Raw genomic sequence first — 288,358 nt, forward strand, 5'->3', positions numbered from 1 at the left:
TTTCTTTAAAGCTATTTCTGGAACATTCACAAAGTCACAGGGTCTCAAAATCAATGTTTATTTTAACACATAAAATGTGACATCTAGCACCAATGCTGGTAAATACCAGAATTTCATCTGGTCACCACTCTGGAACCAGTGTAATGTAAGTCCTTGACTTTCAGTCCATGTGTGCTGAAGATTATCATAACACGAAATAGAAATGACACAGCATAAAAATAATTTGATAGATATGTATACAACTACATTTTTTTGTAGTTACGCAATAATCTTTTACTGTTTCATGTAAACAAGTTAACTTAATACCAGTGTTCTTAAACCAGATTTTCCTGGAAGACAATCACAAAGAAAAATGCATGAGCTATACCAGTGAATAACCCTGGAACTGGGCTTTCCATTCTCACTCCATTCCCAAATGAAAAATTTTGTAAAGGTACCTTTTGTTTCCCTAATCTCTTATTTTTTCTTCTTTGTAACTAATTATAATATTGTTCACTATTTAGAGTACTTACATATTTATTTGAAAAGAATAAAACTTTGGTAAATGTAAGTATACAAGACAATAGTTTTGTTTTTTTAAGTAAAAGGACAATTAAGCATTAAAGATACCATATGAAGCAAAAGACAAAACTATTGCCTAATTATGTAAAAGTGAAATATTTAAAATTTACTTATTCCCAAGGCAAACTAATGTTTACTGGTTTGAATTTAGAAAATTATTCGATAGTGATATACTTCTAAAAATTGCATCAGTTTACCTCTAGTTTCCTGAAAATGTGTCAAATCAACCATGTTGCTTCACTATTTACTTTTGGCAGATTTTAGCCTAATCCTAATACCAGTTTTTATTTGAGTAACTGATCTCAATATTTCTTTTAAGCAGAACTTAATGCTGAGGCTAAGTAAACCTAAGATGGATTTCAGGCCCACTGAAAGGCAGGCAGTCATTTTTCATATTGCAGGCAGACCATGGTGGTTGTCATCCATATATCAGACCTCTAAGGACATGCTGGAAAAATCTGTAAACACAATCTTCCCATGCTGTATTCACATGCTTCATTCACATCTTTAGCTTACCCAGGTTGTTAGAGGTTTGGGTAAGATGACAAAGTTTCATGACGGCAATTTCTATAAGAAAAAAAAAAAGTTCACCAACTATTTATGGAGTACTTAATACTAAGCAATATGCCCAGCAGTGGCTAAATGAAAGTCAAATGAATAACCAAGTATAATGTTTAGAAAGTTTTAAGCTGACACATGTTAAAGCTGCAAGCAACTAAGGAAAAAAAAAAGATATACTGGACATTATCAAAATTCAAAACCTTTTTGCTATAAAAGACATAATATCAAAACAAGAAAGACAACCTGCAGAATAGGAGAGAGTATTTTGCAAATTGAACATCTGATGTTCAGTATCCAAATTGTTCTCTTAGACTTAATGAAAAGACAAATAACTCAATTTGAAAATGGGTCAATGATATCTTGTCAAGTGAGACAAGATATTCAACATCTTTAATCTTTAGTTATTAGGGAAATGAAAATAAAAAACATAAGATCTGCCAGAGGCAGTGGCGCATGCCTGTAATCCCAGCAGCTCAGGAGACAGATAGGAGAACTGCAAGTTCAAAGCCAGCCTCAGCAACAGCGAGGTGGTAAGCAACTCAATGAGACCCTGTCTCTAAATAAAATGCAAAATAGGGTTGTGGATGTGGCTCAGTGACTGAGTGCCCCTGAGTTCAATCCCAAGCACACCCCCCCCCACAAACAAACAAACACAAGATCCTATTTCACACCTCCTAAGATGGCTGTAGTTAAAACGATGGACAATGGCTTAGGAATACAGTTTGTCAATTCCTTAAAAAGTTAAACACAGAGTTCCCATATAACCAAGCAATACCACTCCAGGCATATACCTAAGAGATCTGAAAAGATGCTCACACAAAAAAAACTTCTACATAAATGTTCACAGCAACACCACTCATTACAGCTAAAGACTGAAAAAGTAAAATGCCACCAAATGATGAATGGATGGACAAGATGTACACATTCATACAAATAAATATTTTTTAGACATAAGAGTAAAAGCATGCCACAATATGGATAAACCTTGAAAACACTGTCTGTGTTGAGTAAAAAAGCTAGACGTAAGAGACCATGTAATGTGAATAATTCATGACATGAGCACAATAGGCAGATAAATAGAAATAGAGGTTAGTGACTGCCAGGGGCTAGAGACTGGGGAGAAATGAGTGACTGCTAATGGTATGGAGTTTCTTTTGAGAAAGATGAAAACTTTGTTCTGTGAATATATTTATACTGAATTGTATACTTCAAAAAGGTGAATTTCATGGTATGGGAATTATTATCAATTAAAAAAAATGAAGCAAGGCGTCGTGGCACACTCCTATAATCCAAGCAGCTTAGGAGGCTGGGGCAACAGAAGGATTGTGAGTTCAATGCCAGCCTCAGCAACAGCGAGGTGCTAAGCAATTCAGTGAGACCCTGTTTCTACATAAAATACAAAATAGGGCTGGGGATGTGGCTCAGTGGTTGAGTGCCCGAGTTCAATCCCTGGTACCGAAAAAAAAAAAAATATATATATATATATATATATATATATATATATATATATATATATATATATATATATATATATTTAGGAACCCAAAATCTTTATGCCTCAAAAATTTCTACTTGTAAAACTGTATAATGCTTTAGCTAAAACTGAATCCCTTAGCTGGCTGTGATGATGCACGCCTGTAATTCCAGTGACTTGGAAGGCTGAGGCAGGAGGATCACAAGTTTGCAGTCAGCCTGAGCAACTTGATGAGACCATGTCTCAAAAAAAAAAAAAAAAAAAAGACTAGTAGCTCAGCAACATCTGTCTGGGTTCAATCCCCAGTACCAAAATCAAAAACTGGATACTTTAAGGCATAAAACATTTTAAAATTTTTGTCACATTTATAAAAGGTGCTGGAGTTACAAAATAGATGAGATACAGTTGTACAAGTTAAAAACTGTAGGTGTCACAGATGCAACTTGCATAAAATGTGATTGTTATATCATGTAAAGGAAGCACCAAACAAGGGGAACAAAAATGAATTCTAGGGCTGGGGTTGCGGGTCAGGGGTAGAGTGCTCGCCTTGGATGTGCAAGGCCCTGGGTTCGATCCTCAGCACCACATAAAAATAAATAAATAAAATAAAGGTATTATGTACAACTAAAAAAAATGAATTCTATTTAATTAGGTGCATTTTTCTTTATAAACAGATCTGTCTATTTTTTTTTAAAGAGAGAGTGAGAGAGAGAGAGAATTTTTAAATATTTATTTTTTAGTTCTTGGCGGACACAATATCTTTGTTTGTATGTGGTGCTGAGGATCGAACCCGGGCTGTACATATGCCAGGCAAGCGCGTTACCGCTTGAGCCACATCCTCAGCCCCAGATCTGATTACATTTTACTTTGTTAAAAATAATTTGAATGACTGAAGAAAGTTCACAAAAGTATGAACTGGCATTTTAAAATCTGAGTTAAGAGAAACTACAATATAAAGAGTTAAGTCACCTGTCTGGGTTAATGCCCAATGCTATAGTCTGAATTAGTGTTTCCAAAGGGCCCATATATTAAAGGAGGAAGTGAAATCTTTCGAGATGAAACCTTATGGGGGAGGTCTTCTGGTCATCGGGGATGTGTTTTCCATAGGACTCTGCCCTTTCCTCTTTCTTTCCTTTTCCTTCCCAGCTATGAGGTGATTGGGCTTTCTCTGTCATGACATACTGCCTTGTCATAAGGCAATGGAGCAAAAGGATTACAGACTAGAAATGTGAGCCAAAATAAACTTTTCCTCTTTTTAAGTTGTTACCTCAGGCATTGTTACATTAACTGCTGCTTACTAACACATCCCATTACAAAGGTATATTTAAAAAAAGCCTGCTGGGCTGGAGGTTTAGTTGAGTGGTAGAGTGCTTCCTTCCACATGCAAGACCCTGACTTCAATCCCCAGCACAGCATGAAAGAAAACAAAAAGCCTGCCTTACTTAGAACAAGAACCAAAGGCAAGACAGATAAGTGATCTTAATCCTGAGTCAATGCCTGAGTCCATTGAAGAGTCATAGCTGTTTTACCACATCAAAATCAAGGCCTTGACCACACACAAGCCCAGAAACAGTGACCAGATGATGAAATATCCTCAGAAGATGAAGAACTGGAAATGTACTTACTTATTTTTTCTTTCTGATGTATATAATATGAATATCTTCACTTCGATACTCTTCATCATGTTTTTCCAAGGGAATTTTTTCAAAATCAAAGTCTAGCTGAAGCAGCTATAAATTTAACAGATATACTTTAAACTCAATAATATGAACAGACCTGTGATAAAGAAGGTACAATGGTGGCTATCTTTGTAGGAATACTGATTAGGAAGGGGCACTGTGGAAACCTTCTGAGGTCTTAGAAATGTATATTTTTATGCTGGGTAGTAATTATGTGGCTGAGTGCTTGATATATATGCATTTAACTGTTTTACCTCAATAAAAATTATTTTAACTGTATAAAAAATTAATTAAGAGTCCCAAAATCTCAGTAACATTCTTCATATTCAGGAAAAACATGAAGGCTGGGGCTGTAGCTCAGTGGCAGAACACTTGCCTAGCATGAGTGAGGAACTGGGTTCAATCCTTAGCACTGATAAAAAAAAAATAAATAAAAATACATCTACATCTATTACTACAAAAAATAAATTTAAAAAAATTTATCATATATTATCTGAGGCAGTCATATTCTTGTTTTCTCATTAACCAAAGCAGTCCATCAGCAGACAAAAGTTGCAGAGCTATACAGATGTACAAAAAGATTTACTTGTAATGGGATGAATTTTTGCCCATAAAAAGGGCCTGGGTCACCACTGGGGGAAAAAGATTAAAAGATACGTAAGATGTTATGTATTGGGTGTAGTGGGGCATGCCTGTAATCCCAGCGGCTCAGGAGACCAAGACAGGAGGATCTCAAGTTCAAAACCAGCCTCAGCAATGGCGACAGGTTAAGCAGCTCATTGAGACCCTATCTCTAAATAAAATACATAACAGGACTGGGGATGTGGCTCAGTGGTTGAGTGCCCCTGAGTTCAATCCCCTTTACCAAAAATAGCTATGTACTACATTTGCAACTTCCTGTGAATATTTCTGACTATTAATTAAGTCCCTAAAAACAGGTATGTAGGTCAGAGGTTTCATAAAAATGTAGAGAAAAACAGAGAAGTACAAATTTATCACCTCCTCATTTCTATCATGAATTCTCTATTTTAAAATATTTATTTTTAAGTTTTAGGTGCACACAATGTCTTTATTTTACATTTATATGGTGCTGAGGATTGAACTCAGTGCCTCATGCATGCTAGGCGAGCACTCTACCACTGAGCCACAACCCCAGCCCCTCTATCATGAATTCTCTAAAAGCACTATATGTATCACTGATATGTTCCCCACAGCCAACAATTAAGAAATATTAAGAACTTTCTCAGAAAAGACAGTGTCACCATTATTATTTTACACGGTTCTGTAGATACAATATCAACTAATTAGATAAAAAATAAAGGATGAGAATAGAAAATGGGGATGGGCTTTGTGGAATAGTGGATTTTAAAGAGTCCCCTACTGGCTGGGTTCATACAAACAGATTGTCCAAATCTCCAAAATTGCCATAAAATACTAATTAGTCATATATAGCCTCCCTGAAGGGTACTCACTACAAAGATAGATCTTATAGTCCTTACCTCAACATATTTTTTCTCAATTTCTGGATTTTTCCCCATTGTACGTTGTTCATAGCAACATATGATACAAGTTTTAGATCCACTGAGATCTTTCAGTGTTTTCAGCAATGGTTCCAAAGACTATAAAAGAAAAACGTATTTCATGACTTCAAAAATTTTCTATTAAGAGAAGGTTAGGGGAGTAAAAGGATTAATTCCCCTATTATTAATTTTTGAATCAATACAACAAAGTACATGTAGTTAACATTTTCTAATAATGATTGGTAAACTCATTAATTATTATTATAAATTAATAATTAATTATTGGCCTGGGTGGTGGCTCAGTGGTAGAGCACTTGCTTAGCATGAATGAGGCACTGGGTTCAATTCTCAGCACCGCATCAAAATAAATGAATAAAATAAAGTCCATCGACATGTAAAAAATTTTTTAAAAATTAATTATTATACTACAGTTTTCAGAAAAAGAATTCAAGTGACTGTGTTTTGAAGTTCCCATGGAAATAAACGAATAGTGTTGATTTCACTCTTAAAAGTAATTTCACTTACTCTAATTTAATGTAGGATTTAAAAAATCAACAATTTTTCCTACAAAAGTAAATCTGAACTTAACTTGAACATGGATTGGCTCAATGCTCATTATTTTAAATATAAATGATACCCACAATGCTATCATAAACCAATATTTAAAGAAAAATATTGCAGTGGCACATGCCTGTAATCCCAGCAGTTTGGGAGATTGAGACAAAAGGATCCTAGGTTCAAAGCCAGGCTCAACAATAGCAAGGCGCTAAGCAACTCAATGAGACCCTGTCTCTAAATAAAATACAAAATAGGGCTGGGAATATGGCTTAGTCGGTCATGTGCCCCTGAGTTCAATCCCTAGTTCCAAAAAAAGAAAAGAAAAAAGAAAAATATTTGATCTAGTAAATCTTGCCACAAAACCATGAATTTTTTAAAAAATGCAACTTAATTCTCCTGGTGAAACATTTCATTGGGAACAACTAAGGGCAGAGGTGGGAGGCTAAGGGGTGATTTTAGGGCTGGAGATGTAGCTCAGTAGTAGAGCACTCACATGTGTAAGGCCCTGGATTTGATCTACAGCCCCCCTAATGTCTGCCATCCCCAAAAAAGTTTTTTTTTTAAAAAGGTTATCATAGTTTTTCATAACAGATCCAAGTGGTAAAATCCTTTAAAACTTTTGAAGAAGCCTCTAATAAAATGCATATAACACTCTTCTAAACATGATTTGCAGGTATATATGAATGTATATACATAGTCTCTTGTGACTTTTGTTTTATTTTTGCTACAACCATCTATCATCCATAGACAAATATCCTGAATTCAGAGATGTTAAAATGTGAAGAAATGTAGTTTCAGAATACAAAAAACAGTTAATCGATTAGAGAGATTTCACTCACTGAACATTTACCTCCTCGTAGCATATGCAGTCAGCCATCAGTATGTAGTCTGGTGGAGAAGGAAAGTCTTCTATTTCTTCCCCCCTTCAAAATGGCAAACAAGTATTTTAAACTGTTAATAATTTAAAATACTCTTGCTTTATAAGCAAGAGCCAATAAGCTCATTTCGTATTATCATGGCTTTAACGAGATACAATTTAAAACAAACTATGAATTGGTATTTTAAAACAAGCTGAAAGACCATACAAACCATTTCAGTACCTTGGCTTTAACAGAACCAGTGACAAGATGTTTGTTCATATTAATATTCATCTTCAGCAAGTCTTGTAATTCCTCAAGATCGGTGACCACAACATCTGCCCTATAAAATAACGTTGATTGAGGGGTAAGCACAGGGTGGGTAACTGGCAATATGAGTTTCAAAGCAAAGCGATGTCCCCTCCCTTCAATTCTTACCTGAGGGTAGCAGCCATGAGTCCCACCGCCCAGGTGCCTGAGCCCAACTCCAGCACCGACCGCCGGCTCAACACTTGGGCCCCGTCTCCAGAAAACCCCAGCGTTTCCAAGTATTTAGAGAGCACAATGGCAGCGTCCCAAACAACTGCAACCCACACCACCGGAGTCATACCGCTGCAGTCGTAGTCCCATCCCGCTTCTCCAGAACTCTCACAAAGCTCCGCAGGGGATCCTCCACCACCGACTCCACAGCAGCCGCCATCTCTGCCGGCTAAAGGGTGCCGCTCGCTTAGTGACAACTCATCTGTGCGCCGCTCACAGGCCAAGCCTTGAGAGGGGCCCGCGCCTCCTAGTGGCGGACTTGGCACCTCGCGTGTGCGCAAGTCAACAAAGCCCAGAAGGCTGCAGCACCTTGGGTGTAACCCAGCACTAACCGCCCTCTTCCATTCCTTCTCCTGTAAAATGCGCCTGGTTTGAGGAACAGCTAGTTTAAGTCACTTTCCCAGATAAAACTAATATAATCCGCTCTGTGAAAAAACAAAGCAAACACTGGAGCATTTTTACGTGGTTAGAGGTTGACTCATACTGTAGTTACCTTAAATCCAGGCAGCTTACCAAAGGTGTCTATTATCTTTCTCAGGAAGTTTCCAAGTGTGCTCCTACTTTTTCCGTATGAATGCATAAAAAGGATTGCTGGAAACTTGGAGCTTGCATTTACCAGTTAAAATTTTTTTTTAATCCCTCTAAAATTTACATCATATAAATTATTTGGGATTATGTAGTTTTAAGTTGCATGAAATAACTCAATGTGTGTATACATATATCTACAGTACTCTAATATCCCCTTGTTCTTTACAATGAAAACACATTTTTTAAAAAGTCTTTTAAAAATTAAGACTGAGGTGATTTAATTAATCTTGTTAAGAACTCTGATACAAAGCACAGTAAAAGGCCACAGACCAGTAAATAAAGAACGTGGCTTTTGGCTACTTTACAACCACTGCTACAGCCTGTCACATAACATACTTTTCATCACTTTGAGTGAAGGTATCCAAATGGCAAATAAAAGTTTTACTCGCTTCTGATTAAAAAGTTTAATAAAGCATTAAGTATTTGCTGGTTTAAATATTACCAATCTAAAAAAATATTTTTAAAAAATTTCAGTTAACACAAGATTTATAGAGAAAGTCACTAGGTTTTGAAGGCAAGGCAGTTGGTTCCTATGCCATAAGAACTTTTCCTCTGAACATATGAATTAGTAAAGTAGCAGATTGTATTATAGACCTCAAGTCACTTAAATTTATATAGGTTATTAACATTATCTTTAAATATACAATATAAACAAAACCGTACATACATGGCATATTAACTTTGTGTTCCAAAGCAATAGGCAACTTTTTGCAAAAACAAAAGGCACATCTGAATGAGATACATGCCCTTTGTTTCCTCTATAATTGGGTTATGTATTCTTTGTTTACATTTTGACAAAATAATATACACAGTGCATTCTATTATTTTCATTACACATTTCATTTTTGTCTTCAGCAGCAAATACTGGCATTTAAGACATGGAATTAAAGAATTTAAGAACAGTGGGTGTTATTCACAATTCTCCTAGATGTAAAAACTACAAGTAAAAACCTTCCAGAAGATGGTCAAAGAGATTTAAAAATCAGTAACACCATACACCTCTATATTTGTGTAAATTCATTACCTTAAAAAAAGGCCTCTATTACTCAAATTTGAAAAATTCCACAAAAACACTATCCCCTTTCAGTGCAAACAAAGTCACTTTAAACCATATTTTAGCAGAGTCTACAGTGCAAATATAAATTCATTATACTGGCCTTTTCGCAGCACTGAGGATCCAAGACAAGGCAATGCAACTGATCACCTGAGGATATTGGTAAAGGACTTTTGTATTTTATCTTTCCAATTCTTAAAAGCTTATTTGATCAGTAGCATTTCTGAAGAGCATTATTTGTAAAAACAAAAAACAAAAACCAAAAAAACTAAAATACTATGCCTTTTTGAGTAAATTAAAAAAAAAGCTTTACAAATACTATTCCAGTGTCAATGACTACATATGGCTAAGGTTATTGAGGAGTTTCTGCATTTTCTACCATAGACAGTCTGTACAATGGGGGATGTGAAAACTCTCACTTGTAAGTCTTTGGTGGAAGTTTTGGTAGGTGAGGGCTTGAATTCTGCCTTGGTGGAACAGGGGGAGCTTGAGAATGAGCAAGACTGTTGTGATAGCATCGACATGGTACCCTTGGAGAGGGTGTGCTAGGAGGAGTGCTTGGTGAATTTGGACATGTTCTAATGTCTCTGAGCCAGTCTGGATCTCTGTGAAGATGTCCCAGTGGAGGTGGCTGAAGATTAAACAGACAGTTTATAAAGTGTTCTGGAAGTCGAAGGCGAACTGGTGGAGGGGTATCAGGAAGAGGATCTGTTGGCGGAGGTGGAGGTGGACTATGCAGAAGTCCATTAAATGCACTGGTAGGAACAGGAACTCTGGGTTTTATCTTTGGGGGAGGAGGCTGTCTTGGTGGAATAGCAGGAGGGTCGTCATCAGATTTCACAGTTCCCTTTAAAACAAAAAGTTATATAACTATACTTCTTTTCTCCTGAAAAACTTACAAGGCAATTTTAAAAGTCTGAAAAATTCTTCACACAGAAGAATTTTTTAACTCAACACACGAATTAAATCCAGAAGCTCAAAGTAAATTAATCTGGTTTAATTATCAGATTTTTAAGTACATCACTTCTAGTTTAATCAAGGGCTCTGTTTAATACTTCTACATATGAGATGTTTTAATTGAAGTCTTAGAACATAAAGCTTCAATTCATCTTACTTTGTGTTACTATTTCATAAATTTAAGAAATTCATGAATTTTAATTATAAAAATAGGTAAGCAAAAATAATATAGAGTTTTGTAGATGTGAAAGGACATGATGTTAAGGAGACTTAATGTCCAGCTTCTCCTGATTAAGCATTTACTTCTACTTTTCCCAGTGACACTCAGAACAGTGGATTTAAAAGGGTCATCCAAGGACCAGCAACATCAGTACCAGTAGGGAACTTGTTAGAAAAGCAAATTATTTTAAAAATTATTTGTTCTTTTTAGTTATGTATGAAAGGAGATTATATTTTGAGATATCATACATACATGGAGTATAACTTCCGATTCTTCTGGTTGTACATGATGTGGAGTCATGTATTCATTTATGAGCATAGGAAAGTTATGTCTGATTCATTCTACTGTTTTTCCTATTCCCATTCCTCGTCCCTTCCCTTCATTCCCCTTTGTCTGAGCCAGTGAATTTCTATTCTCCCCTCCCCACTGCTTATTGTGAGTTAGCAACTGCACATTGGAGAGAACACTGGGCCTTTGGTTAGAAAAGCAAATTTTTGAGCCCTCACTCCAGATCTACTGAATCAAAAACTCCAGGAGTAAGGGTTAACATATCAGGTTTTAACAAGCTTTCCAAAAATTAAATTTGAAAAGCTGATGGAAAGCTGGAAGAATCCTTCACATACTAGTACCAGAAAAAAAGTGTATTTCTGAGTCTGTGAATCAGCACCACCCCCCCCCCCGCTTTTTTAAAGGAAAGTTTTTTTTATAAGAATTAAACAACTACTAAAAGCATTTTTCAAATACAACAATATAAATGTGGAAAATGATAAAGAAAAGCCAAAATACAACAAATTCGTAAAAATAAAGTCCTATCTTGAAAATCCATAAATTTTTAAATAAATTAAGGCAAATCCAGGTCCTGTTGACTACCTTTGAATTTGAAGCATCTTGGTCAAACTTTCTTCGAGGAGGAAGTGGAGGAGGAATCAGTAGCTCTTCACTTGGTTTATTTAAACTACCACACGAACTGAAGACAGACTCTAGGGAGGCAAAGATTAGTTTAACCACAATTTACAGTGCAATTAATCCAACAAAACTTCATTGCAACTGTGATCACTTCTGCCATGGCATTTATCAGACTGTAATGCCTGTTATATATTATCTATCTTCTCTTCTAAAATGTAAGCTCTCTTAGGACAGCTCATTTATTTTGTATCCCTAGTACCTAACACAGTTCCTGGTACACAGTATATATGATAGCTAAGTGAAGGCACATTATTTAGTTATGATTAATAATGAGACTCCTCCTCCAAAAGTCTTTTTAAAATCTAAAACAAAACCAAACAAAAACATGAATGTATATATGTAGTTACTTTTAGAGAAAAATTATCCTAAGCAGAAAACATTTACTCTGAAGCAGCTACAATCAGGTTCATGACTACACAGGTAATAAAATCTCCATATAGGAGACCATAAATTAGGGTTATATATCATATAACTCTCTTTGCAAATCTCTTAATAATAAGGTATATGTTATAGAGTCACACTGAAGAAAATTTACAAAATAATAAAGTATTAGAGGAAAATTACTCCTGAACAGGTCAACTAGGTACAGAATAAGAACTATTTTCATTTTGATCAATTTCTTTTGTCTTATTTATATGGTTTTAAAGAACTCTAAAATTATGGTCCAACTCCCCATTTAATTTTTCTCCACATTCACAGTTATTATAGAGACATTCATCATGTCTTATTTGTCATTATACTTAGATTGAGTTTGCAGGAATAAGTTGGGAAAGAAGTTGATGAATTTAGTTTTAAACATGCTAAGTGACTGCTTATGGGACATCAAAGTATAGTTTTTGTTTCCTGCTACCACAAAATAATTTTACTTTTGTCATTGACAATATGCATGACACTGTAATTGTATCATTTTTGGTTTATTAAATATTAAGCACACATTAAAAATGTTTTAAGAAATGTGATACATTAAAGAAGTCAAACATATTCCTTCTCAATATATTTTTCTGTTTTGTTTCATATCCAAATAACAATCTACAAAGTCATAAATAAAACTATCAAGTCTTACAATCTAGAAGTATACATAGATTTTGTAGTTTGACAAAAGTTTTCTTTTAGATTTTATAAAACAAACTTGAAATATTCACAGTGTTCATTATCAAATGACTTTATCACATGGTCTTATTGTTTCCCAACCCTTCTGCAGTAACAGACCTTCCAGTGCACTTTGTAAAGATACTAAGTTTAAGAGTCAGATGGGTGCTGGGCCCAGTGGCGCATTCCTGTAATTCAAATAACTCAGGAGGCTGAGGTGGGAGGAATGCAAATTCAAGACAACCTCAGCAACTTAGCAAGACTCTAAGGACTTTGTGAGACCCTGTCTCAAAATAAAAAAATACTAAAAAGACTGGGGATGTGGCTCAGTGGTTAACTTACCCTGGGTTCAATCCCTGGTACCACCCTCCTCAAAAAGCCAAAAGGGTGAAAAGCCTAGATTTTTAATAAAATAGCAAAGAAGGTTGCTATTTTAAAAATGCTACTACAGTGTAAATGCTTATATTATCATTTAAATGATATATAACAAAATTCAAAATTTAAGAAATAAAATCAAATTCATAGTAGTCTTTGTAAAAAAAATTCCCAAGACTGTTAGAATAACAGAACAAATAATAGCCTAAATTTCCTAAAATTTACTTTTGGATCATTGCTTTGATGAGTTAAAACTGTAAGGATAAAAACAATGGCACACAAATAATTTTAGAAAGATATAACTCATAATTCCTACTTCTTCAGAAAATATTAAATACCTACTGAAAGACACTACCTACCTAGTAATTTGTTAAATAACCACTCAAGATTTACTAGGTATGCATTGCAATTTTATGTAATAAAAAGGAAATTTTATGTATTGTTTGTTTAATTTTATACATTTTTGCAGACCTTCACTGATAGCGCATAAAATTTAGAAAAAATATTCCAACTAGTATTAGATTTAAATGATTCAAATTGCAAATAATACTAAGTACTGCCATTATTTTAATAAATATAAGTTTATAGAAGTTTTACTAATCAATCAATACAAAAATGATCTGGTTCATACAATTCACTGCCTGCATAATGTTTAAAAATTAAATATTCTTTGCAAAAGAGCAGATTACAAGAAATATTTTCCATTCTTATATTTTAAAAGACAAGAGTTGCTGGACATGGTAGTGGCACACCTGAAATCCCACAGCCTCTTGAGACACTGAAGCTGGGGGATCATGAGTCCAGTCAGCCTGGGCAACTTAGCAAGACCCTGTCTCAAAATAAAATAAAATAAGGCTAGGGATGTAGTTCAGTGGTTAAAGCACCCCTGGGCTAAATCCCTAGTACCAGTAAAAAAATAAAAGACAAGAGTTTGCTACATACACAATGAATCTAAATAAAAATTAAAAAGTGGTGGCTGAAAGCCTGTTAACTTTCAGCCCAATACAACACAAATCCACATTTGTAATGTATGTATAAACAATTTAATGGAAATGTCAACAAGTCATAGCTACTACTCATCACTACTCACAGATTCTACTACATTTCAACCAGGTACAATAGATGTATGCAGCGAATGACTGTTTAGAAAATTAAAGCTATCAGAGCTATAAATAAGGAATAAATAGAGAATAGCAATGCCAAAGCATTAGGGGCATTAAAAATAGTGTATAAGATGTGATATAAACACATCTGATAATTTTAAGTCACTTTCCACTGACTTATAGAGCTATGTTTTTAAAAAAAATTATTTTTTCTTTTTAGTTATACATGACAGAATGTATTTTGACAAATTATACATAATGGAGTATAACTTCTAATTCTTGTGGTTGTATACAATGTGGAGTTACACTGGTCATGTATTCCTATATGAACAAAGGAAAGTTATGTCTAATTCTACTGTCTTTCCTATAAAGCAATGGATTTGTGTTTCTTTTAAAAAGGAAAACTTTTCTATACTGATGTATATAGTAATTTTACTGTACATTTTTTACTTCCAATCCTCTTGCAGAACTTGACATATCTCACTAGTATTTCTCAAGAATGTTACATTTTTAGCAGCCATTCATGGTCTTGGTCACTGCATTTAGATTCCCTCCTACCCCTCCACAACTGCTACATTTTTCATGATGAAGAACAAGGAGCCAGGAAAAGGGATTGACTCAGAATTGGAACTTTTTCCTCAAATACAGATATTAAATTTATTATTCCATGTCAAAAGTTGCTGCCCTGATTATGTGGACTCTGCAGTTACTTTCAGGGGTTCTGCTGGTTCAGGGACCCAACAGTTGATACGAAAAGTATACTTTTGGGAGTATTGATAAGAAGTGGGCACGGGATTCACTTTCTCATTTTCTTACCCCAATCAGATTTTTATCCACCTTCTCATACATGTAGCCATGTGTGCTTCAGGGAAAGCTGACCTTACCCCTTAGCAACAGGAATAAGGCCTGATTAGTTCAAGTCTGAAAATTCCCGCTAAAGAAATGGAATTACTCTATTAAACTCATCACGTAGAACTCAACTGGTCACTGAAATACCAAAGGAGATTTTTCTGGAGGCTATTAAAAAGGATATCCCTTGGACTGGGGTTGTGGCTCAGTGGTAAAGTGCTTGACTAGCATGCGTGAGGCACTGGGTTTGATCCCTGGCACCATATAAAAATAAAACAAAATAAAGGTATTGTGCCCACTTAACAACTTAAAAACTTGTGCCCAGTTACAACTTGTTATTTTGGAAAAGTACTTTGCCATTTTGTTTCTCAACCTTTCTCTATCTGCTGAATAAAGAAACATATAACTTTTATCATTCCTGCCAGCATTTTTTATGACCTTATGGAAAAACAGCTGTAGATAAAGATGTTAATCTGGACAAAACAATGAGAGTCAAAAGGAACTTCAGTCTTTAATAACATCATTGAGCCACTGAATCAACTAGTCCTAAAGCAGCTTTCCTATACAGTTCCAATTATGTGTTTCAGAATGGATTCTTACTGTTTAAGGTAGTCTGACATGAGTCTTTTCTTCTTTATAAACACATAGACTCATGGAAACAGAAGATATCTAAATGATGGTGGGACATATTTGATAGTTTCTGAATTTGAGTCTGACTCTATAGCCACCACATAACCACTATGTTTATACAAAGTAGACACTCAATAACCCTTGTTGTGTGAACACAATTTTATTTTCAATAAAGTGCATTTTGTTACCAGATTGTTTTCATTAACATTGGGCTATTTACTATACTGCCAAATACTGTTCTACTTGATAGCAATATAATAGTGACTTGCTTATGGAGTTTATATTCTGGTTGGAGAGAAATAATAAATATGTAAAAGTAGCATAGCTATACACCATAAGAAGAAATAATTTGTAGGAAAGGGGTTCAGGAATAGGTGGATGGGAAGCAATTTTAAACAGGTGATTGGGGAAGAACTCACTAAGGAAACACTAAGCAAAAACTTGAAGGAGTCAAGGGAGCAGGCCATGATGCCAAGTGGTCAAAGAGCATTAGAAACAGAAGGAATAGCAAAAGCAGAAGTCCTAATGTAGTAATGTGCCTTTGTGTTCTAGAGGCAGAATACCTAAAGCAGTGAAGAGTAAGGGAAGAAAACAGCAGATTATTAGATCTCACAGATCAAAGGAAGCTAAGCCCTGTAAGGCCTTGTGGGCCCTATGAAGGAACTTTAACTTTTAATATGAGTGAGATGGAAAGTTTTATATACAGGAGAGTTAAGGTCTTATTTATTTCCTAAAAGAATCAGTCTGGCTGTTGTATTAAAAACATACTGGAGGGGCTGGGGTTGTGGCTCAGTGGTAGACCGCTCATCTAGCACGTGTGAGGCCCTGGGTTCGATCCTCAGCACCACATAAAAATAAAGAAAATAAAGGCATTGTGTCCAACTGCAACTAAAAAAAATATTTTTAAAAAATATATGTATACTGGAGCAGGTATAACCCTAACATCCAAACCAGATACCAAATGGCAATTATCAATTATCTAGGAAAGAAAACTACAGCCCAATTTCCTGATAAATATAGATGCAAAAATCCTTAATGAAATATTAGCAAATCACATTAAAACACATATAACGAAGAAAATACACCATGACCACAAGTAGGTTTCATCCTAGGGATGCAAGGTTGGTTCATCATACACAATTCAATAAATGTAATTCACCACTTAAATAGAATAAAGAACAAAAACCATATATATGATCATCTCAATAGATACTGAAAAGGCCTTTGATAAAATACAGCAACCATTCATGTTAAAATGCTGTAGAAACTAGGGATAGAAGGAACTTATCTAGCATTATAGAGGCTGTATACAACAAACCCAAAGCAAACATCATACTGAATGAAAAATAAATGAAAGCTTTTCCTCTAAAATCAGAAACAAGACTAGGATGTCCACCCTCACCACTTCTATTCAATATAGTTCTCGAAACTCTAGCCAGAGCAATCAGGCAAGAGAAGGAAATTAAGGAATACAAACAGGAAAATAAGAAGTCAAACTTATCACTGTCTGTTGATGACATGATCTTATATTTAGAAGACCAAAAAAATTCTTCCATAAAATTCCTAGAGCTAATGAATGAATTTAGCAAAGTAGCAGGATTCACTCATATATCAATAGCTTTTCTGTATTCCAAAAGCAATTCAGCTGAGAAAGAAATCAGGAAAATCATCCCTTTCACAATATCCTCAAAATTAAACAAACAAACAAACAACTGGAAATTAATCTAAACAAGGTGAAAGATTTCTACATTGAAAAATGAAGAAAGAAATTGAAGATAATCTCAGAACATAAAAATACCTCCCATGTTCTTGGATAGGAAGAATTAATATTGTCGAAATGGCTATATTACCAAAAGCAATATACAGATTAAAAAACTCAATTCCCATCAAAATAACAATGACATTCTTCACAGAACTAGAAAAAACAGTCCTTAAATTTATTTGAAAGATTAAGATATCCAGAAGAGCCAAAGCAATTCTGAATAAGAAAAGTGATACAGGAGGATCTCAAATTATATTACAGAGCTACAGCAGCAAAAATAGCCTGAAGATCAGTGGAATAGACAGAAACAAACTCACATTTCTACAGCCATCCAATACTTGAAAAATATGCCAAAAATACATGTTAGAGAAAAGACAGTCTTTTAACAAATAGCTGGGAAAACTGGATATCTCTATGTAGAAGAATGAAAGTAGATCCCCATCTTTCATTCTGCACAAAAGTCAAATCAAAATGGATCAAAGAGTTAGAAATTATACCAGAAATCTTAAAATTGCTCAAAGAGAATAGGGTCAACACCCCATCTATAGGTGGAGGCATCAATTCCTCAGCAAGACCCCTAAAGCTCAAGAAATAAAACCAAGAATCAATAACTGGGATGTCATCAAATTAAAAGTTTCTTTCTACACAGCAAAGGAAATGATTAAGCATGTGAAGAAAGAGTCTACAAAATGGGAAAAAATCTTTGTCAGCTGCTCCACTGACAGGGGATTAATTAATATTAATAATATATAAAGATCTCAAAAAACTCAATGCCAAAATAACCTCACAGTTATAAGGCAAAAAACAGACATACCTCAAAAGAAGAAACACAAATGGCCAACAAATATATGAAAAATGTTCAAAATCTCTAGCAATCAGGGAAATGCAAATCAAAACTACACTAAGCTTTCATCTCACTTAATCAGAATGGCAATTATCAAGAATATAGATAATATATGCTGATGAGGATATGGAGAAAAAGGTACACTCATACATTGTTAGTGGGACTGCAAATTAGTATAACCACTTTGGAAAAACCATATGACCCAGCTATATCCCACTCCTCAGTGTTTGTTCAAAATAACTAAAATCAGCATACTATAGTGATACAGCCACCACAATGTTTACAGCAGCACAATTCACAATAGCCAAATTATGAAGCCAAATTATACCAGAATGCCTGTCAACAGATAAGTGGATCAAAAAAAATGTGGCAAATATATATACACAATGGAGTTTTACTCAGCCATAAAGAAGAGTGAAATAATGGCTTTTGCAGGTAAACAGATGAAGATGGAGAAAAGTATGCTAAGTGAAATAAGCCTGACTCAGAAAATCAAGGATCAAATATTTTCTATTATATGTGGAAGCTAGAACAAAATAAGGGAAAGAAGGCTTTGGGGGAGGAAAGTAGATATCATAAAGATACAGGGAATATCACATTGGAGTAGAAGTATGAAAACGAGAAGAAAAAAGGAAAGGAAAGTTAAAGAAACATGAAATGAATTTAACAAAATCATTTTATATACATATGTAAATGTGCCAAAGGGAATTTCTCCTTAATGTATATGTAGAAAATACCAGTTAAATATAGATAAATAAAGGAGTGAAAGGAAGATCAGTAAGGGTCAGAGAAAATTCGGAGGAGAGGAAATCAAATTCCTTGTATGTATGATCTTGTCAAAATGAACCCAAATACTATGTAGAATTATAATGCTTTAATTTTTAAAAAAGGAAAAAAATATACTAAAGCAAGAAAAATGGAAAATTAGGATGCTATCATATTGAAAAAGGTTAAGAGATTGTAGTGGCTATCAGCGTAGTAGCAGTAGAAATGGTAAGAGATAGTTAGATTCTTGATATATATTGAGGGTAATCAAGATTTGTTGATTGGGTCACATTTGAGGTATGAAGAAAGAGAGAAAAGCTACTTCTCATATTTTTGGCCTAAGTAACTGAATTGAGATGAGAAGGCGGTAGGAAAAACAGCTTTGGAGGCTCAGTTTTGGAAAGGTTAAGTTTAGATTCCTATCAGATATCCAAATGAAAATGTGGAACAGGTCATTGAATATATGAGTCTAAATCTAGTTGGAGATATGAACCTGGAAATTATCCCATAAATGATATGTTAATGAATGAGGTAAGTGAGAAACAAAGAAACAAAGAGGTTTCAAGATCAAGTCTTTCCAATGTTAACAGTTTGGAAAGCTGAAGAGGAACTAACATAGAGACCAAGGAGCTATAAATGAAGTAAAAAATCAAGAGAGGAAGATGAGCAATATAATCTGCATGCACATGATTTTTTTCCAAAAAATTTGGAGGTATTTTGTATAAACAGGCAGAAAGTCTTTCTTGTTTGCCACCAAATCCCTTGTGCTTAGCTGAGAAGCTGTACAAACTAAGTGTAGGTTGAATACTGCTTATCCAAAATGGTTGGGACAGGAAGTAATAAGGATTTTAGACTTGGAATATTTACATATATAATAAGATATTTGGGGGTTGAGGCCCAAGTTTAAATAAAAAAATTCATTTATGTTTCACATACACTTTATACACATAGCCTGAAGGTAAACACAAAATTCATTTATTTTATTTTCCTTTTCTTTGTCGTTACTAAAGATTGAACCCAAGGGTGCTTAACCACTGAGCCACATCCTCAGCCCTTTTAATTTTTTTAATTTTGAAACAGCTTCTTACTAAGTTGCTGAGGCTGGCCTTGAATTTGCAATCTCCTGCCTTAGCCTCCCAAGCTACTGAGATTACAGGCATGCACCACCATGCCTGGCTTCATTTATGTTTCATCTTTGAGAACCTGAAGGCAAATAATTTTGTGCATGAAACAAAAATCTGTGTACAATGAAATATCAGAAAGAAAAGGTATACAAGAATTGCCAGCTAATACCAGAGGCTAAGAAAGGCTGTGTGGTTACAAACAGCATTTCTTAACCTACCTTGCAGCTAGGTAAGCCCATGTGACTAAGTTTTGGAATGAGAGCAGAAGTGATGTATGCATGCTTTCATAACAAATGTTCTTGCTCTCCACCTTTCTGCTAGCTGAAAAATGGTAACTATTGGAGCAGTTGTTCAAGATAGAGATTGAAGCCACATCTTGAGAATTCTGAATCACCCTGCTAGCCTGAAAATCCTGTGGAGCAGAAATGTCTACTTGTTCTGGCTTTTTTGAGAAATAAACTTTTACTTCATTTAAATCCTTTTACAACTGTAGTTATACCTTGGCTATTTAAAAAAAAAGGAAACAGAAACTGTGGTCACTGAAAGAATAATTTTTGTCTATTTTGTTCACTGCCATATCTCTTGTACATATCAAGCATTCAGAAATATGTACTGAACTGGGCACAGTGGCACATGCCTATAATCCAAGATACTACAGAGTCTGAGGCAGGAGAATCACAATTTTGAGGTTAGTCAAGGCAGCTATCTTAAAATTTAAAAAACCCTATCTTAAAATAAAAAATAAAAAGGTTGTGTATGTAGTTCAGTGGCAGAGTATCCCTGAGTTCAACCTTCAGTACTACCAAAAAAAGGAAAAAATTACATTCAATATGTGAATGAATTAATATGGTATTAGCAATTATAAAAGCTAGAAGACAGTAAAGATAATTTAAATTCTATACTCAGGCACACTATTAACAATTAAATGTATAATACACTTCCAGAAACTTAAAAACTTAAACATTTATATACTATAGTATACTTTAACAGGTTACTATGCAAGTATGTGCCCCTACCAAAATGAGGGAACACATAAAGAAAGGAATCTAAGAAACAAAAATTCAATACAGGAGGAAGGTGAAGGGAATTTCTGGATGATAAAGAAACTTCTAAGATGATGGTTGGGTCAGAGGCTAAGACAGCAACCAGTTCAAATTGGAAAATGTCAGGAAGGAGGTTTCCAAGTGGAAGAGGAGAAGGGGTGGAAAGGGGAAGATAAATGAAAACTCTGATAGGTTTTCTAATAGGCTTGATCTTATGAAAATGTGCTATAAAAGGGCATGGGAAGACCAAGCAATGTCTTAAACAAATCCATGCTTTAATGAGTAAATTCTTAACTCCAGGAAATAAAAGTGTATTAAAAAGGAAATACAATAAATACCATTTGATCTAATAGTGAATAATATCACATTGCCCTCAATGTGATAAGTATAGGTAAGGCAGAACATGAAATCCTCATCAGTAAATAGTATGTAAAATTAATGATTCAAAAGAGGAAGCAATATAAAAAATCATTTTAGAAATGAAGTTTCAATGAGGAACAAGAAAAGGGGTGAAGAGACATGGGGTAGGGAGCTTCTGTTAATTTCATTTTAAGTGTTTAACCAGTTTGCATTGGTTGCTGTCTCAGCCTCTGACTCAGAGCCATTGAAAAGACTGGAATTCCTGCTACTGTCTATAACATATACATTTTACTATGTTAGACGGGAGGTTCTCCAGATTGAGAGAATTATTCCCAAAGCTGCTGTGTTCCTTTTTGGGTTATTTTTGTCTTAAACAAATTGCCACAGAAAGTTAATAACATTTTGATAATAAATGATGAAATAATTTAGAATGATAAAATACTGCTTTTCTTAAAATACTACTTTAACTAAATAAGATATCAAGAAATAAATTATCAAACGCTATCCTGGGAACTTTAAATAAACATTTAATATAGTCATCCCTTGGTATCTGGGACTGATTATAGCATATTTCACAGATACAAACTCCACAGATGTTTAAGTCTCTTACAATGCATAATAATGTTATATAATGCAATTTACTATGATATATTTGCTTTTAACCTACATATATTCTGCAAATTTAAATCCTCTCTACATTATTAGTATTGTTTTGAGGTGGGGTACTAGGGATTGAACCCAGGGTGTCACATATGCTAGGCCAGTGCTTTAGCAGTGCAGGGTTTTTGTTTTTTTTTTAAATACAAACCCTGGAGGTATTTCTAATTGTCCAGGGTGACACTGAATTTGCAATCCTCCTGCCTCAGCCTCCTGGGTAGCTGGGATTACAGGTGTGTGCCTCCATGCCCAGTTCTAGATTATTTATAATACCTGCTATAGTAGAAATACTATATAAATAGTTACACTGTATTGTTTAGGAAACAATGACAATATAAAAAAGTCTATATGTGTTCAGTACAGATGCAAGCACTGTAGGTATAACTACATTTTCAATATGTGGCTGACTGAATCCATGGGTATGGAAACCACATATATAAAGTGCTGACTGTGTATTATTCCTACAGGAAAATGAATTGGAAGGGGTGGGGAAGAAGATAGGTAACTGATATGAAATAATTGTTCATTCTGTGCTAAGAAACAAATTAGGTATTCTAAATAGTTATTTCATTTGGTCCTTAATAAGTTTGGAGATAAAAAATAATTTGTTCAAGGTCACACAGTCCCTTGAACACAGGTCATAAAATAATTTTAAAAAACTATAGGAAAATTTAAATATTACATAACAATAAGCAAATAATTCAATTTATTTATAAAAATTTCTTTCAAGCTGGGAATATAGCTCATCAGTAGAGGGTTTGTCTAGAATGTATAGGGCCTGGGGCTCAATCTCCAGCACAACAGAAATAAAGAAGAAAAGAGGGATAGGGTGAAGGGGAGAGGGGAAGGAGGGAGGGAAAAAATTTTTCTTATTCTTTCCATGTTGCTAAGCCCCAAAATGTTCAAATACAAATTTGGTAAACCAAATTATTATTATTATAGTAATTTCATTAGAATCATACTTACTTGAATGTGGCAAGAGCACTGTAGCAAAGATGCTATTGCTACCTATTGGAAAGAGAAAAATTAATTTGAAAAGATAGGTAACATGTATGGTTTTATTTTTACATGTCAGCATAAAGTAACATGTAATATACATAGCACAAAATTTTATCACCATCTTTTAATGTGTCAGTTTTTTTTAGAAAGATGAAACTAAGTATTCCTTGTACCTAGAATGTTTTTCTCTTTCTTAGTGTAAATGGTTCCCCTTCTATCACAGTCCCTTTCAATTTTCCTCACTGAACTTATGTACTTATTTTTTTATTCACTGCCTGTTGCTCCCTTTCAAGTGGTGGTGAGGTCCCAAAAGTACTAAATAAATCTTTTTGAATGAATAAATCAGAAAACAACATGCATTAACAAATGCATAAGTGTGATAATCACCATTTTCACATTTAGATGCTACTTTTCATACTGATTTGATTACAAAGGATTCTGTAGTTTGTTAATTAAAATGATGAGAATTATCCGAAACAAAAATTCCTTTTTTACCAAATGGTTTTTATCAAATACTTACCACAGGAACTATTGAGATCCATATCTGAAAACACACTATGTTCTGAAGAAGCAGACACTGGTGGAGTAGATGGTGTATTTGGAGAGGTTGGTGCTGACACTGTTGATTCGAGCTCAGTTTCAGCAACCCGACTAAAGCTTATCTTATAAGGTTCTCTTTCTAATTGTGTTGGATAACCTCATAAAGTGCCTGAGGTAGAGCCATGCCGTCCTGAATTAGGCCCTATTCCAGGAGATTTTAAGGAGTAGGTTGATTTCCTAGCCTAGGAAAAGTAAACATAATTAGTATCATTTATTTTCATGAGTTACATTATTAGTTAATTAGTTCTCAAGGAACCAGTTAATTAATTCTCAAGGAATAAATTAAAAGAGTGCAACAAAATACCAATCTGCAGCGGCAGTTTGTGGTATTCTAGTAATAACTTCTGGATTTAACTGGATTAATTTAAAAATGAACTTGAATATAAGTAAATCTCTTTCAATAACTGTAGAAATAAAATGCCTAAAAAATTGTGTCAAAACAACCTTTAGCTCCTAAAACACTTATATCTAAACTTTTTTTCAAATAACTTATATCAATTTAATAAATATTTACTGGTAACATAATTTATGTTTATATTATGTTATGTGCTTCACTTTTTAAAAAGTCCCCTTTTCCCCTTTTCTTATACTAAATGTTCAATCTCTATAACAGTGCTTTCAAAACCCTTTGGTGAAGAGGGCTATCATTGTTCCCTATCCTAAACTCCATCCCAATTTTAAAACTCTGGCAGTGGTAACTTGATGAAAAAACAAAAATCTCAGATTCATAAATTTGAGTTGGAGGCAAATGCTGTGGTAAATGCCTATAATCCCAGCTACTCAGGAGGATGAGGTAGGAGGATTGTCAAGTTTGAGGCCAGCTTGGATGTTGTGGTTTGGATATGTGGTATCCCCCAAAAGTTGATGTGTGAGACAATGAGGGAATGTTGAGGGGTGAAATGATAAGATTATGAGACCTATAACATAATCAGTGGATTAATTCACTTCAATGAATTAACTGAGTCGTAACTATGGGCAGGTAGGGTATAGCTGAAGAAGTATATCACTGGGAGTTATACCGTTGGGTTTATATTTTGACCCTGGTGAGAAAGAGTGCTTCTGCTGCCTGGTTTCCACATCTTGAGCTGCTTTACCTCTTTCACGCTTTTCTGCTTCTGCCTGATGTTCTATCTCACCTCAGGCCCAAAATTAGGGGTCCACTGACCATGGACTGAACCTCTGAAACCATGAGCCAAAATAAACTTTTTCCTCTTGATGTTGTTCTTTTTGGTCATAGTGATGAAAAAGTGACTAAAACACTGGGCAATGTAAGAGACATCCTGTCTCTAAAATTAAAAAAAAATTAAAAAGACTGGGGATATAGCTTAGTGGTAGAGCCCTTGCCTTCCATGCATGAGGCCCTGGGATAGATCCCTAGCACCCACTCAAAAAAGTTTGAGTTAAAATCTCAACTGTGCCTAAAACTAGCTGTTCAGTCTTGAAAAAGTTATTTAATCTCTTTGAGCCTCAATTTTTTTACTTATAAAGTTAGGATAATCTCTATCATATACTGATGTGAGAATGAGATACCATGCAACTACCTAGTTTACTGCTTTGCCAAAGGGAGTCTGTTTATAAATGATTTTTACTTTTTTCCAAATCTTGCTTCACTTTCAGTGACTTAGAATTAGTCTTCCATTATTTCTGTTGCCACTGCAAACCTGTGGAATAACTAGAAAGTGTAGAAGCAATTCCTAGTGTGAGAGATGGATTTCACTGGCAACCACAGACCATGGAGCCCTAATGGCAAGAGCCAATGGTCAAGCAAAAAAAAAAAAAACCTATATACTACTGCTTACTCTTTTCCCAGTTCTTTTCACTTCCTTTGTTCCATTCAGCTACTGCTAGGCTCTCATATTCTCACACCTGTTTCTCTTATACTAGAAGGGATCAAAAATTGACAGATAAATGGTAGTAGGACAAAGGATACATCAGATTTTATCAAAAAAGCTGATATCTTCCTTTACAGTATACATAATTTTAGAAATAGTACTATAAAATATCTAAAAATAGCTATTTGATTACAATTTTAAGGAAATAGGTTGAATAATATTAAAAATAATATTTTCCAACATTGTCATGGACTTACAAATCGAGGAGGCTGTTTGTAGTTTCGGGGTTCGATTTCTAGTGACTTGTTGAACAAATAATCTGTAAACTCTTTTTCAGATGAGCTTCCCATGGGGTTAAGGTTTTCAAAGAACCTCTGGAATTAAAGAAATACTCCTAAGTATATACTTACTCAAATTTTTAGTGAAAATTATTTATTTTATCATTTTTAAAACTAAAAAATTAAGGGATCACAATGTCTGGAAAGGTTACAAAGATTGTTTATTCCAGTCGCTCTACTTTTCAATAAGATTACATAATTTCTCTGGAAGTCATATTCTAGTCAAACATTATGATTATAAGATGAACAGGTTTTAATGGCTCAGTAGTTAACACTTATCCTTTAGTAGTCCTACTAATTATAACATAATGATCATGAGTAAGCTAACAAAAGTGTTTAGAACCAAAATTATAGTTTAAAAAACCACCATAGAACTTTGATAATTGGAAAGACATATTCAAAAGTAATCAAGAGAAATTATAATAAACTTTATAACTTACCTGTGTCAAATTCTAGTACAAAAGTATTTTTATCAAAAATATTTTATCTTTATCAAAAAATATTCACCAAATATTTTGCAAGTAAAAATTTAAGCTCTGAAGTAGGAAATTTAATACTTTAGCAAAGTGCTCCCCTCAAAAAAAAAAGGAATCTCACTAATTAGAAACCACCCTGTTTATATTTTACTATATTTTCTGGTGTTTTATTATGTGTGATTATATATACATAAATAAATAAATAGAAACTTTTTCTTTTTTGCAAAATTGGGGTAACACCATATTTATTTTTAATCTTTTTAAAAGTTTATAGTCAAGTTGTTCCCATGTGGTTTACTTATCTTATAAAGTACAAATTTTAAGTCTATGGAATTTTATCAGACATGTTCCAGAATTCATTTCACTAATCCTTATATAGGCAGTTATCCAGATAAAAGCCTTTTAATTCTTTGCTATAATAATAATTATTAACTCCTGGTGCAAATATTTTTCTACATAATTCTTATGGTTATCTTTGAAAATTCCTTAGACGCAAATTTCTGGATTTAGCTTTATTTCATTTTTGAGTGTTTACAAGCAAGTAAAAGATATTTATTGGGTTTGGCTTTTGTAAGAGGCAAAATGAACTTGAAAAGTATATCACTCCTCTAACACAAACAATTATTTTTTATACTCAAGTTAGCTAACTTATATTACACTAGCCAATGGTAATTTAAAAACTTTTAGAAAGCTTTATTTTTAATTTTCTCATCATTTGTTCTAACTTAAAAATATGATTTTGTTTGATTAATGTTGGTTTTGTAAAATGAATAGCTTAGTTTGTATATATTTTAAATGTACTTTGATTCAATCATAAAGAGGCATTCCCCTTCTCCAAAATGCTTTAAATGATGGTAAGAAACCTAGATCAGAACAAAAAAACCTATTGGCATATATGCTACTGAGATACAAATGCTTAAAGTATTATTTCAAGTATACCCAATAACAATGTAAAATTATTTCTGTGGAAAAAATATATTGTGAACTCTAATCTGACTTTAAGAACACATTTTCTTATTAGCCTTCTGAAGATCCACATAGAGAGGGTGGGCTCAATGAAATAGGCAACAAAAATTACTATTTACTTTAAAACAGTTATATGTCTGCATTTTAATTAATGGTATGCTTTAGGTCATTCTTTCTAAGGACTGTAGAGTATTTGAACTGGGAACAAAGAATAGTAACTATCTCATAATTCAGGAAGGTAGAAATGATAGTGGCTATTTTCATTCAATATGCCCAATTTGTAGATTCTTTTAAGAATGTAGCATAATTTTTAACATGAAAAGTTAAATTACAATATGTTCTCAATTTCAAATACATATGATATATTAAGTTCATTTAATATAAACGTGGTATCATAATGCACTTTAATTTAGATGGCATCCCACATTTTTTCCCCTGTTAGGAAAAAAGTACAATCCTAACTTTCTTAGGACAAAAATTTCAATAAAGACAGAAATAGCAACAGGTCACTAGATAGATATATTGGCAGAGTTAAAACTAAAATAATGCATTCCTATAATGCTCAACTTAAAATGAGACAAAGCCATAGAATACACTAAGCATAATGTTTCTAAGAGGGTTCATCATGTGATTTCCACTACCAAAATATTAGCAAGAATGTATGTTCCCAGTGAATTAAAGTATACCTGTAGGAAAGCCAGAAAATGCACACTTATGATATCACAGTATCAGTATTATACACCATTGTTCAAAATAGAACATCAGTTGATAGAATATTAAAGCCCTTTTGTGCTATGCATATATACCACTCTTCCAAACTCTTCTCCTACTTAAGCATAGTCATCTTCTGAGAAGATAAGTTGTTTAATGTTATACTGGCTCACATAAAATATTTAAAATGGTTATCCATCAATGATGAAATTAGTAGTGGATTTTTACTGCATGGACATCAGAAAAACTTCTTTTGTTCAACTTTGCCATTCGCTTTTTTGGAAGTGTTGCTTGAACCAACTCAACAAAGAAGTGATATTTTCAAGAGAAAGCACTTCGTATAAATAACTGCAGATAGTGTAGGTATAATATTTAACATTGTTAACTACCAATTATTAACTCATTTTATTTACAAAGCAAAATAAACAGCATGATATGTGATTATGGTATTTTGTAGAGATCATCGAGTACTTAACACATTCCCTTTTAAAGACAAGGAAAAAAAATATTTACCCTCATTTCTGGTTCTATTTGTAAACGATAAGGCTGATTCTGATATTGCTGAATTTCTCCAGTAATTTCTGCCACTTTTCTCCTCTTACTGAAATTGTTCAAATCTTTCCCTTTCTTTTTTAAAAAATCATTATTCCCTTCTTCAGTCTTCAGAATATTTGTTAAATATATTCCTAGTGAAAAAAATATTTAAAGAAAATTTATTTTAAAATTGGTCATTTAATCAATCATTTGGGAAAACAATCTTGTAAAACTAAAAGACTTACTAGCAATTCCACTCCATAATGTTGATAAGGCAAGGCTCTGATAGACTTTATGGTTATGATTAATTCTCCATTAATTTTTTTAACATAGAAAAAATTTAAAATAAAAAGAAAATAAAGGCTACTAGTCTAAGAAATAGCAAATTGAGCTTTCCTAAACCGTGTTTATAAAGTCTAAATTATAAGTTTTAAATCGAACCAAAATTTTTAATGCTTGATTTTATTTTATTTTATTTATTTATTTTCACATTACAACACTTTCAAATTTTTATTGAGTATGGTCTTATTACCTCTGTAATAATGCTTGATTTTAAATATTTATTTTCAATAATCTTTAAGTGATCATCAATATCATAAGCACTGCTGATTAATAAGAGTTCAGACTTAAATTGTTTTCTCAGAGCCCATGATTTAGATTTAAAAACCAATTATATTTTAATCTTTCACAATAGAAACTTTAATCTCCTTTTTCGAATAATTACTAATATATTTAAATTAGTAGTTATCAATTGATAATTTTGTTCCTAACAGTGTATTGGAAATGTCTGGAGACATTTCTGGTTATCATGATGTAGGTGTTACCAGCATATAGTAAACAGGAAACTTGGAGGCTACTAAACATCCTACAAGCACATGACATTTACTCATTTATTTGATTCATATGCCAATAGTGCTGAGGTTGGAAAACCTTGATTTAAATAAATTATACAATTTCAACAGTTTAGTCATACATCACATTATTATATTTATATAAAAATGATCTATAAGGCTAGAATGGAGGGGCTAGGAATATAGCCTAGTGATAAGAACAGGTGCTTAGCATGTGAGATGCCCTGGGTTAAATCCCCAGCATGAATGTGTGTGTGCCCGTGCGCGTGCGCACGCACATACACACACACACACATACACACACACACACACACACACACACACACACACACACACACAGACTAGAATTAAGCTGAAAAACTGCTGTAACATTATAGTACAATATGCTACTCAAGTGTTTGTGGTGATGCTGTTGTAAACAAACACACTGTTGCTGCCCACCATATTAAAGTATAGCACATAAAACACACCACATATACGAAAGTGGTCCCGTAAGATTATAATAGAACTGAAAAATTCTCATTGCCTAGAGATGTAGCTGTCATGATGCCAACATAACATATTTTTCAAGCCTCCATAAACAGACCTGTCAGAAAAGTATAGCATGTTTGTCTATGAACAGTACTTAATACTTGATAATAGTAATAAATGACTGTTACTGGTTTATGCATTTACTATACTACACTTTTTATCATTACTTTACAACAAAAATGTTTACTACAAAACAGTATTCCATATTATGCCACCAGCAGCCTCACATGTATCATCTATGTTGAATGCATCAAGAGATCACATTCAAAGCAGAGGCACACACCTAAAGTTCCAGCTACTCAGAAGGCTGAAGCAAGAGGATTGCTTGACCCAGGAATTTGAGACCTGCCTGGGATACATAGCAAGACCCCATTGCAAAGCAAAACAAAACAAACAGGCAATGTTGAGTAATTGATTTATACCATCTAGAATTGTGTGAATACACTGTTTGCAGAACAGAATTGCTGAATTGTTTTAACAAATCACTTAAAAGCCTTTAATAAAGAGAAAACGAACACTGTAGATATGACATAAATAGATAAAAACAATAGTTACCACTCTCTGAGTGCCTGTTCTGATAGAATTTGTATTAGGTTGTATAGATAAAATATTTTTAATTCTTACAACTCCATGAGGTAAGTATTATAACTTGCATTTTACAGGAAAATAAATAATAGAGTTTTAATTTTTATTTATCAATACAGATGAAAATAGACAAGGTAATATAAAATATGAACAACTGACCTCTAAAGACTGGCCTCTTTGGACTATAACACATTTTGCCTCAAAATACAATATCCATCTTTAGTAACTTACCAAAAAAAGGCACACAAGGTGGATTGATTGACTTCAGTTTTACTAGGTATTTTTAAAAGTGATCTTGACTTAATTCCACAGCTTCATCTAAAATTTTCCATTTTCTTTCCTGTAATGCCTTAAAAACATATAAAATGAGCATAATCTCCGTTTATAGTTCAATCAAATGTATGGATACAGAAATTTAGAAATTATAAAATTTTGCAAACATTTGATATTAAATATTTTAAAAAATTAAAATAAGAGAGGTTATCCTTTGGGCATTTGCCTAAAGTGATTTTTCCTCTTTTTATCTATAATATAAAATCTAAAACCTTAAATTTTTCTAAAACAAATTAGAAGATTAAGCAATCAAAAAATTTCATCCTCAGGACCTTGATAGTCATAATTTTGATTAGCCAGAGTTTCAAGTCTTAGATGTAGGAAGCGAGAATCATAATTGTTCAGCATTTAAGTACTTTTCCACTGAAAGGTCTTTTGGGGACAAGGGTGGAGTTTTGGTAAAGAGATGACTACAGGAGGGTAAGAAAGCATTAACAAATTTAGTTAATGTAATAAACATAGGAATTTCTTTTTAAATTTCATTGTTAGATTTTCTTACTAGATGTTAGTTTATAACTTGATAAGAGCAAACATTATACTTGAGAACCATTCAATATATTTCCTTTAAGTTATGAAGAAAGAGTGCACCATAGCTTTTATTCAAATCTATCCAAAAGTCCTAGCTAAAAGGGACAAGAAACAAAATAAATAACTAGGAATTGCAAAGAAAAGGAAAAAAAAAAGAAAGAAAAAGTCACTATTTACAGAGATTATGACTATCCGAAAGGAAACTCCAAAACTCTATCTGCAAAGTGTTAATAAGAGAATTTACTAATGTTGCTGTGTCAAAAATCAACTAGATATGAAAATCTTTCATCAATAAGGAAAATAATTTGTTTAAAAAGTGTAACATAAATCTAACAAAAAAAGTATGAAGTCTCTATCAAGAAAACCATAAGACAGTATTAAATGGGTAAATAAATGGAGAGATATACCATGTTCCCAGTTGGGAAGACTCATGACTGTAAATTGGCACTAATTGATTTTACAGATCTAATGCAACTTCTATTACAGTTCCAATTTTCAACTTGGCAATGGTTGCACATGTCTGTAATCCCTACAACACAGGAGGCTGAGACAGAAAGACTGCAAATTCAGCCTCAGCAATTTATCAAGATCCTCAGCTACAAAGCAAGACCCTGTCTTAAAATAAAAAGGGCTACAAATGTGACTCAGTGGTAAAATGCCCCCTGGTTCAATCCTCAGTACCAATAATAATAATAAAATCCAATTTTTAAAAATGAAGCTTAAAATTATTCTAAAATTTATATATGAAAATAAAGGGCTAAGACCAAGTCAACCTTGAAAGATTGCTAAAAGATCTGCTATACTTTCTTTTCAAGAATTAGTATACAAGTAGGCTGGGGTTGTAGCCCAGTGGCAGAGCACTTGCCTAGCACATTTGAGGTACTGGGTTTGATCCTCAGCACCACATACATCTACAACTAAAAATAGAAAAAAATATAAAAAGACCAGAAACAGGACTACACATAAGGATACTAAATATATGACGGCTGATACTATAGGTCAATGGGGAAAAATGAATTAACAATAAATGAATTCAAACAACTGGGTAGCCTTATGGAAAAAAATGTAATAGTAGGGGTTGTGGCTCAGTGGTAGAGTACTTGCCTAGCATATGTGAGGCAGTGGGTTCAATTCTCAGCACTGCATACAAATAAATAAAATAAAGGTCCATTTACAACTAAAATTTTTATTTAAAAAAATGAAATAATATTCCAACCTCACCCATATTCAAAACTCATTTCCACCTAGAGTAAGGATTTAATGAGAAAGATAAAACATTAGGATAATGGGGGGGGCAATTAAAGTGGAGAACAAAAGCATTAATAACAAAGAAAAAAATAAGTAAATTTGACTACATTAAGAATTCTTGTTCATCAAAACACACCACAAAAAAGATGAAAAGGGGAGCTTTTATCTGGGAAAAAAATAAATGATGATATTTTAGAATCCAGAATATAAGAGCATTTGTATATAACAATTTAAAGTTAAAAATTTTCCACAAGAAGAACGAAGAACCAAATAGAGGTTCAAACTCATTAAAAATCAGGAAAATATAAAACAAAACCACAATAATGGAAAAGATAAAGGCCTGAAAATATCAAGTATTGATGAGAATATAAAATAACTGGATTTCATACATTTCTGATGGGAGTGTGAATTGGTACAATTACTTGAGAGAACAACTTGGCATTATCTAGTAAAGTTGAAGACATCTATATCCTAAATTCTACTTTTAGAGTAATATATTTGGGTATATCAGGATATATATAAAGAATGTTAACAGCTATATTGTTCATAACAATTCCAAATGATTATTAACTAATTAAAAATGATTAAATTTTGGTAAACTGATTTCTATAATTATGATATAGTTATGAAAAAGAATGAACTATAGCTATAAACAACATGGATCAATCTTAGGAATACAGTGCTAAGAGTCATTGAAGAATTATAAAATTAAGAAACATGCAAAATAAAACAATATAGGTTAGATAAAAGCAAGAGAATTAAAAGCCTAAGATTCATTACAGTGAAAGAATGGAGGGGCTCTTAAACTGAATGCTAGGTACACAGATATTTTTATTCTTTATACCTTATATATAATTATAGAAATACTGTCAGGCTGGGGATGTGGCTCAAGCAGTAGAGTGCTCGCCTGGCATGCATGCGGCCCGGGTTCGATCCTCAGCACCACATACCAACAAAAGATGTTGTGTCCACCGAGAACTAAAAAATAAAATGAATAAATATTAAAAATTCTCTCTCTCTCTCTCTCTCTCTCTCTCTCTCTCTCTCTCTCTCTCAAAAAAAAAGAAAAAAAAGAAAAAAAGAAATACTGTTGTCCAATAGTTTTTAAAATGAATGCTTAGCCTGTAAAATGAATAAAGTGCCTCAGAGTTTTTCAATATCTGAGTTGAAATAATTAATCTGAACAGATAGTTAATTTCTTTAATATATAAAATTCATAAGTAAATAAAATGCGAATACCCAAATAGAAAAATTCAAACATAAAAATATTTTTTCTTCTTCTCCCTCCAATCACAACCCACTAAAAGAATTAATGAAGAAAGACATATTTTTCCACACTATTCTTAATATTCATGCAACTCCACTTAGAGGTTTAGGGTTTGTTCTGTTTTGTTGTACTAATATGGAATCACACTATAGTCATTCAGAACTTCCTTATGATTTTTTCCCCACATATATCACATATATTCTTGCAAGATAATGTACAAAAATGACATCATTTTTTTCTATAGAACAATATTCCATGTTATAGGTATAAGATAATGTATTTAATCATTCTTCTGCTGATGGAAAGAAGAATATTTCTAGTTTTCTGCTACTAAAATAATGCTAAAATAACTATATCTTCATACATATAATTTTATACTGTGGTGCTTTTATTTCTTTAAGATTTTATTTATTTAATATTCTGGGTCTGAGAGTATGTGTACTTTAAATTTTAACATACATTGCTGGGTTGCTTTCCACAAAGGTTTTACAAATTTATATTCCCAAAGGCAATATTAATATAGTTGAGTTTTTACCTTGTTAGCTTTCACTTAGAAAAAGTCTTTCATAGTAAAAACACAGGAAGACCCCATAAATTTGGATTGATTTATGAGTCTATATATCAAGGCAGTATAAAAATGTTTAAATTAAAAAGCAGGCAAAATAAAGAGACACTGAAAAGATATAGTTTGACTGTCTTCATATCTTTAATATATTAAAAAGTCCATAAGTAAAAATGCAAACATCCAAAAAAATGAAAGAAGACATGAATTAAATAAATCATAAAAAAATAAAAGTGACCAATAAATACATTTTAAAATATCCAATATCACTAGTAGCCAATAAATGCATTTGAAAATAGCTAACATCTCACCACTTTTTAAAAACACAAGTTTAAAATGAGAATTTTTATTTTTGGCTGATAAAGTCTTTAAAGTTTTCAATACAGTAATACCCAGAATCATTTATCATATTTTTTGCTAGAAAACACTTGGCAAAAGTACCATCTTTAGAAACTTCTAAGGAAATAATCATATTCTTTTTTTAAAGAAAGAGAGAGAGAGAGAGAGAGAGAGAGAGAGAGAGAGAGTGTTTTAATATTATTTTTTTTTTTAGTTTTCGGTGGACACAACATCTTTTTTTTTATTTTTATGTGGTGCTGAGGATCGAATCCAATGTCCTGTGCATGCCAGGCGATTGCGCTACCACTTGAGCCATATCCCCAGCCCCAGGAAATAATCATATTCTTAAAAATACATCTACATATGGGTGGTCTATGATAAATTATTTGTCACAACAATAAAATCCAAAATAACTTAATTGTTCCACAACAGAATGATGGAATAAATTATGGTTTATGTGTGAGACAGAAAACTATGTAGGCATTAACAATCTTGTTTTTGACAACAAACTAAAAAAAAGTGTTAAAGAGAAAAATATGTAGGCTACAAAAATCTACTTACAATATAATCTCAATTTTGTTATTAAAAGACATAAAATCTTTCTATACACTAAACACATTATTTTATAATTTAAAAGATAAAATTTTAGAAAGGGTTCTTTCCATATTATTTTTTGACTATATCTAAAGGTGACACTTCTCAGAGGAAGATACACAATCTATCAACAAACATGAAAAAACGTTCAACATCTCTAATAATCAGAGAAATGCAAATTAAAACAACTCTAGGATTTCATTTCACTCTAGTCAGAAGAGTAGTTATCAAGAAAACATGCAAAAATTAGTGTTGGCAAGGATGTAGAGGAAAAGGCACATTCATACATTGCTGGTAGGACTGCAATTGGTACAGCCAATCTGGAAAACAGTATGGAGATTCCTCAGAAAACTTAGAATGGAATCACCATTTTGACACAGCTATCCCACTCCTCGGTCTATTCCCAAAGGACTTAAAAACAGCATAGTATTGGGACAAAGCCACATCAATGTTTATAGCACCACAATTCACAACAGCTAAACTGTAGAACCAAACTAGATGCCCTTCAATAGATGAATGGATCAAGAAACTGTGGTATATATACACAATGGAATATTACTCAGCAGTAAAAGAGAATAAAATTATGGCATTTGCAGGTAAATGCATGGAGTTAGAGAATACCATGCTAATCGAAGTAAGCCAATCCCCAAAACCAAAGGTCGATTGTTTACTTTGATAAGTGGACACTAATCCATAATGGGGACAGGGGGATGGGTTGAGTGGAGGAAGTTTGGATTGGCCAAAGGGGAAGGGGCATGGGAATAGAAAAGATGGTAGAATGAGATGATCATCATTACCCTAGGTACATGTATGATTGCACGAATGGTGTGATCCTACTCTGTGTACAACCAGAAATGAAAAATTGTGCTACATTTGTGTACAATGAATCAAAGAACATTCTGCTGTCATGTATAATTGATTAGAACAAATAAATTTTTTAAAAAAGTTATTTGTGTGATTATATTTAATATCATTTGTCATTTATGGGAGACTATCAAAGTGCCATTGAAGAAATTCATGTGAAACTTTATTATATTTAGGTTAAGCACATTAAAAAGAGGTACAGGTCCTATATTCTTTGACAAATCCTAAACTTACTAGTATATATTGATATATTTTTAAAAATATTTTTAAATTTTTATATTTAAGTGGAAAATATGGATTCATTCAAAGATAAATTCAAGCCAGGAATGGTTGTAATCCTAGGTACTTGGGAGGGTGAGGCAGGAGAATCAGAAGTTTGAGGCGAGCCTCAGCAACTTAATGAGGCTGTAAGCAACTTAATGAGACCCTGTCTCAAAATAAAAAATAAAAAGGGCTGGGGGTGTTGTTCATAGTTGAGTGCCCCTAAGTTCAATCCCTGGTACCAAAAAGACAGGCAGTAGGAGCAATCTCTTTGATATTCATTTTATCTTTCCCCAAAAGGATGAAATATTTAAGCCTAAAACTTACCTCAAAGGTATGGTCTAGTCTGTACACTGACACTGAATTTACTGCACTGACTATCTCCAGTACACCACTGAAATTATTCAAGTCTTGAAAAACTTGCAGAATTTCTATAATTCTACTTAGTACTGCCACCCGTTCTTCAAAATTTTCTGCTTCCACAATGCATCTAATAACAACAACAAAAAATCCATGGCTTAGAAAAGTTTCTCCACCTAACTTAAGAAATAAGAAACTTCTTTAGAGCCAGAATTCAAGCTTAAATAGGACTTATTATGATGATGATTAAGAAGCAATAATAAAGAATAAACAAAACTTACTTTTAAAACCACAGGTTGAGGTTTCTGGTATGGCGAATCATTTTTAATAAATTTGGAGAATTTATCTCTTTATCTTCTTTGGTCCACACACTCCCTACAAGTTCAGAAGGCTGGACTTTCCTAAAAATAAATTTTAAAAAATCAGTACAACCTAATCTATCTATAAAGGATTAGTATCAAGATTATTTAAAGATCTGCTAAACTTAATTTAAAAACTGATAATGACAAACATGAAAAAATATTTTCTCTCAGGAAAAAAAAAACTGCAATAAAATTCCATTTTATTATTGCCAAAGCCACAAAACCTTAATAATATCAAATTGGTAAGAAATAATAAAATAATCTCCAACTCCAATATGCAAGTAAAAATTGATACAATCACTTTGTAAAACAATTCAGCAGGATCTTCCATTACTAAAGATATACATACTAGCTGACCCAACAATTCTATTGCTAAGTACATTCCTATGTAAACTCTTACAGAAAGTTACAAGAACTCATTCACAAGACTGTTCACTGAAGCACTATTTACAGAAGGTAAAACGCCAAACAATCTACCAGTTCACCAAAAAGAGACTGAATAAACTGTGGAATACTCATAGAATGGCTAAAATAAGTGAACTAGAACTATATTCATGGACTTTAACAGATATCAAAAAGAATATAAGTAAAAACATGATGCAGAATAAGTATGTTTAAAATGTACAAGCCAATACTATATATTATTTAGGAAAATGTGTGTGTGTATAGAGAGAGAGACAAACAGAGTAAGCATCAAATTCTGGGTAGTTGTTATTTTTTTTTTATTGTTGGTTAGTAGTTGTTATTTCTTGCGGGGAAAGGAGAGCAATGAATTAGGGAGAATTATAGAATTTCAATTTCATTTGTAATGTTTTTGTTATACATGAGCACTCATTACATGGCTGCTTATCATTAGGATAACTTCTCTAGATATTTATATTTCAAATGAGGGCTCCTGGATACAGAAAAGATTTTAATGGAATGATAGTGACAGGGGCTTACTGTTGAATAGTTGTTACTATTGTAGTGCATTAGTCTTCCTACCATTCCTCTTGTGAAGGATTGCTCATCCTTAATCTAGGTCTATATAGCAACATGTTAGAAGACTTACCTACAGGACATACTGTGATTAAAACTGCTATGAGCTTCCCTCCAAACCCAGGAAAATAGATGAGATATTTTTAAGCTGTCATGATATGTAGCAAAATGTTTAAAAAATAGGTAAGAGGTATGCTCAAGGTTTTTGAAAATAGACCAAGAAATAACAATTACCTACCTGTAGAGATAAGATTCCAAAAGTGTTAGCTGACGAGCAATTTCTATTGGGTGAAGTGTCATAAGATCAAATGTTTCAAACTGCCCTGGTTTACTGATATGCCATTCAATTGGTGGAGGTGGACTTTCAAAGGTAATATTATGGATTATTCCATTTGCCTGAGCTTGCTTCTTCCTCTTGATGATCTTAGCAATTGACTCTACCCATTTCTTCATAGCTTTCCCTAGAAAAAACACATACTTAGAATGTCTTTTACTTGACAGACATAACTGTAGATCTTCATATAATTTTTAACGTTCACTCAACTTCAACAATTATCAACTCATGGCAAATTTTTGCTTCATCTAACCCAAATCATGCCATTTCTTCACTCTGTTGTTTGTTTTTTTGGTACTAAGAACTGAACCCATGGATGTTTTCTCACTGCACTACATCTCCAGACCTTTTTTGTTTTTCATTTTCAGACAGGGTCTTGCTAAGTTGTTGAGGATCTCACTAAATTGTTAAGGCTAGTCTTGAACTTGTGATTCTCCTGTCTCAGTCTCCTGAGTTGCTGGTATTATAGGCATACACCATTATACCCAGCCCTAGTTATTCTTTAAACAAATTCAAAAATCATATCATTTTGTCTATATTTAAGTCTTTTTAAAATAATCATTAGGTCATTATGACATATAAAAAATGAATCATTTTTTTTTCTTTTTTAAAATTTGTTTTTAGTTATACATAACAGAATATATTTTGACATACTAGATGGAATATAACTTCCCATTCTTGTGGTTGTACATGAGGTGGAGTTACACTGGTCATGTATTCATTCATATATGAACATAAGAAAGTTATGTCTGATTCATTCAACTTTGTTTCCTATTCCCATCTCCACTCCCTCTCCTTCATTCCCCTTTATCTAATCAAATGAACTTTTATTCTCCATCCCTGTTATTGTGTGTTGGCATCCACATATAAGAGAGAACATTTGGCCTTTGATTTTTTGGCTTATTTCACTTAGCATAATGATCTCCAGTTCCATCCATTTACTGGCAAATGCCATACTTTCATTCTTCTTTATGGCTGAGTAATACTCCATTGTGTATATACACCACATTTTCTTTATCCATTCATCTTTTGAAGGGCACCTAGGTCGGTTCCATAGCTTAGCTATTTTGAATTGAGCTGCTAAATTTCTTTGTCAAAAAGTGTGATCTTAAAATCTTCAAATACTTGGTTAATACTCAAATTTCTATCTCTTAAATATTTTTCTTATAGTTAATTTTTTTAAAAGGACATAAATAACATTTACTTAATTATATTTAGTCCATATGTCCTAAGTTTCCTTAGGACTACAGGTTCTCCCTTTATGTCTCATTTTTGCTTGCAATTTATTTGTTGAAGAAATGGAACTGCTTGTATTGTGGTGATTCTCAAGTCTGTCTTGCCAACTGTACCCCTGTGGTATCATCTGCCATGTTTCTCTATCCCCCCTATTTTCTGAAAACCAGAGACATAGAGATTGATGTTTTTGTTTGTTTTAGTATTGGGGACTGAACCCAGGAGCACTTAACCACTGAACTTCATCCCTGGCTCTTCTCTTTTTATATTTTATTTTGAGACAGGGTCTTCTTAAGTTACTTGGAGACTTGCCAAGTTACTGAGGCTGATTTTTGATCCTCCTGCCTCAACCTCCCAAGGTGCTGGAATTATAGGCTTGTGCCACTGTGCCCAGCAAGATCAATGTTTTTACATGAATACTTGCCAAGAATACTTTAATAGGATTCTTAACCAATATCTTATACTGTTAGATAAAACACAAATGTTCTTAATATAACATGTTTGATGACACATATTATAGCCTGGAATTTTATCACATAGGCTATGTTTGAAACTTCAAGTTGGAAATTCCTATCTTTTAGACACAAAAATGTATTCCTCTGGGGGCTGGGGTTGTGGCTCAGAGGTAGCACGTGCAAGGGCCTTGGTTTGATCCTCAGCATCGCAGGCGCTGGATTTGATCTTAGCACCACATAAATGTAAAATAAAGATATATGTCCACCTAAAACTAAAAAAACAATATTTTTAAAAAATGTATTCCTCTGGAATATGTTTCTAAGAGAGGAAATATTATTTTAAAAAGCTGATAATCATCTAAAATTAAAGTACCAGATTAAGGAGAATAAAAAAGCATAAAATTGCTGGGTGTGGTGATGCACACCTATAATCCCAGTGGCTGGGGAGGCTGAGGCAGGAGGATCATAAGTTCAAAGTCAAGCCTCAGCAACTTAGCAAGACCCTAAGCAACTCAGCGAGACCCTGTTTCTAAATAAAATATAAACAAAGGGCTGGGAATTAGGCTCAGTAGTCAAGTGCCCTTCCCCTGAGTTTAATCCCCAGTACCAAAACAACAACAACAAAAAGCATAAAATTATATATATATTATTTATTTAATGGAAACAAATGGCAAACTTGAGGGGACATAAAATTAAATAGCTTTAATTTATTAAAAAGGACTTTTGACATTTTTAAAAGCAATATTCTCCTTAAAAACTTAAAAGGGGGGGGGCTAGGATTGTGGCTCAGTGGTAGAGCGCTCGCCTAGCACGGGCGGGACCCAGGTTCAATCCTCAGCACCACATAGAAATAAAGGTGTTGAATTGTGTTCATTTACACCTAAAAAATAAATTAAAAAAAAACTTAAAAGGGGGTTAAGAGTATAACTCGATGGTATAGCACTTGCCTAGCACGTGCAAGGGCCTTGGTTTGATCCTCAGCATCACAGACAAATAAAAATATGAGAAGACAAGGTTCTAAGACTTTATATGGTTCTAAATATATGTGAGCTTACTGGAGTTTATAAAGATCATTCCAAATGTTATTTCAGCTTTTTAAAAATGGAAAGCAATTTACATTCTTAGTCATACAATTTTGAAAATAAGCTCAAATGCAACATAAGAGCCAATCAAAACTTTAAATAATATACCTCTTACACTTTAAATGAAGGATTCCAGTCTTTTAAGCAATTCCACATCTCTTTCAAAGTCATAAAAATGGTGTTCAACCCAATGGTGAAATACATTTAAAATCCTGGTAAAATAAAAGAATCACATTTTAGTGAAATCTTCAATTATACATTTTTTACTTCTATACTTCTTCATTATACTTCTTTCATTTTTCTAATGCCATGGCGATAGTTTTATATGCAACAATCAATATAATACTTAGAGTCTCCATTTTTAATGAATACCTTAAGTGCTTCAATAAGAAGAAGAAAATCAATCTCCAAACTGTACATTATTTTTAAATTATACTTTAGCCAGGAGTGGTGGCTAACACCTGTAATCCCAGCTACTTGGGAGACCGAGGCAGGAGGATTGCAAGTTCAAAGCCAGACTGGGCAACTTAGTGAGACCCTATCTCAAAATAAAAAATAAAGGGCTGAGGATGTAGCTCAGTGGCAAAGTGCCCCTGGGTTCAATCCCCAGTACTGCAAAAAAATAAAAATAAACATAAAAGTTATACTTTAAAATATGTATTTGTATAAAGATTATGGTTTCTGTGCTTAATCACCAATTAATGTTAAGGAAAAGTGTCTTTTATTTATTCATATGTAGAAAATACATGCTCTATAATAGAAAAGCTATTTTAAGTTTTTAAATTGAAAAAGTATTTTAAGCTGTAAATTTTTAATGTATTTTTCATATAAAATGGAAAATTAACTAAGATTTATTGTATTTCTAAATTCAAGTGCTAGCCTAGTGTCGTTGCACATGTCTATAATCCTAGTGACTTGGGAGACTACAGGAGGAAGACTGAACTTCAAGGCTAGACTAAGCAATTTAGCAAGGCCCTAAGCAACTGAGTGAGACCCTGTCTCAAAATAATAAATAAATAAATAAATAAATAAATAAATAGGGCTGGGTATGTAGCTCATTGGTAAAGCACCCCTCTGTTCAATTCCCAGTACCCCCCCAAATAAATAAATAAATAAATAAATAAATTCAAATGCTATCATCAAATTTCCCTGTAACCTACAAATATGCCTATAACCTTATTTCATTTTAAAAGACAAAAATATTTTTGTCAAGAGAGTGATTTTGTTTTGCATATCACAAAAATGATTACTCCTGATCTTGCAAGTATTTAATTATCTATACAAATATAAAATGCTCTCTACCAGAGACATCCTAATAATATTACTTTTCTTCATTACTTCAACAAATGGCCATTTGCAGGTTAGATTTTTATTTCCCTACCACAGACAACTATATTTCTCTCAGACTATGCAAGTACATTTAATTACCAGTCTTCATCATGCTATTTATATTAAAACAACGTTAAGTCATTATGGTCTGGTAAGTTCAGGAGCTTAGAAAATATATCAAAAGATCATAAATTGTTAGCTTCTAATTTCCACTTATATCAGTTCAAACAGTTCTGCTTATATTTTCTTTCTAGTTTCTATAGTATTGATGTAATTTTAAAATTACAATCAGATAAAAGAAAAAAGTCTAATCAGACTTCATCAAACTTAAAAACTTCATCTCATCAAAGTATCATTAAGAAAACTAACAGGCAAACCACAATCTGGGAGAAAATATTTACAAAACCTTTTTCTGACAAAGGACTATATCCAGTCCTACTCGATATACTTATACAACTTAGTAATAAAAAGATAACTCAACAAATGATAGACATGAGTCAAACCTATTCTTCAAAGATGAAGAATGACTAGCCAATAAGAGACAGTAAAATGTTCTCAACATCATTAGTCAATAGGGAAGAACAAATTAAAACCACAATGAGATACCACTATACACCCAACAGTATGGCTAAGGTATGAAGAATAACATCACTAAACAATGGTGAAGATATGCAGCAATGGAATGCTCATATATTGCTGGTGAGAATGTTCAGAAGAAGTTTTGACAGTTTCTTTTTAAAAGAAAACACACATCTACATTATGTCCTAGCTATTCTACTCTGAGTTATTTACCCAAGTGGGAAAAAAAGAAATACACACACCCACCCACACCCACATTCACACTAAGACTTCTAAGATAAAGTTCATAGCAAATTTACTCATAATCAAAGACTGGAAAAAATGCCCAGGTATCCTTCAATGGGAAAAAATACATGAACTGTGGTGTATTCATATAAGGAAATAACTATCTTAGTAATAAAATTTAAAAAAAACATTGATTCAAGCAACATGGATGAACCTTAAAAGCATGTTGAGTCAGGCATGAAAGTTATAGAATCCATACCTTTCTTTCCCATACTAGTCAGAGTCACACCCACAACAGGAATGAAGTAATTCAGACTTGGGGATGGCACCAAAAGATCTCAGAAATTATTATCTTCTAAATTAACAAGTGAATTACAACTCCTGAACAGAGAGCAAGGAATGTAGCCTTTGAACGCTTCTTTAAAACCCTTGTTCCCCCTGATCAGCAGAATCAAAGCCTCTGGGACTGGAGTCCCCTGTGTTTCCTTTTTGCTAGCAAATCAATAAAACTTCTCTCTCCTTTTCCTCAAAAAAAAAAACCAAAAAAGTGTAAAAATCAATTTATACAAAATTCTAAGACAAGTAAAAGAGTCAATAGCAGGATAAATCAGAATACTGCCTTTGGGCAGTAGCAACAAAAATTGACTAGAAGGAGCACAAGGGAACTTTCTGGGTTGTGGTCTATCATTCTGTATCTTGAAAGGAGTTTGAATTACAAAGACATTAAAATTTAACCAAAGTACACTTAAAATGTGTGTATTTCATGTTATGAACATTTTAGAACAAATGAATAATAAATACTGAAATGTTATTGATATATAAGTTGAAGCATTTAAGAAATAGTGTATTTTGAAACACATTCAAAAGATTAGGTGATTAATGAACTGAGTGAAAAATGAAAAGTAAATATATGTGATAAAAGTAAGTAAAATAAAATGTTAACAGTTGATCTGGTGGGTTTATCATTGTTCACTATGAAATCTCTCAATTTTTCTCTTTTTTAAAATGTCAGAATAAATTGCTAAATAAAATATATTAGCTTACATTTTACTAAAATTCCTTCAATGCTCACAGAAAAAGTTTAACAAACTGGCTTGAATTTCAAAGCCATCTTCAACTCTACCCCAATATAGTTAATCTCCTCTATTACAACTTACAATACAATGTCTTCATTCCTCTAAGTTCAATTTCCTTACCTATTTCCTCTGCACACCATTCTCAATCCTGTCTTTTAACCTTTGTTCATACTACTTCTAGGTACCCTCCATACCTTCAATCACCTTTCTGCATATCTAAATTCTACACATCCCTTCGGGACAATCTCAGATTTTACCTCTTCTAAGATGTCTTCCCTAACTACTGGAGTCTAATCTTAGCTATTCCTGAAGTTTTATAGGGGTATATTTTTGTGAGCCATTGAACTATTCAAAGTAGTATAATGTATAACTATTTCATGTATATTTTTACCCCAATAAAATCATAATATTTTGGAACCATATCATGACAGTCTATTATTTTTGTATTCACCATAAGTTGACAAGTATACAACTGAGAACATGCTTAGATATAAACATTTAAAGAATTCACATGACTGAGATCTAAGATCTTATTTCCTGTCTGCCCTATAATAGGGACCTCATAAATGTATGCCTCATTTGAGTAGATTAGTGCAAATGCATTACAGTTACTTGAGAAAAATTATTCTTCTTTCTTGCTAATGTAATGGGTAAAAAATCTCATTTTCTTATACAAAGAATGACATGTTAAAAGTTTTGGCTAAAAGACTTATAGCTAGGAACACCAATATTCCTCTAAAGTTAAATTTATTTATGGTAATTATCCTGGAAAATAATAAATCCAGTTCAAAACTATAATTTATTAGTTAACAGTAATCAAGGAAACAATATTTAGAAAAAATATTTACATCATATATAGTTAATATGATAACTCAATATCCAATGATAAGGGGTAGATAATACTTTAGTTTTCATTTGGATTATAAGAAGGTTAAAGGAGCTTCCAATTTTTAATGCTTAGTGAAACAAAAACACAATGGCTCAAGAGGTCATATATGGTCCCATCCTGTCACTCCCTTTACATGACCCAAGTTCAAATTACTTAATCATACTAAGTTTTCCATTTCTTCATATACAAAGTTAGAATAATCATTGTGTTGCACCATAAAAAAATGTGTTTTGAGGATGAGATTAAAAAAAGATAAAGCACTTAGGGTAATATCTAGCACAGAAAGTACCTAACTGGCAACTCTATAATTAAATCTATTATAGAAATTACTGCAATGATTCCTTAGGTAACTTTACATAGGATAAAGAGTAGAAAAAGCAGTAGAACTTCCATAAATATTAAAAATTATAAAAAAACAAACAAGGACCAAGTACCATTACAAAGGGACATAAGGGAAATAAAGTGGAAAGCTGACAGTAAGCAAGCTTATATATGTAAGTTTTACTTATAATAACACACATTTATTTTGATCTGTAAATATATCACATGTCAGAGAGAGCTGATGTAAATAACATGGTATACTTATATAAATTTCTTCAGGATATTTATTTAAAATAGCTTCACAGTGAAAGAAATTTGGAAATTTAACAGTCATAAATTAACAATAATATTTATATTTAATTAAGAGCTAAGAATTTTGTGTTAACTATATACTGAAAATGGCACATAAGAAATGTAATATTCAGGTCAAACCTAAGTTGTACTGGTTGGACGTATTCCTTTCGGAATCTTTTAAGGTCTGCACTGATTGGCTGCTCACCTTTCTCTATTGCCAATTTGTCTGCTTCAGTAGGTTCTGGCTCTGGAATTTGAAATCTAAGAAGAAAACCAAAAGGACAGGAATTTGTTCATAAATAAATGAAAGATATTTTAAATACAACAACAAAAAAAATTGACCAAAGAATCCCCTTTCCTATCACTTTGTAGAAAGTGCAATTACTGTTAAGCCTTCCCTGCAGTACTCCATACTACACAAGTACAAAAATTGCCTTCAGCTATATGATCCTAAGATTTTATATCAAATCTTTATAAAAAGTTTTTTATGATTAGCATTAATCAACCAACAAAGGGTTCATGGAAAAGATCCAAGAAAAGATCCAAGAAAAGAATCCACAGGAATATAACTTCTTTAAAGATCATAAAGAGCTGGGAGATTTAGTGTATGCCTGTAATCTCAACTACTAGGGAGTTGAGGCAGGAGGACTGCAAGTTCAAAGTCAAACTCAACAATTCAGTGAGACTGTCTCAAATAAAATAAAAGAGACTGAGCATGTAGCTCAGTGGTAGAGCTCTAGCTAGCTTCTGCGAGTCCCTGTATTCAATCCCCAGTACCATAATGTGAAAGAAAGGACTTATCTAACCATCTATCCTTAATATTTATATCATAAAATGAAAGCGGACTAATCAATTTCCTTAAATACGTGAGTATGAAATTCAAAAAGGAAGCCCAAGATGAACTTTTAAATTAAGAACATAACCTAAGTGGGTAAGGTAAAAAATCAAAATTAAAAAACCAAAAACCTTGCCTAACCAGAGGAAATATAGCTATAATGTAAGTTAGGAAATATAGCTATAATGTAAGTCTAGCAAATATACTTTCCTTATTTTGGACACATAAATAGAACAATAGATTTTCAGAACATATTATACTAAGTCTTGTAAGTTTAATTTCATAGAACAAAATGGAAATAGGGGTCAAGACAAAATTTTAGTTAAGTTTATAAACGTAAAACAAAAATCATTTTGTAGTTCAGATTATATATGTACATATTCATATACATGTGTGTATATACATATACATATACATATTTGTGTATGTATATATGTATTTTAGTACATTTTGTTTTTTGAAATTGGATCTCATTATGTTGCACAGGCTGTCTGAAATGATCCTTCTGCCTCAGTCTCCCAAGTACCAGAATTATAGACCCATTCCATGACATCCAGCCAGGTTCTTCTTTTTAAACTACAAAGCATTTAAAGTATCACTAAGTAAAAACATTCAGTTAAAAAAATTTTTTCAATTCAAAAAATGTTTAAATATTAATAAAGGAATTGTTTTTTAGGCTTAATAATAATACATGATTTATTTAAAATAAAAATTTTTAACTTTCAGAGATACACATAGAAGTATTTACAGACGAAATATGTTTTCTGAGATCTACTTCAAAATAATCCTGGGGGTAGAATATTTAAATCTGTAGGGAAGCAGATAAAACATGTGTTGATAATTATTGAAGTTAGATAATGGATAAATGGGTTCATTATATTTTCTGTCTACTCTTGCACATGTTTGAAATTTTCCATAACAAATTTGTTTTAAAATCAAAAAGTGGAAAATTTCCTTAAATAACAGAACAAATTTTACTATAATGTTGTTTTTTTCCTCTCTAAATTGGGTCTTTAAGGGGCTGGGATTGTGGCTCAGCAGTAGAGCGCTCGCCTAGCACATGTGAGGTGCTAGGTTCCATCCTCAACACCACGTAAAAATAAATACATAAAATAAAGGTATTGTGTCCAACTACAACTAAAAAATATTTTCAAAAACTGTATTAAATTGGGTATTTAAGATTACCTCTTGGAATATTGCTAATAGCTGAAAAGAACTATGTTACAAACAGCAAACACTACTTAAAAAGTATGGTAATACATCTAATGTAATGCCAAATAAATTATGTCAACACCTACCTGAGTAGGTACCAGCTACTAGGCACTTTGCAAGGTACAGAACAGTTAATTTTTTTTATAAAATATTAATGCAAGTAAAATATACATTTTTCTCACCGTTCAATCAGTAAGCTTAGCAATTCCTGGTTTACAAAACGAACGATATGTAGTAAGAAAAGTATGAACAAAATTGGGATCTGAAAAAGTAGAGCATAAACATATTTCATGTTCAATTTTTCAGTTTAATTAATTCAAAATACCATATTTCCCTTCCTTTTTAGTTTGGTTCTTCCTGCCAACTGTGGTATTTTCTTGATAAATAAGGATTGTTTTCAAATTTTTAAAATTTGCATTAATATGCAAATTTTATGAGCACTTATTTAATAACTAATCAAGTTAACAATATTTAATTAGCTATTTATCCCTTTTGATTCTGCAGTATTTTAATATTCTGGAGGCAATTCATTTTTTTTTCCTGAGATCTTCTAAATAATTCTGGGAGTAGGTATTTAAATCTGTAATGAAACAGATGAAACATGAGTTGACAATTATTAAAGTTGGATGATGGATAAATGGGTTTATACATTATCTTTGAACACCATTTAAAAGCTTTTGGGAATTAGGCCCTAGGTAAGTACTCACAATGAGTTTCACATACCTGCATACATATGATATGTCAACCTTTCAATTAATTTCACCACAGTTCCTCATTTAATAATGGGGATTCCACTTCTACTTTGCAAGTTGTCTTCAAAAACAATGTTTTCCTCAGAGTCTTTTACCACAAAACGATACACATCTGGACTTGGTAATCTCAGTGGCTGATCATTTTCTTCTTTCAATAAAACAGAATCTAGCATTCTATCTAGAGTACTACGATAATGAAGAGAAATAATGGTTGCCATCCAATTATTTTTCTCTTCTGCAGAATTAGCAGCAAATATTATGCTGTCTTTGGATACTAATTCAAAAGCATGTCTGCACTCACAAGTATCTTCCTTATCACAGATTTGTACTTTCCTCATGATAAACTTCTCTTTTAATCTATATTCTGCACTACTATAACCTGGAAGCAGGGTCTGGCCATGATTAGGTTTACAGCTGATCATTAAGCCATCAAAGAGAAAAATATGTCGTTCATGTTTAGCACCAGTTCTTGTCAATGGTCCTTCCATTATAAATTCATTGCAGCACTTTCCAATATCTTTGCCTTCCCATCCATCTATGTTTTTCTGAATTTCTTTCGTTTTTTTGATGGCCAGGTGCTTGCTTCTTAATTGATGATTATAAAAAGGGCAAACAGGATCCCTAATAAAAAAATGAATATAAGATTATTCAATGATTACACAGTTCTAATTCCTAATTTCTTCAAGTGAGAACTATCTCAAATCAAGTGACAAAAATATTAAGTTGGAGTGAGGGTGTAATCCAGTGGTAAAGCACACGGTTATTAGAATACATTAAATTATAGGTTAAATCCCCAGACTTTCAAAAGAAAAAATTAAACATCCAAATACTAAATTTTATATACAACATTTACTTTTTTTCATTACCGTGAAAGTGAAGTACTACAGACTATATTTCAAAATTCCTAATGCCATAAGTACTAAAATTACAAAAGAATCCTAAATTCTTATACTGATTATACAATTTTTTTTAGATTCATTAAGTGTATCTTAACATATGATCTTCTTTCTTTTGTAAAAATTCAAGGTTGGGTTTGGCAGTCCCTGGCTGTTGCTTTTGCATCTCCCCTTTATTCCCTACAGCAGCCACAGGGCTGCTTCCTAAATGCCATACAAACAGCCTCACTCCTTTGCTCCAGACCCTCCAATACCTTCTATCCACCCAGAACAGAGCCCAGAGCCCTCATCATGTCCTACAGACCATGGGGTGGGAGCTGAGCAGGAAACAGGGTGCCCAGGCTCCCGGACTTGTTTTCCTGGGGCTGTCAACAGAGCGGGGATCCAGACCTCGTCCTCTGATGCTGCCCTGGTGGTGGGTGAGGTTCTGTCCTCAGGCACTGTCCCCAGAGTTTACCCTCCCATCTCAGCAGAACAGAAAGCTGGAAGCCTGGAACCTGGTCTCCTTCCTTGTTCATTCAGTGACCACCTAGCTGGAGGACTGGCCGAATGTCTTGCACAGACCAATGAGTGTTAAGTGTGCCTCCTTCCTGCACAGCAAGCCTAGGGCCTCACCAGGCGCAGAGCTACGCAGGGCCGGCTCTGCAGAGCATTTGTTTAGGAGGCAGGTGAGGCTTGGTGGGAGGGGACATTCCCTTCCGCTCTCTTTCCCAAGTTGCGTTGGCATCTGAAAGACGTGCTTCCACATTAAAAGAAGGAGAGAGAAGGCCATCGTGGTGGTTACCCCAGCATCCATGTCCATACCTGCTGTGTTCGGCTGGTGGCAGGTTCTTAAAGTGGTCCGTGGATGTGCAATCACGCAGGATCAGGAAGCCAGAGAAAACCAAGGTCGGGAGAGGAAGGACATGGCCAAGGCTGTCGGGTCAGAGGGGCTCTTGCCTAAAACTCTCTGGACCATGCGTCTACATTTTTGCCAGAGTCTACATAAGAGTAATTTTTTTTCTTTGAATTATCAGAAAGTAAGTTTTGTCTCATTTTTTTTTTTTTTTGGAAGCGTCAGAGGTTTTACATGTTTTACCACAAAAGCGGGAGCAACATCATCAAGTCCATGGTTAAACTGAGCTTTTTGTAAGACAGAGAAACAGGAAATAGATCGTTCTAAACACACGGAACTCTTCTGCAGATATCTTTTCTGGCATCTTGTTAACAAGAACAATTATGGTGAGCTGGGGATGTGGCTCAAGCGGTATCACGCTGGCCTGGCATGGATGCGGCCCAAGTTCGATCCTCAACACCACATACAAACAAAGATGTTGTGTCTGTCGAAAACTAAAACATAAATATTTAAAAAATTCTCTCTCTGTCTCTCTCACTCTCTCTTAAAAAATAAAAGAACAATTATGGTCAGGGTCTTTGTAAAAGCTTAATTAAGATGCATTGGCGGAGAAGGGGGTGCCACTACAGGGCAGCAGTGAGGTCCCCCAAGAGGTGACTGGGTCCATAGGACTACAGGACATGACAGGAAGGCACATGGCTACCCATCTATGAAGAGGTGTCAGTGGTCACTCAAGGGAAGGGAGGTTGGGGTCCTTCTGCTGATGGATTGGACACAGCATGGATGTCCTGGTGATGGGTACTTCTATCTCCAGGTGATGCCCAGAGCCTGGTGTACCATGGGCCCTCCAGCTGCGTCTGATCAGGCTGCATGGGGACATGGACTCCTCCCTCGCCTGCATCACTTCATCTGTAAAATGAGGAGGTAAGGGCCAGCTCGTCATGCCCACCGAGGACCTAAGCTGCAGCTGTCCGTCACCTCTGGTTTCAACACTTGCCTGTGTGGTCAGGATGGACCGTGCTGTAACACCACCAGGCTTTGTTCCCTTTGGTTCCTGTGGTGTCACAACAGAGCACCACGTTAAGCAAGTCTGCAGTGTGCTCAGCTGGTGGCTGTGTGACAATGGATAATTCTGGGAGAAATGTCTTACCTTGGGGGATATTTATTCCATTTTCCAAATGAAGTGTGTCTCATGACCACCTTCAAGTCTTGGGATTTATTAGAAGGACTCACAAGACCAATTCACCATGATTTGCTAGAAGGACTCAAAGTCACTGTCCTGGCTAAGGTTCATGCCTGCAGGTGGACAGGAGGGACAGCAAGAGGTGTACCAAGCATGGAGGAGTGAGCTAAGACCTCCAGAGCCCTTCCTCAGGGAGTCACATGGGAAGTGGTTTTCTCATCTAGCCGTGACCTTCAACAATCCATAAGAAACATTTTCACCCAGGGAAGCCCACCAAGGTCTTTAAGCCTGAGACTTTCACCAGGGGCCATGACACAGGTTCCACATTGGCAGATGACCACAGTCCAGTTGGGCAGGTTTCCCACTTTACAACTCTGGGGGATGATCATTCATATTGATAGTCCATGCAACATTCAACATGTATCATGTGATTTTCTTGCAGATTACTGCTAAGTATCTTACCAAAGAGGCAGATTTTTCTAATTTATAATTCAGTGTACCATTTGGAATAGTAATGGAGCTGGAAATAATGAGTCAAGTGGTACATATTTAATAATAAATATTAACAAAATGCTTATGTAATTTAAAATGTATATGCTCTAAGGACCAAATGTTTTTGGCTGATCAAAAGAAAATCTGTAGAATACTTTCTAAGTGATGATATTGGTTGCCCTTGGCAGTGGACTTTAGAGAGTTGGTCCTTGAGTAATTTTTATTTCATATATTTACTATGAAACATATATTTATAATAAAAGACTTAAGACCCATAAGCTTGAACCATACTGACTTGAGTGGTTTGCATTATGAGCATGCTACCAAACTTCCAACCAGTGAGGCACCTTGGAGCTTGACCTTGCAGGACCAGGTCATGGTTCCAAGGTGATTTCCAGGAGCTTCCGCACCTTGGCAATTCTCCAGGTCTGGAGCAGGCTTGCTCTGACTTGCCTGTGTAAATCCAAGTTCAGGATTCTCAATTTCATAATTGACTTAGAGGCTTCTTGTCCCTGGACGCCAAGGAGACGCCACTTCCCCCTTTCCTGTGTCCAGCAATGATGGCTGCAAGGCTGACTCTAGGTCTTTGTGGTTTTACCCAGGTTTTACCGAAGATTAACTGAAAGGGCTCTAATGATGAATGCCAACCATGCTTCACACTCGTGACCTCCCAGGAATTGGCTTTTGTTAGCTGCAAAAAGAAAACCCCCAGTCTATCAAGCCCCTGCTCGGATCTTCCATTAGTATCTAACAAGTGAAATTCAGTTAAATTGCGTGTCACCAGGTTTCTTGCAAAGAAAACTTGAAGTTGAATTTTGCAATTGATTCCCCAGGCCCTCCCAGAACCCACTGAGAAAGAAAGATAATGGAAATGGATTGTTTCAAGCCCACTTCAGAAGTGTAATTAGGGACAGCCTTGGGCAGCTATGGCTTCTTAGGCATTCAAACAGAGTTTGGAATTTCTTGCCAAATTTGTGAAGTCATTTAAATTTTTTTTGTAAAGAGCTCTTTTGTTCAGATTCTCTGCCTTTTAAGAAGGCAGGCTTAGCTCTCATCAGCCAGGGACTTGGGCTGTCGCTTTCTGACAGTCCTCCCTTGGTCTGTTCTGTTCTTCCACTTACAGCTCCTGGTCTCAGGGGCTCCCAAATAACAGGTGCCAAGAAGGAGCCCCCTCCACCAGGCAGCCAAGGGGGGCTGGCGGCAGGTTAAATGAGGGGAGGAGCTGCTGTCTGAATCCATTTTTTTTCCCCAGGGAAAAACACAGAGAAGAAAAATATCTTCATTCAACATAGTGAATGTTCCCCAAGGTACCAATTGACCATCATCTCAGGTTCCACCTGCCAGGTGTGGCCACACCTGACAAAAGGCCATCTTGTCAAAGCCACCACATGCTGCAAAGTGCAATTGACAACCTCCAGGAGAGGAGGGCACTGCACGTGCTACTCGGATGGTAAACAGGTAACACATCAATCCCTGTTTTTACAGCCTTCCAGGGAATTCTGAAGCAGGTCTTGCTTAGGAACCAGAGTGTATGGGGCTGGGGGGGGGGCAGCCTGATACTTAGGCTTTGAAGAACAAAACGAGTTGTGTCATAGTAGATCAATGGGCCCTCCTGAGGGATTCCTGAAGGTGGGGCTGGACCTCAGGAACGGGGAGGGGCGAGACTCGCCAGCTCTGAAGATCAGACCCCACAAGCGTGGGCACTCAAGGGCCCACCCAGGGGCAACAGCAGCACAACCACTGGAGGGATCAGCCAGTGGCAGGGATATTGGGAACATGGGACATCTGATGGTCTGTCAGGCTTGGGTCATGGGAACAAGAGACCTTCCAGAACATTCTCACAGAAGGCTCAGGCCCCACTCTCTCCATTCCGTGCTGCTCCTCTCGAGGGCTTGGGCCTTACAGGCTTTGTCTCCATTCCCAGTGCTTTCTGTTCCCCTGTAAATCTTGTGTGTCTTCAACGGCCACCAAACCTATCTTCCTCCTAAACGGCCCTGGCCTCTGCACGTGCCTCTGTGCATGGCTTCTGGCTACAGGGGAGAGGATGCCTGAGCTCCAGCCCAGCATCTACCTCCCCAGCGCCTCCTCGCCCTGCTCCCCCTTCCAGCCCCTGTGACTGGGAACCTCTGGGGAGAACCCATCCTTCTCAGACATCGGTTTTCATATTAGCAGTAACATGCCTCGTACTAAAAATCCTAAACTTGTTACCCCCGCGTCGCTCTCCTCTAAGCTGGATTATTTTTTCCAGTTACATTAACCTGCCTGTTTTGTTCTTTTATGAATCCGCATCAGAGCCAAACAGGGGTTGAAAGGACGACTATCCTAGGAAGAATCCTTGCAGGAGGACAGGAAAGCCCCATCACGAAGGGACTTCGCCACAGAGACAAGGACTTGAATTGGGTCTGCAAACCCCTGTCCCTGTGCCCTGTTGACAAGGTGACCTGACAGGACTCAGGGCTTCCCTGGGATAAAAATGTTTGAGTGGTAAAGCCAGAAATGTCCCAGACAATCTGGGACCAGGTGACCGTCCTTCTGCATTCAAAGCTGTGGGGACAGCAGGACAGTGGGGTAGAGGAGGGTGGATTCTGCGTGAACCTAAAGGCTGTGTTTAAAGTCCAGTTTTCCTACCGCTTAGCAAGTGACTTTGCTTCTCTAAGACTAAAACTGCTGCATCTTCAACATGATATGCCTGCGCTCTTCCTGCTAGGTACCATGGTGAGGAGTAAATGGACATTGAATAGGCCTGGCCCAGCATCAGCCCTGGGCAGCTTCTCCCTGAGCCTCATGATCAGTGCATCTCATCAGCAGCAGCTGGGGAACAGCAGATGCTGGGATTGGCAAGAAAACTTGGGCTTTCCTTGAGACACAGTAGTGAAGGGGTGTCACAGACACTAGCAATCAAGCTCCAGGTCATTATAATAAATGCAGGAAAAAAATTCATGATGGACAAAATGTCAAAATGTCAAATAAGGACAAGGTGAGGTTCCCTGTGGGTCGTACTGAAGCCCGAGACTGAAGGCACTGTATATGCCTCTGCATGTGTGCTCCATGGATGTCTCAGTGACCCAAGCTTTAACAAAATTGATTTTGATGATTCAATAGGTCAAGAAAGCAGTTATAATAACATCTGTGTGGGGTATAAGTGAAGTATTTGAATTTAAAAATATTATTACAACTTTTAAGACACCTACTTTTTAATTTTTTTGATTTTTTTTCAATTAATAGAATGTTCTGTGAAAAACTAACTGTGAAAAAAAATCATGGAAATATCTACCCTTCGGATCTGGCTTCTTAAGCTAGCTGGGTGTTCCCAGGTTTGCCCATTCCATAGCACGGGTCTGAATTTCCTTCCTTTCCAGGGATGGAGGACACCCCGGAATGTGGACGACTACACTTTCCTTAGCCATTCTTTGGCTGAGGGACCTTGGGAAGGTTTAGTCCATGGTGACCAGCACTGCCTTGTGAGCCCCTATTTCTGACTCTGCCTGTATGAAATGTCCAGCATATGTGAATCCAGAGGGGAAGAAAGCAGACCAGTGAGGGTCAGGAGCTGGGAAAGAGGGAAGGGTGCAGAGGTACTGGCTTCCTGCTGAATGATGATGGGTCCATCATTTGGACTTGAATCCTGATTTGGTTTCATTGGGCTGATTTTTCTTTTCTGAGGCCTCAGGCACCTGCAGGATGAGCTGCTCCCATTGCTGAGTCCTTTGGAAAAACACCTAAGCCGCCCTCTGAACAAGGGCAGCATGCGTGTGGCTGAGGGCAGCATCTTACGTCTCCAGATGGTGTTGGTCACTGGTCATCATGTGGCTGTGCTAGGTATGAGCACAGTATGAGCCTTTCTGACCACAGTGATGACCTAGTCATTTAGCACGAGCAGGGTCCACTCATGGGTGAGGCTCGATGTCTGTTCAACTTCAGGGCCAGTGGTACAGGAGGAGGTGGAGATTTCCTCTGCTCCCTGGAGTTGGTTGCCATGGCAACCAATGGACCATCGCTGCACAGTCCTGGAAGAACTGGGACAGGGGAATCAGTAGGTCTCAGAACACCCCAACTTTCACCGCGCTTCAAGGTCTGACAAGCCTGTTTGCCTCCCTTTGTTTTGCTGTCCTGGGAAAGGAGCCCGGGGCCCGTGCAGGCCTCCCTTCCCTCTGACAGATGAGGAAACTGGGGCTCTGGGGGGCAGGCAGCAGGCGGGGAGCCACTCAGCTGCAATCAGGCAGGTGGACATGCTGGGGACCATCAGAGCCCTCAGGGAGCTTGGGAACGCAGCCCCAGAACACTGCTTGGCTTTTGTGGAGATGGAGAAGAACAGGGAGGCAGGCCAGTCATTGCTACTCCAGTGTGTGAGTGCGCTGGAGAGCAGAGAGAATTCCTGGGGAGGTGTGGGCATGTGCTTTGCTTCTCAATTCACATCGTTTTCTTGTGAACATGAAATAAGAACTTAAGTAACAGCAGGGTGAATGTGCTTATGGCCCTCGCGGAGTTTCTACAACTGAGAACACCTTGTTGTATTCGTTTCCAAGCCTCCTTTTTAATTGCTCGCCATATTCTAATTGTAGGTTGAGGGGGAAGTATAATTAGCACATCAAATGCATCCTTTCATGGGACAAACCATGAGTAAATATTTAAGTCAAGAAAACAAGTCAACTAAATTAAATGTATGAAATTGCAGATGGCTGCGTACCAAGGAGCACAGGGCCACCTGCTGAGAGCCATAGCTGAGTTGGAATGACGCATGGCATTTTTGCCAGAATGGAGTGGTTGAGACGTGAAGCCAGGGATGGTTATGTTAAGCTGTGTATACAATTGTATATTAGACCCCTGCTGTCCGCCTCAGGCGCTGGCTACTTGGGAGTTCTCGTGGGGATTCCTGGGGAGTTCTCATTGGTTGGAGAATTGCCGGAGGAGGGATTTCCAGTTGGTATGTGGTGTGTCCCGGGAGAAGGCCATGTGGGTGGCATTTGAGGGAGAACAGAAATAAAGTTTGTTCCTTCTTGAGTGGCTCGTGATTTGTGCCCAGCCAGACTGCGGCAGCCACCAAGGCATCCTGACTGAATCTGCAGGACACCTGGGGTCACTAGGGCCATAGGCCAAAGGCTTTAGCTCTTGCTGTGGGTGTTCTCCAAAGTCTGTGGGAAACTGTGGTCCGAGGTGCCCAGCCCTACAGTGTATTTTATAAAACATGAAAATCATTCCTTCCAAAGGAACAACATACGATGTAATAGCCAGCTGTTCTGCTCCGGGGTCAGGATGTGAGGGTGGCCTGCTGTCACCACTAGGCAGCTCTGCACTGGTCCTGGTCTCTGCCTCTTCTCCCCTGCCTGTTATCTGTCATACTCACCTGAGCAAGTGAATGTCAGCAGCAGAAAATTTATGTTGCTCTACCCTAGAGGCAGGGCTCAAGCAGAATCTGTGTCCTTGCCACCTGTGTCCTTGAGTCCCCTGGGGCCAGAGATTTGGGTGCCTGTTCCCTTGCTAAGAAGGGATCTAGAGCGTGGGTGGAACAAGCCTGGTCCTTGAAGAAGCTGGCCGTGCTGCAGCTCAGGATGACCTGCAATTTGTTCCCAAGGCCCCACAGTGACACCCTGAGACAGGCATGGGCTGTCAGAGGCTCTGCAGCCTCCACCTGTGCCTACAGGGGCAAGAATCTGGGTGCTTCCAACCGCCTGAGTGACCATAGAAGCACACACAGAAAACTCAGCCCACATCAGCAAGGTCCAGAGCAAACCTGAAGGACCTTTCCAGAGTCCCCTCCCAGCAGGGTCCCACAGGATGAGCCTCGTTCCTCCAGCAAGGAGCTGTGACCACTTGTGTTCAAGTTGCGTGTCAGGCTGCGCTTCAGAGGCTCAAGGTCCAGGGCTGTCCTGGACGTGGGTCACTCGGGCACCTCTGGAAGCAGGTGCTCAGCATGAACCACATTGTCAGTGACAGCAGTAGGGTGTACTACACCATCCTGCACAGAAGGGGTGCCACACTCTAGAGAACCAAGTCCCACGTGTCATGGAAGCCTCTTTCTGAGAGTGGCAGCCCCAGGCCTGCTCCATTAACTCCTGCACAGGATCCAGCATGGGTAAGTGAGCCATCAGGTCCAGAGAAACCTCAAGGACAAGGTGTCCTGGGAGTGGAGCCACAGCAGGCCTCAAAGTCACCCTGGGGTGGGGAGCATTGTGAGGCTGGGTGGTTCATGGGGAAGACATGTGCTGTAGTGAGCCAGCGGTTCTACTGCGGGGCCAGGACAACAAGGGCAGCAACCCCAGCACCTGCTGGGCAGCCCTGCTGGGCCCCCATGGCAGTCTGCTATGGTCCTGGTGTGTGAACAGCTCAGGACCCTTTGATTCAGGGCTGACCATCGCTCCTCTCAGCTCTTCTCCCCCTCCAGCCTCCTCCAGGGAGGAAGCCACACCTCACAGCAGGCCAGGGACGCTCAGTGTGTACACCTTGCCCCTGAGGCTGAGGGCAGCAACCCCAGCCTGCCTTGCCCTGGGCAGCACTCTCCTCCTTAATTATGGGATTACTGACAGGAAGGTCTGACAACACCCACCTCCATTCTCAGATGGCACCACTGGACTGGAGACAGGGGGGTCCTGTAAGGGGGCCATTAAGAGATGACTGTAATTTAAGATCTCCTTGATCAAGTGTGTCAATCATTTGGAAGGTTCTAGGCCAGGGAATGTTTTGGATTGTAAGGGTCCGGCAGAGCGTCAGAGAAAGAGACCACAAGTGACTGGCTTCATGAAAAACACACAAGGGGATTTTTAAATTTAGGATCCAATTCAGCGCGCTGAGACTCTAGGCCCACTCAAGAAGCAAGAGCAGCCCAAAGCCCAGAGCAGGAGTTGAACAATGCTTAAGTACACTTTTTGGGGAGGACTGGGGGGGGGCTTTGCATACATCACAGTCTCCTTTAACAAATCACCTTACACCTCGGGAAAATCAAACAATAATTCTTAGACTTGATTAGTACATTTATTGGCGGAAACAGGGCTGGCTGGAGTGATAGGTCTTTCCTAAGGAGGGGGTTACATTTAAACTGATTGGTTTGGACCCTGAATATCTACGTGAGGAATTGCACAGGACTCCAGGCCATAATTCAACTAAATGGCCAGTGGAGCCTTGTCCTAACTGCCTCAGGAATTAACCCATGCTTTGCAGTTTAGAAACTTTACCCTTTCAGGATTAGCTATCAAAATCTAAAGTTGGGGGCTGGGGCTGAGGCTCAGTGGTAGAGCATTCGCCTGGCAAATGGGAGGCACTGGGTTGGATCCTCAGCACCACATAAAATTAAATAAATAAAATAAAGGTATTGTTTCTGTCTACTACTTAAAAAAAATTAAAAAATCTAAAATTCAGGAATCCTCATAGACCAAATTTTCAGATCCTCCTAATTCAGGCAGAACTGTGCCCTGTGGCCATGCCCCCCAGCTGCCATCCCCGGATAGTAGCAGAACCACCCCAGGGCCACCTGTCTGGCCTGTTCTCCACCAGCCCCTGCTTCCCCGGCTCTGAGGCCCCCTCGAGAGGGAAATGTGGGAAGTGCATTTCTGATCCCTGCTCTTTGGGCCCTCCAGTCCCAGCCTGGGCTGCTGACCCAGCCCTGTGCCACCAGGCTCTCCTTGAGTTTCACAAACCTGCCCCACACCTGCCTTGGCATAAGGGAGCCAGCAGATGATGCCTTCTGAGACCTCTCCTGTCTACTCACACCCATTTCCTTATTACAGGAGTCGGGCTAATGTGATTTCCTGAACATCTATCACATTAATCCACTGGCTGTCACCTTGTTTTTTGAGCCAAATGAAAAACATAAACTAATCTTTAATTTATAACAAACTAGTGACACCTGAATTTCATTAAACCACGTGGGACTGAGGACACCTTTGCCTTCATTCCAAATGCATGGGGGCAGGCCCACGGGGCACCATGTTTTCTCAGCAGGTGGGATGCTGGCCAAGCAGCTGTCACCAAGGGAGGAAAGTTGGTCATGCCCTCTAAAATCTCTCATATACTCCAGCTTTTATTTGAGAAAACTTTTCTCATTTTGGAAAGAAATACCCCAGTAACCTTGGCTCTGGAAATACTGTGACAGCCCTCTGGGAACACCTTCCATCACCAAGTCATCTCTGCCCCTTCTCCTTCCACAAATTATTTCATCCGACTCCGGTAGGTACTAGGAACCATAGTAACACTGCTCACCCACCTGGAGCACAGGTTGTGCATAGCCACTGCCACAGCTGGTCCACCTGCTGACAGGTTCTGCCTCCTCACACTCAATCCTTGGCAGAGACAAAACAAAACCAAAATGCACTTTTGACTTTCTTTTTTGACTTTTTTTGACTTTTTGACTTTCCCTAAACAACGATTTATGTAGCACATGCATCGTAGTGAGTATTATAACTAATCTGATGGTTTGAAGCCCACGGGAGGATTTACACAGGTCCTGTGCAAATACATGGCCACTTTACATAAGTAACTTGAGCAGCCACACATTTGGCTTTCTGAGGGATCCAGAACGTGTCTCCTACAGACACCGAGGTGGCGGGGAGGAATGAAGCCTGAGCTCATGTACCCCTGCGTCTGTCATTGTGCATCACACACACTGGCCTGCATGGCCACAGCTGGGAGGAGCGTGTCTCTGAAAAACTCTAAGCTACTAGAGCCCCATGTCCCCCCAGGTGCAGGTAGATAGAAGGCCTAGAGGGGACATCACCTTGAAAAGGGGAGAAGCTCATCAGTTCAGCTGTGACAACCACTCCAAGCCCATCTGCCAGGGGATGGGGACTAGAATGTCCCAGGCAGGCACTAAGAGCAGGTGACCAGTGGGGGCAGCCGAAGGAAGATGGGGACAAGAACACTGGGCCATTAAGCAGCTGCGGTTGCATGGCCTCCAGCTAGATCCCCAGGGGCATGGCCTGTGTTCCCGCCTGCTGCAGTCACTCAGTGGATCATAGCGTGATGCTGAAGCCAGATTTAAAGTTAGGTAGTCAGTGTAGTTAGGTAAATTGGGTCTAATATCGAGTGAAATCCAAAATGGAGGCCATGCTGGGAATGACTCAGGGAAAACACAGGACAATTCATGGAATGTTAATGAAGTCCCAAAAAGGCCCTATGCCAAAGTCCATCCCAAAGAAGTGATAATGAAGTCCTTCCTGATCAGATTACTTCTTTGGCCCACCTGTGTCCCACCCCTTGGGCCCTCCAACCTACATTCCATCACCAAAACTATAAAAAGGGGAGACAACCGCACTTCCACAGATTCCACCTCTTCGGTCCCCTTCTTCCTCCGGGAGAAGTCTTTTCTGCTGTCCTTTAATAAACTTCTAATTTCTACTCTGACCTTGCCTCGGCGTGCTTCTTTGGTGTTATTCTTCAACATCAGGGAAGCAAGGACTCATCACCGGCCAACAGTCACCGGTCAACAACACAGGACCTGTATACATATGCACAGGACCACGTGTATACATATGCACAGGACCACCCCTCTGTGTCTGCAGGGCCCCTGAGATGTCAGTGACTGTGAGCTAATCTTATTCTGGGTTCTGAGCACCTTCTCCAGCCATCGCACCTACCATTGTAGTTTCCAATCTGGTGAAGGGAAAAGAAAGACTCCTGTGGGGGTGTGGGTAGCAGAGGGCTCTTGTCATCAAAGACCCTTTGAAACAGCCAGTTATTAAGGCTATGGCAGTCCAGAGGGGGACAGAAGTGTGACTTCAATGCCCCTGCTCAGAGGACCCCTCAAGCCCCTCCTCAGACCTGGGTTCTGTATCATTAATTAGTTGCATAGCTTTGAGACATTTCTCTATGGATTTTAAAAAAATGCATTTGTAAATTAAGGAGCTTGTCACGCTATTTATTTATTTGTTTATTTTATTTTTGGTGGTGCAGGGGATGAACCCAGGGCTTGCTTGCTGCCACTGAACCACATCCCCAGCCCCAGTATCAGACTTCAAGAAAAAGTAGAGCTCTTTTGATTGAAGTCCAGGGTAGGAGCAGGGGCAGTGTCCTTTCTCCACTTTTACATAGTAGCCCTGCCCTTCACAAGATCCTGAGGATTCCTGTAGAGCAGGGTTTGAAAACTTTCTTATTTATCTTTTTTTTTGTGGGGGAGATGGTACCAGGGATTGAACTCAGGGGCACTCAACCACTAAGCCACATCCCCATCCTTTTTTATATTTTATTTAGAGATAGGGTCTCACTGAGTTGCTTAGCACCTTGCTTTTGCTGAGGCTGATTTTGAACTCATGATCCTCCTGATTCAGCCTCCCAAGCTACTGGGATTACAGGTGTATACCACCAGGCCCAGCTTTATTGTTTATCTTAAGGTACCTATTTATCCACATTCTATCTCTGCAAATAGCCAATTTTTTTCAAGCCTGGATCCTGTCCTAACTCTGAATTTACTTCATTTGTGTTCATTTAGCTAATTCAGCATTTCATTATACATAGCCTTATTTTCTTCTCTGGTTAATTATATAAGTAAAACTTGTCTCAAGAACCTTGAGAGCAGAAACCTGCTTCTAGAGACAGAATAGGCATTTAGGGTTAGGGTTAGGTTGGGTTAGGGTTAGGGTTAGGGTTAGGGTAGTTAGGGTTAGGGTTGTTAGGGTTAGGGTTAGGGTTGTTAGGGTGAGGGTTGTTAGGGTTAGGGTTGTTAGGGTTAGGGTTAGAGTTGGGGTTGGGGTTGGGGTGGTTAGGGTTAGGGGGTTAGGGTTAGGGGGTTAAGGTTTAGGGTTGGGGTTGGGGTTAGGGTTTGGGGTTTAGGGTTAGGATTAGGGTGAGGGTAGGGTTTAGAGTTTAGGGTTAGGGGTTGGGGTTAGGGTTAGGGTTGGGTTAGGGTTAGGGTTTAGGGTTTTGGGTTAGTGTTGGAGGTTAGGGTTAGGGTTAGCATGTATTATGATTTTATTCCTTTTTATTGGTGAATTTACAGTATTACATTGTATGGCTGTCTCATGTTTTATGTGCCTATTCACTCATTAGTTGGTTGACATTTGAATTTTGGTTATTATCAATAAAACTGCATTGAACATTCATGTCAATATTTTATGTGGACACATTCTTCATTTCTCTTGAATAAATACCTATAAGTAGAATTGCTGAGTCATATGTTCAGTTTGTAACTTTTTACAGTAGCTGTCAAATTTTCCAAATTGGGTGTACCATTTTATATCTCTACCAGCAGTATGAAGGGGTTTTCTGTTTCTCTGTATAGCAGCATTTATTATTATTTTTTTGATTGTAGCTATTATCAGTATACTTAACTATAGGTTTAATTTACATTTTTCTAATGTCTAATAATGTTGAATGTCTTTTCATATGCTTATTTTTCCCTCTGTAAATCTTGTTTGTGAAATGTCTGTTCAAATCTTTTACCTATTTTTTAAATTGAATTATCTCTTACCTATTGAGTTGTAGGTGTTCTTTACATTTATGTGGTGCTGAGGATTGAAACCAGTGCCTTGTGCATGCCAGGCGAGCACTCTACCACTGAGCCACAACCCCAGCCCTGATTATTAGTATTTAAACAGGAGTTGAAAGCTATACTTTTTTTTTCCTGACAAAAATCCTGCTTAGGGGCTGGGACTGGAGCTTGGGCTTATTGGTAGAGTACTTGCCTAGCATGTGCAAGGCACTGGGTTCCATCCTCAGCACCACATAGAATAAATACATAAAATAAAAGGTATTGGCTCCAACTACAACTAAAAAAATAACAAAACAAAACTATTTAAAGAAAAAAAAGAATCCTGCTTAGGTTGATAGCCACACTAAGCAAATTATATGTAGAAATATTCAAATAAAGAAACTATTACACTATAACTTCCCTGAACTCAGGGATGTATAGTTGACATTGCTAAGGGTGTATAGACCATGAATTCCTTTAAGAGTCCACATAGGTCAGCAAGAGTTTAAAAAAAAGAAAGCAAATCCAGAAAAAGGACAATGGGCCATATTTATTTGTACCTTCTCCTGCATAAGAATTCATAAAACTGTGAGACTGTGAGTAAGTGAATGACATTTTAGGAAAATATATTGTGTGGTTTCCAGCTTTGGAAGCAAGTAAGTAAATGGATGAAAATTTGACTAAGTAACATGGTGGAGCTATCTTAGCAAATGTTAAGATTTCTTGTAAGAATTTATTGCTTAATGATAAAGGATGCAGACTTTTCATAAAGAGGATAGAGACCATTGAGAATACTACTTGATCTTTAAGGATATGATTGCATAGAGTAGAACTCTTATCTAGTACTTGTTTTTTGGAACTGTGATGAACTCTCTTTTTTAATTGCCTTTTTCTAGCTAGCACTTGCTGCCATTCCTACTCCTATACCTCAACCAAAATAGCAATCTTATTTTCAAAATCTTTTGCTAGCTTTTTTCTTGCATTTTTTTAGCATATACCATAAAACTCACTATTTTAATGTGTACAGTGAAGTGGTCTTTAATGTATTCACAGTGTGTTATAACCATCACTATTGTAATTCCTAAAAATTTCTCCTACTCCCAGAAGAAACTTCATACCTGGTGTCAATCATTCTAAATTTCTCCATATCCTGGCAACCACTCATCTGCTTTCTTTCTCTATGAATTTACCTTTCCTGGACATTTCATGTAAATGGAATCATATAACATGACCATTTACATCTGACTTCTTTTATATAGCATAATCTTTTTGAAGTTCATTCATACTGTAGCTAGCATATTATCTGAGTTTCATTCCTCTTTATGACCGAATAATATTCTACTGAATATATGTACCACGTTTTGTTCATCCATTAATTGATGGACAATTTGGTTGTATGATTTTTTGATTATTACAAATAATGCTGCTATAAACATTTGTGTACATGTGCTTTGTGCGAACATTTATTTTTAGTTTTTTGGATATATCCATCTAGGAGTTGATGGAGCATACAGTTCCTCTGTATTTAACTATATTAAACTTTTCCACAACGGCTGGCACCAATTTACATTCCCATCAGCAATGCATGAGGGTTCCAGTTTTTTCCGTACTCTCCCTACACCTATTATTTTCTTCATCTCTCTCTTTTTTTTTAAATTATATCCATCTGCATGGGTGCTAAGTAATTATTTTATGATTCTGATATGCATTTCCCTGATGTCTAATGATACTGAATATCTTTTCATGTGTTTATTGGCCATTTTTATATCTTGTTTAGAAACATGTCTAATCAAATACTGTGTCTAAAATTGGTCTTTTTTTCCCCTCTTTCTTCATAAGAGTAAATTTTTGCCTTTTACTGTCTCAGAAATAGCTTTGGATCTTCACTGTTGAGCTTGGACTAGCATCATAAATTCATCCTGGAAAACTCACTCAAGGCCTACCTGCCATTTTTAGATATGATGATAACTGGGCAAGCAGTATTTTCTGTTTTTGATTGGTGGACGGCTTTTCTTTATTTTCCATTAAAAATGTTTCAAAAGCATATTTTGATGGAGTTATTGTCATGGCTGTAATTTGGATTTGGGCAAATCTTATTGGGAAATTAATTATGATAGAATGATAACGTATCTATGGTTGATACTCTTATCGGTGCTCACTGGAAGTGTTAAAGTAGAATCTAGAAAACTATTTATTGGTTGTTTATAGAAGAAATTAGTGCATAATAAAGAAAGTTGAATTATGTGCTTTTTGAGATTCTTTTCAGCTTTAAGATTCTGAAATTTGTCCCAGTGAAATGGTATGAAAAGTATCTTATTGCATCATTATTTTGTACAAACTTTTTTTTGTAAAAAGTTTGATTCTCAGGGTAATGTAGATTTGCCTTGAAAATGTGGAATTACTTCAAAAACAGAACGAAGTATTATGTACTTTATTGTTTTTAAGAGATTTAATTTGATTTACTTTGTTGCAGTTGAGATAGTTTGCTTTCAGTCCTTAAAAAAAAAATGTTTTCTTACAGATTAGCAAGACATCTACAAAAAGAGGCCCAAGCTCAACACAACAATTCTGAATTCACAGAAGAGCAAAAGGTACCATCAAATAATATCTAGATATATTCAATTCCAAATGAAATTGCTCTTGAGTCCATTAAGCAGAAAAATAAACAAAAAACTGTTATATTTAAGTAAAAAAAATCAGATTGATCATGCTTTGCCTAACATTAAGTGAACATTTATACAGATATATAACTTATCACTTAATGAATTTCTTTTCTTAACTATTTAGGCCTTATTTAACTCTAATGGAAGTCATCCACACTTTAGTTGAAAAGCATGGGTAACCCATAGACTGGAGTTTGTTCCGAGTCACTTGGAAAAACAGAAGGATTGGGAATAAGTGCATTCCACCTCAATGCTTAACTCTGAATTTTCATAACTCTTTATGTATCACCTCTCAAACCAAAAAGGAAAACACACACAAAACCCCCAAAACCAAAAAACAAATGGAAAAAAATTAGGTCAAGTCAAGAACTTGGCATACAGATCTGTCAGCTAAATAAACATATAAGATTGCAAAATGTTTCACTACTGTTCTTTCTTCCTTGAATTAAAATTTTTGTATGTCAAGTTGATTCCCTGATAGAGATTATGTAAAAGGGGATACTTTAAAGTAACTTATTCTAAAAGAAGAGAAGAAATGGGAGGAAACAACACCCATTTTCTCCTGGCTCAGAGTAAGTAGTGTTAAGTCAATTTTTAATCTTGTAGATAGTGAAAAATATGTGTTAGTCTTTTCTTCATCTCTTTTTTTTGAATAAATTTTATTTTATTTTTATTTATTTATTTATTTATTATTGGTTGTTCAAAACATTACAAAGCTCTTGACATTTCATATTTCATACATTAGATTCAAGTGGGTTATGAACTCCCATTTTTACCCCAAATACAGATTGCAGAATCACATTGGTTACACAGCCACAATTTTACATAATGCCCTATTAGTAACTGTTGTATTCTGCTACCTTTCCTATCCTCTACTATCCCCCTTTTCCTCATCTCTTAAGAAAAGGCAGTGTGAAAACCCTGGTGACCTAATTCAGTCTTATTAATACTTTTCTTTTTTTGCACAAGGGGAAATGGGAGTAATTTTTTGCATAACTTTTTAATTAAACTTAAGCAAGTTTTTAATCCATAGGCCTGTGTTTATTGATTCTTAGTTCCAGGAGTTTGGGGAGAAAAAGCCCCCAGAGGGTTAGCTGTATTTCTTGCCCAAATATATTTGTATTTTTAAAATATTTAAAATCTACTTAAAAAAAATTATGTTACTACAATTTGAAAGGGTGTTTTTCGTTTTTCCTTAGTAAGTGCTAATATCCACAATAGATTTAAGAGACTTAGGATGTTAGTCCTGGAAAATAATTATCACAAAGGAAATAGCTGATATGCTTAAGGAAAGGAACAAAGACTATACACTATCCCACTTCTGTAAGATTTGTGAAATCTATCTAGGAACTGATTAGGAAGTGATCAGCTGGCATCATTGAATTAAGACTTAAAATATCTAAATCTTGATGAATAGAATCTTAGATATCCAGGTACATAAATTAATAGTTAATGAAGTATGTTATGAATATGAAGACAATAAAAAATGTAAAAAAGTTTTAATGATCCCATATTTTAGTCACCTATTTGCCTTCAATTAGTTAGATTTCTCCAGCATTTGTTGCTCAGGAGTAGAACCTGTGAACCACATGGCCTGAGATTAAAGTCTTTTGACCTCCTAAAACATTTTAAAATTACAAAACAAACAGGTTAATATCAAAAAATGAACCTTGTTAAGTGATGAGGAAAAAATTAACTTTTTCTTCATTTTCTTTATTATTCTGAGACTAGAGTTGTTGTTGATAATGCTATTGATTCTTTAATTTATAGCTGTCCAGCTTGTCTTTGGTTATAAAGACCCCCAGATCTTGTACTCCAAAAGATCCAGGAGGCTGCAGGACCTAGGGGAGAGAGCTGAGACCTAGAGTCAGAAGACTTAAGTCTTGCATCCTGGCTTTGGCTCTGGGGCCTGGTTTTCCTTATATAAGAAATGAGAGATTAGAGAACTCTTAAGTGACTTTAAAAGGTCTTTCCTTCCTAAAACTCCAGTGACCTCTACCTGTGAAGTGGTCTGTACCTCCTCCTTTCCTGGAAGCCTGATTTCTGAGGAACATATTATTTATAATACCTGCCCAGGAGGCATTTCTGGCTGCCAGGTGTAACTGCAGACCATATCTAATTAAATTATATATAATTAAATTATATATAATTAAAATAATATATAATTAAATTATATATAATTAAATCATATCTAGACCTATCACCAAACCAAACTTGATTTAGAATTGGTTGTGGCATATTAGTTTAGAAGAGAATATATACTCATCTCTCTCCCACTTCTCAGCCCTTTGTCTTCTGATTCTCTTCTCTAAAATCTGCAAGGTGCTAGAAAAGGAATAATAATTTATTTAAAGAAGTATAGATCTCTTTTGTAAATTTTTTAAATTGTAGATGGACACTATATCTTTGTTTTATTTATTTTTTTTATGTGGTACTGAGGATTGAGCCCAGTGCCTCACACATGTGAGGCAAGTGTTCAACCACTGAGCTAAAATCCCAGTCCCTATAGATCTCTTATAAATAAAAATTCTTGATTTTAGTAACTGACAGTTAAAATTATCTTGGGATTTATAGCATTTTTTTTCCTACAGAAAACCATAGGCAAAATTGCAACATGCTTGGAATTGCGAAGTGCAGCTTTACAGATAAATGGATTTTTTTAAATGAATTATTCTAAATTGTTCTGATAAGATATTAGACATTCATGCCCAAAGCAATATTATCTCAGAAGGGTTTTATAACAATTGGAATTGATCAGTTGAACTCACACTTAAATGATTTAGTTCATACTTTGTAAACGGTAGAAATAAAAGATATGATTCTAATTTTTTCTGTTTCTATTAGCTTGAATATTCCAAAAATCAGTTTGGAACTTTTTATTTTCTACCTTTAAAACAAGAAATATATTTATTTTAAATATTTTATTCTTGCCATTTAAAAGACATGGGGTGCAGTGAAATCTTTGTAATGAAAAGATATAATATGCATATTTTAAATTTAGTCCACACAGTCCCAGGAAGAATTTAAACTGGAGGACCTGAAGAAGCTAGAACCAAGTAAGTTTTGTTTTATATTTTTTAGTGATTTTTTTTAGGAAGAGAGTTTTATCTGTTGTGAATATTAAGATTGTTTAGCACAGAAAGTGATTGGATTTATTTCTCTTATTTTTTGGTGCTTTTAAAATTCCTACAATATTTGTATTTTTAATTACCATTTGGATTTAATCTTTATTATAGAATATATATGTTGTACTTCATCTAAATATCCAAATTAACCTTTAATTTGTCTTAATGGCTTTAATAAGATTATAATTATTTTGATAAACATTTTCAGTAGAGTCCAGTAGAGAATATAAGGTTACAGTTATTAATGCCCATTCACATTACATGTTATTGAAAACTACAGTCTGAATGTTGGGAATGCATTACAAAGTGTTTTTTTGTTGTCTCCATTTTTTTCCCTTCTTCAAAATTTTAAAAAGTAAACAATTCCTTCAGTTATCTTGTTGGTTAGGATATTCCCAAATAAAGCCTTTCTGCTGTTTCAAATGATTGCTCTCTTAGAACTGTCTGCAGTATGGGCAAAGGCACAGTGTGAATAACTGAATGAATGTAAGTTAATGTAGCCTTTTTAAAAAAACTTTTTTAGTTGTAGACAGATACAATACCTTTATTTTATTTGTTTGTTTTTATGTGGTGTTGAGGATCGAATCCAGTACCTCACACATGCAAGGCAAATGCTCTGCCAACTGAACTATAACCCAGCTCCTGTACTCTTTTTTTATTGAGATAAGATTGCACATCTCAGTGCATTTATGTGACTAGGGAATAGTAGATTTTATTTATCCAACTAAGTAAGATTTTTAAGTAGGGAATCATAAAATCAAAGCATTTTCAAACAGAAAGGAGTCTCAGACTTGTGATCACATTCTCTATTGAGGAAAGAAATGAAATGATTTGTTTGTCCTGTTTCACTTCAATCTCCAGTAACTGAGCAGGGCCTAAATCTCAGAACATTTGTCAGTGTATCTCAGTTCACACTAGTGCAATCCTTTTAATGTAAACATGCTTTGAGTAAGAGATAAAATATTAATTTAAGAACTAAAGAGAGCCTTGCACAGTGGCGCATGCCTGTAATCACAGCCGCTCGGGAGGCTGAGGCAGAAGGATATCAAATTCAAAGCCAACCCTAGCAAAGCAAGGCACTAAGCAACTTAGTGAGACCCTGTCTCTAAATAAAATACAAAATAGGGCTGGGGATGTGGCTCAGTGGTCAAGTGCCCCTGAGTTTAATCCCAGTACCCCCTGCCAAAAAAAGAACTAAATAGAATGTTCCTATAAATTCCACAAACTGCCAATATCTAATTCATTATAGCAATTCTAACAAAGACATATATTATTGAGATAGCTGAAATGTGATTGTATTGCAGATCCAGGATAGAAAAAGGATTCTCAGAGTATACTGAAGGGGATCTGATTTTCTGTTGTTTGGGTTGGAAAAGAGAAGTTAACAACAACAACAGACAACAACAAAGGAATGCATAGCAGATTTGTTGTGATTCTGGTGGCTTTTCCACAGTTTTAGATGATCATATTTCATTTCTTCAGAACACCATTCTTCTGAATATGGCAAGAATTCTGTCATTTTAATAGTTTTGGTTTCTTTATGTAATCCAGATCATAAAGTTTTGTTTTCTTTGTGGTTCTGGGGATCAAACCCATGACCTCACACATGCTAGGCAAGTATTTCACCACTGAGCTACATCTCCAGCCCTAGATCATAAGAGTTGGAGATGTTATAAGAGACACAACTTATATTCAGAAATAGTTCTTATGCCTATATCCAATGTATATAAGGATACTAATCAATGTAATATTTCTCACAAATTTTGGGGTTTTTTTATACCTAAAACTTTATTTCTCAAAAGCATTAATAAATACTTTGTATAAGATTGAGATATAATTTATATAAAGCACAATTCACCAATTTAACGTATCACTCAATTTTTTTAGTAAATTGGAAGAGTTATGCAGACATCACCACAATCAATTTTAGGACATTTTCATCACCACAAGAAGAAACCCTATTCCCATGAGCAGTCATTCACTTCTTGCCATCCCCCTAAAATCCCTTCCAATTCCCAGCCCTATGAAACCATTAGTTTGATTTCTGTCTATAAATTGTCCTATTGTAGACATTTTATTTAAATGGACTCATATGATATATGATCTTTTATGACTGGCTACATATAAGATTATTTTGAGAAAAACACATTGATGGCTTTAAATAAAAGATTGCAACAGTTGTTTATATGGTGGTTCTACTGAAAATTATGTTTGTGTGTGAGTGTGTGTGTGTGTGTGTGTGTGTGTGTGTGTGTGTGTGTGAGAGAGAGAGAGAGAGAGAGAGAGGGAGAGAGAGAGAGAGAGAGAGAGAGATATGATGCAGGGGATTGAACTAAGGGCTTTGGGCATGTTAGACAAGTGCTTTACCATAAACTATGTCACCAGCCCTCAGTTTTTTATGATAAAAATCATTAGGATTTTGGCTTCTTATTCAGTCACTATTTCCTATTAGTTGTTTGTTTCCAAACAAAATTTAAGAATCTTATAGATACACAAAGTGGCCGTAAAGACTGTGGATGTTTATTTCATATATTTATTATCTCTTCTCTTTCTCTGAGCATACTCAAGTACTTCTATTGCCTCACAAGATCTTTCATTAATTGCCTTTTTTTTTTAGAATAGCATCTATATGCTAAGCACTCGAATCCTCTCAGTAACATTCTGCTAAGGACAACACCGACACTAGCTTGTAAATCCCAGCAATGAGTTTTAGGGTCACCTGGATTGGTTCTTTCACTATGCTGTTAGTAATACCTGTAGTGGTGCTGTACTACATCATTCCTAAGTACAGCTCTCCAGTTCAAATTCCTAAGAAATTATTGACCCATGTATTAGTCGAAGATCAGGTTAAAATCTATTACTTTTTTGGCTTTTTAAAAAAGATTTGGAATAGAAATGGAAAGAGTATTTTGGAGATTCACTTTATTATACTTTATATAATGTTTTTCATTTGTACTTTTCCCTTCTTGATAGTTATCTTTTTAGATGATTTTAATTTGCTGTTGCTTCTCAAAGAAACATAAGTGAGTATTCTGTATTTCAGTAGGGTAGACTCTGTAATTTGGAATTTATCCAAGCAGGGCACTTGTTGTGAGTTAATTATTGAGTTGGAATTAAATATTTTCTACAAATTGGTATTTAGTAATATTTCAGATTAAGTATACTTATTCAAGCTTTCTTTTTAAAATGTTAAGCCTCTTCTAAGGAAAATAGTGAATTCTAACTTTTAATATGTTGAACTTAACTGGTTTCCTTTCTTTTAAAAAAAGTTTTTTTTTTTTTAAATTTAATGCGTGTGTGTGGTGCTGGGGATCAAACCCGGGGCATTTCCCATATAAGGCAAATCCTCTACCACTGAGCTACATCACTAGCTCTTGGCTGGTTTATTAGGCTGATGTATTCTTTACTTGAACATTTTGAAATCTTTTAAATTCTGCTGAAAATACTAAAACTATGATTGTGAAAGTCTGAGCCATTTTTTCTTATGTTAATTGCAGTAATGTACTGCTGCTTACTCAAGCATATCTCCCCACCACCACCCTGCAAAATTCCCTTCTGTTAAGCCACCCTTCAAGGCTTCACAGAAATCCCACCTCTCCCTGAAAGCTTTCTCTGCTGTCTCTATAGAGGCAAAATTAAACTCTGCCTCCTCTCCTGTATAGAATCATTTTAACTATCCATTGTCAGATTCTCACATGTGTTATTTTCACTTGTATTTGTTTTAGTCCTCAAAGAGATTTGAATGAACTCTTCCCCCACCCCAGAGCCTATTGAATGCTTTAAGTGTAGTATGAACTTGGCAAGATTGTGTTGAGTTAAATAGATTTGAATGTTTTGAAGGAATCTTTTCCTATAATTTAAAAAATAACCTTTCAAAATTGAGGCAGCTGCCCATTTTCCTACCACGAAAATGAAACACGTCAGTCACCAAAAGCAAAATGCATTTTGATATTTGCCTGTGTGTCATCTTTTGAGGGTTAGCTTCAGGAGGTTGGTAGGTCTGTGCTCCAAGAGAAAGGCTGGGAGTGCTGAATTTTCCATGGTGGAGTAGCATCAGATGTCTGCCATGTAGTGATCCAAAGTGTGTAAGTCCTACCAAATCAGCCAATGCTTCATACTTATGATAATGTCTTTTGTAAAATTCAAGCTCCTCCTCAATTCCTCCTAAGACATCATTGCTAGTATTGGTAGAAAGAAAACTCTATGTAAAGTTTAAGCTATTTTAAAAGAACAATAGAATCTGTTATTCCATAGTTGTTGAAAATGTAAACCTATAATACAGTTGTAGAAAGTAAAACAGAATTTGTTTTAAAGCTATTTAAATTTGTTCTAAAGCTATTCACATAAATTAAATGTTTCATAGTACTTTAACTTGTAAAAATAATATAACAAAGCTATTATTCTAAAGCAAATACTTCCTCTTCAGAGCTTTGATACCAAAGAAATGAAAATACTATTTAATTATTCTGTTACAATACAAATGCAAGATAACCACTGAGCCACATCCCCAGCCCTATTTTGTATTTTATTTAGAGACAGGGTCTCACTGAGTTGCTTATGCCTCACTTTTGCTGAGGCTGGCTTTGAATTCTTAATCCTCCTAAGCCTCTGGGATTACAGGTGTGCACTACCACACTCAGCCAAGATATTCTTAATAACCAAGATATTTTTCAACTTTTTTGTTTGTTTTTGACATACTGGGGATTGAACCCAGGGGTGCTCTACCACTGAGCTATATTTCCAGTCCTTTTTATTTTTATTTTTTAAAACATTTTTAGTTGTAGATGGACACTATACCTTTATTTTATTTATTCATTTCATGTAGTGCTAAGGATTGAACCCATTGCCACATGTGCAAGGCAAGCACTCTACCACTGAACTACAACCCCAGCCCTTTTATTGTTTTATTTTTATTTTGAGACAGGGTCTCCCTACATTGCTTAGGCAGATGAACTTCTAGTCCTCCTGACTCAGGCTTTTGGTACCTGGGATTACAGACACATGCCACCATAACAGGATCAGCTTTTAAAAATTATTGTTATATACATTTTTAATGGTTGATTTTTTTTTGCTCATTTCATTAAACTCTTATTAAAATATGATCATTTCTGTGTGTTTGTTTCTGGTATGAGTGAGACATGATCTTTTTGTTACCTGCTCCCCATTCTTGGTATCTATTCCATTGTTGTGTAAGTGATCAATATTTATTAATATTGCTTATTAATATTGAGTTGATTTAATAGTTTAGTAACAATGATCATGCAGAAGTATAGAAAAGATGTTCTTGTATTAAAAAATAAACAGTACTTCTTAATGAGATAAGAAATATTAGGATTCTAGTCAACTAGATCAAAAAGGTCATGGAGAGAGTGAATGTCCATTTTAGATTTTCCCTTGCCATTTTGTATACATTTATTTAGGCTGTAATTCTCTCAATAGCCTGTAAAGGAAGTAGCATTCTCATTTTAGAACTGGGGAGATTAGAGTATTTATGTAAATGTTCAAGTTATTGTTGTAATTGTAGGGCTAGGTTTTGGTTTAAACCTTCTACTTTGATCTCCTGCTGCTTCCCCTTTGCTTGTCAGACTTAAGTTCCCACAGTCCTTTCTGTGCCTTGAATAAGGCAAACTGTTTCCTACTTGGAACCTTTGTTGTTGCTCCAGCCTGTTCTTTAATACCTGGGAAGCCTTATGCTAGAGCCACTTATGAATGATTCCTCTCATCTCAGGTCTTGGCTCAAATGTCTTCTTACAGTTTAGTTTTGAAAGGCACCCTGTCTACCTTAGCTACTCTACCAGGTTCTCTCTGCTTTTACACAGCATCCTGCTTGTATCCTTCATACCACTAATCACATCTTACATTATCTTGTTTATTTGTTGGCATATTTATTGTTTACTTTTCCTTAGTAAGGTCTAAGGTCCAAATATGAGTTCTTGATTACTGTGTATCTTTAGCACCTAAAACAGTGATTGGAACATTGTGAGTACTCGGTATGCATTTGTTGAGAAGAAGAAAGAGATAAAGGATGAAGAAGAGCTAAAGGGAGAGAGAATAAGAGTGAGTAATGAGAATCTGGGTACAAGTTTCCAACTTCTTTCTCACTGTATGATTGACTCCTATTGGAATAAGTAATGTAATTACAACCTGTTCTTTTTGAATTTCCTTATTTAGGAACCCAATATGCCATACTCCTTTTAACTGAAATCTGCAAGACTCCAAAATTAAAGTCTGAGTAATTAGAGTAAAAACCATGGGTTGCCCAATTAATAATGCTAAATATTCACCTTAAAATAATTGCAGGTAGTCACTAGGAACCCATAAATTGGGAAATGAAACAATAAATTTCATAAAATACTTTTCCAGATACAGATAGAATTGTAGAACATCTGTCTGTAGGCTTACATGCCAGAAAGTAATCAACCAGGACACAAGAAGTGATAGCATTATGTTGTTTGATGACTTCCCTGAGGAGAAAGTCTGCTGTGTGTGTGTGTGTATGTGTATGTGTGTGTACACACGTGTAATATATATATATATATATATATATATATATATATATATATATACAAACACATATATATATATATATATATATGCATGTATATATGTGTGCACACATAGACAATAAATTTCATCATAAAAGGAATATTGGAATTATAACCTTGCTGCTACAAACCTTACCAGTGTGATAAGTATTGAGGGAAATCTATTTAGGATAAAGAATAAGATGTGATTATCTATTTCTCTTTAATTAGTCATCTTCAGTATCAATCTTTTAATTAAAATACTTCAGGAGAAGAGGTATTCTCTTTCACTGGTACCCCATATCACCTAGGACCTTGTACATTGGAGAACTATTTTATGGTTCATTTTCTATGAGGGCTCTGAGACTTTCCTTGGAGATCTTACAGTACTCTGAAAATACTGGTACCTGCAGTCCACTATGGACATTTTTATTTTGCTAAGACACTCAGTAGTCAATTGCAGAGTCTTAAAATGATAGTGAAGCTCGGAATTTAAAATACATATATTAATGTGTGCTTAATACACTATAAAATATGATTAAAAGTATCAATTTAAGATATAACATATAAGACTAACTAATATATAAGACTTACATAACATGTAAGACTAAGATATAAGACTAATGTTTGTCTATGTCTTTATTCTAGTCCTAAAAAATATTCTCACATATAATAAAGAATTTCCATTTGATGTTCAGCCTAGCCCATTAAGGTAAATAAATAAGCATCCATATTTTGTCTTCTGATTTTATTATCTATTTTATGCCTGTTTTTCAAATATTTCTGTATTTTTTTCCCTATCAAATTTGGTATTGGTGATATGACTGGTAGCAATGAGATGATTGACATTGACATTTATATCAACATCAACCTAATAATCAGCATCTTATCTGGGAAGTTAGTGGCTATGAGGGTTAGCTGGTGTATTAAGTGGAGTAGCTCACTAATTTTTCTGTCCTTTTTTATATAGGAGAATTTTAGCCCCTGGTGAGGAAGAGCATTTGGAATTTGAAGAAGATGAAGAAGAAGGTGGTGCTGGAGCAGGGTCTCCTAATTCTTTTCCTGCTAGAGTGCCTGGTGGGTACAAAAAATGTACATTATATAATTCAAGGTCAGGTGTTTGGAACTTACTTTTGTACTTGTTAGTGGCGGGTAAAACATCTCCAGGTTTGCCAATCTTAAGCAAATTATCATGGCCATTCTGTTAGCGGTAGCTATCGGTTTATTGTGAAAGTATCTTACTATTTGTGTCAGGGATCCTCAAAACATCCCATGTTTAGTGATTGGCTAGGAATACCCACAGGACTCAGCATATAGCTGTACTCACAGTTGTATTCTGAGTCATTACAACAAGAAAACACAAGAACAAAATCAGCAAAGGGTAAAGGCACACAGGCAAATTCCAGAGGAAACCAAACTTCTAAGAGTCCTCTCCCAGCAGAGTCAAATATGTATTTGATTCTCTCAACATTCTTTCACACCTGTGAAATGAAAAAATATTGTCTATTGGGGAAGCACTGTAGAGATTCAGTGCAGAAGACACTTATTGGGGTTAGCATGAACCAAAACTAGACTCCAGGAAGAAAGCAAGTGTTCAGCACAAACCATATTGTTTGCATGGACGGTTTAGGCACAGTGATCTTCTTAACAGGGCATCATGGGAATCCTGCTGAAATCCAGGTTCCCAGATGCTAGCCATAGACCAACATTGTAAGTAGGCTTTCAAGAGTAACTGTTTGCTATGTTAATTCTTTTCTTTATATATCTAGCTGTTCTTTAAATAATCATATATGATTGTGAAACCTGGACCTGGAGGAATAGATACTAAACAGTTGCCCTTAACAGGGAAATAAAGAATACATAGCAAGTCCTTTTTATTTTTGGAAGATCTTGACAAGGTTGTAAAATACCCTAGTCAAGCACCCTGAGTAAATTATTTGCCTCTTCTACTTCTATACTTTCTTCTGTTCTTATACAGTGCACAGTTTTTACTTCTGATGAATTAGTTCATTTTTGGAAGTGTAGAAATAGCACTGTACTATTGTGATGCATTTTTTAAAAGACTCTATGCTTTATGGTATAATTAAATATAATATACATATCATCCATAAAACTTCATAATTAAAGTCATATTCCAGTAATTTAAATACTCTTTGGTAGAAGACGTTTGAAATATAAACAGTATAGGCTTAGACCAATAAGATACCTGCGCTTTTGAGTCTAACATCTGCCAATCAGTAGTTAAGTGACTGTACTTAATTCTTTATAAAAGGAGATGTTGACAATGTCTAATTCATAGGGTTACAATGAAAATTAGGCACCACATACAAATCATTTGGCATTATACTTTTCATTTGCTGGGGTAGTGGTGGCTACTGTATTTTCATTATCACCTATAAATGATGCTAACAGTCCTACACCATAGGATTATTAGAAAAATTACAATCACTATAAAATGTTATTGTTAGTGTTTCTTTGGTACAAGGTAATTATTTCCAATCTGCTTGTCTTTATGAATAAAGAGCTATATTTTACTTGTTATATTTGTAGGAAATTCAAGATTGCTGAGATGATGAGGTAAATAAATTTGCTAAAATTTTTCTGCATTTTTTATTTCCTTTTCAAACCACATGCTGTAATTGAAATAGATTCCAGTTCTATAAATTTCTGGGTTTGGTTATTTGTTCACTAGTTATACTTCTGTAGCAAACAAGATCCTTAAAGCAGATGATGTAAGTCATGAAATGGACAGGTCTTTATGGGGTTCAGGTTGCTGAGTTGAAAAGAAACTCTGTAAATTAAGTCTATTTGCTATGAAAGATTAAGCCCAAAGTAATTAGATTTTTTTATTCTGATATAGCATTTTGGTATTTTATTTCAGATATACAGAAAGCTCACTAAACCTTTCTATTCCATGAATTATTTTCCTCAAAGTAAGAAAGAGTACATATAGTTCAATTGGCTATATTTGATTTTTGATCATATTTTCCAGGGCCTGTGTCATTATAAAATTGAAAATGTCATTGAAGGACAATTTGACCTTTAACTTAATTGTAGAATGGGAAAAAATTGTTATACTGTGGACATCCAAGATTTCATTCGTGATAAGGCTGTTGTGTCTACATTATCATGGCAGGGTGCTTCTAAGAATTATAACATTTTTATTACCTTTATTTTATGTAATTTATATAATTGTAAGTTTGTTGTACTTTTTTTTTTTTGGTACTGAGGATTTAACACAGGGGTACTTTACCAGTGAGCCACATCCTCAGCCCTTTTTATTTTTTATTTTGAGACAGTATTTCACTTAGTTGCTTAGGGCCTCACTTAGTTGCTGAGATTAGTCTTAAACTTGGGATCCTCCTGCCTCAGCCTCCCAAGTCACCTGGATTCCAGGCTTGTGCTATAGCATCTAGCTTATTGTGATCTTTTTAAAAAAAGATTTATTAAGGTGTCCCTTACATATATAAAAGGCATCTTTTTTAATGTACAGCTTTATAAGTTTTGACAAACACACATGGTAAACACTACTACTGTTAAGCTAATGAGATAAAGTATAATATATGAATATGGTATGATCAAGAGTAGTTTATTCCCATTTAAAATCAAAAATGGATTTTTATCCAACCTTTCTTGAAAAGAATAAAAAATTGTTGAACCTTTCTTTGACATTATTATCATTTTCAAAGCCTTCAATTCTCATAAGACAGTAACTTTTTTGTACTGCTTTAAACACTAACTGGCTTAAGTCCAAATAGTAGTTTAATTTTCTTAAGGTAATCTCAGTAGATTTCATTTAAAAAGAGGATAAAAATTTATAACCTATTATTTATTACCTGAAAATTTATTTATCATGTTGAATATTAAAGCTTCTAAATGATAAACCAAAGTAATACAAATTAAAAAAAAATAGCTGGCCAGGATTATATGCTTATAATACTAGCTACTTGAGAAATTGAGGCAGGAGGATTGCAAGTTTGAGGCCAGTGGGGGCAACTTAGAGAGACTTTGTCTCAAAATAGAAAGAACTAGGGATGTAGCTCAGTGGTAGGGTGCTTGCCTCACCTGTGTGAAGCCCTACATTCATTTCCTAGTACCACGTGCACAAATAGCCATGTCACAATTTTAGACAAAATTTAAAAAAAACGTTTCTGAGTGACCTAAACATAAGCCTAGCAATCTCAACATTATTCTAGATTTGTATTGGTTATTCATCTTTTATATAGTCTTAGATATGTACAAAAAATGTTTTTTTGAAACTCAAAATGAAGAGTGAATCTTACTTCTTTAATATCAAACCTGTACTTGTTTCTTTCCTGCATAAATATTCAATTCTGAGTTGAACTTGAGAGTTAAGCAAATATGTATTTCATTTTCAGCTAAAGTGCAGTTTTTTTCTTACCCATGCATATAGGAAGTTGAAAACTGCAACAAAATATTCATTGCTGTTCCATGAATATTAGGGCATCCTTATTTCACAGAATTTCAGAATATATTTATGGTTAAACAGTAAATACCACCAAAGTGTGCAGATAGACTCTGGCTCTCCGAGCACATCCTTTCTCTCAAAGTCTCAAATTCTCAGACTGAGCCAAACAGTCAGAGCCAGAGTCCCTCATCCAGTCATGTACTTATATTGAAAGGAAAGGAAAGTACCATTCAATGTTATCTGGTAGTTCTCCTAGCTGTTTTTCAATAGTTTTAAGGCTTGTTAATATTCTATTACTCTCAAGCAGTTTTGAAAGATTTCTTTTTTATAATTTGTTTCTACATGTTTGTTTGTAGTACTGGGGATTGAAGTCAGGGATGCTCTACCACCTAGCTACATCCCCAGCTCTTTGATTTATTTTTTTATTTTGAAACAGGGTTTTGCTAAGTTGCCCACGCTGGCCTCTCTTGCCTTAACTTGCCAAGTTGTTGGGATTACAGGCATGCAGCACTATGTCTGGCTCAGTTTGTTTTGTTTTGTTTGTTTTGTTTTTTAATCCATGAATCTTGTCACTTGAAGTCAAAAGGTTTTCTCCAGAGATTTGCAGAAATTGGTTCAGAGGAAATGTCTATTGAGTAGGCTCTTCATCAAGGCTCTAAGCAACATCTGGCCTGCTTTTTCTTTCTTTTTTTTTAAAGAGAGAGTGAGAGAGGAGAGAGAGAGAATTTTAATATTTATTTTTCAGTTATTGGCGGACACAACATCTTTGTTTGTATGTGGTGCTGAGGATCGAACCCGGGCTGCAGGCATGCCAGGCGAGCGCGCTACCGCTTGAGCCACATCCCCAGCCCCAGGCCTGCTTTTTCTTGAAAGTCCTCTGGCCACTCAAATTTTTAACCCAACACCTGTAGTAACTCTTCCTTGCATGCTAAATGGCATCTGTGTATGAAGCATATACCCACTGATTCATCTTAGGTTTTGTGAGAGTATTTATTATTTTTTTCCAGATATGATGGTGACACTTAAGAATTCAGCCATTATCCAAATCACATATTTCTGAACACAGAAAAATACATATTTCTAGTACCAGTCAATAAAGAAAATAAAAACAAGAATATACTCATATAACCTATATACAAACAACTTTAATAAAGTATAATTTTTGACAGACCTAGAAATATTATTGTTTGAATGCTAATGACCCCTAAGATTTTTATCAAACTTTTAATATAATTTCAAAGTGAATAAACTTCTTATGATTTTACTCTTTATCTTGAAAGGTTGGAGCAGTTCCTCAACTACTAATCAGTTACCAACCAAAAGAAATTGTGCATGTGTTTTCATATTTTCACACAATTTGTATGTGTGTACAAATTGCAGATGTGCAGTACAAATTGCAAAATTTTTCTCTTGCTAGATTTTTAAGACCCATTTCATGTTTTGTGCCATTTACAAAATGTTATGACCAAATAATGATTTGACAATACCATTATTTTAAATTATGTTAAAATTATCCCAAAATAATAGAAAATATTATTTTATATATATCCTTTTTATTGGATTTTAAAATTACAAAGAAATGTGCACTTAAAAATGTGTGTGACAGACTTTGAATTGGTAGTATCAAACATCTGAATTTAATTGCAAGTATGATAAATCTAAAACAAAGAAGACATAAATATATAATCACACACATATGATAATGCTTAGTTTACATTTTAGATATCAGGTCCATCTCTGTCCTAAAAGTATGGACAACAAATTTTGTACTCCTTATTCATGACATTTAATTCACCAAGCACCAAGGCAAAATGAAGACTGACTCACCTCTTATTGAAGTAAATGCCTGTGACAAACATTTGTACAATATCATGTAAAAAGCAAATTCAAATCAGTGTTTTAAAAAAATATAATCTTTGGTAATTTTCCTCTTTTAATGTTCTTACCTAGACAATAATGTACTATTTTGGAACAAAGACTGTCATGCCATTTCCAATTTTGGACTAGAAATTGTCCTTATGGTATGATATGAGATATAAACAATAGAAATTTTTAAAAAGCAAAAATAAAAAGTTGAAAGAAAAGAATGACTTCCTCTTCTGCATGTGAGGACAGGGCCTTAAGGATCCCACGGACCTTCATATCCATGTCACTCCAGACTCATCCTCGGGTTGGTGGTCCTTTTATTGTCTGATTCTCCATGATCTCTATGGCTACACAGAGACTATTGAATGTGAGGCCATCCTACTTGATACTTAGACCTTCATTTTTCTCAGCACCCTCTTGGAACAAAGAAGTTATGGGCGGGGGGGGGGTGAGGGGCTTCAGATGTTCTCCCATTGTTTTTCTGTACCTGTTGCAGGTACAGTGGTGTTTCATTGCTCGGTCTGTGTCAGTGCTGTTGGGTGCCCAGCAGAGGCAGAGGCCTTACTTGCACAATTCCCTTTCCTCTCCACAGTGGCAGTTGCTGTAACATTCTTGGCTAGGTCAGATGCTTTTACACAGTTTTTAAAACATTCTTAAACAAACTTGTCTATGTTTAACAAACAGCCATTTGGGGGATCCATAGCTACCTTCATAAATTGTTTTCCACAGATGAAGCACAATGAAATAGAGCAACTTAAGTTTTTACCCAAGTACCACCTGTTAATAAACAGTTTCCATCAACAAGATGGACTTTTTGGTATCCCCTATTACAGTAGTGTGGTAAAATGGTTCCAAACCTTCCAATTCATTGTCATTATTTTATCAGAGTTGTCTTTAGGTTTAGGCTTAGAATCTTCCTCTCACAGAAAATCACACTGAATTCAGTAATTCCTTCCAACTCTTTTTGACACCAGTGAGAGCATGCTTGCTCTGGTTGATGCATAAGAGGTGGTTGGGGGCAGATAAGTCAGAAAAAGACGTGCTTTCTGTGTTCAGTACAACTTGGGGCTCACCAGCTACCAATGGCTTCCTTTGTCTTGCAGTAAAAACTGAAAGTGGAATTAACCAAATGAACACAGTCCTGCTGCTCACTGCTATATGAGTGTTAAAGACCTATCATATTGCTATCTGGGCTACTCGGTCTCTGTCCATTCCTGTGAATGTGCACTGCTCAGTGTACAAAGTTCAAATGTTACTATTTTTTAATCAATCCCTTACTTGGGAGTTCTTAGTGACAGCTCAATAACATCCCTGGGATGTTATTGAAAACTTGGTTTGGACAGCTGTAGCTATTTAGAGTTTTCCATATTTAAAAGTATGAGGCACAAATAGTGGCCTCACAAAAATGTCTATATTCTAATCCTGGGAACCTGTGACTGTTATGTTTACATGGCAAAAGGAACTTTGCAGAAGCTTGAGATGGGGAGGTTCTCCTGCAGTTCCTTTTAAGGCTTTAGGGACAATTAAAATAAAAATGTTAAAATGAGACATGACGGTTAAAAGCATGGACTCTGTAGCCAAACTGCTGTGTGATTATGGATAATTTGTTTTTCTATGCCTCACTTTTCACCTCTGAAAAATAGAACTAAACTATTGTTGTGAGGATTAGATGAGAGGAGTAGGATAGTATGTGGCACAACACAAATACTCACAAGTGTTAGCTATTTCTTATTTACATAGCAGTTCCATGTGGAAGAACATTTCTTCTGATCTTTGCTCTAGATCTGAGAGCAGATGATTTAGCTGGAATAGCACAGTTTACACTGGATTGTGTGTAGTGATTTCTTTCTTATCCTTGTTAGTCTTCGAATTTTATGAATGTAGTTGACTTGTTCTCATATTACACTATGTAATTGGATATGTTAATTCTTCACTTAGAAATCTTCCTTTTAATGCATTGGCTCAATTTACAACTATCATGGTTCTATCTTTGATGCAAAAACATGCACCCTTTTTCATCTACCTGGGAGCTACAGATGGTATGGTATTATTCTAGTATTTGATCTTTTTTTATGTTTATTATTTCTTCACTCATTGATATAGATTCTCTAGCCATTTGTTTACTAGAGCATGATAACCTCTAGAACTGGAAATTCATTCATTCATTCAATAAAATATTTCTTCAACAAAGATCTGTTTATTCTTTGTGCATACCACAAAAGGAACAGTTCCCACACCTTTCAGGATGCTTATTGTGTAGTCAGCAAGACAGAGCCAAAAGCACATGATTATGATTAGAGATGTGCACCAATGTCGTAGGTTGGCAAAAAAGAAGGGCTGAGGGAGTTCAATAAATCTGGCCAGATTTAGGACTCACTGAGTATGTAGGAGTTGACCATGTAGAGAGAGCACATCATAGAGCATTCTGAAACACCTTAAATAGGCACCTTTCTATGTAATCTATGATCTTAATTACAGTCAGCTTCCTTCATTATGGAACACAATGTTTGACATTCTACCTTGAATTAAACAAGAAATTCAGACTTGAAATCACTGCCTCCATATTAAATTATCTGAAGCATAATGATTACATTAAACCTTACTGTGTAGTCTCAGGCAAAAAGATTGTTGGTAAGGAATGTAGCATCAGCCCTACCATTTCAACTGAAAGATCTAGATAATGACAGCTTATAAAATTGACTCACCCCAAAATAACAACAAGTTTAATATCAACTTGGCAAAAAATAATCTTAACATCAAAAAGACTTTTTGAAAGTTGTAAAGCAATCATCTTTTGAATGTCAAAACAGGTAGTAAAGAGGTAATACATAAAAGAGGTAACATTCTTGGGGGTTTTTGGGGGTGGGGTGGGGTGGGTTCTTTTTTGTCTTTTTTAGAACTGGGGTTCGATTCCAGGATTTTGCAAATGCAAGGCAGACACTTTGCCACTGAGCTACATCCCAACCCAACATTCTTAATGTATAAAGAAAAATTTTAATTGTAATAACCAAAGCAGAATACATGAGAGGAACAGACAATATGAGCAAGCGCGTGAGCGTTCACACACACACACACACACACACACACACACACACACACACATTTTAAAAATACCTGTTAAACATATAAAAAGATACTCAACTTTATTTTTAATAAAAACATAAATTAAAGCTACTGTTGGAGAGTCTTAGGGGAAATAGATACTTATTAATCACTGGTGGGAATAGAAAAATGGTACAGTTCCTTTGGAGGGGAATTGAGCATTCTCTAACAAAATATAAGTACATATTTTTTCCTTAGCAATCCCATTCCTGAGAATTTACTCTGAAGATGCACCCCCAAAATACAGGAAAAAGAGGGGAAAACATATGCATATACACAAGATTCTCTGTTTAGGTGTTTTTTATAATGATAAAAAAATAGAAATAATGTAACTGCCAAATGAAGATTGACTGAATAAACATAGGATGCTGTGGAAAATAATTCAGAAAATCTCCCTGAACTAATGAGTGATTTTTCAAATTATTGTTAGCAGAATTTATCAAGGTAGTTCACATTAGCAAATTAAGGGGAAAGATTTCATAAAGTTGTCAACAATGCAGAAAAAGTTTTCAGTTAAATTTGAAATACAGCCTTGATTTTAAACAATTCTTGGCAAAGAACAGAAAAACATCCTTAACTTGATAAAACATGGCTACATAACATTTACAGCCCAAAATCATTTAATGATGAATTTGAACAAAACAAGATTATCTATTACTTCTTTTCATCAGCATTGTTTTGGAAGCCCTAGCTACTGCACTAGGACAAGAAAATGAAATATAAAAGGGGGATGTTCTTTATTTGCATATTTATGAATATATAGAGAATATATGCAAAAACCTATTCATAACTCATTAATAAGATAATGCGGTTCCTGGATATAAAATCTGTACAGACAAATCAATTCTATCTCAAACAAGTAATAGTTGCTTAGAAAATGAACTATTATAATATTTATAGTAGTATTAAATAATATCAAGGACCTTATTATAAATTCAACAAAAGAAATATAAGAATTTTATGTAGAAAATAAACCTTTGTTGAAAAAATAAAAGAATATCAAAAGAAAATGAAACTGGAGCCATCTTGAAATTAGAGAAAAAGATGGAAGAGTGACTTAATAATTGTTATGGTTTGTGAGATGTTGAATTATACATTCTCTTTTACTTTTTGCATTTCTCTCAATTGAATTGTTTATGAGAATGCATTTTATAAAAACAGTGAAGTCATTATTCTTTTTTTCATTTGTTCATAATAGTTATTCTTGACATTAGATTCATTTGGACTAATTATAAATGCATGGAATATAATTTGCTCCAGTTCAGTCCCTTCACCCTCCTCATCCTCCCTCCCACTGTTCCCTTTCATCCACTTTACTGATCTATTTATTTACATTTTTTAAAATTAGTATCTTATAGATATTCAAAATGATGAGTTTCATTATAGTGTATTCACATATGTGCATTGGAAAGTTAGTTTGGGTTCATTCCACAGTTTTTCTCTACCCACTCCCCATTCCCTTCTTTTTCTTTTATTGATTTTATTTTTTTTAATACACGACAATGGACAATTCTTATTACACATATAGAGCACAATTTTTTTTAACTTTGTATAAAGTATGTTCACGCCAATTCACGTTATTCATGTACTTGGTTTTTTTTTGCATTACAATTCTTATTACACATATATACCACAATTTTTCGTATCTCTCTATATAAAGTAGGTTGACACCCAATTTGTGTCTTCAGACATGTTCTTTGGATAATGATGTCCATCACATTCATTAGGAGGCTAATCCCCTGCCTCCTTCCTTTCCCTCACTCCCCTCTTCCCTATCTAGAATCCATCTATTCATCCCATGCTCCTCCTCCCTACCCTATTATGAGTCAGCCTCCTTATATCAGAGAAAACATTTGGCATTTGTTTTTGGGGGATTGACTAACTTCACTTAGCATTATCTTCTCCAATGCCATCCATTTACCTGCAAATGCCATGATTTTATTCTCTTTTAAAAACGTTCATAGTGTATATATGCCACATTTTTTAAAATCCATTCATCCACTTAAGGGCATGTAGGTTGGCTCCACAGTTTAGCTATTGTGAATTGTGCTGCTATAAACATTGATGTGGCTGTGTCCCTGTAGTATGTTGTTTTTAAGTCCTTTGGGTATAGTCCAAGGAGAGAAATAGCTTGGTCAAATGGTGGTTCCATTCCCAGATTTTCAAAGAATCTCCATACTGCTTTCCAGATTGGCTGCACCAATTTGCAGTCCCACCAGCAATGTATGAGTGTGCCTTTTTCCCCACATCCTCTTCAATACTTATTGTTGTTTGTCTTCATAATAGCTGCCATTCTGACTGGAGTTGTATCTTAGTTTTGATTTGCATTTCTCTGATTGCTAGAGATGTTGAAAATTTTTTCATATATTTGTTGATTGATTGTATATCCTCTTCTGAGAAGTGTTTGTTCAAGTCCTTGGCCCATTTTTTGATTGGGTTACTTGTTTTTTCAGTGCTTAGCTTTTGAGTTCTTTATATACCCTAGAGATTAGTGCTCTATCTGATGTGTGAGGGGTAAAAATTTTCTCCCAGGATGTAGGCTCTCTGTTCACCTCACGGATTGTTTTCTTTTGCTGACAAAAAAACTTTTTAGTTTGAATCCATCCCATTTATTGATTCCTGGTTTTAATTCTTGTGCCATAGGGGTCTTATTAAGGAAGTTGTGGTCTAACCCACATGAAGAAGTTTAGGGCCTACTTTTTTCTTCTATTAGACGAAGAGTCTCTGGCTTAATTCCTAGGTCCTTGATCCATTTTGAGTTAAGTTTTGTGTATGGTGAGAGTTATGAGTTTAATTTCATTTTGTTGCATATGGATTTCCAGTTTTCTCCAGTGCATGTTTTTGGCACCTTTGTCTAAAATAAGATGATTGTAATTTTGTGGGTTAGTCTCTGTGTCCTCTATTCTGTACCATTGGCCTACTAGTCTGTTTTAGTGCTGAAACCATGCTGTTTTTGTTACTATTTCTGTGTAGTATAGTTTAAGGTCTCATATAGCAATACTCCCTGCTTCACTCTTCCTGCTAAGGATTTCTTTAGCTATTCTTGGTCTCTTATTTTTCCAGATGAATTTCATGATTGCTTTTTCTATTTCTATGAGGAATGCCATTGAGATTTTGATTGGAATTGCATTAAATCTATATAGCACTTTTGGTAGTATGGTCATTTTGATAATATTAATTCTGCCTATCCAAGAGCAAGGTCGATCTTTCCAGAAATAGTAAATGAATTCAGCAAAGGAGCAGGATATAAATCAATACCCATAAATCAAAGGCATTTCTGTATATCAGTGACAAAGCCTCTGAGAAGGAAATGAGGGAAAATACTCCATTCACAATAACCTCAAAAAAAATGATACTTGAGAATCAATGAAAGAAGTCAAAGATCTATACAATGAAAACTACAGAACCCTAAAGAGAGAAATCAAAGAAGATCTTAGAAGATGGAAAGATCTACACATTCCCTTCTTAAAAGGAGAAAGGGAGGAGGAGGGAGAGAGAGAGGGGGAAGGTGGGCAGGGTCAGATCAGAATATGATAGCCCAAAGGGTGAGGTTTTGGCCTGCTGAGAACTTCTAACTGAAGGAGATTGGAATCCCAAAAGCAACCTCAGCAGCAAAGCCTCTGCTCTCCTCCTGCCCTCCTGTCCATTCATTCTTCTCTCCCAAAGCCAGTCATAAAACCTAGAAAGCGCTCTCTCTCTCTTTCTCTTTCCTTCCCTCCCTGCTATTCCCTTACTGTCCCCCTACCCTCCCTTACCCCTCCCTTACAAACCCTCATTCCAGACAGGACCTGCCTTAGGTCCAGTAGGAAAGAAAGCTATACAGAGAGGCCAAGAAGAATCTGACCAGACAGGGCTTGCTGGGACCCTGGCAGCCTTTTACCATTAGCTCACACCCCCTTTTCCAGTCATTTCTACATGGCCATACATTCTTCATGGAACATAAACAAAAAAACAGGAGTTTTCCCTGGATCTGTAGGTCTTTATTTCTGAAGGCTTTTAGGTCAAATAAAATTCTATTAAATAATTGTTATGATTTTTAAAATGTAAAGATATATACTAGTTCATAAATTAGAAGAAGCAGTTTATAAAGATAGACTCTTTCTGAAACTCATCTGAATTTTTATTGCAGTTCCTGGACCTTTTATACAGCTGTAGAATTAAGATACTGTATTAGTGGTAAGAGGATAAACAGTCCGGTAAGACAGAATAGAAAACTCAGAAAGTGATTGCCACATGATTTATGATTGAGGTGGGACTGCAGATCAATGGTGGAAAATGTCAGTCTTTTTAATGAGTAGTGCTGAGACAATTGAGTATTTATGTGAAATTGAATAAAATTAAAGCTCCTACTATACACCGTAGTCAATAATTCTATGTGACATATAGAATTAAGTGTGAATGGCAAAACTATGCTTTCAAGATAATACCTTTATGATTTTGGAGTGGGGTAAGTTTTCTTAAATATGACATAAAAAGCACTGATTGTAAAGGAAGATATTAAGAAATTTTAATATTACTAGCAGTAAGTATTTATCATAATCAGAAGACACCATGGCAGAGAAAAGTCATTCTTAACATTCAAAACTAACACTTGGTGTTAGAAGTTAGCAATGGTTGCTATCTTTTGGAAGAGTGAATTGGATAGGGTGGGGGGAAGGACACTCCCAGGAGGCTGATCATATCTTTCCTAGATCTGATACTAGTTATACAGGTGTATTCACTTTGTGGAAGTTCAGCAAACTGTACTAACAATTTGCACATTTTAAAATGTATATGCTCTACTTCAACAAAAAGTCTTTATAAAGGAAAACTACTAAGAAGCTATTTGTAAAACATTTGTCCAGCAAAATAATAGAGACCTCCTACAGCTCAATAAGATAGACATCTCAATAGAAAATCGAGCAAAATAATTGAACACACTTCAGAAAAGAGGAAATCATACATTTGATTTATTCTAAAAGGTGCTCAACCTTATTAATCTTCAGAGGAATGCAAATTAAAATGATTGATCTCTTTATACCAAAATTGGCTAACATGAAGAATCTGAGAAAACAGTACCTAGTGAGGATGTGGAGCAATGGGAACACTACTGCACTTGGGCTAGGAATAAAAGTTGGCACAACCACCTTGGGAAATGGATTGTCATTACATAGTAGGTATGGAGGTAACATGCCAGGTGACTTAGTGATTCCCCTGTTTCAGAAATGGGTGCTTATGGGCACTAGAAGATGTTAGAAGAGTATTTATAATAGCCTGTTAACTATATCCAAACACTTGAAGTAATTCAAATGTCTATCAACACAAGAATGTGTACATAAACTGTAGCATATTTATACAGCCATGTACTACATAATAGAATGAACTTTTCTGCAGAAAAATTCATATATGATATACATACATATGAATATGTATGTATATATATAAATATAAATGTATACATATTCACATTTTTCATAAAATTTCAGAAGTGTTTCTTAATTTTCTGAAGTTCATCCCAGATGTCCAGGTACAAGCCCCTCTTCTAAAAGTACCCTCATTTGTCAATCAAAGAAGATGCATAAAATGTATTATGTATATATTTAATGATATCAGCCTGAGCCCATTTAGGTTTGTTAATGCAACAGTGGAATGCAGCCTCCAGGCCTTCCTATTATTGCATTTGTCTGTATTGTCTTCATATTTGTTTAAATTAGAAAGTAATACATTTTTAACAGCACTGTTGAGGTACAATTTGCATTTCATAACATTTCCCTTCTGTAAGTATAAAATTCATCGATTTTGACACCTCTATAGAGTTTTGCATCTGCCATCACTATACAAGTTCAGAACATTCCCATCACCTCCCAAAATTTCCTCAAGCCACATTTGCCATCAATCAAATGTGTATTTTCAAATGTAGTGTGTTGATTACTTCATGTATTTCAAATAACTCATCATTAAAAGTAGCATAACACATTGTTGAATAGAAACTTGAAAAACATCAACCAAAATCTTTTGTTAAGTGTATTTTGAGGTTCTGTATACATACTTGATTAAAATCAGCTTATTTGCATCTGTTCTCTATTGGTAGTTTCAAAAAAGGGAACATACTGAACAGTTGATTTCTTCCTTCATATGTTCTTGGTGGGTGAATGTTGTCATGTTGTTCTGGGTGGGTTTTAGTTTTAAAAATTTTAGTTGGTTTTGGAAAAAATGTTCAGTTATACAAATGGCCATTTTATATGTCAGTCTGTATAGTACTAATTTCTGAGGGAATAAATCATACAAAATAGAATGAAGAATAGAAGTTAGACTATCTAGTTAAATTAAAACATAAATATCAAATTGTAAATTATTTTCTTTATTAGGAGTAACTAAAGAGAAGAATGTATTGATCAACTGTGATATTAAATGTCTCAGACTTTAGAACAGTATAACAAGTATTTTAAAAGCTTTTCTTGTCTTTGTTCTACCACTTCATATTAAGATGCTGAATATAATATAGAAGTACATATTGAATATAAATATTATGTGAGCATATTATACTATTATGTATCATTGGGCTTCCTCAAGTGATGTTTTTAACATACTTTTATTATACATACTATATACTATTATTATAGAAATTATTATTTCTGCTTAAAGGTGATTGTATGGTTGGAAAATGCAGATATATTATGTGTAAATTTAAATATTTTTCTAAAAATGTATAACATCAGATGTTCATGAATTTTGGAAATAAAAATACATAATGCCTAGCTAGTTCCTAAGAGGTAGGCTATATCTTCTGTTTGTCAAAGTATTTACTCTGCATTATTGGTGGAGCTAACTTTTATTGAGGTTTCTCTGTTGCCAGGTACTTTATTACCAAGGTTGCCATCAGAACCGGGAATGACATTACTCACTATCAGGATTGAGAAAATTGGTCTGAAAGACGCTGGACAGTGCATCGATCCCTATATTACGGTTAGTGTAAAGGGTAAATAACTGGCAAATTGCATTATGTTTTTTCTCATATGGGACAAAGTTTTTGACAGGGGATGATCTTGTATATGTGACAACTTACTTTAATGCATTCTATAATGAGGCAAAATCCTAGAAGAGATCATAACAGAACATAGTTCGAAAGACTTACAAAAAATATTTCCTACTTATACACTCACTTTTGCTTTTGAGTTTGTATAGATTTTTGCTCTTCAGATTCCATCTAACGTGCAGACTAAACATACACATTATCCTTAAAAGCAGCTACAGCCTTCAGGATGTAGATTAACAATAGCACCCCTCACCTTCTCCTACCCAGTCTATATTCATTTCTCTCCACAAAGCCCAATGTCCTGTTTTCCCATCTCTCCTGCTTCAACCCCTTCTTCTTCCTGTGCTACTGAGGTATCTACTTAGGTGAGTCCTACAGAGGCAGATGAAAATCAGGGGACAGGGAAGTAGGGTGCGTCCATAACATCCATGCCCTGAAAGCAATCCCGTGGGATGATGATGTGATTAAGGAATAAATTATACCATTTTACAGAAATAAATATAGTTAGTACAAACGGCTTATTTTAATCTATAGTTTTGCACCAAAGGAACAGATTGGTGCTGAAATTAAATGGAGGAACTTTTATCAATTGACCACAAAGAAAAACATTTATTTAAAGAACAGAATCCACAGCACTAATACTGGTACACTTTTAAATTCCGATGTTACCAGTTATCAAATATATAGTATACTGGAAAATATTTACATTGTTTGATAGGCCATTTGTAAAACTGCATACTCATTCAGAAAGTATACTTAAAACACAAAAATATTTAATGATGTTGTAAATGTTAAATTACCTTTGAATATGTTATACTGAAATATTTTTATGTAAATATTTTTTAATTATTAAATGTACTAAATTGTTTTTGAGCTTTTTGAGACACATAAATGAATAACACATAAACACTGAGGAGTTATTAAATGAGTCCATGTTGCATTTGACTAAACTGAGATTTTAAAAACCAGAAAATTAAAACTATATATAACGTACCATCTGGTTGTTGTAAATTCAGGGTATGTTGTAAACAGTATAACCAGAATTTAGATAATATATATGAAAAATTATTCATTAACAAAAGGGTTTTTGTTGGCTGTTCTCATCCATTTTTGGTTCTTAACAGGGAAATTATGATAAGGTTAGGTTTAAAGGCTTTTCTAAATAAGTCATACTTGATCAAAGTTAGAAATTGGTGGCAGAGCTCCATTGTGGCAAATTAAATACTCCAGATTTTTTTTTTTGCATAGAAAAATATAGTGGGCTATTCCCTAAGAAAAACATGTTTGTTCTTTTTACCACTTCACTATGAAGATCAAGTTTTGTCCACTTGGCCATGTAAAGGCTTCCTTGTCCCCTTCATGAGGTCTCCTATCCAGTCTATATTCATTTCTCTCCACATACCCCATGAACTTCAACAACTGTCACATACTTGCTCACACCAAATAGGAATCTCTTAACCTGAGAATCTCCTCTCAGCTCTTTCCATGCCTCTTTAGGAACTGTAACCTTTGCAGTTTCTATATTTTCCGTCTGTATATGTGAATGCTCATAAGCAGAAACTTTTCTCCAGATCTGAATGGCATAGATTTAACTCCTGTGCAAGATACTCCTGTGGCTTCAAGAAAAGAAGATACATATGTTCATTATAATGTGGACATTGAGCTCCAGAAGCATATTGAAAAATTAACCAAAGGTTTGTAATTATCAGTTACTGACTTCTTAAGGACACAGTACTTATCTGGGTTTGTGTTCATAGTGTACTTAACACAAGATCTTATGTCACATAGTTATGAATATTGACTTAAAGTCAAATCAATTTTTTTAAAATATGAGAATTAGCAGTTGCATTATCTAGTTGTGTAATAATGTGGTTAAATATTACTTGATAGGGAAGTTTTTCTCATAATACAGAGTTAAGGAAGCAGGTTCCCTAATAATTACCTTAAGTCCTTTTAGGAACCTAATGATTACTTTCTAACAGTTAAATTATTTTTTTTCTTTCAATAAGATGCATTGGGTAAAAAGATAGTATAACTGGCAGTTAGTTTGTAAGAATATGGAAAGAACAATCTGGGCGTGGTTGTTTCAGGAGGGAGAGAAATGATATAAGGTAGAATTTTTTTTTAAAGGAACTCTTAAATTTCTATTCTATCTAATATTGGTGCTTATTGAAACCATTTTTATAGGTACTGCTGATACTTAAGTAACTTCTGTTTTTCTTGTAGTATTTAATATTTTATATTCTTTGGTAGTTTATGATTCTACCTGTGTACATAACTTACATTCTTGCTATAAAATTTTGTTGTACTTTGTAGAATTAAATGATATGGAGAAATGTCACTCAGACATGCTAGTACCAGAGCTTGGAGTGACAGCCACAGTGAGTTATCAACAGTTGTGTCATCAGACTGTTTGACACGTTACTTTGTAAAATCATAGGCTTCTGGTGACACATAAGAAATGTGTGGTCTCTGGCTTATGTTGTTTGTTTTAATTCCTTAGGTGCAGCTATCTTCTTTGAATTCAAACACTACAAGCTTACAAAAAGGTTTACCAGCACCAAATGTTTTGCTTTCATGGAGATGGATGAGATTAAACCTGGGCCAACTGTAATAGAACTGTAAGTGATATACATATAGGATCCATACTGTTCTAATGGTTACTAGTTCATGTTTCTTCTTAGTCCCTCTTATCGAGAATGTAACATTGGAGTAGATCAATCATCAAAGTATTTTAAATCTATTGTGGTTACAGATACAAGAAACCCACTGACTTTAAAAGAAATTGCAGTTATTGACCAAGAAACCACTTTATCTTCATCTACATCAAACTTTGCACAAGGAATGATTCTGACATGAGTAATGTCTAATTTCTGTGAATTTTACCACTCAGTAGAAACCATCATAGCTCTGTATAGCATATTCATCCTTCAGGAGGCAGGAAGTGAGCCGTACCTATAGGCCAGTGAGTCCATTGCAAAGCTGTACCACAGAACTAAAGTCCAGCACCTCATTGTTATGACTCCTTTGGATACAGGTTTATTGTAGATTTTGAAACTTGTTTTTACTTTCCTATTAATTGTGCAATTAATAGTCTATTTCCTAATTTACCACTGTTCCTACCCTGCTTCCTGGAACAATACTGCTGTGGTAGGTATGCTCATCTTCAAACTTAATACAGCAATAAGAATGTGCTAGGATTTACACATTTGCTCACTTTTGCTCCAATATGGTCTTTTGATTTGAATTAACTTCAAATTTTTGAATTGAAGTGGGTAGGATAGTACCAGATTGCTTTGAAAGGAAATTGGATTAGTTATGGTCTGTCTTATAGGCTGTTCCTTAGAGCTGGCCTAAATTCACCCTCATCTGATAGTTCTACTTAGAAATAGTGTGCCTTGATCAGATCAATATCCTATATGGGAGTGTTCCCCAGATTGTAGCTGTGATTTTTTTTCCAGATGACCAGATTGTTTTTCTGAAAGTGAGCACATTTTTAGTCATGTTGATTAGTTGTTCTACATCACATTGCTATTGTTTCTAGGGTTAACATTAATGATTCTAGGGTTAACATTAAAACCATCTCTCTCAGAATAATTACAAATTTTGGAGTGGGTTTACATCTTCTAAATCATGTCATCTAAAAAATTGAGTCAGATGCTAATGAGATACTTTAGGAACAACTGCTGTTTTTCTGACAACTGATTGTGAAACCTTAAAACCTGCATACCTTGTCTTTATAAAGTGATGAGTATGTGTTGAGAGCCACAGCCAAAGGGGCCCCAGCAAACTTCCAGCTGCCAGCAAGCTTCAGACTGCCAGCTGATGATTGGCTCACAGTGGCCCCAGCAACATCTAGCTGATTGGCTCCTCTGCGGTGATGTTCATTGGGCTGTTTCCCTGCCCTTCAGACTGCCAGCTGATGATTGGCTCACAGCGGCCCCAGCAACATCTAGCTGATTGGCTCCTCCACGGAGCTGCTCATTGGTGACTTCTTTGGCTCTGCCCACGCAACCCAGCCAATCGGCCTCAAGAGCAGGAGGATTGTGGGAGGCTGAGAGGCTGGTGTGGGGGTGAGAGGCTTGTGGAAGCCGGTGGTGGCAGTTGGGCTCTGAGGGTTTTTTCCCTGAGGAGCTGTTTTGTTTGGCGTTTGTAGTTCTAAAAATAAAGTTAGTTTCTTTTTGACAAGTGGCTCCTGATTTGTGCCAAGCCAGACTTCGGCAAGTATGAAAAATCTGGAAAGATATTTTATTTTTTTTAATATAGGTAGATATGACTGCCATTTATTTCCTATTTAGATATATTGACATTCATATAAAAATATGCAGGTCATTAGCCTATTATAATTTCACTATTTACATTACTTTTAACTTGATGAGACATAAATAAAACTTTCATAGTACACAAGGTGCATATTTGATACACAGAACATAAAGATTTGTGAGGAGCTTTTTTGTGGGTTACATGTAGAACCCACGTATTTTAATATTCACTATTTTAAATGAACAATGCATGAAGGGAATGCAATACTTGGCCTATTTTTAAAATAGTGTAAACCCTAATCATACCATCCGTTTGCTTTTTAAAACAAATAATAGTTGTTTTAGCCCTTGCACTTCAAGAGATCTAGTCTTTAATTTTTCAGTTGTCTGTTAGGTCAGTTTTGTTTACTAGACTCATAAAACTATATGAGCCTGAAAGAATTATCAACCAAATTTAATCTTTTCTTTCATCTGGATTGGGTTAATTTCACAAGTGCAAAAATAGTTCAGTCTACAGTAGTTCTAGGAAATGAAGAATTTGCCTTAATAAAATGTTCACTCAACTGAAACTCTGAGTAGTCAAAATTTCCAGACTGTAAACTTCTCAAGAGAAGGGCCTCATCTTCTCCATGTCATGTAAACTTTCCAAGGTGCTTGGCAGCAGTCTGTACCCTGTGGAGTACTCAGTACCTTTTTGTTTGATGTTACTGATGTTTGATGTTGCTCCCTTAAAATCTGCTATTAAAATGTAGCAAAACGGATACATTGTTCTTTCTGTTCTCTCATACTATAAAACATGTATATCAAAGTGATAATTTTAAAAAAAAACAAACCTTTTTTTTTTTTGGTTGTAGATGGACACAGTACCTTTATATTTATATGTGGTGCTGAGGATCAAACCCAGTGCCTCACATGCAACCCCAGCCCCTCAAAGTGATAATTTATATGAAGAAAAATTTAGCATCCTTCACATAAGAATGCTTTTTTTAAACCTCTATTTATTTATGTGGTGCTGAGGATTAAACCCAGGGCCTTGTCTGTGCTAGGCAAGTACTCTACCACTGAGCCACAACCCCAGCTTCCACCAAAGAATGGGGTTATATGAAAAAAAAAAGAGGATGCTTTGTATGAATGTCTTTCATCAGCATTAAACAAACTTAAATTGAACATTGTCATCAGCTTAGCTTTAATTCAGACCTGAATGACCAAACCTCCCCCCCCCCAAAAAAAAGGTGATTTTATCTTGAAGCAGTTAACACAAAGCAATCTGTATCTCACAAATTAGTTGTTTAAATTTACTTTCTAGTGTGGGAGGAGATGAGTTACTGGACAATAATTACAACTATAGCAATAATACTTTCAGGTTGAAACACTACTGCTTCACAAATGAAATGATTTTAGTAACTAAATTCAAACACAACTTGCTGGAGAGGACTTCTAAAACTTTTGAGATACAAAAGTATACTTGAATCAAGGGACAGTATTCTCTACACAACCTGTATATGGGCAGCTACCTTGGGCTTTGCTACAGAAGTGGTACAATCAATCAGATGGATGTAAGGAGAGGCAACTATGGGTGGGTTCAGAACTGCTCAGATAAACTACGTAGAACGCATTATAACTTACTAATAGAATAAATACAAAAAAGGCTTTAGAGGGAAAACTACTGTTGCTTTGAATAATAAATCTGCCTTTTCTTGAAAATCTATCTTCCTAGCTGACATCACCTTTATTTAAATGCTATTTTAAAATTAGAAGTTAAGTAACTTCAGCATTGCCTTGTGTCCTGTAGAGGTTGAAAGATACATTCAAAATGTGTTTGTGACTTAAATTTTATTTTACATGGTTAAAAATGGCATAAGCTATTATATGGTTTTCCTCTTACACACAGCTGCTGCTTCTAATATTAAATGGAGGTTATGTAGATAGAATTTGAGTCCTTTAGGAAGAATTCATTTTTATTCTGAGTTATCTTCAGTAGTTTAGAGATTTTGTTTCACAGAGATTTTGTTTCACACTGAAGCTTTTGCCCCTATTTTGAGAATACTTAGGGGACATAAAAAAACAATGATATGTTATGTTCTAGGTTTCAACAATCCTATTACTTTCTAGAATTTAAAAGAATGGAAGAATATGGTCTAGCAGTAAACAAAAGTATCAGGCTTTTATAATTTTATTTAAATTTTAAACCTCTTAAAATGTACTGTTAAAATTGCCGTAATTAAAATTACAGTTCTGGAGAGCTAGTTCTTAGAAACATTGTTTTAAAGACAGTAGTTACAGATCCAGGACTTGCTTTAATTGTTTTTTAAATAAAATATGTTTGAGTATCTATCAAAAAAAAAAAAAAGAATTTAATTCAGCCCGTAGTTGCTGAGTAAAGACATTATAGGCCTTAGAGTTTCATTCATTCTTAGAGGATTATACTTTTCTAATTTTTTTTATCATATTCCTTGAAAATCAGTGGGAAGGTATGGGAAAGAGAAGAGTGTGTTGTGTACATTTTTAAAAAGAAATTTCCTTATTTTTTATAGACACAACATACCACCTTATATTTTACTGTTACAATGCAATAATGGCAAAAGCAGTAGCTCTTGCTACTAATGTAAACTCATTCTCAGAAAAGCATTCTCACATGGACAGTGGTTAGAAAAAAGTACATGAATGTGCTACAAAAATAGAGCCACAAGACTTCTCACAAGTAAAAGAAATCCTCTGTAGAAGTCCACAGTTGACCAAGGTCCAGCCTCCTTAACAGTGAGCAACAGGGAATATGCTGCCAAGTCACTATCTTCAGTTCTGAGAGTGCGTTTACATGCTTCCTCAATGGCACAAAATCTCATGACGATCCAATGAATCAACAGACACTTGGGAAATATTAATAAACAATTTTTATGAACTATTACAACAAAGAACTTCAGCAAGAAGGAAAATGATGTTTATGATCTTTGAGTAAACATTTTTAGCCCAACAGTCTCTGCGACCAGATATTGAAAGAGAAAAAATATCAAGCTTATAAAACACCATTTCTCTGTTATCAACTGGAATACACTAATAATAGGATAATGGAAATACATGTTCTTAAAGCATTTCCACAGGAAATGTCCATAATTATGACATTCTAAATCATTTAGCAATTGTATATGCTACATTAACTAAAACAAAGGTATTCCTTATTGCACATTTTTAAATTGGAAGGATACTCTAGCTTAAGTGGGGGATATTTAGGGGGAAAATATTTTGGCTCAAAATGTATACTGCACCAAGGCAGCTTCATTCTGAAAACATAAACCATTTAAAATAAACTTTTATATTTTGAAGCCAATAATCCAATAATCCTTTAACTCTGACTAAGTGTCAGAGGTTAATTTTATGGGCCCTGTTTTTAAGGCCTGTGAACAGCCCTCACTACTCTTGAGAATTAGGTGTAGTTTCATCTTTAAAGCCTGAAGGCATTAAGTCTTTTGCAGCAGGTGGTGGCCCATAGTCTTGGGGACCATGAGTTGGAGGTGGTAATGGGGCACCAGGAATGAAGTACTCTCTTGGGCCAAATGAGCCTAAAGGTCTAAATGGTGCTGGTGCAGGTCCTGGAAAAAAATCACGAGGGTCAAAAGGCAAATCCCATTTTCCAGGTGTAACACCTGGTGCATATTCTCTGAAGCCTATTGGTGGACGCATACCAGGACCTGGAAAATAAAAAGGAAGTTATGTAAATACCAGAAATTTCTGAACTAGGGTGATTTCAAGTATGTTAATATAGTCTTTAATTTCTCCCAAGCCTAGAACATCAGCTGGTGAACATCCTGACTTGCCAGATGAGGCAAACTGAGATGGAACAAGTTTAGGTTATAGCCTTTGACCAACCAGCCATGAAGCAACATATTAAGGATTTAACATGGCTCTACCTAGCTCCAGGCTTGTCTTTTTTCTTTCCCTACTATATAATTGCAGAATTATTTCTATCTCACAAGAGCTCCATTTATATTTGGAAGTATTACCATGACAAGATGATAGATTATGAAATAAGAACTTTACTACATCAAAGAAATTTTGATAAAAGGAAAGCTCACTATCTATTAGTGTATCCATTAAAAATTCATGAAGTATTTCAGCATGGACTTTACACATGCCATCAGAATCAAGGTGCACGCATGCCCTCCTGGAAAAGGCCTTCCACAGCCACCTAATTAAACCAGGAACATTTATTAGGTAACTGTTAAATCCTCTTTAACACTTCCCTCTGACTTTTTTCAAGGTAAGGAGGGTTTGACTTTTCCTTTCTATATTCTATTTCTGCTTATGCTTCCATTATGGGTGATTACAAACTTTATGTTATAGGATTTTCATATCTGTGACAAAATTTTAAGTTATGGCATGCGTCTCATCCACCTTTCCATCTATTGCAGTGCATATCAACAGATTTTCAACAAACATCTGCAGAAGTAATATTTCTGGCTTTTCTGTATATAGCCCCTTATCCTTGTCTATGAGAGATAGCTATTGCCTATCTCAGTATAAGATTATGTAGTGTCCCATATGTCCCAGAAAACTGGAGGAAAAGTTAAAATGTACTCAGCTTTATCCTTTCATTGTTAAGACCTGAGATAGCAACCAACTGTTTTAGCAAGCAATAGAAGTGGAAGATGAATGTGATTTATAAGTCAATCACTACTGTTCAGATCATCATACCAAATGGTGGAGGAATTGGCCGAGGCCCAAAAGGCCCACCGAGCTGAAGTGGCGGTCCATACCAAATGGGAGGTGGTGGAGGCCGTCCCATCGGGGGTCCCATGAAGGGTACCCCTGAGAAAGGAGGGGGCCCTTTCATAGCCATATGAACCTGCAATTTAAGATTTGAAAGCAGTTAAAAGTTTTAAAATTCCTATGTATTAAGACAAAGTACCAATACCTATAAAAGCTAAAACCCAAAACCTGTCCAGAGAACACCATCAGTGCAACAAAACTCTACCCACCCCTCCTGTGTATTCCCACTGACAGCTTACAGAAGTTGGAAGGATGCCACAAGAGGGAGCAGTTTGTTACTGATTATATCTGCACAGGAAAGGGAAAGGCAATAGGACTGGCAGGGGTTATTAACAGAGATGATTTCTGACCAGTATGTCATGCTGTATTCACTACAATCTATTTCAAAAGGAGTCCCCCCATCCCCATCACTTCCCTTTCATCACAATAGCTCATTACTTCCATATTAAGAATGAACAGAATAAAATGAAAAATCCATTCTCTACTCATGTAATAATAGCTACTATTCTACTATATCTTCAGTAAGTCTTTCATATATTATTCAACCTCTGAGATCTTTAAGTAGACTGTCTTGTTTTAAATAAGAGGGAACAAAAGCAAATGGGATATCATAATTTGTTGAAGGCCACACTGCATATTAAAGAACTCAATCCCAGGTTTGCCTCCAAGCCATGCTTTTCCCACCTCTATTCCTCTCTAACAATGGGTCTTTGCTCTGTTTTAAATCTTCTACTACAAAGGGGTTTGGGGTCTTATCTAAGCTGCCCTTAGATTTCTCCAGAGATGTATATTCCTGGAATATATATACACTGGAACTTGAGAAGTATTTTCCATCACAGTGCTATATACACAAATTAGGAAGACAAGCCTTTAATATTTACTTTCATTTACTGTACACCATTTGAGATATTGATTTATCATTTCCTATGAGTAGTGGGTTTGAAACTAAACAATTAAAAATTTATTTTATTATAGAGCTGCAGAAGACCTACTAGATATAATAGCAACACAGTTACAAGAGAATACACTTATGTGAACAAATGAGACCATTTCTTGGGACTGGCTCAAGAGGTCATTTCAGATGATCATTGTTTCACAGAAAATCTGATACCAATCTAATTCAAATCACTCAAAATAGGGTTTGCACAAATGGAGGAATTCTTAAATAACATTCTTCCAAACAAAAATAAAAATGATGAATTATATAATTTATAATGAATTTACTTTGCCTTAGAACATTCAATACAAAACACCATATAAAGTTAGAGTGATAACTTTTCACATTCTGTAGTTCATTATAGTTGTACACACTTAAGCAACATTCCCAAGTTAAAGAGAAAAGTAAGCTCAATATTGCATGCAGTTTAAAGCAAACAAGATCAGTGTCATGCTCTGAATATCCTTCCCATAAATGCACAGAATAAAACCCAATTCAGTTCTCAACCTCTAAGTACTTACTCCAACTGGATGCTCAGTCAAAGAAGTAAGGGTGGAGACTGAGGGGGTCTCAGGTTCTTGGGGAACAGTTTGCTTTTTAAAAAACAAATGGGATAGTACAAATAGAACACAAAGAAGGATAAAGCAAAGAGCAAGTACTGTAGGAAAGCTACATGTTCCTGCATGACCACATGATTCACAGTAACTACAGAACTTACCTTGCCCTCATTCGTCACCTTAGCTGGAGAAGAACTTCTGGAGCTGCTGTTCATGTGAGCTGGACCACATCCTGAGTCTGTTAGAGATCAAAGAATGGATTCAGACTATTCTAACATGAAAAGAATAAAAATCCTCCATCCACAATTACAGATTCTTTGAAATTACTTGGTCCCTTTACCAGAGGCAACGGGTTTCCCAGATGCCTCAGAAGACCAGTACGAGGTAAAGGTCCATCCATTGACCTTGGGAAAGAAAGATCAGAGCCCTTGTATGTATTTTTCAGAAGAAATAAACCACTGGTGGACAGGTCAGGGTTCAACAATAACTAGAAAGCAACATGAAAAATGGGTTGCCCAGGGGTTGGTGTCATAGCTCAGTTATAGAGTGTTTGCCTAGCATGTGTGAGGCACTGGGTTTGATTCTCAGCACACATTTAAAAAATAAATAAAGATATCATGTCCATCTACAATTAAAAATATTTTTTAAATGGGTTGCCCAATACGTAAATCACAATTTATGAAGAGACTTAAGTAAAATAAAGAACTGCCTTGGGTTGATAGAACAGGAGATTAATAAGTACTGGTCCTAAACTTTAAGCTATAGACTTAAAGTACGTGTAGGCTGGCTTTTCTTTAGTCTGTATAACCTGACTTCCAATCTTACCAAGACTACAGTCCTATTTAGAATTTGAAATAAGATTCAGTATTTCATGTTGGAAATATGTATGCTACATAAAGTTTAAGGCTACTTTTATAATATTTGGGAAAGGAACACCATAGAGATTTAATTTAAAGATAAAGGTTTACACTTCGCAGTGTAAAATTTAAAAGAAAAAAACAATACAGGGACCTCCAGGAAAAAAAAATGTTTCCTATTCTAGAACAGATTTTCCAGAAAACATTCACTAAGATAAAGTAAGAAATTATCTTCTATATATTGTACAGGCCCAAATTCAATGTTTTCATTAGAATATTCAAAAGGGGAAAAAAAAACCTTGAAGCAGTTTACTATAAAGCAACATGTGAATGCTCACCAAATCCGTTTCTAGGCATATCTTTTTGATTAAGAGTAGCAGAAGGAGGTCTCCCAGCTGGCTCTGCTGTCAGTGGAGGGGAACATTCTCCACCACTCATGGGGGATGGACCAAAAGAGCCATTATGGCTCAGTGGACCTAAAGACCTTACTACTTTAAGGCAGCCTTCTCCCTGACACCAACCCTCATCTCCTGCTTTAGCAAATCATTCAGATTATTTCATAACCATTACACACAGAAATAAAAAGTAATTTACATACATTCTGCACCAAGAAATAAAATAGCTCCTTTTACAAAGTGCCCCCTACCTCTCTGAGGAGGATTTTGTAAATCTGGTCTTCCCAGCATACGTTTTACAATCCCGGGTTCATCTTGACGCACTGCGATCTTTTGGGTCATTTCCAATAGTCTTGAATATTGAGAAAGAATGGACTGAATTATGAAACAGCAATCTATTCCTTCATAGATAATATCTAGCATAACCTTAAAACACTATAAAACATAGGAAGATACCAAAATCACATACTTCTGTCTCAAATTAGCAACTTCCCTTTTCTCTTCAGTTATAGCTCTTTCTGCAGAATGAGCTTTGAGCTATTAAAGAGAAAATATTCAAATTCAGTAGCAGTAGGCTATGCACAAAATAAAGAAAAGGGGGAAAAAATCTTACCCAATTATCATGAGCTTTCTTCTCATGCATAGCAATCTGAAAAAGACAATACATTAAAAAATATGTTTTTAGGGACTCATTATAATAGCCTATAATTGTCTGTATTAGATATCAAGAAATTCTGCAACTACAGGACAGTATTAATGACTACCTGGTTTTTAAACGAGTGCTTGGTTTTCTGTAATGCTTCTTCCATCTCTTCAATTCTCCGCCTAAGAATTACAACAATTGAATAACATTTGAAACATTTCTGACCATTTTCCCTTTATTCCATCAGCTATACGTTTAAAGACTTTATCATACATAAGAAAAACATTTCTATAGTTATATGAATCCAGTGTGATCAAAACTAATACTACAGGCCAGGTGCAATGCCACATGCCAGTAATCCCAATGATTGGGAAGCTGAGGCAGGAGGATCACAAGTTCGAGGTCAGTCTCAGCAATTAAGTGGGAACCTATGCAACTGAGACCCTGTCTCAAAGTAAAAAAAAAAAAAAAAAAAAGGTCTAAGGATGTAGCTTAGTAGTAAAGCACCAAAAATAAATAAATAAATAAATAAATAAATAAAATAAAGACCCAATACTAATAACTTCTTTATCATTTAATTGCTAGAGATTCTGAATGATAAATTATAATTTCCTTAACTGTTCATCAGTGTGTTCTCAAGTAATTCTGCTAGAAATATCTTCCTCCTTAAAACTTTTTTTCTTTTTTTCAAATTATATCCATAAAAGATTTCCAAGGTCTATCAAATGCCACACTTTTGTGGGTCTTGATACATCACACAGCAAACTGATTTCTTAAAGAATTACTACAACATACAAAACCCCCAGAACTGTTTGCATTGACCAAGTTCCCTATGGTCTTGCCCATTGGGTATAAGTAAATTTTTGTTAACATTTTTCATTTGTAAAGTTGAAATTTATTTTTTCTCCTGTGTGAATTGAATGTATTCATATCCTCTCTTTATTTATACTTCCATGCTATTTTCTTCTATCTACATAATGTAAAAAAAGATTAAAAAAGAAAGCCACCACTAGTTTATTAGACATTGACACCCTCCTTTAGAAACTGAACTCACTTGTAATTTTTAACTTCCTGTACAGCGGAAACCACCTTTTCATCTGCAGCTGACAGCTGCTGCTCTTTTTCTAGTCTCTCATATTCTTCTTGGCTCACTTTCCTAAAATAAAGCCAGTTATCAAATCAAAAGTTTCTCTCTGTGAATATCACTTCCCACAATTCTATAAAATGCTTAGGCACATAAAATAGGAATTCAAACCTGCAATTTCGTAAATCAAACTCTGGCAAATCACTTACATTTTCTAATTTTTCCTCTTAATTCTCTAATTACCAGTAAATAAAATAAACGTGAAAACAACATGTGCCCCAAGGGCAAGTCTCCTGTGTGTAAGATAATAAAAACTCACTTTACTTCAATGTGGAAGATCAGGACTGATAAACCTAACATAATTAAACATATTAGGATAAAGCAAGGGATAATTCTTTTCTCGTTTCTGCCATGGGTAGGACACTAAGTATATCTTTGTCATGGAGGAACTCTTTTCTCAATCCAAGACTGGTACCATAATAAAGATATAGTCAATCAAAGAAAAAATCTTCTAGAATATGTCTTTTAGCTATGCAATTAGCCACAGAACATTTTTCACACTTTAGATATATATTTCAAAAGAATTGCAATTAAGCAAAAAGACAAATCTGAGTTTTGATAATGTCTGTCAACCAGAAAAAGAAGCCAAACTGACCCACGATCAGAGTATTATCTACTGACAAGTTTTAACTCTGATCATGAAACTCAAGATGTTCATCTACTGAGACAAAGGTAGCCACATTTAATGATTTTAAAAATACTATTTTCTGCTATCCTTGTACTACTTTAGCCATAGTTCCAATTCAAAAGATAATTAACTTGAAACTTAATTTTCCATAAATCAGAAGAACTATAGTAAAAAAGGATTATTGATACCAAATAGAAAAAGGGGATTATATATTCTTATATAGCTTCACATTTAATTCTTCAGCAAGTATTTTATGAGTGGCTATAATATACTAGTTACCTTGTAAGATGCTAAAGAATAAAAGAGCTCACTGTTTCAGGTATAAATGACGCCTAAAGGAATATAATAATTTTCCCCACTGGCTTAAGAAGGAATATGGAGAAAACTGAATCTTGAAGGACAGAGAGAATTTTGTTTCCAATTACCAAAGAGTTAGTCTGAGAGCACTAAGAACAATCAAAACATCTTTATAAGAATATAAAATTGTGTTTGAAAGGATACAAGCTAAAAAGGCAGTGAAGATATATGTATGTGGCCAAGATCCATTAGAAAAAGGAATCTCAGAATTACAAGTAAAGCTGGCACTTTAAGGTACTTTTCTCCTAGGTTTACCCACATATTGAAGATAACCCAAAGATACAATGAGTCTGAACTAAGCCTTCATCAAATTCCTGGGCTTAGAGGAAAAAAGAAGTGTTTGGGGCTACAAATAAAGGGACCCTTAATAAAAGCCCTAGCCTTTGAGTTTAGATTAGAAAGTACTGCACACTTAAGTGATGAACAGGCAAAAAATCCAAAAGTAACAATACTGAAACATTGAAAAGACAAGTCATTTTTGAATTATCTTAATTGCTGACTAAGTTTGAAGTGACAATCTTACTCAAGTAACCTCAACACTTTTCTATAAGAAGATAACTTCATCTTAGTCCTCAAATTTCATGTATAATTATCACAACAATGTTAGCCAATCAAAACTGACCAGGCACTCCATAAGACAAAATTCTGTGAGAAAAAATCCCACAGAAAAGGAAACCACCTAATGGGGTTAACCGCACATGTTTTAAAATCACTGTGCTTTATATAGTCAAAAAAGTAAAGTCAAGATTATGAATTTCAGGTCTGGGAATATAGTTTAGTTGGTAGAGTGCTGCCTTGCATGCACAAGGCTCTGAGTTCAAACCCCAGCACCACAAAAGAGGAAAAAAAAGATTATGAATTTTGTCAAAGGATTAGAAACTATAAAACCAAGAAATAGTTGGGTGTGGTGACCTACATACAGTCGAAGATACTTGGAGGCAGAGGCAGAATGATGAGATTAAAGATAGCTTGGAAAGCAGTAAGACACTAGTCCCTTATGAGAAAGAGCAAGGAGTCTGGGGAGGTAGCTCAATAGTAGAGCACATGGCTCAAGGTCCTGGGTTTGAGCTGTAGTACTGAAATAGGACTGGGGTTGTGGCTCAGTGGTGAAGCACGTGCCCCACATGTGTGGGGCACTGGGATCAGTCCTCAACACCACATAAAATAAATAAAATATTGTGTCGGGCTGGGGATGTGGCTCAAGCAGTAAGGCGCTCGTCTGGCATGTGTGCAGCCTGGGTTCAATCCTCAGCACCACATACAAACAAAGATGTTGTGTCCGCCAAAAACTAAAAAATAAATATTAAAATTATCTTTCTCTCTCTCTTAAAAAAATCCTATAAAAAATAAAATAAAATATTATGTCCATCTACAACTAAAATAATATTTTAAACCCTGAACTTTTTAAAATCCTAAACTCAATGAATGATTTTAACATTAGATTTGGGAAGTAAAATAAATCCTACCGCTTTTAAGAAAGGTCAGAAGAAAATATCCAGAAGAAGTAAATCCAGAATGTAGGAGGCAGGGGAAATCAAATTCTAATATGCATTATTATAATCAGAAGAGAGAATGAGGTAAAATCAACATTTAGAAAAAGACTCGAAAATTCAAGAAATGTTTAATGGTCCCAAGCAACATAACTGCAAGAGGAAAAAGTGGGTGGGGTGGGGAAAACTACACCTAGGCACTTCCCAATACAACTGTTAAAAAAAGAGAGAAATGACTACAGGAACTAGGGGAGGGAGATAAGACCAAACAACAATGATAATGGACTCCTTAAAGAAAAAAAATTAAAACAGATGGTAATTAATTGGATATTTTCAAATTGCTAAAACTAAGTTAACAGTCAAAATTCAGTAGCCAAAAGAAAGATCCTTTAAAAATGGAAACTGGTTTTAACTCTAATCATGAAGTTCATGTCAACCTAATACAGAATATAAAGGTAGCAATATTTAGTGGATAAAATACTATTCTCTGTTTATCCTTGTACTACTTTGATACACTAATCAAATCTATCATTAAAGGACAATGTTCAAATAGAATGAAAATAATTTCAAATAAGAAACCAACAGTGTAGAATGCAGAACTACAGAAACTTTAAATATGTGTATAAATTGAATGAATGTCTTGTGGAGTTCACAGTATATGAAGTACTAACATACGATGCCACAACAGTTATCTGATTCAGGAGCTACTTAAAGCCCATAAAAACAAGTAATAAACCTATTAATCTATGTCAGGTTTTTATTAAATCCAGAATATATACCAAGGCCTTTAAATTATGAGAAGATGAATAAAATTATAATTATAATTATATAATTATAATTCCATTATAATTTATGATTATATCAAGCTTATACAGGTGATGAGGAAAATAATTAAAAATATTTAAACTATTAAAAAGATACAAGGAAGAAAAAAAGAACAGGTCATCAAATAGAAAGCAAATTCTTCATAAACCACAGGTACATATTGACATGGACAGACTTATATTTTAGAAAGTCCACTCAAGCGGCTATAGAGAAAATTACTAAGAATTTGAAATAAATTATATAAAAATATAAATAATGGAGAATGAAGACAGATGACCTAGGTTAGAAACAGAAAAGATGACACAGGCATGAACTAACATAGTACCTGGGGATGAGAAAAAAAGAGTACAAACCACAGATGATGACTGAATGAATTTTGGAGGAGTTGAGGAAAATAGTGCTACAATTTAACTGCATTACAAAGAAAATTAATTGCCATTTAGGTCATTCATATTACTAGTAGGGACAGAGAAAACAAGTGTTCTTTTGAAAAAAAAAAGTGATAAAATGAGAAATGTTTCTTTGAAACAGGCCAGGCATTTAGAACTGGCCTGAACAAAAATTTGAGATTCTAAAAAGGTCGCTTGGAGATCACAGAATTTTAGAAAAGTTAATGGAAAGGTTTCAATATTTAATGCATTAATTAGGCAACAGAAGTCAAAATACCTAAAAATAGTTAGGTCTATAAGAAGGTCTGTATATACATATATATATATATATATATATATATATATATATATATATATATATATATATCTTGTTAATAAATCAGGTGCAAACAAATAAAATCTGACACAAAAAAACTATTTTTAGAGAATTCAAGTATTTTTGTGGATTAAAAACTACAAATGAACTTCCAAAAAATAACTAGCTCCACACTGAGAAGATTAATATATAAATATATACTACAAACAAGTACTTCTGTAATCGTAACTCCTAAAATCCTTGCCACAGTTCAATTTTTAGTGTGAACATCTGAGATACTCAAGTCCAAAACTTGTACCATCAATAAGTAAATATTATTCCTTTTTGAAGTTTTTATTCTACTAAAACATGTCATTCCAAAACACTCAGTATTTTTAAAGGTCCAGAGTTAGAGATACAAGTTCAAAATATTAGAATTACATAACTGATCACAATGAAAGGAAATTAAAATAGTGGGATCATAGAAAGGGTCTAGATCTTTGAGAGGTATTTCCACATCAGTGACTGTTAATACCAGTTTACCACTTCTTGCCTTCATATGAATTTGACAATTGATTACGATGTCCTCACAGCCTTAGTTTATGGTTCCAACTACCTCAGGACTCTTAAGACTGATGACGGAAAGAAAAATGCAACTTATAGGAAACAAAACACAAAGGAAAAAAGACAAATCTCTACTAGATAAAATTATCTGTTAGTTCACACAATTATAACAATAACAAACAATGGAAATCTTACTTTTTTAGTGCCATCTCATTTTGCTGGTAGAGTTCATTTAAAATCTCCACTTTCTGCCTAAGAGTTTTGCATTCCTCTTCCAGTCCAACTTTAGAAGACCGTAGTGAATTGCAGTCACTTTCTAATTTCTTTATTTGGTCTGTAAAGGATAAAACAGCTTATCTCTATATGTGTACAAGGACTTAAGAACTTGTTTGAGGGAGTAGTGCCAAGAAAAGTAAAAAGCATGAAAGCAAGAAGCCATTCTTTATCTTTCCAATAAATTTTTAAGTCTTTCCAACATGGCAATTTCTTCTCAAGAAGAACCCACCTTCTAGATTACATTTTGTGGACATCGAGGCTCTTAGCTTAAGTTGTAAAAGTTTTAGATCCTCTTCAACTACTGATATTGTAGTTTTTGTCTAAAAATTGCAGAAAAGAGAGGTATTCTTAAAAGTGAGGCACAGGAAGAATTCACAGGTACTATGGGACTCTTACAAAGAACTATACCTGAGAGACATCCATCATCTGCTTAATTTGATCTTTGATCTTCTCGTTCCGATCACCTAAAAAACAAAAGACTTTAGCTTTTTCTTTCCTTACTTTTAACTCTATATTCTCCTAACTTCCCTAAACTAAAGAATGATTGTGTTCAAATACTGGAAGAAAAAAATCAATTAAATAATTATACTGATTAGACTAATGACTTTTAAGAGAATTGCAAGCTTAGATTTAAAAAAAAAAGAGAGAGAGGTGAATTTCAGACTGGGGTTGTGGCTCAGTGGTAGAGTGCTCACCTAGAATGTGTGAGGCACTGAGTTTGATCCTCAGCATAAAAATAAATAAAAGTACTGTGTCTGTCTTAAAAAAAAAGGTGAATTTCTAGTTTGCACAACTAAAATGTTATCTATGCTATTCTTGTAAGATAAAAGCTTTTCTTCTCTCTCAGATCTATCTTCACCTGGGCAATAAGTGTCTTGTTTAGAAAGATTCAATCCTCTATTTTCTCCCTGAATCTACTACCAGGTGTGGTTTGAAATACTTGCTATGTAAGCAATATCCAACTTGGGAGAAAACATCTGGAAATATTTTCCTCATCAGTAAACACTGTTACACTCCCTCTCTAGCTTTCTGATAGTCTCTAGCCTCTGTTCTCACAGCCTTAGTTTATGGTTCCAACTGCCTCCGGACTGACTGTGGACCTTAAAACCACAGAGCCATAGAGATGATGAGTATCAAAATCAAGTATCATCTGCATAAGTTAAGAAATAAATTTCTCTTACTGTATAATGTTCAATACTTAGAGGTATAGGATATGACTATTGTAGCTGCAGTGTACTTACTAGTTTTCAATAGGATAGAAAAAGTCAGTGTTCTTCACATGCCTATTGCTACATTATACCCCAACAACCCACCTCTGCCAATGCAACAGACATATCTATAGATGCAGTGATATGTGTCTACAACCCTGAAGCTTAAGAAAAAATTAAGCCAGCTGAAAAGTGGCATCTGTAAGACAGGAAAGCAAAAAAGGATTCAACCTCCCTGAGACTGATCTTACCTGCTAACTCTCCATTGGTTAATTCATCTGACTCATCTCGACTTTGATCCTCAGATTCAGATTCACATTGAAACCGATTCAACTGTGTAATGTGATTAGTCAAAGCCTAGGAAAAGAAGCAAAAGGTTGGAAGACTCTCGATTTTAATTCAGAAGATTTCAGGAGAATTCATGAGATGAAACATGTATTTGGAGTATAAACTTACATTAATAGTATCATCTTTTTGACTAAGAGCTACTTGTAAATCTTTCTGGGTCTTCTCAAATGATTTCATTTGTTCACTGAGCTCAGCGTGTGATGTACTCCAGTCTTTTACTTCCTGCTGCAACTGAAAAGTCAAAACACATGAATTCCTATGGGTTAGGGAGGGGTTTCTGCACTGGATATATCAGGACTACAAGACTTAGACAAAGAAATAGAGAGCCATACTCCTCGGTGGCCTGCCTCAATCGAGGGGGGTTGAGACCTTGGTTAAGGAAGAGGGCAGAGTGGCCCCAACTCTCACAGCTGCAGTAAGAACATCAGAGCTATCAGGAAGTTGAGCCTGTTTATTGCATTCCCCAGAAAATTGCTGCCAATTCAAATAATTTATCTCCAGCAGGAATGGCTGGGCACATATGACTGTCTCCTAAATTTAGATTCCTTATCATGTAATCTTCCCTTGGCCGGTGAATCAGTAACTATTCAAAAGAGGATCATAAAATACTTAATTTTCTGGTTTAAAAATTTTCTTTGAGGCTATGCAAGTTAATAACTGATTGACATTTGATAAGAAAAGCAATAATCCAAAAATCCAAAACAGATGGAGACCATATATATGCACTCAATTTGGGGAGCATTGTTTAAACTTTGCATATCTAGAAAAGGTCCTGCATGAAAATTCCTTACCTCAGAAACAGATCCAAGAAAGATACAAGATAATGATATTCACTTCTCTAGTTTACATTATGTATGACATCAAATTTTCTTTACCTGCTCTTTCTCCTTCTTAAGCATGGTATTTTCTTTCTGAAGCTGACAGCATTTCAACTTCACCTTCTCTTCACGAAGCTTAGCTTCAGTAAGGAGAATTTGAAGCTAATGAAAAACACTACAGTTAGTGAATTAATTCCAAAGAAGAAACAAAGTTATACTTTCCCAAACAAGACATCATATAGTTCTCATTTTTTGCACATTTTAGCACACCTCAAGTTTTTGGTCCGCAACAAAACTAAGATGTAGTACTAATATCCGTTAGCAATAGTTGGCAGCTTTACCTCTGAAAGTTCAGAAGTATTTACTGAAATGACATCTTTAAGCTTCTCTATAGATTTCTTATTTTCCATTATCTGCCAGGTGAAAACAGAACACAAAATATGCATTAGGATTTCAGTAGAAATACTGATATATATGTGTGTGTGTGTGTGTGTGTGTGTACGTACACATACATATATATACTAAAAAAGATAAACACAACAAAATTTTTGTCAAGCCATCCCATTACATATCAGGTAAATGCAGGGGATCCACCTTTGGACTAAGCAAAAAATCAAAAACTGAAAGAGATGAGGGAAAATGAAGTCATAAATATTTCATGGCATCCACAACCTTACAGTTTATGAGATAACCAGAAAAAAAGTTCAAAGTATAGAAAATCATAATGCAATAAGTAAATAAAATGTTTTAAAGCATAGAAAATTAACTAATTAATTACTGTTTCAAGTAAACCAGTTCAAATTAGTAATTTTTTTCTAGTGATAGAGAAAAAAATTTCCCAAGATCATTTTTAAAATTTTCTTATTTGAAGTAAAAAATGATAAAATTTAAGGAAGAATAGACTAATCTCACATACAGAAGAATTCCAAAAAAATTATAAAGATACTTGCTCCTTAAAGAAGTGGACATAAATCTGCAATCTTTGTTTGCAATGCCTGGGATTGAATCCTGGGCCTCATGCATGCTAGGCAAGTGCTCTACCATGAGCTGCATCCTGAGCTTGTAACTCTTCATACTTTAACTGTGGGCTGTGCATGGTAACTTCCAAAGAATACAATATGAAAAGGATTGGAAAGAATTTTTACAGTGGAGAAATCTGATAAATACTACCTCAGCTAGGTGATCAAGCTTACTTGGGGGTAGGATATTTCAGAACACACTCTCTACCATCTTTTGCAACTTTTATGTAATTACAGAAACTTATAGAAATTGAAAATGAAATATGTAAGTAAAAATTTTTTAAGTTGTTGTATCAGTACTTAAAAGTTCCACAAAATGGGCAGAAGTGGGTTCAACTTCCTTGACTCCTAATCTTACTTTAGTTAACAGCTGGACTAAGTTCAACTTAACCAATTTTACAAAATATTTCAAAAGCCAAATTGCAGTAATACTTAGCAGCAAAACTCTTACCAAGTCCTGATTCTTAGCTTTCTGTTCTCTCTCAGATTCTAACATAACATGAAGACTTTTACCTCCCTCATCCAGAAGTTCTTTAGCTTTTTCAAGAAGCTTCATTTTATCCTGGAAAAAAAAGGTGTCAAGATTACTCACTCATTACATTTACTTTTGAGTTTAGAATGTAATTCCCCCCAAAGAAGGGATTTTTACCTTATAATTAGTTGCTTCATCAGAAAGAATCATATTTTGTTTCATGGTCTCTTGGACCTGTTTCTTTGATTCCTTCATCTATGTAAATAAAGCATTCAGAATTAAGATACACAAATTATAGTGCTACCATACAAGTTACTTCCAGACAAGTGACCCTTTCCAGAAGAAAGCAGTACTTAATACATATGACTGTTTAGAATTTGGATGATTTGTAGGAAATAATGAAACAAAAATTTTAAAATATGATTTTTAAATTAAAACAGGTAGGAATGATTCAAGCTAGAACCAAGGGAGAAAGAAAGAAAAAAATAATTATACCTTCTGTTCATAATTTGACAATTTCTGCATTAGTTCTTCATTTTCTTTCATGAAATTGTTCACCTTTTTGGAAATTTGCTGTTCATTGACTAAAAGGGGGAAATACACAAGATTATTACAATCACTAAATGAAATTCAATTACTCAATCTACTAAAAGCAAAGACATGTTATATGGTACTATGAGGAAATACTTCTTAGCATAACTATTATGCTTTTAAAAAGCAATCTATGCTTATTAGCAATAAGAGTATAAAAATTATTAGAATTTAAGAAAAATATAAGAACAATGATATTTTGCTGGGTGCAGTGGTGCACACCTGTAATCCCAGTGGCTCAGGAGGCTGAGCTAGAAGGATTCCAAGTTCAAAGCCAGCCTCAGCAAGAGCGAGACACTAAGCAACTAAGTGAGACTTGGTCTCTAAATATAGGGGGTTGGCGATGTGGCTCAGTAGAGTGCCCCAGAGTTCAATCCCAGGAACCCCTCTCATCCAAAATGATATTTCAATTTAAGCTTATTTCACAGATGGGAAATACAGTAAAGTGTTGTAGCTTGATATTCCCCCCTTCTCAAAACACTTTCTTTTCCGAAAATGGAATCATTTAATTCTTTGCAAAGAAAAACAGAAATGAAAACATACTGATTCACATTACCATTCTTCAAATTATCTACTCAATTACTTAATGCATGATTAAATCATTAGCATAGAAATACTCTTCAAATGTAATACATCTGCATTACATCAATATTCAAAGTTAATCTGCCCCAAATTAAAACTTATCATCATCTCCCTATCCACAATTTGTTCCTCCTCTTTATCTCCTATCTCAGAGTTGGAACCATCATCATCTACTCTATTATCCATGCTAGCAACCTAGGAATAGTAAAATTTTCAGGAGGTAAAAAAGATAATAGACATTAAAAGTCACTGTATCTACTTCTAACATAAATAAAACACACATCAAACACCAATACAAAGGGTTATTACAAGTTTAAGAAACCTAAAAATTTACCTTGATATACTCTATCTTTTACCTAGAAGAGAGAAAAAAGATTAAATTTGATGTCAAACATCTGCTCAATAGAAACAGCATTCCTAAAACAATAGTCAGAATCATAACCAAGTGAGAATTTAATAACATTCTGGTTCAGGATAATAATTTATAGGATTAAAAATAAGTAAAGGTTAACAAGCCTTTTAAATTTAATTGGTAGTGATATTTCATAAATAGCCTCTGACATAAAAACACTAAGATATGTACCTTATTTCACAGCAAAGATGTGTGTATGTGTGTGTGTGTGTGTGTGTGTGTGTGTGTGTGTGTGTGTATACTCAAAATCATTTACTTGACAATTCTAAATAACCAGGATAAAGTCTAGAAACAATGACTATTCAAAATAAATCTGAGGAAACAATATTAAATGCATAATCTTTGTACTAAGATATGCCACTTTCACTCACCAGAAAACATCTTAGAACTCCAATTTAAATTTGGCTATTGGCTGAATTTAGAAACTAAGAGGCTACATCATCTTATTTCTGCAAACCACTAAATATATAGCAAGAAATCTGAAAGGAAAGACTGCTTGAAGAAAATGCACAAGCAATAAGAAAAATGACAATTAACATATTCTGGAAAGGACAAAAACAATCGTTTCCAAAAAACAGCAATAAACTACCTGATAATAAAACCTAAGCAGAAATTTTTTTAAAACATCACTAAATTTCTTTGTAACTTAGCATATTACTTGTCCTTTCAAATGTTATAAATGGTGATGGGATATTCAGATGTGTCCACAGATCATCCAGGGGATCTTCGTAACAGGAAATTGCATTCAGAAAACTCCAACACAGAAAAAAATGAACATTTCTTTAATGTCATAGCCTTGCTAACCTTTTACTCAAAATGACAACAGAGGAAAATGGGAAGTAGCATAAAAGCAGTCATCTAAGGTAGGGAGACTAAAGTTTTAAAGTCAAATGCTGAAACTGAGGAGCAACAAGCTAGGAACCACATCCCACATAACCTAGTGAAAAGAGAAACAGGTACCAGGGTTCTTGAAATGAAAGAAACAAGAGAGAGAAATATAAAATGTTTTCATGTTTTTCCCTTCTCTTTATCCTTCTATTTCCTTTTTACTTTTAGCTGAGAAAAAGTTCAATGAGATTAGAAAATTCCTCACAGGAATCCAGGCAAACAATTCTTCTATTTAAGAAGGGAATACTTTTTAAGAGATTTTACACTCAATTGTACAAGGAGAGGAAACTTATCTTAACAATGATATGTCTGAAATAATTAAGAAATCAGAAAAAGAACACTCAGATTTGAAAAGATTTGTATCCAATGTTTTTGGCCTCTTTAACTGTTAGGCTTTTCATATGCAAAGTCCATTTACCTAAAATAATTTTCTTCCAATTATGTTAAATAACTATGAAACAGAATGACCTACAGTACAAACATAAGTATGTATAAGCGCATATATATATATATATATATATATATATATATATATATATATATATATACACACACATATATATATACACACACACACACACACACACACACACTTATACATATATGTACACACATACACAGAGATAGACTAATTCTGCTCAGGAAAAAAAAAACCTTAATGAACAAAACATTTAATGGATTTTGGACAACACATAATCTATACTTCCAAATAAAAAGGCATTTTCTGTACATATGATCAAATCATAAAATCTGGGAAAAATTTATATAAAAGACTGGAAAAATTATATCATCTCCTTTTTCTCATTTTACTGTATTTCTTTGCAGCATTTCCCCCTGTTTGTATGTTTATATTAACATACAGTTCATCAACATTTAAATCTTAGTTTCTGCTTTTTTTTCCCACTTCACATTTAATTGTGAGCATTTTCTGTACCTCAAAGCTTTGAAATAAATAAATCTGCCTACTATTCCACTAATCGAACATACAATAACCCCTAAATGAATTATGTTGTGCTAAGTCTTCAATCTAATACACTGTTCCATTGAAAAACATTACCAAAAATCTTCAAAGCATAGTTATTTCTTTAAGATAGATTACTAGACATATATGCTACATAAAAGGATATTTATCTAACCTATCCCATCTTTTATCCCACTTTTAAGACTTCTGATACATATGAAACTACTGGTCAGGATGGCTGTAAGAATTACCAGTTCTACCAACTGCACCCACACTAAATTATTTTATAATGTTAGTTTGACTTAAACCACTATTTTGTGTTTTAGCAATTGAAAAAGAAAAAAAAGGGGGGGGGCAGTGACTATATAAAATAATCCTTGTGCTTATGTGCTAAGGTATAAGTAAGTTAATTTACTCACAAGAGCAGTTCTCCAAAAGAAAATGACAAAGGATACAATCCCAAAGAAAACAGTGAATACTACAGGCTTCCATGGTAGTCCATAAAAATCAGGCCCAGGTTGAGTATCATCAGGCAATGTAGTAAACAGCTTAAACAGACAAATTAGAAGAAATGGGAAACCTTAAATTTATAACAAAACAGTCACAAAGAATCATGGCAATTCTAAACCAACTTCCTCATCAGAAATCCACCTCCTCAATATTTTCCAATAGCTTCTTCAAGAGAGAGGATACTGGCAGTCTCATATTTTTTGTTTGCTTCCAGTGTTTTCAAGTATAATGAATCTAAATACTTTTTAAAAATATTTATTTATGTATCTTTAGTTTTAGGGTGGACACATTGTTTTGTTTTTATATGGTGCTGAGGATCGAACCCAGTGCCTCATGTATGCTAGGCAAGCGCTCTACTGAACCACAACCCCAGCCCGAATCTAAATACTTTAAATTGAGCATACATTTCCACTTTGTAACAGGCCCTATATCATCACATTGTCTAACACCTGGCTAGAATCCCTCTGGATCATTCTTTTCTCTTAGATAATCTGGTTTTTATAATTTAAAATATTCTTTTAAGACAAAACTTAAATATATGAAAGAACTAATTAATTTTATGGCAACAAATAAAAACAATGACGATATATGTATAAGATTTTAAATCTTACTTCCATTCCACTCTTATATACAGATACGTGACATGTAATTTCAGACAACTCTTGAAAACTGGCTTAGATAAACTTCTCTGAATTTAACATCCTTCTATAAAATTCAGAGCCTAATTTTAAATGGTTGCTCAAAGGCAGTGCAGTAAACACCTGCCTACTCTTCCCTGTTTTCACCGCCCTCTACACGTAATAGGAGATAACTGTCACTTGGGCCCAATTCCCCAGCAGTCTCCTTAGGGAAAAGACCTGTAGTAACATTAGCTGTTTGGATTGTTGGCTGCATTTCAGAACATACCATGAGGTTGTCACCTCTATTCCGTCAAAAAAAAAAAAAGTGCAAGTGGGGAAAGCTCAAGTACACTCTCACCGGCCTCGCTTAACCATACAGTCACGTCCTGCCTGCCTTGGGCCTGACACACTCCATTTCTCCGTCGCCACGACAGTCAGTGCACCCACTCTGCCAGAACTCAGCCACCCGACAGGGGTCCCAGGAGCTCTGGGTCCCCCAGGGAAACAGTGACAGAAGGCACAGTGGCAGGTACTGAGTCCATGGTTTAGGGACAGCTGAGTGGAAGCGACGCTTCCCTGCAGAACAGCACAGGACCCTCTCTTTCACCGTTTCCTACTTCAGTAGGACCCAGCGCAGGGGGCGGGTACTGGGAGTGAACTTTGCCTTCCTCCACCACAGGCGCTTTCCGCCCAAGGCACGTGAAACCCGTCATCAGAGGAAGCCCCTGGGTGGACTGCAGTGAGCAGACAGAGGATGCTGAGGGGCGTGGCGGGGAGCGGGAAGAACCAACTGCGGAGCCCGGCGGGGGACAGCGCCAGTAGAGCCAAGCGGAAGAGTCCAAATGAAAGGACTCCAGAAGGAAAGAGGCTCACCTGTCCCCGGAACTAGGAGAGGACCGGCGATTTAGAAGGCCCTGGAGGAAGCCAGGGAACTAGCAGAAGGGGATTATAGGCAGAGACTAGGAAAAAGGAGAAAGTCAGGCCTCCCAGCCCCTCCCAGAGCAAAACCCTTTTGTCAACGTGTTGAGACACCAGGTACCTACCTGCCCCAAAAGTGCAGACAGAAGAGGAGAAGCTTCTCCTGCTCCCTTCTAAAAGACTACTGCTGGGCTTTCCTTCCCTGCTCACTCGTGGATGACACTCTTTTTAAAAAAGCCTAACCCTAAGGAATCATGTCATTATCACCCCACGCCGGTGGCTTCATTTCTGGATGCCACATTTTAGGGTTGCATGACTTGTGGAAAAGAACAGAATCATGAATAGCCCGAAAAGCACGTGCTAAAAATTGAAGAAACTGGGGACATTTAACTTGGGGAGGAAATGAACATCTGTGGATCTTTAAAAATCTGTCGTCAAGTTGAATATATTCAATTCAAAAGAACAAGAATAAGCAGGAAAGCACTGAAAAAGAAGAGCAATGAAGGGTACAGGGAGGGCAGACTATATAATTAATTCATGTACCCTCGTCCAAGCCCAAGAATACATAGAGATTGTGGGACAGAATAGAGAATCCAGAAACAGAACCAACTGGACATTTGGGGTACAATAAAAGTTAGTTTGGGGAAAATAGACTTTCTAATAAGTAGCGTTACCACATGGAAAATTATAAAATTGGATTTTTCTCTACTTATTCAAAAGATAAACTACAAATGGATAAGAAACATGAATGTAAAAATAGAAAATAAACAAGTACTAGAAAATATTAAGTGAAATTTTCTATGTATTATGAGTGGGCAAAACCTGCCTCATTGAAAAAATCTTTCCTGGCTGTATCTAAACCTGCTACACACACACACACACACACACACACACACACACACGCACGCAGTTTGACAATGACAAACTGAGAAAAAATATTTGCAACATATTATTGTCCAAAGAATCATGTTCCTGAAATATAAAGAACATTATAAATAAAATGGCCAGCAAACCTATACAAAAATGGGCTGAAGAAATAAACAGATCTCAGGAAAAGAAATGCAAATAGCTATAACATATGGAAACATGCTCTGCTTAGCTCATAATGAACAAAATACAAATTAAACCACACCAAGACACCATTTCTCACTTGCATTGGCAAGATCCAAACATTTGAAAACATACTCAGTAGGTGAGAGAATGTGGGGGAATACAAATTCTCAGACACTGCTAATAAGTATACAAAATGATACAACCCTTATGAATGAGATTTGGCAACATCTCCCAAAACTGCTTATATATTTACCTATTAACTCAACAATCCCACTTTTTTTTTTTTAACTTTTTCAGTGCTGGGGAAGGGTATCTTGGGCAAGTGCTCTACTGCTGAGCTATAGTCCACCAGCCCTAATTTCTAAAGATACTGGGAATACAACAACAAATGTTTAAAACTTGTATTTACAAAACTATGTTATTCAAGCATTAATTATAACAATACAAGATGGTCACAAAAGGCTGAAACAACCGTCATCAATGAAAGTTTTTGAATAAACCAAAGAAGAAAGAAAATAATTTTAAATACTGCTAAGAGCTGGTTTCCGGAATACATTTTTTAAAAATGAAGTAGAGAAAAATATTTATAGAATACTATTTGTATCTTAGAAAGTGAAAAAAGATGAATATATTATTTCTTATAGCTTTGAGGTAAAACTGACATGCAATAAATTACATGTATTTAAAGTGTGCAATTTGATGAATTTTAACATGAAATTATGAAATCACCATTATAATCAAGATAATATACACATCCTTTACTTCCAAAAATATTCTCATTCTCTAGATAATTTTGCCCTTTGTCACCCTTCTTTCTTGCCCCCCACTTTCCCATTCCTCCAGCAAAATGTCTTATCTTAATAGATTGCTTTGTATTCCTCAAGTTTTATGTGTATGGGATAATATATTGTATTTTCTATGGCTTCTCTTATTCAGCATAATTTGAGATTCATCTACATCAGTTTATCTATCATCTATTTTTATTGCTGAGTAGCATTTCATTACATGTACATACCACAATTTGTCTATCATCTATTGATAGACATTTGGATTTTTTTCCAGTTTGGGGCTTTTACAAATAAAATAGCCAAGAACACTGATATAAAATTCCTCCTATTGCTATATAACTTATCTTTTCTTTGGAAAAGAATGGTTGGATATGACTGGTGTATGTTTACCTTTTTAAGAAGGTGATTCTACCACTTTATATCCCCACCAGATGTGTACCCATCCAGTTCCTCCATCTCTTCTCCAACCACTCAGCACAATTGTCTTTAATATTAGATATTTAATAAGTGTGTAGTGGTAACTCTTATGCTTCAAAATTGCATTTCCCTGATAATTATGTCAAGCATTTTTAATGTATTTACTATCTGTTTATCTTCTTTGATGAAGTGTTATTTTACAGGACTATATTTTTTTCTAATGCGTTCTAAGAGTTCTCCATATATCCTTGATGCAAGTCTTGATAAATGCTTTACAGTAATTTCCTCCCAGCTTGTGTTTTGTCTATTTCATTGACTTCAAAGTGTATTTTGAATTACAGAGGTTTTAGTTTGATGAATCCCACATTGTCAAATCCTTTTTAATGCTTTTGTTCTCAAATTTAAGAAATCTTTGCCAAACCTAAGTTCAACAAAATTTTTTCTCTTACTTTTTTTCCTAGAGGTTTTGTAGTTTTGAGTTTAATATTTAAGTCTGTGAGTTAATTCAGGTGTCTAATGCAAGGCATGGATCAATATTTTGCATATAAATATGCAGTAATTTCAGTACCATTTGCTGAAAAAACTTTCCATTCTCTACTTGTCTTTCCATCTTTGTCAATGACTGTTGCCATATATATTGTGTATCTATCTCTGAATTCTTGATGTTTTGTCTGCAATCCTGATTACTGTAGCTTTAGAATATTTTTTTTTCCTCTTTGTATGGTACTAGGGATTGAACACAGGACCTTGCATATGCTAGGCAAGTCCTCTACCACTGAGCTACATCCCCAGCCCTAGATTAAGTCTTGAAGCCACGTTGCAATCAGCTTGTCATTTTCTACAAAACTCTGCAGGGATTTTGATTGGAATAATGTTGACTCTGGTGATTAAACTGGGATGAATGGACACCTTAGTCTTCTGACTCATAAATTAGGTATATCTCTCCATTTAGGTTCTCTTTAAATTCTATCAGCAATATTTTATAGTTTTTAATATATACATTTTAGTTTTTGCCACGTTTATGTTTAAATACTTCATATTTTTATTCTATTGTACATGGAAATCTTTAAAATTTCAATTTCTAATTATTCATTGTTAATATATAGAAAATATAATTGCTTTTAGATGTAAATTTTATCTGTCAACCTTACAATAGCTTTTTTCTAGATCATACCAGATTGTATCTATATATATATTCAAGTTATCTGAAAAGAAAAGAGAATTTTATTTCTTCCTTTCCAATCTGAGTGCATTTTATTTCTTTTTCTTGCCTTAGTATACTAGCTATTTCCTTACTGCACCCCAGTACAATGCTGAATAGATGTAATGAGAGTAGACATCTCTGTTTGGTTTCTGATCTTGGGGAAAAGTATTCAATTATCAACCATTAAGTATGAGGTTAGCTGCATTTTTTCAGAGGATGTTTTAAGCTCCCTTCTATTCCTAGTTTGTTGTTTGTTTTTCTACATCAATAATCAATGCTGAGGGGCTGGGGTTGATACTCAGTGGTAGAGCACTTGCCTAGCATGTGTGAGGCAATGGGTTCAAATCTCAGCACCGCATATAAATAAGTGAATAAAATGAAAGTTAATCAACATCTAAAAAATTTTTTTAATTAATAATCAGGGCTGATTTTTTTTACATGTCGATGCGATTTATTGTCACCTACTTGTACATGCACACAAAATAACAATATAATTTGGCCAATATTACTCCCCAACATTTCCCCCCTCTGCTATATTTTTTAAATGCTTGTTTTGTATCTCTCGAGCTAAACACAAAGATTGTGCTTTTAGGTACATCAATGTGGTAAATTTCATTGATTTTCAAATGTTAAATAAATTTTGGATTCTTGACATAAATCCCCATCATCCGTCTAGTTTTTGTCTATGATGTATTTTCCTTTTACATATTGTTGTATTTGACTTAAATTTTTGTTTAGAATTTCTGTACAGATTCATTGGAGATCCCATGAGAGGTATGTGGTTTTCTTTTCTTATTATATCTTTGTCTTGGTTTGGTGTAGTGATAACACTGGATTCATAGGAGAACTATTTCCTTGCTTTAATATTCTACAAGGGTTTAGTATTACTACTACTATTAGGAATTAATATCATTTCTTCCTTACAGGTTTAATTGGATCACCAATAAAGCTATCTTGGTCTTATATTTTTTTCTTTGAAGAAAGGTTTTTACCTATACCTTCAATTTCTTTAATAGTCAACAAGGTTTATGAAATTGTCTGTTTTTCTTGAGTGAACTTTTGCAATTTGTGGCTTAAATAAAATTTCTTCATTTCATCTAAATTGTCAAGTTAATTAACATAAACTGTTCATAATATCCCCATTATCAGTCTAGTATCTGTGAAATCTGTAGTGATATCCCTTCTCTGATTGCGAATATTGGTAACCCGTGTCTCCTCTTTTATTTCCCTCACTAGATGTTGATCAATTTTATTCATCTTAAAGAACTAGCTTTGGGTTTCATTGATTTTCTCTTATTTTCCTTTTTTTTAAAATTTTACTGACTTATGGTCTTTATTATATCTTTTTTTCTTGCTTACTTGGAGATTAACTTATTTTTCCTTTTCTAGTTTCTCATAGTAGGAACTAAGTCAATGACTGGAGACTTATTTTTTAATAAAGCTATCTTGGGCCTGGTAGTGCTATAAGTTTTCCAATAACACTTTAGTGACATTGCACAAATGGATATGTTGTTTTCAGTTTTATTCAACTCAAAATATGAATTTCTTCTCTGATTTATTTGACTCAAAAATTATTTAGCAGTGGGGGCTAAGGTTGTAGCTCAGTGGTAAAGTGCTTGCCTCACATGTGTGAGGCACTGGGTTCGATCCCCAACACCACATAAAAATAAATGTACTGTGTTGTTCATTTATACCAAATATATATATATGATAGATAGATACAGATATACATATAGATATAGATAGATAGCAGATAGCAGCCTGGCACTTAAGTTTTCAAATATTTGAGAATTTTCCAGATTTTTCCATTATTGATTTATCATTTTATTGTGTTCAGAGAATAAGCTTTGCCTGACTTTGAATACTTTTATATTTACTGATAATTTTTTTAAGATCCAGAATATAGTTTATCTTGGTAAATGTTCCATGTGCACTAAGCTCCTTGGGGGTTTTCTATAAATGTCAATTAATTTCAAATGGATGGATTGATTATGTCATTCACACTTTCTACAACCTTACTTTTATTTTTCGTTTTCTGCCAATTGCTGAGGAGAGGATATTGAAATCTCTAAATGTAATCTATAGGATTCATCATTTTCCTCATAATTCTATCAATTTTGATACTTCATGTATTTTGAAGGTCTAATATTAAAAGTACAAGCATTTAGGTTTATTATATAATCTTGACTGATTCGTTTATCATTAGGAAATAACTTTCTTTAGTCCTGATGATATATTTTGCCCCACAACCTCTTTTGGTTTAATGTAGCTACTCCAGATTTCCTTTGACTAGTGTTTAACATGAGATACCTTGTTCAATCATTTTAATTTTGACTTCTTTGTGTCTTTCTATTTACAGTGTTATTCCCTTAGACATCTATTTGGGTCTTGCTTCTTTAGGCAATATGACAATCTCTGTTTTTAACTGATGTATTTAGATACTTTCCACTTAATAGGATTACTGCCGTGCATAGGTGTAAGCTTAATATAATCTTCTATTTGTTCCTTCTGTTCTTTGTTCTTTTTCTTTTCTTTCTGTCTTCTTTTGCAGAAATACCACTATCGGTATTTTTAGTGATTCCTCTATTGGCTTATTAAGCTATAACTCTGTTTTCTAATCTTAGTGCTTCAGGGTTTAGAATATACATCTTTAATTTGTCACAATCTACCTTCAGATGATACTATATTACTTCACATATTCAATAAGAACGTTACAATAGTTACTACCCTTCTGAGATTTATACTGTTGTCATGTATTTTACTTTACATGTTTTCTAAGTCCCATACTACACTGATATTTGTCTTTAAACAGTCAATGACTTTTTAAAATGTTCAAATAAGAAAAATTATTTTAAATATTTATGCACACAGTCACCATTTTCAGTGTTCTTTACTCCTTTATTCCATTATTTCCATCTGCTGTCTTGGTGCAAGTGTAGGTGAATTCTTTCAGCTTGTATGTCAGTACAAGTCTTCATTTTAGAAAGATATTTCACTGGGCATGATATTATTGGCCAACATTATTACTCTTCAAATATATTAAAGGTATCACTCCACTATATTCTCTTATGCCTAATTTCTGACAAGAAATCTGATGTCATCCTTAGTTCTTCTCTACATAAATGTCTTCTCTAACTGCTAAGATTGCTCTTTATCACTGGTTTTGAGCAATTTATTTATGATATAATATACCTTGATATAGCTTTATTCATGCTTTTTGTATTGTAGTCCCATTTAATATCTTGGATCGGCAGATGTACAGTTTCCACAAATTTTTGGCCATCATTTCTTAAAATATTTTTCTGAATACCTCTCATAGCTCAACTTGAAACTGTCCCACAGCTCACTGATGCTCTGGTTCACTTTTCTTTAACAGAAGAAATTTTCCCTGTTTCATTTGGGGTACTTCTCCTGCTATGTCCTCAAGTTCACTAACAATTTCATCACAATGCTTATTCTGGCATTAATCCCATCCACTGTGTTTATCATATATTTTCAACTCTAGAAGTCTGATTTTCTTAAAATATATCTTCTATATCTCTTTTTACCTTTTTAACACACGAAATATAGTAGTAATGACTTTTTAAAAAATGCCATTACCTCATTCTAACATCTCCGATAGTTCTCAGTTGGCTTTGATTGGATGATTCTTCTCCTCATCATTGTGGATTGTATTTTTCTTGCTTCTTTGCATGCCTGGTAAGCTTTGATTCGATGCCATACATTACGAATTACTATTCTTAATATTTCGTATACAATTAAATTACTGGAAACAATTTGATTCTCTTGGGTCTGAATATTTGTTAGGTATGACATAAATTGTAATAGTCAGTCCGAGGTAACACCCTTCTGATTATTCTACCCAACTTCCTTAGATACTTTTTTCCAGGTGCTATTCTGGTCCCTGTGTTAAGACCTGTTCCTTCTAATCACTTAAGATGGTTTCTCTGACTTGCTAAGCAGTTTCATCACACTTATGTGCAGATCAATACCCTGCTGAACACTCAGAGAGCCTTTCACAGATTTCCAGAATTGTCTCTCAATGTAGCAACCTTCTTTTGGTACTCCACCCTGTGAATTCTAGTCACTTTGGTTTTCCTGGAATCTCAGCACCATCTCTCAATTCATGGTATCCTCTGGTTCTGCCTGACTTCCCCTTCTTTGTCATGGCTTGGGAATCTCTTAACATAGTAAAAGCTGGGGCAACTAAAGAGCTCATAGCATTTGTTCTTTATGTTTCCAGAATCATTCTTTTTTGCTTGATCTTCAATGTTACTGGATCTTAAAATTTTATATGTTTGTGGGTTTTTTTTCATATTTATTTTAGTTGTTTCAGTTGGGAAGGTGAAGCCAGTACCTATATAAAGCTATCATAGCTAGATGTAAAAATCATTTGCTTTTCTTTTTCTTTTTATGGTGCTGGGGATTGAACACATGGCCTCCTGTGTGGTAGGCAAGTGCTCTACCACTGAGCTGCATATCCCTTTTCTCATTTGCTTATTTTTTTAATAGCAGAATGCATAATGAAATAAATTTTAAAAGTTAACTATAAAAGAGAGTAATATCAGGATAGACAGAACTGGGACAAAAGCTAGAGTTCTTTCAAAATCAGGCAGGAGAATCACAAGTTCAAAGCTAGCCTCAGCAACTTAGCAAGTCCCTACGCAACTTAGTGAGAACTATCTCTAAATAAAAAATAAAGAGCCTAGGTATGTGGCTCAGTGGATAGGAGCCCTGGGTTCAATCACCAGTACCAGAAAACAGAAACAACTTATTTTCACAAATTAACTTTGGCTCTTCTAAATATTTAAATAATTGTAAAATAAATAAAAAAAATCTTTAAAAATTAACACCTAAATATTGAAAGCAAGAATGAAACAACCTGTGATATCATGTTGGTGACAAACCACAGAAATGAATTATTTCAAACATACCTTAGTGGGATATAGCTTAAAGACAAGAGAATTTCATTTCATTTCAGGAATACATTCCTGAAAGTATTTTAAACAACATAAATATAGTCGTGTGTTGCTTAATAATGGGAATAAATTCTGAGAAACACATCTTAGGCAATTTCAGTGTGTAAACATCATTGAGTATACTTATACAAACCTAGAAAATATAGCCATTTCCACACGTAGGTATTCATATATGGTATATCATCGCTTTGGGGATAAAAACCTATAAGATATTATTATACTGAATTCTGTAGACAATTGTAACATTGTAAATGTTTATATATCTAAACATATCAAAACACAAAAAAGATTAAAAATACTAGGTGTCAAGAATTTTTTAGCTCCATTATTATGCACTAATGACCAAAATGTCATTAAGTGGCACAAGACTGTAAACAATTATATTTATGTCATTGAAAACTGGAACTCCAACATCAGAGAAAGAAAACACAAATCTAAGATAGATGAAGTGAAGTAAAATCTCTCTAACATCCTGAATTTTCATGGGAATTATCTAAATGACATGATCAAAAATCCCCACATATTTCTGAGCTTTGTTCACTAAAATGGCTTACAAATGACAGTCAATTTGAGCAATAAGCAATCCTAGTACTTGGAATGTAGCCTCTAAATATCATTTCCTATTGAAAGAAACCAAAGTTCTTTTAGAGAAATAGTTCCTTCAAGGTCTGGATAGGAAAAGTTTAAGATGAACTTGGAACATCTCATAGTTCAAAAGCAAGGGAAACAGGTAACAATGACCACTAGGTGGTGGCAAAGGGTCCCAGGAGCCAAGATAAAGAGGCTTCTACAAGGAAAAAGGGGGAGAAATTGAGCATCAGATAAGAACAATTACTATTCCTAACTGGATTAAACACACCAAATATTTTTAAATGCATGACATCATATTGACTCAAATAAAAGTTAAAAAGATTTCAAAAGCCACTTTGGGTATCATTTGATAATGCTAGAATAATACCTTACTATTCTGAAAAGTGTTTAAATGAAGAAAAGGAATCAAATGTTTATCTCCTGCCTTAACTATACAAACCGAATATCTGTGTAAAGAATAATCAATCATAGCCAGGCGCTGTGGCACACACTTGCAATCCCAGTAGCTTGGGAGGCTGAGGAGGGAAGATAGCAAGTTCAAAGTCAGCCTTAGCAAAAGTGAATTGCTAAAGCAACTCAGTGAGACCCTGTATATAAATAAAATACAAAATAGGGCTGAGGATATGGCTCATTAGCCAAGTGCCCCTGAGTTTAATCCCCAGTACCAAAAAAAAGAAAGAATAATCAATCATAAATTTTTATTTGTATAGGCATCCCAGCCTTTAAATGAAGAAAGAAAAATCCCAGCAATTCAGACCATTGCTATTTTGCAACCTGTAATATATTAGCAAATCTCACCAAGGTCACTGTTGACTAGTAGTCAACATCAAAGGAGAGGACATGCAGATGTCAATGCAATATTTCCTATTAAATTTTCATAAGAAACAGAATTGAACCTAAACCTGACTACCAATTTCCAAGAAATATAAAGCAACAGAGAGAGACTGAGGTTGTTAGCTCAGCACTTGCCTAGAATGCATGGAGCCCGAGGTTCAATCCCCAGCACCACCAAAAAAAAAGGCAATAGAGAAAACAAGTTAAATTGTTGTACCAGGGGGATGTCATTTATTCACCCAAACTACAATATATCCTAGAAGTCCCACAAACATATTTTTTTCAATTATTGCAAAAAGTTACAACAAAAGGAGAAATCAATAGAGAGTAACTTATATGAGACTTGTTCTCCCACTGAAAGCAACCAGAAAGTTGGAATATATATATTGGTACCAGGGATTGAACTCAGGAGCACTTGATCACTGAGCCACATCCCCAGTCTCAGCCCCATTTTGTATTTTATTTAGAGACAGGGTCTCACTGAGTTACTTAGCACCTCACTTTTGGCTTTGAACTTGTGATCCTCCTGTCTCAGCCTCCCGAGCCACTAGGATTAAGGCATGTGCCATCATGCCCAGTCAAAAAAGATTTTTAAAGAGCTATTTTTCAGATAGAAAGCCACAAGGAACATGCAACTGTCACCCCTAAGAGCAGGAGAACAAATAGGTGAGCATTCTACCTGGAGGCACCCTCTAGACCTCAGTTTGAAAAGGGGAACACAAATGGGGCACAACAGTCTCACTGAGGAGAGAGAGACCAGAGTTCCAGGAGATTAAGCAGCCAAAAATATGTAGAGAAAACTACCAGAAACATGGGAGCCACAAAGAAAAAGAGTTACAGAAATCTGCATGGAGGTGGTCTTCAGTTTGGGGCTACATTCTAAGCAGTACCTGTGAGTGCCAAGAACAACTATAAGCTAACCAATCCCACAGTTGGCACTGAGCTGGGAGAAGTCTGGATTCCAGCTAGCCAGAGAGAGTTGACGTACAAAAACAGTATGGTCAACAAGCTCATGAAGAAGTATTTGATCCTGGCATCATGGCACATATCTGTAATCCCAGCAATCAATCCCAGGTTGAGGCAGGAAGATCCCAAGTGTGAGGCTGGCAACTTATCAAGGGCCTAAGGAAGTTAGTGAGACCCTATCTCAAAAGAAAAAAAAGGTCACTCAATATCATTAATTATCAGGAAATACACTCACAAAGACATACCCACTAAAATGGCCCAAGTGCTAGTGAAGATGAAGTCAAGTGGAAGTCTCCTAAATTGCTGGTGGAAGTATAAAATGATTGTGGTCATTTTTTAGCATGGCTTGACAGTATCACATAAGACAAAAACATACATTAAACGTAGGAGGCAATTGCACTCCTAGATATGAGTCCACTTATAGTGGCATATATATGAAACAGTACTGTAGGAAAAATGAATCTATAGTTTAAAAAAAAAAGTTATCAATGGTTGCCTGGAACAGGTGGTGAAGGCACTCACTGGGAAGGATCCCAAGGAAACCCCTTTTCTAGTGAAAAAAAAAACTGTTCTATATCTTTATTATGGTAGTTTTTACATGGGTATCTACATTTGTTAAAACTCAGAGTGTGCTTGCTTTGGCAGCACATATACTAAAATTGGAACAATACAGAAAAAATCAGCATAGTCCCCGAGCAAGGATGAAACCCACATTTGTGAAGTATTCCATAGTTTTGTGGAACCAACCCTTCAGCAGATGAATGGATAAAGAAACTGTGGTACATATATGAAATGGAATATTACTTATAGCATTAAAAGAGAAAAAAATTATGGCATCTGCGGGTGAATGGGAATATCAGGTTAAGGGAAGTAAGCCAATCCCCAAAACCAAAAGCTGTATGTTCTCTCTGAAAGTGGATGCTGACCCATAATGGGGGTGAGGTGGGTGGTAAGGGGCATGGAAAGAATGGAGGAATTTGGGCAAAGGGGAGGTAGGACAGGTGAGGGGGAAGAGGGATAGGAAAGATGGTGGAATGAGATGAACCACATTACCCGAGGTACATGTAGGACTACACGTGTTGTGTACAACTAGGAAAAGTTTTGTTCCATTTATATACAATGAATTGAAATGCATTCTGCTATCATGTATAACCAATTAGAACAAATTTTAAAAACTCACTGATATTGGCTATCAAGGAATTACTGTTAAGTTGTGTGATGGCCCATGGGTTCATTATACTATTCTCTATGCTTTTCTTTAAAGCTTTTCTAATTAAATTTATTTTTTAACTAGTACATAGAAACAAACATTATAATTATTGAAGTAGGTAACATGACATTTTGATGCATGTATACACTATGTAATGTTTAAATCAGTTAAATATATCTACCTCCTCAAACATCATTTCTTTATGGTAAAACTTTCACAATCTTTTTTTCTAGTATTCTAAAATATACAGTATGTTATGGTTACCTATAGTTCCCTACTATTCTCTCTGCTCTTATTTGAAAGTTTCCATGATAAAAATACTAAAAATAATTTTTAAATTAAGATATAACTTCAAATATTTAAAGGATTTCTATGTAGAAAAGAATTCAATTTTATAGAGGAAATCATGTGGAGGAAAATTTGGAGTCAATACAAGGATGAACTAGACAACAGAAGAACATATAGCCTTGTAAGAGAGTGACTCATGCTAGGAAATACTGGTGTACAGGCCTCATAACTATTCGTCAGGGCCACAGTAAAGAAAATAACAGCAATGAGTGAGAAACTAGACTAACAGCCTTCCAAGGTTTCTTCTAACACTAAGATTCTGCTAAGATTCCATTGATCAATGAATCTGATTGGTGCACATCTCCCAAACACATCAGAGCCTATTACTCTCCAGTCCTATCAGATATCATACTACTTGTTTAAGATTTTACATTGACTTGTTCATAATTTTTGCATATATTTGTTAAGTCCTTTTCTTAAGGCTTTCAAAAATCACAATCATACCTTACACCTGTTAGACTCTTTTAGTCCTCACACAATGTCCTGTACATACTGGGCCATCAAAATGCCTTTTTGAAATCTCCTTTCAAATCAGTCTCCTAACATTGTGCCTCTTCTTTGCCACTCACGTCTATGTCTTACCTATCACCGTACAATCACTGACCATACCTGCACCACATTCATGTCCCCTGACCTAGACCTAGAGGAGGGCTCTGTGCATACCTAAAAAATATGAATAAAGAAATCCTTCCCATATCATGAGGCTGTTAACTTTCCAAGTGATGCTGATTCATTCTGATAATCAAATTATGACTGTAGAAGACTGCTTTAATCACTGGAAATATAATTATTCTAACTGCCTGGCTCGTACATACCCCTTACCCAGGTGGCTGCCACCATCATGAACAAACATGGAGCCAACTGAAAAATGATTTGTTTCTCCCCACCACATCTTTTCCACCCTGGTGGTCTTTCCTCCCCAGGTATTCATTGTCTTTATATCACCTTCTGACTGTCTACATGAGAATTAGGGCATGTGTAGGGGTAAAACCCTTCAAAATGCCAGACACCTCACCAGACATTTTACCTTGTCAAATCATTTAATTCTTATGATTGGAGTAAGCATTATCTACATTTTTCAGATGAGGAAAACTTTTTTCAAAAGTTTAGTTATTTGCCCACACGTCTAAATGATAACCTTGGGATTTGAAACCAGATCTACCTGGCTTCAAAATCTACACATTTTACAAGGAAAACAACAACATCATCTTTCTTACACAAGCCTTGAAATAACACAACCTACAGGAAACAACTTCAGTTGAGGAGGATTACTGTCACAATGGCCCTAGGGCCATCTTATCCTCCAACCTCTAAAAGCTTTCTCATTCCTATAATTAAACTCTAAAAGTCCAATATCAACAAATACCAATAGGGGGGAGGTAAGTCCTAAAATGCTTAGATAAGCTTCTAGACAGATTAAATGTCTTGTTTGGATCATGATTTTCTTTAGAAAGATCAGCCTTAAGTGACTCTTTCTAAGAAACAGATCTAACCTAATTCCTTTCATTCTTAAAACTTTCTAAGGATCCCCACTATTAATGGTCTGCTACTTTGGCTCATGACTTCCTTTAAGATTTGCTGGCCTCTCCAACAGGCCCATCCCCCTCCAACTTCACACTTTACAACACCAACTATTCACATTCTCCTGCCCTCCCCAAATATCCTTTCTTCATGTTTCCATTTCTCTGAACACATTTCTTCTGACTGCCAGCTTCCCCCACCACCCCAGCCTGTCTAATCAACAACAAACCACATGTCAGACTCCTGTTTGCCTTTTGCCTGTGCTTCAATCACATCTCAACCACTTTCTGACCTTACTGATCACCCTTCCAACCATAATAAATGCATTTATGGACAATAATGTTCTACCATCGAATAAATACCTCTCTTTCTGCCATTATCTTACTGTGTTTCAAGTGAATGCTGTTATCTCCCTGCCAGAATGAAAGGTTCTGAGGGGAAGAACCAAGTTTTTACAGGTGTGCAAATGTCCAGCCTTGGTAAACAGCAAATCTTCCTCATGTGCTAAACCAAGTAGCCATTAAAGCCACACCCCTATGGCTTTTGTTTCAGGAGCTATCTACTCAAAGGGTCAAGAGTCATTTTCATAAAGACATTTTAAGTTTTTCACTTCATGACCAGAAGCCACTTAAAAACTAATAAATAATCAACATTCTAATTGAAGAAACTATGTCAAACTTACCATCTTAGACAAATAAAGCAAGAATGAATATAACAAGAAAAGTATGTTGTCCAAAAGGGTGGCATCTGCTGGCTCTTCGACCTTTATCTCTAGTTGGTTTTCTGTATCAGCAGCATCAACAGGAGTACCTTCTGTTATAAGTAGCTCTAAAATTGAAAGGGGAAATTGCTATTTTATTTTATGCTATAGAATAAGAATTGTCTCTCTTCAGTTTCAATATTCATCGAGTGTTTCACTAAATATATGAGTCACAGTGCCTGGAATATGTGGCTCTCCTAAAGACAATTAACACAACAGAGAAGAAAACTTCAAAATCCTAATTAGAGCTGTCAAACCCTTCAATTATAAAATGAACAATCTCCAGTCTACTCTCCACTACTTCCATGGCCATACAACTGCTACCAGAACAATATTTACTCAAGGAAAAATTTTAAAACCAGAGATATATAGACAGGGTCACATTCAAAAAACATGGATTTAGTGCTGGTGAAACTTTGTGTTTAAAATTTTAGGAAAGCTGAAAGAGAGGGAGTCTTGGTTTGCAGATTTGCAGGTGGAATGGGCCAAGGCTTAACACAGTATCTGGCACCTGGCAGAGATACTCAACAATTATTTATTGAATGGACAGATGACAACTATTTAAAAAGAACACAGTAGTACCAAGAGAGACTAAAGGGAATTGGGTACAGACCTGCATTGAGGCTCTGTGAATGAGGTAGAATTCCAGTTAGACTTGAGAGCTTGTAGGGGTGGAATTTCAGTATGAGTTACATGAGCCTGGGGTATGTTTGATTAAACAGCAGGAGTCCAGCATGCAGTTATTAAGAAGTTGGACCAGTTGCCTCTAAGGTCTTTCTCAACCCTGAGATTCTATTCACTACTATTTTTTTAAGCTTTTGCCTAATTTTTTTTTTTTAGTTTTTGATGGACCTTTATTTTATTTATTTGTATGCAGTGCTGAGAATCAAACTCAGTGCCTCATATGTTAGACAAGCGCTCTACCACTGAGCTACAACCCCAGGCCCTCCATTCACTATTGGTCTATGAATTTGACTGCTGGTGAAGTCTGCCCCATTGGCTCAGCATCTCAGCACCTGAGACACATTAAATGACATTAGGGAAGATTTTACCTATTAAAGGTCATTGACATCATTTTGTGGTGGAACTTAAAAGGCCAGGGAAATAATTCATTCTTAATTTTGTAAGTCAAGTTTTCCCTATTCTTGAAAGTTTTGGAGCATGAAAATAACAAATTGTAATGGTGCGTGATTCATTTTCATAACCTTATAGAGTTAAAGACAGTTCAGAAGTCAGTAGTGTTCATATATGGATGCAATGTCTTCTGGAAAATGGGAGAACTCATATGTTATTCCTTCTCAAATTAACTGAATCCCCCCTTGCTATGAGTTCTCCTACACTCTGTGTGTGCAGATGGTGGGGGGGAGGTTCAGATCAGTGCTGCCAAGCCCTGCACTGGTGCAGGATAATGCTTATAGCTATGCTTACAGACCAGAACCTTTAAAAACACAAAATACAGTAATTATGGCTTCATAGCACCATACTGGATGGATTAAAATAAACAATTAGTCATCATCTAATTTACTGATAAAATGAGAGTGAGCAACACAAAAGTAGAATGCTGTTGATGCCATTATTGGGGATTTTTTTGAAAAATTGTTTCTCATCTCCCACTGGATACTGTGCACTATGATGAAGTATTCGTAAGTGTCAATCTAAAATCGATTGCAGTTCTATACTGTTTGCTGTAAGTATATAGTATAAAGATCTGGACCATTGACTGCATTTGAAAAAGTTTAATTACCATGTCCAGGAAGCAAGTCAAAACAGGACTTGAGCTATATTATATTCCATTTAGAAGAAAAGGGAAGAAAAACACAGAATTTATGAGACTATGAACAGTGATTATTCAAGCTAACTTGTACTAGGCCAGACTTTCCTGGAAGGCCTGCTAAACACAGATTGTGGGTCCCACCCCTAGAGTTTCTGGTGCTGTTGGTCTGGTTGAAAACTACAGTTTTAGAGCATAAGGCCTTTGAAGAAAAATATTTTAGTTGTAAATGGTTTACACAAGCTAGTCATACCTAAACATTTGCTTTTAGGTGAGTTACAGTCTCTGGCCTATTTTTGATTTCTAGTCATCTTTATTCTTGCTTTTCTCTCACTTAAGATATTTTTTTTTTGAACTCACATGTACCTATATCACTCTCTGCTCTATTTCGTACCTTTGGCAACAAATATCCTTGAAAGCCTTTATTATGGTAATGCCTCTACTTTGTAGAGAAAAATTGGCAAGCTTTACCTGGGTCTACTTTCTCAGTATTTGGGATCTGAGACACTTCTGAAACACCCATGTCCTCAGTCACAGGTTGATTCAAGAGGCTGGGCTCTTCAGGATGGTTCATATTAAAATGATGACGCAGGAGGTTTGGCTCTTCATGAAGATTTCTATTAAGACGATTTGTGTTCTCTTTAGGAAAATCATCTTCATGGGATGGCTGCATCTCTACAAGGGAGAAGAATGCATTGAGCCAGATGGATGACACTATCTACCCCCACTTAAGCCCAATGATCAGCACTCCCCCTCAGCACACAGTTCCAGATACGTCAACACTGCCCTCCATGTCCTGGCATGAGCCCATGAGAACAACTGGGCAAGGATACGGGAGGGTTAATTGTTTTCATCCCATTTAAAGGATGACTGAACTATACAGTCAAATTTATAAAGAAGCCTCATCTGCCAGAGGACTTTCCTCCTTTCCCATTTCCATATCACCTCGTTCCTTGTCCATCATGTCTACCCTTTTGGCTGTGGTTTCAGTTTTCTTTAAAATCTTCCAAATTATACTCATTTCTTGTTTGTTTTCTTTGGTTTCTAGATAAGGATTGATTTCTTTTTTCAAAAGTTTATAAGCATCAGTCTTCTCCTGTTCGTTTGAGACCTGAGAAATGTCTACCCTTTTGGCTGTGGTTTCAGTTTTCTTTAAAATCTTCCAAATTATATTCATTTCTTGTTTGTTTTCTTTGGTTTCTAGATAAGGATTGATTTCTTTTTTCAAAAGTTTATAAGCATCAGTCTTCTCCTGTTCGTTTGAGACCTGAGAAATGTTGCTGGTTTTGTTTTTTTCACTTTCTGGCACTTTCAATTTATCTGGTAGTATTTCTTCAAAAAGTTCAAGTGAAGTTTGTTCACCCTGAGCATTATCTGTTTGACTATCTGCATGAGGATGGTTCTTCTGAGCCAAAAATTGTTCCTCAAGATCCACAGTGTTTTCTGAGAATGCACTTTCAATTTGTTGTGAGTTTGCTACTACTGGTTTAGGTTCAGGTTCAACATCCTGGGAGACTTCAGGAAATTGTCCCACTTTTTCTATAGGTTTCTCAGAATCTTCATTTGCAGAATCATACAATTCCCAAAATCCTAGAAGTTCTTCTACGTTATAATTATCAAAATCATCTCCTCCAACATCAAAACAAACAAAATCTGTCTCCTGTAAGGAAAAGAAAACCATTAATGTGTCAATAACAAAGTATCACAAAAGCAAACTCATCCATGCTCCCAAATTCAGGATTGGTTCTAAAGAATCTTTGAGGTCAACCAGATTACCCTCCTCCAACCCCCACTGCCTAACTCCATCTATGGCTGAGTAAATCTGTCTTTTTCTAGTCTACGGTGTTAGAAAGTCTATTCTTTCTTTCTTTAACATGGGTCATATTCTTTAAAAAGCATAATGAGTAAAAATGGTGACAATTTGGTCTCCAACTGCCTGACTCTTGGGTCTCTCTCAATTTGCTCTGAACATAAGTAGGGAAAGGCAAGGTATCACTTATAGGATCCTCCAGCTCTTAATATCTACACCTATGTTTCAGAAATTTAACTCTTAATCATTTACTCAGGAGAAGCTGGAAGATCCTGCAGCATTGAGAAAAATGAATCAGTTTTAAAGTATCTTACTGAGATACAAGTACATTGAATGGAATAAAGAATGATATTAAGGAGGCTCCTCACATTATTATTACCACAAGAACAAACTGAAAACAAAATTCAACAAGGTATACACCTTTCTCTTCATCAGGGTTTCACAGTCACTAAGATCTCTCTCAGGATTATGTGTATATTATCTAGTCTTCCTTCTTGCTACTAGTAAGCAAATTGATATAAAAGGAGCCATAGTATGAATGGACATGTTTTTAAAAAATTTCCATTCCTAATTAAATCTTCATAATATTCTGCAGGGGTTCCGGGGGTGGGGGAGGCAGTTCAATGTAGTAGGGATGAGTGATTTCCTCTCCTCATCACATGCATTTCTAAGCCATGAGGGATGCATGTAATGGGAAATACAATGAGAAGGCAGAGTTCAAAACAAATAGTTCTCTGTAATCAGTGAACTGCTGTCACAGCTTAAATCCCAAGAACTCTCTTTACCAACAATGAAGTCCAACAAGCAACAGAAGTGATTTTATGGCCCCTGAGATTATAAAGAAATTTTAGGAACAGCAACAACAAACAGGATGACTTTATCCATTCAGTCCATCTAATCTAAGAACTGTCCTAGCCTAGCAGTTTGCATATTCTACAGCCACTACAAAGAGCTGCCCAAAGATGTTTCAGTGTTGGTGGGCATCAATTACTATACAATTTAAAACTCTAGAAAATAATCAGCTGAAGTGAGAATTCTAGAACACGAAATCCTTTCAGTCACAAAATCAATTTAAGTCAGAGCACCATACAGGAATGTTGTATAAAGGAAGCAGTTGGGGCCTTAAAAGATCTGAGACTGAACATCACCTGAAACGCTCAGGTCCCCTTTTCCAAATCTATAACATGACTATGATCCCGTATATGACTAAGAATAAGAAAACCTTTGTAAGTACATATTTCTAGCCTAGTATAAAAGTTAGAGTTTATTAATTTAACCTAAATATACTTAAAATGTCTAATAACTATCCAATGAGTTTTGCCTGTAAAATGAAATTATTTGCCTCTTAGAATATCTGTTTCAATATATTAGACAACTCTTAGATTATAATATAATCACCCTAGAATGCCTTTCAAACTTTTTTTTTACAGGTAGTCTGATTTCAAATGAAAATCTGACACACAAATGTTAGATTGCCCCCCAAACACATTATAAAACATTCAGAAGCAGTTAACTGAATATAACTGATGGATTTATAAGCCAGTTTACAATTGAGAACAAAAAAGAAATCCATAACTTACATCTGTTGGAATTTGTAGCTCTTCTTTAGTATGTTCACGAACTACCTTGATGAAATCTTTTGGAAAGTATCCAAACATATGGCCAACCTATAGTGCAAAAGAGACAAATATCAGATACATTCTGTACAAGGAATACAGAAGTGGCAGGAAATATACACATAATAGATAGATATAAGGTATAACCAAGAAAGAAAGTTGCTATAACAATTACACTGAGATTATTATTTCAAATAAAAATTAAGTACAGAACTATTAAAGCAACATTTCCAACCACTGAAGTTTTCTTTTTTACATTTAGCTTAATTCTCAACACAGAGCATATAAAGTTAAGACTTCTGAAGTAAATAAAAGATCTGCATAGAAGATTATTGGATACTATATGGTTAAAACTATGTAAATCAAAGCTGGTTATAAATGCAATTCCAAATAACCTCTAGCAAGAATTTACCTGTACATTTTGTAGCATTGCTCATAAACCAATATTTATGTCTTTCTTAACCAATACACAACAGTCATAAAAATTAATAAGTAAAAACAATACAAAAATCTCTAAAATGTATTACCACTATAGCAGATGTATTGATAGTATATGCTTTCCTAGCTTTGTCCAAATCTACTTTTATAAGCACTTGGGGAGTGCTGAGGGCCATTGTCAAGTAGGAATGAAGCTTCAAAATTTCCTTGCCAGCGTACCCCATGTTAAATGGATTTATCTGTTGACATTGCATGTAAGGTGACTTTGCTCAAGGACCAAGGCAGATCCGGGTTTAGAGCTGATCAGGTTTGAGGAAGTATCCCACTCCTTAGGGTGTTCCCGGTTTAAGACAAAAGGAGTTTTAGGGAAGTTGGAGGTTGAAGATTATTGCTGCTGGGAGTAGGGCGTGCCTGCAGCTTGAGTTCCTGCTGAGTTCTCCTGGAGAAAAAGTTTTTAGGAGGTGAATTGTTTGGGAGATTGGATTGCCCCTGAACCTGTGTGGAGGTGGTGTGAGTCGGGAATAAAGAATTGCTGTTTCAATCTACAAGGCTGTGAGTGCCTCCTGATTCTGTGCCCAGCCAAGACTGCGGCATTATGGTGGCCCGTACGTGGGATGTCTGAAGCTTGGGGGTAAGTGAATTTGCTTGCTCCTGAAGGAGAGCAAAAAAATGGGTGACCATTTCAAAAAACAATGTGTTCTTGTTTTGATTTATTTTTTTTTTCATTTCAAGTGGCCTGTTCCTAGAACTTTCTCAGGCAAACTAAGGAAAATGGTTGACTCAAGGTTTGAAGTTGTTCGCCTCCGAGGAAGAAAAATTGTTAGAGGAAGGAGGTACCCCAGTAAGACCAAGAAAAACTATGGCATATGTTGATACAATACAAAAATGTAGCCCATGGCTTTATAAAGATGAGTTATTAAGTGTATCAATGGGACCATTATGGTATCCTGTAGAAGGATTTTTCTTCAACAAGTAAGAGATGGCTAGTTCTGTTCACTATACTTGTCTTGGTTTTTACAGACAGCTAATTCATTTACAAAGCTAAAATGTTAAAATATCAACCACTAAATATGAAATCAAGTACTCTTTACTTATTAAGTTCCATAAGGTAATATATTTAAACATTATGTGTGTTTTCATAAATTGGCAAATGGAAAAATGTTTAATATTGCTTTGGTCTGTGTCTTTGCTGAAACAAGGTTACTAAGTGTTAAGATTCTATCATGTGTAATTTATATACAGAGAGTATAAGAAGTTTCAGCTGGGTTTCAATTACAGTATAACAGTACCTTAAAAAACATGAAAGTATTTCATCTTATTAAAGTGGAGTAATTTTATAAGGGTTGTTTTAGAATGTGAATTTATAAAAAGGGTTAATGGTTAAAAAAGAGATATAAAAAGATTCAAGATGTGGAAATATATTTTAATATAAAAGGTTAAAGGAAAAAGAAATGTTTCTAGTTGAGATAATCTCTGTGTGGTAAAGTGAAAATTTGTAAAATGCCATTTAAAAAGATTTTGAGGAAACTAGATTTAATTTAAAAGCTTGAGAAAGGTAGAAAGAAAAAAAGGTATTTGTACATGGCAGATTGAGACAAAGCTTCCTAATGGAGTAAAAAAGAGCCTTTGGTTAAAGGGCAGCCATGTAAACTAATATTAAGCGATTTAAACAAAATCTAAGCCTCGTTTAAAAGAGTGAAGCTGTAGGTGGTGAAAAAGTACATTTAAAAGTACAGTATAGATGATAAATGAAATGCTTTAAAAGGTTAAATTGAAGGTTGTTGAGATACCTTCATGGCGAGAAAAAAGATTGCTTTACTCATCAAACTATTAAAATGTACTTATTAAACTAAAAAGAGGGAGATGAGATAATCTTTGTTTGGTAAAGTAAAAAGTTGTAAAATGTCTAAGTACATTGCAAAAAGCTTTAAAAGGTTAAATTGAAGGTGGTTAAGATGCCTTCATGATGGAGTAAAAAAAAATATAACCCATGAAAATGGGAAGATAATAAGATAAAAGATTAGATAAAGAAGATTAAAAATTTGAAGTGGAAAACTTCAAAAACAGAAGTACAAAAAGGTAAAAAAAAAAGAGAGAAGATGTAGAAAGATAAAGATATAGGAAGATAAAAAGATGTAGAAAGACAAGAATTTTATACCCACAAAATAGGAAACGAAAGAAAACTAGGAGAGAAGAAAGCAACTAAGGGTAAATATAAAAACCTTAGAAGAAAACTAGAAGATAGAAATAAGATAGAAAATAGTTAAAAATGTCAAGTAAAGGTATTTCAGATAGAAAATACAAAGGGCTAAGACAACTATGGTTTCAAACCACATCTAAAAATTAAAAGGTCTAAAGTAATTCTAAAAACTAAGGCAAAATGCTTTTGAAAGACTTAAATTTAAAAGGATCTTAAAGGGGTATATATCCCCCAAAGATAAACTTAAAATAACCCTTTTTTTACTCTAAACTTTTTAAATTTGGATTCATCAGGACTTAATGCTGCGGAAAGACATATGTATCCAAAAAATGTACATAAGCCTAAGGTACTTTGGAAAGATATTCTAACAGGACATTGGAAAGCTCCTGATCCAGTGTTTTTCTGGAGTCGGGGTTCTGTTTTTGTGTTTCCACAGGGAGAACAGCAGCCGATTTAGATTCCAGAGACACTAACTAAAACAATTTCTACAGACCAAAAAGAAGATAATTTGACTCAAAACCATAACAGCTGATATCCAGAGCTCCAGCTTGGCTATTCTTACATCTGCGACAGTGATTAACCACGGTGCCTTTTTTCAATATCTATTTTATTATTGCATTTTTCCCACATCATAAAGTTCTATTTTATTTTTTGAGCTCATACAAACCTAGGTTAATGTTTTTCTGATCAGCTTTGTTTTTTGACTGTGTTTTTTGACTGTGGAGTTTCTAAACATTGCAATGGAGATTTTACCTAGGTAACTAAGCTACAAGGCTGTTATTATTGTCTTACGTGTTGTATGTTATGAGTGCACTGTTTTGTGTTGCATGTCAGTATGTGTGTATGTCCATATTTTTATATGAGGAGCGCTCATGAAAAAATGGATCCGAATTTTCTTTTTTTTTTATTCACGTGATTTAAGTGGTTTAATCTAAATTAGGTAAACAGCTGTTAATGATTGTTTTCAAAGGTGGTTAACAGATCTGTTTGCTTACTATTGTTTTTAAAGGTGATTAACAGATCTGTTTGTTTACTTTCACTTTTCCTTTTCATTATATTTAATAATTCTGTTCAGGATAATGTCTCTTTAACATCATTGCCAGAATTCCCATCTCCATCCCAGTGCCAGTGAAGACTAAGAAAACCAAACTACAGCTATCACAGTAAACTGTATAAACTGATGCATCAATGAATATAACTCAACAAGTAATGCTCAATCAAGGACTTGATTTACTTTGGGAGGAAATGAACATATTGATAGACTCCTCCGATTTGAACTGCTTGCAGAACTTGCTTGGACTATATATGAGTTGCATGCATTGTGAACTATCGTCTGGTGCAGCGAATTGTGGTACTGCTGGCATATCCTTGCTGATGGTGTCACTAGTGATGCAATTTCCTTGCCAGCGCACCCCATGTTAATTGTGGTAATGCTGGCATCTTTGCTGATGGTGTCACCAGTGACACAATTTTTCCAAAGGAGCCGTCAATTGGCTTGGTGTCGTGGCATTTCTGTATCCTCCTCCCTTCTACTAGTGATGGTCTAAAATTTGGGGGCCAACAGAGGTGAGGCAAGAACCTCACCCCCCCACTGGCACCAAGGTTAAATTTGGGGGCCAACAGATGTGAGGCAAGAACCTCACCCACCCACACTGGTTCTTAGGCCTATCCACAGCATGGCTGAATGCTGGACCGGTAGTCAGTGACGGGTTGATCTGGTTGCAGTGGATTCAACCCAAGACAGGAAACTGACGTCTAAAGGTCAGTTCTCCCATGACGGGTAAGAACCATATGTTGAATTGGACAACCTACCAGGCACGGTCCTTTAGCCACATTGCTTGTTGTTTAATTAATCAGAAGGGGGGAGATAATTAATGCTGCAGTCTTGGCTGGGCACAGAATCAGGAGGCACTCACAGCCTTGTAGATTCAAACAGAAATTCTTTATTCCCGACTCACACCGCCTCCACACATGTTCGGGGGCAATCCAATCTCCCGAACAATTCACCTCCTAAAAACTTTTTCTCCAGGAGAACTCAGCGGGAACTCAGGCTGCAGGCACGCCCTACTCCCAGCAGCAATAATCTTCAACCTCCAACTTCCCTAAAACTCCTTTTGTCTTAAACCGGGAACACCCTAAGGAGTGGGATACTTCTTCAAACCTGATCAGCTCTAAACCCGGATCCGCCTTGGTCCTTGAGCAAGGTCACCTTACATGCAATGTCAACAGTGAAATCCATTTAACATGGGGTACGCTAGCAAAGAAATTTTGAAGCTTCATTCCTAATGGCCCTCAGCAGGGGAGAAAATTACAATATAATGCATATGAAACCACATATCAAACTTCAGTTTCACCCAAAATAAATCCTCTGCAGAAAAGAACCCCATTTATTTTCAGCACCAACAGTTAAAATATATGAAGTTACATAAAGTGTACAAAAGGTATATAAAGTTCCCCTTGAGAAAGACACTCCTATTACTAACTACTGACTAAAAGGAACAGAAGATTCTTGCCAATAATTAAAGGAAACTGATAGGCAAATCAAATGCACAAAAAAGAAAATTAAAAAGGCATCTTATCACTACCTCTAAAATATCCCCATTCATGAATGTTCTTGTTATATCTAGAAACCATCTGAGAGCCAGTATTAGTGGTAGAATACTGCCATGAAGATTAGATAAGACGGAGCAATTAAAAGTTTCATCACTGCAGATAAAGTCTGAGACTCTAGAAAACCAACAACAGTGCAGAATGAAAACTGAAAACTCAAAAGGAGAATCATTTTGAAAACTAAAGAGTTTTTAATTTCTTAAGTATAACACTTATGACATGAGAGGCGAGTCTGAGGGGAAATACACTTTTCCCTTCTGATGAAAATTCTATTAAGGTTAAATTTGGAAAAGGGAAAGAAACCAGAGATGTATGGAGAAAGGGAACACATTTATCTCTTCTTAATCTGTGTCAAATGAGACCATAGATTATATAAAGCTCCATAATTACACACTGGGTGGTATCCCATTTCTTGTGATATGAAAAAAATGATGCAGAATCATGGAGGCTCATGACTGGAAATAATTTTTATATCTAATTTTGCTTCCATACATCATCCCTGCTAAGGTGCTGTTGATTTGATTTGTGGGTGGGGAGCCAAGAACTGCCACAAGAGAACAAATTCTGCATAAGCTACTATCAGAACAAATGTACTTAAGTGCCACTGCCCTGAAAGGAAATATTCAAAAGGAAGATGGATTAGACAGGGGTCCTTTCCTAACTGAGTTTTTCATTTTATAGGGAGCTAAGATGAAACACAACCTAACTGAAGGCAAAGAGGACAAATGAATGCCAGAGGAGCAATGCAAACAAGGTGCCACCCAAACACTCATCAGTCGGCAAAGATCCTTTCTGGTCAGGTGCTGAAAGCAGGGCTCCTCAGGAAGACAGGATGAGTGCTGCCACCCAGAATGGCAAGAGTCCTAGGGATGAACAGAGTTAACAGGCTAGAATGTGAGAGGAGAAAATGCAAATCAAGCCCATTTATCCAAAAGCTCAAAGAAGGAAAGAAAGACGACTACTACATGAAAAATGCCACTTAGGTACATGGAAAAACAGTTCCAAGTTTAAAGGTTACCAATCCTATTTGGTATACTTGAAAGAAACAATAGATGGTTCTTTATATGGAGTACTGCAACTGGGACTCTGTCTAAATATAAAGTTTGTACCTAGAGGCACCATGTTTCAAGATCATTCCCTAAGAGTCAGAAATGGCAACAAAATGAAACTAGTTTTCCATAGGGATTACTCTTATTTTCTGTCTCATTTTCTGCTGTGTGGTGTTTTATTTAGGGTGAGAACTTTCAAGGATGCAACCCGGAATGTCTCTAAACTGGAACATTCCTACAGTCATCAAAGACCCTTGCTACTATTTTACGTAAACAATCCACATATCACATTTTTTTTAAATGAAAAGGACAATACTCATAAGCCACTAGGAGGACACTCCTAGTGAATCTCCCCATTTAAAATATCAAAGCATGATATAAACAATGTCATGTCTTTCATCAGAAGATCCATACAACTGGCTGGAAGTAGAAGCCCTGGGGGAACCTTCAGGCATAGAATATAGGAAAAGCAGTAAATGGATGACCCAGAAATTGCAAAAAAGAAAAAAGGGGGGAAAAAAAGCACACAATGGACATAATATTCTGCTTTTTTAGAGTAAAAACAGCACAATTGATTAGGTAAAATACACAAAAAATCAACTTTAAATATGCATGCCTGAGTTACTATCTCAGACTTAATTTACAGGATTAACTCTAATGTCCATGAATCCTTCCCTTTTGAAACAGCAAAGCTAAGAATTGTCATGTTTTCACCATGACGACCTTTATGATGTGTAGAGCCTTCTGGAACTTGATGTGAGGGGTAGCAACCACAACCAGTTCAGTTCTGTTTCAGAAAGTCTCCTGACTTTCTATGCTGTGCCAGGCCTTAGGTGTGTTAGGAGCACAGGGCCTGGCAAAGAGGTCAGGTTAACTCTACAAAGACCCCAAGAAATCAGTCATTTAAATCTACACTGCTACCCATCAAAATTAAGAATATAACACCTGTCAAACTTTTACTTACACTTCCGGCCCAAAGTTCTGGTGATACCTCTGCAAGTTTATAGTAGACAAATACAGGGTCACCTTTTTTAAAATTTACAAAACGACAATCTGGTCCTGTGAAATCTTCAACAGCTTCACCTCGATACATTAACACTGTATATAAACATTGAAAAAAGAAAAAAACAAACATTAGGATTTGATTTTTCACAGTCCATATTGACTCATCAGGAAATATGAATCCCACTATGAACAAAAATCAAGTTTTTCCAGTACTCTCTGGAATCACTTTTAATTCACCTGCTCAAAGTATCTAAAATCCTTAGAGATTTTATTGCTATAAAATACAATATTCCCTGCAATTAGACGAGGGAAAAGGAAGCTTCTCTATTTTTCTCTGTGCTGAGAAATAAAAAGCAAAGTGGCTACCACCAACCATAGCTGGTTTCAGTGAAACTCTTGGTTCTTGCAGGCCTCCTCAATTTTTTTCTGTTTCATAATCATAGAAAGCTTCATTTTGCAAATATGTAAATCCAAGTGTAGACATGGACAGGCTTAAGTATGGCTTCATGCAGAGGTAATAGGGAAGAGGTTAGAATATCCAGGAACCCCCAAGGGGTTAATTAACTTGAACTAACTGCTAAAAGACATTACCTTTAAGTGGCTGCAAGTACTATCATGCAGCCGTAAACACTGTCAATTTCATTTGCAGCAGAGTTGCTGTCTCTGGGTTCAGGATCTGGGTAAATAACCAGGAAATATATTTTCTCTGAGCAAATATTGTTGACTATATCCAACATTAAGATTGTTTCAAAACATCCTCATTCGTATTTTTTTAATAAACAAAATCAAAAGTGGGTATCCTATCTGACAAGGAACAAGTTTAACCACGAGAAAAGGTCAGGCAATACCTTCATGCTTAAAATGCAGGACTAGGATCACAATTGATCTAGAAACTGGTAGAAGCAACATTTTTCTTTTGGTTGACCAAATAGACAGTTTCTGATTTAAGATGAAATGGACAATAGATGTATGTAAAAAGCACAAAGAAATGGAAATAACACTTTTTCTAAAAGCCAATTAGCAGTAAAATACACGAGAATGTTTGTTTTATAAAAATATATGTCTGAGGAACAAACACAGATTTGGAGAGGGTAACTTGTTTTTTTGAAGCTAAAATAGGACTATTTTCAGAACTGTCAGCATCCTAATTCATATGTAATTAAGAGGCCAAGTTGAAGGTGAGAGACACTTTAAGGTGGGGAATTCTCATCACAAGTGGAAATGGCAATGTTTCTCTTGTTCCCCCTTAGGTCATAGAGGATTTATAAATCAGTAATATATTAGGTGACAACATAATGCATACTATGGAGCACCTATTTAGTTCTTTTTTTTTTTTTTTGGAGCACTTATTTGGAAGGCACACAAGGACACCTTACATACACACCTCACTACTTCCTACAACGCAACACAGACCCACCTGTTGTTTTTGGTCACATCTGTTTGGACACAGGCCATTTCTCAAGTTATGTTACCCCACTGAACCTAACCAATACCATGTCTTAGTACTGACGAAGCATCAGTGATGAGATTGTCCAGGTATCCCACGTAGGATAGCGCTCAATAGCAAAGAATAGCAAAAATGAAAGAAAATATCATGGCAGCTGCTTTGCTTCTCTGAGTGTTTATTTATTCCAGCCTTAGGGTTACCTCTAGGAACTTCTTAACATATATTGGAGACATCTTTTTTCTTTATTGGAGTGGAACAAACAATTCAAATTACAAAATTTGGTTTTGGTAACACCAATTTAGACATAAAGAGCTCAATGGTAAACTTCTTGGCCTTTTTAGCATGAATATTTTAAAATATGTACTGCTTACAATTTATGGACAACACGGTCATCAAGTTGCAAGGTTACTAGAAACCAAGCGGGAGTCCATAAGAAGTATTCTGGGCCAGTAAATATATAGAGGAAAGAGGTTCCAACAATACTAGTGACTGAGTCTAAAACTGAATTGGCTTATAAAAATCTTGGAGTATTTTTTATTGTTATTGCAACAAACCTCTTCATCTGAATCTGAATGGCTACATCCTCCCCACTGCCCACCTCCAATCCAGGAATTCTGTCCGCTTCCTGCGCACAGAAGAGGCTGCAGTTCCCAGGTGGCTGGTGCAGATAGATCCTTGGCCTCTTTCAAAAGCAAAATATTATTGGCCCACCTGCTACCCTACCTCAAATATGAAGGGAGGCTTCTATGCACAGAAATGACAGGATTGAAGCAGAGTCGGGGCCGAGACCTCGGAACACATTGCGTGCCTGGACTCGGTGCTCTTCCCAAGTCTAAACTCTAGTCCCTGTTAAAAGGCAAAACCAGCCTTTTAACGATGCAAAAGGACGAAGGGGCCAGTGAGCCTTTCCCAAGGAGCCCCACCATCAACCTGCCGCGGGAATTAGGGCCACCGAGCCCTGGAGAGCATCTGCCCTGATACTGCACCGGCCCAGGTCCCTGTAGAGGGGGCAGAAAAGCGCTCTGCTACAGCGTGGGCACAACCCCATCACCCACTGAGATCCTAGGCGAATCCTGGAAGGGAATAAACTGAGAGCTGTCCCTGGGGAATAGTGTTTCCCAACCCCCGCCTCAGTCAGTAGAGAAAAATAAAACGCTGGCAACAAGTGGGAGTCGAAGCCCCCCACAACCCGAGCGGGCTGGCTGGGGCGCCAGCAGAGCCAGAGGGGACACACGCAGAGTCCCGAGGCTCTGTCACTCCTGCTCCCCACCCGTCATCCTGCGACCCTCCTCACCCAGCCCTCGGGGCTGGGGACCGGGAGATCGGAGCCCCATGCAGCCCCAAAGAGCCACAGTGGAGACCCTGAGCTGCCCACCCGCCTGCGCACTCACTGCTGCATTTGTCGTCTGCACAGAGTTTGTGTTTCGACCAGCGCTGGCCGGTGTTCGGGTCCGGTTGGCCCGGCACTCGCCAGTTCGGCCGCAGCACGAACAGCCAGAAGAGCACCATGAACAGCCAGAAGACCAGCACCTGCGCCACAGCCATGTTGTGGTCACCTGGGTGAGCCGGTGAAGTAGGCTGCGGCGGGCGTCTGTGGGCGCGTAGGAGGTGGGGCTCAGGGGGCGTGTGGGTAGCCAAGCGCAGAGGGGTGGCGCCAGGGAAGGCTTACGCCTTTCCCGGGTGACACTTCAGCAGGGATATCTGGGGGTCAGTCCACAGACTCTACTGGAGAACACACGGAGCTGGAGCTCCGTCCTTCTCTAGTCCAGACCTTCTCCTCAACTGAAGACCTTCTCCTCTAGTCGCTGCCTTGGCAACTAGGACTCTCCTTCTCGTCCAATCACCTGCCTTTGCTTCTGTGCCCTCACAAGCGACCCTCCACATGATTCTAGTAGTCACCCACCCATCCCCCCCCCCCCCCCGCCAACTGGTCCTTTCTGGCTTTCCTCAACGTCTCATTTCTGGTTCATCCTGAACTAGCCCACTCCACCATCACTCCCATCCCCCATTCCTGGTCTGGTACCTCCTTTTCTGAACTACCAAATCCCACCCCTGACTTGTCACAGCTAGTCTATGGTTCCAGGCTCCCTCCCCTTCAAACTCCTAGAGGTTCCTTGAAGCCCCACCCCAAGATCCCTCTGATTAGGAAAGGGGAAGGTGAATGGAACTGTGAGTGAGGGTGTAAACTGGAGACAGTGGCCTGCTTTTTTTTTAAGGCGGGGACAGGTGGGGGCAGAGAGATGGACATTAGTCTTCAGGCTAAGATCTTGAGATTCTTATCTTTATCCGTAAGGGAAGAAATTATTTAATTCAAAAGCATATTTTTAACTCTCATTTTGTGCTACCATTCATGCCAGACGCTGGACAAAGCCCTAGCATGGTGTGGGAGTGAATGAAAATCAAAAGACAAGATATCTGGTCCTGGTCCAAAAAAGTCCACAACTTAGTGGGAACCAACTGACAAAACCGATTGTCAGAGAAGAAAGCTAGTAGCTAACATTTCTTGAATGCTTTCTTTATGTCCAGTTGTTATTCTGAAGGTTTTATACATATCAATTCATTTAATCTTCATAACAATAGTACCTTACAGTAGTAGTAGGTCCTATTCCAATCCTTATTTTAGAGTAAATTGAGGCAGTCACACATCCAGTGAGTAATGGAGCTAAGTATCAAGCCCAAGGAGTAGACTCCTTTTCATCACAACCTATCAACTAACAAGCAATTGTACTTTCTGAGAAGAGGAGCAAAATCTGATTTAAACCATAATATAGCTGAATTACTGATATGTACAGTTAAGGGGGGAAAGGCACAAGCTAGCCAGCCCAAGGAAGAGTGTCTGCAATGCTCCCATCCTGGGTGGAGCCATTCTCGTTTGTCTGTGACCAAGGGCTTGTTACTATAGTCTCTGCTAAGGTTATTCATCAACCTCCAACAATGAACCCATCAGTTGTTTCTCCAAATTAACTGAATCTTTAAAACTTAGAAAAAAGAATGTAGTCCACCATGTTCACAATGTTAAATAAAGAAAACGATGGGAAAAAAAGGTGTGCACAAACATTTGTCTACAGGGGCCATGAGAGGTCCCCGTTGGTCCAGTGTACTTCTGCGCTTTCTGGAGAACCAGTGGATCATACAGAGAAACTGTCTATCTGAGTCATTCTTCATTTCTTTTCTACCATGTATTTATTATGTTATAAAATGTATCTAGTAGGCATCTCTAACAACATGTTGAAAACTGAACTCATTTTTCTCTCAAAATCTGCTTTCAGTCTTCCCTATCTCAGAAATAAGAATGACAATTTAATTCCCATTATCCAGGTGCTCAAAGCCCAAAACTTACAAACCACCTTTGATCTCTTTTCTCTCACATTCCAACTCCAGTCCATTAGACAATATTATGTCTTTATTTTTATAATTTTATTGAGATATAGTTGACCTACAATAAATTGCACATTTAAGGTGTACGATTTGATAAGTTTTGACATGAATATACCCATGAGACTATCACCAAAATCAAAAAAGTATTTCATCCTTCTTTGTAATCCCTCCCCTCTCCTTTTCTGGGCTGTCTCCAAACATCTCCTGTCATCATAGATTGTTTTGCATTTTCTAGAATTTGATATAAATTATAAAGCATTTTATTTATTTATTTTTCTGACTTCCTTCTTTCCAAATAAGCATTTGAAACATGCCCAGAATCTGACCACTCCTCTGCATCTGCTAAGCCAATATACAGGCCAAACCCACATCATAAGTCAACTGAATGATTCCCATAGCCTTCTTCTGTCCTTGCTTCTGCCCTCATTTTCCCCAATATCTATTGTCCTGATGGCAACTAGAGTGATATTCTTAAATATAAATTTGATTGTGTCTCTCTGCTCAAAATCTTCCTATAGCTTCCCATTTCCAAATAAAAGGCAATGACTTTAACCAGGCCTGGTCGTACTCATCTGTAATCCCAGCAGCTCAGGAGGCTGTCAGGAGGATCCTGAGTTCAAAGCCAGCCTCAGAAATGTAGTGAGTCCCTAAGAAACTCAGTGAGACCCTATCTCTAAATAAAATATTTTAAAAAGGACTGTGGGTGTTGCTCAGTGTTTAAGTGCCCCTGGGGGTTCAATCTCTGGTATCAGGAAAAAAAAAGAAAAAAAAGCCATGACTTTATTATGGATTGCCCTGCCTTATTATGGACTGTTCTTATTCAATGCGACTCCCCTCATCCTCTTCTCCCCATTTCCTAACATTCTTCTCTTGTCTGTTAGTTCCATTTAAATACACCAATCCCACCCCTGCTTCAGAGCATTTACACTTGCAACTTTGCCTCAACCTTAACTGCCCAAATCATCTAACTAGCTAACTACCCCCTCATTTTATCATGTCTCTGTAACAGTGGCATTTCATGTGATAAAGGCTTTTCCTGGCCATCCTACACAAAATAGAGCCTCTTGCCATGACTATCAAGCCCATTACCCTGCCTTTCTTTCTCTTCAGACTTGCCTTACCACTTTAGACTTCTCTTACCACTTGCCTTACATTTGTTTATCTACTTGACTGCTCTGACCCAACCTCAAACACAATTTCCAACAGGAGCAGGAAATTAGTTGTTTTGTTCACTACTGTTACATCAGTGACTAGGGAAATGCCTAGAATGTATGAGAGAGTTAACAAATGATTTGTTGGATAAACTCATGGTTCCAATAATATTATAAATATACTACACTATTAACCTAAACACATATATTAACTATTAAGCCCCCATATATAAATAGTACTGAGAGGAAATAAGCTATGAGAACAAGGCATTTAAGGTCCACCTCTCAGCAGCATGCATCCTCAACTCCAGGAATGTACCCCTGAATGTGTTTGTTGAATAAAAACATACTTGTGTGGAGAGTAGTTGTTTGGTTACATGATACTGGAATATTTAAGTAGATCTTTTAAAACTAGTTTTAATTTTTTCTTATTTTTCTTATTATAGAATATGGTATGTTTTAGATTTTTTCTTATTGTAGAATAGAAATTAATGATAATTCATTGGTGGAAAAATCAGAAGAGCAAAATGATCTAATTGCATATTACCTTCTTGATATTTACTTTGACTCATAATCAGATATACTTTTATATGCATAGTCAGTGCTTCCAGGTACTGAAGAACTAGCTGCTTAGTTTGTAAAGTTTTCAATATTTTGATTTATCAGTATTATTTTTTAAACTTATTGCCTTAAAGACATATTAACTAGTTTGGTGGATAATGAGAAGAAAATTTCTCAACTGGCCACAATAAGGTAGTGGTAGTTCTTTCTACCAGGATACATACAATTAGTGGATGAATCAGCATTCACTTTTACTCATAGCATTTAAATATGTGGCATTGATGTTTAACATGTTTAATATAAGGTTATATTAAAAACCTTCAGAAAAGGAACAGGATAGAATGTGGTGGTGATTGTTGGCATGGAGATAAATAATCTCAAGTGAATTATTCTTTAATACCTCAAAGGGAATTCTTACGGGGTAAGGGTTGAGTAATTGTTAAAGATAAATGTGACCAGTTTGGGTGGAGGGGACATAAAATTCTAAGATATGAAGGGTTCCTAATGTCAGAGTACAATCTAAATGAGACAAGAAAAACATATCTGAAACAAATAATTGGCAGGATAATAACATATACCATTGGAAATTTGTGAAGGCACTTGCCTAGGAGCATTCACTAGGCCTACCGCTGCTGTTACCAGGAAGAACCTCATATATTGTAAATGATGTGCCAGAGAATAGTGTTAAACATTTATGGAAGACTAAATCTCTCCAAGAGGGGCAACAGATTTACCCTCGCATATGAAACATTGGAAAAAAAAGTGGACAAAATACAAACAACAGTTCTCAGATATTAGATAATAAGCAGCATAAGAGTGACCTCTAAGATAAAGTTAGGCATGAGAGATGAGTGCTAGGATTATCCCAATTTACTCCCTGGAAAGAATTTTTCAGGCCACATCCAGAGAAGGGAAACTCAAATAGAAAATCTCCTGAGTTGAAGAGATGGATTTTAAAGTCTGAAAAGACCGATGCAGCTAGAAGTCCCAGAGCAGAATAAAGGAAACAGTAGAGAACTGCACAGGCAGGGAGAGTGTGTACATGCACTAGCTCTCTAGACATCTATGGAGGGTTCTCCTGAAGTCTGCGGCTATGTAACAGTGGGCTCACATGTAAGGCCAGAGAAAGAACCTTCAGAAAGGAACAGAATGGAAGGTGGTGGTGATTGTTGGCATGCAGATCAATTTTTGTAATCACCAGCTAGAATGGAAAATCTATAATAAAAGGGCATCAAGTAACGTAGTCAGTAAAAGGGACAAAATAGCCCAAGATTTAAGGTAACTCCTGTCTAGCCGAATCTTAAAAAGATAAAAATGTTTCCAAGATAGTTCAGAAAAAAAGCTGTACACAGCTCAAGAATATTTAAAAGAATACAAAATGTTTCCAAGATAGTTCAGCAAAAAGCTGTACACAGCTCAAGAATATTTAAAAGAATACAAAATATCCAGTACTGAACAAGGTAAATTCACAATGTTTGGAATCCAATAAAAATGTATGAGGCATGCAAAGAGCGAGGAAAATATAACCCATGTTGAAAAGAAAATTAATAAAAATGATCACTAATTACACTGTGATAGAGTTATTATACAAGGACATTAATACAGTTGTATACCATATGTTCAAGATGCTATGGAAAAGCATAAGCATGTAAAGGAGAAAAAGAAGATATAAAAATGTCTGAATTAGATAAAATTAGATAAAATCAGATAAAACAATGGCTAAGGTGAAAATTACACTGAATGAGATTAACAGCAGATTCAACATTGAAGAAGTCAATATCAGCAAACTGAATATGCAGTGATAAAGACTCCAAAATCAAACACGGAGAAAGAGACTGAATTGAACAAAGCATCAGTATGCACAGCTTCAACCAGTCCAATATATATGTTACGGTAGTTCCTAAAAGAGGTGGGAAAAACACATTTGAAGAAATAATAAATAAAAATGTTCTATATCTGATGAACACTCAGATTCAAAAAGCTCAATGAATAAGAAAAATGATAAAGATGACACAAATTTACACTAAATGCTTAAAACCAGTGCTAAGAAAAAAATTGAAAAGCATCTACAGAAAACAGATACCATTATGTACAAAGGAGTGAAACTAAAATGTCAAAATTCATTCAAGAACCATGCAAACCAGAAAACAGTACATCAACATTTTCAAGTTCTGAAAGAAAAAAAACTGATATCCTAGAATTGCATTCCAAATGAAAATATATTTCAAAATGATATAGTCTTTAATGCAAAAGAATTAAGTTAAGCCCTACCCCACATAAAAATTACCTCAAAATGGACCACAGACATAAATGTAAGAATTCAAAATGGACAACACATATATATGTAAGAACCAAAACTAAATGTAAGAAAGCATAGGTAAGTCTTGGGGTAGACAATGACTTTGTATTTAAAACACCAAAGGCCCAAGCACCAAAAGAAAAAATAATAAAGTAATGAACTTCATCAAATTTAAAACTTTTAAAGGCTACCATCGAAGAAAGTGAAAACACAATCATAGAAGAAAACATTTACAATTCATGTAGTTAGAATATAACTACCTAGAATATACAAGCAATTCTTATTGTTCAATATGAAAAGACAAATGGCAAGAAATTAGAATAGACATTTCTCCAAAGAAAATATTCAAAAGCAAATAAGCAAATGAAAGTATACCCAGCACCATTAGGGAAATGTACAACCTCAGTGAGATACTACTTCACATCTATCAAGATGGTTATAATCAAAAAGATAATAATAAGTTGGCAAGGATGTGGATCAATGGGAGCCCTCACACACTACTGGTAGGAATAGACTACAGACCTAAATGTAGCAGCTAAACCTATACAACTTCTGGAAGAAAATATAAAAAGCTGCTTGGCAGAGGCTTTTAAAACTAACTAGCTCTCTCTGCCTCATGCTCTCTTTTTTCCTCTCTCTCCTCAAAAACTTTGTCTCATGCTGGGCGTGGTGGTGCATATCTGTAATACCAGTGGCTCAAAAGGCTGAGGCAGGGGGATTGCAAGTTCAAAGCCAACCTCAGCAAAAGTGAGGCACTAAGCAACTCAGTGAGACCCTGTCTCTAAATAAAATACTAAATAGGACTGGGGATGTGGCTCAGTGGTGGTATGACCCTGAGTTCAATCCCCAGTACCAAAAACAACAACAACAACAAACTTTGTCTATTGTATATTCATTGTTATGGAAATGGAAAGGTAAGCTGACAGACTAGGAAAAAGTATTGGCAAAACATATCTCTCTCAAGAGAATGATATCTAGGATATACAAATGATTCTTACAACTTATTAATAAGAAAAATCACCCAATTTGAAAAGATGGGCAGAAGACTTTTTTTCTTCACCAAAGTAGACACAAATATGGTGAATGTGCACATGAAAGGATATCCAACATAAGTTGAAATGTAAATCAAAACTGCAATGTTATTACACATACAGTAGGATGGACAAAATTTAAGACTCATCATAACAAATGTTGACAAAGATGAAGACTATGGTATCTCTCTTAGAACTGCAGACTATAACATGTAGTATAAACAATGGCACAAACTGTTAGAAAACTGTTTGGCAGTTGCTTTAAAAATTAAATCACATCTGTCGAGATATTTACTCCAGAGAAATAAAAGCATACATCCACACTGAGACTTGTGCACAACTATTCATGGTGGTTTTATTTGTAATAGTCAAAAAATCCCCAATGTTGGACTGTGGGAACATGTCTGTCTTACATGCCTCAGAACCCTTATACTCATATTAACCATATAGTAGACATTTGATTACTAACTATTACATGAATGTAGAGATTGATTTTTTTACTGTTAATAGAGCTTCTCTTTTATTAAATATAACAGACAAAAGAAAATCACGTATAGCACAATGAATTATCACAAAGTAAACATATCCACTGAACCCTAACCCAGGTCAAGAAATTGGACATCAAATGCACTTTCATGAGCCCTTTCTCATTGCTCCCCTAATTATTCCCTCCGCTCCCCCAGAGTTAGGCACTATTTTAACTTCTAATAACAAGGATTAGTTTTGGCTGTTTTGTTACTTTATACAGTGTAATCATACACATGTGTTCTTTGGTATGTGGCTTTTTTAGCTCCATATGTATTTTTATAAGATTTATCCAAGTTGTTGAATGTGAATGTACTTCTTATTTTCATTGCTTAATAATTTTCCACTGTATAAATATAACCTGGTTTACTTAAAAAAAAATCCCCAATGTATATCAATAGGAAAATAGATAATAAATTTTGGAAACATACTTAGCAAGAATAAAGAACTATTGATAATAGCAAAAACAGGGAGATTCTGAGTGAAATAAACTAGACAAAAAGTAATATGTATTGAAAATTCTTTTTTTTTGTACTCCCTAGTACAAATATCCAGGGGTGCTCTACTGCTGAGCTACATCCCCAGCCCTTTTTATTTTATTTATTCATTTATTATTAATTTTTTTTTTGCTATCAGAGATGAAACTCTTGGGAACTAAACCACTGAGCCACATCCCCAGCCCTCTTTTGTATTTTATTTAGAGATAGGTCCCAATGAGTTACTCAGGGCTTCATTAAGTTGCTAAGGTTGGCTTTGAAATCCCAATTCTCCTGTTTCACAATTCTGAGCCACTGGGATTACAGATGTGTGCCACCATGCCCAGTTTAGTTTTTATTTTGAAACAGAGTCTGGCTCAGTTCCCCAAGATTACCTCAAACTTGCGATCCTCCAGCCTCAGCCTCCTGAATATCTGGGATTACAGACTCTGCCACCACCTTCCAGCAGATTCAGTTATATTTAAAATTAGAAAGTTATAAACCAGGTGAATCCTAGTAAAGGTCTTAGTAGAAAAATAAAATAATAGCACTATGCTTGGTCACAATATGGTAAGTCAGAAAATGACAAGAAATATCCATTTTCTGTGAGGTTGACCAGAACAGTATCATTTCTCAATGGATTTCAAAGGGTCTCCTTCCTTCTTTCCCCCCCGCCCGCCCACCTTTCTTTCTTTCCTTCCTTCCCGCCCTCCCTTCCTTCCTTCCTTCCTTCCTTCCTTCCTGAGTTTTGGCGTGTGTGTGTATGTGTGTGTGTGTGTACATCATCCTCTGTGCCAATGTAAGAGATTTAGGCAATGGATCAACCTTTACACCTGTGCCGAAGGACCCCAATCTTGGATCTATCTCCAAGGGTGGAGGTGACTCTAGATCCTCATTATAATCTCGAGAATGGGAACTCCTAAATTATAAACAGGTCTTTCTTGGTAACACCAGTTTCCTCCTTGGTAAAAGTTAGTGTAGTGGGAGGGTGGCAAGGGCCCTACCCTGCCACAAAATAAATACTAAAATGTATTTTGGTACAAATTGTAAACACTAAAGAGTTAAAAGTAAGGGATGAGTCTTGGGATTTGAGCTAGACCTGGATAAGTACATAGGATTCAGATTCTAAAAAGAGAATAAAAGGCAAGTGAATTAAACAGCATAAAAGACTCAGCAGAAAGAAGTATGTTTAAAGGACAGTAAGGACACCTCATTTTGCTAAGAGGAAAGGATTCTATAAAGGATGACATATTTGTGTGCTTAGGTCAGATTATGAAATTCCTTGAAAATCAAGCATAAGGATTTAGACTTAATAAAAATGAATAAAATATTAGACTTTAAGTAAAGGGATCATATAACTTAAGTGGAATTTAAACAAGTATCTTGTCCTTAAATCCAGGGAAGATGGAGGTTTAGGCTGGGCATGATGAGTAGGGCTGAGGCACAAGCACAATTAGTCCTAAATTGACATTCACTAATTGTATATTAGAGTTTCAAGGAAAACAATGAAGAGTTAGTGACTATCATAATGATTGAGATGTGTTTTGACATCAGTAATTATTATTATTTTTAAGATGGGGGTCTTGCTATTTTGCCTAACCTGATCTCCAACTCCTGGACTCAAGCAATCCTCCTGGCTTGGCCTTCTGAGTAGTTAGGACTACAAGTCACCATACCAGCCCAGTAATTATTGTTTAGTAGATCTCTTTTTGGACACTAAAATCACTACTAATATGATTGTATATGTTTGAAATTGGTTTTATGAGCAACATACAGATTTGATGCAATTCCCATCAAAATACCCACGAATTGGTGTGAATATACTTTGTATACAAAGAGAAATATGAAAAATTGTGCTCTATATATGTAATATAAATTGTAATGCATTCTGTTGTCATATATAAATTTAAAATAATAATAATAATAATAATAAATGTCATTTTTCCAGACCTAGAAAAAACAGTCCTGAAATCCATTTGGAAGAATAAAATATTCAGAATAGCCAAAACAATTCTAATTCAATAAGCAAGCTGGAGGCATCATCACAATACCTGACTTCAAATTATAGTACAAAGCTATTGAAATAACCACTGCATGGCTCTGTCATAAAACCAGATACATAGACCAATGGGAAAGAAGAGAAGACACAGAAAAAGATCCAACATAGTTAACAGTCATCTGATTCTTGACAAAGATGCCAAAAATATATTGGGAGAAAAGACAGGCTTTAAACAAATGGTGCCAGGAAAATTGGTTATCTATATGTAGACAAATAAGACTAGACCCTGTACAAACTTGAAAGAGATCAAAAGCCCAGGAATCAGACCAGAAACTATGCAAATCCTTGGAAGAAAATATAGGTTTGAGACTCCAGCATATAGGTACAGGCAATGACTTTCTTATTAGAACTCCTAAAGCTCAGAAAATAATGACAAAAGTTAATAAACAGAATGGCATCAAATTAAAAAGCTTCTACACAGCAAAGGAAACAATTAGTAACATGAAGAAAGAACCTAAGGAATGGGAGAAAATATATTTGCTAACTACTCTTTTTTTTTTAAAAAAGAGAGAGAGACAATTTTTTAATATTTATTTTTTAGTTTTCGGCGGACACAACATCTTTGTTTGTATGTGGTGCTGAGGGTTGAACCTGCACTGCATGCATGCCAGGCGAGCGTGTTACCGCTTGAGCCACATCCCCAGCCCTGCTAACTACTCTTTGACACAGGATTAATATCCAGACTATATAAGAAACTTTAAAAAACTTAATACCAAAACCTCAAATAACCTAGCTTAATTGGGCAAATGAATTAAACAGACTCTTCTCAAAAGAAGAAATAAAAATGGACAACAAATGTATGAAAATGTTCAACATCATTAGCAATTAGGGAAATGCAAATCAAAACTACAGTGAGCTTTCATCTCACTCTAGTCAGAATAGCAGCCACCAAGAATATGAACAATATGGGGCTGGGGTTGTGGCTCAACAGCAGATTGCTGGGGCTGGGGATGTGGCTCAGGTGGTAGCGCGCCCGTCTGGCATGCGCGCGGCCCAGGTTCGATCCTCAGCACCACATACAAACAAAGATGTTGTGTCTGCCGAAAACTAAGAAATAAAAAAAATGTTAAAATTCCCTCTCTCTCTCTCTTTCTCTCTCTCTCTCTCTCTCTCTCTCTCTCCCCCCCCGCCCTTAAAAACAAACAAACAAAAAAAACCCCAGCAGATTGCTTGTCTAGCACGTTCGAGGCCCGGGGTTCGATCCTCAGCACCACATTAAAAATAAATAAATAAAAATAAAGGTATTGTGTCCAACTACTTAAAAAAAAGAATATGAACAATAATAAATGCTAAAGAGAATGTGAAGAAGGGACACTTTTTTCTCTGTTGATAGGATTGTAAATGAATATAACCACTATTGAAATCAGTATGGAGGTTCCTCAAAAGACTAGGCAGGAAACCACCATATAACCCAGCTATACAACTACTCAATGTTTATCCTAAAGAATTAAAGTCATAATACTAGAGTAGTACATGCATACCCATGTTTATAGCAGCATAATTCACAGTTGCCAAACTATGGAACCAAACTAGGTGCTTATCAAGGATGAATAAATAAAGAAAATGTGGCATATACACACAATGGAGCTTTATTCAGTCATAAAGATGAATTATGTCATTTGCTGGAAAACGGATGAAACTTGAGAACATTCTGTTACACAAAATAAGCTAAACTCATAAGATCAAGGGAGCATATGTTTTCTCTCGGATGTGGAAGCAAGAGAGGAAAAAGGAAAAGAAAGTGAATATCAAAAGGAGATCAGTAGAGTGTAGGAAAGGGACCAGGAGATGGAGGAGTGAAGGGAAAATACTGGGGAATGATATAGGCCAAACTGGAGTGTTATATTGTGCATGTGGAAATATGTAACAACAAATACTGCCATGATTTAAAACTATAATGTATCAACAAAAAAATGGAAAAAATAAAAGAAAGCAAACAAAAGAACAGAATTGCTTTCATGTATGCATGTATGTATGTATGTATACAGCCTAGCCAAACATCTATTGTGAGCATAAACATTAATACTCTGGAACAGTGATGAGCCTGACAGTTTTTTTTTAATTGTTCTCTTTATTCCTTTTTTCCCTCCCTCCCTCCCTCCCTTCCTTCCTTCCTTCCTTCTTTCCTTCTTTCATTCTTTCCCCTCTCTCTCTCTCTCCCTCCCTCTCTCTCCTCTCTCTTCTCTCCCCTCCCTCCCCCCTCTCTCTCTCTTATTTCCCAGGCTGGCCTAAACTCCTAGGCTCAAGTAATCTTCCTGCCTCAGCTTTCTGAGTAGCTGTGACTGTTGGAGCACACCACGATGTCCAACAATAACACTTGCTTTTGTAAACAAAGTTTTATTAGAACACAGAAACTTATATTATTTACCCACAGTCTAGGCTGTTTTGTGCTACACTGGCACTTGAGTGGCAATGAAGACTTGCCTACAAAGTCTAATATATTTATTATCAGTCTCTTTTCAGGAAAAGTTTGTTGATCCCTGATTAGATTATAGATTAAAGTCAGCAGAATAAATACATAAACATTTCTTTTCTTACGACTAAAATTGGCTGTATGAAATGAGATAAATGATCTATTAATTGCCAAGATAAAAGTCTCTTCCCTATAGAAAGTGTGTATTCAGGAATAGAAATCTTGGCACTGTGTCATGTCAAATGTAGGAAAAAACCTGGCAGTTCATTTTGATGAGACTTAAGAAATTTCTTTTCCAGGGCATTTTTAGGTTTATCTAAACTTTGTAGATAATACAGGGAAGAACATTTTAATCTTCAAATAGATTATATTCATTATTAGTTTGTAATCATTTCACAACTATCATATAATATTAAAGCATCATAAGAGACTGCCTATCATAATAGAAACTTTTATGACTCTAGCCATTAACATGTATTTTTCTAGTTATTGTAGACTCATACATTTAAGCTAGTGCTATTGGTGAAATATATGATTATTTAAGTCTGATTGCCTTACTAATTTTGACCAGTTTATTTTTCAGATATCCATTTTGGGTTTACTCTTTCAATTAATTTTTCGTTCCATGGACAATGAAATTGTTGTTGTGACCTAATTGTCTCTACCACTATTGATGGGCAAAGATATAAGTTAGTATTTTTACTTGAAACTGTTATAGATCTAATGTACTTGATTTGTTTTCCTGACACAAAAGAGTATAAAACTAGAAAAACTAAACATTTTCAGGTATTAATTTCAGACATGACTGTAGGCCTGGTGCACAAAACACAATTAGGGAGATGAAGCTCAAGTAAGATGGTGGTCATACTGAGTTAAGGAGAAAATTATCAAAGTGCAAGATTATCATAGTGGTTGGAATTTTGTGGACAAGAATGTCTGAGCTATTTATGGTGGGTGCAATGTAATTATGTGTGTGTTAGAGAGAGAATACTAAAAGCCTGGAGGAAATTCATTTTTGATAGGAATGTACCAGATGAGACTCTTTAAGGCTTAGCAGAGTTTGACTGCTATAAAGGAGACTGAAGATGATGCTAAATGGCAATGTTGGAAGAAATGGTTTCCAGCAGAGTCAGGTTGCAACAGCTTCACTAATATATCAGGTACTTAATTAAGAGTTCAGGAATAAGCCTTAGCAAAAAGAACCACACACAAAAGAGTAAGGGAAAATGGTAGACCTAAATTTGAAATCAAAATTGATTCATGCTGAAAATGTATGTGGCAGCCAGAAAGGAAAAAAGAAAAGAAAGGTGTGTGTGTGTGTGTGAAAGGAATCTGATGACAATCAAAGGGAGATCAGTAGAATAGAGGAAAGGGATCAGGGGAGAGAGGAAAGCAGGTAAAAGAGAAATACTCAAGAATGATATTGGCTAAGTTTTATCACTATATTGTACATATGTATGAAAACATAACAACAAATCCCACCATTATGTACAAGTATAATGCACCATGAAATATGGAAATAAAGAAAAATACCAAACCTAGTGAGGCGAGGTGGAATATGCTTATAATCCCAGTGACTCAGGTGGATGAAGCAAGAGGATCACGAGCTCAAAGCCAGCCTTAGTAAATCGAGGTGCTAAAGCAGCTCAGCAAGACCCTGTCTCTCAATAAAATACAAAACAGGATATGGCTCAGTAATTGAGTACCCTGAGTTCAATCTCTGGTACCAAATAATAATAATAATAATAATAATAATAATAATAATAATAATAATAATAATAATAATACCAAATCTAATATGATCAAAACAATTCACCAGTAATTAGCCTGCATGACACATAAAACAGAATATCCTTTATAGGAAGACAATATAATCCAGACTTCTTATGATATATTATCTATAAATGACCAGAATATAATTTAAAATTTTTTTGGTACCATAGATTGAACCCAGGTGTGCTTAACCATTGAGCCACAACCTCAGCCCTTTTTTTGCATTTTATTTAGATACAGGGTCTCATTGAGTTGCTAAGTGCATCCCTTAGTTGCTGAGGCTAGCTTTGAACTCTTTTTTTTTTAACAATTTCAATTTTTAATAATGGAAACATTTTGCTATACCAGAAAAAATTTCAGGGGAGAAAAATCTTCCCTATAAAAATAAACTCATCAAAATTATAAATATTATAACTTTTTTACTTCTTCAATATAAAATGCTCCCCTGCAATACCACCCCTTCATATAACACCTTTCCTGTACCATCACATTTTGAAGAGAAAACAGTATTACAGCAAAGCTCAGTTTTAATTTAACATAACATTTGTAAAATGACTTTTTAAAATCTTTGGCCTTCAGAGCCTTTATTCTTATTTTACAATATTAAAAATGCTGCTGTAGTAACCAGTGTTTGGGAGAGAACATCACTCTTCTAGAACCATGAACAGACAGAATTTTAATACAGTAACTTCCAAATTGTAACTTGTAGTGCACATGACAGGGAGGTTTGGATAAACACAGAGGAGAATATGCCTGTTTCAGACAATCTACTACAAGTAAAAAAAAAAAAAAAAAGAATTCACAGATACCCATTAGCTACTACTTCAGGTTCTAACAGTGTCATGAATCTGAGAAACAAATGCTTCACAAACTATAAGTTTACTGGGATGAGTAATTAAAAGACCAGGTGGTTGATAACAGTATATTCAAACCCAATCCACAGTCTGAATAGGAAAACCAGTATTAAAATCATGAAGGCATTCCCTGAACAACAAAGGCCAAGTGTTGGATGACAATGTCACTAAAACCTCATTGATGCACTAAAAAGAAGTTACATGCAAAATTAAACAATGTGTGCCATGCATAATTTATTAGCTTTGAACTCTTGATCCTCCTGCCTTAGCCTCCTGAGTCGATGGGATTATAGGCATGTAGAATATCATTAAATTTTGCCAGAATGCAAAGAAGATAGAAAAATGAGAACCACGAGAGAAAATGTCACATATAAAAAAAGTTCCGTGAGCTGACCCAGATGTTAGGATTAGCAGAAAAAAATTTATAAAGTTTTTATAACTAATTTCAAGGAATTAAAGAAAAGCTTAATCATAATGAATAAGAAGATATGGGTGTCAACATATAAATGAAAAATTTCTTTTAAAAGAAATATAGTATTTGAAATGAAAAATTCATGAAACAAATCTATCATCAGATTATATAGTGCAAAAACAGCAAAAAGTTAACTTGGAGATAGACCAATAAAAATTATCTGGTCTAAAAATCAGAAAGAAAAAAATAGAGACTTGGTTACTATCAGGACAAAGTGACCTAACATACATATAATTAGATTTCTAGAAGAATAGAGGCATAAATTGTACAGAAAAAATATTTAAGACAATGATGGCTAAAATTATCTCAAATTAACAAAAAAGATGTTAACAGATTTAGGAAACTCAGTGAATACTAAAGTTAGTTACAAAGCAAATCACATCTAGATGCATCAGAGTCAACTGTAAATAATCAATTAGGAAGAAAAAGGTCTTGAAGGCAATTAGAAAAAAGTGGTGTGTTACACATAGGTAAAAATGACTAAAATGATAGCTGACTTCTTATCAGAAATGAGAGATTAAAGTTAACGGAAAGGTTTAAGGTGCTAGAAGACAAAAACTGCTAATCCAGGATAAATACTCTTCAAAACTGAAAGCAGAATAGACATTTTCAAATAAATAAAAAGTAAGAAAATTCAATACCAATAGATCTCTACTATTAACAATGCTAAAAGAACCTCTTCAGGATAAAAGGAGATGATCCATCAGGTAGAAACAGATGCACTGTGTGTTTTAGTTCACTGTGTAATAAACTTAATGGTTTAAAATAAAAATTCTTTGTTATTTCTCCTTATTCTATGATTTGGCTTTACATAACCTGATGGGTCCTTTGCTCTAGGTATTTATTAGTGCTTATGTGGTTTCCTTTAGCAGGGATTGTTTAACCAAAGGTAGAACTGACAAAATAGCTTTGTTTACATGTCTGCTAGCTCAACTGGTTGGGTAAGGCTTATCTCCTCAAATGCTTTTAGTCATTCAGTCATTCTAAAATTTTTTATTTGTTGATTAGATTTCTAGAGGATAAAAGTAGAAGGTATACACCTTCCCAAGGTGTTAGGTCTAGGATTGGCATGGCATCACTTTCACCAAAAATATATTTTGTTCATTAAAACAAGACAAAAGACCAGCCCAGACTCAGCGGGTGGGAAAATAGATATTACTTCATAATGAGAGAAGCAACATGATACAGGAATGTGGAGAATTTGGGGTAGATATTTTTAAAGACAATGCACCATAAACAGAAATGAAAAGTACTAGAAATACTAAAATGTAGGTAAATATAAAAGTCAATATGTATACATATTTATTCTTTTAATTTCTTGGAAACATGACTATGGTAAAAAACATAGGGTACACAGCTGTAATATGTATGACAACAAAGCACAAAGGACTTGGGGAGATGTGAGAAAGTAACACAATTTAAATTATGAAAACTGTGATAAATTAAAGAATGCATTTCATAATTCCTGGAAACATTGCTAAAACAATAATGAAAAGCAATAAAGCTAAAAGCTAATGGATAAATTAAAAAAAATTTAATTTTTATTTAATGTAATTTTATTTAATTACATTAAATAAAAATATGAATAGAACGAAAACAAGAAATAGATAAAAATACATCATGAATAGTAAGCCAAGAAGAATGCAGAGGCTATACTAACATCAGATGAATTTAATTCAAGATAAAGAGTTTTATAAGAGATAAGAAAGACATTTCATAATACCATAATGTGTTTTTAAGAACACAGAAACATGACACCATACAACCAAACATTTATATGCCCCAAATATATGAAAGCTGACAAAACTGAAGAGACAAATCTATACTTTGAATTTTTAACACCCTTTTAACAACTGATAGTAACACTATAAAAAAATCACTAATGATACACAAGAGTCTGAACAAAACTATCAACCACCTTAACCTTATTGACATTGACTGACAATGCCCAACAACTCCAGAATATATATTCTTTTCTAGTCCTCATGGAAATTTGCAAGATAGGTTATATTCCTGGCAAAAAATTTTAAATATTGAATTTCAGTTTGTTTGCTGATCACAGTAGAAATAAATGGGGTATTCTTTAATAAAACTGGTCATTAAATAAAAGCCCTACAAATCATCAATAAACAGTGTTTTAGTTATCTATTGTTATATTTTTTAAAATTCCAAAATTTAGTGGCTTTAAAAAATAACCATTTGCCGGGAGTGGTGGTGCACACCTGTAATTCCAGTGGCTCAGGAGGCTGAGGTTGGAGGATCGAGAGTTCAAAGCCAGCTTCAGTAATGGCGAGGCACTAAGCAACTCAGTGACACCCTGTCTCTAAATAAAATACAAAATAGGGCTAGGGATGTGGCTCAGTGGTCGAGAGCCTCTGAATTCAATCCCCACTACCAAACAACCATTTTATTTCTCATACTTTTGTAAGTCAAGACTTTAACCAAGGTTCTGCTCCAGTGTCACCTAGGCTCACCCATACAGCATACGCCTGATTTAGACTACAAGGTCTGAGATGGCTTTGTATGTCCGGAACTAAGGTGCTGACTGTTGGCTTTCTGTAGTCTCCCTTTCCATGTGGTCTTTCATATGTCAGGGGCTTTCTTCAAATGGACTCTCCCTCCAGCAAGATAGCCTGGGCTTCTTTACAGTGTGGTACAGGGTACCACAGAGAAGAAAAAATCAGTTTGTGCCTTTAAAGGATACAGTCAGTCCTTCCTCAAGTCTCAATCTTGGGTAGGATCTTGGTCCACGCATTTTGGGGGAATTTATAGTTGTATATACGACATTTTAATCTACATTACTATGTGAAATGTCTTTGTTTTTATGATTTCATTTTTGCTACATTGTTTCTTTTCCATACGATTAACTACAATATAGGATAATCTATTAACAATAATGTCTCTTCAATTGGTTGTGTGAAGCTTGCTCTATAATAATTTATATAGAAAGAAGTTATGGGAATAATATTCTCTAAATGACAATTTCCTGATTTAAAAACATAATTTGTAGCCAGTACAATAGTGCATGCCTATAATCCTAGCTACTCAGGAGGTTGACAAGTAGGAGAATGGTAAGTTTGAGGAGAGCCTGGGCAACTTGGTGAGACTCTGTCTCAAGAAAAATAAAAACAAAACAAACATTAATGACTGCAGACGTAGCTCAGTGGTAGAGGACTCCTCAGTTCAATCCTCAGTGCTGGGGGTTAAAAAAGGTCATTCATCACCATACTAAGACACTCCTTAGAGAAAAGTAATTGCAAGAACATTGTTCTCCTTCCTTGGGATATGTTTTTTTTTTTCTAGATTGGAATCTAGAAAGCCTTTTGTGTGCTTTGTGCTCTCAGTATGGTTATGTGGCTTTTTAAATCTTGTTCATACCATTGGATGTAATATCAGATTTTGGTTTTTTTTTGGTAGTGCTGGGGATTGAACCCAGAGCCTTGTGCGTGTGAGGCAAGTACTCTTCCAACTAAGCTATATCCCCAGCCCCAGTGGATTTTTTTTTGGAGGGGAATCTCTTCTCAACACATTTTGTGCCAGATTGTACTTGAGAAAGGGAAGTGATATGTACAGCATGGAATGATATTAGTTTCTGATTTTCCCACTTTTTAAAATCTTTTTTAAAAATTTATTTATTTTAATTCTAATTTGTTATATATGACAGCAGAATGCATTATAATTCATATTACACATATGGTACACAATTTTTCATATCTCTGGTTGTATACAGAGTCACATCAGTTGTGTCTTTTTTTAAGAGAGAGAGAGAGAGAGGGAGGGAGGGAGGGAGGGAGGGGAGAGAGAGATTTTTAAATATTTATTTTTTAGTTCTCGGCGGACACAACATCTTTTTTTGTATGTGGTGCTGAGCATCGAACCCGGGCTGCATGCATGCCAGGCAAGCGCACTACTGCTTGAGCCACATCCCCAACCCCTAGTTGTGTCTTTATATGTGTACTTAGGGTAATGATGGTAATCTCATTCCACTGTCTTTTCTATCTAGTATTTAGATGTATTTGAAAACTTTAAGAAAAATCAGAAATACTCTTTCCTATTTTCATGAAAGCATAAATTTTTAGCCATATAAAATGTGTCCTGATGGGTTTTGGTTATATTTTTATACCTCATGAAAAGAGAAGAAATGTTCGCCAGGACAAGCCTCTAAACTGGAAGCTAATAGCCATGTTATCTTGTGTGCTCTCTTCCTCCACATCATCACTTAGGTTTGAGTGAGGCCAAGAACTAATGACACAAAGAACAGAAGGAACTTTTCTTGTGATTACTGTATATTGTTTAAAGACAGCAAAGAATCAACTATTTGTAGCATTTTGAAAAATCCACATATAAATTTTTACTAGACTTTAAAATTTCTTCTTTGATACTCTGGTTCTACTCAAATGGTCCACTCTCAGAGGGGAAATTCAGAGAATCCTGGGAGAGTCATTATTTGTGAAGTCATAGTTATGAACAAAATCCTTTCTTGCAAAGACTTTCAAGCTGCCTCCCTTTAGCTTTCACTCATTAGTGCTGGTTGATACCTGATGCTATTAAAAAAAATCTGATCCTTATCTCACACATCCCTCTCACAAATATTGTAGAAGTACATTGTGATCCCACTAATCTTTGTCCATTGCCATCTTTCCCAGAATTCCCCAACTGTCTCTCATTTCACAGGGTTTAATCAACCTCCTTCCATCCTATTTCATATAAAGTAATCAACATTCCTTATAAAAGCTGACAGCACTTGGGTCCCCAGAACAATCCTTGTTGAGAAGGAAAAAAAGAAATTCATGACCAAATAGTAGAGAAGGCAGCTGAGTCACTTAAAAGTTAAAATTGTAATAAAAGAGAAAAGAATGATCAAGGAACCAATTAAAAGACTATTCATGTATTTTTCTCCTAAGAACCATCAGCCATGCTTCCGTTTGCACAGGGCGTTGGAAAGCAAAGCAAAATCCAAAGGACCACCAGGAAAAGTAACATCTTACTCCCCTAGTCCAGCTGCTGACCCCTCTCCACAATCTCTATTTGCAATGGAAATCTTACACCTTCTGGATGAGACAGAATGATGTAAACCGCTGGCCAAACAAATGGGAAGGCAGCAGCCTATTGTTAGTTCCTGGTTCACTTCCATTAACCAGTACCGGCTCAAGGGGAGGGCAACTCCATTTCCACCTTCAAAGGAGGAGTTGGGCGGGGCTAGGTTTTGCGTATGCTCCCAAGGCAGGTTTCTGGGAATGCTCAGCTTACCATATAACTGTGCTTTTTAAAAAACTTGGCATTAAAGATAAAGCAACCTTACTTTATACTTAATTGTGAATGGGCTGCTCTAACTACTCCTCTTTCATATTCATTTGTTATTTTTAACCATGCTTTATGTCTTCACTCTGTTTCGAAGAGGCAGCTGGAGCCCACAGGTCTAGACCCTCATCTGGGTCCTGCCAGAGGAACCATCTACCACAAAGAGAATCAAGACAGTCATCGAAGACAACATTCCAAATTTTTATCCAAGTAGAGAATCCAACAGTTAAACTGTCTGCAAAAATGTAACTTGTTTTGTAGGTAGACTGAGATACATAATTATCTTTCTGAAAACACTGCAATTTTATTTTGTTCTAGTAAATAAAGTCAATCTAGATGAGTACAGAAAAGGGTGGAAACTTGGTACTAAGGTAACCAAATACAACTTAAAAATATGACCACACACATCTATTTTTTCTCTCACCTGAAACAGCTAAAGGACAATACACAGATTTCTAAAATGATATATGAGGCAATGGTAGATGAAACAGTGCACGAATTCTTTGGAAGATAAAAAGTGCATAAGAAGAGGACAACAGATTCAAAAGAGCTGTGGAACCAAAACACTGGTATCTAGCTGGGGCTGACTGCAGGAACTGAAACCCTTTCAGTCCTCCAAAAACTCAGATGCACAAGCACAGGCACCACAGTATGGAGGAACTGAGAGGATCAGCACACCAAACACCAAGAGCACCATGTGCCCTCAGCTCCCTGTCTTTCCAATTTAAACCACCAATTTCACTGTAATGGTATAGGACTCGTCTTAGGATACAATGAGTTGTCCAGTGAAATCTTCAAATCTGACTCCCCCAGTGCAAGAGCTGGCTTGCCAACCAGTGCTGTTGGCATGAGGCCCAAAGGCCACCCACCTGTTCACAACAGAGCTGCCTGTCAGCTTTGGGATGATCAGAGGACACCAGATGTTTCAGATAAACTGCTAACAAGAACGAGAGACTCCAAAACAAAACTTTTAAAAAGAGGAGGAAGAAGGAAAAGCAAATAGAGGAAAAAGAGATAATACAGTGGGCAGGGTAACACTTTCTGAAAAGATATAATAAATATCCTCCCTGAGATATATTTTAAAAAGCTATAATAAATGTCCTCGGGGAGGATATTATATCCTTGAAATGGGAATAGGATACGATTAAAACAACAAGCTGAGAACAAGAAAGAGTTCTTGAAGAATATAAATGTGATAGTATCATAACAAATTTTAAAGATAAAACACAAGAAAAGTCCAAGAACTGTGTTCTGTAATATAATGCCAATTGCCTAGATTTTGAATTCTCCATATATTCCATAAAAACCACACCAGTCAACAAGGATAATGAAACCACCCCTAATCTAAGCCTACCACAAAATTAGGAGTCGGGAACTACTATAAACTTCCACTTGAGGTAAACAGAGAATGAACATCCCAAACCAGCTGAGCTCTGAAGCCCTCACTGGTCTGGGGAGGCAGACAGAGACTGCACAGGAGCAGGACAGTGGGGCTCTAGCAGTGCCAGACAGATGAAGTTCATCTTCCAGAATGAGGTCACCCCAGGATGACTGAGATTGGTAGTTCAGAGCAGTGGCTGCTTAGGAATTCAAAGGAAGGGCTGGAAGGAGACGCAGTCAGACATCTAGGGACGCTCTGCCCTCGGGTGAGAAAGGGGTAATGCAGACAGCCTTCGATAGTCTATGGCAGGGAGAAAGAGAGAAGCAATGGGAGAAAATTCAGAAGGACAAAACCAAAAGCCTCACCCAGCCCTTTCCCTACCAGTAAAGGAAGCACCCTACTGAAGCCACTGTGCTTCTCTGTATTGATGAGAGAAAGAACTCTTTTTTGTGGTGGGTGGGATGGGGTGGGGAGGGAGGTACTGGGAATTGAACTCAGGGGCATGAACCACTGAGCCACATCCCCAGCCCTATTTTGTATTTAATAGAGACAGGTTCTCACTGAATGCCTCGCTTTTGCTGAGGCTGGCTTTGAACTCATGATCCTCAGCTTCTGGAGTCACCGGGATTACAGGTGTGCACCACTGTGCCAGGCTAGAAGGAACTCTTGAATTAAGAATCTCAGTAAGGGTGAAAAATCTATATAATGAAAATTACAGAACCTTAAAGAAAGAAATCAAAAAAAGACCTTAGAAGATAGAAAGATCTACCTTGCTCTTGGATAGGCAGAATTAATATTATCAAAATGACCATACTTCCAAAAGCGCTATACAGACTTAATGCAATTCCAATCAAAATCCCAATGACATTCCTCATAGAAATAGAAAAACAATCATGAAATTCATCTGGAAAAATAAGAGACCCAGAATAGCTAAAGCAATCCTTAGCAAGAAGAGTGAAGCAGGGGGCATCACTATATCAGACCTTAAACTATACTACAGAGCAACAGTAACAAAAACAGCATGGTATTGGCACCAAAACAGACTGGTAGACCAATGGCACAGAACAGAGGATACAGAGACTAACCCACAAAACTACAATTATCTTATATTAGACAAAGGTACCAAAAACATGCACTAGAGAAAAGATTGCATCTTCAACAAATGGTGCTGGGAGAACTGGAAATCCATATGCAACAAAATGAAATTAAACCCCTATCTCTCACCATGCACAAAACTCGAGTCAAAATGTATCAAGGACCTGGGAATAAAACCAGAGACTCTGCGTTTAATAGAAAAAAAAGTAGACCCTAATCTCCATCATGTGGGATTAGGCTCCAACTTCCTTAATAAGACTCTTTTGGTGCCAGAATTAAAATCAAGAATCAATAAATGGGATGGACTCAAACTAAAAAGTTTCTTTCTTCTCAGCAAAAGAAACAAATCTGTGAGGTGAATAGAAAGCCTACATCTTGGGAGCAAATCTTTACCCCTCACACATCAGATATAGCACTAATCTCTAGGGTATATAAAGAACCTCAAAAGCTAAACACCAAAAAAAAAAATAACCCAATCAATAAATGGGCCAAGGACCTGAACAGACACTTCTCAGAAGATAATATACAATCAGTCAACAAATACATGAAAAATGTTCATCATTACTAGCTATTAGAGAAGTGCAAATCAAAACCACTCTAAGATTTCATCTCACTCGTCAGAATGGCAGCTATTATGGATACAAACCACAATAAGTGTTGGCGAGGATGTGGGAGAAAAAGGCACACTCATACACTGCTGATAGGACTGCAAATTGGTGCAGCCAATATGGAAAGCAGTATGGAGATTCCTTGGAAAATTGAGAATGGAACCACCGTCTGACCCAGCTGTCCATCTCCTCAATCTATATCCAAAGGACTTAAAAACAGTATACTACAGGACACAGATGCATCAATGTTTACAGCAGCACAATTCACAATAGCTAAACTCTGGGACCAACCTAGATGCCCTTCAATAGATGAATGGATTAAAAACTGTGGGGTGTGTGTGTGTGTGTGTATGTGTGTATACACACACATACACACACACACACACACATACAATGGAATATTACTCAGCAATAGAAGAAAATAAAATCATGGCATTTGCAGGTAAATGGATGGAGTTAGAAAAGATAATGCTAAGTTAGCCAATCCCAAAAAACCAAATGCTGAATGTTTTCTTTGATATAAGGAGGCTGATTTATAGTGGGATAGAGAGTGGGAGATGGGAGGAACAACAAGCTCTAGATAGGGCAGAGGGGTTGGAGGGGAAGGGAGGAGGCATGAGGTTATTAATGATGGTGGAATGTGATAATTATTATCCAAAGTACAGGTATGAATACAGGAACTGGGTGTGAATATACTGTGTATACAATCAGAGATATGAAAAATTGTGCTCTATATGTATAAGAATTATAATGCTTTCTGCTGTCATATATGAATAAAAATGTTTTAAAAGGTCCGTAAAACCCTCTCACACCAGCCCATACTGACTCCCTCTTGCTGATACAGGAGAACAGTCATTTTAAAAATAATCACGAGAAACAAAAAAAAACCCTTTCAAGTCTGAAATTCAAATATTTCAGAACAGAAAATGGACAAAAAGATAAATATTGGGGCTAGGGTTGTAGTTCAGTGGCAGAGTGCTTACTCAGCATGTGTGAGGCACTGGGCTCGATCCTTAGCCACCACATTAAAAAAATAAAATAAGGGCATGCTGTCTATCTACAACTAAATTATATATATATTTATATATGAGAGAGAGAGAGAGAGAGAGAGAGAGAGAGAGAAGGGGGAGACACCAAATTTGAGAAAAAAGAAAAAGGAAGACAAAATGATCTCCTACACCTCATGGGTCTTTTTTTCTTAATATGTATTTTTTTAGTTGAAGTTGGACACAATGCCTTTATTTTTATTTTTGTTTTTATGTGGTGCTGAGGATTGAACCCAGGCCCTTGCACGTGCGAGGTGAGTGCTCTACCGCTGAGCCACCACCCCAGCCCCCCACCTCATGGGTCTTAAACGACCTAAAGCACATGACATAGTCAGTACTGTTGATGAACACAATAAATGTCCATAAATATCAGTTGCAATTTAAAAAACATTCTACTATTGAGAAGAGGAATCACTGTGCAAAGCACCATCATAAAGATAGGAGGTTTACCAAATAAACTCCAGAGAAGATGTCTGCGTCAAGGGAGAAAAGGTTCAAATTTAATCCTTGAGACTGACAGGACCATAAACATTAATACCATCACTTGGATTCAAAGTCCAGCTTCAAGGGAACAAGGATTACTCTGGCAGTTCTTGGACCAGGAAGCCTCCTTAAGAATGTCATCAGATGACTACAGGGCTGGGTAGGAAAGAAAGGTCCCAGACTTCCCGTGGGGACGCATCTCACTCACACCCTACCTTGAGGTGATGGAGTCACTGGCTCACCTAACCCCAACTCACTTCCTTCCTCCTGCTCTCTGATCCCTCCTCCAGCTGCAGGCAGGGCATCAGAGGCCCACTGGCTATTCTCTGTCTCTCCCAGGATGGACTCCAGGTCTCCCTCCTCCAGGGTGCTCCCCTCAGAGGACAGCAGTTTATCCAAGCCAAATTTCAGTATGTCACTCAACTTGAATGAAGAAAACGAGAGACCCAGTTAGTTCTCATGAAAACACAGATGAGGATGTGTGACTTGCTAAGTGTCTAAATGATACCAGGTAATTCTTTCCCTGATGGACTTTCTTCTCTTCCATCACAAATGACACCTGCCAGGCTGTTTTGAAGTTGGATGAGGAATAAGCAGAGAGGTGATAAATGATGATCAGAGATGTTGACTTTGACAATTATTTACAATACCAAAAAAAATTTGGGCCTCCAATTTTTTTGAGGAGTGGGGGCAGATAAAATGATTCCAGCATCTTCTATAGCACTTCTCACCAGCATTTTTTACAGGCACTTCCAGCAGTCCTGAGAGAACTCAGAGAACCTGTTGGCTACCTTCTTACCTCTCCCACTGCCAAACTCTTATAAAGAGAAGGTGCCACTGAATACCTCATCTCACCATGAGCTGCCACCTGTCCTTGCCAAGCCGCTTTGATACTACAGTGGTTTATGAGACCCACTTTGGCAAAACCATAACCACCCTGATCACCAGACCCAAAAGCCCTTTCTCAATTTCAGTCTCCCTGGATAATCCTGCGGCACTCCCCATCCTGCCCTCTTGCTCCCCCTAGGGGATATACTCAGCCTACTTCCTATGGCTACAGGAACCAGAATCTTAGATAATGCTACTTGCAACTCTCCACCTCCCTAAGTACTATCTCTTAGGAATTCTGAACCAATTGGGATCCACATCATGGGACTTCATTTTCATTTTGCCCTTTTAGATTTGGTTAATTATCTCTAGATTGCCTATTCTGTAACTTGGAAACTTTAGCTTGAAAATACCTGAGATGAAAACTATGACAAAAACTAAGCAAAACCATACCTGTTATATTTATATTTAACTTTGGTGTACATATATATAACCAAGCCAAATGGCTTTGGCATTTAGTACCCAAAACAGAAGAAAGCCAAGTATTTATGATGAGGCTCAGTCCATACTGGGACCCTTCCCTCTTCCACTCCTTGGACTATGTCTCCTGGCTTCCCTCGCTACTGCTCACTCACAACATGTCTTTAAGGAACTACCCATTTTTTAAATGAAAACCACTTTATTATAGTAACTAAGAGCATGTAGTTGGAAGTTAAAGAGTGCTCGGATTAGAGTCATGAATCTGATGTTTGGAAAATTTCTTAAGATGGAGGTAAAGACAACGTCTATCTCATTTTTTTGTTATTCTTCTTCTAAAACAACTGGAAAAAGTGCACGACACACAATGCTTAGCACACAGTACGCATTCAATAAGTGTTCACCGCATCTTTATCTGTTCTCTGTTTCTGTTGTGTTCTCCTTCTAAAACAAGGAACCTGCTTTCCTTTTTCAGGACTTCACTGCTCTATACTGCTTAGATTTATCAAACCAGAACCACGTCTTTTACTATTAGATTCTTTTAATAACTTAAAAAAATGTACTGCTGTATTTTGAGACAAGGCAGTGAGTTATCACCCTTGTTCCTGGCAACCATAAATAACTCACAGTCTGGTGGGGAGGAAAGAATCAAGACAGAACCAGAGTGTGATTTCTTGCCATGGCTTGGGCAGGAAGTCCCACCGAGGTCCTCTCCACCAGCCCATAGTTTGTACTGGCCCCAGGATCTGGTCCCATGGCAGAGTTTGTGCCTGTGCATTTCACAATGATGTGCTAGCAGCTAATGCCACAGGGAAACCCCTGACTGAATGCCTGGAGCTCCCTCCACTGGGGAAGCATCTCCTCTAACTCCTGACGCCTGTGCCTTCACAACAGCCCATGATGAGCTCCTCTCCCAAGGTCCTGTAAAGAAGTATATTTAGACACCTACAGTGTACACGCACCTCTCTCTCAAGCTTTCACCTTCCATTTGAAATTGCCTCTTCAATAGTGTGAAAATAAAATGCACAGCCTGCCCGGCCACCATGACAGATGAGCATGCAGAAGACTCAAAACACAAAAGGCCAAAGACTCCAGTTACTCTCTAAGATAAACTAAAGTCAAGCAAACAAACAAAACCTAGGGTTCTTCTTTCGGGTTCTAGTACCCCCAAATCTGTGACCCTTTCCTGCAGGTGAGTGACTCCCTAACAAAAACAGCGCCTTCCCTGTCTGCAATGCTGATGTGTAAAGATACAGATGTGAGAAAACTGCCATTTTTAAACTCATGCTTGGGCTAGTTGTAAATTTGATGATTCTGCTTGTAATACTGTGTAATTTTTTCCCTTTCATATACGTCTTGAATTTTTTGTTTGATAAGCTGATCCTTTTAAAGCCTGGTTTTTCTTGCAAATTTTTCTAATTCCTTTCTTTTCTGAGTCTCCCTCTAACAATAATGTATATTGATTTTTACTACAAATTCTGTTGACTAAAGCCTACATTATCTTCATCTTTCTAATTTCTATCCCTATCTTCCTACTTTCTACTCTCATCTTTCAGGCTTAAAGGCTTAAAGCCATCTTGGAACTTGCTCTCTCTCACTGCCTGCCTCAAAACAATAGCCAACTCGTGTCATTTCTCTGCAGTTTCCTACAGCAGACTTTCCCACAGCTACTACCTTTTCTCAGACATTTTTTACTCTCTTCATGCTTGAATCATACTAGATACTAGGGGTTGATCTCTCTGCATCTAATCCCTCAGAAGGACTTGGGGTATATTATAATATAGGTTCAATTTTATCTCAAAGGCTGCTGCTAAGGAATAACTCTAAACCTCCTACCAAAAGAGAGTTCTCTAGGATATTCTAAGACAGCATTTGACTCCCATCTAATTTTTCCTTCTTCAACAAATTAACTCTAGTGCTTTCATCCCTATATCCTATGGCATAATTTTGAATTCCTAATCTTGTTCACTCATCTCTGAGTATGGAATGAGTACTGTAAGTCACTACTCAAAGCGTCTGGGATTAAAGAGGAGCTATGGAACTAATCATCACTGATTTAAAAATAAGGAAGAAAAATTTTTTTCTTCCTTTTTTTTAACTTAAACAAATTCTCTCTGAGGTAACTCGTGGCACACTCATCTTTAGAAGCCATAAAGAGATTAGATTCTTGATGTTCAGTTACATGCTCAAAGTCATACATCCAATAAGGGATAAGATGTGAATTTCAATCCAAGTTAGATGGTTCAAAGTTCATTCTCTTTATTCTATTTTCTCTGCCTTTAAATGCCACCCTCATTTTTAGCTTGTATGGCACCTTGCATGTAGTTAGGTACTGAGAGGGTAAGAATTAGGCCAATGAAAAAAATGTGTAATTTGCAACAATGGGTGGTTAATGCTTTTATTTTATTCTCATCTTTTATTTGCATTCTCATCCAAAGATAGTACTGGTTATAAATCATGAGACTCTAAAAAGAACACATTTTACCTGGAGGTCAGGATCAGCCAAAGGTTTCTGGGCTCCCAGAGTAAAATGGTCTCTTTTTATGATTGTGTTGGTGAGCTGCAGTTTGGAGGCTGCTTTCCTATAAACTATTTCTTCCACAGTGTCTCGGCCAATCAGCTGGATCACTTTTACAGCCCTGTACGGGAGTCAAATGAGAGCAGTGTTAGAAGTCTGCAAAGCTGGGGAAAAAAGCATGCCAGGAAAATACACCCAAAAGGAAGCAAAACCAAATGACACATTCAGGGAACAATGAAAAGGACACTGCTCATTGGGACCTGAGCATTTGTTAGAGAAATCTGGCCTCAACTTCTGTCTGAACTTTTCCCCAAAAGAGGAAGAGGAAGGAAGATGAAGTGACCATTATTGGGCCTTCATCCGTAGCCAGGATAACCCCTGGCAGGCATGTTACCTCAAGTCAAAGGGTAGCTGAACACAACTTTGTTTCCTCTTTGTGATACTGGGAACCCAACCTAGGAGAGCTTTACCATGAAGTTATAATCCTAGCCTTAAAAAAAAGTTTTGAGACAGGGTTTAGGTAAGTTGCAAGGTTGGCTTTAAACTTGATCTTCCTGCTTGAGTCTCCCATGCTGATAATGATTACAGGCATGTGCACCCACTGGCTTTAACTTCATTTTTAAACTGAATTAGGATCTAACGTGAGAAACATGAACTAAATAAATTCTAAGTTTCTTCTAATCATTTTGGAATTTAACTGTTCTTTTCAACAAAGTGAGTCTGAACTGATCATGGGACCACTGATCCCCCAACATGATTCTACAAGCCAGCAGCACAACAGGGTTCAAACCCAGTGGACTCTAACTCCAACGTGGCACTGTTGTCAGGACTACATGGTCCACCTTCCTCCCCAATCCACAGCTGCAAGCCAACAGAGCAGAAAGGTGCCAATGACTAACTCACTCACTTGTTCTGGCCAATTCGGTGAGCTCTGGCAGCTGCCCACAAGTCATTTTGAGGATTAAAATCACTGTCAGAAAAAATAACAGTATCTGCTGCTTTTAAGTTCATGCCAACTCCACCTGAAAACCATACAAAAAAGGAGCATGATCAGCAACACACAAATAAGGAACTAGAAAACACACAAGGCAGGACTGGGTCCTACTGAAAATCTGAAATCAGTCCAACTGACTGGTTTCATCCTTCAAACTGAAATTTCTGCCCCAAACTTCAGGTTTTGACCACCCTACAGTGGTCAAAAGTGCTACCTCACCTTTCATTGCGTGAACTGGGAAAATTTAATTATCAAATATAACAGAATGAGAAGTAAGCAGAAGAAAAGGATGCTTAAGTTAATTGCATGAAGACATTTAATATTTGTTTGAAAACCTTGATTGGATTTTGCTTCAAACAGTCTGTGAATAAGGACACAAGTTCTTTCAGAAAACAGCTACAAAAATAAGAGGTCTGGGGGCTGCAGTTGTAGCTCAGTGATAAAACACAAGTGATAGAACACGTGAGGCACTGGGTTCCTTCCTCATCACCACATAAAAATAAATAAAATAAAGGTATCATCTGTTATGGTTTAGATGTGGTGTCCTCCAAAAGCTCGCATGTGACACAATGCAAGAAGGTTTGGAGGAGAAATGACTGGGATATAGCTTTAACCTAATCAGTGAATGAATTGCTAATGGGATTAACTGAGTGGTAACTGGGGCAGGTGCGTGTGGCTGGAAAAAGGGGTTCAGCAGGCAAATGGATAAGGGGTATATATTTTGTATCTGGACAGTGGAGTCTCTCTCTCTCTGCTTTCTGATCATGATGTGAGCTGCTACCCTCAGTCACACTCTCCAGCCATGATGCTGCCTCCCCTGGAGCTCCAAGGAATGGAGTCGGCCTTCTATGGACTAAGACCTCTGAAACCATGAACCCTCCAATAAACATTCCTCCTCCACAGTTGGTTCTGGTCACAGAGGTGAAAAAGCTGACTAAAACAGTGCCCATCTACAACTAAAAATGTATCTTAAAACAACGAGAGGTCTGCAGTGGGCAGTAAGAAACACACATGACCACACTTGCAGCTTCAACAAGGTAGGAAGACCTGACACTAGCTATGATTAGAGCAGATGATACCTGCCTCTGAGTGGAGAAAACCTGAGAGTGTCTTCCTGTACTGGTTTCCACACTGATCAAAGAAGATGTCGTAAAATCAGTTCAAGACAAGAACACTCAATGCAACAACTCTCTGGTCTTTCTCCAATGGTGCAGGAAAAGGCCAAAAGAGCACTTTGGGTTCAGGAATTTAGAGTACTAAGAAGCAAACCACAGGCTTCTCTTTGATAAATGTGGAAACTGTACAGAACACACTCTAGCCAGGGTCGTTGGAGCTCATTGCTAAAACAGGCCTAAAAGGGCTTGTTCCAAGAACTGAATGAAGGGTTCCTTTCTACAGGACTACTAACTCCTGGCTGGATGTAAGACAAGCCAGGCAGGAACGTTCTCATTGAAGTCTTCCTATAAAATCAAAGTTGGAATAAAGAAATACTAATGACTGAATACGGAGAAAGGCTAAGTTATACCCAATAATAAGAGCTACACTTCTATTTTACTACTGCCAAGCACTTTACATGTGTTGACTCTTTTAACCCTCACAACAACCCTGTGTCCTTGCTAGCACTATTCTCATTTTGCAGATGCTGAAATGGAAACAGCTACATTAAGGGATTTATTTGAAGTTGCACCACTAGAAGATAAAACAGTCAGGATTCCATCCCATATTCCAGAATCTGAGGTCATTACTCCTGGGACAGAGACAGGGTCTCACAGTGTTGCCCAGGCCGGCCTTGAACTCCTGGGCTCAAGCCAGCCTCCTGAGTAGCTGGAACTGTAGGCATGCACTAATGTGCCAGGCTCCAGAACCTTTTTGTCCACTGTATGCTAATTATCAAGGCAGTCATATCATTTGAAAATGTGTTTGTGTTCCATAAGAATTATCTTTCTTGGGCTGGGGATGTGGCTCAAGCGGTAGCATGCTCGCCTGGCATGCGTGTGGCTCGGGTTCGATACTCAGCACCACATACAAAGATGTTGTGCTCGCTGAAAACTAAAAAAAATAAATAATTCTCACTCTCTCTCTCTAAAAAAATAATAATAATAATAATAAAGTTGCTTTGTCATCACTAAAAAAGTTAAAAAAAAATTATCTTTCTCTTGAGTTAATAGTGGCTAGTGCAGCCCTTCCTCACCAAAGATATTTTAAGCTGCATTTAGTTGTTTGGGACATATTCCTAAGCTATCGCTGCCATCTGCCGGCAATATGTGGTAACAACCCCGTGGAAAGCTGGAAGGAAACATTAAATGAAAACGCGGCACAGGTATAGCTACAACACGATGGCACGTATGACAGTTAGTGCGTGAAAAAGGCTAATGTCCAGGACTGCTTCAGCTTCTAGATAATCTACTCTGAGGCCTCCAAGGAGATTAACTAATTTTAGATGTTTCAAACATTATTTGCTCTCTAAATATGAAAAATAAAATCTTAAAACGCGGGGCTGGGGATGTGGCTCAAGCGGTAGCGTGCTCGCCTGGCATGCGTGTGGCCTGGGTTCGATCCTCAGCACCACATACAAACAATGATGTTGTATCTGCCGATAACTAAAAAATAAATATTAAAAAAATTCTCTCTCTTCCTCTAAAAAAAAAAAATCTTAAACACATAAATGGAATTCCTCTCCCAACACTGACCATGCCTTTGACCACATCCTTTGAGCTTCCCCAAAGAATAATCATGAGACAATGGGACTGAATGACAGGGTGTGGTATATGACCTGGGAAGAGACTGGACCAAAGGAATCTGATTGTATCTTATTATTGGCTTTAAGACACACACTAGAGAAATGATCTCCTGATACTCAAGGGTCATATCTAACACTTCTTTTATAGACCCATATAGTACAAAGCACTTACTAAGTGCTTTCTACATAAGGATGACCTTTCATTCCATAAAGACATTAATCTCTTTATCATCAAGGACACAATTCCTGTTTGTGTTCCTATATCTATTCCTTAAGGATTACCATCAAAAAAATAAGATCATGAAACCCAGACTATGAATTCAAAATTAATTTAGGGTTTTTTGATTCAGAATGTAAGAAAAATTCCATTTCCCCAAACCGATTTCAAATTATTTAATACTATGTGAAAGCAACTGGCAAAACCACAAGTGTCATTTATTTATGATTAAGTCATATGGACAATACCATAATAATTATAAATAGCTGTCAGTTTCACTCTAGTCATATTTTAAACAAATCTTTATTAAACTTTATAACACTCTTTCAGAGGTACTCCTGGAGGAAGGGAAACTAGAAAAGAGATTATCTTATTTTCCAAATTCATGGCTAGAAAGGAGAATGAATGAATGTGAATAAAACTTTCCCCCAAATTAAAAACAAAACAAAACAGGACGTTCCTGGTCAGTGGTCTAAGTGGATTAGAATTACTTTCCAACAGGCCCAGGTTTCAGCCTCCCTTCTCACGATCACAGCTTCACAGGTTGAACAGAAAAGAGCTCCACACCGAGAAGTCCAGTACTAGGCTACGTAAGTGCTTCGATTCTCTCTTTTTTCAATACTCCTTGGTAAGAACCTCTCCTTTCAGAGAATTAGGGGAAAATGTACCAGTGGTGGGATGACTGTCTGCTTCCTCAACACCCATAGGCTTACCTGCCCTGGTGCTCAGGAGAAAAACAAAGATGGGCTGCTGTCCAAAGCTTTTGATGGCCACGTGTCTCTCTTCGCCTCTCACAGAACCGTCCACACGCTCATAGCTGTAGCCTTTACGTAGAGAAGACAACAACCACACACAGGTCCTTACTCTTTGCAAGGACTCTTAGGAAATAAAATAATCGAGTCATCCCTAAGCCAATGCCTATTTGTCCTTTCCACACCCAAGCCTGCCCTACTTTCAATAAAGCCCAAAGGAAAAATCTCAATTGTTTTATAACTTGATCTTGTTTCTTATTTTATGTGGTACTGAGGATTCAAACCATTGTCTCTCACATGCCAGGTAAGGGCTCTACCACTGAGCCACAACCCCAGTCTGAAAGATCTAAATTTAGGGGAACAATTCATCACTTCAGTCAAGAGCTTTGTAACGTTGTGAACAACCAATAAAAAAAAAAAATTCATCACTTCACCAAAAAAATCACCATAACACACTATCCTGGGTTTTAAAACCACAGGCAGCCAAAGTCTTTGGCATTTGCATAGGTAATATTTGGTTTTGACTCTTCCCAGGCCACTCTAAATATCCACACACTGGCAGTTGGTGACTACTGAGACACAATCCTGACTTAGGCAAGCAGTAAGACAAGCGCTTGGGAGCCTACCTGATGACCCAGCACCTGCTTTTTAGTGAAGCTCTAGGGCTCTCCACTTGTCACCACGCATCAGGTCAGGAAGGGGAATTATAATCTCAATTCATGTTTTGGTACTCGAGATTCCTCAATGTGCCAGTAGCTGAAGTGTCCAGTTACTGCAGTACTTGGGGGGCATCAAGTAGATCTGAGAGACCACTCCCAACTAAACTTTAAAACAGTTATTTCTGCGGCTGATACTCTCCCACAGGCTCAAAAATCAACCCCTGTTCAAGCTTTGTCCCATTATCCCACATCAATTTTATTATATATTAAGCAGAGTTCTCAAGTAACTGCCTACATCCCCTATTGTCACAGAAATAACTGCTCTCACCCTCCCTCTGCTTGATTTGTGGGATCTCCATACTATCTATCTTCCCTTTCTTACTAATCCTGCATAAGTACACAACTGCTGAGCTGTCGAGAGACACTGCAAGTGTTTGTCGCTGAAACTCGACTCACACATTTTTGAAGCCACTCAGCATTTTCACAATGTCTGCTCCATACCCATCACCTACATCACCTGGTGAGAATGTGGGTGTTACTTCTGCCCATGCGTCTCTACCCTGCTGTTGATCTTGCTTCACACACCACTGTCCCCTCTCCTCAGCCTTTTCACCTTCTTTAACTTTTTCCTCGGTAACCTTCCCACACCCCTTATGACTCTCAGATGATGTAGTGGCCAAGGGGAGTCACCTTTGCAGTCCATATAGTCCTGGAGAATATCCAACATCTGGGTCATCTGAGAGAAGAGTAAGACGCAATGACCCCTGGCAAGAAGAAGAAAAGGAGAAACTGCCAACTCTAGTAGTGTTTACGGGGAGTGACCCTCAGGCAACATGACCAAAGGGGATAACTTTACACATAAGGGAAATGCTAAAGTAGAAATATCAATGTCCTGTAACTTTCTCAGAAACTCTGAATACTTTATACAAGAAGACAAAGTGCCTCCACATGTAGCTGCATCCCTCAGAGCAGTCCCAGGGCACCTGTCAATTCACCAGGGAGTGTGGAAGCCCTGTCGTAACCAAGGATCCTCTTTCCGGAATATCACTTCACTCAATGAAGACAGAAGTTTCATTTCAATAGTAAAATAAATATACATGTGAAGAGTAAAGGCAAGGTACAAATGTGTGTGCACCCACTCCCCAAGATCCTGAAGAGCTATGGAAGGCTATCTACTGCTATTCCCACTTGGCGGTACAAGTCATTACCATCTAGAAAAGTCGAAAAGCATCATGTTAGAGAAGCAATCCCCCATGGTACACAAGAAACTTACATATAGAGTGTGAATAAAGGAAAGGATAATTCAAAATAATGTAGAAGAAACAAAATCAGGGTGACAGCCCTTATCATCAGACATTGTTTTAAATTTGCCTGAACAAACAAGGACAATGCTGTCAAAAAAATTTTTTTTCTAAGAAAACGAACTTACCTTAATGTTGCCAGGAGAGTAAGACCAAGAGTTAGGGAGAACATCGGCCAGGCTCTAGCCCCATATTTTTGGAAAAAGCACTGAGTTTGAAGGTGAGTACCTGGATTCTTATCTCTCTCTGCCACTTACTACCTATATGACATTGGGCGTGACCTTTCGAGGTCATGAAAAACTTGGATGGAAGGTATCTATAGGTTCTTCTCCATCTCTAACACACACACTTATGGTAGATACGTCAAAGGCCATAAAATACAGTAAGACATGTAATTATGATTATTAACAATTTTTCATATTTACGTTTTAGTCATAGTTGAACACAATACCTTTATCTATTTTATTCTTTTAATTTCTTTAGTTGTAGATGGACATAATAACTTTGTTTTATTTATTTATATTTTTGTACATGGTGCTGAAGATCGAATCTCCTGCCTCACGCATGTGAGGCGAGTGCTTAGTCACTGAGCTATTTATTTATCTTTGTGTGGTGCTGAGGATTGGACCCAGGGCCTCACATGTGCTATCTAGGCAAGCACTCGACCACTGAGCCACAACTCCAGCCCCAGGACATGCAATTATTTAATTTGCAAAAGACTGGGCAATTTTGACAAATCTGAAGTTTTAAGTTAGTTCAGGCCACACCTGGGGCAATCATCCTAAAGGCACAATTCTGAAATTCTTGAGTCTCTTGTCTTTTCCTAGACTCCCCCTTTCCTGTGGTGATGAAGATGTACATGCTGGATACCAGGCTGCTGAACACTAACCAAATGTCATCTTCTGATACCCAACTTGCATTTCAGGGAAAGAGTATTCCCCAACTACGCCTTGAGTTTAAATCAAATTCCAAAGATTAACAAGAACCAATGTTTACTCAACCTTTATTATGTGTCAGTTCAATTCAAGGAACCAGCAGGCAATTTTAAAAGAAATGCTCAATGTTGACTCATCCTTGTGGATGCAACCAACATAGCTGGACAGATGAGGTGAACATACATTGATCAACAAGGTAGCAGAGTAAGGTAGGGCTTGCCAAGTCCTGGACTGGGATCCTAAATGCTGAAGGAATTCAGGAAAGAAAGGATCAAAGTGGAGGAGTGGGGTTGGATGAGATAGAATGGGGTGGGTGTACAGTTGCAGAGAAAGTAGGCCCTGAATTCCAGGCTTCTAAAAAAGGGAACTTGAATCAGTCTCAAGAATCAGTAAGTTCTTCTTTACTCAGGTTTGAACTAGTCACTCCCCAAGAGCAGTACATGTCAACCTATTCCTACCTGGAATTCAGGAATGCCAGCAGCTTATCCAGCAGGTGAAGTTTCCCACTAGCCTCAATCAGGTGGTCTCCAACTTCAAAAGGCTCTGGCTCCACACCTGGAAAGCAGAGAGCCCAATCCTAATTGTGTGCCCTGAGTCAGGGCAAAATTCTTAAGTAGAAAACCCAATAGGTAGGCAACAGAGAGAGCCCAAGCTCTTTCTAATGCAGTAGGCCCTTCAGTCTCACCTATTCGAGGCATTTTCTAATTATTTGCTTAATATCAGCTGCAGAGCCTGGCACATCCAAAAAGTCTAATAAATATTTATCTAAGAAACAAACTCACTCTTTAGGAAACTGAGGGAAAGGAAGATGCCAGAGATCAAGAAGATCCACAAAGGAAATTCTAAGGCTCTCACTCTAGATAAGAAATCAAGAAATAGGCTTAGGTGTGTATAAAAGTGATTCTCAAGGTACAGGCGGCAGTCAGAATATTCTGGAAGATGTCCTTCAAAATCTATGTTCCTAATGGCCCTTCTCCCTTAAAAAAAAAGTTCTAATGTGCACTTGATTAAAGTTCTGTTAAACTTTTAAACAGCTCCTAATGGTACTTGGCAGACTCCTTAAAACAAGTACAGCAGACTTTTTGCAATCTTTCTACACTAAGGAATTCCAGGGCCAGCCATCAGAGTGCATCCAAAAACCCCAATGGGAATGAAAATGAAACACTACACATAAATTTGTGGCAACAAGAGCAGTGCTTAGAGGGACATGTACAGAAGTCACTAGGATGAAAGGAGAGAGCAAAGGACACAGAGCAGGAGCATGCAGACAGGAAGAAAGGCAGGAAAAACTGCTACCCCAGAAGCTGAGTGAAGAGCATCCCAAGGAGGAAGCCATCTGCTGTGTCAAGGGATCTGAGAGTTTAACGAAACGTGAACTGACAATGCCTGGGCATCACAGAGAACACAGAGAACTGGGCGTAGTGACCGAGAGGGCTCAAGACAAAAGGAAATCCAATCCTAAAGAAGGGTCAGATGAATCGCCATTATGACCCATTCTGTAAAGCTGCCAGTTTTCCTCTCCACAACTGTCACTATCATGAAAGAAAGAAAAGCTCCCTGCCCTCCAAAAAAATCTTAGAAACATTTCTAGATTGCAGAAAAGTAGAGTCCAGGCAAATGCAATGGATCCTGCATTAAGAGAGAAAAAGGAAAGCAGCTTAAGGAATATTACGGGACATGTGAAGAAATCTTCAGTATGAATAACACGAGATATCATTAATATACAGAAAATGAGAAGAAGCAGAGTAGACACATGAATGCAGCAGTTCTGTTGAAGACTCTGGCTATGATTTTGGTTACAGAACTACTAATGAAAAATAATGGGGGGAAACAGGACACTGGCTCACCATCAAACAAATACGGGTGATCCACGCACTTTCGAAGCTGGGATAAGATATTCTGAAGTTTAATTTTCCTTGCCATCTCATTTTCAAATGCATCTGAAATTTTGAAGATAGAGAGGAAAAGGGACTAACAAATCAAAACACAAACAAAACACAAACATAACCTTTCTCATTTCATAGTATTTCCCTCAAGTTTATACTACCCTCCCAAATGGCAATCAATTGCACTGAGAATTAAAATCATATCCATATGGGATTTTCTTACTCCTCACTTTGTTTTGAGAAGGAAGTCTACAAGGTGAACTTAGCAGTGCTTTGTTAAAACAATTGTAAACTTCTAAAATTTCTTCTTTAACTGCTATTGTGGTTTTAAGATGGGAGAAAAAAAAGCAAATAGAGGATAAAAATCATGAGTAGACACTTAAAAGTGTTTGCTATATTGCAGGCATAAGAAAAACCATGCAAGAGGAAAAAGAGAAATTCCATCATGCAACAACCAAGTCTGAGCTACACTTAACACTGCTATTGTTCCACATCAGGTGATTGGCATATCATTCAGAATACAAAATTCTACCTTATATTCTTGCTACACAAAGTGAGTGTAATCATAAATATTTCCCTGCACAAAAATCACATCCCCATTTAGTTTCTTAATGGACCAAGTGTCCTCTGAATACCTAGGTCTTTCATCAAAATAGCCTTGTAGTATTTTTTCTGCAATGCTGACATGCCATGGTATATCACTACTTCTGTCTTTTTGGGAAGTTCTTTAGCTACCACTGCTTTCACTCTCCTCAGCAGAAACGGCTGCAAGAGGTTGTGAAGTTCACTTGCTGTGGAAGGAAACAACATAAAAGAGTGTGGTACAAAAATACAGCAGAGGCGCCGAACTACTAGAGAACATGGAGCAACTCATTTTCCTCATTTTCATGCTAATTCTGCGTTCTAAGTCTGTACAGTAAGTTTTCAGTTACAGATGCTCCTGGACTTACAAAGGGATTACATTCCTATAAACCCATCACAAACTGAAAATATCTTAGATGTAAAAAGTGCCTTGAACGGACCTAACATACCAAACACCACAGCTCAGCCCACCCTACCTCAAATGTGCTCAGCACTTACATTAGTCCACTCAGCAAAAAAATCTAACCCAAGCCTCTTCTATGAAAAACTGTGAATACTTCATGTAATGTGCTGAATGCCTGTGACTAAACAACTGACAACACAGAGCACTGTGTGGTATCAGTTACTTACCCTCAGGGTCGCTGAGTCATTGGGGAGTGGTGCCTCGCTGCTGCCACCCCGCCTCACAGGACAGTACCTTACAACCTATCCCAAGTCTGGGAAAAGACTGAAACTCATGCCTTCTTATGGCTGAAGAGCATCCCATCCTGTATCTACACCACATTTCCTTTTTATCTGCTAATGGACGCCTAGGTGAGCTCCACACTCTGGGTACTGTTAAGAGTGCTGCAATGAACACAGGAGCACAGACATCTCTTGACATGTCGATCCCCTTCTTCGACTATATGCCCAGTATGGGATTGCTGAATTGTACAGCAGTTCTATTTAGTTTTCTGAGGAAATGCCATCCTGGTTTTTACGATGGCCATACCATCTCCATTCCCGGGGTGTCTCAGAGTTCCACTTCCACCACAGCCTTGCCAGCGTTTGGTGTCTGTAATAACCATTCTAAGGGGGGGGGAGGTTTCCCATTATGTTCCTGATTTGCATTTCCCTGATGATTATATTGAACATTCTAATATAACTAACAATAATGCATTTTATATCTTAAACCAGTTAGAATCTAGAATTTTGAATATATTCAACATAAAGAAATGATAAAGGTTTTGCTATATGATATGCTAATGACCTAAGTGATCACTATGCAAAACATCAACAGGTATAAATATGTACCTCAAACATAGGTACAAATAGGTACACCAATAAAAATTTGAAATTCAAAGTACAGTTTCTATTGAATGTTGCTGCTTTTGTAAAGTGGTAAAGTCAAAAAATTATAAGCTGAACCACCATAATTAGAGGACCAATCATTTCTCCCTATCCTGGTTTCTTCCTATTCCTTCTGGACTTGTTACTGGCTTTTAATACCCAAACTACAACACTCAAAGAACTGGATTCTTCTTAGGAATAATCTCATTTTCAAGACACTGTTTTCCAGGGTATTCTTCATTCCATCTCACTGATCAGCATACAGCGTAGAAATGCAGGGTGAGCAATACTGTCTCCATGTTTATGACAGTTAAGTGAGGCTCAGAGAAATCAGACCACTTATCCATGGACACACAAGTGAATGTGAAAATGGCGAGCATTAAAAGTGGATTTTTAAAAACTTCTAATCCCTTGTTCTTTTACAGGCATCTTAGACTTCAAAAGCTACACTAAGTTGGAAGTATACATCATGTAGGAAAACCAGAAACAGAAAACAAAAATACAAGCAACCTGTTAAATGTGAAATTCAGATAAACAATTCATAGCTCTTCAGTACCAGTGTGTCCCTTGTCATTTGTAATTAGATGTCCCATATCTGACAACTCTAAACATGGGAGTAATCAATCAGAGCAGGTTTGCTAGTCATCTTTACCCTGTGGTTTGGGAATTTTTGCTCTAAGAACCCTCTGCAACTCATATTTAACCAGCACACACATAATCATTGGGAGGCCCCCTGCCATCTGTTTTGGACAATCATCCTAGGGTATTCAGATATTATGGGAATGTTCCACAAGGCAGAGTGGCAAAGGTATAAGAAAAAGCTACGGTTATACGAATGAAGGCTTCCCTTTTCCCTTCCACATCCCAATCATCTCGAACTTCTGGTTAAAAGAAAACAGCAGTGTTGTAGAATTCTTAACAGTAGTCTGGGTCTATAGCATGCACTTACTTTTCTCCACTGGCAAGTGGCATGGAAAGTTAACAAAGTCTATAATTTTTATAAATTACAAGTTGAAGCAGCATGGTAACATGAACTTGAGGCATGAGGATGGTAAGCTGAAGGCCAGCCTATGAAACTGAGCAAGACCCTGTCTCCATTTTTTTACAGAAGGACTGGGAATGTATCCCTGTGGTAGAGCACCCCTGGGTTCAATCTCCATACCACAAAGAGAAAAAAAATGAAAAAAAATTAGAAGTTGGTTTTTTAAAAAGCACACATATCAGTGGGTACTTTCTACTTTTTCCAAAAGTGAACCAATAAGCCCCACTGCAGAATCATGTAACAAACAAGTAAGAGCCATGGATAGCAAACAAGTGGATACCACATGAGGGACCATCATCTGCCTTATATCTGTGGTGGTTTTTCTCCCTGGAAGGCATTCTCCAGTTATTGATTCTCTTCCTTTTCAATCTACAACTCTTATGCATTAGGGAAGTTTCTGTGTCAAGATCTCTTGGGGATAATTTGCTAAATGGGAATTAACCTGATTTGGACTCTTTTTCAATATCCCAGTAACGTTCAACAAAATCCTCCATCTGTTCCTTGGAAAACAGGTCAGGTTCCACAAAACTGAGGAGAGAGTAGAGCTCTTGGAGGCTGTTCTGGATAGGAGTTCCAGTCAACAGGAGACTGAAGACCACCGAGAACTAGAATATGTAAATTAACACAATTAAAAATCTCTACCACTGGTAAGCAAAACCAAGTGACCCATCACAACATTTATTTGAACACAGAGGGACATGATATAACACAATGAACCAAGGCAAATGAAATCAGAAGGCTCAGGTTCAAGTTGTACACTCTATTTAATTGAGAAATAATACCTCTCCAGTTTCGACCATAAGGAGGGGATAATAATCTGTAAGAAGACACTCTTGTAAGCATGTGACATCGAGTTGTAAACTCTTGAGTATTACATGAGTATTCACTAGGGTTACTAAATGCAATCTATGTGAGGAGTCAAACTATGTTATGACCTACATGGGGGAATTAATGGGAGTATCTGAGTAAACACATTCATTCAAAGAGTTTAAGAAGCCAAAGTTATTTATAGCATCAGGCCTCTCTGCTACAAGCAAACAGCAAGATTTACACTGACACAATGTCTGTTCATAAACTTTGCAATATATCAGAGTCAAGATATCAAGATTTCTAGATGTTTCTGGATAGTAAGCCATGGACAGTCCAATATAAAAAGGGATTTTGTAAATTTTTGAGAAACAGGGCTGGGAATGTGGGTCACCAGCAGAACGCTTGCCTAGCATGCATGAAGCCCTGGGTCAAACCCCAGCATTTCCAAGAGAAAAAGGAAAAACATTGAGAAACAGACAGGAACACGGAGGATAAGAGACTAATGAAGGAAGAAAAACAGTAACAACAGATATCAGGCCAAGCAAGGTCAACCTCTGAGCTGACATTAACAAGAACTTACACCAGCAGAATTAAGTAATGTGGAAAAGTCACATCCTATGCATGTGTATTATTTTAAATATAGAGTACAAACTCTTGGGAAGGACATGTAATCAAGGGTCCCTAAAAAAAGGCAAAGAGGACAGCAGAGATAGAGGATGCCCTACCAGGCAGGAAATAACAATATTTGAAACTAATAAAAATGATGATATCTTCAGTAAAAACTCTAAACACTGCAACTTTTAGGCCAATAAATATTAAAATACATAATCCAGGTCTAAGATTTTCTTCTAAATGACCTCTAAATTTAAGTGATTTATTATAGGATGAGGACCAAATTTTGATTATCTCAGAAATTAACAAGTGTGGTCTCATGAATGAGCAAATTTTCAAGTCAACAAGGTACTTCACATTTCATTGGCTTCTCAGAAACAAGGGCAGCTCCAGGCCACAATGATCTTTCTCATCTACTTTGCTGAATGATACAAGAGATCAAGAGAAGGGAATGCAATCAAGTGTATCATACTAAAAATACAACAGACGAGAGACTGAAGGCAATATGTTGTAAGAAATTGGTCTCTTCATGACTCCACGTGAAAGGTAAGTTTCTAAATAGGTAAATTGGGGGAGGCATAAGGTATATCCAATGCATCTACAACTGCAGACAGGAGTATAAGATCTTTATTTGTAAAAAAAAAAAAAAGAGAGAGAGAAAAATTAAAAGCACTCAAAAGAGAGTTGAAACATCTCCAAAAATACAATGCATTTTATTGGGGTAGGGTCTGACTCATTTGATAACTAGATTTTAGTAAATGTTATCTTCTATATAAAAGAGAAAGGAATAGTAATTAGCCATATTATATACTACTTTTGTCACTGCCCTCCAAAATAGGTTTATTTAGCTCTGCAGAAGTCTTAATACAGAAGTTTTAATTTATGAGATGGACATCATTATCCGAAGTACATGTATGAAGACACGAATGGTGTGACTCTACTTGTGTACAACCAGAGATATAAACAATTGTGCTCTATATGGGTAATGTGAATTGTAATGCATTCTGCTATCATATATTACAAATTAGAATAATAATAATAAAGTTTCAATTTAGTTGGCTCTGTATAGACTAAACTAAGTGGTTTTAAAGGGGAGTTAGAGGGGAGAAGGAACGGTGAACAGATGGGTATAGGATTTCTGAGCCAGGAAACTGCTCTGCATGATACTATAGGGTGGAAACATGCCATCACCTGTTTGTTCAAACTCACAGGACATGCAACAGCGAGTGAATCCAGCATTACGGACTCTGGTGACACTGCGGTGCCAATGTAGTTTCATTAGTTTTAACATCTCTCTTCAGGGAGAGGCTGAGATGGGGGAAGCTAGGCTTGTAAAGGGGCAGGGGATATATGGGAACTCTCTACCTTCTATTCAATTTTGTTGTAATCCTAACTTGCTCTAAAAAATAAAGTCTATTAAAAAAGGAAGGGGTGTGTGTAAAAACTAAGACTATCCTTTGAGTTTACCTCTGAGAGTGTCTTATGCAGCAGAGAGCTTTGGCTTTTCAATCTGTGGGCTTCATCCACAACAAGAACACTCTAGGAGAAGCTGTGAGAGAAAATCCAAACTTTCAGCTTCATGTAGCTCAAATATATTTCACAATCACATCTTACTATACAATTATGACTTGTTAGAAAAACTAACAGCCCACTCTGATAGAAGCATACCTGGCATCATGACCTTCCTATCTGGAAAGGTTACCATGTGCTTTGTTTTCCCCTCATATGAGAGAGCTCTATGCAGAAAGTAAGGAGCCAGAGACAGAAATGGAAGGATACATTTATCATATTGTACTCTGTAACAGACATTGTGCTTGTGGCTTTGTGTGTAATTTAATCCAAGGAATAAGACAAGTAACCATAATCGTGCCAACAAGGACACTAAAACTCTGAAAGGCTAGGTAACTAGGTAAAGATCATAAGAGCAGAGCAGAGATTCAAACCCATAAGAAAAATCAGGAGACAGTGATGTCACAGCAGCTAAAGGAGTAGGACTTTAAAATGGGAGAGTGGTGAACAGGATCACGGAGATGTCCAGGATGATGCAGCCACTGGACTTGTTAACGTGGAGGTCACTGGGGGCTGCTGCCACAGCAAGTTTATGGTATGGTATGTCACGAGAGCAATTTCTCAAGAAGTTTCAGTACTAGAATCATATTTTTAACAGATGCTACTGGTGGAAAGCTGTTTAAAAAATCCAAAATATGGAAAAAGATTGGATGATATTCTAGATGCATTAACTTAAAATAACAAAAAATGAAAATAAACTATCTAATAATAGGTGATAAAATGATAAATGGTAGCTGCAAAATACAATAATGAAAAAGGTATAAATATTGAATATCCTTTTAAAAATGTGAAAATCATGCAAAAGATAATAAAGTGGGCGTTATAAGACTTTTAAGTTTTTAATTTTATTGGTAAACATTATGGAATCCCACTGCATTATTTTTGCACTTGTAAAACTAAGTGTGTCAAACAAAAAAGTGGGTAAGGAAGGACAATACCTGAAAAATTAAAACAAACGTCTGTGTAAAGGCTGGCCTATAAAAAGGAAGCCTTCCTTCCAAAACCACGACAGACACTACAGACAAACAGGAAGATAATCAGAAATGATGTTGAAAACTTGTACTCCAATAAAATAGAAAACCTCAAAGGCATTGACAAATTTCTAGAGTCATATGATTTGCCTAAATTCAATCAGGATGAAATACACAATTTAAACAGATCAATTTCAAATGACGATGGGCTGGGGATGCAGCTCAAGTGGTAGCACGCTCGCCTGGCTTGCATGCGGCCTGGGTTCGATCCTCAGCACCACATACAAAGATGTTGTGTCCGCCGAGAACTAAAAAATAAATATTAAAATTCTCTTTCTTTCTTTCTCTCTTAAAAAAAATTCAAATGACGGAATAGAAGATACTATCAGAAGTCTACCAACCAAGAAAAGCCAAGGACTGGATGGATACACAGCCGAGTTCTACAAGACCTTTAAAGAAGAACTAATACCAATACTCTTAATTAATTTCAGGAAATAGAAAAAGAGGGAGCACTTCCAAACTCATTTTATGAGGCCAATATCACCCTGATTCCAAAACCAGGCAAAGACATATCAAAAAAAGAAAACTTCAGACCAGTATCTCTAATGAACAAGATACAAAAATTCTCATAAAGTTCTGGCAAATGGAATAGAAAAACATCAAAAAGATTGTGCACCATGATCAAGTGGGATTCATCCCAGGGATGCAAGGTTGGTTCAACAGAAATCAATAAATGTAAGTCATCACATCAATAGAATTAAAGATAAGAATCATGTAATCATCTCAATAGATGCAGAAAAAGCATATGACAAAATACAGCACTCCTTCATGTTCAAAACACTAGAAAAACTAAAGATAACAGGAACATATCTCAACATCATAAAGACTCTCTACGCTAAGCCCCAGGCCAACATCATTCTAAATGAAGAAAAATTGAAGGCATTCCCTCTAAAAACTGGAACAAGACAGGGATGCCCTCTTTTACCACTTCTACTTAACACAGTACATGAAACACTGGCCACAACAATTAGACGAAAGAAATCAAAGGGATACATATAGGAAAAGAACTCAAATTGGCATTATTTGATGATGATACGATTCTACACCTAGAAGACCCTAAAAGTTCCACCAGATAACTTCTAGAACTAGTAAATAAATGAATGTAGCAGGATATAAAATCAACATCATAAGTCAAAAGCATTTCTGTATATCAGTGTCAAAGCCTCTGGAAAGAAATGAGAAAAACTATCTCGTTCACAATAACCTCAAAACAACAACAATAAAAATAAAACAAAAACAAAACCAAAAACAAAACAAAAACCCCAGAACACACACAAAAAACTTGGGAATCCACTTAAGGAAAGAGGTAAAAGATCTGTATAAGGAAAATTATAGAACCCTAAAGAAAGAAATCAAAGAAGGCCTTAGAAGATGGAAAGATCTACCTCGCTCTAGGTTAGGCAGAATTAATGTTTTATCAAAATGACCATACCACCAAAAGCAGTTTACAGATTTAATGCAATTCCAATCAAAATCCCAATGGCATTCCTCATAAAAACTGAAAAAGCAATCATGAAATTCATCTGCTAAGATAAGAGACCCAGAATAGCTAAAGCAATCCTTAGCAGGAAGAGTGAAGCAGGGGGCATCACTATACCAGACCTTAAACCATACTACAGAGCAATAGTAACAAAAACAGCATGGTATTGGCACCAAAACAGACTGGTAGACCAATGGTACAGAATAGAGGGCACAGAGACTAACCCACAAAATTGCAATTATCTTATATTAGACAAAGGTACCAAAAACACACACTGGAGAAAAGATAAACTCTTCAACAAATGGTGCTGGTAAAACTGAAAATCCACGTGCAAAATGAAATTAAACCCCTATCTCTCACCATGCACAAAACTCGAGTCAAAATGGATCAAGGACCTGGGAATAAAACCAGAGACCCTGCATCTAATAGAAGAAAAAGTAGGCCCTGATCTCCATCATGTGGGATTATCCCCCAACTTCCTTAATAAGACTCCTTTGGTGCCAGAATTAAAATCAAGAATCAATAAATGGGACAGATTCAAACTAAAAAGTTTCTTCTCAGCAAAAGAAACAATTTGTGAGAGTGTACATCTTGGGAGCAAATCTTTACCCCTCATATATCAGACAGAGCACTCATCTTTAGGGTATATAAAGAACTCAAAAAGCTAAACACTAAAATAAATAAATAAATAGATAGATAGATAGATAGATAGATAAATAAATAACCAACCAACCAACCAACCAACCCTATCAATAAATGGGCCAAGGACCTGAACAGACACTTCTCAGAAGATGATATACAATCAGTCAACAAATATATGAAAAAAAAATGTTCATCAACGCTAGCAATTAGAGACATAAAAATCAAAAGTACTCTTAAGATTTCATCTCACTCCAATCAGAATGGCAGCTATTATGGACACAAACAACAATAAGTGTTGGCGAGGATGTGGGAGAAAATACACTGCTGGTGGGACTGCAATTGGTGTAGCCAATATGGAAAGCAGTATGGAGATTCCTTGGAAAGCTGGGAATGGAACTACCATCTGACCCAGCTATCCCACACCTCGGTCTATACTCAAAGGACTTAAAAACAGCATACTACAGGAACACAGCCACATCAATGTTTATAGCAGCACAATTCACAATAGCTAAACTGTGGAGCCAACCTAGATGCCCTTCAGTAGATGAATGGATTGAAAACTGTGGCAAACATACACAATGAAATATTACTCAGCAATAAAAGAATAAAATCATGGCATTTGCAGGTAAATGGATGGAGTTGGAGAATAATGCTAAGTGAAGTTAACCAATCCCAAAAATCCAAATGCTGAATGTTTTCTTTGATATAAGGAGGCTGATTCTTAGTGGGGTAGGGAGGGAGAGCATTGGAGGAACAGACAAACTCTAGATAGGGCAGAGGGGTGGGAGGGGAAGGGAGGGGGCATGGGTTTAGAAGTGATGATAGAATGTGATGGACACTATTATCCTAAGTACATGTATGAAGACATGAATGGTGTGAATATACTGTGTATAAAACCAGAGATATGAAAACAACGTGCTCTATATATGTGATATGTATTGCAATGCATTCCGCTGTCATACATAAATAAAAAAACTAATACAAAGAAAGATAATTAACCCATAATGAATGTGTTGGTCAGCTTTCTGCTACTGTGACAAGTAGCTGAGATAATGAGTTTATAAAGTAAAAAGTTTTACTCTGGCTCACAATTTTGGAGGGTCAGTCCACCATCAGCTGGACCCCTTGCTGTTAAGCACACCATGGCAGAAGGGCATGGCAGAGCAAGCCAGCTATCTCAAGGCTGGGACAGAGAGAGCAAAGAAGAGGCTGGATCCCTGCTACCCATTACAAGGACACATCCTCAATGAATGACCAGAAGACATCCCATGAGGGCTCACCTTTCAAAGGTTCCACACACTCTCACCAGTTTCATGCTGGGGACCAAGACTTTAACATATGAGCCTTTGCGAGATATATAGGATCCAAACTATAGCAGTAAATCTCAATAAGTACTAGCTGTTAATAATATCATCTTCTTCCTCACTTTTACTCAACTCTTTTTTAAGCATCTCCCATTTTTCCCTCTTATTTAAACCATTTAATAAATATGTTTACACAGTTCTTGTGTCCCACAAGCACTGTAAGAGGAATTTTGGAGGGAAGGAATTAAATGTGGGAAATCTGATCACAGAGGCTCACAGTATAGGCGGTGGGCAGGTTAATAAATACACTGGCACTCTACCTACTGGTGAGCACATGCCACCCTTTTGCCTTTGTTTCTGTTTGTCTGCATCTGCTACAAGACTACACACCCCTGAAAGTCAAGGTCAATGTCTTAATCTTCTCTATCCCTATGGCCTCATCTGGACCATGATTCAATAAATATTTGCAGAAAAACAACAACAAAAAAAGGAAGCCTTCCTCCTCAGAGGAAGAAAAAATGAGAAAATTGAGAGGAAGAGAGCCAGAGATAGACACTCAGCTAATGAGAGTGGAGTAGGAGAAGACTGAACTGGGGATCCAAAGAGAGGGCAGGAAGTCCAAGGAGAGAACTGGGCAGAATAAGCAGGGGATATATTTAGGATTATAAGGAGACAGGGTCCCCATGAGGTTGGATAGTAGTTATGACATAGGTGGTGAGCGTTCATAGTATAGTTCCACTCAAAACAGACTAGGTTTTATTCCTTTGGAAGGACTAGACACAGATATGTATATACACAAACATCTAAAAATGCTTATTTAACGCAAAAGGCTAAGTGAAGTGGATTTTGGTTCAATGAGTGAAAGTGGATTGAATCACTCATCAAAGGAAATTAAAGATTGTTTCCCGGAAACGAAAGTAGAGGGAATTCCAACACAAGAATGGAGAGTCCAACAAGGGAACTCCTGATCTTCTCGATCCAAGATTTTACAAGTCTACTGTCTGTTGTCCAAAAGATTTCAATATTTAATGGCGATAACATACAACTTTAAATGGCCTTCATAAACCTCTTGAGTGCAGATTTTATCACATTGCCTATTTTCAGAATGTAAAATATAGCAATGGAGAAATATAACATTAACAAACATACTAAAAGAAACAACTATGTTGTTGGGATTCTTGATATGAGTCAATATTATAAATGTCTCTTTATTACTAAGGCTCTTAAATCCACCCAGAAATGCATTCAGAACAGACTGAAATGTAAAAATGTGTTTCTACTGAATAAGGTGACATTTCAATGCTTCTACCTACTTAGAGACACTCTCTTAAAAACACGGTCCAGGGCCTGGGGCTGTGGCTCATCAGTAGAGCACTTGCCTAGCATGTGCGAGGCCCTCGTTTTGATCCTCAGCACTACATAAAACTAAATAAATAAAATAAAGGTATTGTGTCCAACTACAACTAAAAAAATAAACATTAAAAAAAAGAGGCCCAAAGCACCAAGTGCTGGGTTTGAATGTCTGCTCTGCCTTACTTGGATTCTTAATCTCTTAATTTCCTCATTTGTAAAATGAATAATAATCTCTGCCTACTAGGATTTTCATGAAACCAAAATGGGACAATTTACATAAAGTACCCAAGAACATTTATGTCCCAATCTTATTACCTTCTGAGACCTGCCAGATAGTACCATGTTTCATGGATATCTTTGTACTCCTCATCCCTCTATTGTACAGACCATGGGGCAGCTCTATAATTTACTTTCCTGGTTATTACCAGTAACTCTCCCTTTCCATGGAGAGACTTCAAAACAAGACAAGTTGGATATTAAGTAGCCAAGAAGAGCTGGGGGAAGGACTGAGTGGAAGAGCAGTTGGGAGGCTCTCAGCTCAATGCCCAGAACCATAAAATGAAATGACATGAAATAACGTGACACGACATAAAATGAAATAAAGTAAAAAGAAAGAAAAAGAGGGAACACATCATATGCTCATTTAAATGTAAATTAAGTAAAACAAAATACCGGAGGGAATCATAAAATCTTGGGCCCAGTCATCAAAGTAAGAGTAAAACAGAAACTCATTCACAACAATCTGGATGAGGAAAAAATATTTAAAATATTGATAAGGCCCTTTGAGAACAAAACCTTCTGAGTATGAAAGATGCACACAGGGTACAACGGGGCACACCTACAATGACAACTACTTGGGATGCTGGAGGATTGCAAATTTGAGTCCCGTCCTAACGACTTAGTGAGACTATCTCAAAATAAACAATGAAAAGGGCTGGGCATGCAGCTCAGTGGTAAATGCCCCTGAGTTCAATCCCCAGTAACAAGACATAGTTAAATGGACAAATTACAAGTATACTTCAAGCTTCTTTTCCAAATAGTCAGTTCTACAGCACTGACTGCTGCTTGGTAATTGCCAGGAAAAGGCTCCTATACTACAGTGAAATCTCAAGCAGCAGTCCTGAGAACGTGTCTGTGCAAGTTACAGTGTAAAGAATCCAGTTTCCAGGCTGGATGCAGTGGCCCACCTGTAATCCTGGAGACTCTGGGAGCTGACGCATGAGGATTACAAATTCAAGGCCTTCCTTGGCAACTCAGAAAGACCCTGTCTCAAAATTTAAAAAATTAATAAATAAAAAGGACTGGAGATGTTGCTCAGTGGTAGAGTACTCCTGGGTTCAATCCCCAGTACCAAAATAAAACCAAAAAATGATAAAAATCTGCTAGTAATAAAAATCTCTAGTAATCTGCTAAACATCAACCATGTAGATTTAATCTCAGTTGTCACAACAGTCATCCAAAGTAAAAAAGGTAACTACCCCCAGTTTACAGATGAGGACACTGAAGTTGATGGAAATTAAGAAACCATCCCAATAACACAGAACTAATGAGTAGAGGTTAGATCATAGAATTCCCACCATGCCTGCCTATACATCCACAGGACCCAAAGACAGACCAGACATATCAGGAAAGAGGCCAAGTATCAAAAAAATGTAAGAAAAGACAAGACTTCCACACATTCAGCACAGTTTCTGACAAGGTACAGTATACTCACGATTTTAGAAACGGTGCATCTTTCAAGCAAATCTGAAAAATTAAGGAAGACACATTAAAAAGACTGGTATTGCTGGGCATGGTGGCCCACACCTGAATCCCAGCAGCTTCTGTAGACTCAGGCAGGAAGGTGGCAGGCTCAAAGCCAGCCTTAGCAACTTACTGAGACTTTGTCTTCAAAAACAAAAAGGGCTGAGGATTGGCTCAGTGGTTAAGTACCCTTAGGTTCATTCCTTGGTACCAAAATAAAAAAAAAAGTTAGAATTAAAAAAATAAAGACTGGTATTGATAAATTCTGATTATTTCTTGTTAACTCTTAAACCACAGGATCTAAGCCTTTAACTTGTTTACTAAGTTAAAAACTAAGCACAATTTCTAAGTAGCACTATCACACAAACAGATACAAGTTATGGTTAAGTAGAGACTTCAAAACAAGACAAGTTGGATATTAAGTAGCCAAGAAGAGCTGGGGGGAGGACTTACTTAGATAAGGATTTAAAACAAGACTGAAACTAGGCATACTGCATTCCTATCCCCCGGTTATCAGACATGATGCCTCTGTACATGAAACCCTCTGCCCTGCTACCTGACTCCTCCTGTTCATCAACAAAGAGGGCTAAAGTGCCACTTTCTGGGAAGCTTTCCACTTAATCCACCAGTAGAGAGGGAAATATGTCTAGCTACCTTGAAGCACAGTGATCCTGCACTTCGTTTGGTCATAGTCCCTCTTTGACAATGTGATGAAGGTGGATGTCCTCATAGAAAAATGTGTGCTCTCAAAAAAAAAAAGTCAATATAATTCAGTGGGTTCTACAACTTCTAAGGTCCCAGGTTAGGAGAAACGAATGAATACTTCATCAGTAGTCAGCAGCACATGAAAACGTGACTTCTGTTTTAGGTCTTGCTGAAGATGGGCTCTTTCCTCCTCGTCCCCTGCATATGTTACACAAGAAAGACCTGGAGCAAATCTAAATCCAAGGAAAGAATCAGATGAACCCAAATGCCACAGCCATGAGATGGTGTGTGCATGTCATGGACGGACTGCAGTGTGCAGACGCCATTCATTAGGTGCTGGTCACAGAACTGTACCTAGAATAATGGTTAAACCCCAGGATAAGGTCTGTGTTAAGCAGGGAGAAGGATCAAGTCTAAGAGGGTCTTGTGCTAACTAAAAATGCAATGATGTTTCTCACTTTAGTTACTTCCTATGTTACTGTGAGAAGGACAGTTTCTCCTTTACATCAGCAAAATTTACTGAGAATAAGTACTAGCCTTTAAATTGTAGAAGGGTAACACCCACTGGATCCTCCCCTATCAGATCTTGTGTCTTGCCTACACTGTTTCAGTTCAACCTTTCTGGAATAAAATCATTGAATATGACAAGATTTTGCTTTATGATCTTCTATCCATCATCTAGAAAAATATCTTAACATAAACAATACAAGTTCAGCTACATCTACTCTGTACCTTTCCATTTCTTCTTTCCAGTTGTCCAAAACAGACAGAGGACTAAGAATCAGAAATGGTCCTTCATCATTTAACCTTCCCGTCAAGTAAATGAGGAGAGCAATCGTCTGAAACAAAGCAGGCAGTTTTGATCACCTTTCCAGGAGACACAACCATAAAGTTCCCACAACCATAGGCAGAGAACACAAACTGTTATACATGACTTGCTTTATAAAGAAATTCCATACAATCTTCCACATATTAGGAAACTAGTACGTTCTTAGAACGACATCAGGTAAGCTCAGTGTCTTTGCTAAGGAAATTGATAGTGTTTAATTACTTCAAGAGTTAACGAGCAATGAGGCTCAATATTTATGTAACTGAACCAAAGGGAAAAACATCAGGAAAGAACAAAAATCAATGAAACCAATACACCTGTTGGAAAACAGCAGGAGTACTTTGAAACTATTAAGCCAGAAGTGCTAAGACCTGACAGCAAACAGTACCCGCACATCACAGCCTTGGCCCTTGGCTCGGCTGCTCTGATGAGAGTGCTTTCCTTCTTCCCCAACTTTCTCCCTCTTTCTATAACCATTTAGAGGGTGCCTTCTACTGGCTCAAGTTTTAAGCTCAAGTTATATGTGAACAAAACAGATACAACCTTTGGTCTTTCATAATGGGTGCATTATAATCATACTGTATAGCGAGATCCATATGCCATAGTTGTACATGCATATATCTACAACACATATTCAAATGCAGAAAACAGACAATAAATCATTCTCACAAGAAGTAGGAGTATGAAATGAAACTTTGCAAAGCCAAATGTGCATACTTCAGGACATGTTTGAGTACACTTATGTCTCTAAAGTTGCTCTCAACAAACAAAAACACGTGAAGAGCTTGCATCCCCAAATACTGTGCTATTTCTGAGGAAAAAATATGCCCTAAGGATCAAATTCAAAATCCTGAGAAAACTATAGGCTCAAAGGTGTTCACATCAAAATTAATTTAAGTAACCCCAAAAAGGGGGAACTCATGATTCCTCATCAATAGGATGTTTAAGCAAATTATAAATTCTCGATGCCAGTTGAATGATTGTGAATATAATAAAATGCAAAACTACAGTGCCAATGTTACATTAATGAATAGAAACCATATAGGCTAGGCGTGCACTGTAACTTCAATGATGTAAAACATACCTTGCTGCTTATGGCTGTGGTTAGAGTGCTGTGATGACAGAGTGGCAGTTCATTTTTTTTGACACAATCATATTAATCTTATAAAGGAAATGATTTTCTCATTTAACTATCCCAGCCCAAATTGTGCCCAGAGCATCCCTCTAATAAGTGGCTTAACTGGATTAAAACCATTCTGTTGAGTGCTCCCTGAAGAAGCAATTTAGAGAAAGTTTGTCTTTTATTACCACAAATCAGAAGTGTCTACCAAATAAATTTAGAGTCACTAGTGAATTTTATCAAACATCTAAAATGGAAATGAGAACAATTTTACATAAACTCTTGCTGAAAATTGAAGAGGAACACTTTTCAATATATTCTATGAGGCCAGCTTTACCCAAATACTAAAACCAGACAAAATTAGTATAAAAAAGGAATATCACAAAACAATATCCTTCATAATATAGATGCAAAATTTCTAAACATTCTTTTACCAAAACAGACTTGGAGTTGGTATATTTTTTAGAGAATTTAAAGTAGAGGTGGAAAGGCAAAGGACAAGTGGAATTTGCTGGCTCTCTGTGAAGTCAGTAGGACAATTTCAATGACTGAGACAAAGGAGATTATAGGGAGGATACCTCTAGGAAACTGATTTTAGTTTCATATTTCTCGTTCAGGAATATACCAGGAACAGATTTGTTTGCCCAAGAGAGAGAAGTGATGAATCTCAGGGGACCTTATATAAGTGGTTGCATTGTTTCTGAATAATGCCAAGATTGATGAGATACATCTGGCCTAAGTAAAGGAGGCTTCAACATATGATCAGACTAGCCTATGTGCACCGCTGCTCCAGCTTAAAGTTTATATATATAGTGAGCATTGGAGGGGACAGTTGAACTTCTAAAAGGATGATGAGACCCTTGCTCATTCTCTCCAGTGACCACTGGTCAAACTTTCCTGGGATTGAAAAGTTTTTATCTTCCTGATTTCTGATCAAGCTGCCTCTGACGTATATCATGATTATACCAAGATATCTTTTGTATCCTTCAGATAAGTAATCCTTATGTGATTAACCCAAGAGGTGTTGTGACTGAATTTTCCATTAATCAAAGGCCATGTGTCAACCCAGGGCAGTATTGCTTATTATTCTCGCAGAAGCATCAATTTCAACACTCCACCATTAATCACTAGATCAATGCCCGAGGGGGCCACATCTCATTCTCCCCTTTTAAGGTCAGAGAGTCTAAGTTTTATTTTGGAAAACATAGGGTACTTCCTCCATATTTCTCTATCACTGTAGAAAAATGGACAGCAGCCCGACCCCAACCCACCCCCACTGAGAAAGAGAGAGTAATATTAGAAATAATACAGTTAACTTCATATAGTATTACTAAGGAGCACAGTCAATTTGGTCCTTGGGCAAGTATATATGCTTCACACAGAGAAAAGCCCTAAACCTGGGCCCATTAACTGCACTTGTAACTCAAGTAACTTTTCTCACAGACACATGTCAATGCTCATATAAAGGTAATGACATAATTAATAACTACCCCTACAACTAGAAAAATCAATCCCAAGGTTGTGATCTCTTAAAAGTTAAGCATTTCACATTCTAGTATATATATACATACACACATACATACACCCTCACACACACACATATGTAACAGCACTTAAAGATGGTATTAAGCCAGGTGTGGTGGCACATACCTATAATCCCATTGGCTCCAGAGGCTAAGGCAGGAGGATCATGAGTTCAAAGCCAACCTTAGCAATTTAGCGAGGCACTAAGCAACTAAGTGAGACACTGTCTTCAAATAAAATACAAAAAAGGGCTGGATGTATGATTAAGTTTTTAAGTGCACCTGAGTTCAATCTGGGGTACCAAAAATTATATATATATATATATATATATATATATATATGGTAATGAGTTGTGAGGAGGTGTTTTGGTGTAGGTAAACAGTGCTTCTTCAAAGTAACATACCTGGCAGGTCTTACCAAGGCCCATCTCATCTCCCAGGATGCAGCCATTTTGACAGTGGAATCCCTGGGCTAGCCAGTTGACTCCCTTCAGTTGATAAGGGCATAAATGAACTCCTAGAAATAAAAAATAGAGCAAAACCAGAGAGCAGACATTTCAGCACATATGTGGGCTAAGCTCTAAGGCTTTGAATGAAGAACATGGCTTACATTCCCTTAATGTCAAACTTTATTGGCTCTATCTTTTATTGGGACGTTCTATGTATACAAACATTAGTTGATTTCCAAATTTCTTTTTGGGCAGACTTGGGTTACCATTCAAAGCCCTGAAATAGCCAGTCACTGTTATATAATCTTCTTGATCAATGAGAAACTCAGCCTGGGATTTGTTCTATAATACCCAGTCTCAAGCCACTGTCCTTTTCTGGAAATAAGTATTCCTGGAAGTGATGTGACAAACAACACATGGACTGTTCATATGCTTGCTTAATGGCACTCATCTAAATCTGCCATTCCTGCTATATTGTCCCTTAAAGAAAAGGGGGACAGTAAAACATCATGATCCTGAATGCTCCCTTTCTGTTTACAAAAACCTAGCAAAATTAAGGGACCAATGAGATCAAGCCTAGGCTGGAAAGTCCAGATACATATCATCTTGAGGGACACTGGCTTTCTCTATGCACACTGGGCACTAGGGCAAGTTAGTGTTATCTGTAAAAAGCTACTTTCTTGCATGTATGCTGGTCATACACACAAACTAATGCTGATGTCACTGCTTCCTCAGTCTAACATGTAAGCCTCCTCCCTTAATGGGGCTGGGCAGAGAACTGAGGGCTCTGTGGAAAGGATACATATCACTTGTTTGGCCAGAGCCACCAGGCAAAACACCAGGAGCAAGAGAGGTACTGCTTGGAGAAGCACCTTCAGGGACCCAGATGCTATCTGTTCAGTCTGTTGCCACGGAACTCTTCCTGGAACCGTCACTGATCTGTTAGAAGCTTTCCCAGATAAACCATGTCTCCCATGCTGTCTCCAGCACCTTATTTGGCCTCCCCACAACCTAGTACAACTGGGATGTGGACTGCTCCTGCTAAAGGACAAAATGAAAACAGGACTACACTGTGCGCCAACAGAGAAGCAGGGTTAAGAATGGAGATGCTGCTACATAAAGGGTGTTTAAAACTGAACAAGGATGGCAAGACACTATAAATATTTATGTTATATATATATTTATAATTATCTCTATAAAATAGTCAAAAGTAAAAGGTTGAAGGGATGGGGATGTAGCTCAGTGGAAAGAGCACTTGCGTCACACATATGAGGTCCTGGGTTCGATCCTCATAAAATAATAAGTAAAAATAAAGATATATATTTAAAAAAGTAAAAGGTTAAAGTGGTGGATAAAGAGTGACCCTCAAAGAGTTCATGCACAGACCTCAGAATCAGTGAATGTTACCTTATTTGGCAAAAAGGACTCCACAGCCCTGACTAAGGTTGAGGGCCTGGAGGTGGGGAGACGATACTGAGTTACCCTGGATTACCCAATCTAATCACTCACCCTTTACCAGATGTGATTAGGAGGAGGTGACTATAATGAGGCAGTTCAGGTACCCCCGCCCAAAAGACCTTGCCATGATTAACCTTCCCCTCTTGTGAGATCAGGATGCCTTGCAGTTTGAAGCTTCCTCTTGTTCTAAATGATCTGTTGGCTCTCCAGAGTCAGGCCTCTGTTCTAAAACTCCAGTCAATGTCTGGACTATGATATTCTACAGAAGTTTTGCAAGATATTATCACTGGGGAAACTGAGGAAGGTTCCATGGGATCTCTTTTTTTAAAACTGCATGTGAATCTGTAATTAGTATATAATAACATGTTTAATTAAAATGATATGAAACTATACAAAGATAACAATATTTAATACTTAGAAGATGACTGCAAAAGTAAAAAAAAAAATTTCCAAAAAGAAGTTAGACAGAAAAGGATTTAATATAGGGAATTAGGTCACCATAAAATTTTTTGTAGGAAGGGCTGGAAAAGCAGCCCCCGGCTTAGCTTCCTGGTACAACTGCTGGATAACCATCACAGAACTGGCTCATGACGGTGGTATCTGCCTCCAGGACCAGGAATCCAGGAACCCACCAAAGGCATAGGCTATTTCCCCAAATGTTTTACAAAGAACACACACGACTGCTGGAATCAGGAAAAGAAAAATCTTAGCTCACAAACAGTTTCCCAAAATATCCATTTACTTTAACAAACAGGATGACCAGTCGCTACCCTTGGGTCCAGTGTTCCCCCTCTTCCCTGCACTGCCTGGTAGTTTACACCCCGACTGCTCTTCCCAAGGCTTCCCCGGCGACCCGCCACCTCCGCAGTCCCCTGCAGTCTCTCCGGGTCACTGTGGCGGACCAGCCGCACGCGCACACAGGCCCCTCTCCACCCGCCCACCACCCTCTGTGGGAAGCCGGCGGCACCTCGTTTCCCGAGAGCCACTGAACCGCGGGTGGGACCCCACAGTCAGGGGCGGGCCGAGCCCTCTCCACCGAGACGCACAGCCCCCCCCCCCACCCCCGCGCTCCACCAGAGCTTCCGTGAGACGACTGACGGCGACTCCGCCTCCCACGGGCGCCGCGACCGTCCCAGGCTCCCGTGAGGAACGGCCGAGGAGGCCTGCGAGGGTCACTGCGGTGTCTCCCCAGGGCAGGACGGGACCCGGACTGACCGCGCAGGAAGGCGCGAGCGTCCCTGGTCCGAACGTGCGGGGAGGACAACCACCCAGTGGCCAGCCACCTGAGGGGCGCGCAGGCTCCTTCAGGAGAGTCAAAGGGGCGGTGCGTCTTCCAAGTCCAACCGCAGCGCCACCCTCACAGCCAGAGCGCCTGGACCGGGGTTTAGGGCCCCACCAGGCACATTTCCTCGTCAACCCCCCCCCCCCTGCTACCCGGAAGTGCCCCAGGCCGAGCTCCACCCACCCCCTACCGGTGGAGGGGAAGCCCCGGCGCCCACGGGGAAAACCTCCTTGGAGACCCCGCTCCCGAAAAGTTGGTGTGCACCACGTGGCGTGTCTGGGCGGCCCTTCTCCTGCAGCCCACTTACCTGTCAGGCCGCACTGCTGTAAGTCCTGCTCCTGCACCCTCGTCCTCATCGCCTCCGGTTGGCCCTTCGCCTGGAAGGCTACTAAGAAGCCCGGCACTTCGCCCTCCATCTGGCTGCAAGAGGCTCCGCCCCGTGCGCTTGGTGTGCACAGCCTTTCCTGTGAGCCCCGGAGGACCCTGGGAGCGCCGCTTTTAACTGAATTCTATATTTTAGTGATAGTATGAAAATACTAACTGAAATCTATACTTCAATTAAATAATAATATGAGCCTTATAATTCTGTATTTGTACGTTTAAGCAAATGCATACTATTCTTATCATGTTTGGACTTCTGCATACCTTTCTGTTCTTCGTTTTTGGGTGGATTACTTTCTCTTAAGTCCTCTTTCATTCTTTCTTGTGCTAATTTTTTTGCTTCTTGTTTTTGGATCTTTCTTTTCAATTTTCTGTCTTCTTTCAGTCTTAGCTTCTCTAGGCTGATAAACATTTACAATTAGTGACAATTTACCTTTGTTAATTGCTCAATGAACTACTTTCTGTTGCCTACTATAGAAAACATTCTCCAAGCAATAGGCTGTGACTTTTAATTAAGAAAGCTATGTATAATTTGTATAGATGTTATTTCCATGTACATAATGTATATAAATTAATGTGTAGGGTAAATAAGAATTGTACATGTACTCTGCAAGCAAGATCCCATAATAAAATATTATTTTCACCCAATAACAACATGGGAATTTGGTTGATTTGGTTACACTGATTCCTTTTCAACAAATAATTCTATACATCTTTTCTTTTGTTTTTTCTTGGTCACAAATTATAAGAAAAAAAATCACTTTTTAGGATGAAAAACAAGAAGCAGGACAGAAAAGAAAAGAAAAAAGGATTGGAATTATTTGATCTGAACAGAAAGATACAGAGGTGAATAATTTTGACAATACACTAAGTATTTCAAGGTAAGAAATAGTCATTGGTTCAAAATGTTTAAAGTGGAGAAACATAAAAAAGCAAAAATGCTTTTGAAATTAAAAGCCAAAAGCTAACTATATAATTTTTGTTAAATGCCAAATCTGTTGATAAGTAATTTCATAACATGAAATGTTATAATTTTACTTACAAGTTCCACCACTAAATAGTGACTTTTTCAAATTTTCAGTATTTAATCATTCTAAAGCTAGTTCTGTTTTAAATATCCATAAAAATAATTTTTAAAATACTTATTTATATATGTGTACACAGCCAATTTTAAAAAATAGCACAATTTAGAAATCTGCATTTAACAGAGTTATATACTAAGAGACAATATAAAAACTACTGATTGATTGATAAAAATCTTACCTAGAACATTTCTGTTTCAGAATAGGTCTTGGAGGAACCTTTTCTTTTATGACCTTGTGTTCAAACTTTAAATAAAACAAAGACATTCAAAATTTGTCTCATACTCCCATGACATAAAGCACAAAACCACAAGTAACAAATATTTCAGAAGCACACACAATGTTCAATTTGATACAGAACAGTGATGATGTTTTGACCCAGACAAAAGCCCAGAAAGCTTTAGCAAAATAATTTACTGAAAAGAGAAAGAAGAGAGTAGACACACTTTATGAAGAAACTTTAAATAATTAAGGGTAAGCAGAAGATCCAATAAATTATATATATATATATATATTATAATTTACCCACTCCTGCCACATTCAGATGGTGATGTTAAAGGTAATCCCTCAAGGCACTCTTCCCCTTCTCTAAAACCCACACCTCCACCACTACCCCTTTTGGGGTATTAATAAAATGGAAGTTATCAAAAAGAGTAAAACCACAATATAAAAAGTATGCTTTTCCTAGGAGGAAATAAAAGAATGTGAAAATGCTTCACTGCAATGCATGTCCTAATATTTATTTTCTAAAATGATATAACTTTTTTTTTCTTACAAAAGACAAGATTCAAATCACACAACAGGTGTAAACATTTTGGTTACAAATTTAATAAAGTTTCTCCTTTATTAGATACTTACTTCACATTTAACTTGACCACCACTGCTAAAGATGATAATCTTAGAAATGATACCTTCACAGTCAGGGGTAAGACAAATTCCTTGTAGAAAATCCTATTTGATTTAAAAGAAGAATGGTATGTGTAGGAGGGATAAATCTATGCATGTATACCAATTTTTTAAACTACTTTTTTAGCTGATGGACACAATACTTTTATTTTATTTTATTTTATTTTTGTGTGGTGCTGAGGATCGAACCCAGTGTCTTACACATGCTAGGTGGGTGCTCTACCACTGAGGCACAATCCCAGCCCCAACACATATACTATTTTAACCACAAAGTACATTCAAAATATACCATGAAATTTCCTTTAGGGAGGCAACGAAAGTGCCTGATTGCTGCTATTTCAGAGCCTTCTTATAGGAAGACTGTATCCACACGTATGGGGCAGACCTGTCCCTGTGACTTGCTTTGTGGTAAAGGAAGTCAAACTGCCATAGCATACACCAGGTCTAAATGAGCACTCTAGGAAACACAGTGTGAACTGGCTATTGTTCTTTTCCCTCTGTTAAAGAAACATGTTCCAAAAAAAGTACAACTTGGATTTGGAAATAAAGAACATGGCCACAGAGAATAGACCCGGCTGCAGCTCAATCCTGGCCAACAACGACAAAACTTCAGGACAAGTAATATAACCAAGAAAAGACCCTCTCATTGTTAGTCATAATATTTGGGTTGTATATTACTTCAGCATATCATAGTGAAAGCTGACTAATTAATAGAAGGTATTTAGAATTCTGGAAATGGTTAAGACAACTAATGGAGAGTATATAGCTTACAAAACTCAATATAAGTAAAAAGACAGTAGAAGTGGCTCCAGGGTTACAGTTATATCTCTAGCTATCTATGTGAAAATTAGTTTCTACCAAACTTAAATAATTCCAACTGCTAAAAGACACCTAATATAATCACATTTTTCCCACTAGAGATAATGGTTTGCATAGGGTTATTAAAAAAGGCTTTTTGTTAAGTCCACAGATTATATATATCAGAAATAAACATTGTAACAAGGAAATAAGACTGTAAAATTGTGCCCTCTTCCAAAGTATTCTAACTAATGGATTAACTAATCATTATATTGATAATAAGAATAAACCCCTGAGAAATGGCAGTATAAAATTTAAGTTAATTTCTTAGGACAAATTACCTTAACCAATTTTGGTAAAAAAAACTAAAATGTTGGAACCTTAATTCTACATCAACGCTTTCAATCTATGATGAGCTGAATTGTCAGTGCATAATTTAAGATCTGTATTTTAAAACAAGAAAAAATTAAATTTTTATTTCTGATTATAACATCACAATACAAAAGTTAGTTAAATAATTTTTAAAGGCCTCTACAGTTACTCCCTTCATACTTGTATAAAATTTAAAAACTCATTTTCCACTTTATTGTTAAAATCATAACTTAAAACTTTCTAATGAAGTTTAGAATCCTCAAGAAGGAATTTATATTCACTTGAAGACTTTTTAAAATTTTTTTTAAACATTCAATATACATATTTTAAAAATCCAGACAATCTTTATTGTGGTTTACACCTTGTCAATTTTATCATTAAAGGTGGTTGTTTTAAACTTCCAGCAGTTCATGTGAAATTCTATATTACAATACTGGCAATAGCTGATTCGTATAAAACCCTGGATTTCAAAACATTTTAATTCACATTTTAAAGATGTCTATGCACATGCACTTACTCATTCCCTCATAGCACACATATTAAGATAAAAAGAACTGTTGCATTCACTTGGCAGATATAACTACATAATCTATCTCCTTGAAGAGGGATAAAATACTCTGTATTACAAAATGCTGAGTTCTATAGATACAGAACTTGGCAAAAATCTTCATTTCCACAGCTGACATCTGCATTAGCCTTTACAGAATATCAAATATCTTAACAAACATTTCATCTGATCTACTAATCTAAGAGTAGGGCAGTTATCTTCCTGAATAAACCAAAAAGTTAATCACTTAATTAAGCACAAGTTAGGTTTTTGGGTTTAATTCAGTGATTGCACTGGCCTTTATATTCTTGGACTCAATTTTTTACAAGGCATTAGAAATCCAACAAATTAGAGGTAACAATCTCACTTTGTTTCTATGTTCCTAAGGAAGAGGCAGTTACATGAAACATGGCTAGAGGAGGAAATAAAATTAGCTAGCCTGTCTTCTATGGTCACCACACCAGCCCCAAACATTTATTTCAGTGTCCCTGGCTTCCCATGTGAGATGACCTAAAAAAGTCCAGGGTAAGGGGCAAGCAGGGTGACAACTTGGGTGCCTCCAATTACAGAATTTATTCTGGATTCATTTTTAAGGCATGACTTTGCAAGTTAATGTTCCATTGTACATTTCATTTTTTACCTTAAAGTCTGGATCAGTTATGTATATCTGGATTTTGGAATATCCATGACACTTCTGATAGCAACAAATAGCATCTGGCACTGGAGGGAACCTGCATTCTTCAACAAATTTCTCTAACAGCATCTAAAGCAAAATAAGCAAATCTGATAGTATCACAACACTGATTTGTCAATAAAAAATGCTTGTGATTCCTCTTGCCATCAAAACATTTTTAGCATAGAAATGAATGTTTTTACCCAGGACAAATTATATGTATACAATTTTTAAAGATTTTCCTTTTAAAAGGAAGCTGATACAAAGATATGTAAACAAAGAGAAATGAACAAAATTCTTGTTTTTAGAATTTCAGTCAGAATCAAAATCTTGTCCTCTGTTATCATCAAAACTGGTTTTGTAATTTATAGTTTTTATAAATCTCCTTTAAGAATCAAGAGGGAAGCTGGGTGTAATGGTGCATGCCTGTAATCCCAGTGATTTAGGAGGCTGGGGCAGGAGGATCACAAGTTCAAGGCTAGTCTTATCATCTTAGGCCCTAAGCAACTTAGCAAGAACCTGTCTCAAGATAATCTACAAAAAAGGGCTGGGAATGGCTCAGTGGTAAAATATCTCTGGGTTCACAGCCCAGAAACCAGGAAAAAAAAGGAAAGAATTAAGAGAAATTGAAAAATTAAGATAAAAATAAGCCTTAGGGCAAGCCTGAAAATCCTATGATTCATCTCTTTCTCAATGTAACTTGATCTAAAATCCTAACACTCACATTCATCTATCTCTGCCACATGTATTTGTTAATACTCTAGAGAATTAGAAGCCCCCAAGAGACTAACACCATGCTTTCAGTACTGGTTTTTTGTTGACAATAACTTGTATATCTCCATCCCAATATGGTATAATGAGAGAAAAATCTAATAATCTCTGTGCTTTATTTTTCTGTAACAGCTTTGTTGATATAAATATAATAAAACTTACATAAGAATACAGTTCAGTGACTTTTAATATATCCAAAATGTTGTACAACCATCACCAATCTAAATTTAGATCATTTTCATCATCCAACAAGGAACTCAATACCATTAGCAGTTCCTCATCTTTTTCCCCTAATGCCCAGACCTAGACAATCTATTTTCTGTCTCTGTATACAGATTTGCCTATTCTGGATATTTCATATATACAGAATCATACAGCATGTGATCTTTGTGTCTGGCTTCTTTTATTTCGTACAGTGTTCGCAAGATTCATGCATGTTGTATCATATATCAGTACTTATTGTTTATCTATTCATCAGTGGATACTTGGGTTGTTCCCCCTTTGGGGCTATTATGAATTGTGCTGCTATAAACATTCATGTACAAGTTTTGGGGAGAACATGTTTTCCTTTTTTTGTACAAATCTAGGAGTGGAACTGCTGTGTCACATGGTAACCCTATGTTTAACTATTTGAGGAACTGCCAATCTTATTGTCCCAAAGCAGCTGCACCATTTTACATTACAACCAGCAAAGTATGAATGTTATAATATTTCCATACCCTTGCCAACACTTAATATCTATGCATATCCTCAGAGTATGAACCAGTATCTCACTGTGTTTTTATTTGCATTTCCTTAATGGTTAACAATATTGTACTAATGGGTTATCACTATATTTTCTTTGCAGATATGTCTATTATATACTTGTATATTCGATTATTTGTCTTTTTACTATTAAGTTGTAAAAGTTGGCCCCTGTACTTTTAAAAGCTTCATACAAAAGCAAGTTCTGGTATATGAGATAAAATTTATTAGTTTTTCTAGAATTGGTAAAGCATCCATATGGCTCCAAAAATGACACTAAATTCATAATTCAATTCATAAACTCAGGTACCATCTCAATAATTATATTAATATAATAAAACAGTAATACTGTACCTCCCTCTAAGTACAACCAGTACAGCATCCTGCTTAATAACACATGCTCTAATGTCAGAATGCCTGAACTCAAGTTCCAGCTCTACTACTTCCTTGATGCTTAACCATGAGCTCATCACTTCACCTATCTAAACTGTAAAATGGAAATGATTTTACAATCAGATAGAAAGAAAGGACACATCATTTTAGTAATGAAGATAAGAAAAGTCTATGACATTATTGACACATTAATTCCACAGCCAGTGACTTCTCTCCTAACTACAGAAGGAAGAAATCACCCACCTAAGGCAGAGTGGTTGGGGAAAGGGTTGGTGAGGATGCAGCCTTTCTTTGGTCTTAAGATGAATGATTTGGACAGACTGGTTGGAACCCAAGAGTAGAGTTCATTTATAAATACTAAGTAAACCTGTACAATCTTAAGAGCTCTAGCAAGATAGAAGGCTAGAAAATGACTGCAAAGGCAGGCTGGGGTGAGTGTTCGCAAACCCTTTGCTTCAGATACCCATGAGTCATCAGGCTAGCCTTTATCCCACTGGCAGGAATCAAGCCTCTGTGTAGCAGGGGAGTGACACATTCAAAGCTACATGGAAGAGTGAGCATGGCAGAAGGACAGAGAATATGTGCTAGGTTTGTGGGGACAGCACAGAGCCAATCAAGGTCAATGAAATAAGAAGGGTGGAGCCCAAGCTGGCTTCAGTAGCTTCAGAAACGAAAGGTACAGGTGTCTTAGTGTAATTTCTGCTTGTGAGGTTGGGCAAAACTATTTAACCCTAATCCTGGGATTTCAAGTTCTTTTACTGAACGTGGATACTGATGAGAAGATAGTATTTAAATAAATTAGTTAAATGTGTTGTCTGCTAAAAATGGCCTAAGAAATATTAACAAATTAAAAACTACCATTCTAAAAAAAAAAAAAAGTTTAATCCTCAAAGATGTTTCACATGGTGTTGGAATCACAATAGGTTAGACAAACACCTAAGTTCCCACTCACTGTAAGCACACTAATTGCTAACGAACTGCAAATGTTCAGGGGTTCAACATGTGGAATTAGACACCAGAGAAGACAGAATGTAGGTAGTAAAAGATAAAAATGGATAGAAACAAAGCCATTCAAAAGAAAACAAATGAGAGAAAGTAAAGAGAGCAACAGGGTATCACTAACTGGAGGCCAACAATTCACTTCAATAACCTTGAAAGGTACTCTATATGAAAGCTTGAGATAAATAACTATTGGGTATAATAACCTTTAGAATCATTAAAAAAAGTCTATTTCCTTAAACTCTTGTTTTAAAAAACAGAGAAGCATTTAATCCACGTGAGAAAGATTTCCTCAAAATTAAAACTAAAAAGGAATTAGCCTAAAGCATTCTTATGGGCTGAATGTGTTTCCACAAGATTTGTTATGTTGGAAATCTAATCCCCAATGGTTTTAGGAGGTAGAACTTTGAGGAGGTGATTAGGTCATAAAGTAAAGACCTTGTACAGGAATTAGTGCCCTTATAAGAAGAGGCCCCAGGAGATGCCCCCATCCTTCTATTATGTGAGGACACAGCAAAAAGTTAGGCATCTACTGTTGGGCACAGTAGTACACCCTGTAATCCTAGCAACTCTGGAGACTAAAGCAGGAGGATCCCAAGTTCAATGTCAGCCTCAGCAACTTAGCAAGACCCTTTCTCAAAATAAAAAATAAGAAAGGCAAGGGATCGCGCTCAATAGTAAGTCCCTGGGTTCAATTCCCATTATCCAAAAAAAGGTCATCCATTAACCAGGAAAAGAGGCCTCACCAGATATCAAAACTGCTGGCACCACAATATTGGATTCCCCAGCCTACAGAAATGTGAGAATTGAATGTTTGTTGTTTAAAGCTACCCAGTTTATAGTATTTTTGCTACAGTAGTTCCAAAGGACTAAAGTATCCATTCTTTTTTTTTTTTTTTTTTTTTTTGGTGCCAGGGATTGAACTCAGGGGTACTTAATCAGTAAGCCACATCCCCAACCCTTTTAAAGTTTTTTAAATTTAGACACAGCATCTCACCAAGTTGATTGCCTTGCTAAATTGCTTAGGCTGGCTTTGAACTTGCAATCCTCCTTCCTCAGCCTTCCAAGATGCTGAGATTACAGGTGTGCACCACCACACCTGACAACAGACATCCATTCTCAACAGGAGTTGAGTATTACCCCAAATACAGTGAAAAAATTAAGTTGTTGGGAGACGAAAAAGCCTAGTTCTTTTTATATATAAAGCACAGATGAACATATTGTATGTAAACAGACAAGCAGTACGTATGGTATTAAAAATTTCAGAGGGAGATTGATTAGGGGGAAAATGTAAAAAAAAAGAAATAAAGGCTGCTGAGATTAAGGAAAGGGAGATAATAATGAAAACTTTCAAAAACAAGAAACAAAGGTGGCCTAAAAGTGATTAAGGACAGATCAAGAAATGCTGTGTGCTTAAGTGTTCCTTTCCATTCTTCTTATTGAAGTTCCAAAATTAAATGTATTAAGTAATGAAAAGACCAAGCATTGATTTCAAATACTCAATGTTTTCTTAACAATAAAAACTGCCATGTTTATGCTGAGTGTTCCCCAAAAGTCCACGTGCAAAGGCTTAGTCGCTAGGGTGGCAATATTAAGAAGTGCTGTAGAATCTTGAAGAAAGTTTGTTAAATCGCTGGAGAAATGCCTTTGAAGAGGAATGTGGGAGCCTGGTCTTGTCTTCTCTCTCTGCTTCCTGGCTCAGGATATGAGGAGTTTGCTCCACCACATTTTCCCTGCCATTGCAATCCACTGCCTTACCAGCACTGAGCCAATACAGGCACCATATCTTCACATCTCCAGAACTATGAGCCATAATATAATTCTCTTTACATCATAGCTAGCGTTTGCCAAATATTTCATTATAGTGATGGAAAGCTGACTTATACAGAAGCATTATAAATTAAAATGAGAACAAGAGCAAATATAAATGAGGCTTGTACAAATTTTAGGGCATAAAGTTTAGGTAATACTATGACAACTCAGCAACAATTTATATAAGAAAAAATACTCACTTGGTGGTGGTAAAAATTCAGGATGACTGTCACAATCATCTACCTTCAAAGCCTCATCTACCACCTGCCCATGAAAATAAAACTAGTGAGACTGTAAAAATAATATAGCCATTTCAGTTATACCAATACTCAGCATTTATACAAAAGAACTAAAGTCAATATACTATAGTGATCATGCATATCCATGTTTGTAGCAGCATAGTTCACAATAGTCAAAACTATGGAACCAGTCTAGGTGGTCATCAATGGATGAACTGATCAAGAAAATGTGATACATACACACAATGGAGTTATACTCAACTATAAAGAAGAACAAAATTATGCCATTTGCAGGAAAATGTATGGAACCTGAGCACATCATGTTTAGTTAAAGAAGCCAGACTGAGAAAGTCATGGGTCATATGTTCTCTCACACTTGGGAGCTAGAGAAAAAATAAAGAAAAAAAGAGGACCGGTCTCATGAAAATAGAAGAGAGACCAGCAGAGTAGTGGAGAGGGACCAGGGTGAAGGGAGAGGAAGTACTGGGGAATGAAATGGACCAAATTGTTATATGCATGTATGAGAATGTAACAATGGATTCCACTTGATGTATAATTATAATGTACTGTTAAAAAAAATAAGAATTCAATGGCCGTGTAATAGAATTTGTAGTAGAATATGATAGAATTCACTCAAGCGCTTAAAATATGCATCTAGTTACTAAGTCTAAAAGTATAAGTAAGCATACAAAATGATAACTAGTGACCAGAGATCAAGACAAATGACAAATTCTTGAATGACAATTCTATCTCTGATGCCTAGAACAATGTCTCATGTGGCAGCTATTCGACAATGACTAAACTGAATATTACCACATTATTCCTGCGCTCTTCTCCCTAAATTAATACAGCCTCTTGGAGATTTTGAGGACTTAACGGTATATTAAGAAAGTTCCTTTCAATGCCCATCACCCACCCAATGCCAAAACATCATGATCTTTTCTTTCCTCAAATCTTGAAGAGAAATATAATGTGACTTAGTGATAGCTGCTGAGTGTTGGATGTATATCACAGGTAGAGGAAAACTCAGACACATTTATCTGGGTCACCTGACCTCAGAGGCAGGCTAGAAGCCTTAGTGTGGTGCTCTGAAAAAAACCATCAGACCAAGATTGCTACTGAGCACAGCCATGAAAGGGCAACAGAAGCTGTAGATACACCCTGGCAGAGGTGGGGAAGGAGTGCCTCCTAGGCACACCAGCTTAGCACAAGTTGGCTGGTGAGCTGCTACAGTGCCAGGTCACAAACAGATTACAAATCAGAAAAGGGAGAAAAAGACAAATCCAAAACACAGGGAGGGGCAGAAGTGACTTGGCCAACAGACCCCATTGTCACTCATTCCTGAGACTGGCTGGGTGACCTAAAAGGAGGGTATAAAAATGGACTAAATGGCAAAATTATATCTAGAAAAAAATACTTTTAATACCTGTAAATATAGTCAGGCTTGACAGTACATTCCTATAATCCCAGCAACTCAGGAGGCCAAGGCAGGAGGATTCCAAGTTCAAAGCCACCCTCAGCAACTTAGAAAGGCCCAAAATAAAAAAAAATAAAAAGGCTGGGGATGTGGTTAACTCAGTGGGTAAGCATCTCTGGTTCAATCCCTGGTAAAAAAAAAAAAAAAAAAAAAAAAAAAAAAAAGATATGTAAGTGTGATTTCAGAAGAAATTCTGTGACTTTAAATATATTATTTTTATGTAGTTGTATGAGGTATAATTGGTTGTAGTTATATGAGGAATAATTGCACTACGGATGTGGTTCAGTGGTTAAGCACCCTTGGGTTCATTCCCTGGTACCAAAAACAAAACAAAACAAAATCCAAAACAAGAATAATTTTCTTGATCTCAACAAGTAAGAGTTTATACCACCAAAATAGTTGGTTTCCACTATCACCAACATGTTACTATTAATAGCTGAAATAATTTTAAGTTTTTAACTGAGCTTACCTTTAGATTCTGATTACCACCATTTGCCATCTTGTAGTTAGTATTTTTGAGATCTCTTTCCGTCTCAACAAAGTTAAGTGAAGTACTAAAAGCAGGTGCTGATAAATTCCTAGGTATATAGGCCCTAAAATGGGATAAAAGAAATGACCCCTTTATTCCTACTAATTAATGAGCATTTTTAAAAGTTATCCTTCAAACAAACAGGTTGCAGCAATTATAGCCTTTCTTCCTTGAAAGCAAGGTACCACTGTTTTGAAAAGATCCTCTACCTCTCAGATAAGCCTTTATACATAAGTACTATTTAAAACCAGTTCAAGGCTAGTATTCTGGGTTCTAATATTAAAGTAAATAAATCTTCATGTTTCACATATTAACAGCTTCACTATCCTGTGTGCTTATCAAGGGAGAAAGGCTTAATCTATTTAAATTGCCAAATAAGCAAATGTAGAATCCTGGCTATTTATTTTCTTATAAGCATTCCTAAATCGATTTGTGCTCTTTGAAAAGTATCAAGAGGCTGGGGCAACGTTTCCAGGGCAGAGAGGAAGGGCATGAGGCAAAGGCTGTGTATCAGCTCTCTACTGCCAGGACCCCGTGACCAATTGCTCCCCGTCAAGCACAATAACTTCAAATTAACATTCCACTCCTCTTTTCTCACTAAATTAGGCTACTAATCATCCAAGTGGTTCAATAAAATAAATCTGACAACTCACAGTTCACCTGATATTTTGTGTGCAAACACACACACCAAAAAAAAAAGAACCCTCTTATTCTCCCATCCCTAAATTTACTATAGTTGCGCTTAAGTTTTTAAAATGACAAACACAAGTGATTCTTAAGTTCACAGGGCAAAGTAATTCCAAGTAGTAGCTACTGATCTGATATTAACTCACCTGCTTTCATAAAAAGCTTTAATTGGATTCTTATTTGGTGTTCGACCTATAAAAGTCAATCACACACACACACACACACACACACACACACAGAGTAATCAATGGATTGGCAAAACAGACTTCAACACATTTTCAAATTTCCTTTAAGCTGAGTTAAGAACATCAAACAACTTTAGAAAGTTGAAAAATAAATCAAAACAATTTTACAATCCTAGATGTCAGTAATTTCAGAATAGTGTCAACAAACTGTTGTACACCATGTCTGACATCCCACTGCATGTGATTACTGACAAGATGACAGTAATATATTGATTTGAATCAGAGACGGTACCTGTCTTCAAGGAGCTCACAATCTAAGAATCTTGTTAACAGCTGGATGACAACATCCGCTAGTTACAAAACTGCTCAGCTCAGCTCGATAGACACTGAATATCCAAAGAAGAAAAAAAAAAAGGAAAGACCTAGATACTCAAAGTGTAAAGAAATTTTTTCAAGCACTGAGAAAGAAAAATGACTAAGTACAGAAAACAAGGTTGAAGAATGGAAATTTACAAGTCCTAGCCTGCACAGCCAATTTCTGATTATAGATGTTCAACATGCTATAGAATTATTTGCAAACTTGGTGCAAACAAATTAAGCAACTCTATTGAAGGGCCCTTTCTTTTAGAAATAACTTAAATGATGAGAAGTTTTACACAATTTCCTTTCAAAAGCATTTATTTTATTCAAAATTTCTGAAAAGAATATTTTTCTATAGAAGAATAAATAATTTAGTTACTGGCTGTTTCAAATAAAAAATACAAATCATGTATAATAACCTAATGGAACATATTACTAACTCTACACAGAAAGATATAGAAAATGTAAGTAACTTGAAGATAACATAACAAAATAAGCACAAATCATCTGAGAACTGATTTATGATCCTCTGTTAATCCAAGAAACCCACCTTTGAAACTTTAAAGAAAACTCAACTGTAACCAAAAGAATCTTAGGTGAAATACCTTGTCGGTCTTCTATTTGTTTTTGTAACTTTACATGCTGCTGAATTAGATCCTTGATTCACTCAGGGTCATTTTTACAGAGTTTTTGAGCTTTTATGTTTGCTTCCAGGGCCCAGTCATATTCCCCCAGCATAGAAAGAGCAGCACAATAATGATAATGATAATGACCCGGTTCCAAAAAGATAAATTTAATTTTTTTTCTCAAAAATATGCTTAAATTAAATAATAGGTAAGGAAAAATATTGTTTGAAAATGAATTAATTAAAATGTTAGATCAGGCCCCTATCATGAAAAATAAATAAAAATGTTAACACCTCAAGAAATAAAACTAATGAATTAGTAGAATGTTATAAATAGGCAAGTGATTTTTAACAATTAACTAGAGATAAATATTTTTGCTTAAGAGATTTTGGTACCCCAGCGAAGTATTTAACTTCTGTTATATTTTACTAATAAAGTACTAAACACAGTATTTTGTGAATAAAAGTAATTCATTATAAGAAACAAACTTTTAAAAAATACTTTAAGGGAATAATATTCACTAAGTCATGACATGCCCTACACTTTGGAAATCAAGATTTTGGAGCTGGAAGGAGCAACCAGCTTGGCCAGCATTCCCAGTGCCTCCAAGAACACAGGCTCAAATAACAGGTGTAGTCAGGCTAACTCTTCTCTCCATCTCTCCCCTTCAATCAGCTTTTATTTTATCTGTAAGTGTAGTTCCTAGCTTTAAGAAAAGGTCCAAAAATCACTGACTTTATTCTCAATTCAAATGGTAAGGTTTTGGCTTCTTGTCTTTGTTTTTTGGTATAGAACCCAAATCCTTACTGACTCCAATATTTGGAAAATCCATTATATCTAATATCTTAGTCTAGAAAGCGAATTTAACTAACCCGGCTCCCAGTTATTCACAAATCAAACTTCCATTTTAGGTACCATGTCTCCTCTAGAGAGACAATCTACCGTAAAAAAAACAGGCCAGAACCTGGCCTCAAGTCACAGTTAGAAACAAACTAAAGAACAATGATTTTATGATACCTAGTCCAGATCTCCTTCCTACTTACTACACATTTTTTTAAAGAGAGAGTGAGAGAGTGAGAGAGAGAGAGAGAGAGAGAGAATTTTTTTTAATATTTATTTTTTAGTTCTCGGCGGACACAACGTCTTTGTTGGTATGTGGTGCTGAGGATCGAACCCGGGCCGCACACATGCCAGGCGAGCACGCTACCGCTTGAGCCACATCCCCAGCCCCCTTCCTACACATTTTACAAAGAACATTCTAATTAGATGAGAACCCGGGAGAAAATCAAAATAAGTGAACCCTTTAAGTGGAAAAATCAAAAATAAGTGAACCTTTTAAAAAGGAGTAGTTTTTTGCTAAAAGAATCACTGGCACGTTTATTCAGAGTCAGTACTGTGTTCTTGTGGACCTACGAATTCTGAAGATTTTATTCTAAAGACTATGCATTTCATTAAACTCTGCTTCCCCTTAGAGGGTAGAAGTCCTGTTTCCTGACACCTGCAGTATAAGAGGACAAAGAGATCTCTCATATATACTAAAAGGTGGAAAATCCTACCACTAGATATTTGTCAACTTTCAAGTTCAGATTACTACATTTAAAAAAATAAAACACAGAATAGAAATAATGTTAGATCATAAAACATACCTGCTAAACTTATAGTGAATACTTTCTTCTTTTCCCCTACTATTCTCACCACCTATTGGATCTTTTTCCCTGGACCCCATGTAACTTCTGCTGGTTGAGAAAGCGGTTTATCCAGCCCCCTGTGCTGAAGCTTAATGAAGCTCAGATTAAAGTATCTCAGTTTCTTGAACCCAATTACCATAAAAATTTTTGTTCTTCTTTGACACTCTCATTCTCTATCATATATGGACATTCCCTACTATCTTTTGGTCTAGCATCCCCTCACCTAGGGGTAAACATTTCCCACTCCTCATAGATATGGCATGGCAGTACTATCAGTTTTAGTGCACCATCCCAACAAGGGATAGCGGCTCTGATTGGTCAGTGGAAACATACCACTTCCCAGGTCACTGTAACTGATCCATGCTGGGACACATGACCCAACTGAAATCAGCCTGAGCCTTAGGCTTATTATATAGAAACTGACAGGGGTTTCTTTTCATTAGAATTAATAGCTATGACGGATATTGGTTTGGGGCTCCTACTACAAAGTCAAAGTTTTTTTTTTTTTAATGTGAATATGATTTACTTTCTATATATATAACTGTAAAGTTTAGAGACGATCAGGGCACATCTAGAGTGGAATGTCCATACACAGCCAAGCAAAGGTCTATACTTGTTCTTTCTTTTTTTTTTCATGTATGACATGCTTCTGCTTGTGCACTGGTGTATATATATGGTATGCAGTCACTTTCTGATAAAAATTACTTAATTTAGAAGATAATTGGAGAGGGAAATTGTCAGTTCATCCCTCATATTGAAGGACCATAACTTATTCCCAATGATTAAAACTTTATCCTGTGTATATTATCTAAATAGCGACAGGGTATATTTATTATTTTATTGAGTGATTTAAAAAAATAATAAATGACAGTGGAATGCATTACAATTCTTATTACACATATATAGCACAATTATTCATATATCTGGTTGTATATAAAGTATGTTGACACCAATTTGTGTCTTCATACATATACTTTAGATAATGATATCTATCACATTCTACCATCCTTGCTAATCCCCTGCCCCTCCCTTGCCCTCCCACTCCTCAGCCATATCTAGAATTCGTCTATTTCCCCCACGTTCCCCTTCCCTACCCCACTATGAATCAGCCTTCTTATATCACAGAAAACATTCAGCATTAGTTTTTTGGGGATTGGCTAACTTCACTTAGCATTATAGCAGCACAATTCACAATAGCTAAACTGTGGAGCCAACCTAGATGCCCTTCAGTGGATGAATGGATAACAAAAATGTGGCAAATATATACAAAACAGAATTTTACTCAGCCATAAAAGAGAATAAAATCATGTGGTTAAAAGTCTTTTTTTAAATGAAGTCACAAGAACCTATACTCAAACTTCCTCTTCTGGCCAAGATGGAGTAACAGAGACCAGATTTACCATCCTGCCTAAAATGATTTTTAAAAACAAAAAAGATATGATTCCCTGGCTTATAAAACACTGGACACTGGGCAAGAAAACTTGAGTGATCCTTGAGAGAAGAGAAACACACAAAGTAAGACTTAAGACTGCTCCAGCGTACTGAGACAAACCCTCAGCCCAGGAAAAAGTCACTACTCAAAGACTGGCAGTCTCTCTCAGCTAAGGAGAGAGAGGTGGGAGGCAGGATTAAGGCAAGCTTGAGTTCATGAAGCAAGGACCATAGAGGGGAGAGCTGCCGAGAGAACTTCAAGGAGTCCTCAATGGGTCTTCAGCTGAGCACTGTCAGAACATGTCTGTGGGAAGAGCTCTCTATCAGGGAAAGAGCTATCAGAAAGGCTAACAGTACAAGAGTCGGACTCATACAGTGCTGCTACACCCACAAACCTGAGTGGAAAATGTCAGAATTCAGGGAGCATTAAGTCCTCAGAAAGTTTTGCCTCAGTAGTGAAGGAAAAAGTTAGCCTTAGGTTAATGACACTATGGCCCCACATAATAGAGCAAAAAACAAGATTATTAAAAACTAACCTACTTGTATGTTATTTCACTGTATTCCAAAATAAAGCTCAAAGGTAATCAGAGTAAACCAAAGATATGCAGCACTAAACAAAGTAACATTCACAATGTTGAATTCCAATAAAAAATGCCAGGTATGCAAAGAAAGGAAATGTGTTCTATAGTGAGAAAAATCAATCAACTGGAAGCCCATAAATGACACAAATGATGGAATTCAGGATATTACAACAGTTGCTATAATCACATTCCATTCATTGTAGAAGCAAGTAAAGACATGAAATATAAGACCCAAATTTAATTTCTATAGATAAAAATTAAAGTATTTAAGATGAAAAACACCTGAATGTTAAGAAAGGCAAATGAAGCATTATAGATGAAAATATCCACGAACTTGAAGATACAGGAAAAAACAACTTTGTAAAATCAAACAGAAAAGAGAAAAAAGAACGAAATATGAAACTGACAAAACAGGGAAACACAGCTGAGAAACAGAAGGACACACACAGCTCTTGCCCAGCCACCACTGAAGCCAACCCCTAGACTTCTCAGGTACAACAGCCTACAGATTCTCTCTACTACCTACACCAAGGACCTGAGTCAGGTTTCTATCGTTCACAAACAAGAATCTAACATACCCTTCAGAACTCCATCTCTTGAGGACTTTAGTGAGTCTATTATTTTGTATCTTGTAAACTACAGCAAAACACAATACGCACATAAACATTTACATATCTCTATTGACTATACCATAAAATTTCTCATTTTTTAAAGCACAATGACTTATCCTCTCTCAAGCCTGAAAGTACGTCTAGAGACAGGTGACCCTCTAGTAGTCTCCCCTATCTGAACCAAAGAAACCAAAAATGGCCCATCCTCATGCAGAAATGGAAAGTACCTGCCTCTATAGCTTATATCTTAGAGCTGTGACCCCATAGACTTGGGCTCATAATTCTCAAACAAAATATTCTTAGAAAAGTAAAGAACGCACCTTGCATGCTCTCCTTTTTTTTTTTTTTTTTTTGGCATTAGGGGCCTCAGAGGGGTTTAACTACTGAACCACATTCCCAGCCCTTTTTATTTTTAATTTTCAGATTCAGTCTTGCCAATTTGCTCAGGGGCTCACACTAAGTTGCTGAGGCTGGCCTCAAACTTGTGATCCTCCTGCTTCAGCCTCCTGAGTCTCTGAGATCATAAGTGTGTGCCACCATGCCTAGATGCATGCTCTATTTTAGCTTCTGAAGTAAAAATATTCTTCAATGAATATTTCTATCTGGTAAAATAAAAAGGAAAAATAGCTTACATATATAGTTACCGAATTTTGTGAATACTTAACTAGTGGTTGTATGTTTTTAATCTATGCAAATTTTTTGCAATCATATGACATATCATAAAACATCCCAACTTAAAAATTAGTAAATATTTTGTCTGAGAAACAAAACCAGGAATACTCTATGAAAGTCTTCAAAATAATTCAGAAAGCCTTAATATTCTTCCCTAAATTTGATAATAGATTAAAATTTGCAAGAGGTATCTCTGGAAAACCAGTATATAGACTGGGTTTCAGTATTCAGAACATTATCAATTCATTTGTTCTACAAATATTTATAGAGTACCCACAAAATGCAAGGTGTAGTCATCAGCAAAGATACTGTTTCAAGCAAAAGAATGACTCATAATGGAAATACCAACAAATTTATCACCCTCTAATGCAAGCGCCATCCAGTTTCATCCTTCACTTGAAATGACACCTTGAAAAGTCATTTCACATCTGTTGAACTCAATTTCTTGATGCATAAAATTAGACATTTAAAAAATTACTCAAAAACTTAGATGTAGAAGTCCACCTGGAAAAGTTCACCATCTCCAGACCACTAGATACACTCCTAGGCTGCCTAAATTGTAACTTTAGGGGAGGGTAAGAACATCTTTAAAAGGTTCCCAGGCTGAGTCTTCCCTTTTACTTCACAACCTTCTGTACTTTCTCTTTTTTTATCATAGCAAATTAGAATATAAAGAAAAAATATAATTTTAACAACACTAAACAAAATAAAATTAAGTCCTGCAAAGAATTTAATGAAGTCTATCTGCAAAGCAGTAATGGAAGTATGAATGAGAGTAATTCTCTAAGGCCCTACTCACTGTAATTTTTTTTAATTATGTAAAATCAGGAATACAGTATGAAAGACATGTGCCTTTGTGTGTCTTATTTGAATCTTTACTTTGAAAAACTTTTTGAATATTTTTACAAATTGGAAAAATACAGAGAATAATGTAATAAACATCCAGAATTTTGTTTTTATAACATTTATAACATTATAACATTTTGTAATATTTGCTCAGATTCTCTTTTTGTTGTTGTTGTTGGTACTGGGGAGTGCACTCAGGGACACTCAATCACTGAGCCACATCCCAGCCCTATTTTGTATTTTATTTAGAAACAGGATCTCACTGAGTTGCCTAGCACCTCACTTTTGCTGAGGTTGGCTTAGAACTCACGATCCTCCTATCTCAGCCTCCTGAGATGCTGGGATTACAGGTGTGCACCACTGTGCCTGGCCAAATTCTCTTTTAATAAGAGAAAGGCAATGATATCAATATGGCTGCTTTGGAATCTCTTCAATCTCCTTTCCCTCCCTGACTTTCCAAATGCAAACACTATCATGGGTATTGGGCTTTTATTTATTTTTTCATTTCATGTTGTTTTTCAAATCCATAAATATTGATATGCCAGTCAACTACAATCTAATATTCAACTACTCATTTACTAAGTCAACAAATACTACTCCTGAGTGCCTGCTATGAACCAGGCAACTTGTCAGACAGTCCAGATTTAAGAGCAAACCAGAAGAAAAAGCCTTTCCCTGTAAAGCCCACATTACACTGGAAGTCACAATAAACAATATAAATAAATAATGTAACAATATTGAATAGTGTAACAATATTTTCAATAATATGCCAAATGCTAAGAGGAAAAAAGGGAAAGAAGATAGGAAATGTCTCAAAGGAGCAGGGTTTGCATTTTAATAAGATGGCCAGGGAAGGTTTCATTGAGAAAAGGATGTTCTATAAAGAATGAAAGGAAATAAGGGAGCTAGCTATGTTCTAGGGGTAAAGTGTCTGAGGCAGAGGAAAGAGCAAAAACAGAATGAAATGGGCCTGGCCTGATGGGAGCAACAGTGAGGAGCCCAGGGGCCAATTCAGAGAGAGTAGCAGGAATGAGGTTTGAAGAATGAAGGGTGTTCAAGATGGGAACAGATTAAACAGATCAGAGTAATAACTTTGATCAAATAAAAATACCAACTCATCCACTGCTTTATCAATGGAGATTATCTCTTAGTGATAACATTTTTTTAAAAATTTTTGCCTACTAAGAGTTGTTTCAGTGTAATGTCTTTACTGTTTCCACAATTAAATTGCTGAAAACAACTGTGTTGTAAAAGATGGAGGACAATGGGAAAAGTTTAAGCTGCATTTGGACTAATCAAAGAACAAATTAATGTATTTTCTGACTTTAAAAAATATAAAAAATATGAACAACTTTTAGCTCATGAATATTCTTCCAAAATATAACAAGTTATATATATATATACACACATATATATATATATATGTATATATATATATATAGATATATAGATATAGTATTTATATATGAAGATTACTGTGACATCGTTTATAGCATCAGAAAATTGCTTGTAGCTTCTACAAGTCTATATAAAGGAATGGATTTAATTTTAGCATATCCATTATGTGAAAAAAAATTAACTTAAAGTTATGATGCCAATTTATTTACTCTAATAATAGGTATAAAAAGGTAATAAAGTTGAAAAAAAAACATGTTTGATCCTGGTTTTGAAAAATGCTAATCCAGTAGTAATGATTCATAAGATTATACAGAAAATATTAGCCATAATCAAGAGGATAATTCTTTTTTATTTTACACTGAACTTTATGAACATAAAAAATTGACATCCTATTCCTAAAGTATTGTTAGATGTTTGACAATAAATAGAAATAACACAAAATTAGAGAATGAGTACTAATGCTAAAATTTAAGCTACAACTTTATTACCACCTATGTGAATAATGAAACACATTATTTTTAAGTGTTCCTCATTCTTTGGTCATTTGAAAATGTAAGGCTGTATATGAATATACTTTGAACATGAAATAATATTTATAAAATTACTTTTTTTTTCCAGAATAAAGTCTTAGAACCCTAAATTTTCTTATGCTTCATAAAAGTACTATTGTTGTTCTTACCAGGCCAATAATAATAACACTAATAATAAAATTTTTTTCAAGGCTGAGATTTCCCTTTCATGCTCAGAAGATAAACAGACAATTGGCACCAAATTATAGATTTGGGACAAACAAAACCTTGATCTGTCAGCACAAGTAGAGAAAGTGAAGCTCAAGTGCTACAAAAGGATTTGATAGTACAACAGTTTGTTTGTTTGTTTGTTTTGGTACCAGTGATTGAACTCAGAGGCCCTGGACTACTGAGCCACATCTCAACTCTATTTTGCATTTTTTTAGATATTTTTTAGTTGTTGATGGACCTTTATTTATTATTTATTTATATGTGGTGCTGAGAATAAAACACAGTGCCTCACACATGCTAGGCAAACACTATATTATAAGCCACAACCCCAGCCCTCATATTTTGTATTCTTATTTAGAGATGGTCTCACTGAGTTGCTTAGCACCCTGCTGTTGCTGAGGCTGGCTTTGAACTCATGAGCCTGTAAGCCACTGGGATTACAGTTGTGCACCACCGTGCCTGGCTGATAGCACAACAATTTATTAAAGCAGAAGCATCTTCTGTGAATTTATTGGACAGCTTCTGCTAACACCCTTTCAAGTGCAATCATGGGCTTTCTTTCATTCTAACTGATGACTGATTCCTTTCTCTTCTTCTGTCCAGATAACTTTAAGCTCCTTATCTTTATTGAATCTAACTTAGAAAACAAATGTGTTGTATTCTAACATCAAATATGAAACGCATTTTTGTAATAGAACATTGTTGTCTATTTTATTCTAATTTTACTCTGTTTAAGAGGTAATTTATTAAAGAATAGTCAGAAATCATGTATCTAATGGAAGGTTAGATTTTATTAGCATAATCCCAAAGTAGCATTTATTACTGGGGAAAGTAAGTGGTGTGGGGCTTTCATTTGGGCTTTAAAGTTTGTGTCCACTTGCACTGTAGAATTATTGTAAGAAGTTCCTTGTCACAAAATATAGAACTAATATTATAGCTCTGAATATTGGATATAATACACAGTAACTAGAAACTTTAGATATATTTTATATTTAGATTATTCTTTCACTTTTCCTTTTATATACTAGATGTTGATGATATAAAAAATGATACAATATGATACCAATCTTAAAAGAATTTGCATCATAATGGAGAAGATATCTATTTGTAAAAACTGAGACAAAGCACACTTAATGTTATGATTAAAGCTTTTGAAAAAGTATATGGATATTAGATTAATAAGCTCTCACTTCTATTAGGATGGGAAAGCAATGATGGTGCAGCAGAAATTCTTTGGGGCATGAAAAAAAAAGAATTCAAGGTGAAGCTTAAAGAGCTAGAGGCAATGGAGGCTATGTTGGCAAATGTTAACCATAAATAGAGACAGAGAAGCAATAAAAATCAGAAGAGGTAGGAATTGTGTGAAGCAAAGGAATTATGTGAACAAGTATTAGTGGGGCTGAGTTTGTTCCTACGGGGAATTTGGAAGACTATTTGTGATCATGCTTGGAAGAGCTGGGGGACATATGAATAAATATTGAGTTTATTGTATAAATAATAGAATACTTTCTCACTTTTGTGGGTATGACATGGTTAAATGTTTATTTTAGAAACTAATGCTTGTGAGAGGGGAGAATGGCACACTTGAGAGAGGCTCATGACAGGAAGAGCAACTAGGGGCAGGTCACTGTTCTCTAGGCTAGAGATAAGAGAAAGGAGGGTTGTAAGCACTGGCAATAATGACAAAATGAGAACTTATTTAGAAAGCAGAATAAACAAAACATAAGAGTAAGGATTTGATTTTTATAAGGTTCGTTGTAGCTAAAATCACAAAATTTAGAGATTTAAAATTGCCTATAGTTATGTCTCAATTATGATAAAAACTGCATTAAAATAATTGAATACTTGGTGTGTCGCAGCAACTCATGTGGTGGGAACAGCAGCAGTGGCCAGGCAGCACAGTTTCAGAAGGTTCCCAAAAGCCACTGCCTGCAGCACCTGTGTGAGCCTTGTGCTCTCAGCCAGGAAGCTCCAGAGGAAGGTCAGCTCTGAAGAATGTGAGGCTAAGTAAAAGCCCAAGAGGAGGTCTTCCAGGCTGCTGCCAAGGCGGATGCCAAAACCAGAAAGGTTTTCTTTCATAGTCAGCAAATGGAAATAGTGACGTGAATGAATAACTGTGATATGAGGTAATAAATGCAGTTTTGCAAATATTTCCAAAATAGAACCGACGGGAAGCATCAAGTCATCAAGTTGACTGTATAAAGTGTATCCACAAAAGGGAGATTTTTATAAGGATCCCAAAGAGGAGTTGGATATTTACAGATGGAGCAGAGCGAGACTGAGAGGTCTGTGAAAAGAAAATAGGATTTCAGGAGGTGCATCATCATTTGCCTAACTAGAAATATTAGACAGTTAAGGGAACTGAAAGATTTTAATTTGATTGAAATGCACATTATATTTCTATATCAAAGGGAAAATAGGCAAAAGAGAAATTAGAGAGTACATTGCTTGCTCCTTTAATAAGCAAAGACAGGAATAACATGGGGACGTTTACATTTTAGAATAATCTCATTGGCTTTATTGCTGACGATGGGATAACAGATGTAAGACCTATGAATGAGGGGTTCAGAGTAGCTTACTATATTTTAGCAGAAAGATGATACAAATTTTAATGTCACTATCAGTTACCAGACGATGTTATTTAGAGTCAACAAAATATGATTACATTGAGAGGTAAATTGAGAAGTAAATTGAGAAGCAAAGTTGATATATGTTTGATTTGATATATTTTGACCTGGAATTTATATATTTTAAAAAAAAAACTTTTATAATTTACACTAAGTGTGTACTGTGCCTCTATAGATGAAATATTTGAAGGATTTACTAAGTCTGACAATTTTAGTGTTTTAGCCTCCTGATTCATTAATATAAAATATTACATTTTAAGTCAGGGAAGTATTTTGTTTGAATTACTGCTGTCTAAAAAAGATATTTAAATGATTATATCAAACAAGAATTTATTATGTCTGTTTTTATTATTTAATTTTCCCTTTAATGTGTTATGGAAAACAAAAGTTTAGTAATGGAAAATTACATTTATTTTACATAATTTTGGAATAATTTTTAGTTAAGTTATCTAAGGCAAAAAATAAAAAGTAAAGTTTTAGAAAGCCTGATATGTGGTAGGAGGTGGAAAACTAGAGGTGTGCAGAATTTGTGGTTAGAGAGTGAGCCTTCCCATCTCTTCTAGATGCTTCCCTTACTCTTACCATTTCTCCAAATTTGATATTGATACTCTCTTCCCATCTTTTACCGAAGAGGCAATTACATTACTTTCTATGATTGCAGAAAGTGATGATTACATTATATTAGATTCTGACATTAAATTACACACTGGAGAGAAAGCCATGTTCTTCATTTGGTTTTTATTTTCATCACTAAGAAAATACAAAGGCGACGTGCATTCTGTAGTCACAAGTTACTTCAATATTCCTAGTAAAACATAACAGAAACATATATATGTTTTATTTCAGTAAGATCTCCTGAAGGGAGACAATTCTTTGTTGTATACTAGAGCCTTTTCCCCCAAGTTTTGAAAAGCAAAATGTCTCCAGGTATTGTCAACTATCTCCTAGACTATGAATATGGGGTAGAGGCAAAAACTTCTGTGATCAAGATGCAAAAAAACATTAAATGTTTAAAGATATTTCATCTTTTAAATTCTAATAAAATGCCCAAACACAATTCTTTTTTTAATTTAATGTTTAGTTGTAGTTGGACACATAGCTTAATTTTATTTATTTATTTTTATGTGGTGTTTAGTATTGAACGCAGGGCATCGCACATGCTAGGCAAACACTGTATCACTGAGCCACAAGCCCAGCCCCGCCAAATACAATTATTGTCTAAAGTAATACGGAAAGAAAAATCATCACTTTATATGCCTGTAGATCTATTAGATCTACAAGTGGTTTTGTTATATCATATTTATAGAAAAGAGAAGAATGGAAGATAAAGTTTTCCCATTCAGTTTTCTCAATCTGAATGCTCTTGTACTCTAAGCAAGACTTGTTGATTTTCCTCATAATTAAACATAATCTACATTTTGTTACAGCAACACATTCAAGGAGAGAATAAGGTACCAATCATTTACTTGCAGAAAGAAAATTAACAATTTACTTCATGTTGCTTTGAAATAACCATTTAGGTTTTTAAAAAGTACCCAAGGTTTTCACCCACTTTCTCCTTACATTATCGTCATTGAACATAATAGACAGCTAATAAAAATGTGACCTTATGTGGGGGAGATATTATTTTCAATCAATCACTCTTTGGATAAATGTTTTGAGTTATTCAATGGTAACTGAGTCCTTCTGCTCCACTGGCATATATGGGAGACACAATTAGGATTATTGTAATTATCAACTACTTTCTATAAGCAAATAGAAATGATAGCTAAATAATCTTTAAGTGATTAATATTAAATATCACAATTATGAAAAAAGTAACGAATATGAGTTACTTAATATTTTTTTCGAATTCCAACTCACTGTTTTGCCTGGAATTACACTACATTATGTTGAAGTAATTGGTAAACTATACTATTATGAGTGTAAATTTTACAAATATTGAAATTACTGTGTTCTGAATGAAATCACAAACTCTTAAAATGGGATATTTAAAGAGGGGAAAACATTAACTAATACAACTATCTAAATTTTTTTTTTTATACTTTACTGGGCAGTCATAGTCATAGTATTCTTATAAATACTTTTTAAAACATTTTTTTGTAGTTGTAGATGGACAGAATGCATATATTTTATGTTTTTTTTATGTGATGCTCAGGATCAAACCCAGTGCCTCACACATGCTAGGCAAGCATTCTGCCACTAAGCTACAGCCCCAGCCCCAAGGCATTCTTTTTAAGTATCATTAAGTTTATAGATATTTTTTTGGAAGGGATTGAGTATTTGTTCATCTATGATCAACACTTTTAGGCTAATTTTCTGTTTTAACTCAAGTTTTTAAAATCCTGCTTTTATTCACATTAAAAACAAACTGCTTGATATATACTGAATAATTAGATGATGAATTAAGATGCAATTATTCCTATAAGTAGGAAGTGGATGCACTGGAGCAAACACCAGCAAGAGTGAGGGCATGCTGATAAACTGTCTCACCTACTTTTATCATGCTGTATCCACTTTAGGGATCCAATTTATGTGGTTAACAAAACTTTCAAGAAATTCATTTCATCCTCACAAAAATTATACAATGGGGAGATCAACTTAATCTTCATTTTACAACTTGGGAAACTGAAGAACAAAAATATCCCATAACTTATATAAAGTGGCATGCCAATAGTGGCACAGCATGGATCTGAACAGTCTTGCTTCAGTAGCAGGATTATAAAGTGGCATGCCAATAGTGGCACAGCATGGATCTGAACAGTCTTGCTTCAGTAGCAGGATTTTTCCAACCTCAATAGACATACAATTCAGTTAGCAATCTTACTCAATTCAGATTTGGACTCAGTACTTCTGGTTAGGGGAAAACAACATACTGAGTTTTAACAATCACACCTGTGATACAGATGTTGCTAGTCTGAAGATCACCCTTTAATTAGCAAAGTTCTAATCTACACTGGACAATAGCGAGAGATATGGCAACCATCAGAAACACAGTTTATCCTCAGAAAATTACTCTTATGTGCAAATTGCCAACATCTGACTTAGAACTTATGCTACTTCTTTTTCTTTCTTTTAAAAAGGGAAGTTAACAAAATTTGCAAGTATTATAATATTTACAATTCTCATTGTAGCTGATTTCAGGTTTTGATAGTCAACATATGATTAATATAAACTTGAAGCTGTAATATCTACCCCCACATAAGGCCTTCTCCTTAACCAAAAATGATTTACAATTACTCTTGAATATCTTCTTTAACATAGATTCAGTCCAAACCCATTAATATTTAGGAGTACATGTTTGTACCCTCTATACAGGAAAAGAAATTCAAGATTAACTTAGAAATCCAGCACCTTTCTAAACTTTTGCTGTTTACACAAGTGCTGACTGTAAGTGAAAAAGGAAGCACATCCTTTGAAAAATAGAACATAAATGTCAACACATTACTAAACAACTATCGTCCATAACTTTCTGTAAAACAAAGGGATGTTCATAATAATTTCCCTTCCCCCTTACTGGTGAATTGATTTTTATACCCTAATCTAAAATATAGAATGTAAAAAGTATAAACGTAAACCAAAAAAACATATATTATTTCCCTGTGTTTAAAATGCATTGGCCCACAGGCCTTCAATACTTAAAACCTAAAATACCATCAAATCATTAGAAATTAAATATTTATAAACCTTTTTTTACTAAAAGAAAAAGAAGTATTCCTATTGACATATAATCAAACACTTTTAAAGTCCTGCATTTAATTTGACAATGATATCTACCCAAAGGCCATCCTGGATGTGTATATAGACCTAATTATGTAACTAAAGAATAACTTATTAATTAAAACAAAAGATGGGGTTTAAGACAAATCTCCCTAGTACAAGTAAATCTAGTTTTCCTATATCTCATTCAACATTTTCCTGAATGTACCCAGATACAATTAACATTTCTTCCCTGAGGGATAATTAACACTGTCACATACTTTTACAAGTTTATACACACACATACACACACACACACACACACACACACACACACACACACACACCTTACCAAAAGCCATAATTAAATAATTGTACCTGGAAGTAGCAAGCATAAGGTTTTAAAGGTCTCATGCAATATTAACCCACAAATTATAGATGTACTTATGACTGTGGAATCCCATTTTTAATTATAACATAAATTAACAAATCTAAATAATACAACCACCATAAAGCTAAAATTCTCATTTATGCAGCTATGAGTTAAAAGAAATATAATACCAAAATCTATTGCATTTTCTGGCATGAAAGCAAAAACACAATACAAATTTAGGCTTTTCTATCAAAATTACAAGAAGTAACCTTCTACCCAGAAGAAATCAAAGACACACAAAACATCTGCATTATTTTACATATGAGGTATATGGAAAAAAGTCTCTCCCCAAAGTAGTAAGAAACAACTTCTAATTTCCTAAGAAACTTGTATTTTACATTTGTTTTTTTTCCTGAATCACACAGCCACAAAGAAACTCAGATATTAAAGAACAAGAGAAGTTAAAAGATGTCCTTTTCAATAGCCAACAGTCACCAAAGACTGTGACAAAAGAAAATAGATATAAGTATTCCACGATACTGTGCACAAGCCAAGCCCAAAGTTTTACTGCTTCACTAGTTAAATCACTAAATGTTAAGCATTATTTCATGAACTTAAATGAAATCTGGTATATAAAGAGAAAAAATATGTGATAAGTGAAACTTACTTTCTATTTCACAGAAAGATTTTACTCCATCTAAAATAATCCTGTGACCTTGTGGAAACAGTCCTGGGTTAAACACTTAAAGTACATTCCTTTACCAAATGTACCAATACATTACTGCTCTGAAAGCATTCAATATGTCTACTATGTTCTCTAGATGTATATTCATACACTGGTTTAAGCCATTTGCAGAAAATCAACAGAAACCCTTAAAAAGTTTGACCTGACATGCAACTTTAAGACATGTGAGTTTTAAATTGACAGATCTTTACATCTTTCATAATGGAAATTATCAGAATATACTCTGAAAGTTAAGTGATTCTTCCACAGAACAAATTTAACTTGACCTCCTACATGGTACAGATTTGACACACCATTTAGAAGGCTAAAAGAAATACTGATTTACTTCTTCTCTAAAGCAATACTGTTCAACAAAATTATAATGCAAGTTATACACGTAATTTTGAATTTGCTAATAACTATGCTAAAATGATAAAAATACAATTTTTAAAACACTTACTAAACATGCCAAATATTATTTCAACATGTAATAAATATCTTTAAAATATTTATTCTTTTACAAATTGTACTGAGTTTTCAAAATCCAGTATGCATTTCACACTTACAGCATATCACATTTTCAACTAACCACAACATCCTGGTCCATAGTCAGAATGTGGCTAGTGGCTACACTATTGAGCAGTATACTTTTTAAGTAATACTTTGAGATCTGAAATATCACTCTGTTTATAATTATAATTATATAATAATTATAATTCACATTCATGTCTCCTTTTAAACTGAAATGGCTGCGACTACAAATATAAGCAAAACTGTTAATTCACTGGATAAATCAGGATCAGATCCCCTTTATCTGGGGATCTGGTTAACACAATAAATAGCAAATGGATTATTCCTTATTATGTCTCAAGTAGACTTCAGAGATGGTGCTGATCAACATGAGCAAACACAATTTGTAGCAAAAACACAGGTTAAACACCAAAATATTTTTATATCAAATCATAACACTTCCTTAATTATAGCATCCCTTCCCCTCTCATTCTTGAGCACATACTTCTATGCAATTTACTTATAATATTGCTCTCTAAATTTGATAAATTTTGTCAACCACACAGTCACCATTCAAAAATAAACAGAACACTATATAAGACACAAATAAAAAAATCAATCAGCTACTTTTAATACAATTTGTCAACCAATCTTAAATTCTGAGTTCCACTGAATTTGATTCTTCTCACAATTCCAATTAATTTACTGCTAAGAATTTTCCCAAGTCATTAGGATATTTGCTTAAAATGTAAATAATTCCAACAATGTGTTTTCTAGAAAATAACAACTACAACCATAGCTTAGCACATACAATTTTTCCTTTAGGCAAGTTACTGAATAAATCAAACAGATACAACTATACTCCTGTTTAATGCTTTTACATTTTGTAACAGCATATTTAAAAATTTCTAAATTTGGAAAATCAATTCAGATTGCACACAAGCACTAACTTTAAATCTTAAAACCTTACAGGTTTCTACAAAATACTTGTGAATAAATATATTCCACAGTAAAACAACAGAAAAATCAACACCACTCAAACAAATCTCAGCAAGAAGCACAAGATCACTATATTCATAAGTACAGAATATATGATACATGCTAATAGTATTTTTCTCCTAATTTAATTCACCTAGGCAATTTTTGTTTAAAGCACTTGCAAAGCTTTAAGGAAGCAAACATAGCTAGCTAGCCTCTTCTGCTGCACATACATACAAGGATAATACATTCATCTCCTGATATTGTTCCACAATTTAGAAATCAAAACAACAAAATTTGTTTCTTACCTGCAGTTAGGAGAGGATTAAGGGTTACTTCAGCTAAATCCTTCTGAATTCCATTAGTGAAATGAGAACAGACAAAAAAGATTTGAGACAGTCTACAGAATAACCAGAAAATCAGAATGCCCTCTACCATCATGCAGGTAAATGCAAGGCTGGTTTTGCCTTCAGTAATGCTAACATGGCTGCTTCCTCTTTGTTCTCAGAGGCATAACCCAAACTCCTTAACAGAAAATTGCAGATTTTTTCTCACTTGCTACTGTAAATAGATAAGTCATTTACACCTGATTTGAGAAAGTCCTCCACTACTACTCAACAAAAGGATATAAAATCTATTTTAAAACTCTTCTTACCAAAGAAATTCTCTTTTCAAGCTTATATGCAAATGAGACAAAACGGAAGGAGAAAAAGCACTAGAATATTTTTGACAATGACTTCAATCCACTTTTACTGTGGTAAAATTTAGAAAGCTATTGCAAGAGTACATTAATAGTTTTGTCAATATTTTATCTGTTTAAAAAAAAAGTTTAAAATTTACAAATACCTTTACCAATGAAAAACTTCCAAGGACTATTTTCGCAATCTTAACCATTTCTTTTCTCTGATCTTAGGTACAGCACGTAAATTTAAATTTCATACTCTTGGAGGAAAGAGGGCCTTGAGGTAAGGGGAAAAAGAGCATTTCTCTGATTTTCTTGAAATTTAAAATGTTTTCAAAAGTTGTTTAATGTTCTCTCCATAAGATTACAACACACTGAGAAGAATTTTAAATTATTTCAAAGACTGCTGCTATTCAATATAATATTCTCAAGTTCATTAGTGTTTGGTTAATGGTGCAATGACGGTAAAAATGTATAGAAAAATAAGAACATGAATCGCTATAAAATACAATAATAAGTTTTTATATTTTCTTTTTCTTTTAGTTGTGATCAATGAAAAACAACAAAACATCAACATTAGGTAATGCTATAGGTACATTTTATGTTTGATACAAGAGTTCTACTCAATACAACCACTATCACTGATGGAGTCCCATTGATGGATTTTTTTTGCCATCATAGAAAATAAAAGTCAGCAGGAAACAAATAATCTTTCACTTACAACCAACAAAATGTTTTTTCCTGCTGTTGATTTTCACTACTATGTCAAGAACATCCACGAGTTTTAAAGATGTGCAAAGTTTTAACAGCAAAGTGACACCTGAGATTGTTAATGGCTACTTTTCAGTTTTATTTGTTCTCACAAGAACAAGGAGGGATAACTATAACTACAAAAAATTATATCTATTATGCAGGATTTAAAGACTTGTTTGTAAAACTAAGCAAATTTAAAATCTGCTTTCAAAAAAAACCAATTCCTGACATTCAACATTTTTTAGCAAATATAAACTTTTTTGATCATTTCCTTTCATGAAAAGTGACACATTTCTTTTTATGAAGCTGCCACCACAGATGCCTGGACTGACACCCACGTGGACACATGCTAATTTCACTCAAGAGTATAACTCACAAAAGGAAACGAAAGGAAGCATCTAATTGCTTGGAAGACAACCTGACAATGTTACCTTTTAGCACTAGTGGATAACTTAGCAGTGGTTTTGCTAGAGAGTTTGGTGCTCTTCTTCCACTGGGTGGCAGAAGGTTCTTTCTTCATGATCTTCAGGCTCTGGAGCAGCAGGGTCTTGCTGGTCTGAATCTGAACTGCCAGTGCTGGTGCTGGGGCTGTCATCATCATCGGACATTTGCTTATCACTGGCCATCTTCATGAAGTTTTCTAAGTGATAAGTTTTCCAAGTTTTCCAGCAGGAACGAGGCCACTGAACAGAAAAGAGAAAAGGGAAGACATGTTAATCTAAGAAATCAATTAAGAGCTTTTCCTTATCTTAATATCATTCCCAAATTGTATCTTTATAAAAAGGCTTCAAAAGTATTCACATTTATTGTATGAAAATGTTACTGGGGATAGGATGAGTCTTACAATGCCAGCTCTCAGGGACTGTGGAAATAACCCACTCACGTTTTTTTCCATTCCTTGGATAATCTATCAATTGTCTACTTTCTCAGAAGACATGAAAAAGATTTGCTGGGGAACTTAAGGCAAGGAGTATTAACAACATATGACACACTGTAAATAACAGATTTTTATGAAAAATGTTAAAAAGTCACTACAGGTCTAAATATTCACAGACTGACATGGGTCAGAGCTACCAAATTCCCTTTCCAGAGGAAAACATTCCCTGTTATCCGCTCATATGCTTACTTAAGGCGAACATTCCTCTTCTATGCACTTAAAACCTTTAAACACAAACTGGGAAATTTAAAACTCAACTAACAAGCTGTCCTAGCCTTTTCCAGGGCCAGCAGTGAAGATTCATCTGGCCATCACCAATGAAAAAGCAGAATCCAAACTGCACTTTCTGCAAAGCTCCCCATGTCACCAATGTTCCTTGCTCTATCTTTACATCACGGGGGTCATTTTATCCAAAATTAATGAAAAGAAGGGTAAAAGCCCAAGGAAAAACAACAAAGACTCAAGAACTGCAACAAATGTCTGCGCCCTCATAGGCGAGCTGCTGCCGCTGTCGCTACTGCCGCAGAGGACCACACAGCTCTGCAGCCCTTTGTGTGGAAGGCAGCCCACAGACAGCTCGTAGCCCCAGCTGCCAAGTTATAGGAGCATCCAAAAGGCCCCGCAGCTCCCGGACACCGGTAGCTCGGACACCCTGTGACAACGTAGCTGCCACCACCACCGCCAGTGCCCTAACTGCCCACCCCCCAGGACCCCGGCCCCGCCGCCCTACCTTGCCGCCTGAAGGAAGCTGCCGCCGCCCCTACTTCCCCCCAAGCGGACCCCAGCCCCGCTGACTTACCTCGTGGCGGGAAGGAAGCTGCCGCGACCGCCGCCACCACCACAGCCCTAGCTGCCAACAACCCTGCCGGTCCGCTGGAACGAGGCCGCTGAAGGCCCCCACGCCAGTGGGCCCCCCAACCCCCGCCAGCCTCCCCCCCAACCCAGCCGGAAACAGGCCGCTGAAGGCCCCCACGCCGGCTGGCAACCCCACCCCCGCCAAACGGCCCCCCCAACCCCACAGGCCGCCCCCGACCCCCGCCGTTCGGCAGGAACGAGGCCGCTGAAGGCTCCCACGCTGGCCGACCCCCCAACCCCGCCGGCCGGCGGGAAAGAGGCCACTGAAGGCCCCCACGCTGGCCGGCCACCCCAACCCCGCCGAACGGCCCCCCCCAACCCCGCCAACCGCCCCCCCCAACCCTGCCGGTGGCCCCCCCCCAACCCCACCGGCTGGCTGGAACGAGGCCGCTGAAGGCCCCCACGTCGGCCGACCCCCCAACCTCGCCGGCAGCCCCCACCACTCAGCCGGCCAGCCCGAAAGAGGCCGCTGAAGGCCCCCACGCTGGCCGGCCCGCCCAACCCCGCTGGTCCGCCAGAACAAGGCGGCTGAAGGCCCCCCACGCTGGCAGGCCCCTGCAAAGCTGACGGACCGGCCCCCCCACCCCCACCAGCCGCCCCCCCCACCCCGCCGGCCGCCCCCCCAACCCCGCAGGCCGGCTGGAATGAGGCCCCTGAAGGCCCCCACGCCGGCCAACCCCCCCACCCACGCGGGTCGGCCCCCCCAACCCCGGCGGTCGGCCGGAACGAGGCCGCTAAAGGCCCCCACGCCAGCCGGACCCCCAACCTCGCCCCAACCTCGCCGGCTGCCCCCACCACCCAGCCGGTCGGCCGGAACGATGACCGCTGAAGGCCCCCACACCGGCCGGCCCCCCCCCCCCGACCCCGCAGGCGGGCCCCCCCGAACCCCGCAGGCCGCCCCCCCCAACCCCGCCGGACGCCCCCCCAACCCCGCCGGACGCCCCCCCAACCCCGCCGGACGCCCCCCCAACCCCACCGGCCGGCCGTAATGAGGCCCCTGAAGGCCCACACGCCGGCCAGCCCCCCCACCCCCGCGGACCGGCCCCACCCAACCCCGCTGGTCCGCTGGAATGAGGCCCCTGAAGGCCCCCACGCCGGCCAGCCCCCCCAACCCCGCCGGCGGGCCTCCCCACCCCGCCGGTTGGCCTCTGAAGGCCCCCACGCCGGCTGGCCCCGCAACGCCGACGGAGAGCCGGAACAAGGCCCCTGAAGGCCCCCATGCCGGCCAGACCCCCACCACCGCGGGCCGGCCCCCCCCCAACCCCACCAGCCGCACCCCACCCCCACCAGCCGGCCCCCCCAACCTCGCCGGCCGCCCCCCCCAACCGCGCCTGCCGGCCCCCCCAACCCCGCCGGTCAGCCAGAACGAGGCTGCTGGAGGCCCTCACGACGGCCGGCCCCCCCACCCCCACCAGCCGCCCCCCCCCCAACCTCGCCGGCTGGCCCGAATGAGGCCCCTGAAGGCCCACACGACGGCCGGCCCGCCCACCACCGCGGGTCAGCCGCCCCCAACCCCGCCGGCCGCCCCCCCAACCCCGACGGTCCAACGGAACGAGGCCGCTGAAGGCCCCCACGCGGGCCGGCCCGCCCACCCCCGCGAGCCGGCCCCGCCCACCCCCGCGGGCCGGCCCCGCCCAACCCCACCGGCCAGCCGGAATGAGGCCCCTGAAGGCCCCCACACCGGCCAGACCCCCCAACCCGACGGCGGGCCCCCCACCCCCGCGGGCCGGCCCCACCCAACCCCGCTGGCCAGCCGGAATGAGGCCCCTGAAGGCCCCCACGCCGGCCAGACCCCCCAACACCGCCGGCGGGCCCCCCCCACCCCCGAGGGCCGGCCGCCCCAACCCCGCCGGTCAGCCGGAAGGAGGCCGATAAAGGCCCCCATGCCAGCCGGACCCCTAACCTCGCCGGCTGCCCCCACCACCCAGCCGGTTGGCCGGAACGAGGCCGCTGAAGGCCCCCACACCGGCCAGCCCCCCCAACCTCGCCGGCCACCCTCCCCAACCGCGCCTGCCGGCCCCCCCAACCCCGCCGGTCGGCCGGAACGAGGCTGCTGAAGGCCCTCACGACGGCCGGCCCCCCCACCCCCACGAGCCGCCCCCCCCACCCCCACGAGCCGCCCCCCCCAACCTCGCCGGCCGGCCCGAATGAGGCCCCTGAAGGCCCACACGACGGCCGGCCCGCCCACCACCGCAGGCCAGCCGCCCCCAACCCCGACGACCGCCCCCCAACCCCGCCCGGCCCGAATGAGGCCCCTGAAGGCCCCCACGCTGGCCGGCCCGCCCAACCCCGCTGGTCCGCCAGAACAAGGCGGCTGAAGGCCCCCCACGCTGGCAGGCCCCTGCAAAGCTGACGGACCGGCCCCCCCACCCCCACCAGCCGGCCCCCCCAACCCCGCCGGCCGCCCCCCCCATCCCCGCCGGCCGGCCGGAACGAGGCTGCTGAAGGCCCCCACGCCGACGGACCGGCCCCCCCCACCCCTACCAGCCGCCCCCCCCAACCCCGCCGGCCGGCCCCCCCCCCAACCCCACTGGCCGGCCCCCCCAACCCCGCCGGTCGGCCGGAACGAGGCCGCTGAAGGCCCCCACGCCGCCGGCCTCCCCAACCTCGCCGGCAGCCCCCACCACTCAGCCGGCTGGCCTGAAAGTGGACGCTGAAGGCCCCCACGCTGGCCGGCCCGCCCACCCCCGCTGGCCGGCCCCGCCCAACTCCGCTGGTCCAGCTGAACGAGGCCGCTGAAGGCCCCCACGCCGGCCTGCCCCCCCAACCCCGCCAGCCGGCCCCCCCCAACCCCGCAGGCCGCCCCCCCAACCCCGCTGGTCGGCCGGAACGAGGCTGCTGAAGGCCCCCACGCCGGCAGGCCCCTGCAACGCCGACAGACCTGCCCTACCACCCCCACCAGCCGCCCCCCCCATCCCCGCCGGCTGGCCCGAAAGAGGCCGCTGAAGGCCCCCACCCCCCGCGGGCTGGCCCCCCAACCGCGCCGGCCGGCCCCCCAACCCCGCCGATCGGCCTGAAGACGGCCGCTGAAGGCCCTCACACCGGCAGGCTCCCCCAACCCCGCTGTCCGGCCCCCCCAAACCCGCCTTCCGGCCAAAACGAGGCCGCTGAAGGCCCCCACGCAGACTGGCCCCCCCAACCCCGCCGGCTGGCCAGAACGAGGCCGCTGAAGGCCCCTACGCCGGCTGGCCCTCCCACCCCTGCTGGCTGGACCCCCAACCCCGCCGGCCAGCCATTCCACGCCGGCCGGAAGGAGGCTGCTGAGTTCGCCAACGCAGGCCCCCACGCCACTGCTGCTGCTGGCCGCCTTACCTTGGGGCAAGAAGGAAGCAGCCGCTGCCACTCAGGGTGACGCCCACGGGAGCCCAGACCCGCTGCCTTACTTCAAGGCGGGAGGGAAGTTGCTGCTGTGTCACCCATGCAGACCCCAGCCTCCTGCCTTTCCTCACTGCCTGAAGGAAGCCGTTGCCGCTGCCCCCCTCCACTGCCCCCACGTGGACTTGGAAGCTGCTGCTGCCACGCCCGGCTACCCCCCACGCAGACCTCAGCCCTGACCCTTACCGCAGGGCCAGAATGAAGCTGCAGCCTCCGCCCTGGCTGACGACCACCATACCCAAACCCTGCCAACTTACCTCCCTGTGGGAAAGAAGGTTCCGCTGCCACGGCCCTGGATGACCACCAAGCGGACCCCAGGCTCCTCCCCAGCCCCTTACCTCCTGGCGGGAGCTAAACTGCCCTGCTGTGGCACCGCCGGCCCCCCCCTGCAACGGCTGCCCTCCATGCTGATTCCAGCCTCACTACCTTACCTCACTGCTTGAAGGAGGCTGCGGCTGTTGCCCAGGCTGCTCCTCAGGGAGACCTCACTTGCCACGTGAACTATGCTGCTCCAGCTGCCCTCTAAGTGTACCCCAGCCCTGCTTCCTTACCTCACCTCGAGAGTAGTTTTGCTTGTTTGTGTATAACTACTCCACAATAGACTTTTGTTATTTAAGAGGGCTATAGGAAATCTTTGCCTGCTCTTATATTTAGGAATACAATGACAAGGAAAGTGTGAGTTTCTGCATGGGTGCACTCATAGCTATGTGAATTGAGTGCTTAACCCACCACATTCATTCACTGACTGCAGAACCATGCCCTGTGCTCCTGACAGAAAATATGTGCAATATGTATCTCAGCAAAGCTAAAACCATCACCCATCACAGACTACCCCAACTTCTGAGAAAGTGTGGGAATCAGTAATCTTTATATTCTAAGGGTCTCCCTATCATATGTAACATATAAATATATATGTGATATCATCAATTCTAACATGTGCCTTTTATCATCTCTAAAATCAAAATGTACCATCCAATAAATGATGTTTTCAATCACTCTTAGGCAGCAATTGTGATGCAATTACATTGCTTGGGACTGCATGAACTTGTCCATTGCTCTTTATATTGTGATGCACGATAAAAATCCAAGAACAAATAAGTTTAAGAAAATTATTTCAATAAACATAAAATAAAAATTCTAAGTAACAAAAAATATTATTACAGTTTAATTGGTAATGATTTTTCACTTATAATGGCACATAAAATGTTGCATCTTTGAATTAACTCTTTAACTTGATATTATAATTTATGCCATTGTTTAGCTGACAACAATTTTTCTTAGAGGCAAAATAATGATTATATTATAATCAAACTTTCAATTTAATGTCATGGCAAAAGCACATACTAATTTTTAAGACTAGTCATTTATCAATTTGTTGACTATGTTAAAGAACTCAGAATTATTGATAGAGTTAAATGCATTTATCTATTAAGCTAGGCAGTAGACATTACAAAATGTTTACACTAGATCTGGAAAGATGATTATAGCTAATAGTTCTTAAGCACTTACCATATGTCAAGCACTATTCTCAGTTCTGTACGTGTCCTAGGACTTAATCCTTTTGCAGCACTATAGGGTTAATATTATAACTATCCCCATTCATTTCATATATTAAGAAACCGAGGCATGAGAGGCCAAAAAATTATCCAAAAGATACATAATAAGTGTGGAGACAGGATGTACGTTAAGATTGTCTGACTGCAGAAACTGATCCACTTAGACATTATAGTCACAAATGTTTGTCCCTGCCCTTAAGCAACTAAGTCTAACAGAAGAAAAAATATACCAATTAAGTTTAAGGGTAATGTCATAAAGGAGTTAGATATAAAGTTCAAGAGATGTGCAGGAGAAGGATCATGTAAGTTCGTTTGTCATGACATATTTGTGTATCGTTATCTAATAAATGTCTGTCTTATTAATAAATCTATAAGCTCATCAAGAGGCAGGGACTTTGTTGGCTGGTTGTTTGATCAGCTGTTGACCTACTGCATAGCACTTACTTGTTTTCATTTTTGCCTCAGGGAGTAAGAAAGGCTAAAGAGAAGCAATATTTGAGTAGACACTCAATGAATATGCTGTATGATTTTTGTAAATTTAACAATATGTTTCAAACCCGTACAGTAAGCAACATGTTGGCTCTGCAATTCCAATGCTCATAATTTATCCTAGAAACTATATGTAGTGCTGAGAATCGAACCTAGTGCCTCACACATGCTAGGCAAATGCTTTACCACTGAGCTACAACAAAAGCCCCCTCATTCTAAGGAAATAATAAAAATTAAGGCACTTTGTCCCAGTTGCTATTAAGGCTAGGTTTGTTAATGTAGTAGTACCTTTTCCCATGAATAGATAGATGTCTGAGAGTTTGAGAAAGAAGGCTGACTCAAATAGCTTTTGAATTAGCTTCATATTTTAGTGTACATGTTATATCTGTTCTTCTAATAATTCCATAGATAATGGAGATTAATTAAGCTGCCAAATATATTAGGCATTTCATGCACTAAAAAATAAAGCCAAACCATTATCTCATTATAACTCTGCTCCTAAAATTATCCTATTTGTTTATGGAATTCTGTAACAAATATATGTTGAATCATTGCACTGGAAAAATCTCATAGTACTAGTGACTTGGGGAAAGGGATTGGGAGTATGCAATAATAAGGTTTGAATTTTATAACTTGCCATCTTAGGCAATAAACCTAGCCAAGTTTCTTAAAAGACAATTTGAGACACTAATAAAACTTCTGCCAAAATAATCTTTTGCAGAGCCAAAATAACTATAGGTATGATAAACTGGCCCTAATACATGAACTTATGAAAAAAACAGACTATCTGTAATTCTGATATTGCTGTTTTCTTGAAAAGTATGCATGGGAGAAAGCAATATTTTGTATAGCAAGTTGCAGAAATGCAGACAGGCTTCCAAATGATAATAATTTCTATTCATATAAAATTGTATAATTTCTAAAGATTCTTCACAAGAAAATTCTTTATTTGGTTTCTATGGTTATTTAAAGAAGTCACTTCACTTTTTGGTAATGTTATTTCTTTTTTTCTTTTCTTTTTCTTTTTTTCTTTTTTTTCAATGCTGGAGACCCAATTCCAGGGCCTCATGCATGCTAGGTAAGTGCTGTACCACTGATGCACATCACGAGCCTGATAATACTCTTTCTTAAATAAATTTTTTTATAGCTCCAACAGTGTGATAATAAGGTAATTTGAGAGAGAATTCATGATTGGTTGATGAGAAATGATCACCATGCTGTCAGGAAATATAAGGTAAGTCACAATGTTTATATCTGAAATTTTCATTGTTTCTAATTAGCGTATTTATCTCTGCTTCAGATTCTACATCATTATCCTTCAAGACTCCACTTTACATATATTCTTATTGTTATATCCTCTAAATAGACAATTGGAAACCACAATAGTAAACACTGCATAAGAGGAAAATTTGACCTCTTAAAAGGAAAGAGTTGTCTACTGAGACTTGATGTGAACAAATGAATATTCATTCAGATAAACATCTGTTACTTCTACAAGCCATTGCAGTAAATCAGTTTTAAGAGGCTGTACAGAGATGAATATCATATCATCCTCCCTTACCCCAAATCAATCTCTTACAATGGAATCTCTTTGTTTGGATTTCATATAACACATACTACATTAAAATACACTGTAGTTATTTAGCTCAGGCAACACAATGCCTGTGCATATGCTTCTGAAATCAGTCCCTAATGGCTGTTTGTAATTATTTGGTATTTGCAACACACAACTTAAGTGAGTTTATTAAGTTTTATGGTTGTTAATGCTGCAATGTTGAGATTTGCAGTGTCTTTTTAGTAAGCAAGTACATGTTCTTGTAGCAAATTGAATACCTGTGCACACACATATACATGTATATATATGCAAACACACACACACACACAAACACACTCTCACACACACACATATATACAAGAGGAAAGAGTTGCTTTGCTAGACTGATTACATCATATTTAGTTATTAATTCAAACATTATTTATATCGGACTAGGCACGGATTGCCAGGTGATGCTTGGAATTTTCCTCAAACAACAACCATGACTATTATTTGAATATGCTAACATAGTTAATGTACAAATATAATTTCTTAGTATCTTATGTTCTTTACAGGATTTAAGAAATTTCATAATTCTACAAACTATTCTTCAACCTACATTATGGATGTTTTGTGAGATAGGTAGATAGAGTAAGACATTAGCCTTTGGAGATTAAGTTCAACCTTTATCCTTTCATGCCTTCTCAGACTTCAAGTAATGCAGAGGAAATTTCCATGCCTCTAATGATTTCTTGGTCTTTCTGGCAACCAGCTCCCATCTTGTAGGCATGTAGAGGTAGCATTCAGTCACCAGTCCTTACGAGCATAGAGAAGGCACTTAGACCACTGGAGATTTCAAAAATTGTAGGAGCAATGTGTCAAGAACCAGGTACAAATACCAAATATTTAATTTTTATTGTACCACAGAAAGACATTGCTAGCATTTTTTAAAGATTTGCTGCCTACCATACATTTTTTGTCCCTGATTTCCTTTTATACTGTCTTCTTTAATATTTTATTGATTTTTTATAGAGATATGTTTTGATTTCTCTTTCTTTTCCATATATTTAATGTGATTTCACTCAGTCTTACTTAAAATTTTGTATAGTTACAACAGTCTTCTTCAAACTAATAAAAACTAAATTGCATATAAAAACCATATTATTAATCTTTTCCATGGACTTTATATTATTAACATCACAATTTATATCATTTTGTTTTGTGTAGCCAAGAACATATCTTATACTATTGTTTTAAGACTTATGTCTTTAACTTTTATACTAGAATTTAACAGCAATTGCCACAGTACTGTTACAATGATATATTATTCTGCATTTATCTATGCATTTACCTTCAATAGAAAGTTTTATACTTACCTATGCATTGATGGTGCTATTTAGCTTTGGTTTGTTTTAACTTGAAGAAATCTGTTTAACATTTCTTGTAAGACTGGTCTTGTAATGATAGACTTCTTCAGCTTTGTTTTTGAATATATGTCTTCTTCAACTTTAAAGGACAATTTTGTCAGATATTACATTCTTGGTTGTTGCTTTTTACCTTTCTGCATTTTGAAAATGTTCCACTGCCCTTTTGTCTGCAAAGTTTCTGCTGAGACAGCCATTGACTACCTCGGGGAAAATTCCCTGTATGTGATATGTCATTTTTCACTGGCTGCTCTCACAGTTTTCTTTGTGTCTGACTTTTCACATTTCAATTATAATTTCTCTCAATGTGGAATTCTTTGGGTTCATCTTATTTAGACTTATTTGGATTTTATAAGTCTAGTTGTTCCTTTTTTTAAAATTTCAAGTTTTTTCCCCATTATTTATTTGAGTAAGTTTTTGGGTCTGTCTTTTCCTTCTTGGACATTCATTATATATATTGGTCTACTCAATGGTGTATTCACCAAACTTCCTTCATTCTTTTTCACGTTTTTTCTTTTTATCCAATTAACTGGGTAATTTCAAATGACCTGTCTTCAAATTCAGTGATTCTACAGCTTGATCTAGTATGATGTTTTGATGCAGACTGAATTTCTTTGGTGAATTTTTCAATGCAGTTACTCTTTTCTTTCAGGTCTAGACTTCTTTTAGCTCACATGTACCTTTGCTAAAATTTTCATTTTCTTTCTTTATTTTTTTCCAAGTTAATTTTGAATACTTTGCCAGGTAATTCATATATTATGTGTCAGTAAAATTGGGGTCTTGAAGTTTCATCTTGTTCTTTTTGGAGAGGCATGTGTTCTTATTTGTTCATTTTCCTTGTCTCTTAGAGTTAATACCTGCACATTAGAAAAAGCAACCATCTTTTCCAGTCTTCATAAATAGGAGTTTTATAGAACAAGACTCTCAGTAGGAAGCCCTGCCAGGGACCTTTCAAACTCTCTGTGTATGTGTCTTTGCTGGATTTGGTTGTGTAAATTCCCAGTTAGGGAAGTTCTTTTTATATTTGTTTGCATTTATTTATTTCTTTCCTTCATGAATTCACAATCTTCTGCTGCTTCTGGATTCTGTCTGTGGTATCACTGGTTTTCTGGTGCAGCAGCACACCTGGACTCTTTTGAGGTCTCAGTAGCACACAGACATCTAGATTGTACCAGATCTCATTCATGCTCTGAAAACAGTGAGACTGAAGCCAATTCTGAATGTTTGGAATATTTTTTTCTTTCTTCTCTCTTCATTGCAGAAATGAGCCAGGCTCTGAGATTCTCATTGATTATTTTGTGCTGAGCCAGGAGAGGGCAGAAGATGACTGCATAGTAGTCCAAACTTTGCCTTTATTCTCAGTTTCCCTTGTATATCTAGAATATGCCTGCTCTCACCAGTGCTCTTAGACAGATGAGATAAAGTCAGTCCCTCAGACAGTCTCTGAAAATGCTGAAACATTGCATGCTTGATCCAGCTATTCCCTTGCAGGGAAAAACTGAGATTTGGTGATTTCTTTACCCACTTTATTGAACAACAAAGACAGGATATGTATAATAAGTACTTACTTGATAGTCCAAACTGCCACCTTTCCCCCCAGTGTGTCAGGTATCTGGGGGATACCATCAGTGCTTTAAGGTAAACAAGACAGAAGCGAGTCTCTATGGCAGCCCCTGAAAAAGTTGGAAACTTATACATACAGTCTAATCCTTTTCCTCCTCGGGAACTGGAATTTGGTGGTTTCCATCTGCTTACTTTTCAGTTCTACGAAGTTGAGGGACTGTGGCAGGTGCATACTTGCTAGTCTAAACAACTATCTTTGTTCTCAGTGTCTGCTACATGTCCACAGCATGCCAGCTTCTCACTTGCTTCAAGATATGTGAGAAGGAATCAGACTCTTGGGTAGAATTCAGTCCCTGGAAAATTTAGAATGTTGGACACGCAGTCCATCTCTTTCCCTCCCATGAGGAACCTGGGATTTGGGGGTTTCAGCAGTGAACTCTGCACTGAGCCTTGGGAAGGGCTACAGAGCATACTTGCTTAATAAATATCCTCCAAATTTTTCTTTTTGTTCTCAGGGACTCTCACCCAGGGTCACTTTCTGTTAGGACTCACATTCATGCAAGAAGTGAAGTACCCAAGGGTTACCCTTGGGTAGCCCTCAGGAAAGTCAGAAAATTGGATTTGGATGTATAGTTCAGACACACCCTTCCCTCCTCAGGAAGAAGCTGGTGCTGCAATTTCCTAGTGATACTCTGACACTGTGCTGGGAAGGACTTATGTTGTTAGGGTTTTATGGCTTTTGCTACCAGTTTCAATGTGGCTAGTTTTGTGCTGCTCATAAAATAGGGTTCTTCATTTTTCACAAAGGAACTTGATCTGTGTTTCTTTGAATCTGTGTGTCCAAGAGGGAAGGAAAAGCCAAAGCTTTTCATACCATTTGTCTGAAGTCACCTCCCAATTTTTCTTTCTGCTTGGATTTCTTTGCTTTCCTTCTGCCTTCTCCATGCAGAGCTGTGTTTCCTCCCAACACTGACATGTTATTGGACTAGTTTGTCTAGCTTATTGCATCCAGCATAATCAAATCTCATGTAGATCTGTCACAGGCTCATATTCATGTACATGTTTATAAATACTCATCTATCTGAATTTGGCAGTATTTACAAATACACTTTTCTGCATTTTCTGACTCAATAACACATTGTGGGAATTTTTTTGAGTTATCAAGTATGGTTCTATTGTCTAGTGGCTATGTAACATTCCATTATGAAAGTGTACAAATATTTTCTTCTCTTTTCTACTGAAGGTAATTACCTTATCTCTACTTTTCCCCAGTACAAACATTTGCATAGGTGTTTGCAGATACTGAGGCTTTTATTTTGATGGGAATTTTCAGGAGTGGAATTTCTTAGCCAAAAGGTTTTTCACCACTCCACTTTCCTAATATCCTCCTTTACTGTATTTGCAGGGAAATGTGTTATTCTTTTGTTCACATCCTCAAATCCTGTGACCTCCTGAGCTCCAGGAGTTATTTGGCTGAACACCTCTAGAGAGGATTCAGTGGCCATCAGTTTCTAATTTCAAACGTGGAACAGAGATGGGCTGTTGCTGACAAGTCAGTTTCTACATTGGGCAGGGGCTCTTGTCCTTGTTCTTACTGATGGAAAACTCAAGCTGAGCCTGTGCCCGCCTGGTCATCCAGTTAGAGCCATCTGAGCAGGTGAGAAATCACAGGTGCCTTTGTATACTCATCAGTGTCCTTACTCATAAGTCTAAAAGCAGTCATCTTTGAAATAAATAAAAAAATGAATCAATGAGATATTTATAATACTAGTAGAAGTCACTATAGATTCTGTTCCTTTTTAAATAAGAAGTTCTAGGTTGCTTATGGTGAGTCAGCATGCATAAGTCTGTCTACATGAAAGTAAGGTTGTCACAGAATTTAAAATGTGACTCTTATCTGAAGTTGAGGGTTGGTAACCAGATGTATACTTGAAACACTAGAAGACATTAGCCTAATTCTGGGTAGTCTTGAGAAAACAGATGTGTCTCTTTTTAACTGTCTTTCAAACCTACATACTCACTGATTATCAAAATACAGACAATCTGGGACTTAGAATAATTTGACTTATGTTTTTTATCAGGTTTATGATAATGCAAAAACCATATATATTTGGTAGAAATCATACTTTGAAATTTTAATGTTGTCCTTATCCTTGCCAGGCAGGTTTATGGCAGATGCTCTCTTAGTACTAGGCAGCAGCAGTCAGCTTTGTCTCCTAATCAGCTCTGTGATCAGGAGGGGAAACGACCAACACTAACACCCTGTGGTGTTCTGTGAGTTCAGTGGGCTTTTTGGATATAGGCATTTGATAAATTAAATGAGATATTCAGTGCTTTATTATAAAATGGGTTTTATACTATAGGCTAAGCTACGTGTTCTGAGCATGCTTAACTTAGGTGAGGGTAAGTTATAATGTTCTATAGATAAATTAGGTTTGTTAAACAAATTTTCAACTGTGATATTTTCAACTTATGACGGGTTTATTGGGAGGTAATATCATTGTAATTTGATGAATTCCTATAATTTAAGTTATATTTCTCCCCCTTATGCCAGAGAAAGTACCTCAGATGGAGGCTACTTGTTTTGGATGCAACCTCCTCTAATTGTAGAGTATGATATCTTTGAACATTGGGGACAATTTTGAATTTGAGCATTAATGACAATTTAAACTCAACTTGAACCAGGGCAAGTCACTCCATGAATGTTGAATATGGAAGAAATGTCTTGCTTATTGATATGAAAAGCTGGGAGTAAAAATAAATTTTTTCTTTCTTTTTATAAACCAAAAGATTTTGACCACCAGTGTGCTGAAGTCCCTTGTTAGCTGAACTGAGGGAACTAATTCAGTCAGTGTTTTGTCTAAATCTTGGTTCATTTAGCATTACAATCTGTATGCAATATTAGCTGGAACTGTTTACAGTTGTTTTCACATGGATACAAGTTACCGTGTGTGTGTGCGCACATGCGCGCACACTCATGTGTATATGTATACACACATATTTATATATTTTTGTATACATATGAATATATATATATATATATATATATATATATATATATATCTTTTTTGTTAGCCATCATTATTATAAAACACTTTTTTTTTTCTTTTTGGGAGCGTGATGCTGTAGACTGTGAACCCAGGGCCCTGTACATGCCAAGCAAGTGCTCTGTACTGAGCTACACTTCTATCCAGGTTGAATGGCTTTTTTAAGCTTCTACAATGCAATATGTGCTATTTTATTGCCTTAAACAAAATAAAGGTAAATTTCTTCTGATATTTGATGCTTAAGTTTGATATAGATGAAAAATAAGACTGATTACAATTTTTTTACCACAATTTTTAAGTTAGAAGCATTACATGGAAAGACTACAAGAGATTTTTTTTTTCATTTAGAGTTGTTCTCCTAGCTCTAGGGTTACACAGTTTCTTTCTGAACTCTATTTCAGAGTTAATGTCATCAAATATTTTAAGCATCTAACCTAAATACTCTTATTCTTGTTTTAGCTCTTCTAACTCTCTAGACCAGGATCTATGAATTTGGGGGGTCACACTAGAAATATGATCTACATAAGAGAATTGTGAGTCCCCCAAACCAAGTCACTAGTGAGAGATCAAGCAGAAAGGAGAAAACTGGTTTGAAAATCACTTGTAGAACTTTATGTGCTCATTGGACAACAAATACTAAAATATGATAATTAGATGTAAACTGAACTTCAACAGGAAGTAAGGCCATATTTTATTTGGAGATTATGTCTCCACTGGGCTACTAAATGACTCTGGCTGTGCACTGTCGTGCATGCCCATAATTCTAGCAACTTGGGAGGATGAGGTAGGGGGACATGAATTCAAAGCCAGTTTCAACATAAGTAAAGTGCTAAGCAACTCAATGAGAGCATAACTGTAAATAAAAATAATGCAAAATAAGGCTGGGATGTGGCTCAGTGGTTGAGTGCTCCTGAGTCAATCCCTAACTCCCTGCCCCAAAAAATAAAAAATAAAAGATAAATAACTTCTGTTTCTATCCTTATAAAACTTTAACCAAGGAGTGGGATAGCTGGGTTAAATGGTGGTTTTATTCCAAATTTTCTAAAGAGTTTCCATATTGCTTTCCAAATTAGTTGCCCCCATTTGCAGTCAATTCCACCAGCAATGTATGAGTGTACCTTTTCCCCACATCCTCACCAAAACTTATTGTTTGTATTCTTGATAACTACCATTCTGACTAGAGTGAGATGAAATCTTAGTTTTGATTTGCATTTCTCTAGTTACTACAGATGTTGAATATTATTTCATATATTTGTTGATTGACTGTATATCAGCTCCTTAACCCATTTATTATCGGATTATTTATTTATTTATTTTTTTGTTGTTGAGTTCTTTATATATCCTGGAGATTAGTGCTCTATCTCGTGTGTGTGGCAGAGACTTTCTCCCACTCTGTAGGCTTTGTCTTCATATTATTCATTGTTTCCTTTGCTGAGAAGAAGCTTTATAGTTTTACTCTGTCCCATGTATTGATTCTTGATTTGCATTATTGTGCTTTTAGGAAAAAAAACCCTTCATATTTTATATATACCAGAAACATATTTAAGGTCCTTTTTTGTGCCTGATTACTAAATATTGTGCTGTTGTTAAAATGTCCTTTGGCCAAAGTTGGTCACATGCTCAACTCAGATTCAAGGCTGAGATGTAGTCTGTACCTGTCTATGGAAAGATCTGCAGTGTCACATCACAAGGGTTTGAAAGGATGGAGTGGAAATGTGTATTTGTCTATGGTCATTGTATGCAGCTTATATCCTGGTCATGTATGAAATTAATCTTATGATTTTGTAAGAAGCAAAAAATTTTTCTGAAAAAGAGAAGCATTGAAAATGTACCTGACACAAGGCATGAGAATTGGTAGCATGTACTGCACTTACTGACTTGTGCTGGAAAGTTAGTTGACTTTGAGAATAGACTCCACAGTCATTGGTCCTGTTGAAATGTTTATGTTGACTGTTGTCCTTCACCTTTTCCTTTACTATACTAGTGTGAGATGGACATTTTATTATGCCTGAATGTGGAAACAGAAGTGTGTCTATATTCTTTAGGTGTTTGCCCAGCTACTGTGAAAACGGGGGTAAATATTCCCAGGCTTGTGACACTTTCTCTTGCACCTAAACTCACATTGGTTATGTGGGAATCACCTGCCATTCCTGTTAAGTTCCACTACCCACTGCCTCTCCTTTCTGTTCTGATATCCCATTCATTATTTGGTGCATATGTGTTTGTGTCTGTGCACCTATGTACCAGAAAACGAGAAGCAATAGTCCTTCACAAACTCATTTTTGGCTGGTTTAATTTTGATCAATTTTATTTCCCAATGATTTTAAAGTAGCTTTAAAAATTAATAGTATCAAATACAACAGCATAGGGAAAAAATGAAAAAGAACCAGTAAATGGAAAATAAGTGTAGTAAAATAAAATATAACGGGAAGTTAAAAATAAATAAACTGCAACCAGAAAACACAGTGCGATATCTTGTTTTGTTCCTCAATCTGAGCACACATATAGCTCTCAGTTTTTGTCTTCCAAAGACAAGGTGTGGCTAGGATGTCAACATGAAGTTGAATGAGGAACACCTCAGAAGTACCAGATAGGGTGCAAATGTGGCAGGAGCTCTCGATGATGAAGAGAAAACAGATAAACTTTGAGGTCCTGTCCAGTCTTACTCTTCTTTGATGGTGAAGGAGATGGAAAGAATTAACACATATTCAGAATTTACCATATGCCTGCCCAATTTTAGGTCTCTACATATTTTCCTGATGGGCACCAGGGTGTGGGAATCTATTTCAATAGATAACGGCTACTTCTTCTCTAGTGGCCGGGCTTGAGCCAGCTTCTGTGTCGCTGGGACCCACAGGCCTGACCAAAAAAGAGTGGAGGAGGAAGTGTCCTCTGACTCACGGTTTCGGAGGCTTAGTTCACGGGTGGCCGACTGCACAGCTGGGGCCAGAGGTGTGGCAGGACTTCAGGATGGAAATGCGTGTGGCTCTCAGCAGTCAGGACGCAGAGACAAAGAGCTGGGAGCCAGGGACAAAGCACCAACCAACCGCAGAGTCATGCCCCTGGTGACCCACTTCCTCCAGCCACAGCCCACCTGCCTGCATTACCGCCCAGTTAATCCCCGTCAGGGGTTCAGCCACCCAGGCTCGCATGACCCATCAGCTCACCTCCGAACACTTGCACTGTCTCACACATGACCTTTTGGGGGACACCTCACATCTAAACCACAGTGCCGAAAGCTTGGTCCTTGTCCCCAATGTCAATCCATTAAGGAGGACACGGCTTTGAGAAAAGGGAAAAAGAAGGTTTATTACTTTACTAGCAAAAGAGAAACACAGGGGACTCCTGTGCCTGAGGCTTGGATTCTGTCCCTCAGCAGGGACAGGGGGCTTTCACAGAGGTGACTCAAAAGCAGAATTCCAGGTGTCCTCTGCTGGAGTTGACACTCACTGGTTAACTAGGAGAGAATTCTGCAAAGTCTGGATGACTCTGTTCCTGTGGTGGGTGTGTGCTCAGGGACAGTACTCTCTGCCTAGGATGGGGAAGACAGGTGATCCTGTTTCCCCTGAAATTAGGGAGAGGGGGAGATTGGGGAGGAGCAGGGAGAGAGGAAGAGAAAGAATCGTCCATTTAAAGAACAAGTCTCAGGGCAGGGCAGCAAGGGCTATGTGCAAAGCACAAAGTGGACACCATGGAAATAGCACGAAGCCAAGAGGCAGCTCCTTGCACCAGAAGCCTGTGTCCCACTCACAGCCTCATGGGTGGTCCAGAGACTCCAGGAGGGGAGGCTGCAGGGGCATCTGCCGCAGAGTCTCTGAGGGTCCTCGCGGACCTAGTGACAGCAACAAGGTATGCTACCCAACACCTTCCTCCATGAAGGCCCCTGAAAGCCTCAGAATTAGGGTTCGGCCCCAGGAGTGATAAAGAAATGCCAACACTGAGCACCCAGGAAGGGCCATGCCAGTGGCCGCTTCTCCAGTTGCCCTGAGGTGGCCCCACTTCTGCTGGTGTCCAGTCCCCAGAGCCTAGCCAGTTAGCACGCTCAGGTTGGCAGGGAGGGACTTGGAAGACCCAGGAGCGGGGGAAATCAAGCTCCAGTTCAGCCCCATACTCCTCCTCCAGGCCAGAAACCCCTCAGTGAGTGGGGAGCAGCCCCAAGAGGCCCAGCCAGAGCCAGCCCTGGGCCTCACCCTGCCATTGTTGAAGAAGGATTAAAGCTTCTTTTGACAGGGGACACAAAGGCACTCAGACAGAGCAGGCCACCAGGCAGGGCCATGCGAGGGTTGCACCAGGGTCAGCCTCCAGCACGCGGGGGCTGTCTGGGACACTTGTGTTTGGCCACTGGAGAGGGCTGGCTAGTTTAAATCATGGTGCAGGCTCCGGGGCCAGGGCTGTCCCTGGTTGTCAGGTAACTGATCCCGGATGATTGGGGCTGGTGTACTGTGGCCTGCAGTATGAGGTCCCTACCAGGGAAGTGTTGGGGTGCCGGCCTCTTTTGTAGGGGATGGATGTCAGGGACTGAACTCAGGGTCACTCAAACCCTGAACCACATCCTGTTTTGTATTTTATTTAGAGACAGGATCTCTCTGAGTTGCTTAGGTCCTCACTTTTGCTGAGGCTCGCTTTGAACTCAAGATCCTCCTGCCTCAGCCTCCTGAGCCGCTGGGATTTCAGGTGAGTGCCACAGTGCCCAGCAATGCGCTTCATTAAAAGAAAAAAAGAAAAAAAAAAAACAACTGTTTTACAACCGTGCAGGTGTTGGGACCTCTTTCTGGCCTGCAGGAATCACCAGACCTGGTGACTCCCGTACCAAGTGGTGGTCTAGACCAATAGTGGTAACCCCCGCCCCCGGCTGCCGCTTACTTACTAGCACCTAAGCATGTGACCCAGCAGGGTCAAGGGCAGAGCTCACTCAGATCCCAGGCCCTTCTTCCTGGAGCTTCTGCCTGGGGGGAGAGGTCTGCTGCCGTGCTCATCTCACCCGTCGGTGATGGAGGGGTCTTGCCCGAGGTTATGGGGAGGAACCAACCTCGTCATCAATAGATGGTCCTGATAAGATGGACACAATTTATAGCCCTGTGGACTCATAGCTTGGGAGAGGACCAAGGGCTGGTGGACCAGGGGGACAGCAGGCTTTGTGGTGTTAAGAGGGGGTGCAGCTGCCTGGTGACTAGGTCTGCAGGCTGACAAGGCACTGAGTCTACCCCATAGGAATAAGCAGGAAATGGGCCTGGGCCCTGGACAGGGAGGGTGTTTGACTAGAAGACCTGAGAGAGGTGGGGAGGGGACTTGAGGTCAGGCCACTCAGGGCCCTTGGGTTTCAGCAGGCACTCAATATTGTTAATATTAATTTGAGGTCTTCGACCTCAGGGGGGAGTTTCTGAGATGGAACCCTTTCTGTCCTTAGGCCTTAAGGTGTGAGGAGCGAAGTCTGATGTGCATTTGATACACCAAACCACACAAGGCCCCATGGTGACCCACCTTGGGCCCAGGAAGAATCAAACACAGGCAAAGCCACATGAGGACTTCTGCTCAAGGCAGGAGGACAGCGCTTGGGGGACAGAGACCCCCTCGATGGGTGTGGTCAGCTGGGATGGGGCAACGCATGGCCACTGTAGCAGCAACCTACCCTTGGTACCAGGCAAGTGGTCAGGCGCTGCTGTCAGAGCAGGAGAGCCACAGCCCCTCTGCTGTCATCTGCGGTCAATAAGATTCAAAGGCCCTTGAATCTGCCGACCATCAGGCAGGGTATGCCTGTGTTCCTGGTCCCCGCCAGGGCAGGACAGACCCGGGGCCCTGGAAGGGCCTGGAAGCCAAGGCGTCATAGCTCGCGACCAGCCGTCCTGCTCCTGTCCAGACCAGCAAAACTGATGAAAAACTGAACAGGTTATTAAGTAATAGATTACAGGATGGATTTTGATGTTGCCTATAAAATGCGAATTTACAGCGATATTTAAGGATTGTGACTGGTGGGGTTGGCATATTTTGTCCTCGCCAGCCTTTGCCAGTTTGAGTCACCTCTTAATCGTGCCACTCCTGTTCTGCTACTCCACCCATAGTACCCAGGCTCAAGGGTCCCTCTACCTCTGGGCACCCTGCGTCTCTGGTTGAGGCAGGTTTTTGGTGCAGGAGATATTAACCAGATTCCTGGGCTTTATAATTCTAATAGCTTCTGCCCTACACTCACCAATTCAAGCAGCTAGTTTTCACTCCTGCATTTAATTTCAGCCAACAATTGACAATTTCTTTTTTGCCCCCAATTGTACTCTGAGCCACATCCCCAGCCCTTTTTATTTTTTAATTTGAGACAGGGTCTTATTAAATTGCCCAGACTGGCCTTGAACTTGAAACTCTCCTGTCTCATCCTCCTAAGTTGCTGGGATGAAAGGCATGCCACGGTATCCAATGACATGTTTAAATTAGAATCAAAAGGCAAACTTCTACTCTCCTGGCTTGAATTTTTTTTTGGGGGGGGGCCCACTGGGGATTGAACCCAGAGGTGCTTTACTACTGACTTGTGTTCCCAGTGCCTTTTAGTTTTATTTTGAGGCAGGGTCTCACAGAGTTGCTGAGGCTGGCTCCATTTGCAATCCTGCTGCCTCAGCCTCCTGTGTCAGGGGTTACAGGTGTGCACCACGATGCCTGGCCTGGACCACATTCTTTTACACCTGACAGTACTCCTAGAATTTGGGAACTTTACATGCAAAATTAACAGTATGGGTTTGGTTAATTCTCAAATAATCCTGTGCTTCATTCTAAACACCCCTGGGTGGTGCTGACCCTGAGATGGAGGAGCAGGAAGGCTTTGGGTGACCAGGGACTGCCCGGCTGGCTCTCCTTGGTCAGGCACTGCTGTCAGAGCAAGAGAGCAACAACCAGCTCCTCTCTGGCCACGCTGCTTCCCTCTCAAGGGGATGCACAAATTTTTAAGTGACTGTAACAGAAACAGGTGGCCTTGAGCCAAGCTGGGAGAGAGGCCGCCACACTGGGCTCACAGGGACATTGGGACCCAGGATAGGGGAGCATCTTCAGCCACGTGACAGTGACGCTTCAGCCAATGGTGGACTGCATACACTGACCATGGTCCTGTCTGATTATATTCCCAGTGACAGCATAGATGTCTTGGTGGCATAAGCACACCTGGGGTGTTGGGTCAGTGACAACAATCCCCTCACACTGCGTTTGTCAGCACGTGTCCCTGGGATTCATCAACACACGGCTCTACTGTGAATGCCTACTGAAGGACGTGTTAAATGACAACACCCAAGATGGTGTGACCAGGAGGAGGGAGGGGGGAAAAGAACAGAATGTGGATCCCTTCCCAGTAAATCCTTTCCCAGTGACAGGACAATCCCTGGGAGGGAGACACACATCAGTCCTAAAATGGCAGTCCCTGGGAGGAGGATAAACACTGATTCTTTCCCAGGAAATTCTTCCCCATGACAGGAAAGCCACACATGAATCCTGTCCCAGTGACAATGCAATGACCCCCAGAGGACAAGGTAGGCACTAGGCGCTGAGCTCTGAACTCCCTATCCTTGCCTAGTAAAAACAAGTCTCAAGTTTTCACAATTTCTTTCCTAGATGCCTGAACTGACAAGTCACCTCAATGAAACCTACAAAACTTCAAACCCTCCTGTAATTGGTGGCCATTTTCTGCCCAGGAAGTGAGCCCCTTAGATGCCCGACTCCACTGCTGAATAAGAGACACTACTGATCCGTGAGGATTGTCCCCAGCTCTGTCATTTGTGCTTACAGCAGGTGCCCAGCAAGTGCCTGTCAATAGTGAGCTGGAGTTGGTCCTCAAGCCCAGACTCTGTGCTTGTCCACCCCCTTGGATTCCCAGACTCAGTGACCTCAACACCAAGGCCTCCCAGCCTCTGTGGAGGTAGGTGCCGGCCCTCTGTGGGGGTGGGAGAGGCAGGTATCTGGAACCTTATGCCAAGGCCACTGAGCTGCAGCCTCTCAGAGCTCCTGGGTCACCAGAAAGATCCCAGGGGTCTTCAGAAATAGGACTGCTGGGCCTGCAGGGCTCTGGGGTGGTGGCCTCCACTTCACACCTGCCTCGAATCCCCCCCCCCAAACCAGGACATTCCACTCCATCCCTGGGAGACACCTGGGAGAGTGTAGCCTGATACCTGTCTTCTCACAGGTGCGGTCCTGAAGGGGGAAATATCCACAGGAGAGCTCAGGTCCTTCCAGGCTCCATGAGAACATGAGCTGCTGTGGCCATTACCAGGGGCGGGGGTGGGACTCGGTGGCAGAACCCATGCCTACATGAGGCCTTGGGTTCCATCCCCAGGACCAAACAAAAGAAAGAAAGGAAAAACATTGCTTATTACCTATCACCTAATTATTGATTATCCATCACTCATTACCTAATTAGTATGATCATCTTCGTCTCTCACGGTGCTCAATCCAAAATGACAATTTCTAATTCTTGGAGAATTCAAAGTGCACAGATTCTTGAGATGAACTGAGGCCCCAAAAGACTCTGGTCAGCTCCTCTGCAGTGTCCACTCTCCCACGGCGTCAGGTAGGCACTACCTCTGCTGGGGAGTCATGGTCACAGCTAATGCTGTCTGGCTGTGGTCCTGTTGCTGTCACCATCCTACTGGCTGCTGACTGCTACTTCTGAACCTCCAGGACCTTTCCTACCCTGTACCCTGTAGACTGCCCTCCCACCCAGCTGCACTTCATCCTTTAGAACTCAAGCCTAGGGGCTCCGGCCCAGGGGGGTCAGTATGGTTGACCACTGATCATCCTAGTAACCTTCTGGCTTCTGCTTTCTAAAGGCCCTTACAAATCCCTCCCCTCCACCTCCAGGTGGGGCTAGTGGCCCTCCCCTAAGGGGAGTGGCCTCTGGCCTCTGTCTCGCCCTCTTCCTGGCCTGCCCCAGGCACAGGCACACTGCAGATGCTTAGCAGATGTGCACAGAGCAGAACAAACCTTGTGAACAGCAAATACCAGGCTGAATCCAGATGCCTAGTAGGGCTGTGCCCGAAGATCTCAGTTTCTCCTTACTTGGGTCTCCTGAATCCACACCAGTGTAGCCTGGCTCTGAAGGGACCTCTATTTGCTTGGGCCTCATGACCTGTCCTCTCACTCCCAAAATTGGCCTGGGGCCTCCCTGTCAATTTTCTCCTCCATCCTCCCCATTCTTTATGTGAGGAAGCAGTGGCCTGGGAGGGTCTTGAAGGGCATCTTGACAAGCTCCTCAGTCCACAGAGCAGCTAACTGAGGCCCGGAGAGAAGGCCCGTGTGCGAGGCGTGCACCTGAGCAGCCGCACCTCAGAGCCAGGGGCAGATTCCCCAGCAGCTAGACCCAGATGACAGGCCCTGACGCCTGTAGTAATATGTCCTTTCAGGGCCTGGAGAAGGAGCGTGGGGAAGCCCTCGCAGGTCAGGTTCCACACGATGCTCTGGAAACCTGGATGTATGCAGGATAGTAGCAGCTGGTTGAAGGAACAGCTGTTTTGGACAATGTGTGTACATTTTGATTCTTCTTGATCCTGTGACCCCAGCTCCTCACCCACTGTCCTAGCTGCCCTGGGAATGGAGGCTGAGCTCCTGCACCTCCTGCTTCAGTGCAGGCTTGCCTGCTGAGGACCAGGGGATTGCTTCTTGGTGACTGAGCTCAAAGGAACAGGGGACATGAGCAGCCAGGAACAAGATTTCAGGCAGATGTCCCTCCTCCCTGCTTCTCTGCAAAACCTACCATTACCCTCAGGCTTGGGCGCAGCCGTCCCTCCACCCCATGACAGGAGAGGGGCAGAAGGGGTCTCTGGCGCCATCCCACCTCCTTTGCTTCAGCTTTGTCCCAACCTGCAGCCTGAGCCATGTCACTTTCTGTTCTTGGTCTCTTTTGCCCACATGCGAGGCAGTAGGCAAAGCCTCAAGAATGGGGAGTACCTCTGTGTCACCCTTGTGGCAGGAGGGCAGCCTTCCCTGGTAAGATCCTCAAACTCGGGTCCCCCTTTCCCAGGCTGCTCGCTAACAGCACAGGACGCAGATCAACCTGCTTCCGAGTGGTGACACGCGCCCCCTTGTGGAGCCATCGGGTAACAACACCTTCCCACTGGCTTCTCTGGCTCCTGAATCCTGTTCCCATCAAAAGAGCCTTAATTCTAAGTCCTTGATCTTAAGGACAGTGGCACTGTTTGCTCTGGTGCTGAAGGGACGGCTCTCTGTGGGCTCTTGCCAGGTCTGATGATGCGGGCCAGCAATGACAGCTCCTAGGCGCTCAGGCCTACCGCGCATGCGCTTTTGCCCTGTACCTGGCCTCGAACCACAGACCTTGCCTTCTCACAGTTACAGAGGTGGATATGCAAGACCAGGTTGGCTTTGGACCTTGCAGACACCCTCACGTGGTGGCGAGGCCAGGCTCTCTGTAGCTCCTTTCCTTACAAGGGCATCTCTCAGTTGGATTAGTCCCCATCCTTATGCCCTCATTAAACTTCAATTGCCTCCCCAAAATCCTGTTTCCAAATACTGTCTCAGTTGGTGTCAGGCCTCCAACCTATGAATTTGCAGGTGGGGACACATCAGACTCAGCGTCTGCCCCAACATAACTCCGCCTTGGAGTGACTACAGCTCCTGACACACCAGCCCAGCCACACAGTGGTGCACACGCACCTGATGTTCCCACTTCTTGTGTCTCATCCTGGCCACTTTGGAACGGTAGTGGAGGGTCCCTGAGCATCCCAATATACCCACAAACCTTTGAGTCTTTCAGCAGTGATGTGGCCTGTGTTGGCAAGGCCAGGGCATGCAGAAGGAGCCTGTTGTCCCCATCCCCATATGGGTGGTTTGACAAAGTTGAGAGAGCTGATGGTCCTGGACTCAGGGTGGCTCGGCTTCTGTGACGGTGGGAAACAACATGGTTCCCATGGAATCCACACTTTGAACTTGGAGTTTTGGTCCTTTCCTGGGTAGCAATGCCTGTCCCTTACTCTCCCGTCATGCTGGGCAGCAACAGTGAGCTGCAGCTCCCGGGCAGCCTGGCAATCGTGAGCGGAAGCCAAAGGACACTTCTTAGGGCATAACCCATCCCAAGGTGAAGAGCACTTGGGTTTCCTCCTTCTGAAGAGGGTGGTGGTGTCTCTGGGATCTCAACCCTGTTTCCTCTCTCCTATGGCCCTCAGGGCTTCCCTTCTGATGCCAGATGCATGTTGGGGCCCCCCTGCCCAACGCTGCCCCACTCCATCAGATTATCCAGTTCTCGGGACACCAACTGAGTGTGCCACCATTTAACTCAACCTTGACACCAGCTGCCTGGAGTTCGCATCAGATCCAACAGCCTGAGGGCTCAGGAATACAGTACTGCCCACGTTGGCAAGGTCCATTGTCACTTGTGCTTCTGACCCACTGCCCATGTACTGGAGGTTCCCAGGATCCCCTCCTCATGTTTGAGAATCAGCCAGGGCAGCTCAGTCACTCTTACCGTTTACTATAAAGGAGCCACCCTGAGCCCAGGACGGTGGGTACAGGGAGCGACTCTCACAAGGCCAATCCTGTCAAGCCACCCCATTGGGGATGGGGACAACACACCCCTTTGCTTCTCCTTCTTTTCTCTGAAGAGTCAGAAAAGAAATTCACAGGGCGAGGTATTGGGGGGTGGGCAGGCAGGATGAGAAATTTCCAACCCCGTGAGGTGACTCACTTCCAGAGCCACCACATGGTCACCTACCTGAAACTTTCCAAACTGGTCCTCAGCAGTGGTATGAGGGCTTCCTGACATGAGCATGCACAGTGGTTTAAATCCTTGGCCCCTGGTGATCAGCTCCACCCTCGGCCCCTCCCTTCCCTAGGAAATGAAAGTGGCCAACCAATCACACAGCTGATGACTAGAGGGCAACCAGCCCTCATCATGAGGTTACCCACCAGCCCCTGGGGGGCCAGTCACTTTATCGATTCCAAGGGTTTTAGGTACTCTATTTCTTATTTATTTATTTAATGTCTCGCTAAGTTGCTTAGGGCCTCCATAAGTTGCTGATGCTGGCCTCAAACTTGTGATCCTCCTGTCTCAATCTCCTGAGCCCCTGGGATTCCTGGCATGTACCACCACCCCAGCTCTTTTTCTTCTTATTGAACACAATACCACAATCTCCGTGCAAGAAATGAAACTGCCCTCTTCCCCCCAAGGAGGCTCGCTAAAGCCCTAAGAAGAGCTGCTTCATGCGGCTGTCTACATCCTCCACCTAGAGGGTGAAGACCCCCACTCAGTCATGCACAAGGGCCACAACTGTCACTCTTGACCCCTCTCCACTCTCCCTGCCCCAATCCACCTGCCTCTTGAGTTTGGCTCTGACATTTTGGAGGCACTGAATTAGTGGTTCCCTTAAGACACCCTTGATGCAGGCCCTGGGGCTCTATGGGGGCATTAAGTGCTCTTCCATTAGCCCTACTATGTGCTGGGCTCAGAACCAGTGTGTTGTGGGGTGCAAGGGATCTAGCTGGGCACCCCCAGCAGCCCAGTCTTCCTTGTAGCTGGGGTCAGCAAGGCCAGCTAGGGTAGCCTTACTGCCCATGAGGCTCAGCTCCCTGAGGCCACGGAAGCCAGGCTGTACTCTGGTGGTGACAGGCCGGGCTCTTCCTCATGGTGCAGATGGCTCTCAGGCTGGAGGGAACTGATTTGCCCCTTGGAAACCCAAGAAGACAGGGACAGGTGGAGAATGCTCCTTTGCCCTCAGATGTGGATGGTGGGCTAGGGGACCTGGGGGCTCCGGCCAGCTCTGTGGTCAGCCTCTGTGGCTGGCATGGTCTTTGCAGGATCTATCCACAGTGCTGGGGCTGGACTGAGAGCTGAGGTTGGCAGAGCCAGGGGTGGGCATGCTGGGCACTGGGGGTGGGTAGAAAAGGACAAAACGTCCAAGAGCCCTCCCCTGCCCTTGAGCTCTGGCTGTCCTGGGAGGTCGAGGTGCACACGGGGCAGTCCTGGTGCCGAGGCAGTCTGGTGATGATTTGGGGTTTTTCACATAGACTTGTGAGCCAGGGGCTGTGTGTTCCCAGGAAAGGGGACCCAGGTCCAGCGATGCTCAATGGTGAGGGCCTGGGCAGGACCTAGCAGGTCATCAGGAGAAGACAGACACCATATCTGTTCTGGAGTATCTGGGATGCAAGTTCTGGGAAACAGACTGGATTACCAGGAAGGAGGCTCATGGCATGTGCTCTCAGGAGCAAGGGCTGTGGGAGAGAGAGGGCAGAGAAGCCAGGCTGGGAGATGGTTCCTGAGTGGACTCAGGAGCTGGGGTGTTCCTCTGAGACAGGGGAGCTGTTTTTCTTTTTTTTTTTTCTTGGTACTGCAGATTTGACAACCCAGGGGTGCTTAACCATTGAGCCACATCCCCAGACTTTTTAAATATATGTTTTATTTAGAGACAGGGTCTCTCTCAGTTGTTTGGGCCCTTGCTAAGTTGCTGAGGCTGGCTTTGAACTCACGATCCTCCTGCCCCAGCCTCCCAAGCTGCTGGGATTACTGGTGTGCTCCACCATGCCTGGCTGAGAGCTGGTTCTTATATCTTCACTCTGGTCAGTAGTTGGAGGAAGGCGTGTTTTTTTTGTTAAAAAATGCATAATTGTCCTCACATCCTTGAGAAGACTGATGCTCATCAGAGGTTCTAGGTGAGCTAGGTGGCTGGGTGTGCTGACATGCTCCTAAGAACTAGCAGGATTCCCCCAGTTATTCAACGGGAAACTCAATGAATAATTCATAAACTGCTTTTTAATTTCTTGTCATGTTCTATATTTAGTAAAGCTCCACCATTTATGCAACATCTGTGTTTCATTCCAATCTAAGGGTGTGTAAAATTTAGCTTCACCAAGAGATTATTATGTCATTCTTTATTTTTTCATGATGACAGTGATAGATATGCTATTCAAACAATAATCTTTATGTAAGAAATTATCTGAGCTTTCAGAAAAGCCTATCTACTAATCATTCACTCAAGTGGTTCTGTAAATTTATGTCTGTAACTTCCAGTAGAAAAGGTAATTTGATTTTCCATTAGGATATAAAATAGATACATTTGCATACTTGTTTAAAGCGAGTTGTAACATAAAATGAAAATGAAAAGCCCTCTTCCCAAAACAAAAACAAAACCAAAATGGAGCAAATGTGATGCTTTCGTATGATTCCCATTAGTTACCTTAAGGCAGAATGAAACTTTGAAACTTTTTCATCTTGCAGGTTAAAAATTTCACAAGCACTTGACTTCAATGTGTATTTTGTTGAGAATTACATTTTTATTTATTTCCTCACACGTTAAATCCCCAGATAGAGATTTTATGCTTAATGAACTATAAGTTAAAAAATTTTAAAGAATTTACTCAAGCACTATTTTTAAAATTTTATATATTGAGGTGCTAGGGATTGAACATAAAGTCACATGCATGCTAGGAAAGAGCTCATCCACTGAGCTATACCCCAAGTCTCAGTAATTTTATTTTAAATAAATGAAGTCTGACTTGAAATCAAGAAGTATAGAAAATATTTTCTATTTTTTTCTTTTTTTGGGGGGAGGCTGTAACTGGGGATTGAACTCAGGGGCACTCAGCCACTGAACCACATCCCCAGCCCTATTTTTGTATTTCATTTAGAGGCAGGGTGTCACTGAGTTGCATAGTGCCTTCCCATTGCAGAGGCTGCCTTTGAACTTGTGATCCTCCTGTCTGAGCCTCCCAAGCTGATGGCATTACAGGCATGTACCACCACACTCGGTTTATTTTTTCATTTTTTAACTGTGTTAAAGTGCAATATATTTTAGATATTATGTTAAGATTGCACCACATATTTACATGATTTATGGTAGTACTAAGTTATAACAAATTGAATAAAAATTTTAGTGATCTGACCTAATGTATACACCTATTAAACTGAGAAAGATATTTTGGAATCAGGGAGGACTTTCTTCCTTGTTGATTAAGGAAAGAAAGTGCTTACTGTTCTGTAGCCTTACTTCTTCCTAAAACAGTGGAAAAAACAAACAAACAAATAAACAAATATTAGACTTGGGGACAGCATCCTGATGACAGTCTGGTTTTACAGAAACTGAAGAGCTAAGAATGTTCTTTAAATATTCAATATAGTAGAGTGTGATAAAAAGTAAGTAATATTTGGTGGCATCTCTACAATTGTCATAATAATGTATAAACATACATCTTGATCCATATTTATTTCTAATGAATACTGAGGGAGAGGACTACCATTCAGTTATATGTAGTCTGATTCTAGAAAGTGATTTAAAGGAATCTAGGAATACCCAAATTTTAGACACATGTGCAATGAAAAATAATGTAAATAAGTCAATACTTACCCTGCACTGGAGCTTCACATACAACCTCCATGCATGCCAATCAGTTTAGCAGTAACCCATGGAACATGATTTTACATAAGCTAGGGTGCATAAATAATATACAAAAAGCATTAAAATAAGATAAACCAGAAGCTCTCTCTATTTCCTGAAAGGCAAAATCCAAATTAATCCAGGCATGCATTTGATCAAACAAATGCTAAAGATACCACATAAAAGAGAGTACAAAAATGTAACTATGTGATCCAAAGTTGATAACAGAGATTTACTAGAATATGTTACTTATTTGATCATCTCTTCAATATAGGGAGACAGTGACCAATTCTTTGGAGAGGGAGCATCTTCCAGGCCAGTTTAGCATAGAAACCTACACACCCGGACCCCAAAACCTTTATTCTTCCCAACAATTCTACCGGTCAGTAAAGTAACACTGAACATGATAAATTCTCAGTCATCTTTCTGCACTGTGTCCAGGTTGTTAGTGGGGCAGTTATGAACTTATAAGCTACTCTGTATTTAGTGACTATCAGTGGGACAGAAAAACTATTAGAAGGGTAAGAGGCACTGTGTTATTTTTCAAAGAAACCTATAGGTCCAATGATTTTATTATACTAAAAAAAGTCATATGAGGAACCCAAAACAAAACAAAACAAAAATACAGCAAATTAATAATGTTATTAAGATAAGCAAAGCATTTAAAAGAAGCCTATATAAACCACTCTCACCCTTACAGATATGAAAAGACATTTTTAATTTCCTGATTGCTTGCTTCCTAAATGAGTCATGGAAAGCATGCTAAGTATTCTAAAACTCAAGGCTGAAAAGGATCCTTGGTAGACTGAACCAACTGAAGGATACTATATAAAATGCTTTGTCATGTTCCTTTAGGTTATGACATCAAATAATTGTTAGGAGCAAAAAGACTTTTGTTTGAATCCAGAGCCAAGTCTATTATTTTTATTTTATTCTAAGTGATGAGGTTTTATATGAAAACTAATTACATTTACCAAGGACTTAATTGACAAAGTATTTATAAAACATTTATAATTATGCAATAGAATTTCTTCTGAGTGGGCATGAAGTTAACTAAATAATAGTCATTGTTAGTGCTTGAACCAGGAAATTTAGTTTCCTTCTTTCCTTTCTTTCTTCTTCCTTCCTTTACTTATTTATTCAATGATTTTATTAAATACTTACTTAATGCTGGGCTCAGAAAAACATACTGGAGAACAATGATTTATGATTTAAACAGTGAAGACAGGGCTGGAGGTAAGCCTTAGTGATAGAGTGCTGTCAAGTTTTCGTAAGGTCCTAGGCTTGATTCCCACTACCAATAATACAAAAAAAATGGTGAAAAGATATTATGGAGAGAGGGGAGAGCATGCAGGATAGTTTTGGAAAATATTGAATAGCAAAGAACAAAAACACAATTAACTATCATGAGAAGAAAGCCAAGAAACAACATTGGGTAAATCCAATTCTTGTTATACTGCAATGGCTTTTCTGCTGTCAACCTTGGATGCTCCTGAGCCTGTATCTAGCCCTAAGCTATTATATTAAGCCTGTCTTCTCACCACTCTGATTCAACTTTCTCCCAATGACCACTACTGCTGAATGCACAAAGAGAAGAACAACCCACTTGTTCCATCCTCTATTCTTCTATCAGTAAAACATATAAGCAGAAGACAAGTGTTCATGTCATGGACATTTAGTTTTTGTTGGTAGAAAATGGGGATTTCATTGTTTTCCACTCATCATTACTAAAACACTGATACAGTCTATGACACACATAAAAAATAAAATTGATTATCTAATTCACTGAGAAAACGAGATGAATGTGAAATACCATGGATAGTAAACCTAGAGCTTTAGGTTTGTTATTGTTGTATTGTTTTTCCTGAAAGAGAAATGAATTATATCTGTTTTCATGAGTAAGCAAAACATGCATTTACAGAAGAGGAAAGCTAGCTGAAGGTGATGCCTGAGTCCCAAAGTATCACTGTGACCAACCGTACATCCTCCTTTTAGATGTAAAGGAGTGGATTAGGGGAGGCAAAGGGCAAAACGCACCAAACAGATGGTTTCATGAATGGGCTTAGTTAAGGCATCTTTCTAATCCTGACTTCATTCCTGAAGCTTCTTTGTTGTGAGAAAGGTGAAATCTCTTTTTACCAAGTGTGTTCTCTGAAATTAGCTAAATGGCAGTCCTCAAATTTTTATGCCCTCACCTTTTTTCCATAATTGGCAAATGTTATCTTATTTACTATTAGAAGGAATATTACCATATGTGGGAAAAAATGCAATTAAAGTTTCTCAGAAGAGGAAGTTTTTCCTGGATTATCAGGGTGAGCTCTAAATGCTATCATGTGTATTTTTATAAGAGAGAGACAAAAATTCTGATGGAGATGCACAGAGAAGAAGAGGATTTGAAATGCAGCAAAGATAGAAAGATAAGGCCATAAGCCAAGGAATGCAGATACCTCCCAGAAGCTGGAAGAGGCAGGGGACACATAGTCACATGGAACCCCCAGAGAGACTGTGCTCCTGCCAACATCTTGACTTCAGTCCTGTGACACTGCTTTCAGACTTTGATGATCCAGATTTGGGAGATTAAACTTCTGTTAGAATCAGCAAGTTTTGGGTAATCTAATGTAGCAGACATAGGAAACCAATGCACTCCACAATCTTAAGACACTATTTCTGGAAGCATGATCTAATCTAAGGAAAGGCAGGAATGTAATTGGGCAAATTGCACAGAAAGCAAAATAGTATGGCCACTCCAGAGGATATGGCAGTCAAATCCAATTTGTGTACAATCTCATGCTATGATTCCAATGACATCTTTTACTGCCCAGCTGCTTTCTGCTTGCCTGTGAATGGTGAGGCTCAACATAAGGTGAGAGATATTTTTAGGCTGTAGAACGTAGCCTATTTTCTAAGTGGCTCCATTATCTCCCAAACTTTAGAGCTAGGAGAAATGGCAGAAGTAAGCAAGAAAAGAACAGTAAGCACAGGCATTAATGATTTGATCAATGTCATAGGAGCAAGATAGAGACTCAGAATTAGAGAAGTGTGAATATACCTTGCATCAAATGGGAAAAAAACTACAGAGGTGATCATTATAATAAAGGAATATGAGGGACACCATATTGTTAGTACACATATGCTTGGGGAGTCAGAAAATATTTTGCAAAAGAAATGATATCCGTGTTGGGACTTGAAAGATGAAAGAGTAGGTGAGATAGGCAATAGATTGTCCAGACCTCTTCCTGGACCACAGCAAAACCCTACTATAAGCTACATTTATCTTTTTGTTTACAAATAAATTTGAGTTCCATGAATTCAGAGACTCTTTCCCCCTATATTTTTCAGATTGTAAAATAGTTCCTGAACACATAATAGGTATATTCATAGGGTGAGTAAGTGTTCTTGGTAGGTTAGAAAATAAGAATTGTGATAAATAAAAGTAATAAAAATGCTTTTGAAGGGCTTTTTTCATGAACTGTTAGGTATGGTACAAGTTATTGAGATAACATTTCTTGAAGATCGTCCCTCCATGTTGCAAATATGACATTACTTGGATGGCACTGGAGAGTCAACATATGCTTGAAAGTATATATTTTTCAGGATGGGAAACAAATAAAATCTAGTAGAGAGAAAAATACCATAGAGTTAAAAAAAATAGGCTTTTTGTTTAATTTTAATAATTAGTTGTTAACTTGAAATATATACTATACTATCAGAGCAAATTCATCGTGAAGGTTTTATACTCTTAAGCTTATAAATCACACACAAGCAAAACATGGTTGTTCCCTTCTCCTTTTTATTTTTGTAAACTTCTTTTTCCAATAAAGCAAGAAATGAGTTAAGAATTATTACTTCCGTGAAGAGAGTACATGAAGGAAAAGCTATGTTTTTCTTCCCTGAACTTTGGTTGGCCTTTAATAACTGTTTTCTTAAATAAAATGCAGCATTTAATGGCTCAACGCTTCTGTTAATGCTGTCAGGCCTGTTTCTTGAAGATGAGCTAAAACATTTCCTTCTGTTTATAAATGAACAAAAATGAAAAGAATTTTTGATCAAGACATATTTTGAAATACAAAAAATATTTTGAATTTTCAAACAGAATATTTTCTCATGACTTTTGAGAAATGGTCCATTGTTAATTATTTTCTTTTAGGTAGAATATTATTTCCTTTATAATTATGTGTCTGTCACTGTTATTTTTTAAATGTGCATGTATTTTTCCAAATATAGAATCTCTCTGGTCTTTAAGAATCACACATTTGTTTTTTTGTGAACATCTTTTATGAGTTTGTAGTTTGATTGGTGTTGATGCCAGAGAGCTCCTCAAGGTTAAGTTGTTAACACAATTAATGGTTGAAAACTTGCTCTACTTGGAAACATTCATGACTGAAAAATCTGAGGAAGTTTCTAGTTCTTATTTTAAATACAATAAGTTGGACTTAGTGACTATTCTTATATGTTCAAATCAGGAATGAAAGCACATCTGTCATTCAATAAGTGAAACAATCAATGCATAGTCCATTAGTCATTTTACAGATTCCCAAGTGAGAATCAAATGTATGATGTTATATTATCAATTTCACTTTATGTAAGTTTTACATTTAATTAGTCATATGTATTATTAGACAATATTTTTTAGTGGTGGTGGAACTGTTAAAGTAAAAATTGGGATAATAATTTTGTTTGGTTTTATTACTTGTAATACTAATCTAGAAATTTATAAAATATTTGAAATGTGGTTTTCCTAAACATTTAAATTCTTATGTGGACATTCATGACAAGAAACATAAATGGTGAAATGAAAACAGTGTCACTTGAAATCCAAATTTTTGAATTATAAGCCACAGAAGCTTAAGGAAAGTCATTCATTTCCCTAAACTCCCCCCTTCCTAAGCTTATGATTTAAAGAATAACATAAAATAGAATTGCTAAATTTATAGATATTATTACTATATATGTGTCTGTCACATTTTAGGATATATAAATATATATGAAAATCTAACTATAAATTTGTGGATCAGTTTCTACAATATTGCTTTAGAATATTTTATTGTCTTGAAACTCAGAGTAACTTTTTCTTTAAATTTAATCTTTATTGTAAACTATTGATGCATAAAATCACATAGAAGAAAAATATAATTGCATGTCTTGAAGTACAATAAAAAAGCAAACCTTTGTGAATTGTCATCCAACTTAAGAAAATACACTATGACACTTGAATGCCACATTGCCTTTCATAAACTTAACATGGATGAGTACCTCTACAAACCATTTTTTCAAAGGATTCCATTGTACATGGACAAAAAATATTCCTCCTATTGAAGATGTCTAGCAATTTCTTCCCTTCTCACAGAGAAAATTCTTATCAGCAAACAAACTTCAGTAACAATCAATTTACCAGAAATGTTTGATTCATTTCAGTTATTTAGGTTTAAACATTAAAGGGCAAACATGAAATATCTTTTGACAAAATATGTAGATATACATTCTTTTCTCCTTTTCTCTGTAATTCAACACATTTGCAAAGATGTTTGATTTCAAAGCATTTTTCCTTGTGGTATTTCTCTATTCTCAAAAGACAAAGTACTTTGACTTTTATTATGCAAATAAATAAACAGAACATTTAAGTGTTTGCTATACATTTATTCCCAAATTGGTATACGATGGCTTTTAAATATTTAAAAAAATATTTATTTTTTTTAGTTTTAGGTGGACACAATATCTTTACATTATATTTATGTGGTGCTGAGAATCGAACCCAGTGCCTCACGCATGCTTGGCGAAGGGGCTACCACTTGAGCCATATCCCCAGCCCCATACATTTATTTTGTTTATTTACTTTTATGTGGTGGTGAGGATCGAACCCAGGACCTCGCACATGCTAGGCAAGCACTCCGCCGCTGAGCCACAACCCCAGATCCATGCCCCCTCCCCACTTTTAAATATCTTAAGTAACATATTTTATGATTTTACTTTCCTTATTTCCAGTGGATAGTGTGGTGGAAACTCACATAACGGGTTCTTTCCAGTTTTTGTTTTTATTTAAAATTTGACTCTAATTCCTTTTTGTAATTGTTGCTCTTGATATAGTATAATTGTACATAATAGTGGGATTCATTGTGCCATATTAGTATGTGGAAATAACATAATTTCATTCCCCAGTACCTTCCCTTTTCCCTCCACCTGATCCCTGTGTTCTACTCTGCTGATCTGCCTTATATTATTATTATATGTAATGATATATATATATATATATATATATATATATATATATATATATATATATATTCACATGAACACACACACATACACACACAAGTGGATTTCACTGTATTGTGTTCATACACAGACATGGCATAATTGGTAGATTTTGCTTCAAAACGTAACTTTATAACATGTATTCCAAGGATTTGAATTGTGTATAGCTATCTGGCAATTAGTTTTTCATACATAGGATATGAATTTCCAATATGTTGCCATATAATTTGTTGGAAAGAGATTTATGGATACTCCTAGTCCACAAATGCACTGATTCTTTATATCTTATACAGTAAGTATACTTTGCAGTGGAATACACATTTCCATGGTTTTATTGAAAATATCTTTATTTATTAAAATATTGTTTGGAATTAAATATGTAGAAACAACAGTGGAGATTAGATTCCTGTAATCTGCATTTAATATCATCTGCATTTTATATATTTCAAACCTGTATTACTCCTTCAATCCACTGAGAGTCAGATTGAAGAGATATAGCAATACATTCATGTCATTTGTAGTTGTCTATTTTGAAATTTTGAAATTATTGATGTTCTCACAAATTATGACTATCCTTACCATTTAAAAAACTATTTAACAGGGTATGTATTTAAATATCATTATCACCTTTTCATAATTCAAGTCTCTTGATGATAACATAACTTTCAGATAAGATCAGTAAAATCTTCTTTGATAGAAAATATCCCTCACTAAAGGGCTTTTCATATTAAGATCTATGTACAGAAACAACAAAACATGATATAAATGCAATTTCAACTGTATTGTTCCTTAGTACAATATAACTGTGCAAACATTTTTAATGATATGTTCAAAGAAAGAGGTATAAATTGTATATTGTATAAACTATAAATTGTACACTACTCTTTAAAGTATAAACACTAATGTTTAATATCTTATTACCTCTGTGAAGCAGGTACTCTACATCACTACTTACTTTGGCTCCTTGATAATATTGGTAGATCCTCTCAGCTAGTCTGGTAAGCATAGTTGATGTTTAAAATATATCATTACAACCGTTTATTAGGATGTATTCAATTTATGTTAGGAATGGTTTCAGAAGGTACCTTTTAACAATTATTTCTACCAATATGTTTTAAAATATGTCTAGACATGGGATTTTTAAGTGAATCTTTATTCTTCATAGAATATATGAAGCAAGTAAGGTTTTTATTCATATGATAGATATACTATGTCAACTTATTATATAGTATTTGTTGTTTTATATCCACATTGCTCATAATACTCCCTAGCATAATGTTTTTCATATTTGAAGTAATTGTTTTCACTAAAATTGTCATAATTTTATACTATTTTATTTTAATACTCAAATTACTGACATCTAGAAGCCATAAATCATTTAAAATATGTAGTAGCTGCTGTAGTTTCAAGAAGTTTCATACAAATTCAATGTTCACATAAGTTTGCTTGTTTCTCCCCATACAAGATAATTGACTGCACTCTGTGAATCCCATCTGTCCTTTCCTAAGACCCATGGCAAGAAGCAGTGAGGGTGGCCTTCTTTTCTAAAGAGCTACAGCCAGTAGGATATGAAACATGACTAGCCAGTCCAATTTTAAAACAGAACTCTTCCACAACTCTGACAGAATTTAACAAACCAACTGCCTAAAGGAAATGAAATGTTAAGCATATTGAGTGGACAAGAAATGTACCAAGTTGCCACCGGTTAAGAAATGTACAGACTCTCTCTTGACTTGAAGGCTGTTTTATTGAATTATAGGCAAATTCTTGCATTGGAGCAAAGTCAATAAGAATTAAGTTAATATTGCCATACATAGAAAGGAGGAAATATATCTAAGAATTTATGATTTATATGCTAATGTTTTTCTTTTAAGTTAAATACATAATGCATAATTTGACATTTTATTCTTTTTGCATTTTTAAGGCCTGGAAAACTAAGAATTTCTAATACATGAAGTCAGATTCAGGAATTGAAAGTTTTATGAAAATATCTATTCATATGTATATTTATATATGTATTTATAGTACATAAACATACTATATTATTTATCATGATTTATTGGCATGGTTTCTTGAAATTGTAACCTAAGTGTTAAGGATCACCTATTGTTTTTAGGTATACTTTCACAGAAATCATGTCTTCTTAAACATAACCATGTTTTCATCTTCTCACTTTCTTTAGTTATCATACGACAGAATTCCCTCCATGTCTGTCATTTGCTACCTTTAAATGACCAAGCTTTGCAACTTTTGCATTCCTAGAAATTTCTTGTTCCAGGCAATCTAATCCTTTATGCCATAATGATACATTCATTTTACTTGGTAACACTACCTCAAATTCTGAAATCAACACATGGACAATATGCACCCTTTGTGCTCCTGAATTTGTTGAGTGTCTTCATGAAAATAATTTTGTTAAAGATTCATAGGTTGCTCAAGATTTAATGATTCATAATGATGAAACCTAAAATTTCCACTGAAGAAATTTACACCCATGACAAGTTACTGAATTGTCATGACTGATTAATGGCACAGTTCTATGTGAAACAAATCAACTTGGGATTAGGTCGCTATTTTTTTCTTTTAATCATTTTGGTAACATCATTTATCCTGTTTGGAAAATTGACAGAAACTCCAAAATATGGATGCTTCTTTAAAATTATGTTGTTAAAATGCACAACACGATTAGCTGAACAGAAATTAAGTAGACCTTAAATGAGCAAACAAGTGTAGTGGTGATTAACATAGTACTTATTAGAGAAATTAGAAATTGTTGTGGGAGATCTATACTAGAGTATAGAACAGGCTAGAGTAAAAAAAATGAATAAGAAATACAAGGTGATGCTTCAGATAATAAGAAGATAATATGACTCTACTCCCTGGAAAGGAGATGTGTAGAAAAATGACACCAGTGGATTAAATTTCTGTTTGTCATTTTAAATTTTCAGCAATTAGAAATAAAATGACAGTTATATTGGTAGGAAAATAACTTAGTTCTCTGCATTATGAAATTTAAAAAGGAAATTTTGAGGAAAATATACCCTGACTTTGTTTATCATGTATTTTTACTTAGTGTTTCATTTCCCTGGGTTCTAATTACATTTTTTTCCTTTTTGCTTCTTAAGGGAAATATGGGCGTATCTACAATGCAATTAGAAACTCAATAGATTTTTAGCTTGAATTGTAAAGCAAAGTCTCCTTTATTAATAGTTCTTTGGAAAGTATATGTTTCACAGTTGCTCCTGGAAGAGTTTTTCCAAAATATATTGAGAATTTTTCAGTCATCTTGAATTTTGTATGTCATGAATGGAAACAAATTATATTACCAATTACCCTATCAGATAATAATTCAAAATAATTAATAGCAAGTGACCCTTGGTATTTTTTTAAAAAAATTAGACTTATACCCAATGGTTAAGAGGTATTTTTTATATCTGCGATATTTTGACGAAATGTGCAGAAATGTTCTTGCTAGATCTAGTTTTTTCACCTGTCATTTCTCTGTTCCCAGTTGCCAGGCAACCATTCTGATAGCTTGCATCAGCTTACCTTATCCTAAGCATGTTCCTTTGCCTGTCTAGGCCTGACATCATCTCTGTCTTAGAAACACATTGCTGTCCCTAAAGTAGGAACTTTGAAATGCAATTAAAAACCAACAATAAAAGATGAACTTCACTTATGTACAATTACATGTGTTTATATATAACATAAAATAAATACAGAGATATTATATCAGAAATTTTTAACTATGACCTTCTTCTACAAAAATTGATCTTCCTGAGAACAGAATATTTCAATGAATAAAATAGTAAATAACGTTAATTCTGAGAAGCACACCTGATGCTAAACCAAAAAAATTCTGAGTCACAAGATACTTTTCTGATAAAAGGAATCTTGAAATGCAAAAATTTATTCTATGATGAACAGAGATACATATAATTGGACAAGTGAAGTACTTCACAGAACTGAAGTCACAAATGTCTACAATGTCGGCAACCTGCATATCTTCCTATGGCTAAGCCTTCAGCTAAGGCTTTCTGACATCTGTCATTAGAAATTATCAGTTACTCAGAACCTCTTAACTCCCCCACACCCCTGCCTTTTTCTAAGAAGTTTCCTCATTGCTTTGCTAGTGAAGAAGAAACACAGGGAACTGCTGTACCAGAGGCTATGATTCTGCCCATCAGGAGAAATGGGGATTTTTTTGTTTGTTTGTTTTAATATGTTTTTAGTTGTAGATGAATACAATATATTTCTTTGTTTATTATTTATTTATTTATTTGTTTGTTTATTTATTTATTTGTTTTTATGAGGTGCTCTACCACTGAGCCCCAGCCCTAGCCCCTCTTAAGACCATTTTAATGGAACACTTTATTTGCCCAAGTGTCTGCTGCATTATATTGTTAGTTTTTTCCTAACAATGATGAATTATAAGTTTTTTTCACTTATAAAAGCCTTGTTTCATCAATTATTGGTATTTTGTTCTTTGAAATAATGAAGATAATCTTATTTTTGTATGTATACTGATTTTACCAGTACATTGTTAAATGGTACATTTGTTAAAGTATTTTTTATTTAAGTAATAAGATTGTTAGAAATGTTTGTTTTTCTCCACTAATTTCAACTTGGAATTAAAAAAACTTTTAAAATGCCTTTAATTTTAAAAAATTTGGAAAAAACCATTTTTTATACTGCTCTTTATTGTACTGAAATGTAATCTGATTCATTGAAAAGGGAATGTAATTAATTTTTTCATGTGTGATGTACCAGTCTTGAGATGATTTAAGAACACATAAAAACTATAAAATTTAGAACTTCAGATTTCAAATTTAGGTCCTAGTTTTCTAAACTATTGTGCTAAAGTGGAAATCTGCTCTATCAAAATCATCCTTGGATGACAAAATATTAAGCATTTTAGGATTGTTTAACCATAATAAAAACTGCAAGATTTACTCTTCTTTATATAGTATGAATTATATTCATTTAACACAAATTCTTATTAATTTAATGTCATCTAATGTTCTATTTATTTTAAAATAAATATAACTACATATTATGTTTAGGCAATGTTATAGTTTGCCATAACATTCAACTGAAATATAAATACATGCATACTCTGATCTTGATGATTATATTTCACTTGAGAAAATCCTCATCAGGAGCAAAACTACACAGAAACCTCATCATTTTTAGTGATCTACTTTAAGAATCTGAAAAAGTTTATCTCTTTTCAACAAGGGTGACCTCAAACAGATCAAGAATAAACAAGCTTGTTTTACCTCATAACTTACTTGACAAGTACATTATAATTTCACTGTTTAAGATCTGTTCAATGTTAAATATTTCTAGTAAATCTTGCAATTAAAAATTATTTCTGGATATATTTATTCTTTGAAATAAATGATAAAGATTTTTTTAGTAAGTCATCCAAACATATATTTATAAAAGAAGGTCATTATTATAACAATTTTTTAGTTTCTGTACTTCATGAGGATTTTTAAGGTTGATTCATTAGGAAAGGGGACAAAAAGGCAAATTCAAAAGGATACATAAACAATTCTATATGCATCTGATTTATTATTATGGTTGTATTTGATTCTAATAAAATGTTTTTCATTGATGAGAAACCCAAACTTGGGCCAGGCACAGTGGCACACGCCTGTAATTCCAGCAATTAGGGAGGCTGAGGCAGGAGTATTACGAGTTCAAAGCCAGCCTCAGCAAAAGTTACTGAGGTGCTAAGTTACTCATAAGACTATTCCTATTTAAAAATAAAAAATAGAGCTTGGGTGTGGCTCTGTGGTCGAGTACCCCTGAGTTCAATTCCTGGTACCAAAAATAAATAAATAAATAAATAAATACTTTCCCTAATGTATCTGGAGAGAAAATAATTTTGCCTAATATTTTACCTTATTTTGATTACACAAAATGAAAACAGTGACCGTAGAATGTTTAATTTTTTCATCCCCCCTTGCTGAAGTTCTGGAATTTGAATCTTAAAGGGCATAGAATAGCCCAGTTTTCCAGTAATTATTTTAATTCACATTAGGATTTTATGCCAATTATTTAATCAGGAATGAAAGTCTGGCTATTTTTTCTCATTGTTTCTACTATGAAATGAATTGAAGGAATATACTTGGAACTCCGGTAGACTTCATGAAAAGTTTTTTGGAAGTGGGGGAAGAGCTTCAAATGTCTTAATGCCCATTTAAATTTTAGCAAATTTAAACTTATAAACATTTTTCCCTAAATGAAACACTCACCCCCCATGCTTCTGAAATAGTATTTTGAGACCATCTTTGGGAACACTTTTTATAGATTTGACTTCTGGAAAATATAAGAAAAAGATGAAAAAGAGTCTTATTTCCATCAAATTATACTCTTTCCACAGGTATTTATTAATGAGGGAGTGCTAATTAACTCTAAATAGTCAATGTTTTGATACAGAGTCTCTATCCCATTTCTTCTTGGTTTTAAGCCCTCTCTATTTTTGTGTAAATTATTCACACAAGTAGCAGAGGAATAACACAGATGAATTCAAGAAAAGACACAAATACTTGCAGGAGAGGATGGTTTTACCCAAGTTATTTTAGATCAAAGCCTAATGGATCCATTTTGAGAAATTCTACACAATAAAAGGGGGTTTGTTATCACTAAACCTACTAATTTAGTTCTCTAAATATGGATAGGTGCTGGAAAATTGTAGTAATTTATTACTATTTCCTCTAAAAGTAAGCTGCTCTTATTTTCAAGCACCCAGTAAATTAGATGTTTCTTTTTTTCCACAATGTTCCTAAGGGAATACAAAGGGCAGCTTTAAAGAAAGTGCCATATGCATGAGTCCTGTATTGCTGAAAAAGTGTTGCTTCTGCTTCTGGGGTTATTGAAAACACATTTCACAGCTATAGATTAAAAGGAAAGAATCTACTCAATGAAATACAACTATAGTCTATGTGTAACCAGCAGAAGATTTTTAAGGCGAGGTTTTATTAGATACAAATATTGAAATGTGAAACAAAGTTATAATGAAGAACACTGCAGAGATGAATACAATGACAATGAGAATACAGTTTACTGATTCTGTTTTTCAAGAGTTGATAAGAAAGAAAAGCCATGTTAATAGAAATGTATTTGTAAAATTAAATGAACTAAGTGTGGTTGCTTTCTTTCTTCTTTCTTTTTAACAGTATGAAAGAAGTAGGGGTAGGCCATAAGCAGTGGAGGGGTCTCACATCATCCACCTGCAAGCAGTGTCCAGTGGTCTATTCCAGTCCTGTCTGTGGTTCAGATGGCCATACCTACTCCTCTCAGGTAAAAACAAATAGTTCCTTAAGGGGACCTTAATATGTTTATTTTTGAGTTTAGATCCCACTGGGGACACCTTATAATATGCTATATTATATTAAATACATTTTTTTGAAAAAATCTTAATTTTTAAATGTGTCCTGAGTGTTTTGGGTAAACAGTTGTAAGAGGTCTGTGTCTGTCTGCTAAAGTTTTAAGGTGCACATAGAAAAGTAGCTATTGTTAAAAGAGGGAATGGATGTTTCTGGGTCTTCTCAACATGCCTTGGATCTTGGTGAATGTAGTGTGGTGCAGGACCTCAGCTTTGTGTGTTTACAAAATTCATATTGTTAGTACCAGGGAGAATGTACCTAATTACATTATCAAAGCCCACATAAAATGACGAGCAAATTACAAAAACTTATTAAGTTACAATGAAGGATAGAGGTTGTGATATCCAAACTGGTAGGTAGAGCTACGTGGGAATCAAATTTTAATCCTAACTTTACGAAAATTGATGGCTGAATAAATTGAGTCAGTGGATTTATTGAATGATTTTTTTCTGGAATCCAGCTAAGACAACTCTATGTATTTCTTTGCTTTAGAAATACAGTATATATTCCAAAAGTGCTGATATGTTTGTGCCAAAGATGTCATTATCCCTAGAAAGTGCTAATTGTATCTGTTTGGTACTGCTTTTAGGATAGTCCTGACAGATGGTCCTTCTTCTTATAACTTGACTTTGCCTGTACACCAATTTGCCATCATAGATGATTTCCATAGGTCTGAGACTATGTTGGAGGACTTATTTGATGATCCCTATTTTTTTAACCTTTATTTTGTTTATTTAGTTTTATGTGGTGCTAGGGATCAAATTCAGTGCCTCACACATACTAGGCAAGTCCCTTGTTCTTGGATAGGCAGAATTAATATTATCAAGATAACCATACTACCAGAAGAATTATACAGATTTAATGTAATTAAGTTGCACTAAATTGCAATTAAATTGCATTATACAGATTTAGTTCAAAATTCTAATGACATTCCTCATAGAAAGAGGAAAAGCAGTCATGAAATTCATCTGGAAAACCAGACCCAGAATAGCTAAAGCAATTCTTAGCAAGAAGAATGAAGCACGTGGCATCACTATACCAGATCTTAAAATATACTATGGAGAAATAGTAACAAAAACAGCATGGTATTGGCTACAAAATAGACTGGTAGACCAATGGTACAGAATAGAGGACACAGAGACAAGCCCGTATAATTACAGTTATCTTTCATTAGACAGAGGCACCACCAAAAATATACACTGGAGAAAAGATAGCCTCTTCAACAAATAGTGCTGGGAAAACTGGAAATCCATATGCAACAAAATGAAATTAAACCTCTATCTCTCACCATGCACAAAACTCAACTCAAAGTGGATCAAGGACCTAGGAATTAAACCAGAGACCCTACATCTACTAGAAGAAAAAGTAGGCCCAAATCTCCATCATATCAGATTAGGCTCCTACTTCCTTAACAAGACTCCTATATTGCAAGAATTAAAATCAAAAATTAATAAATGGGATAGATTCAAACTAAAAAGTTTCTTCTCAGCTAAAGAAACAATATCAATGATGTGTATAGACAGCATACAGTTTGGGAGCAAATTTTTATCACTTGCATATCAGATAGGGCACTAATATCTGGAGTATATAAAGAACTCAAAAATGATGATCACTATGTCATTAAGTGCTTAAACACAGTCCTCATAAATGCATTTGTGGTTAAGTAAATTCATTCTTGTATATTACCAGTTCCATAGGGTACTCCATTGTTCTTCATGTGTACTAGGCACACAGTGAAGCCTTAGCTTACAAATAAAGTGTTTCTATCAATGTTGTTCCTAAAATTGATTTTCAACATAATCTATATTTGATATTTATTTACATGTGTTATTTTCAGTAAATGCTTTATTTATATAGGAAGATTAAAAATATGGTTAGAATGAATACATGGCTCTTCAGAAACCTCAAATCATCATCTTTATTGTTGCCCATACAAATTTAACTTGGCCACTTTTGCACTTTGAACCACCCATTCTCCTCTTAATTGTTTTCACTGACACCAGGAAAGGGGAATTGCATAAAACAATAAAATTAAACAGAACTCTTAGCCTCACAAGAAATTATATTAAATTCTTGTTACTGTTTTTAAGTTTGTTGTTATTGAAATTCAAATTAGGACTTCCAGGGTTTATTTTCCCTCCCTTAAAGAGAAAGTATTGCTCTAGGCTATTTAAACTAGATCAAGACCAAAGATCACAAAGGCATGCCTTCTTGAAAAGGTCATTTCATGTTTTCCAACATTCACTATGTTTGAACAACTCTTGGGGCTTGTTATTTATTTCATGGTAACGGTGAGCTCCAAATCCCATGCTGACTCTGATGGTCAACTGAGCCCCCCAATGACATTATTAATCTGGAAGCTGAGTAGCCCTGAGATGGTACAAGTTGTCCAGAAGACAGATACTTTGAGTCCTGGATGTCAGACACTATAGGCAGGTTGGAATATCAGTTTCATTCTTATTCATGTTTCTGTATTTTGGACCCCCCCACACAAGTTTATTTATTTCAGTTAAATGACAAGACTAGGGCATAATTTTTAAAAATGTCTGTTTTTTATTACAATGTGACCAATTTGAATATTATTTGATCAGAGTTCAGACTCAAACTTGTTAGCTTTTCTAGAGTCTCAGCAAAATAAAAACTTCATACACTACAAGACAAATTAACAGATAAAAAACTATGAAAATATAGGTTGAAAAAACCTATATTTTCATATATTGGAACATTTGTAATTTTTATAAGAAATATTTTTGTAATATCATCTTTCATTACTCTTAAGAGAAATTATTGACTTTTGTGGGATGAATGCTTAGTCTTTTTAAAAGACCAATAATTGTTGAAATTTTGAAAATTCAGCAATGTCATAAAAAAA

At 37.0% G+C, this 288,358-nt stretch overlaps 3 long non-coding RNA genes, 1 other non-coding gene and 3 pseudogenes across 6 annotated transcripts; 3 read left to right on the top strand and 4 right to left on the bottom strand.

Moving 5' to 3' along the window:
- Positions 1–947: 947 nt before the first annotated feature.
- On the bottom strand, positions 948–6,024 carry LOC144374887 (uncharacterized). The gene is made up of 3 exons (XR_013434144.1): positions 5,775–6,024; positions 4,222–4,326; positions 948–1,128 (listed from the first exon to the last, which is right to left on the bottom strand). It is a non-coding gene; the product is annotated as an uncharacterized LOC144374887 (long non-coding RNA).
- A 1,179-nt stretch (positions 6,025–7,203) lies between these two features.
- On the bottom strand, positions 7,204–7,959 carry LOC144374886 (protein N-lysine methyltransferase METTL21D-like; annotated as a pseudogene).
- A 768-nt stretch (positions 7,960–8,727) lies between these two features.
- LOC144374875 (son of sevenless homolog 2-like) lies at positions 8,728–49,933 on the bottom strand (annotated as a pseudogene).
- Positions 49,934–66,241: 16,308 nt separating this feature from the next.
- On the top strand, positions 66,242–93,986 carry LOC144374885 (uncharacterized). Of its 2 annotated transcripts, XR_013434142.1 has the most exons (5): positions 66,249–66,263; positions 76,633–76,696; positions 76,955–77,061; positions 92,217–92,339; positions 93,968–93,986. It is a non-coding gene; the product is annotated as an uncharacterized LOC144374885 (long non-coding RNA). The 2 variants fall into 2 exon arrangements; XR_013434143.1 differs by lacking the exon at positions 76,633–76,696 and having other exon boundaries at positions 66,242–66,263.
- A 5,545-nt stretch (positions 93,987–99,531) lies between these two features.
- LOC144374869 (transport and Golgi organization protein 1 homolog) lies at positions 99,532–222,421 on the bottom strand (annotated as a pseudogene). The gene is made up of 47 exons (XR_013434136.1): positions 222,376–222,421; positions 221,483–221,606; positions 220,963–221,140; positions 219,498–219,561; positions 214,546–214,668; positions 212,141–212,233; positions 211,464–211,528; positions 210,465–210,601; positions 207,035–207,147; positions 203,891–203,997; positions 203,277–203,391; positions 202,425–202,456; positions 194,799–194,880; positions 192,352–192,514; positions 189,592–189,747; positions 188,918–189,010; positions 187,529–187,625; positions 185,525–185,598; positions 184,137–184,247; positions 180,380–180,494; positions 179,440–179,593; positions 175,907–176,072; positions 147,256–147,389; positions 139,959–140,045; positions 137,514–138,228; positions 137,040–137,243; positions 134,720–134,865; positions 118,498–118,626; positions 116,152–116,173; positions 115,140–115,228; positions 114,822–114,899; positions 114,624–114,734; positions 113,495–113,566; positions 113,211–113,315; positions 112,444–112,566; positions 112,239–112,344; positions 111,188–111,243; positions 111,009–111,099; positions 110,699–110,837; positions 105,866–105,967; positions 104,933–104,993; positions 104,782–104,817; positions 104,638–104,705; positions 104,420–104,520; positions 103,078–103,154; positions 101,348–101,498; positions 99,532–100,344 (listed from the first exon to the last, which is right to left on the bottom strand). The product of XR_013434136.1 is annotated as a transport and Golgi organization protein 1 homolog (transcript).
- LOC144374889 (U6 spliceosomal RNA) lies at positions 131,588–131,694 on the top strand. The gene has a single exon (XR_013434146.1). It is a non-coding gene; the product is annotated as a U6 spliceosomal RNA (small nuclear RNA).
- Positions 222,422–233,469: 11,048 nt separating the features above from the next.
- LOC144374870 (uncharacterized) lies at positions 233,470–241,873 on the top strand. Its single transcript, XR_013434137.1, has 3 exons — positions 233,470–233,493; positions 241,192–241,243; positions 241,504–241,873. It is a non-coding gene; the product is annotated as an uncharacterized LOC144374870 (long non-coding RNA).
- Positions 241,874–288,358: the final 46,485 nt, after the last annotated feature.

This window comes from Ictidomys tridecemlineatus, unplaced genomic scaffold (genome assembly GCF_052094955.1).
Source record: "Ictidomys tridecemlineatus isolate mIctTri1 unplaced genomic scaffold, mIctTri1.hap1 Scaffold_92, whole genome shotgun sequence".
Lineage (NCBI taxonomy): Eukaryota > Metazoa > Chordata > Mammalia > Rodentia > Sciuridae > Ictidomys > Ictidomys tridecemlineatus.